General features: G+C 35.2%; 1 protein-coding gene and 1 long non-coding RNA gene across 4 annotated transcripts; one reads left to right on the plus strand and one right to left on the minus strand.

The window, feature by feature from the left end:
• The first annotated feature begins 5,499 nt into the window (after nucleotides 1-5,499).
• LOC103101252 (uncharacterized) lies at nucleotides 5,500-211,020 on the plus strand. 2 transcript variants are annotated; one of them, XR_008912898.1, is made up of 6 exons: nucleotides 5,500-5,890; nucleotides 88,708-88,901; nucleotides 145,952-146,091; nucleotides 189,719-189,769; nucleotides 192,175-192,408; nucleotides 206,279-211,020. It is a non-coding gene; the product is annotated as an uncharacterized LOC103101252 (long non-coding RNA). The 2 variants fall into 2 exon arrangements; XR_468853.2 differs by lacking the exon at nucleotides 145,952-146,091.
• A 40,815-nt stretch (nucleotides 211,021-251,835) lies between these two features.
• Nucleotides 251,836-265,813, minus strand: PCDH18 (protocadherin 18). Of its 2 annotated transcripts, none has more exons than XM_001377968.5 (5): nucleotides 265,354-265,813; nucleotides 262,607-265,127; nucleotides 260,896-260,981; nucleotides 260,619-260,782; nucleotides 251,836-253,757 (listed from the first exon to the last, which is right to left on the minus strand). In XM_001377968.5, the coding sequence occupies exons 2-5, from the start codon at nucleotides 265,091-265,093 to the stop codon at nucleotides 253,090-253,092; spliced, it is 3,405 nt and encodes a 1,134-aa protein (XP_001378005.2). In that variant the 5' UTR covers nucleotides 265,094-265,127; nucleotides 265,354-265,813; the 3' UTR covers nucleotides 251,836-253,089. The 2 variants fall into 2 exon arrangements, with proteins under 2 accessions (XP_001378005.2, XP_007496379.1); XM_007496317.3 differs by having other exon boundaries at nucleotides 260,896-260,984; nucleotides 265,354-265,780.
• Nucleotides 265,814-288,358: the final 22,545 nt, after the last annotated feature.

The following is a 288,358-nucleotide window of genomic DNA, read 5'->3' on the forward strand; positions in this document are numbered from 1 at the left end:
TTAAGTTAGATCTAAACAATTGTAAAACCATTAATTACTCATGAGTAGGCTGATCTAATATAAAAAAAATGACAATCCAACCAAAAATGGTTTACTTATTCAGTATCATACTAATCAAACTACCAAAAAAACATTTTATAGAATTAGAAAAAATCTAATAAAATTCATTTGGAAAACAAAAGATAAAAAATAGCAAGGGAATTAATGAAAAAAAATGTGAAGGATGGTGGCCTAGTGGTTCAGATCTCAAACTGTACTATAAAGTGGTAATCATCGAAGCCATCTGTTATTGGTTAAGAAATGCAATGGTGGATCAATGGAATAGATAAGAGGTAAATTACTTTAATCATCTAGTGTTTGATAAACCCAAATGTCTGACAAAAACTTCTGGGAAAACTAAAAAACAGTATAGCAGAAATTGGTCTAAGATAAATTAGGTGTATGGTTTAGAGATAAAGACTGATACTGTAAGCAAATTAAGGGAACATAGAATAGTTTAACTGTCAGATCTATGGAGAAGGGAAGAATTCATGACCAAGCAAGAGAAAGAGAACCTTATAGAATATAGAATGAATAATTTTGACTACATTAAATTAAAAAAGGTTATTTGCAAACAAAACCAATGTAACCAAGATTGAAGATTTGGTGGAATTGTGTACTCATTCAACCATATAGTTCCAAGTTGGCTTTCAGAATGGTTGACTGTGTTCACAATTCCACCAACAATGCATTAGTGTCCTAATTTTGCCACATCCTCTCCAACATTTATCACTTTCCTTTATTGTCATATAACCCCAAAGGACTATAAAACAGTGCATACTATTTGATCCGGTAATACCACTACTATGTCTTTAACTCAAGGATATTAAAAAAAAAAAAGGAGTAGGGAAGTACATACTTGCAAAAAAATATCTTTAGCAGCTTTTTTTGTGGTGGCAATGGATTGGAAATTGAGGAATTGATCATCAATTTAGGAATGTCTGAGCAAATTGTATTATGAGATAGTGAAGGGATACTATTGTGCTGTAAGAAATGATGAACAGGAATTTTTCAGGAAGTACTGGAAAGATATAAATGAACTGATACAGAGTGAAATAAGCAGAACTAGGAGAGCTTTGTACAAAATGACAGCCTTATTGTGAAATGATCAACTGCAAAAGACTTAGCTACTCTCAGCATTATAATGATCCAAGACAATTCTGAGGTAATTTTAACAAAGAATGGTATCTACCACGAGAAGAACTGTTGAAATTGGAATCTAGATCAAAGCTTGTGATTTTTTACTTTATGGGTTTTAATTTTAGAGTTTTGGTTTTATATGATTATTCTCATAAAAGTAAACAATAGGGAAATATTGTTTTCATGATAAAGCATGTATAACCAAACCAAATTTGGCAGCTCTAGGAAGTGAGAGAGAAAGAAGGAAGTGAGAGTTTGGGATCATATAACTTCAGAAAACTTATATGTAAACTTGTAATTAATTATACATAATTGGTAAAATAAAATCTTTACTGAAAAAAGAACCTGTAAAATATATAATGCCATATTATACATTCAATCTTCAGGAGTCTGAATGAAGAACTTCAAAATTTAGAGGTTGGGGGAATAACTAAAATTAATCAGTACATGCACTAGTTTCCTGAAGATTAAATGTAAAAGAATAAAAACAGGATAGTGACTTGTCCTAGGATCATCTTTATCTGAACTCCATCAAATAAAATCAGAATTAAAAGACAACTGCAACCTCAGCAAAAAATACTGGGTAATTCCTATATAGCCATTCTCCCCTGGCATTTGGCGTTTTTTTTAAATTCCATTTTGAAAAGCATTTTCAACAATATTATTGGTATTCTTCTCATTTATAGGACTTTCAACCCTGGCAGAGACAGTTATGTTCTGTAATATTTCTTTGTTTGAGAGATATACAATTCATTGGATATATACAAACAGAATTTGATCTTTACTTATTTTTCACATAAATTGCTAATCTATCATATCTGGTAGAAAATGGACTTTTCTATGCTTTTGATAATATCTAGTTTTGCTGTAAATGTTCCCCAAGAAATGATCAAAATGTCTCCCAGAGTTCATTTGCCCTAATATTTGATTATATTCCTCAGTTTATTTAAAATGCTTACTGATTTGAAGCTTTAAAATGATTTAACTCCTAGAAAAATAGCTTAAAAAAGAAAATGAAATAGGCTGCTGTGTTTATTAGAAAATACATGTGGCTGATCTAGACCTCCTTAGATCCCAGAACCTGAGAGCTACGATGGACCTTAGAGGCCACCTAGCCTAACTGATAACAGAAGCAGAATTCCTACCATAACATAACTTACAAGAGGTTTTTTAGCCTCTGCTTGATGACCTCTGTTTTTAAAGACAACCTATTAGACACTATAAATGTGAGGCAATTTTCCTGACATTAAGCCTACATTTGCAAGTTCTATATTTCTGACCTCTGACCTCAAGGGTTAAAAAACAAGCTGATTTAGTATTCCACATGTAACATTATAAATATTTGAAAGCAGCTAAAGGGTCTCCCCTGAATCTTCCGTTCTTAAGGATAAACATTTCTCTTTTCTTTAAGTGATCCTTATATGAGATGAATTCAAGACCTTTCACCATTCTGGGTGCTCCTTCTGGTCATTCTCTAGCTTATTGATGTCCTTCTTACACTGCAGTGCCTTAAGTGAGTGTGATGCTCCAGATGAGTTCTAATGTAGACAGAGAACAATAAGGCTATCATCTCCCAATTCCTGGAAGCTAGGTCTCTTTTAATATAACCCAAGATATTTTGGCCCCAAACTTTGAGTTGCTTCCTCATATAAAGCTGGTGGTTCACTAAAAGTCCCAGAGCTTTTCCTTCACAATTGCTATGTAACTGGTCTTCCAAATATTATACCTGTAATTTTTTTATAGTCAAGTATTTATATTCAGTCTTATCAAATTCTTAACGCATCTTACCAAATGTTCTAGGCTGTCCAGATCCTGAATCTACCAACTTTTTTAGTAGTTATTCTTTTCAACTTTTTACAGTCTGGAAATTTGTTGGGCAAGCCATCTATGTTTACCTAAATCAGTGAAAAAACTGATCAATAAAAACGGACAAGCACATATCCCTATAGGATACTCATGCTTCCATATTGCCTTTTAACTATTAACAACTACTCTTTAAGTCCAGCAATCCAACTGTTTTTAATTCCTCTAGTTTTAGAACCATCCGATCCATGTTTCTCCATCTTTTTCTCAATAGTACAAGATTCTTTACCAAAAGCTTTGATAAAAATTGGGACAAATAATATTTATCATTTTCTTCATCTACTAGTTTAGACTATCCTGTAAAAGTAAAGAAATGAAAAAGATATGAGAATAATTTGTTTTTGTTTATTATGTATGTGTTTGTGTGAAGCCGGGCTGGATCTTTATAATTTACGTTACCTTCTACTTTATCACTACTTCACCTTCTAGCTCTTCACAAATTATCTCTTTAATGATCTCTTTTATCTTTACTTATTTATCACATAAATTGCTAGTCCATCATATCTGGTAGAAAATGGGCTTTTCTATGCTTTCGATAATATCTAGAAGCATAGAAGTCAAGATCATTGGCCTTTAATTTGAAATCACTTTTCTCTTCCCTTTCTAAAATTAGGGCATTTATCCATCTCCATTCTCGGGTTAGTCTGAAGCACCTACTATGTAGCAGACACTTAAACAGGAGGGTTATAAAGAAAGTCAAAAGATAATATTTTCTCTCAAAGAACCCCCAGTCTAAAGGGAGAGACAACATGTAATCACCTCTTTAATATTTAAACAGGATAAATTTGAGATCAACAGAATTAAGGCACTGGCTCTAAAGGGAATTTAAAGAGACTTTTACCACTAAGAAGTTATTGAGGATTTTACCAAAACCAATATTTTTTAGAGGTCTCAGGGACTCAATTCAGCAAAGGCTTATGATTTTCCTCTCCTTTGTATTGACTTACTTAGTTGAGGCAGAAATAAAGTAGGAAAGAATTCCAGACAACGGGGACAATCAGTGAAAATGTAGGGGGTTCAGAAATGGAATGTTACATGAGGAAAATGTAAGGAGACCAGTGTCACTCTGTGAACAGACTATTTGGGGTGATATAAATTGTAAGAAGACTATAAAGGTGGCAAAGGGCCAGTTTATATAGATGGCTTTATAATCCAGAAAGAGGATGTCTTACTTCTTCTATGTGCCATGGTCTTTTACTGACAGGGTTCTGCTAATCTTATCTGACATTTCTTTCTTTTTTTCAAGAATATGTTTCACCTGGGTCTCTTGGTTTGGACTCCTTGATGGTGGCTAGGTGTTGTGACAATTGGAGGTCCTGTGATCTAGTGGAGGGAACACTAGACTTGTAGTCTGGTATCCACCCACTTACAATTTGTACAATTTCAAGAGACTGTATTTCTTGGGGCCCCAGATTTTTCATCTAGTAAGTAAAGTGATCTGGTTAAATCACCTTTAAAGTCCTCTGTAACGCTCACTTTTCTGGTTTATAAACAATAGCACAAGTTCTAAAAATATCTCTCTGCTGGAATGACCTTTCATTTCTTCTCCCTCTCCGTATTTTCCTTCTACTGCCCCATCATGATGCTACCTTGTACAAATTTCCAGTTTCTATTTCTCTCATTTCCTGCAATCTTCACCCTGGCATCATTCCTACAGGTAATCCTATAGATAGAAACGGCAACATTTTGTCTTTCCTGGTTGCATGAGGATAGAAACTAGAGGGCCCTCCTCAGATTACTGGCCATTTGGATACCTTCTCCTGATGGATATGGTTCTCTTCTTATTGGATCAGGATCTTCCCCCATGCTATTCCTCTGCTCCCTCTCCAGTAAAAAGTATAATTCCGAAGTTAAGCCATGATTCTGGTCCAAAGGAAGGTCTAAGCTCTACCATTTTGGCTAACGTTGAGGGACATAAATTACACTAAGGACAAAGTAGTTATATAGCTATTTTAAGTATCATCATATTTTAAATACATTTTATTAATGTTGGCAAAAGAAAAGGTAGCTCTACAGCATTGTTTTCAACAGTTTTATGGGAAAAAGCTAGTATTTCAGCTAATTAAGTCAGTCTTTGGGCACTGGCCTAGAAATCTGACCTTGATTTAGAACATTGTTTCTATGGTGGGGGGCGGGAAGCACTTTGATTACCAAACCTCTGAACAAACTTTGTATAACCTTTAAAAGTTGGACATAGTTTGGTGTATTTGCACTGACCAACCCCTGGGACTCCTTATTTTCTGGAATTTCTCTTATAAAGCTAATTTGAAAAGTAAGGAGAAAGTTAGAACAAAGAAGTGGAAAAATGCTGTTTTTCCTTATTTGGTAAATCTCAAGGCATTTTTACATTGAAAACTTCCATTCAGCTTGGGTTAAACAGAAAACAGGGGAGGTCTAGGAAAACTAACAAATTTAAAATTGTATCTTATTTGACAAGAACAAGGGACCAGACTCACAAAATTGGTCGGTCATCTGGACCCCTGTAGGACATGAGGGGGAGGTATGAAGTTCAATCAGTCAATGGACACTTACAAAGCAACTTCCAGTCAGGTCAGGTGCTAAGCATGAGCATACGAAGAAGGTCTGCTCTCAAGCCACTCACAGTCTACATCAGGAGACAAAATGTAAACTACATACTAATAATATTTGGGTAAAGGGCACATAATCAGTAGAGGGAAGGGACCAGCACTGGGGAGGAGTAGGAAAGGCTTTTCATAGAAGATGGATTTTTTGTGTGAGAATTGGAAGAAACTGAAGTCCAGGACACAAATTTAGAGAACAAGCCTAAGAAAGATAGAAGACTGAGTCTGACATTTTTCTCCCTCTGATGCCCCAATTCAGGAACCAGGTGAGTAAAGCATGTACAGGGGTAGAAACAAGAGGTTTATCTGAGCCAAAGGGATCAACCCAAGAAGAAAGTTCTGTTTGCCTGAGGGTTAAAATATGACTTGAAATAGTGAAGCTTAACATATGATTAATAAGAATAATTCATTGAATTAGGAAAGTACAAGTGACCTGAAATTAATAAAAATTAAGAATTGCTATATTTGAGGGTTTGAGATGACCTCAAGGGCCATTCTCATCCAAATGGCCAATCCTATGATATTTTCAAAGGAAGGAAACAAAGACCACCCAATGGAAGATTTTGAGTCACAAAGAGAAGCTGTCCTTATTCAAAAAGAGCAGGTTCCTCTAGTTCCCTGGAATTACAACCTATATAACTATTTCTGGGAAGGGTCAAGTGAACATATTGCTCTAGGGTGAAGTTCAAAGTGACATGAATTTCAGTAATGTCTGTTGGGTACTTCTGGTCAGAAGAGGAGCCCTCCTCCTCTGCATTCTACTTCTATCTAGAGAATAGAATCAAAGGGGAGGGGTGAAGTTGTCCCACACCTGTTAGTCACAGAATGTCTGAGGAGGAGTGCATGGCCTTTTCATTCCCTACCTTACCACATGCTAAGCACAATACCTCTCCCCTGGTTCTGGACAGGAGTTGGGGGAGGTAGGACAGCATCAGAAGCATTATTTCCCCTCCCTAAGATCTCAGGGTGATGATCACCAATAGAATCATTGAGTAGTGGAAGGGATGGGGCCAGAGGCCAACTTGGCTTTGGTCTGAGCTGGTATGTTCATTTGTTGTTTTTCTTTTCAAGCTGGCTAGGAATCTGACATCTATGCCTCCAGGCTCCCCTACCCCTCCCAAAAAGAAAATTAAAACCAAGCTGATGATAGGCAGAGTGAATGTACCCAGAAAATATTACAAATTAATTGCTTTACCATGACTTTACCAAGTATCCAAAAAGAAATTATTTTTAATGGTTAATTGACTAGTACATTAGGGAAGCAGGGTGCAATCACCATTGGATCATAGATTTAAAGCTAGAATAAAACTTTGAGGTCATTAAACCCAAACCCCAAACCTCATTCACCAATGAGGAAAAAGAGACTCAGAGACTTGAAGTGATTTCTCCAAGGTATCATGGGTTAATAAGAAATAGAACAGAGACTTGAACTTAGACTAACTAACACAGTCAGTATACTTTCTTGTAAACCAAGCTATAATCCAACTGAATTTTTCATGAATTGTAAGCTAACATAGTTCTATAAAGGAGAATTCTGTCCTTTAAGGGTACTAAGCTTATTGGAATCTAAGCCTGATTACTACTTGGCATTGTCTTTCACATGTTAATAATCTTATTGGCCCATCTTTCACCGATGCATTTTTAAAGATAAAGATTTCAGGAGAAAAAAAATCTTTCCCTCAAACTTTAGATAGTTTCAGAAGTCTATGGAAAATGACAGCCATTTCCAAAATAGACTTTAATTGGAAATTTAAGACTGTAGTTCTGAAAAGAAATGAGACGACTGGAAAAATACTTGCTAAAGTTCAATTCAATTAAAATTGTTTTGAATGAGTATCATGTACAAAGCACTGTGTGAGAAGACAGAAAGACAAGTCCCTTCCTTTGACAAAAGTACTGTTGAGTAGAGGAATAGGACAAATTCTCAAATAGGCATCATAAAAGGTAGAAGAATGAAGGACTATTTAGAAAATGCAAAGAAAGTGCTCTTGGTCATCAAAGTGGAGATCACAACCCTTTGGGAAACTGGGAATTTTTTCATGAATAATATAGAATATACCATTTCAGATGGACTGTGAAGGATATGTAGCATTCTAACAAGTCAAGTTTGTGGGTTGATTTAGAGTTAATAAAATAGCAAGATCATTGGTACAAAGAAGGGAAATCCAAGCTATGTTTAGGAAACAGAAAATTGTCCAATTTGACTGAAGTATAGAATATCTTTTAAGGAGTTGTTCATACAATCAGAGACTTAGAGATTGAAGGGACCTAGGAAAATATCTATTAATCCTTGCAAAAGGAATTGTTTTCTTGTCAAGGAGACTTGGAGCTCACGGTCTCTAGGCTTGGAATTAAAATCCTTTCTCACCTCTGCCTCTTTGAGCACCTACTTCTATAATGGGATTTCTCTTAGTCTCCTTGGCTACTAGAGCCTTCTCCCATATACCAAGTTATTCTTGATCATTTTTAATGTGTATTGTACATGTGAATTCCATGAGGATAGCCATTTTTTTCACTTTTGTCTTTATATGCCCAGTGCTTGATATAATGAAATGAACTGAAGGGGGTTGAGCATTCTTATTCTGGATAACTGGTATTTCCTAAATGCTTGTTCATTTAAATTATCCATTCTACTGTAATTCAATTCAACAAGCATGTATTAAAAACTAAAAATGTGTTGAGTATTGTGTTAAACCCAGAGGATTTGTCTAGGCCTTCCTTGTAATTTCATTAGCATAGGGAACTCTCTCTATACTGCCTAACAGCAAATAATCTAAAACTTATACATTTGTATATTGCCTGAGGACCTGAAAGGTTAGGTGATTTGGTCATAATTCTGTCCAGTGTATGTCAGATGAAGAACTTGAATCCAAGTCATTCTGACTCTATCTGGTACCCTAATAGTGCCAAATGCAAATATTAATAGGCTCCACTCATCCATTCAAAAGGAGCCCTTTAGCCTACATTTTGACTTAATTTGAAAATGTAATATTATCCATGATTTATTGTATTTTTATTAATTTTATTAACAATTTGCAACTTCATTTTTAACTGGTTTAGGCAGCATTTAGCTCTGGGATGAATTCAAGATCTCTAAACCATGTACTAATATGTAAACTAATACCTGTCCTTACAGAGCTTACATTGTACAATACTTGTTGTTTAGTCATTTTCATTTATTTCTGACTCTTTGCGATCCCTTTTGTGATTTTTCTGGCAAAGATACTGAAGTAGTTTGCCTTTTTCTTCTCTAACTCATTGTTTTTAGATGAGGAAACTGAGTCTAACAGAGTTAAGTGATTTGCCCAGGATCACACAGCTATAAAATATCTGAGACCAGATTTGAACTCGAGCATTACTGCCTCCAGACCTGGTATTCCACTGCACCGTAGGTGTGTCTGTGTGTGTACATATATTGAGAGACCCCATTCTTATTAAAGGAATTAAAATTTAGGAGCTCAGCTTGAACCAGAAAACTACTCGAAGACTCTCAACGTTTAAGGGGGCAGATAGATATATTTTTCTTTTGGCATTCTTTCTCTTAATACAGTAAAGAATCAAGTCTCTGACATCAATTTATTGTTTTCCCTCTTTATTGGAATCAAAATCTCCCTTGGAAAATAGTGGGTAGAGGAGACTATAGAGATATTTATTTATATATGACATAGAATGATGAGTAAATATCTGGAGTCTTCTCTGCCAACTCTTTTCTAAAAGAGACTTTGATTATACATTTTATGTTTATATTTATACATGCACAAATAAATTCATGATATATACATGCATATATACATATATATGTAGAGAAAAATTTTAAATTTTGTTCTCATTAAAAATCCTTAATGAAAGTAAATATGGAAGAAATTGCTTTTGAGGGAAAGGCAATGTTAATATTGGGTACCAGTGAATGATAGAAAATTCCCAGAAATCCACTGAAAATATGCTACTTTCATTCAGGAGAAAGTTATAGGGCAGCGGAAAGGGGGCAGAGGTGAAAACCAGTTCAGATATACAAATATGGATACAGCAGTCATCTAATTCTACTGTTACAAGATGACCTCTCTATGAAATTAAATTTAAATACTGGGATCCTTGACTTTACCTGAATGAAGAAAATATATAAATATTAAATTTAACTCTCCCCTGATTGTGAAAATGAAATTAATTAACTCTCCCATGATTGTGAAGATTAAATTAATTCCCCTGCCCATTTTTAGATTTAATCACCAAAAGTGTAAACACCCCACTTAATCATTGAGTGGGAGAGGTCTGTGACCCCCATGTGCAATAGTGGGTGACTAATCAGAATTGACTGACTGCCCTCTGGGCAGTCCTAAGCAAAGTTTTATACTATGATTTGTCCAAGTAAAAAGTGGATGAAAGCACATGAAGTGATGCAAAAGAAAGTGTCTTTAAAAGGGAATTGCAACTTCCTGGAAGAACATTGACTTCTGAGTTCTGAGTTTGAGGTGGAGGTTGGTGAAGAATCTGCTGAATAGACCTGTGATCCTGTTCCTGGTGAGACTGTTCTTAAAACTCTCCCTTTGGGTTGACACGTGGTGAGTGAAAGAACTGACTCCTTTCCTGGATTTTCTGAAGAGATTAGCCTCAGTAGAGACTTATCCTGTTGAGAGAGGCTCCCTGCATCACCAGTTCCTTAGCTCTGAGCCCAGGCCTCTCTTGCTAAGGACTAAATCCCCCTGGCTGGGTTGAGACAGGGGTTGGCGCAAAATACTTAGACCTTAGGCTAGACATCTTACCCTATGCTATCTGATTTCCTACTTTATTCTTTCTTTTTTAAAAAATTAAGTTATTTAGTCAATTTAGAACATTATTCATTGGTTACAATAATCACATTATTTTCCTTCCTCCCCTCTACCCACCCTTCCCTCAGCCAACGTGCAATTTCATTGGGTATTGCTTGTGTCCTTGATCAGAAACTATTTCCATGTTGTTGGTGTTTGCATTAGAATATTCATTTAGATTCTACATCCCCAACCATATCCCCTCGACTCATGTAATCAAGCAGTTGTTTTTTCTTCTCTGTTTCTACTCCCACAATTTTTCCTCTGAATGTAGATAGTATTTTTTCTCATAGATTCCTGCAAGTTGTTCAGGATCACTGCATTGCCACTAATGGAGAAGTCCATTACATTCAGTTGTAACACAGTATATCTGTCTCTTGTACAATATTCTCCTGGTTCTGCTCCTTTCACTCTGCATCAATTCCTGGAGGTCAATCCAGTTCACATGGAATTCCTCCAGTTCATTATTCCTTTCAGCAAAATAGTATTCTATCACCAACATATACCAGAATTTGTTCAGCCATTCCCCAATTGAAGGGCATCCCCTCATTTTCCAATTTTTTCCACAACAAAGAGCACAGCCATGAATATTATTGTACATGTCTTTTCCTTATTATCACTATGGGGTACAAACCCAACAGTACTATGCCTGGGTCAAAGACAGTCTTTTTGTGCCCTTTGGGTGTAGTTCCAGATTGCCCTCCAGAATGGTTGGATCAATTCACAACTCCACCAGCAATGAATTAATGTCCTGATTTTGCCACATCACCTCCAGCATTCATTACTTTACGCTGCCGTCATGTTAGCCAATCTGCTAGGTGTGAGGTGATACCTCAGAATTGTTTCGATTTGCTTCTTTCTGATTATAAGACATTTAGAACACTTTTTTATGTGCTTATTAATAATTTTGATTTTGTTAAATGAAAATTGCCTATTCATGTCCATTGCCCATTTATCAATTGGAGAATGACTTGATTTTTTGTAGAATTGGTTTAGCTCTATAAATTTGAGTAATTAGACCTTTCTCAGAGGTATTTGTTATGAAGATTTTTTATAAATTTGTTGCTTCCCTTCTAATTTTGGTTACATTGGTTTTGTTTGTATAAAACTTTTTAATTTAATGTAATCAAAATTATTTATTTCACATTTTGTGACTCTTTTTAAATCATGTTTGTTTTTAAAATCTTTCCTTTCCCAAAGGTCTGAGAAGTATACTATTCTGTGTTCACCTAATTTACTTATAGTTTCCTTCTTTATGTTCACTTCATTCACCCATTCTGAGTTTATCTTGATGTAGGGTATGAGGTGTTGATCTAAACCTAATCTCTCCCACACTGTCTTCCAATTTTCCCAGCAATTTTTATCAAGTAGTGGATTTTTGTCCCCAAAACTGAGATCTTTGGGCTTGTCATAGACTGTCTCACTGAGGTAATTTACCACAAGTCTATTCTATTGATCCTTCTTTCTGTCTCTTAGCCAATACCAAATTGTTTTGATGACCACTGCTTTATAGTATACTTGAGATCTGGGACTGCAAGTCCTCCTTCCTTCACATTTTTTTTTCATGATTTCTCTGGATATTCTTGATCTTTTGTTCTTCCAAAGGAACTTAGTTACGGTTTTTTCTAATTCAGTAAAGAAGTTTTTTGGTAGTTCAATGGGTATGGCACTAAATAAGTAAATTTATTTGGGTAGGATTGTCATTTTTTATGTTAGATCATCCTACCCATGAGCAATCAATGCTTTTCCAATTATTTAGATCTAGTTTTAATTGTGTGGAGAGTGTTTTGTAGTTGTGTTCATATAGTTCCTTTGTTTGTCTCGGCAGATAGATTCCTAATTATTTTATATTGTTTAGGGTGATTTTAAATGGAATTTCTCTTTCTAATTCTTGCTGCTGAGATGGGTTGGAGATATATAGAAATGCTGAGGACTTATGTGGGTTTATTTTGTATCCTGCAACTTTGTTAAAGTTGTTGATTATTTTGACTAGCTTTTTGCTTGATTCTCTAGGACTCTTTGAGTAGAACGTCATATCATCCGCAAAGAGTAATAGCTTGATCTCCTCATTGCCTATTTTAATTCCTTCGATTTCTTTTTCTTTTCTAATTGCTATAGGTAGTGTTTCTAGTACAATGTTAAACAATAGAGGTGATAATGGGTATCCTTGTTTCACTTCTGAACTTATTGGGAAGGCTTATAATTATAATTATGATTGTAATTTATCACCATGGCAGATGATGTTTGCTGATGGTTTTAGATATATACTGTTTATTATTTTTAGGAAAGGCCCTTCTATTCCTATACTTTCTTTTCAATAGGAATGGGTGTTGTATTTTGTCAAAGGCTTTTTCTGCATCTATTGAGATAATCATGTGCTGTTTGTCAGTTTGCTTGTTAATATGGTTAATTATGTGGATAGTTTTCCTAATATTGAACCATCCTTTCATTGCTTGTATGAATCCTATCTGGTCATAGTGAATAACCCTCGTGATAACTTGCTGGAGTCTTTTTGCTAGTGTCCTATTAAGATTTTTACATCTATATTCATCATGGAGATTGGTCTATATTTTTCTTTCTTTCTCTGTTTCTTTCTTTCTCTGTTTTTGACCTGCCTGGCTTTGGAATCAGTACCATATTTGTGTCATAAAATGAATTTGGTAGAATTCCTTCCTTGTTTATTCTGTCAAATAGTTTGTATAATATTGGGATTAGATGTTCTTTGAATGTTTGATTGAATTCAACTGTGAATCCATCTGAACCTGGGGATTTTTTTCTTAGGGAGTTCTTTGATGGCTTGTTCAATTTCTTTTTCTGGTATGGGGTTGTTTAGGTAATCTATTTCTTCCTCTGTTAGTCCAGGCAATTTATATTTTCATAGATATTCATTCATATCACCTAGATTACCATATTTATTTCCATATAGTTGGGCAAAGTAGTTTTTTATGATTGCCTTAATTTCCTCTTCATTACAGGTGAGGTCTCCCTTTTCATCTTGGATACTGTCAATTTGGTTTTCTTCTTTCCTTTTTTTAAATTATATTGGCTAGTACTTTATCTATTTTATTTGTTTTTTCAAAGTACTAACATCTAGTCTTAATTATTAAATCAATATTTTTTGACTTTCAATTTTATGAATTTCTCCTTTTATTTTTAGGATCTCTAATTTAGTCTTCATCTGAGGACTTAATTGGTTCCCATTCTAATATTTTTTTTATTTGCATTCCCAATTCATTGACCTCTGCCCTCTCTAGTTTGTTAATATATGAACTCAAGGATATAAATTTCCTCCTGAGTACTGCTTTGGCTGCATCCCATAGGTTTTGAAAGGATGTCTCATCATTGTAATTTTCTTTAATGAAATTATTATTTTTTTCTATGATTTATTCGTTCCTTAACTGGTTTTGGAGAATCATTTGTTTAATTTCCAATTAATTTTTGATTTACCTCTCCATGTACCCTTACTAATTATTATTTTCATTGCATTGGGATCAGTGAAGGTTGCATTGATTATTTCTGCTCTTTTGAACTTGTTTGCAATGTTTTTATGCCCTAATACATGGTCAATTTTTGTGAATGTACCATGTGCTGCTGAAAAGAAGATGTATTCCTTTTTGCCCTATTTAAAGCTCCACATGTCTACTAACTCTAATTTTTCTAAGATTTCATTCACTTCTCTTACCTCTTTCTTATTTATTTTTTGATTTGATTTATCTAGTTCTGATAGAGGAATTTTCAGGTCTCTCACTAGTATAGTTTTTCTATTTCATCATTGAGCTCCACTAGTTTCTCCCTTTAGAAATTTGGATCCTATGCCATTTGGTGCATACACGTTGAGTATAGATATTTCCTCATTGTCTATACTTTCTTTTATCAGGATGTAATTACCTTCCTTATCCCTTTTAACTAGATTTATTTTTATTTTGGCTTTGTCAGATATCATGCTTTAGACTTCTGCCTTCTTTTTATTATTTGATGCCCAATAAATTTGGCTCTATCCTCTTACTTTCACCCTATGCATATCTACCTTTCTCATGTGTGTTTCTTGTAGCCAGCATATGGTAGGGTTTTGGTTTCTAAACCACTTTGCTATGAGCTTCTTTGTGACATATAAATTTGCTCCCTTTCATTTCTTTTCCCATTTCTTTTAGGATTAACCTCTTTTTTTTAGTTCTAGTTGTATATATATATATATATATATATATATATATATATATATATATATATACACACACACACATGTGTATGTATTTATGCATACATATATCTATATACATATTTATATCTTGTCATTTTATCCTATACAGACTTTCATTGTTCCCTCTAAGTGTAATTCTTCTAGCTGCCCAGGTGATAATGACAATTTTTAAGAGTTGCCAATGACTTTTTTTCTTATAGGGATACATATCATTTTAACTTATTGGGTGTCTTTAAAAAAGTGTTTTTTGTTGTTGTTTTGTTTTGTTTTTCTTTTTCATTTTTTAATTACCTTTTGGTGATTCTCTTGAGTTCTGTGCTTGGGCATCAAATTTTTTTGTTCAGGTCTGGTCTTTTCTTTACAAATGCTTGGAATTCTTCTATTTTGTTGAATGACCATACTTTCCCTTGTAAGAATATAGTCAGTTTTGCTGGGTAGTTGATTCTTGGTTGTAGACATACTTTCCTTGCTTTCTGGAATATCATATTCGATGCCTTTCAGTCCTTCAGTGTAGATGCAGCTAGAACCTGTGTTATCCTCACTGTGTTTCCATGGTATCTGAATGACTTCTTGGTAACTTATAATATTTTTTCTTTGGTTTGATAGTTCTTGAATATAACATTCCTGGATGTTGTCAGTTGTCAGTCGTAAGTTGGGGATTAAGTACAGGAGGTGATCTGTGGATTCTTTCAATCTCCACTTTTCCCTCTTGCTCTAGAATATCAGGGCAGTTTTCTTTAATAATTTCCTGTAGTATGATGTCCAGGATTTTTCTTTTATCATGGTCTTCTGGTAGACCAATGATTCCTATGTTGTATCTCCTGGAATGATTTTCTAAATCTCCTGTTTTGTGAATGAAATGTTTCATATTTTCCTCAATTATTTCATTCTTTTGGTTTTGTTTTATAGTGTCCTACTGCCTTGTGAAGTTATTATATTCTAGTTGTTGTATTCTGGTTCTTAAAGACTGGATTTCATCCCTGGCTTTTTGGTAATTCTTCTCCTTCTGGTCTGATTTTCTATGGAGCTCATCATTCATTCTCTTTACCTTATCTCTCATCTCCTTTGCCTCATCTTTCATCCTCTTTACCTCATCATTCATCTCCTTTGCCTTGTGTTTCATCTTCTTTGCCTCATCTTTCATCTCCTTTGCCTCATTTTCAAGCTGGTTGATTTTGGCTTTCAAAACACTATTTTCTGTTTTGATATGGCTTATCTTAGTTTTTAAGTTCTTTTCCCAATTGTCTTCAGCCTCTCTTAATTGTGTTTTGAATTATATTTTGAGTTCTTCCAAAGCCTGTGTCCAATTAGCTGGGTTTTTTGTTTTATTGCTTGGTGTTCCTTGATCTTCCTCTGTTACATTTGCTGTTTGTTCATTTCCTGGATAGAAGCTGTTGATTGTAATTTCTTTTTTCTTTTTCTGTTTTTTGCTCATATTTACCCCCATTCTTTACTCCCTGCAGTTGTTTGTGCTCTTGGTCCTCTCATTTTTCTTTGGTTTTGGGATTTTCTGTCAGTCTCCCCTCTTGGAGCTTTGTCAGGAGATCTCTCAGTACAGTCTGTGTAGGAGGGGTGCTGGAGCTTGAACTTCCCTGACTTCTGAAGGCTTTTGATGGGATTACGTCCAGCTGGGTTGGGCTGGATGTGTCCTGAGGCCATAACCTCCTAGAAGGCTGGAGCAATATGGAGGGTCTCCACCCCTGTGACCAGGCTGCCTGCTCTGCGTTCCCTTTCTAGCTCCTTCCCCACAGCCTATGTTCGATGCTCTGAGCCTAGCACAAAGCTGTCTGCAAGGTATACCCTCCAGACTAGCATCTTTGCTAGTCTGCTAGTCTTTGGGGGTTCCTGGGACCTTCCTTCTTCCTTCCCTTAAACCCGAGTTTTCTCGAGTTGCAGCTTTGGGGGGGGGGTGTACCTTTTGAATTGAGTCCAGCTGGAGGGGTTCTTTGGCACTGTCTTGTTAGGTTTGATTTTCAGTCCCCTAGGAGCATTTAGTTTTTAATTGGTAAGGAAGGGTTTTTCAGATGTCTGGCCTTTTGCTTCCTCTATGCTGCCATCTTGACTCCACCTCTACTTCACTCTTTCTATATTTTTATAAATAAATTGTTAAATAAATCTCTTTGGAATTAATTACATTATTGGCGACCCTATTCTTAAATAATCCAGTCCAACCTTTTTAATAAAAAAAAAACCCCTTTCTTTCCCTTACAAATAAAAATTTGAAATTTTTCTCAAGAGCTCATAGAACTTCACAATTATAAAGAATCTTTGTCCATCTTGAACAATCTATATCTAAAAAAAAGAATAAGTATTACTCTTTATTCACCTCCTAAAACTAGAGACTGAATCAAGTAAATAAATTATATACCTATTTAAGTGTGTATATATGTATGTTTATATTAAAATTAGTATACTATACACTATATATAGTATACATATATCACAGTTTTGTATTATATTCTTTATTGCACAATTTTCTCTATCCTTATCTCTGCATCCTAATGAATTAATTAAAACAAAATTCTATGAACTTCAATAAGTAGATAGATGGATAAAAGAAAGATAATTTAAAACACAGCAGGTATAATTCATGAGTACTTCATGATAGATTTAAATAGCCTTATTTATACAATGGCATTTCAGCTTCTTTATCTCTAAATGAAAGATTTATAGGATTTGTCTTTTGTCTGGTACACTTTAATGAAACTACTGAGCAGTAGTAGCTTTAGGGAATTGCGTGTAGCACTGGTTATTCTGCTGTCCTCTTGTCATCCTCTTTGAGATCTTTCTGTATCCTGGCTAATACAAATAATACAAGGATGTGCTTTTAATGAGACAGTGATGAAGATTATAGCTAAGTAAAATTATTCTGATTTTTGTTTGTTTTTACATAACTATTTTCTCTTTCTTCAACACCACGCCACTGTTTGTAGTGTAGTTCCATAAAACATTGCAAAAGCATCGCCCTCAATCTAAATTAGAGTTGCTAAGCCTGTGGAGCCACATTTTGGCCAGGAGAAATACATTCCCTTGAAAGATTAGTGAAATTCCAGGCAGAAAAACTGGAACAAAAAGTCAGCTTCTCATTTCAGAACAAGCTAATATTCATTCAGTTGTGTTTATTTCTGTTGGTACCCTATAGTTGAGTAAGATCAGAATATTGAGTCCTCTAGTTTCCACTATAAATGTATGATCATATGACTCCATGGTTTTCTGAAGAACATCTCATGCTATATAAGTTAAAACCAAAAGAAAAAAGAAAAATAAAGGTATAATCACTACGAATGACTATGTGAAGACTGACTTTATGGATCTGTATTTTGTGGTGTTCTATGTAGCCCAGTTCCTCAAAATTTTATTCCTAACTTTTTAAATTTTTTTAAATATAGTTGCATTTTCTATCATCTTTTTTCCCTATGCCCTCTTTCCTTACACCTGCCTTTGTATTTAAGTGACATATATGCTTATTCTTTATTTATGCTATTCTTAATAACTCATATATGCTATTTTTATTTTAATGAAATTCATAAAATAATTTATTCTCAACCTTTGAATTTTTTTTGTTTCACAAACTGCCATTATCACCACCTCTTTGCTTATGTTTGTCATAATATTCTAGGCAAGAAGATGACCAAGTTCCCCATGAAAGGAAGTTTTTTTTTTTACCAACATGAAATTCTAAAAAACTTTTATATTTTCCTGTGGAAATTTTATATTTAGTATGAATATAATTGTTTTTGAAGAAACAATCAAAAATGGATCAGCAGATGAACTATTAAACTGAGGTCCTATCCTTTATCCTCACAATATGCCCCATTAGGGTTCAATTTGGATATATTCCTATTAAATGGTTCAGATCATTTGCTTTCAAAGGCTCTACCAATAGAACCTTAACTTCAGCAGGTTGTACCACATTGGAAAAACTTCATGAAGTGAAGTCCTGACAGATGGACTCTGTGGTGTCCTTCATACTCCAGAGAGTTTAGGTACGTTCAAAGAGAATTATAAATAGAAGGATATATATATATATATATATATATATGCATATATATTATAAGGATATATAGCTATTCATTTACATCCAACAGCAACCTCTAATATTATATATTAAGGAACTGGAGAGTCTGACTCATCACTGATCCCTTCCATACATTATTAGCTTTAAGCTATATATATGTGTGTGTGTGTGTGTGTGTGTGTGTGTGTGTGTGTGTGTTTATGTGTACAAAACAGTGTTTGAAATGTGCAAGTATTCTCTTAACTTTCCTTTGGCATGGACTCAAGATTCATGTAGGAAGATGATGTCCCTGAATGATAAACTTTAGAGTATTTGGCTTTTTTAGTGTAATTGAATGGAATTACTTTAATTCCCAGTATCCAACAAAGGTTTTCTCAGAAGTGTTGCCTGGAAATTAATTGTGATATGGTTCTAAGTTTTTAGATGATTATAGGTAAATAGTGGGGGGCAAAGGCAATTTCATATCAATGAATATGTATATTGACTGAGCTATTTAACAACAATCTAAAACTAGAGAATACTATCGCTTGAGGGCAGAGGCTGCATTTCATTTTGCATTTTTATTCCCAGAGTTAATCACAGAATAGGAGCCTAATGAATATTTATTAAATAAATGCCAAAATGAATGAATAGCATGGATAAGTAGATAGTCCTCATATTCTCCAAAATATTTGTTAAGTAGCATTTTTTGTGAGAACTTAGAATTAATGACTAGACAAACTGTGGTACATGAATATAATGGAATATTGCTGTGCTCTAAGAAATGATGTATATAACGAATACAGAAAAGCAAGGAAAAATCTACACGAATTGACACAGAGTGAAGTAAACCCTTTCATGGAGGTGGAAGGTCTACAAGTGTTACATAGTCTCCATGTTTTGTGACTTTTTTTAATATTGATTAGTTGTGTTGATTCTTTCTTCCTCTCCAAAAAATACTATTTGACATATGGAATGCCTCTGTGGGAGAGTGAAGGAGGATGCCTATGATAATTGTGATGATTAAGAAAGAAGATATCAATTAAAACTTAAGTCAAAATGAATGAACACATCCAATTATCTTCCTTTAGTGAAGGTTAGCAGTGGAGAGGGTGAAGAGCACTATTATAAATTTATTTTGTCCTATGCAGTATAAATTAATGAGACTGAATACTTTCCCTTCACTTTGGAAGGATGAAACATTATACAAATTATTTAGTGCTATTTAACCCTTTATTGAGGAGATATCAAAACATCTAAGACAGGAAATCATGCTAAACCAGAAATTTCTTTGTTCCACATATTTTCAGTACATCCTTCATGTACACTAACTTATGATGTAGAGGAAAGGCTATTAGATTTGGACCTAAGACCTAGGTTCAAATCCTGGCCCCGCTACTTGCTATCTGTGTGATCCCTAGACAAGTTACTTGCTTTCAATAGTCCTGTGTTTCTTCGTCTATAAAATGAAGGGAGCTCTGAGGTTCCTTTGAGCTCTAAATCTCTTAGATTTTTCATTTGTACCTTTCAAGTACTGATATATAGAAGGTCCTCAACAAATACTTACTATAAATGATCAAGGAACAGTCAGGAGCAGCTCTGAGAAGGAAGGGGTCCTGATGCAAAAAAAAATTTGCATCATTCCTAAAATACATATGATTTCTATTGCCATTAATATTATTTAGTTTTAAGAAATATTTGTTTTCGCTACCATATGTTTGTTTCTTTCCATTCTGATGAAATTATTATGCATTCTAGAATGGGCTGCCAAGTCATGCAAGAAAAACTTTTTTTCTTTTATTCATAAAAAAGAAAATCTTATTCTTTCTGAACATTCAGTTAGTTGGAAATTCTTGACTTATAAAACAGATTCAGTTCTGTTCTCTTTTTTCCCCTGCAAAAGGAGAAGCAGACCCCCCAAAAAATGGCAGGGAAGAAGAATCCAATGGAAAATTATAGATGGACTGGTAATGGAGCAGATATAAATCACCTAATTATCCTGAAAAAGCATGTGGCTTCAGCAAGGATTAGGCAAGGCCAGCAACTCAAGAAATTGCCAGTAATAGAAATTCATTGGCCAAATTTCCAGGGTCTCTGTGAAAACAGCATGGCCAATAGCCTCAGGGGGTTTATGACTTCAGTGTCCAGTCTAGAAGAAAGCAAATTTAGAATCAGAAAACATTAGAACTGGAAAGATTTTTAAAAGAGACAGAGACAAAATCCCTAATCTAACAGTTTTGGAAATTAAGGCCCAGAGCCTGTGAAATCTACCCAATGTTAGGTACCAAGCTATGGACACAGGACAGGAGCCTATGTTTCCAAACTTCTTCAGCTTTGGAAGAACTAAAAATGCAATTCAAAACAGAATTAAGAGAGGGTGAAGACAATTGGGAAAATAATTTAAAAACTAAGATAAGTCATCTGGGAACATAAAATAGTGCCTTGAAAGCCAAAATCAACCAGCTTGAGAGTGACACTTTCAGTCTCTTGTAAAGAAGAAAAATGGAAGATGAGAGCGTGTCCAGCAGATTCTTAGCTAGAAAAATCTATTCTAACAAAAATGACAAATTCCAAGAGAAGTTCTCTTAAGTACTTCTCAGTAAAAGAATCCATTGACAATGGTTGTAGGTAAGTTCTTCAGTTCCCTTTAGGGTTCTAGATTTCAGAATTCCATTCCAAATAGAGATTTTTCAAATAAAATAATTATAAAATGGAAAGAGCCAGTTACATTCACCAAGATAGCTCTTTAAAAAGTGGCTTCCGCTGTGAAGGTGGCGCACCACTAGAACTCTTTATTCTGGAGAGGCCGATGCTGGCCAATTGATTAAGCTCAGGAGTTCCGAGTTGGGAGGCTAAGTCAAGTGCCCATGCTAAGTCCAGCACTAATATAGTGAACAGGAAGAGTGGAAGGTCAACAGGCTGCCTTCGGAGGAGTCGCAAACCAGTTCCTATTAGAAACAAACCATGTCCAAGCTTCTAGTGGAATCTGGATACAAAGGACAAATTAGAGAAATCCTAAAGAAAAAGGTAAAATTTTACATAGAGCCTTTCATGTCTTTTGCCAGATTTGAAGGTAAGAAAGGGAGAGGCTTATTCGGAGTGAATTTGGAGTATTCCAGGCATACAACTTTGATGACTCTGTACATTATTTAATAAGGATTTTAAGTGCCTACCACATGTCAGGTGCTATTCTAGGTGGTGAATTTCCAAAAACAAGAACAAAATAAACCTTGCCCTCAAAAACAATGAATTTGGGTTTCTTTTTAGGAAAACAACCACCAGCACTTTGATCTTAGGAAACCAGGAAGACATTCTCTGTTTTTGCTGTGGACTAATCTTTTGTGTGCAGAACAATCCTAGAATAATAACAATAACAATGAAACAATCAATCAGCAAGCATTTTAAGTGGCTACTATTTGTCAGATGCAGTTCAAGGTGCTGCTTATACCCAGACCAAAAAAAAAAAAAAGAATCCTTGCTTTCAGAGAAAGATGCGACTTTTTCATTTTCAGATTTACAAACTAGTTAATATAGATGACCTCATTGAATCTGAGGTAGGAGTTATTATTATAATCTCCATTTTGGGTGATGAGATTGACATCAAGGTCTTTCTGACACCAAGTTCAGGATGAACTACTACATCAAATTTCTAAAAAAAAAAACCATAATAAATTAGTGCATCTGCTTAAATAAAATTATTTTAATATAATATTTTGTTTCACAAAACCTGTATATTTACATTTCCTTTAAAAATTCTTGTCTGCTATCTTTTGGGAACCAGAGGTGTTTTCTTAAAGTCTTTATTAATAGAAATCAGACACTCCAGGGTTTTGTCAAAACTGCAAAGACTGAATGGAGGCCTGGGAACAGCCAAAATATGCTAATCTCTGATACTCAGTTTCTTCATTTGTAAAATGTTATTTAAAGCACCTCTTACCTTCCAATTTATGGTTTCCATAATCCTTTCCATCATTTGGTGCTTACTAAAACCTACACTGGACAAGGCACAATGAATAGAGTGACAGGTCTGGGTTTGGGAAGAACAAAGTTTAAATCCAGTCTCAAACATTACTGTGTGCCTTGGGCAAGTCACTTAACCTTATTTGCCTCAGTTTCTTCATCTGTAAAATGAGATGGAGAAGGAAATAGCAAACCACTCCAGTGTATTTGCCAAGAAAACCTCAACTGGGATCATGAAGAACTGAACACAACTGAACAACCACCAAAAAAACCTAGATTACTTCCAAAAACATTCTGTCTCTCGGCATCCTCTTTAAGGCTGGCTGCTCCTTTTTTCACGTCTTCAGACACATGGCCAGATTGGGCCATCTCTCAGTGATGAGACTTCCTCCATCAATGCAAGTGCACACCTTCCCTTGGTGTTATCATCTTCCAACAGTGTCTATAACTTACCTACCTGGAGTCATACAATAAGTGTGTCAGGGGGTCTTCCTTGCTTCCAGATGAGTTCTCTATCCAGTATACCATACTGCCACTAAATGTGACAGATAGAAAAAGAAAGGACCATCAGTGTGAACTCTGAGAAGACAGTTAATAAATCAAATAAAAATCAATCAGAAAAAGGGAAATATTAATTGTTTGACCCTGGGCAAGTCACTTAACCCCAAATTTCCTAGCCCTTGATACTCGTCTGTCTTAGAATGTATTTAAAAAAAGAAAATGGAAAAGAGTAAGTCATAGGGAAATAAAGCAGGTTTCATTAGTGAGAGATGTCAGAGAATGAAAATGAAAAAAAAGAATGTGTCACTTGACTAAGAGAAAGTCATTAGGAGCAAGGAATTTAATCAGTAGAATAGAGGAGGATATCTCCCAGGATATGAGAAGAGGAAACCAAAGAGGTCATTTGATTCAACCTCTTCATTTTATGGAAGAGGAAACTAAGGCCCAGAGAAATTATTCAACCTCACACAAGTAATAAGCCTCAGAGGAGGGGCATCAACTCAGGTCTTCTGATTTCAGAGCCTGTGATTATACTATATTATGCTGCCTCCTTCTCAGAAGAATTTTAGAAGAATTGGTAAAATGATACCACCAAAAACTTTAGTGAGAGAACAAATGAGTCGTTGTAAATGGGAATTGGGTTTGGACTATTTTTTTTTCAGAGAAAAGGTAGTGTTGTAGAATGATTAGAGCATTGAATTTGTAGCCAGAGAATCTAGGTTCAAATTCTTTCTCTGCTATTCATTACCTGTGTGACTGGCAAGTTGCTTTACCTCTCTGGTCCACATTTTTCTCATCAATAAAACAGAGGGAGTGGTATGTAAGTGGGGTTGGACTCAGTGATCTCTAAAGCCACTTCTAAATCTAGATCTGTTTCCAGAATAAAAAGGAAAAGATTTATTTCCCTAATGGAAAGAAATTATTTGAAACCGAGAGTAATGAAACATACAAGAAGAAAAAAAGATCTTCATCTAGTATTTTAAGGCAACGTGTTTTTATAACACCAGTATGACCTATAATGAAGTTCATTTGGGAATTCAGAGTTCAGGCTGGACAGTGATGCCTTCTTCTTCATTGTCTGCCATCTGCAGGACTGTAATCTGAAAGACTCAATAAAAGGTCCCTGATGTAGCAATCAATCCCTGGAGCAAAGGGATAAATAGAGCAATGAAGCAGCAGCAGAGCCAACAGGAAAAGGAATTTGATCAAATGGGCAGATAAGCCAAGGGTTTGAAGGGCAAGAAATTTGTTTTAAGTGACTGAAGCAAACTCTTTTTTTTTTCTTATTTTCAATATACTTGTTCAAAGGAATAAACCACATCTATAAATATAATCATTGACTATTTTTTCAGTGCTTTATGAAAAAGGAAAGCTTTTTCTGTTCACAAAAACATTTAGGTTACTTCATTAATAGATCTTTTTTCTTTCAGTAGTTAGCTTAGTTTTGGCTTTGTTTTATAGGATAATGATTTAGAACTGGAAGAAAAGAACTAGAGTTGCAAGAACAAGCCTTCTCTTCTGACCATTTTTATAGATGGGGAACCTGAGATATAGAGAACATAAGTGATTTATCTAAGGTCACAAGGTAGTGAGTAAGTGAATACTTACTCCAAAGCCATTATTTTTTCTGCCATACTATATGAATTAAAACACATCAGAAGTTGAGGCTTGGGAGTGTAACATCTTATGATATAAGGTGTAGAGATATAGGTGGCAGTAACAGAAGAATAAATGAACCACAACATCAAATCCAAAGTCTCAGATTTAGGAAGTTAAGAATTATCACTGTATAGTAGCAACAGGACAAGAAACATTTGGTTGTTTTTGCCAGTCTTAGTATCAACTTTAATGTATTTGCACCAGAGGAAAAAAAGGCAGGAGATTTAAAGGTAATTTTTTCTAAAATAAAAATTTATCTCTCAATAATGCCATAGTGGTTCTTTCTTTTATTTTTAAATTTATTTAGTTTCTTCAACACTTGGGAATGGCTCAGGTTTTTCCTAGATATTTTATAGTCTTATCGATGAAAAATCTACATACACAGATCCTTCCCAAGGATGAAAAATAAGTGAAATCGCCTAGATAATGCACAGCTCTTTAAATCATTAGGCTTATGATGGTTAAACATGGATTTTGCTCTTCATTCTCTTCAGGCCTCAGATCATAACTCTTGTCTATTAAATTCTTCACAGACCATCTATCCATATCCATTTTTCAAAGATAAGCTCGTGGAGTGACAGGGGTTGGACTAGATGACCTCTGGGTTCTCTTAAAAGTCTGAGATTCTAGGATTCTAGTCAATGTACTAATGTGCCACAAACCTACTCATTAAACACGTAGCACTTTAGGCCAGTGAAATAGGAAAAGATGAGAGGTTTTCAATGAAAATTTCTGACATGATTTCCTACGATGTACACATGTATTTACTCACTTCGAGCTGATAAATTATAGCTCTGTCAGTATAATATGAGATGCCTGAACTAGAGAATTATATTTTCATGGTCTTTTCCCTGCCCCCCCTCCAATTTTATTTTTGAAATACAGAAAAACCCCAACTATTTAGAGAAATAACCACAGAGAAGAATATTACTCAAATGAACTCCTCCAATCCAGCCAGCAGATGTCTCTCTCATATGCATACAGACATCAGAACTTATCCTTTTCTTAATTTTGAGGAAAAATTAAAGAAATGCAATATTCCTAACCTCAGGCTCATTCTCAAGAAGAGTTGAACAAATTCCATTCCATTCCATTCAATTCAATAAATTATGTATAAGTTAGCACATATACCTTAGAGGTCAAAAGAAAGGGAAAAACAAAATAAAACATGATTTTTGCCCTCAAAGATCTTCCAAGAAGATCAGGAATATATAACAGAAGGCAGATAAGTGACTCAGTGGATAAAGCACTAGGCCACTGTTCAAATCTAGCCTCAGATAACTCACTAGCTATGTGAACTTGGTTAAGTCTTTTAACTTCTGTCTAATTTAATCCATTGGAGTAGGAAACGGCAAACCATTCTAGGATCTTTGTCAAGAAGACTCCATATGGAATCATGAAGACCAACAATATCATACATGAAAAAACAAGTATGATAAAAACAAGGGGGTCCTGGAAAATGGTTTAACTATCAGCTCTCGTAAATTACATTATTAATATTTTCTTATCACTTTCTTACATCTAGGCAATCAACAAAATGACAATCCCAGCTCTGATCTGTATCATTTGCTAATTTCGAAAGTTTAAGAGACACGAGCCTCTTGGGTGGAGGATCAAAAAAAAAAAAGATTTTAAGGGAAGCAATAGAACTGCCAAAAGAATGATGAATAAACTGATAGGAGCAGGTTTAGTGGGTGAAACTACTCAGAAGAGGGAAGGATAAATGGGGGGAAACTGGTAGTCCAATATGGCTAGAATACAAAGGAAGTAAAAGGAGTACAGTATGTATACCAAAAAGGGAAGTGGGGAGATAACAGCCTGGATCTTCATCTTGGAGTGTGCTTTTAAAAAAAAAATTTTTTTTTATTTCTTGTTGTTTTCCCATGGTGCACTGATATAATTCATTTTGGCACAGAAAGGGATTATTATAATCTCTCTTATAACTAGGACTTGTTTTTCCCAACAATGCTCATTTTGTGAAAAAAAAATCTATGATTCATAACAACTATTGACTAACTGAATGCTTAGTCTGTGTCCAAGACGACTGTGTGGTTTCATGATGACAATGCTCTTGACCAGATTTTATTGTTATTTAAATAGTAGAAGGAAGAAGAGAAAAGATTTCCTAAAAGCTAAGATATTTTCAGCGAGGCTTTGGTAATGTGCATGTGATATGGATTGTAGCCATAATTAAAAAAAAGCATTTCTTTTCCTTGCATGGTCATTTATGATACTATTAGAATTCTGAGTAATCTGGTTGTGAAGATTATGTTTAAAACAATGACAAACTTCTGGTTTTGAAGAGAGCCTGAGCTGGGAGAAGGACTCGTCCTTTCTGTGACTCATCATCTACACAAGGCAACTGCCACAAAAGATCTTTTGTTGGTTTGTTTTTGGACAAAGACATTGTAAAAGTGACTTTTTTAATCATAGAGCATCAGAGTGAAATTAGAGGCCCTTATGAGCAACATCACACCAATAGCTTAAAAGTAAAGAAAACTGTGCTCTGCCAGTGCAGCCTCTTTCTGAATATTTATAATATTGCCAAATTCATAATTTTAAAAGTAGCTCATTCTACAATTGTAAAACTCTCCACTCAATGAGCCTTGATTCATTCATAGTAATAACTTCAGAATTCTGTTGTGAACTTCAAATGCCTATAACATATATAAAGTCCTTTGAACATTTTAAAGAGCTACATAAATGTAGAAAATTGAATATATACATAAATGTAGGATATGTCAGATTTATTATAATTTTTTAAAGTAATTTCCCCAAATTCTTAAATAGTACTGCTTTTTCATCCATTTAGTTTCCTTCAGTATCAGTTTCTTCTGTAAGAAAGAAGTGACTTTCTTAAATTGTCACAATATTTTGAGCAAAAGTGCAACCTTCTAGCTGTCGTTTGCCATTCTTTGCTCTTAGCACATACCCATACTAGAGTCAAGATGACCTGAGTTCAAAACCATCCTCACTCATTTACTAGCTATGAGACCCTAAGCAAGTCACTTAACCTTACTTGCCTTATTTTTCTCATTTATAAAATGAACTGGAGAAGGAAATTGCAAAGCACTCCAATATTTTTGCCAAGAAAACCCCAAATGGGGTCACAAAAACCTGAACAAAATGTAAATGACTGAACACACAAAATTATCTTCCAATAACGTTAATTTGTTCTGTTTTAGCCCCCTGGAGTACAGATGTTTCCGTACTTCAACATAATCATTGTTCCTTCAAAAATTTCAGTCTACTTTGATAAATATTTATTAAACGAATTATGTAGAAACCACATTGCTAATTCCTGAGGATACAAAACAAAACAAAACAAGAAAACAAACAATAACAGAAACTCTTTCCTTAATGAGTTTATACACAAAGGGAGTGGGAAATGGAAAGATAATGCTAAATACAATACTATATAAATGCAAAGAAAATACAAATTACTGTAGTCATTGCAAGAGTAATACGTAGGATCAAGAAAGATGCCCTTCAGTACCCTGCATATGAACTTTACTTTAAGAAAGCTAGGACTTCGAGTATATTCAAGGTAGAAGTGAGATGAGAGAAAGGCATTCTAAGCATTAGGAGCCATTGATGCAAAGGCATAAATAAAAGTGTGGATTCTGACTTTCTCTGTATTAGGGAAAATATGGGAGACAAGTTTTACTGAAATGAAGCATGTTGGAGGAAATATTGAAGTTTAAAAGCAAGTTGCAGTCATATTGAGGGGAGCTTCAATGATTAGAATCAGGATTTCATGTTTCTTCATAGAGACAAAAAAGAGTATTTGAAAGTTTGTGGGTAGGGAGATGTTAGAATCAGATCTACATTTAGGAATATCAATTTGCCACTGAGAGGAGGCTAGTGAGGAAACTTAAGAATCTTGAGTTAAAGAGAGAGTCATTGCAAAGCTATTTTAATAATCCAGGAAAGAGGAAGTAAAGACCTGATTATTTTTTATTGTCTGTTAGTGAAAAAAAGTGGATAAAAATGAGAGATGAAACCATGACAGAGTGAGTATTTTTGGCAAGTGATTAGATAGAGAGAAACATATTCTTTCCTCAAATGTTGTCTTTAAGAGGGCAAAGAGAGATGAAAGGATGGTCCAGGACACTTGATGTACACACACAATTAGCAAAAATTTTATGATTATAAAACAGTGAAAAGGAATGAGAATGACTGGCAAAATAAGTCAGAAGAGAACCATGAAGAAGTTATATCACAAAAGCCCAAAAAAGGGAAAATAAGAAAGAGAGTCATCAACAGAGTCAAATACAACAGAGCCAAGAAGGACTGAAGATTTAGATAAGGACATTCCTTAAATTAGAGAATTAAGAGAACAGTGATGACTTTGGAGAAATTTTCTGTGTTTTTAGAAAAGGCCAAGTCATCTTGAGACCACCATTTTAGAAGCTATGGCTAAAGGATATCATTATCTGAGTGATAATCCAGCCAAAGATATTGAGAAGGAAGGTTTAGATAGCTAGGACAAGTGCCAGGGGAGAGAATTTCCACAAAATTTAGAGAAAAAGAGAATATCAAGGAAGAGGGAATGTTAGAGACTGCAATCAGGTCAAGGAGAATAAGGAGAGAGAAAAGGCCATTGCCTTTGAGATGAATAGTTGTATGATTTTCTTCACTATCCCCCCCCCCCCCCCAGAATGATTATAGGAGAAAAGTCAGTTAATGGAGATAGGAATGACTCAAGGCTGAAGCTTAGCAGGGTGGAATTCATGAAATGATAAAGGGTCTGGACATTTGAACTCTTAGTATTGCTTTGATTTCCTTCAGAATACTTAGAAATCTTTTTTAATACAGTGCCTAACACCGGATCATGAGGTATTCTGTTATTCATTCCAACCCCATAACTTCTTTCTCTTCATATGCATCTTCAGTTTACTCATCTGTAAAAAGGAAATGATAATCCTTGAGCTACCTAACTCATAATGTTCTTAAATAGAAGGTTTTTTTGGTAATCCTATAGTGTTTTTCTAATTCCCTTTGATGCTAGAACTTTTTAAAAATGTGAAATTAAGGGGCAGCTGGTTGGCTTAATAGATGGAGAGGCATGCCTAGAGGTGGTAGGTTTTAGGGTCAAATGTGTCTTCAGACATTTCCATGACCCTGGGCAAGTCATTTAACCCTCATCATCTAGCCCTTACAATTCTTCTGCCTTGGTACCAATATACAGTATTGATTCTAAGATGGAAGGTAAGGTTTTAAAAAATGAATAGATATAAAATATATATTCAATGAATAGATATAAATATATATATTGAATATATATTATATATAATAAAATATATATTTGTTTTGTAATATATTCATTTTGTAATGGATATATAAAATATATATGTATTTTGTAATGAAAATATGAATACATATAAAATATATATTCATTTTGTATACAAAAACATATATTTACAAACACACACACATATATGTATATATCTCCCTACATGTGTATAAGACATTTTCCCCCAATTTAATATAACTCCTTGGTGCAGAGAATATATTATTTTTATATTTGTTACCCCATAAACAAGCATGGAACAATATCTTCCATATAGTAGATGCTTATTAAAATCTTATTGGTTGATATACAAAACTGAGTGATGATATGAGTGATGGTTTTGATAATGATGAAGGACAAGTGTCTTGAAAGAGTTAATGTTAGCACCTGACTTCCAGGATGAGGTGCTTTAATTATTCTGCATTGAGGGCCAGGAGAAGTGCCAAATGGTGTTATGCTTCTACTGATTCACATTGGCCCTCTGCTAATTGTTATGTATAAAAATAATCCCTCCTTCTGTGTATTTGCTATTTAACCAGCCTCCCCCCATCCCCTTGACTCCTTCTGCCCTGGAGCTGTGTGAGAATGTCAATTATCTCTTTCTCAAAAACTGAAATATTCCACTATCATGTAAGTTAAAAATAATCCAAGAATGCTGGAAAATGATTTCCAAAAATATGATTCCTTTTAAGCAGGAACCTTCATTTGCTCTGAATGGCTAAAATAGATACTTCATCACTGCCAAAAAATAATAATAGTAAAAGGAAATAGCATTTTTTTTCCTGCTTATGGGGGAAAAAACCCCAACCCGAAGACATTTTTTTTCTGGCCAGAATTGCATTGTTCCTTTTCTATTCTGATCTGTCCATAGAATTACAGGACCATTTTCACTCCAATATAACTGATCCTGGTATTGCTGATGGTTGGTATGGCAATGACCACACATTATTTTTCTGACGGTGGAGCAGAGTTAAAAGGCTATGCCATGTAAATATATAATACACATTTCAAGGACAGCTGGTGGATTCTTGCTATAGCACATTCTGACTTTGTGGTTAATATAACTTTTGTTCTCAGTTTTTCCTTCGTTGTTTTGCCAAAAAGAAGCAAAAGGACAAGGGAGAAGAAGACTAGAGAAAGTTACAAAAAGCTGTTTCTTTTTTGCTATAAAATTAGCATCATTCCTTTCTGCCCAGTTGAAGTAGGGCAAATAGCCCAAACATTACACAAAGTCAGAAGAAACTATTTTTCAAATATAAGAGAGAAACATAATTGATAAAATATTGAGTTTTCCTACTGCCACATATAGTGAGTATATTGTAGTCTGTAAGAGACATTTAAAAGCAATTAATAGCCAGAAAGGAGATTTTATAAAATAATTAGACAGGCCACTAATGCAGAAAGGTGGTATTTTAATTTGTATGGGGAAGATTTAATGCCTAAATTAAGTCCCCCTCAGACAGAGGAGCAACAATAAAGGATACTATCTGGGAGCTCGATTAAAATTTGGCAAAATGATTTTAAGGCTACAACAGTAATCAATCAGTGACAGCCCTCAGATTCATTCAGCTCAGACAGTGCCAAAATCTTGTCCCTCTTCTTAGTAGAAATGTAAGATGCCAGATTTCCTCATTGCCTTCATAGCAGGACAATTCACCTTGGCAGACAAACAGCACATTCTACCTCAGACATTACTAATTATTTTTTGAGCTTCTGGATGACTAGGTATGGCACATACAATTTTCAAACATGGCACAAGAAAATGGAATGTTATACAAAAAAGTAACTTCTTCCTTAGTAAAGCCAGAGAGAGAGAGCAAAAGAGAGAGAGAGAGAGAGAGAGAGAGAGAGAGAGAGAGAGAGAGAGAGAGAGAGAGAGAGAGAGAGAGAAAGAGAAAGAGAGAGAGAGAGAGAGAGAGAGGGAGGTGTCTTCTTTCACTGTAACATAATAAATATGGAAATATGTATTATATGATAACACATAAACAACCTAAAGCATAATACACCCCTCCCCATAGAGAAGTGGGAGGGATAGAAGGGAGGAAAATAGCATGGATCACAAAATTTCAGGAAGTGATTGTTGAGAAATTGTATTGACAGGTAGTCTGTTAAAAAGATAAACATTTTTTAAAGAGATAGACACAGAGACAAAAACTGTCATTATATTTCAATGGGGATGAGTTTTTGGATGAAGTTGTCCCTGTTCCCATCATCTTGCCCTTGTCTTATTTAAATTTTTCTTCCTCCTCAATTCCTCTGTCATTTCCCCTTATCTATAATATAGCACATTACCTTTGTAATGCACCTTGAGGTTTACAACATTTTTCTTACCAGTTTGTGGTAAATAGTACAGGAATTATGATGATATTTTACAAATGAGGAACCTAAAAGTCAAAGAGGTTTAATTAGAAATTAATTAAATAATTTAGGTGTATAATTAATTAGAGAATTAATATTAAATTTAAAGTTAACATTTGGACCCAACTCTATGTATTCTATTGACAATGCTTTACCAATGACAAAGGATGCCTTTGTGCTACTGATTATGACTCCCACTAAAACTCATAGAGTAACATGTCATTGATGTGATGCATCTTGCTTAACACTCACAGAAAGTAGTAGGAATATTTTTTTATCATTAATCTAAACTCCATTTTTTCAGATTAGCAAAGGAGGTTCAAAGAGGAAATGACTTTGGAAAATAGAATCATATGATTATGGAAAAGACAATAAAACTAATTTAGTTTCCAAGTTAATAAATGAGGAAACTGATGTGTATAATAAAGGGCTACTGGACTTGCTTAATGTGGGAGGAGTAATAATGGCAAACAGGATAGGGACTGGTTCTTTGATTTGATTAACAAGATCCTCCTCTACAATTGCAGGCTGGCACTTTCTCTGAAACTTGTCTTAGAGAGTTGTCTTGATCACTAAGAGGTCAAGTGTTTTGACCAGAATCAATAAGCCAGTATGGGTCAACAATCAGGGATTAAACCCACTGCTTCTTTGCTCTAAGACCAACTTTCTATTGACTGTGCTATCCATGTGGCCTCTCAAGTTAGCTTCTCAATGGTTTCATATATTTCACTCAAAATCTTAAACCAGGCTGCCAGAGTCACACATTTTGTTAGTTTCCTATATGGTAGTGGAACACTACAATTCTAAAGGCTTCTTTCCATTATACCACCTAGTTTTCCAGAGCTGTAATTAGAACTTTTTGTGATGAGGGAAAAATGCATGAAATACACTGCAAATACTGCAAATTAGGTCTCCTGTGAGGAGGGAAAGCAGCACCAAATAGACAAAGCTATTTAGGGCACAGTCTATAGGAGAACATATGATAGCTTTTTTGTTTTAACTCATTCTTGATAATTAGTTGATGAATTCACTTATTTCTTATGAGGATGGACTGCAAGTATTGCTAGTGTACAAACTTTTACACCATGGGATATAGTCTTGATCCCTTCACCTTAGTCATGGCTCCAGTATTACTCATTCTTTGTCAGGGCTTTAAGCTATGCATACAAAAGTCCACAGAATTAAGTTCTTCCTTCTCCAAGAGTAGCACAATTATTTGATAACACAAAGTTGAGAGGGACAAATAACACTTTGGATAATGGAACAAGGATTCCAAAAGATCTAAACAGGTTAGAACACTGGCCAAAACTAATAAAACAAAATTTGATGGTGATAAGAAATTCTGCCTTCCCTGTTTTTTTTCTCCCATATGTATCTCTTTTATTCTTAGAGCAGTGAATCTTTAAAAGTATTTCATGAGAAATGAAACATAGTCATTTGTCTTCCTTTGTAATATACTAGAAAGTCAATAAAAAAGTTGAATTTTCATTTTTAAAAGACAACATATATCCATGATGTATGTGTTACCACAAGTTCTCATTACTGAATTGGAATTTTTAGTCATCAGAACTTTTTTTTTTCAAAATAAAGTCAAATTTCTGAAATAAAATGATTTGGAGATCATGGATTTCTGAGTATAAAAGGATGCCACTAACACCCCAATCCAGCTCATGCCACAGAAAGAATTCCATATACTATACTTAACAGATGACTCTCCAGCCTTTGATTGAAGGTCAAAGGAAGAAAGGTCAGCATCTAGCAGTACTTCTAGAATCCACTTAGAACATTATCATGTTCCCAGGAGAAGCTCAGCTCCAAGAAGCTCATTTTCCCAGATATTGAGATAGCTTTGCTACTCATACCATATCATTACCTTTGGAGCCTCTGCCCCTGACTGGAGGACTGAAAGGGAGAGCTGAAAATCTTCTCCAAATACTTTAGTGTAAAAAAAGGATTCATAGCTCAGTCAAATTTCTCACCAACTCTACAGGTTGGATTTGACTGCACCATAATCATTCTCTGACGCCAGGTACCTCCTCCACCAACTATCAGCCTTCTTTTTCAGCTTTGTTCTGTGCATTATTATCTTCTTCAACTACCTGGTTACTCTTTGAGTGGTCTCTATCTCTATTTTTTCTTATTTGCATATATATATATATATATGTGTGTGTGTGTGTGTGTGTGTGTGTGTGTGTGTGTGTGTGTGTGTGTGTCTATATTTATCTAAAGCTTCCCGAGGCGAGAGAAGCTTTAAGGTAGGAAGATAGAGGAAGGATAGAAGTTTTGGATACCACGAGGGGGATGGCGGAGCCAAATTAGAGATATGAGGTGGCAGGAATGAGTCAGAAATCCAGGCCTTATTAATTATCAATGAGCCCCAGCAATACTCCAATCAGTGGACTACTCAGAAGGCTTGTACCGTCCAGTGATCCAAACTTAATACCACACAGGTCGGAGAGATGATAGAGAAAAGAAAGTGCCTGGCCGAAGGCCAGGTCCCAGGTAAGAGAAATAGAGAAGGATTAAAGATCTGGCCAAGCTCCAGCAAGGACAGACATCAGTGGGAGCTGAGATCCAAGTGAGGAAGAGAGGGAAGAGAGGAAGAGAGAGGTGGAGCCTGCTTCGGATGTATTTAATCTCTTTGATATGCAAATATACACAATACATAGGGATGATTATCATTGGTTAAGGACAAGGTATAGGTGTGGTTTCTCTTAACCAGGTGAACACAAAGAACCCTGTTTTCCCGCCTAACCTGGGGGAAGCTGGGGTCAAGGGTCAGAGGCTTTCCCAGCCATGTGCAAGACTGAGCATGCTCAAGACTGAGCATGCTCTCTTCTAAGACAATCTGTACATACTAACTGTTTCCCTTGCCCATAGCTAGGGGTGGACTGCTACATTATCTTTCTGTATCTATATCTTCTTGTCTCCCCTATTAGGTCATAAGCTTCAAGCTTCTTGAGATCAGGGACGATCTCTCACTTTCTTTGTATCTCTAGCTAACTGTACTTATGCAATAGTAGGTTTTTAATAAATGTTGACTGACTGACTTGAAAGTGGCAGCACAAAGGGAACTCTAAGTCTACTATTTTAAGAGAAAATAGAGAGCGCCTAGCAATCTTTTTTTGGCAAATTCTTTGCAAACTAGGTACCAAATTCCTAGTGTATTAGCCTGAGAAGTAGGGAGTTAGTGAATAATAATGTCAGAATCAGGAAATTGGAAGAACTTTGACTAATTTCTAGAGCTTAGCAGAAATGGAGTTCTATTCAAAAGCATTCCATAGTGAAAATGTAAAATGGTTGAAGGGAAGAATAGCAAGAATTACCACTTTGTAAAGCACTAAATTGGCCTGATTGTCAAGTGAACGGATCCTGGTCTGGAGTCACTTATAAATTGATATAGATAAATTAACAGATAGGTAACTAGATACCTTAATGAATAGACAAGCTAATAAATAAATAAATAGGTGAATGCATAAATAAATCATTAAAAACCAACAGGTAGTTAGATAAATGAATGCATAAATGAACTAACAAACATAATAAGTGTTTGCTAACAACAAATAACAATAACAAAAATAAGTGAATGAATAAATGTTTTAGTGGGACAGTTCAAAGTCAAAAGTTTCAAAAATAGTGTGAGGGAGGGATAATGAATAGGAGATTCTATTCTTAAAATTATGAAAATAGAAAACAAATGAGAAAGAAGAGATTGTGGCTATGAAGATAGGAGACAATTCACTTATCTGTGTTCTTGTTACACAGGCAAAATGAATGTTCTTTAATGCTATGGGGGAAAAGCTGGGTTTGGAGTCCAATGATTTGGATTTCAAGGCCAGATCTTCTACTGATTGGTTATTGGGCAAGTCATTTGTCTTCTTTGTACCTCAATTTCCCTATCTATTAAATGAGAGTTGGTCAAATTATTTCAGAGGACATTGGTCAGATTTTCTGAATCTATATTGCTATGACTATTAGTATTTCTATTTATTTAGTTGGAATTTCATTTCTCTTAAACATTTCCCTAGTCTAACTTTCATAACAGGAAATAATCTCAATTAAATAGCAAACAGTCACATATTTTAAGAAACATTTCTAAGCTGTTGTACAGATTGAGTTTTTAAATTAAATTTAAATTTGTTTGTTTAACAAGTTATTCATCTAAAGTCCTGACTACCAGTGTTTGGTTTTGGGGAGGAGTTAAACATGATAATTTTAATGATTAATTCAAGTATTTTGAACTAAGGAAATATTCCAAGTTTTATTTCATTAATTAAATGTTACTCAATTGCATGCAAATTAGTTGACATTCTTTAAAAAAATTTAAATTTAATTTACATTTTTAACATTTGATTTAATTTTTAAAACTTTAATTTTAATTCTTTTTTCTCTTCCCTCTCATGCTCTTTAAGGCAAGAAATGTAATTATATATGTCATACAAAATATATTTCCATAATAGCCATGTTACAAAAGAAAACACAAAACCCAAGAAAAATAAAGTTAGAAAAAAAGTTTCAATCTGCATTCAAAGTTCATCAGTTCTGTCTCTGGAGGTGGGTAGCTTGTTTCATAATGATTCCTTTGGAATTGTCTTATGTCATGCTATAGATCAGAGTATTGTCTTTCAAAGTCAATCATTCTTAAAATTTTGCTATTAGAGTGAACAATATTCTCCTTGTTCTGTTCACATCACTTTGCATCAGTTCATAAAAGTCTTCCCAGATTTTTATAATTTCTTTTAGCATAATAGTAATCCATCTTAATTATATACAACCACTTCTTAAGCCATTCCCCAATTCATAAATATCCCCTTAATTTTTAGTTCTTTTCCTCCATAAAGAGCTATAATATATTTTGTGTGTGTGCAAATGAATCCATTTCTCTTTTTCCCACATCACTTTGGGATACATATGTAGTAATGATATTGGTGAGTCAAAAGGTATGCTTAGTTTTATAGCTTTTTGGGTCCTAATTTTTCTTTTTTATTATGTTAGCCAATCTGATAGGTGTGAGATGATATCTCAGTTGTTTAAATTTTCATTTTTTTCTAATCAATAACTATTTTAAATACTTTTTTCCCCCTGTGACTGTTGATAGCTTTCATTTCATCATGTAGTAATTCAAAGCACTAACTTTCACTGTCTTGGATTATTAGTAAGATGAATACAAACCGTCTTTTACTTTTTCCTTTCTTTCTTTCCTTTCTCTTTGTTCTATCATATCTTTTGGCTATCCTATTTATTTTGTGTATACTTGCTATTATACATACTGAATTCTACAATCAGAACATTTCTTAAGGGTAGGATTTTCTGTTTTTATTTTTTGTTTTTTATCTATATCACTATTACAATTCGTATTACAACTGTGTCAAATAAGCATGCTGAATAGCCTCTAACTGGAAATAGGTTTTGTTTACTGTATTCTGCTTGAGCAAGTATGTCTTGAAGACAAATTTTGTCTTCTTTAGATGAACCATATGCAGTCAGGATAGTAGTCTCATATCATACAAGCTATTTTTTACTTTTTATCATGACATCAAAAATTTAGAAATAGATAAGACTTCAGAGTTCTAGTCCAGTATTGTTAACTTCCATGTAAGGAAACTGAGAATTTGTGAGATTAGAATAAAGATTTCATACCTAAAGTTTTTTTTTTCTGCAACAGAAATATACTTTTTCCTTTCCCATTGAAATTAGAAAGAAAAGCCATTTATTTACCTGTGATAATGCATTTTTTTTTTGTAAAAAGGAATAAAAAAGAAACTTTTGAATTAAATCTTGACAATCTAAGCATTATTTTTATATGGAAGGAAAACATCAAAAAGAGTATTCTTTGTGTCAGCAAATGTAAAACTTGTTTGATAAAATAGCTTGAGTGATAGAATTCAGACATTTTGAATTCAAGCCCTGTCTGCCATGCATGTTAATAACTACGTTACTTTCAGTAGATTACTTAGTCTTTCTGGCTAAGGCCGACTCTGTAAGAGCATCAGGAAACTGTAAGAGAAAAAAAAATTAGAGATGACCTATGTGGATAGAAGTGTCCAAATGAATAAAGGACTTTGACATATTGATGCATTTATGAAACCAGAAAGATATTTCCCAAGTGAAGAATCTTAGGCCATAAAATAATAAAATTTTAGAGTTAGAAGGGCCCATAGGTTTCACATTTTACAGAGGCAGAAAGAGACTACTTGTGGAAAAGTATGTTATGGTCAAAATAGGGCTACAATTTATGTCTCAATACCAACGTTCTAGTAACCACTAAAAGTATAAAGTTCTTTAGACTGCAAGAGAATGGGTCATATAAACATTAATTTGTACATAGATAAGATTTGCACATGGTGCCAGTAAAATAGATTCCATTTAAAACCAATTCAATTAAGAAATTATATCTGTTCAATCAAACTAACTGGGAATAACATTAGGTGAAAGAATTTGCATTCAAATTAGATTAATCATCTCTAAAAGGACACAGTCTAATTTTTTCCCCCCAGGATAATCCAAGATAAACAAAGAACCTCTTTTAAAAATCAAATATTAGGACATCCATGCATAAGTCATCCCATGGCTTTATTATCTGTCTCCAAAAAAGCATTTAAAGTACTAGGCTGGGCCTCATTAGGTCATCATTCTTCCACCAAAATAAACAATCATTCATGTCTCCATGACCTAGTTTATGGAGTCAAGGGAAATCAAGGACATGTTGCCCCCTGACTTTTTCTGTTGTGCCATAATGAATAGATTTTTCCTCTGTGGTTAGTCCCACCCAAAGGTTGAAATAATATTTTCACTCCAATTGGATTATGTAAAAGATCAACAAATCAGTAGAGTCCCCAAGACAGCTGAACTGATAGGATTTATTCTGAACTCTTAAGGGTTTTAAGAAAAATTTAATTTGAAGCATCTGTTTATGACTCATTTAATCTTAGATCATCTTTTTTTCTTCCCTCTCCTCATGTCAATGCTCAACAAAAAGTTGCTTGATGTTTCTATCAGGCTGATTAATTTGTTATAAAAGAAATAACATGGGTAAAAAATAATCCAAAAACAAAAAGGTTAACAACTAATAGGAAGTTGTTAGGAGTCAAGTTGAGGTTTGCTTTGAGAAAAACACATCCTAATAATTATAGTTATCCAAAGGTGGGACAGGCTTAGTGGGTTCCCCTTACCTGTGTAAAAGTTAAAATTAAATCTCAATAATAATATTATATTTTAAGAGATGTATTAATGATAATTAGAAATCAAGGAATAAAGAAGATACAAAATAAAGACCATGTACCCATGGCTTGTTAGCCATTTTTTAGTCAACCCCACTCACCATTAATGCTGATTCTATATCAGAGAGAGGGAGCCTCCAAAGCCCAAGCCCTTTTTCTTCTGTCTATAGGAAGTAAATAATGACAGGAAGTCAGTGGGCTCTTGGGATATGTACTTCTTTTTTAGGGTAACAGATTTTCAATCATAGGCCTGGAAATTTTCAAGGAAAGCCTAGATTACCACTTGTACAGTAATTTGTACTGGTGATTCCTTTGTGAGCAAGGGTTAGAGAAAATGCTTCCTCAGGTATCTTCTAAAACTGACATTCTGTTAACCTATGCCTCATGTTCAATTGAAAATTTAACTTATTAATTTTAAACTATTTGCAAATGACAAAATTTGATTTTTAAAAAATTCCCAGCTTTTGTGTCTTAAATTAAATTAGGGTTTATTTTTTAATAGGATAGTTTTATGAAATTTAGATATTGAGATGACCTTATTCCATCTAGGCAACCAAAACCCAAGTTTTTGTTTTTATAAATGATGGAATAGGTTTAGAAATATTGAATTTCTATCCAAGGGTACAAAGACCCTATAAAGAAAACATGCTAATGCAAAACCCAGTGGAATTGCTCATTGACTATGGCAAGGGGAGTAGATTGGGGGAGGGAAGGGAAAGAACATGAATTATGTAACCATGGGAAAATATTCTAAATTAATTAATTAATTAAATTTTTTCAAATCACTAAAAAAGAAAAGAAAACATGCTAAATAAAAGTAAATACAATGAATTATTTGCTGAAAGGTCATGATATCTGAAATTTTTATGAGCAAATGTAATAAAGACACATAATTCTCCCTATCTGTCTATGGAAATAGTAAGATACTTCTATATTAATTAGACTATACTCATCTTCTTTTTCCATAATATCAGATTCATGACATTTGATATTTTCCTCCATTATCTTTAATAGTTTCTACCTTTTCTTTATGAAAATAATTGGAAAAAAAGAATTTAATGAAAAGAAAATGATTAGAAATATCCTCTCATAGTCTCACTGCTATAGCAGAAAGTCTTATACCTGGCACTGACAATTTCCATTCTTAATCTAAAGATTCTTTTTTTATTAACATATTTACTTCTTTTGAATTGCCATTTATTTTCCATATATAAGAATATGATGTGAAATAACAATATAATACATATGATTTTTTTCAAATACATGATAAATTATAATAAATATACTGATCCTAGAGAACCAAATTCTCACACTATGTTCAAAATTTTGTTTCATTCTTATTTCCCTCCCTTCCATGTCCCCAAGAATTCCTGATTCTTAAGCCAAGATTTTACCAAATTACAGCTTGGACATATTAAATACAGTGGTACCTTGACACACAAGTTGAATTTGTTCCGTGGCCAAGCTCATTACTCAATTTGTTTATGTGTCAAATTGAATTTACCCATTTAAATGAATAGACATGCAATTAATCCATTCTGGGTCCCAAAAACATTAATTTTTTTTGTTTTATATGCTTTTAAGTACAAAAATGTACTTCATAAATAAGCAATAAACATATTTATGGATAATAGTATAGTAGTAGTCTCTCAGTAACCGAGGATGACAATTCTCTTTGTGCGCTTTTATCTATGATAGATGAGTGTGCACAAAGACACTTGTGCGTGAAGGAGATTTAAGTGGAAAAGTCGATGCACAGAGACAGTCCCACTCTCTCGGCGTTGGAAGCCTGGGTCCAGTGGCACGAAAAGTCGTTACACCTGGAGACTTCCTCAGCTGCATTGGATGGCCATGTTGTCCTTTGTGTTCCAACACTCCCTAAGCACTCCACAGTGCTTTGCTGCATCGCCCTCTCAGCCATTGAACCTTCTTATTGGTTTCTTCTGCCTGTTCCGCCGAAGCAGTCTTCACATGCTGGGTGAGCAAAGCCCTGGTTCACCAGGGGTCCATGACCCGATGGCTACCCTCACAAGGTTTAGCCGGCCTGTCGAAGCCGTTGCCCGGGGTGTGGCCTCTGCCACATGCTAGCAGCTACTGGGAGCCACAAGTGAGAGCTGGGTGTCAGGTGGGGGTCAGAGGCTGGAGAGCTGCCCTAGGAGGGCACAACAAGCCCTCCATACCAGAGATTGTAAAGATTAAAATTTAGGGGAGACTGGGGAGACTGAGGCAGGTAGAAATTAGTTTCTCTCTGCAAGGAGTAATATATTTTTTAGAGGTTTATTAAAGGTTAAAGATTAGAGAATATACAAGTAAGAAACATGTGCCTAGGCCAGAGGTCTAGACAAAATAACCTCACATCATGAAAGAGACTGCCTGCTCCAAAACGGAAGTCCAAAAAGAGCCGAGAGAGAGAGAGAGAGAGAGAGAGAGAGAGAGAGAGAGAGAGAGAGAGAGAGAGAGAGAGAGTGAGAGAGAGAGCCTCAAAAGCCTTTGAATCAGCTTAAATACCTTCTCGATCTCGGCCCAGGTGAGATTACAAGGCATTCTGGGGAAGTGAAGCAAAGGCTCGTGGGGATTGTAGTCCTGTATTCGAGTCTATTTTTTACAAGATACTACCCCTCCCTAAGCACTCCAAACACCCCTTGATCTAATCAGTCACACCCTTAATTGCACTGTGCTGGAGCTTTACCCTTAGCTTAGCTTTAGGCTAAAAAATCATCCCCTCATCCCAGTACTATCAGCTACCCCAGACTGTGTACTATGGCCTTATCTGAAGCCCAGACTGGAACTCTTGACTTCTCCACAGGTTTGAAATTTCAAGGGGTGTGGCTTGGCTTGTATTACTATCTTCCCAGGCAGGATATCATGAGTGCTGTCTTGGACTTAGATTCTGAACCTGTGACAGTAGATGGGGGGTGCGATTGCTCTTGGCTTCCTCTTTCCACCTATAGCTATAGCCTCTTGTTGGCTCTGCTCTCCTCTTACTTCAGTGCCCCAGATGTTCTCTGCCTATCTTTTATGTTTTTGTTTTCTTGAAAGTAGTTTCACTCTGCCTCCTTGTTGGTTCTTTCATTCCTGTATTCGTTTTGTGGTGATATTTTAATCTTGGTCAGAGAGGATTGTTATAGTTACACAGTGCTGTTCTGGTTCACTTTGCCATATTGGCTTTCCACCTGGAAGTCTAAGTTTTAACTTTTTAACTTCTATGTTAACTTAATAATATTATGCTCTCTCCACCACTCCTGCCCCTCGACAGTGATCAAAGATTTAGAAAGGAAAAAAATCTAAAACCAAAAAATGCCTTATAGGTACATGTTTACAATCCCTATTAAGGGGGCAAGCTAGTGGGTCATTTGAGATCAGAAGTTCTGAGCTTCATTATGATTAAAGCTGATCAGGTGTCCTTATCAGTACACTACAAATGATCCATTGGGAATTTAAGGTTACTAGGGTGCTTAAGATGATCCATTTGAAAAAAATGGAGAATATTTAAATTCCTATGATTATTAATATTTAATATTAGGATTGTACCTTTTAGTGTTTGAAGTACTTCAAGTTTGTGGGAAATAAGGTCACCCAGACACAAGGAAAAAAAACAGAGAGAAATGAGGAGGATTATGTAACATCATCTGCTGTATATAGTGGATATTTAATAACTATTTTAAAAATTGCATCAGTTCAAATAAGTGTTATTTCTCCCTTCCTTTAAAATATGCTATATGTAATTATGAGCCTATCAGTTTCACTGAACCAGTTAAGGATCTGCCTGGATAAAATTTGCTGCTTAATTGACTAGCAATATTACTAGTAATTTACCTTACTTTCTTTGTTTTGTTTTTTAACCATGTTCTCTTTTGTAAAATGGCTAATGTGGAAATATATTTTGCACATGTATAATCTACATCAAAGAGCTTTCCTTCTCAAACTGGGGAAGAGAAAAGAAGCTGGGAGGGAATTCAGAACACAAAGATTATTAATGAAAAGAATGTTAAAATTATTTTACATGTAATTGAGAAAAATAATATAAAACAGTTTTAAAAGAATGTAAAATTTCATAAAAGGATTTGAAAAGGAAGCTTTCCTCTAATTACCATGCAATAAATTACTTTTCTTTTTCCTCAAAAAAATTCTAAGTTGCTAAGTCATTTTGCTAAGATAAAAATAATAGCTCCATAATCAAACAAACTGAAATTCACCATTGTCTTACAAGATGAGATCATCTTATTATTATTGTCCATCTTACTAAAATTATTAGAAATGAGAGAATTTAATTTCTGTGACTTTTCAAGAAGTACATTTAAGCTCATGTTAGAAGAGAGGCTTCATGTGGGCAATGACTGAAATGTTTTATACATCCTTACACAATGCATGATACATACAGACTGAACTCTATTTTAACTGTATGATATTTCATCACCTCTACCTTTTTATAATTAATCGATTTATAGAGCAAGTAAATATTATGAATAAAAGCATCATAATAGTCTAGAAAAATTATTCCTCTTCTTTCGATTTTTATTTTGGATTCTATGCTTTCTATCATTTATGCCTTTATTCTTTTTTCCTAAAAATTGCAGAATTCTTAAATATCTCAAAGGAAGTACTTTTCAAATGAATTTAATTTCTGAACACAAGATTATTTTCCCCCCATGGTAGTTCAAAGAAAGGATAGATTACTGCAGCCTTGAATATAGGTACAAGAATTTCATCTGTCCAGAGAGTTCCACTGGTCTCAACTCAATGACAAATGTCAGCAAGAGGATCTTTCTAATAACTGCATTTACAGAACTGGAGCAAGGTTCATTTTGAGATTCACGTTTTCACATATAATTTAAATTCTTCCTTGGCTATACAGACTGACTCAGGCTGCACCCTCTGTCAGGGCTCATTTGCACAGCTATATTTGTTGCAAGTTCAAAAACATGCTAGAGAGCTGATCTCTTTTCATCTTTTTTCTTCTCTTCCTCTCACACTAAGGGCAAATTGTATTTTGAGTCCTATTACAAATGGGGGGGAAAAGTCATCCTCTCTCTAATTTCCTCAATTATCCACCCAGCACTTTAACTATTAACATCATTAGTGTCAGTGATGCATGTACAGACAGAATTGGGCTCTGGCACAACACATGAGGGGAAACTACTATAGAAGAAAGCTAAAGAATATAGCCTGTTTGACCTATGCTGAAATATGTGTCCCAGTTTTGAAAGGAGCTTAGTCTTACCTAAATCCTCTTTAGGAACTTATACTTGCAGCAAAATTCAAAGGCAATGGAATTCAGGATTCTCATGTATTCAAGTTTATTAGTGTATATTCTATGACAGAGTAGTGGCATGCAAAGAAGGTTGATTCCAACTTTAGCAGACTTGGGTTTGAATCACTATTATATAGTCTTGAGGAAATTAGTTAATGTTTCTGAGATTAATTTTCTTTATTTTTAAACTGAATGAATTGGCCCTGACCAGTTCTAATTTACAAGATTCTAAGAGGATTATAATGACTTTTTGAATGATCGTAATGCTATAGAATTCGTATCCATCATATTTCCCTACAATTAATTTCTCAGTCCATTATTATATATTATACTCTTCTCTACATTCAACATTCTCTGTCCTTTCATCATGCCTTTGTAGAGACTAGCCCTCATTCTGTAGAATTCCTGTATTCCTTCAGTGTGCTGCTTAGGTGCCATTTCTCTTTTCTTAAAATGACTGTGTTACTTTGAATATACTTTGCATTTATTAATAGGTGTCCAGGATGTATCCTATCAATAGAATAAGCTCCTTATAGGAAAGGTCCTCTTCGTTTTGGTCTGTGTTTCTACATCTCTTAGCATAGTATCCCACATAAAATATATGGTTAATAAATATTCATTGAATTGAATTGAATCCAGTCAATAATAGATTCCAAGAACACCCTTCTCCTCCTTCAATTGCTAGTGGGGAAAACAAAAACAAATAGATCTTTTATTTCACCTCATACTTCTCTCTATCCCATTCCTTGCCATTTATTTCTTTGACTTACACTTTCATGTCACTAAATGGAGATAATAATAGAACCTTCTATAGAGTTTGTTATGAGGATCAAATGAGATAATTTATCGCTTTGTAATTCTTACAAGGCTATATAATTTGAGTTATCAATATAATCATTTTAGTCTTTTCAACTTTATATTCAATGGAGTTTAAATAGAAATGGTCCTGGGATAAATTGCTATATTTCGTTTGTGCATATATTATACTAAATGTTTCATCATACTGCATATGGACAAAAAATAATTGATTTCTGTAACCAGGATACAGGTTCATCTTCTGCAGATACTCTGAAAGCATCTTTGGGACAGCTGCATTAGCAGATAAAATATCATAGCTGATATATATTTCTTCCTGTTCCTACATGCCTGTGATCTCCTTTTATTAGTCTCTATAACTTAAGAACATTTTGTTCTTTGTAGCTTGGAGGTTATTTGTGTTTAATATAACTATATCTATGAAAAATATTTAATAAATTTTGTGAGGGTTATTATTTTGCCTTGGTGATTGTGAGGTGATAATTTTGCCCGAAACAGTACTAAAACAGTATCACATTGTTGAAGTTTAGAATTCATTGTATCCTAAAAGATATATTGGAATCTGCATTTACAGACTAGGAATTTGGTGTCTGTTAGCCTGCTGGTAAGAAGAAGGATGTTGATGATATATGATGCTTCCAATAGCCTGTTTTTATAATTCTGAAACATTCCTCAGTTCTATTGACCTTAATCTCCATTGCAAGTCAAGCAACTTACTTTATAGTGATCTAGAAAATGGAAGTCAAGGTATCACTTGGTTATTCATTTCAATTTCTGGCTATTATTTTTTTAAACACGCATCCATTTTGAATATTTTGATTTTCCCAAATATAGCAGTTTAGGTATTTGACAAATCCTTAGTTTATTTTTTTTTTCTGCTTCAAATCTGGAGTGTCAACAGTTGGTAGAAAAAAAAAACATGAAACTGCTGATTGAGATAATTGGATTAATATATTTTAGCCCTCAATAATACTTAGTAAAACTCATCCATCTTGTTCACTTCATATTATGTACTCACAGTAACTATTCTGTTTTTTTTTTTTAAATTTCCTAATGCCTTGTTCTCTTCAGTCTTCTCTATTATCTCAATTCCTATTATATTGAGATCAAGGTCATCTCACATAAACTGCTTCAACTACAGTCATTTACATGAAGAGTCTTCTCTATTCTTGACCTATTTTCCTCCGTTCCATTTCCAAAGCTAACCACTTTACTCATGTAATCCATTTATTCCCTTTCCTATTCCTTCAAAATTTATCTCTTTTTTAAAACCTCAGCTTCCCTTTCCAAGGGGTCTGTCCTCTCTACTAATAAACTATTCAGTTCCCCATGCTAAAAAACAAAATAAAAACCACACTAACAGATATACAGAAATGCATTTAGGACCTCCATTAATTCTATTATGCCATGAAATATATTTTTTTTCACTTTCTTGCTTCTTATCCTATCTCTCCAAGATACATATTCTTAAAACAGTTCTAACCATCTCACTCCTCTGCTGAAAACTTTCCATGGTTTCTAATTACCCATTGAATTTAGTAAAAGTTCTTAGAGTGGCAATATTATCTCATTCTATCTTTGTGCAGTAGGTTTCTCAATGATATCCGGAGGCTCTAATTATAAGGGATCAACCATCTAGATTTGGGGGTAGTATGAGCCCATTCACATTTGTCCTAAACACTAAGTTTTCTGCATACTTCCAAGAAGCTGCAAAGAGGGCTAACAGAATTTGAAAAGCTTGTAGACTTTCATTTTCAGTATTGAGTTGGGCATTACCTATTATTGGGCATTATATCCCATTATAGTTCAAAATATCCTATATGCTGCTGTCAAATTAGTTTAGGCTTCTTAACATTCAGATATAACTTACATTTTTATGCCTTCATATCTTGGTTTATTTCAACTCCCTGAAACATTCTCATCCACCAAATTCTTGTTACGTTTCCATTATTTGCTCAATAGCTACCTTTTCGATGATCCATACCTAATGTATTTCTCCATTCCTATTCCTATTCTGTAGATACTCCTTTTGTCATAGTTATCATATAACTCATATAAAAATGACTTTTGTACTTTTCCCCTTATTTATAATTACATTTTCCTCAACACCTCAGAGGAGAGCATAGAGTAGATACTCAAATTTCTTTTGAATGAATGAATGTATGTTGGAATAAATTGAGATCCTAAAATTAGCACTATAAATTTACATTTGATTTTCTAATCAGCTGGCCCTAAGTAATTATGAGATAGACTTTCATTTTTAATGAAATTTACTTATATTATTTATTAATTTATCGACAAATGTCCTAGCCCCTCCCAACATCATAGAAAAGACATCATCAAGCAAATTAAGTCTTTTATGTTTCCACCTTTCAGTTACTCTCTGGAGGTAAAAATCACAATTTATTCTTTCAATTTTAATTTTGTAATTTGGTATGATGTTCTCTTGATTCTACTAATTTTGCTGTTCATTATCCTGTGTAGTTCTTCCCAAGTTTTCTTTTTTCTTTTTTTAGTTAGCCTGTTCATTCTTATGGTGCAGTAGTAATATAATACAAACATAGAACACAATTTATTTAGCTATTTGCCAATTAATGGATGTCACCTCAATTTCCAGTTCTTTGTTTGCTACCACAAAGAAGGCTGCTATAAATATTTTAGAACATCTTCAGTGATGGCAAAACTTTTAGAGATCAAGTGCCCAAACTGTAATCCTAATACCATGTGAGTCTCCCACCTTAGCCCAGACAAGGGGGGAAAGAAAAAGCACTCCCATTGGGCTATTGGGCATAGGGATCGGTGACTTGAGAAATATCCTCAGGTGCACCTGCAGAGGGGGGGCAGGACCAGCTGTCTCTGGCATGCATGCCAAAGTTTCACCAACATGGATATAGGTTCTTTTCCTTTCCCTCAATCTCCTTTAGAAATAGACCCAGAAACATCTAAGAGTATACCCAATTTTATAACTCTCTGGGTGTAATTCCAAATTGCTCTCCAAAATGGTTGGATTGGTTTATAGCTCCACCAGCAGTATATTAGTGTCCCTATTTTTCAATATCTTCTCCAATATTTGTCATTTTCCCTTTTTTTCCCTTTTGCCAATCTGATTGGTGAGACTCAGAATTGTCTTGATTTGTATTTCTTTAATCAGTAGTGATTTAGAACATTTGTCTTATATCTATATATGGCTTTGATTTCTTTATCCAAAAATTATCTCTTCATATCTTTTGTCCATTCATCAACTGGAGATGGCTCTTATTCTTATGAATTTCACAAAGTTCTCTATTTTAGATATGAGACTTCTATACATGACTGTCTATAATTTCCCCTCCCCTCTAATTTTTGGATTTCCTTTTAAACTTGGCAACATTTGTTTTATTTGTACAAAATCTTTTTAATTTAAGGTATTCACAATTACCAGTTTACATTTCACAATGCTCTTCATCTCCTATTGAATCATAAATTCCTTTCCTATACAAAAATCTGAAAGATAATGCCCCCTTTTCTTCTAATTTACTTATGATATCTACTTTTATATCTTGATTATGTATTCATTTTGATCTTATCTTAGTGAACAGTCTGAGATATTGGTCTATAAATAGTTTCTGCCAAATTACTTACCAGTTATCCAAGCAATTTTTGCCAAATAATGATTTGAATCCCCAAATTTTGGATCTATACTTTTGTCAAATAAAAAATTACAATAATATTTTATTACTATTTGTTATTAGTCTGTTCCATTACACTGAAATACCTTTCTATTTCTTAACTAGTAACATATAGTTTTGATAACTGATGCTTTATGATACAATTTAAAATCTGGTAGAGGCAGACCTCTGATATTTTATATTTATATTTGATATTCTTGATTTTTTGTTCTTCCAAATGAATTTTGTTTTTGTTTTTTTCTAGCTCAATAAAATTATTTTTTGTTGATTTAATTGAGATGGCATTGAATAAGTAGATTAGTTTTGGAAGCATTGCCATTTTAATTATATTAGCTCTGCCCCTATATGAATAATGAATATTTCTCCAATTATTTAGATCAGACTTTATTTGTTTAAAAAGTATTTTATAATTATGTTCATGAAGTTTCTGGGTTTGTTTTAGCCAATATACTCTCAGATATTTTGTTCAATCTGTGGTTATTTTAAAAGGAGCCTCTATCTCTTCTTGTTATTCTTTTTATGACAACATAAATGCTGTTGATTTATGTGGTTTTATTTTATATCCTACTATTTTGCTAAATTTATTGATAGTTTCAACAATATTTTTAGTTGAATGCCTAGGAATTTCCACATATCCCATCATGTTGTCTGCAAAGAGATATTTTTATTCCCTTTATTTTTATTACCTCTTTGCCTATTCTGATTGCTTAATTTGTTATTCCCTCTCTTATTGGTATTATTAATATTTCTAAAACTATGTTAAATAACATTGATAATAAAAGGCATTCTTGTTTCAATTCTTTCCTTATTGAGAAAGCATTTAACTTATCTCTTATTGATTTCACCTTTAAATTTTTAGGATTTTGAGTTTGGTGTTTATTTGGGAATTTTAATTTGTTCTTTTTCTAGTTCTTTTTAAAAAAATTCATTGCCAATTCATTGTCTTTTTCTTTCTCTGTTTTATAAATACAAGCATTCATAGATATAAATTTTCCTCTAATAATTGTTTTTGGTGTAGCTCATAGATTTTGGTATATTCTTTCATTATTATTATTCTCTTTAATAAAATTATTTATTCTTTCAATGATTTGCTCTTTCACTCATTCTTTAAGATTAAACTATTTCATTTCTAATTAGTTTTTACTTTTTAGTTCTATGGTCAGTTATATGTAATTTTTATCATATTACAGTCTCAAAAGGAAGCATTTAATATTTCTGCTTTTCTACATTTAAGTATAATGTTTTTGTGCCCTGATATATGGTCGATTTCTGTAGCCAGTGTCATACACTGCTAAAAGAAGGTATACACCTTTTTGTTTACATTCAGTGGTCTCCACATATCTATAATATTTAACTTATCTAAGATTTTATTAATCTCTGTGGCTTCTTTCTTTATTTTTGGTTATATTTATGTAGTTCTCATAGGGAAAAATTGAAGGTCCTCACTATTATTTTCTTTTTATCTTTTTCCATCTATAACTTATTTAGTTTTTTCTTTTAAAATTTGGATGCTATAATATTTGGTGCATATAGATTTAATATTTTTAATGTTTCCTTATAGATGGTTAACTTAATATAGTTTTTCTGTTTATCTCTTTTTTATTATACCCGTTTTAGCTTTAACTTTGTCAGAGAGCATGCCTTCTTTGTATCACCTGAAGCATTATATTATGTTCTAGTCCTATATTTTTATTCTATGTGTTTCTCTCACTTTTAAATGTTTTTCTTATAAACAGCATATTGTCAGTTTTTGAGTTTTGATCCATTCTGCTATATATTTCTGTCTTATGGGTGAATTTATCCTATTGACATTGAAAGTCATAATTCCTAGTTGTGCATTCCCTCCATTCTATTTTTCCTCACTGTTTTTTCCTTCTCTTACTCTCTTTTGCTGTACCCCTCCTTAGAGGTTCAAATTCTCTTATCTACTACCTCTTTAATCTACACCATCTCCTAAAAATCTCCATTTATCCACTTCCCTTGCCCTGCTAGTTCCAAATTAGCCCATATCCCACTTCTCAAAATATCTCCCCCTTAGCCCTTCTCATTACCTTTTTTTTTCTATCTGACTTTCCAAAAGTTCCCTCTTTATCCTCCCCAAAATGCCCTTTTATTTCTCAGTATGAGTTCAATTCTAAAAACCCCTCAACTTGTCCCCAGATTCCTTCATTTTTTCCTGTCACCTAACCCCGCCAACCCATTTTTTATAAATACTCCTTTCTGGCTATCAATCTCTTTTCTTATCCCTTGGCTTTCTTTTCTCTTAATCTATCCTTCCTTCTCTTGGTCCTTCAGTTCCTTAAGGGGACTCTTTAATTCTTCCTTTTTCCTATCCTCTTTTCTTCTTGTTTCTCTGTATATTAAGAAGACTTTTACCCTTTTAGTTGTTTATGTTGTTTCCTCTTTAATCTAGATCTGATAAGAGTAGGGTTCTAGTACTAGCAGACTTCTATGCCCTCTTCCCCTGACAGTTCATCCATTCATTCCTCTCTGATATGGGATAATTGCTTCATTTTACCTCTTCCCAATATATGTTATCATTATTTTGGTTCATTCCATTATATTTGACTCGACCTCAAGCATTCCATCTATATATACACTTTCAAAGTACCCAAATGATAATATCATTTGTAAGGTTTATAGATGATTTTTTCCCATATAAGAAACAATTTTACCTTTGGGGTCACTTATAATTGGTCTTTCATAATTACCTCTTTACGTTTATATAAATAAAATTTTCTACTGAATTCTAGATTTCCCCCCAAGAATAGTTAAAACTTCTTTAGTTTGTTAAATGTCCCTTTTCTCCTTATATAATTACCCTCAGTTTTGCTGCATATATTATGATTGTTGTAAGCTCAGATCCATTGCTCTTCCAAATATTGTATTCCATGTCCTGTGTAATTGGAATCTGTTTTCCAGAAACTCCAGTTCCCAGCATTCCACTTTCCTCCTCATATTATGTGATGACATAGGGAGGATATAATTTTTGTGTAAGCCTGCCTCTCTCTCTCTCTCTCTCTCTCTCTCTCTCTCTCTCTCTCTCTCTCTCTCTCTCTCTCTCTCTCTCTCTCTCTCTCTCATCACTTTTGGTGGAGGTGGTGTCGGGTGAGCTGGCAAGAGAACTTACTCATATGGTCTTATTTCTGTTAGATAATTAGGTTTTTTTACTTCAATTTCTCTTTTACTCCTTTAACTTCAAGTGATTATTAATAAACTTTATAAAATATAATACTTGGAGTTTGGGACATTGATTTAAATCCTACATTCATGGTACCCTGAAGTCTGGATTTTAGAACCCTTAATTCTCTCTAAGTTGGTAGAGCAATTTTGTTTTAGTAGACAAAAAAGAAAGATTAGTTTAAAAAGCCTCCTCCTCCCACATTGCTCCTTCTGCTCAACCCACTTCTCTCACTTCTCCTGCTACTGCTGCTGCTTCTTCTGCTATCCATGCATCTTTTCTCCCACTGCTGCCTCCATTGCCCCCACCACCCCACCCCAGAGTTTTTTGGAAGCAGAAGGGTGAGATCTAAATCCCATTTTCTCCTCTTAAATTGAAAGCAGCTGGATAGCCATTGCTCCCTGTTACCTAGTAAGCCAGGTGTGTGTGTGTGTGTGTGTGTGTGTGTGTTTAGCAACAATTAGCCTCTAATCCTCCTGATTCCTTTCACCTAGGGGAAGTAGCCCTGTTCCCCCACAAGATACCATCTCACAGCCCAGAATCCTGGAGTGTCGGAGGAAGTTAATAATTTCAGCTCATTTTGTTGTTGTTGTTATTAGAAGATATTAATTATTGGGGTAAATTGAGAATATTTAGCTTTATCTTATTCCTAGAAGTTTGCTTTCTCTTTAAGGCCTTTCCTAAAGCCCCACTTATCTAAAACACCAGGGTCTAGGTGCCCCTCAGCTAGTACCCCAGTACTCCCACTTGGTAGCATAAATTCCCTGGCATTTTTGCCCCTGGGGGGAGGGGAAGGAAGAAAACTCTCCCAAACCTCTTCACTTTACTCCTAGTCAGTACACACTAGGGTAGCGCCACCTACAGACCAGAAGTTGATTTGCAACCAATTTAATAAGTAGAATTTCAAGCATGGCCCACTCTATGAAAGAATAGTACATTACCAAAGTTTTAGGAAGTCTTCTTCCTCCTGTTCCTGGGTGCACTTGTCCTTGCAATTAGCTTGAATAATACTAGATTCAGGGGGGAGATTTATCTCCCTACACTCCTTTGCCATTTTTGTCTACTCAGTCTCTGTAACACCTCTAGTTGAAGATATTTAGAGATAGAAGTTGGTTATGTATACTGATTACATGGGTAAACTAGGATGTAAATTTGGGAGATTTCTACTTGCATTGGAATCACAGGGGTAGAGGGGTGAGAATTGTTTCATTGGAATTTGTTCCCCAGAATCTCTAATTCCCAGAATCCCAATTTCCTCCACATATTACATGCTGATGTAGGGAGCAAATATGTTTTGTGTAGCTCCTCCTCTCTCTGTCTCTGTCTCTGTCTCTCTCTCTTCCTGCATTTTCATTTGGTAGAGGTGGTGTGAGATGAGCTGGCGGGAGAACTTATTGACATTGACTTATTTCTGTTAGATAATTAGGTTTTTATACCTCTATTTTCTTTTTACTCCTTCTAATTCAAATGATTATTAATATACTTTATAAAATATAATAGTTGGAATTATTGATATTAATTTAAACCTTATACTTCTTTCTATTTATGTTGAAACTAATGTCTTATGCTATTCTAACTGTAGCTCCACAGGATGTAAGTTGTTTGTTTTGCTTTTATTCCTTGTTGCTTGTAATATTTTTTTTTATTTTTTATGGAACTTAGTAATGATGCTTTTGTACATTTTCTTCTTTGGGCCTCTTTGAAGTGGTAATCAGTGAATTCTTTCAATTTCTGTTTTACTCTCTGTTTCTAGAATTTCTAGGCAGTTTTCCTTGATTATTTCTTGGAGTCTGGTGTCTAAACTCTTTTTGATTGTAAGTTTGTCTTTTCTTGATCTCTGTTCCATGTCAGTTGCTTTCTGATAAGATGTTTCATATTATCTTCAATTATTTCATGTTTTAATTTTGCTTAATTTTTCTTTTTATCATAGGAAGTCATTATCTCCTTCTTGACTAATCCTAGTTCTTAATGAATTATTTTCTTCCATGATGTTCTGAATCTCTTTTTCCATTTGGGTGATCTTTCCTTCATAATTTTCTTGTATTTCTCGTATTTTTCACTAATTTTTACTTTACTACTCTCATTTAGTTTTTGAGATTTTTTAAGCACTTACAAAAATTTTTTGAGCTTTTTCTTGACTATTTCTATGTTTCTTTGTTGCTTTAGAAGCAGGTGTTTTTCTTCATTTTCCTCTGAGTTTGAACCCAGGTCTTCTCTTTCCCTATAATAGCTAGCAATAGTTGGGTCCTTTCTCCTTTGCTTAATCTTTTTTTTTTTTTAATTTTAGCAGCCAGGCATAGACTTAATTATTAGCTTCACACTCTATTTGCCATCTTGCCTAATGCCATTTGATAGACTTTCAGCAAAGAACATAGTACCAGGTATATTAAAAGTACTTCAGTCTATTTCATTCCTGCTGAAATGGGTACAGAATGAATTACATGTGCCTTCCTTTCTATGCTCATAATATCAATTGATTGGACTCTCACCTGAATTATAGTCATTTAGTTTCTGGATATGCTAACATTCTTAGCAATTGTTATAAAATAAATGTAAAACTATCTTACATTAAAGGGAAGGCAATTTTGCCTCAAAGGTGTGAAGATTATTTCCCACTAATGCAGATCACACCTCTCCCTATCGCTTAGAGGTTTAATGAATTGTCTGAGGCCCAGAGAGATTAGATGAGCTGCAGTGATCTGGAATTATGCTCAAAGAGTTATAAAACTTCGTATATCCTCTGACTCAGCAGCATTATTAAGTCTGTTTCCCAAGGAGATCAGAACAAAAGGGGAAAAAAAACCTATTTGTACTAAAATATTCATAGCAGCTCTCTTTGTGGTAGCAAAGAACTGGAAATTAAGGGAATGTTTATCAATTAGGAAATGACTAAACAAGTCATGGCATATGATTGTGATAGAGTACTATTGTGCTGTAAGAAATAATGAGCAGTTTCAGTTTCATTAAAAAATCAAAATTTCTACATGAAAGTGTAAAGAGTAAAATGAGTAGAACCAAGAGAACATTATATAGAGTTACAGAATTAATGTTTAAGGATTAATTTGTATATGTCAACATCCAGAAAAGAAAACTGAAAAAGAGAAGAAAGAAAGTTATTTTACATATACAAATATCTTTATGTCAAATAATGCTTTTTCTATTGTAGAGAGGGGAGGGAAGAAGATACCTAGGAAGTTTAATGTAACAAATGAACAAATTAACTTTTAAATTGAACCCAGATCTTACAGACTCAATTTAATACTTTGAACACTATTTCAGATTTTTAAAAATACCTTTAAAATCTAACACAGAGTCCATGTTGATACATTTGTATTATTCTGTTGGTCACATTTCCCCCCTTTAGGATAAGCATTTAATTCTGTTATATTAGATAGATATATGTTAACTGACAGTATAATGCAATAGTATGAAATGGAGGTGATTAAACATGCATCATTCAAGCATATTTTTATATGGCTAACACTTTCTCAGAACACTTTTAAGGATAGTTGTTAATTAAAAGAGTTTGAAAATACTTCATCAGTTTGAGAAAAGAAGAGGATTTCCCCAGCTAGAGAGTGACACTGAAGGGCAAACGGAGAAAAGCTTTTGGGTGGTTCAGATATTCTCAAATCACCAAAGATATGAAAACCTGCTTTTGTGAGCTACCTAGTAAGTGACTCTACTTTTCTCACATGTTCATCTATGAGAGAAGTCCATTCTTCCTCACTGATTTTCTTGATGCTGATTATTTTGCTAGGAGGACTTGCACCAGGTCTAGGTATTATTTATAATGCCTTTATAAATCTCACATCTACTTTAATATATGTATTTTCATTTTCTTTTGTATTTTTGCCTAATCCATTTTTTAATGTTTTATAACTAAATGCTTAATAATTGTTAATGGATAGAGTTGTGTAAATGGAAATATGCCAATAAGGGCTTGGAGATAAAATAGTGAACAGGGTAAACATATTCCTCCATAAATGAATCACCCCAATGATCAAGAGAAATTTTGACCATACCTACCAAGAATTGTAGTTTTCCTTCAAGATTCTTGAACTTCCATGTTGGAGAAACCCAGAGAGTGAATCCCATGACTACAGCTGACATTGTAAGGTCCATGGCAAAAAGTTACAATGTGGGGTCACAAACTATGAGCATCATGTGATGCACAGGAATGAATATTTTGGTTAGTTGAAAATAGTGGAACAATCACAGGACTCAGAGGCAGAAGAAAAGTTAAAATCTTCTGCCCTAATACAATGTTATGGATGTACACAAGTTATTTAAATTCTCCCAGCCCCAGCTCCTCATTAACAAAATATTTTTGGGAAAGAAGGGAATTTATAGGTTATAAACATTATATAATTTTTCATTATTATATAGCTATTTAATATCATTAATTGATGATAAATTATCATTTCTAATAACAGAACCCTCTGAGAGTTTTATGTCTAAGCACTCTATATTTCTTCAGCTATTGGAAAACCTTTGGAGAAATTTCAAGTTGAGGAGGAGAGACTAGGAAAAGGGAGATAGTGGATGTTACCATGGTAAAGAGGGAGAGATTTATTTTTAACATGATGTCTGTTTTTTTAAATTATCAAATTTTGATTATCCATGCAGTATCAGAGTAGTCTAGAATTTTTTTCAGAAATTTAAGTATCGGTAAAAGCAATGGTGAGGAATATTATTTGCAGTAGAAAAAAGGATAATGAAAGGGAATTAGGGAAGGTATAAATTAATGGGTTACAAATGAATTATCCCACCAGCTGTATCAATTCTCTAGAGAGTTCTCTAGAGTTCTGAGAGAGACCCTGAAGGGAGTCAGTCCATTCTTCTACTCATCTATCCCATGCCCAATCTTTTATCAACTTTATTACAAAATCATACTGATACATTTTGGAAGAGATTTTTAAAATGTTTTAGAAAGAATCATGGGTGAAAACTTTGAAGCAAGAAGGGACTTGAGAGGTTATCTATTCCAAATTCTTCATTTGAAGGAGGTGGAAAGCAAAACCCATAGAGGCCCAATAAATCACAATTATTGAATATAATAACAGGATAAGTAAGAAAGCCAGAATTCAAACCTAGATCCTCTGGCTATAAACTGGTATTCTTTATACAACAAAAGATAATTTTAACACTTAAGGACCTCGGGGCAAAAAATAAGGAAACCAATATATTAAAAAGAAATTCAAAAAGAACATAGACTTTTAACTAACTGCCTATATTTTTGTCTCTGAATTGTATCCTGTAGTGCTACTATCTGGGAAGCTTTGACATCACGTATATCCTGCAAAGGAAGCCTGATAAGTCAGACTGCTTTGTAATTATTAGCTGACAATAGTACACTTCAATGCAGCTCACTTACATATTTTTTTAGAGTAAAAATCTGTGTTCAAAGCCTATAGAATATTAGGCTGACAAAGGTTCTGGCCAACTTTGTGTGACAAAGTGCTATTTGCCACTTCCTGTAGTTACCTGGAAATGTTTATTTTATAACAGATGTATGATTAAGAGCTAAAGAAAATAGCATGTCAAGCATGAAGAGCAATGGGAAAAGAGAACAGCTGTTTCTTGGGCATGGGAATTTTGGGGATTAAAAATATCAAATAACCTTATTTGATGAGATCATAGAATCTTAGGTCTTGTTGAAATCATAGAGTGAATGTAATCATTCAGGGAAAATATATGGAGAAATGAAGTCATGGTCAGAAGTTTGTGTGCTTCTTGCCCTTATGTGTCAGTAAGATGAAGAAAAATGGTGATATAGCTCAGGCTCTCCACTTACATCCTTACAACATCAGGAAAAAGGGATAGAAGGACCTTTTGTATTGTGGGTGGAACTCCTGTAATGAGTAGGATGGACTTGTGGGTCGTGATTTTCATAGCTAGAGGGAACAATCAGATCAATGAGCTCCCATATCTGGTTTGTTCTGAGGAACATGAGAATCAAGAGAAGCTAGCAAAGGAGGCAGTGAGGGCCTGAGAAAGAAAAACAAAATAAAATAAGAGAATTCTTTATCATGGAGGAAACGGGGAAAAGAACATCAAGAAGTTGGTGGTAGTCAAGGGTGTCAAGTTCTTCAGATAAGTCAAGGAAGTCTGAAAAAAACACTAGTAGATCTTGCAAGTGGGAGGTAATTGATGATAAATAATTAGAGGTGTCTATGTCTCTCCTATCTCTAGGCTCACTGCTATCACATAAGGCTAATACGTTTAAGGATTGACTGAATCCTGTTCTGGTTTGTAATGGCTGCCAAAATGTATACTGTAAGTTTCTGGAAACAGCACAGTTATAAATTAATTCCACCTTTTCCATCCTGAAAGTGTCTGTGCTTCGCTGTCTTATAGAAGAGATTTTGGAAGAGAATCCTTTTATCATGGATCAATTTTCTCTTACATCAATGATTTACTTGCAATGCAGCAGCTGACTATGAGGTTGGCCCTTTGTATGAAAATCCTATGTAAAACTGTAACCCCCAGGGCTCTGGTCCTTCATCTGGAGCACATATTCAACTGTTTCTCCAGGTCCCTACCCTAGTGGTCACTTCATTAGGTATAATGGGGTAAGGATGCTGCATGTGATCTAAAGCTTCAGTGTGTCATCCACCTGAACCTTTCTAAGTCACTTATTTTCAAGAGAGTTTTCTTTTCAATAGAGCAATGGGATAAAAAGTCAAAAAGTCAAAGTGTATTTATTTTAAATGCTAACTTTCTGTCTGAGTAACAATTCTAAGTCAGAAGGTCAAGGGGTAGGTAAATGGTGCTAAGTGACTTGCCTAGTGTCACAAGCTAGGAAGTACCTCTTACCTTCCCCCAAAAAAGTAGAAATTCAAACCAGAACTGTGAAAGCGAAATTAGGAAATAGATATTATAAATTCAAGAATCAAGGCTTTAAACGTGTGAAAATTAACAGTGGCATGACCCCCTATCTTTAATATACCCAAGATTAACTTTAGATTTTTTTAAAGGGTGAATTTTGATATTCTTTGAAATTAGAATCAACTTAATTCAATCAGAGTATGGAGTACTTAAAAATGTGTCCCACCCTCTGATTAAATTAAGATAGTAGATAGAGGAAAGATAGTGGGGGTAGAGGGGAGTGGGAATATGTATGCTAAAGCCATTCTAAAAGTCTCAAGACTTCGTGTGTGTAGAAGGTTTTTGTTTCTTGCCCCTTGTGACTCTTTGGCTTTGGGGAGGTTTGCCTCTCAAGACTGAGGTCAAAGTCCTGAAATAAGAGGGGCTTGGGGATGGATGTCATGAAGAACATAAATTTTGAGTACAGAGATGAAGGAAGCAATGTTACTTCTCAAGGAATATAGAGGGAGAAGAAATTCATAGGCCCAGGTCCCTTCCTCTCTGCTTTTGGGCTTAATTCTTGGAGGAGTCTTATTAAGGGACATGTGACTAGAAGCCTTTTCTTTCTCTGTCCCAATTTTCATTATTTATAAGTTTTTATATTTATAATTTTTATTTATTTTCTATTTCTATAAATATATAAATTTGACATACATTTATTTAAAATACATATTATAAATTGAGATACAGACTCCAGGGAATTTGAATTTTTAAAAAAGGGAAAAACCAATCAATGAGCACTTTTTATGTACATCCAGGTGGCAGACATGCTGTTAGGCACTGGAAGTACAAACACACACACAAAAAAACAATTTCTGCCCTTAAGAGACTGACTTTCTATCAGATGCCTCAACTGGAATGTAAATAAGCATGCACAATATAGATGAGATAAATCAAGGATAGTTCTTCCCCAAGTTTCCCTCCATACCCAATCTTAAACTACCGTGATAATTTAAGGAGGTGAGACTCCAAAAAACTGCACAGCAAGGTGGCATTTGAACACTTTTAAGGAAGTAGAGTTCAGTTCATGCACACTAAACATAAGAAATATGTAACCAATATAAAAGAAAGGACAGAAGGTGGTTTTCTAAAAGATAGAAAGAAAGCCAGAGAGGTTTTTGAGCTCTTCTATTTCTTTTTGTTTTAGTGTTTCTTTGGTTTCCTGTAACTTTTGCTTTAATTCTTCTTTGTCTTGCTCTTCTTGTGTTTCAAATAAGTAAGTGGCTGTGTCCCTAAGTTCTGCCAGAGAAAGAGATTCATATTTTGGGCAGTAGTTCCAAAAAAAATTTCTGAGGTGTTGAGTACAGTCTTTGAGAAATTGCCTCATGACATGAGCTATGGACTCTTGGGGGTCTTGGATAACCTAAGATAGCTTCAGAATTTTCAACAAGTCTGTCAATAAACAGAGAAGGGTATTCTTTCTTCTCTTCTTGTAACTTATCAAATTTCCCCCTTGCATTAGGCGTATCACAAAATGACCTAATGGCTTGTATTAGGTCCTCTCTAGCTTTCTTGAGATATGTTATGTTCAGTGGTCTTGCAAAATCAAAGTCTTTGTACATTTCTGGCCAGCTAGTCAAGTTATCATCTTGGCGGGTTTTTTTCAGTGAACTTCTTATGTTCCAGGGGTGTAAAAAGTTCTAAGAGTAGGATTTCCACATCTCTAAAGTCAGATTCATATAGTCTAAATGCTTTTTTAGATCCTTTAGACATTTGAATGGTTCACTTATAAATCTGGGAATACTGCATTTTAGTGAATCCAAATCCTGTGTAGTAAAAGACATGTACTTTAACATGTAAAATTCCTGAATCAGGTCTTTGTAAAATCTCTGAAAGGCATGATTTTATGTTCCAGGACTTTATCAGGTTCATAGCTGGTTTCTTTATCCACCAATAACTTTGTGGTTACATACTGCAATAGCTATTACTGTTGGTACATTGGATGCCTCAGTGCTCTTGTTCATGCCTGTGTTATCTGTAGCCATTTCCCCAATCACTGTGTCAGTCTCATTCTCTAGGTTTCCCTTTTTTTTCATGCTGTATTCTTGACATATCTCTGTTATTATAGGTATTTGAGAAAATAGTGTGTCTAGTCTATTATCCATTATCTTATTCATAGTCTTCTTTCCTAAGATCCCTTTGATTCCTTTTGTAACATATGGGCATGCCTTTCGTATTGCTACTAAGGCTATATATACTTGAGTTAAAATGTGCCATAGTGTAGATATATCAAATATATATATATATATATATATATATATATATATATATATATATATACACACACATATATATAATCTCCCAGTATGCTGCCCCCTTAAAAAGGCTGCCCTGCCCAGAAAGTTCCAACTGTCAAAGAATGGCAGTTGGTGCTGGATCCTTCTATATCTCTGGTGCCACTTATAATAGAGGGTAAAATGGGGAAGATTTTTAGGATAAGGGGAAAAGGGTGATAAAAGGAATGATGTCTTCCCCTCCCCCAAGGCTGCCTTCAGCTTTGACTACTGGGTTCTAAGAAGAATCTATTGAAGAGACTTATGGTGGTAAGTTCTCTTCTTCTTGGGGAGAGAAAAGTCACTCTCTCTCCCTCACTCTCAAGGTTTTCCTCCAATAATAGTTGAGTCAGTTCTTGAATATTTATTAACTAAAATTTATTGAAGGGAAACAAGAAAGGGTACAGGGCATATGGAGGGTAAGGATTTAGTGTTCAGGAAGGAAGAAGGGAGAAGGGGTCGCTAAATAGCTAATATCCTTCCCCCCAAAATCAAGCAGATCAGGTTTGGTTCACCTGACCCACTTGGGGTCAGAATAATGAGAACTCTGTATCTTGTCTACACAATAAGTGTCCCAAGCTCAGATTTAAAGGAGGTAGATGGAAAATCTTTGTTGGACAGCTTATTTTTCAACAGTCCTGTCTAATAGGCTTATCTTCTGGTGGGATTTGGGTCAGGAAATCACAGAGAGAAGATCACTGGATCAAAAAGCCAGTGGGAGCTACCTGTCTGGTCTATGGTACCAAACCAAACTCAGTTTCCCAACTTCTTGATCAGTTCAGCTTCTCTCTCTCTCCAAAGTTCTTAATTCCTTTTTATGTCCCCCCCCCCCCCCCCCCGTAGAATTCTGCAGCTTTCTACTTTTTAATTTCTCTCCAAGATGTCAAACCTTCTCTCACAGAAGGGAACAGAGGCATGCAGGGAATACCGCCACATAGCTGATGTAGCCTGCTGTGGGATGTGGAGGGAAATTTGGGGAAGAATTATTCTTGGTTATCACACACAAGAAGAAGAAACTGGAGAGTCAAGCTAGGCAGGAGAAATTATTTAGCCAATGGGGGAACAGCTTTTTCTCTGCCCACAAAGGAGAGCTCCTTGGAAGACAGGAGAGGGAAAGACTGAAGTTGAAAGGAGAGAAGAGATACAGTAATAACAAAAGCGTTATCATGATCAACTGAATGACTCATCTACTCTCAGCAGTACAAGAGTCCAGGACATCTCCAATGGACTCAAGAAGGAAAAGACTATCACACACGATTTCATATAAGGAATTGTTGGAGTCCAAATGCAGATTTAAATATGCCATTCTTCACTTTATTTCTTCCATGACTTTTTTCTCTAGTGTAAGCAAGTATATCTTCTTTCACAACATGACAAACATGGAAATATGTATCTACGATAACACATGTAGAACCTATGTTATACTTGCCATGTTGGGGAAAGAGAGACAGAGAACATGAACTACAAAATGTCAGAAAATGATTATTGAGATTGTATTGACATGTAATCTGGAAAAACATTAAAAAGAAGGATCAGTAAAACAATAACAACCATAACAATAATAATAATACCAGAGACGATGAGCCAAAGAACTGAGCTAATAGTTGTGGGGATGGGGAGAAGCTAGATAGCACAGTGAATAGAGGACCAGATCTAAAGTTAGGAGGACCTGGGGTCAAATCTGGCCTCAGTTCCTAGCTGTGTAACCCTGTTCAAGTAACAACACCATTTGCCTTGGCTTCTACCCCCCCCCCCCTTTCTGTCTTAAAATTGCTACTAAGAGACAAAAATAAAAATAGTACAGGTGTCATACTTCATCTTGGCAAAGAGGAGGTCTGCTTCATCTTCTGAAATAGGAGAGAAGAGAAAGAATATATGAAGAAATTCCAATGTAGAAAGGGGAGAAGGTAAGGACACACACACACATCCCCCAGACAGAGTTCTAATGTTCAGAGAATGTTTCTACTTTAAAAATAAATTGAGGTCTGTGTCTTTGCATCTCAGCTTGGTGGGAGTCAAGGAATTCCATGAGCAACCTTCTACTACATGTGGCTTCTATGCACCAAACTACTTTATCCTTGAACTCTTTGCTTCTTTTTTTCCTAAAACATTGCTGGTACAGATGGAAAATTAGGAGATTGATGCTTATGATCCATTTTGCCCAAGTTGGATACCATGAAAATGAACTAAATGATTCCTCATTAAGTACTCTCCAAATGAAGTTCTATCACCATGCTTAAGAATAATTACTTGTGTTTATTTCCATCACATCCTCAGGCCACTCTTAGCCTATATTTATTAGCCACTTATTTGCTAGAATCCTTTCTTTTAGCCCATATTTCCTAATAATTAGATAATAGCAATGGAGTCTTTAATCAGTGGGTGGAGTACCATGATTTGTTTTGTTGCCTTCATCAGCAAAAATGAAACCCATTTTATTAAAAGAGTGTCCTATTTTACAATGGAGAGAAAAATAGATATTAAAGAATGTCTTTTTTAATCAGTTAAATGAAATAATTATATTTTATTTGTTTTTGTTTAATCAAATCCTCTAATACACCAGTGGCAACAATTAAAGGAAGAATTATGAATGCATTTCTTCCTTTTTTTTCTCCAATGTACCAGTGTAAACAGATATTTCCTTCCTGAAGTTGACTTGTTAAAGCTATAGGGGGGAAGGTGTGGGAGGCAGAAAAGAGGGGTTTAGCTATTCTCTCTATAGAATGAAAGGAATATTTTTCAAATAGAACAAATCCGTAGAATAAGAAGGTCAAGATCTTAAGATTAAACTAAATTCTAAAAGGGAAAAAAATACAGTATTATATTTTGTTTTGTCAGGCAGAACTAGCTGTTACTTAGAAAATAAACTTTGCAATCCTACAGGCTGTTTCACGACACTTCCCCAATCCCCAACTCTAAACCAAGCTAAAAATTGTTAACTTAATGAAGATACTGTGTTTAAATGATGGAATTGCAGGTATACAAGTCATAGAATTCATTCTAGTCCACACAATGGTAGACTGTCATGGCATATTATTCTAAAATAATTCTGTGCACAAGTTATTTTCTTTTTTTGCTTACTGTTCTCGGGAGCAAAAACATGATTCAATTCAACATTCAGTTTCTGTTTGTCTATTGTTCAGCAAGTGTATAGACATATCTCTTGCTTTACTCATTTTAATAGTAGATAGAAATGAAGAATTAAGTATTTCTGTCTCAAGAAAGTGCCCAAAATGACACTACATCATGTCAGTAACAACAGGGAGGGGACCTACAGATCCTTCTTTGGCAGAGAGCTCCTAAATCAACTGAGTCATGCAGTCTCCACCCAGAATGTGGGCCCCTTGGCTGATTCAAGACCTCATGCTTATTTTTAAGATGTCATACAAGTTAAGCAAACTGGAATAGGAAACAATAATCTAATGAATGTATTCCACATGGACAGACAATCTAGATCTTCCAGACAGAGGGAAAGAATATTTAGTTTGAACCTTAAAAATTCTCAGACCCTACTTCATAAGGTTGGGTTAAGACCATTCCCCATTTTAAATAATGAAGGAACTTAGATCAGGAATGTGAGACTTCTACTTAGATCAGGAATGTAAAGACCTCTACTCCACCCCTACTTAAGCATACTTTAGGGGAAGATAAAGTTGTAAACTCTTTGCTGAACAATGAAAAGTACTTAAACCCATACTTATAATAAGACAAAAAGTTCTTAAGCTGTGCCTATTTTTAGAACTAATACAAAAGGGTGCTGAGTACCTATAAAGGTCAGGCAACTTGTGAACTTGCAAAAGGCAAAGAGGTGAGAACTTATTCAGGCGAGAATTACTCAAAAGTTTAGACTTCTTAGGTGTGAATTAAGAATGGTCTGTCCTTTGAAAAATGTCTACTGTGATTGGTAGATGTAAGAACTTAGGGGAGGTGACATAGGGGAAATTTCCCTTTAAAAGTTGCTCAGAAAGGGAGCTGATTGACATTCAGTTTCAGATTCTGATTCACTTTCAGATTCAGATTCAGATTCAGGATTGAGCTGGTGGAGTCAGCTGAGATGAAGCTGGCCTGGTGTCACTCGAATCCTTCCTTGGACAGATCTTGTGATGAGTGATTAAGGACTGACTGATCTTTCTCTTAGGGTTTAGGCCTGGGTTGGCCAGGGCTGCCCTGGGCCGGCCTATCCTTTTCTCATTATTCCCCTTTTCTCTCTTTCTCTCCTTTTCTTTAATCCCACATTTGTATGAATTAAAATCTCTATAAAACCCAGCTGACTTGGGTATATTTCATAATTGGGAATATTTCCTTGGCGACCACCTTATATTTGATTTAAAACAAGACACTGTCTTGAAACCATATTTTCTACGCTCACAATTATAAGGCAAGCACTTTATTATCTGCCTCAATTTGTCTTCCACTATTTTAATTATTACATTAGCCTCCATAGAAGTGTTTCTGCTCAAATTATCTGGGCAATGGCTTCCATTCTTTATTTCATTTAAGATAGTGGTTCAGTTGTTTTAGTCATGCCTAACTCTTCATTATCATATCTGGGATTTTCTGAGCAAAGATACTGGAGTCATTTGCATTTCCTTCTCCAGCTCATTTTGCAGAGGAGGAAACTAAGGCAAAGTTAAGTGACTTATGGTCATCTAGCTAGTATGTATTTGAGACCAAATTTGAACTCAAGAAAATAAATCTTCTGACTTCAGATCTGACACTATCCACTGTACCACCTAGCAGCCCATCATTTAAGACAGAAAAACACGTAGACACACACACACACACACACACACACACACACACACACACATCTCCAATTAATCTAATTGACAAATTTTTTTTCTTTAGAAAAATAAATGATTGATTTGTTAAATTAAAGTTCCCAGATATCTCCTTCCTCCTCCCTTCCCCACACTGGAAAAGATCATTTGAGAAAAAAGAATTATTATTATTATTAACTTCCTTACTTCTGTTTATCATTCTTTTCTCTGGAGGTAGACATCCAAAAGTTATTCTTCAATCAATATTTCTGTTTTTGTGTTCTCCTGGTTCTGATCAGTGTTTTCATTGATATACGTGTTCACTATACTAATACATATCACAACATTGAGGCCTAATTATTTTATATGACATTTTAAAAATGTAATTTAATTTTTATCATGCAAAAACACTTTCACATTGGTCATTATCATAAAAACACATGCATACAAAATCAAAACTCCCAAATAAAACAATAAATACACTGACCTGAAAGATAGTATTCTTTGATCTGCATCCATCAGACTTCAACACATTTTCCTCTGGAAATAGATAGCATTCCCCATCGTAAATCTTTCAATATTCTCCCAGTTGATTGCATTGCTGAGAGTAGTTAGGCTTTCACAGTTGATCATCATACAATATTACTGTCACTGCATATAATGTTCTCCCACTTCTACTTATTTCACTCAGCATATACATCTTTCCAGATTTCTTCTGATATCATCTTTCTTATAATTTTTCACATTCCAATAGTATTTCATCACCAACATCACAATATGTTCAACCACTCCCCAATTAATGGACATCCCTCTCTATTTCCAATTCTTTGCTACAGCAAAAGGATCTGCTATAAGTATTTTTATATAAGCAGATCGTTATGACCCGCTAACCCCCTTCCACCTTTTTTTTTTTTAATTTTGTTGGAATAAAGACCTGGGAGTGGTATTACACAGACCAAATGTGCCACTCAGACTGCCTCTCCTTGGGGTCAATCTTCACTATAGCTTGGCCTTGGTCCCTTGGCCTCCATTCTGGATTTACATAGATTAGGCATTCTGGGCAGACTAACTCATGTTGGGATTCTAGACCTTATTGAGAATTTGGGTTGAGGCTTGGAACTTTACAGGATGTGCTTTCAATTGAGCTGCTGATGGTTCCAGCATGGTCTCAGGATCTGGATGTTGGCTTGGGCATAGGTTCAGAACCTGGAACAGTGAATGTAGGGAGGAGTTTGCATTTGGCTGGTACTCCTTTGTGTAGACATCTGTAGAAAAGTAGAACTGTGAGCTTCCATCCCACTCCGATGAACTCCTGCCTATCTTTTAAGTTGTTCAATGCATGAACATTGTTTCACTCTGTCTCCTTGTTGTTGCTGTTGTTTTCACTCCAGTATTCATTTTGAGGCATTATTTTAAGTTTGGATGGAGAAGATTTTCATGATAATTCAAGATTTCCCTGCTTCTACTCTGCCATCATCTATTGGAGTCCATCTAACATTCAGGAGACATTCCTGCCCTTTCTTTTGATATTCTGATGGTATTAAGAGAAAAGAAAATGAAGAAAGAAAATAAGCATTTATTAAGTGCCAGATATTATCCAAAGCACTTTAAACTTTTATCTCACTTGACCCTCATAACCCTGGGAGGTAGGTATTATTATTATCTCCATTTAACAAGTAAGAAAAACTCAAGTTACTTGATTTACCCAGGATTACACAAGTAGTATGTAACTGAGACATGATTTTAATTTATGCATGAATTAAATATTTAGAGATCCAGAATATGGCTAGACTTACCACATTAAGTAGGATGTCATTGCGTCATGTGTTCTTATTTGCCAGCATGGCAGTCTTAATATCTGACCAGTAGAAGTCAAGGGATGTGACATGTGAGAATTGGAGTGGAATCCTGGTCAATTAGAAAACCTCAGGGGAAGGGTTTGGAATAAGCTTAAAAAGACAGTTGGGAAGTAGAGCACTCTGCCATTTTTTTCCCTCTGGGGAACCACCTCTCTCTGCTTCTCTGTCTCTCTGTCTCCTTGTCTCTGTCTCTGTCTGTCTGCCGCTCAAAAGTATTCCTACACTTATATAAATTTATAATCTTTATGAAACTGTAACTTGGAGAGGCTTGGCTACAGTGAGGGAACTCAGAGAATAAAGACACAGCTAAGATTGGAGACCTCCTTATTCTTTCTCTTTCTCTTCAGTAATAAATAATGATAAATGTGATAAAAAGTCTCTGTTTTATTTTTAATTATAATACTTAGATCTTTCTGACTCTAGGCTTAATGATCTATCCACCTTGCAACCTAAACTGCCTCTAATTGGGGAGTATAATGGTTAATGTCCCCCCACTCCTTTTATTTGCGTAAGTCTAGCTTTTCTTATTTTTATTATTTGGTAAGAAAACTCTTTATTTTTATCATATATGTCTTTTTTGTTTTTTCTATTTATTTATATTTATAATATGTAACAAAAATATGCATGATTTGTTATAAATATACAAATATGAATAAATTATAATAAATATGCTTATCTAAGTGAAATAAATTATCACATTAACTCTGTCCAGAATCCTATCTCTCATTTTGTCTTTTTTTCCTGTTCCTTCCCCTTCTCCAAGAAGTCTGATAATATGATATAGATTATACACATATTAGCATAAAATACATATTTCCTGTTTATCACCTTGTGGAACAATACATGTATTGCTTATACTAGAGCAAAATTCAATGAGGAAATAAAATGAACAATGGCATGTTTCAATCTATATTCAGAATCTATTCTACGCAGTGGGTCTCCTTTGACATATATCTCTTTAATGACACTCTTTTCTTTCATAATTCATCATTTATTTCTAATGTATTGTTTCCTGCCCAAGACCTTTAATGCATCTCTCTTAGCCTCTGTGGGATTTTTAATTTCACTTCTTTGGAGAGCATAACTTTCCATGAATCACAGACCTCTCTTTATGCATGTAAAAATATTGGCATATATACATGTATGTATATCATAACGTAGTAAATAGAAAGCTGGCATAGGAGTCAGGAAGATCTGGATTCAAATCCTACCTTTGATACATACATACAAAAAATTGGCAAGATATTAACTAACTCCTCATGTAAGTCTCAAAGATTATAAACTTCAGAATAATTTCCAGTCTGCATTAATAGAGAATGTTTCCTCATGAGGAGCTCCCTATATCAATGAACTACCAGATCAAAAGAGATGCATTTCATGACTTAATATATATCCTTTTTTTAAATCTACACCCATGATGCCTGTATATAATGAAGTTGGTTCTCTAAAAGAGTAAATAAAATGTTTCTTGTGGGTAATTGTTTTGAGATCTTAAAGCCTATTCATTACACAGATACCTGATTTATTTATGAAAACCAAGGAATATTGTTAAAAATGTAATTCACCATCACTGTTCAGAGTCAAGCTCTAGAGTTTAAAGAATTTAAAACTTCATTTATCAGTTCGAGTTGATGTTTTCTGTTATCATTTGCCCCCAAGAATGTGTTTCTCCTTTAACCTCATTCTATTCTGAGCAATATTTTCAGAGCCCTGAAATTGAATTAGATGGATGAACATTTCACATATTTGTAATAAGCCAACAATTCCTAGATGTGAAGGTGTTTTGAGAACAATACCTAACATGCTCTTAGGCAGAGAAAATGTAATCAAGACGTAGATTTGTTTGGAGAACAATAAAGCACACAGATTTTCTTTTCCCTTCTCCAAAAACCCATGGCATTTTCCTATTATAAGAGGATGAATACAAAAAGAATCCTAAGGACTCATGATATAATGGGGAAAAATAAGCATGTGGAAACCAAAATTAAATATGACTATCCTGATGTGGTTAAAGGATATATAATTTGGAGTCCAAAGATATGATTTCAAATTCTATCTCTTCCCTTAAGAAAGCCTAAGTAAATCACTTTTTCTCTGTAATTTAGTTTCCTCATTTAAGAAAGGAGGACTTAGACTTTCAGCTATAGATCTTATTGCACTTTGATATACCATTATTTCTCTGTTTAATACAATTAGAGAAGGTATAAGTATTTACAAAATAATTTGTTTTGCTTGTTGAGAACACAGACAAGTGACACTGGCCTTCTTGTTGTTCCTTTCCCTCAATACTCCATTTCTTGATTTTATATAATTTCGTTGGCTGTCTAATGTTTAGAATGTTTGCCCTTCTTCTCTATGTCTTCTGACTTCCCTTGCTTCACTCAAGACAGCTCAAATCTCACTTTCTGTATAAGAGATTTTCCTCTTCCCTTTGAATTTAGTGCTTTCCCTTTAATTTCTCCCTTATACAGTTTAAATCTTCCTAGTTTTTTTGCTTGTTAACTCTCCCATTAAATGTGAACTTCTTGAGGACAGGCATTGTTTTTGCCTATATTTACATCTACAGCAAATCTAGTACCTTGGATATGATAAATAAAAGACTTGATTGACTGATGGACTATGGAATGCCTCCCCCAATGAACTTAATTGAACTATTGAGTTAGTGGTATGAAAAGGGAGGGATTTTAAATTATATCTCAAAAAAAACCCCAACATTTTAAGGGACTTCTGAAAGAGAAAGAGAAACTTTCAAATCTGGATCCAGGAACTGCCAGGCTTGCAGCACCTTGATAGTTAAACCTGCCCTCTATGACAAAAAGTCTTTCAGATAAATTAGGAATATTGGGATATGAATTCCATGATAAGAAACACCTTAATTGAAAGTTCCAATGTCGAGTGTTGAAAAAGAAGTCTTTAGAAGAGGTTCACAGAGCAGCTGGTCTCCTGCTGTGGACAAAGTTTATTCTCTGCCAGATGGTTCTTCTGCTTTTATTGTGGGCTCTCCTGTTCTGATTCTGAAAAAAAAATTCAAACTTTGGAATTGCTTCTCAGCTGGACTTGAAAAAGTCAACAAACAGAACTTAGATTCCATCTTCAAAACACTTGAAGGAGAGTATAGTCAGAAATATCCAATTTGGGAGGCTTGATGGATCTATTGACTTCATGTAGACCAACTCTTCAGGGTAGCATCTTTCCTTTATTGATAGACTTCTTCCCTTCTGTTTGGCATTCTTCTACAGTGGGAATTTTTCACATTTTTGATATCACGAACTTTTTTGGCAATCTCATGAAGACCATTTTTCTCTTCTCAGAATAATTATCTTAAACATATAAAATAAAATGCATAAGATTATAAATGGAAGCATTTAAATTGAATTACAATAATCAAATTATTAAATCTGCATAGATTCCAAACTAAGAAAACTACTAAATTTAAATGAAGAAGGAATTCTTAATTTGAAATGATTCGTATTAGGTAGCTCATGGTAATCTGAACTTATTTATTTTATTATTATTATCATTGACAGAATTTTAATCGCATTTACAATGCATTTAACCCTTGAAATAGCATCATGTTTACCATCAAAAAAGATAGAGATAAATGTGTATCTTTCTCTCTCTCTCTCTCTCTCTCTCTCTCTCTCTCTCTCTCTCTCTCTCTCTACCTTTTCTCTTTCATGCACACACACACAGAGGACCAAAAAAACTCTCTCTATCAACAAAGATAAACATCTGTATTTTAGCTTTGAGTTCCAGAATACTACCTAGAATTTAGTTTTAAATAGTGTGTACACGGTCCCACAACCAGAATGTGTCAGAGAAAGTATCTAAATCCAAGTCATCATGTCTAATTCTTGTTCCACTATGTTGTGTTGTCCAATAAAGATAATAATATTTTAATAATATCATCTATAAAAATGCATAACATGTTTATTCAATATATCTCTAATGTCATATGATTAAAATAAAGATAATCCCAAAGTCTCCAATTATTAAAATGATTCAAACATTGAATACTTGTTATAATACTTTTTTGGTTCTATGGTTTCATTACTCTCCTAGCCATGCAGAAAACAATATATCCATGATGCCTCATCCTCTATAACTTTTGTCCATGTCCACTATAAAATTCTCTACAAAGATTCCCCCTAAAATGAATTGCATCAGTGTGTATATTTCTGCTTTAAAACAATTTCTTCTGAATGCAAATAAATGAGTTGTCAGACATTTATCATATGTTCAAAGACAACATGAAATATTTCATGGGAAATTTGATCATCTTGTATTGAAATGCTCATTATGGAATATATCAGAGAATCAGAATGGTAACAAAAATTGTTCACTTCAACATTAAAAAATCTTTCTAAGATATTTTCACAAACAAAACATGCATGTTTAAAATTATAATAAGAATGATGGAGAGGAAGAGACAATTCTTTTTCCAAAACTAAGAAAGTTCAAAACCCCTGGAGGCATCGGATGTCCAGCTGAAAATGATTTCCTTGCGGATTCAAATATGCAGGAAATTCTGACCAAAATCAAGCCTCACATGTTCTCAGAAACTGATATTTAAAGTTGCCATAGGGAATAAGGAAACAAAACAAAAGACAAAATGAAAGAAACTAATAAGATTGGTCACTGGGTATCTGATCTAAAGGTAAGGATGATATTGACACATCTGCGGCAAAAAATAGAATGCCGTCATAAGAATGAACACTATTGGCAAACTGTAACTAAATGGCCATCTGAATCAATAACCAAATAAATATGGATATATGAGTAGGAGCAAAGCACAAGGTCTTGGTCGTAAGCAACACTTTGTGAGTTCTATATGTGGCACATACATAGGAGAGCTAATAGTCTACTTGGTGAGAGTTAAGGGGATTTTGGGAGCTACATTTTCCTTTCAAACAAATAGTCACTCTTGCCCACATGTTACAAAGCTTGATGTCCTATTCCTTTGGGTTAAGTAATTTCCTTTTCATGTTATCCTTTCATTTTCAGAAATGGAGGGTAAATTTTTCTAACAATTTAGGCCATAAAAAATTGGAATAGACCACCTCACATGGAAACAGATTTTCCTTCACTGAAGATTCTTTAGAAGGTATAAGATGAACTATATGGCCACTGAACTCCCTTTCTACTCTAAAATTCTGTAGTTGTGGGATTATAGGAGAAGTCAGGAGATCTTGAGGAAAAATGCCATTAAAATATTGATTCAAGGAAAATGAGAAGGGATTGCAAACACTGCAATTTTGCTTAAGATCAGGTTTTCTCTTTATTTTTTTAAACCCTTACCTTCTGTCTCGGAGTCAATACTGTGTACTGGCTCCAAGGTAGAAGAGTGGTAAGGGCTAGGCAATGGGGGTCAAGTGACTTGCCCAGGGTCACATAGCTGGGAAATGTCTGAGGCCAGATTTGAACCTAGGAACTCCTGTCTCTAAACCTGGCTCTCAATCCACTGAGCTACCAATCTGCCCCCTAGGTTTCCTCTTAAAACTAACTTTTCCTTAATGCTATTGCACATTGAGAGCTTAGTTTCTGTACCTTCCACCCTGTTCCCCTTCCCTGTTTAGCTTGCTTTTGGCTGACACTTAGCAATGTGTTTAATAAATGCTTGTATTCTTCCTATTGAAGATAATGGATAGAATTGACTAAAAGGGAGTTAAAACTGAAGACAAATTTTTAAAATAATAAAATTCTTGGTAGCTTCTCCCAAAAAGTTCAAGTCACTTGGCCCAGATATATTATGTCCTTAGCTACTGAAAGCACTGTTTGATGTAATTGCTAAATCACTGTTAATAAAAATTGAAAAAATTATGGAAAATAAGATTAAGAAGTATCATAAAATTGGAGAAAAGAAAATATCCTAGTTTTAAAAAAGGAGGAAGAGAACAGTCTACAAAATGTAATTCATTGGTTTGACTTCAATCCTAGAAAAATTCTAAAATGAGGAAATAAAGAGATGGTTAGTAAACATCTAGAAAGATAACAGTGATTATGCAGTCAGTCTGGCTTTATCAGGACCAAGACATGCCAGTCTAAAGTTATTTTCTTTCTCGATGGGATTGCTAAAGTAATTTTCCTTAATTGCAAATACAACTATGTCCTTTGAATTTTAACTAGGTGAACGAGGAATGGTTCCCTATTGCCTTTAGAGTAAAATATAAACACCTGTTTAGCCTTTAAAGTCTTTCAGGAGATCTGGGCCCAAATGATTTCTCCAATCTCAATGAGCATAGTTATCTTTCACCTGTCCCCATCCCCTGCCAATCTGTAATATGGATGAGCTGGCCTTCTCTCCATTCTACACATATAGCAGTTTATTTCCCAGCTTGATGCATTTTCCAAGACTAGAATAAACTCCTTTCTTTCCTCTACCTCATAGAATCGTTCTTTTCCTTCAAGACATAATTCAATCATCACATTGTATATGATGCTTTCTTTCCCTGATCCCATTTTTGCCTTCCTTCCATTCCTCCCAATTATCTTGTATTCAGTTGCTCTGTATTTCTTTGAACCTATATGTTTTGCACCTTTTTTGCATACACTTATATATGTACTCATCTTTTGCAATTATGCTGATAGTTTTCCCAATGTTGAACCAGCCCTTCATACTGGGTATAAATCCTACAGGGTCATAGGGTATAATCATTGTGATAGTTTTGTATTCTTCAGACTAGTATTTCATTTGAAATTTTTGCATAAATATTCATTTGGGAAATTGTTTTATACTTTTCATTCTGTTTTAGCTTTTCTTGGTTTAGGTATCAAAACCATATTTGTGTCATAAAAGGAATTTGGTTGTATTTCTTTATATATTTTAAAATAATTTAAAAAATTAATTGTTCTTTAAATATTTAGTAGAATTTACTTGTAAATTTACCTGGTCCTAGGGGATTTTCTTGCCCACTTCCTCATTATTATTTTTTCCTCCACTGTAATAACACTTCCTTGTACTCCTCTTTTATGTGAGATGATTTTCTTCATTTTACCTCTCCCCCTTTTCCCCAGGGCATTTCTTTCACAACCATCTTTTTTTATACCATCCTAATATAATTGACTCACTCCAAGGCCATCCTTCCCTCTAGAATCCCTCTAACTGGACTAATAAATCATAACATCCTTAGAAGTTACATGCATCATCTTCCCATATAGAAAGGGAACCAATTTAACCTTATTGAATCCTTTATGATATCTTTTCATATTTACCATTTTAATGCCTCTCTTTCAGGTCCTCTACTTGGTAGACGAATTTTCTATTCTACTCAGATGTTTATCTCAGGAAGTTAAAATTTATCTTTTTCATTAAATATTCATTTTGTTTCTTTGAAAGATTATATATACCTATAAATCTCTCTCTCTCTATATATATATATATGTCTCTTTCTATATATATATGTATAAATATATAAGATTCTTTATTAGTTATTTTTGGTTGTAATCCCAACATTCTCAAGCATCATATTCCTACCCGACCACTCCTTTAATGTGGAAGCTGCTAAATATCATATCCGGACTATTGTTACACATTATGTGAGGTTTCTTTTTCACTACTTGAAATATTATCTTTGTTACCTGGGAGCTCTAAAGGTTATATTCTTGGGTGGTTCATTTAGGGATTTCTTTCAGAAAGTAATCAATGAATTCTTCCAAATTGAATTTTGCCCTCTGGTTCTAGGATACCAGAGATTTTAAAAAATAAATTATTTAAATTTGATATTTAGGCTCTTTTTTTAGAAACATGATTTTTCACAGTCTAATTATTCTTAAATTATCTCTCTTTAATTTATTTTCCAGGTCAGTTATTTTTAAAATGAGATTTTTCACTTTTTGTTTTATTTTTTTATTCTCTTGACTTAGTTTTATTGATCCTTGCTATCCAAGGGAGTTATTAGCAATCACTTGCCCAATTCTAATTTTTGAGGAGTATTTTTTTTTCTTCAATGACTTTTTGTAACAGTTTTTTATCTGATCAATTCTGTTTATACAGGTGTTAAAATGTTCCACTTTTACCAGGCTATTAATACTAGTCTTTTTTCATAATTTTATTCCTTTACTCTCTCTCATTCCTTGGTCTTATTTTTTCTCTATTAGTCTTGTTTGATGTTGAAAATTAATTTTAGCTCCTCCAGGATTTTTTTTTTTGGTGAAAAGAGGGATTATTTCTTTGTGGATTGCTTGTATCTATCTTAAGCTCATTGTCTTCTTCTGAATTTGTGTCTTGTATCAACATGGTAGCTTTTAATGGTGACATTATGTTGTGGTTGTTTGCTCATTTTTTCTACTCTGTTCCTTAATTTTGAATTTTCCATTCTTTACATGGAGTGTAGGATAACTATGCCAAGTTTAAGGTTCTTTTCCACTGTGGTTTTCAGAAATACTTCTGGGCATTTAGAATTTTTTGATGCCTCCAACATGGTATGATCTGTTGAGAAATTTACTCTCCTTGCCTGCACTCTGTTCCTTATCCACAAAGAACTGCTGATTCCTTGGGATTCAGTCTAGAAGTGATATTGTTCCTCAGCAGCCTTACTCCCCTCTGTCTGAAAACGATACTATTTTTTATGAGCTCTTATTGCCAAAAGATATTGCTTCTCAGGGCTCCTCCTCTCTCTTGACTGAAAGGATTCTTCTCTGCCCTTAAAATATGGTCCAGAATGAGTAACAGATAGGAAATGGATTTTCCAACAGCATTTGATCTTGCATCAAGTGCTAGTACCCTAGGCCTCTACTCTAATATTTTTTTGACCAGTTTCCATGTCCCATTACCATCTCTGGTTTGAGAGCTCCTAGAGCTTTTGTTGCATCTATCACCACCATCTAGTTCTACTATTTGTTTTTGATCCATGTGGGCTTTCGGTCAGTCTCTACCCTCATGTCCCAGATCTCTTTTTTTTTCTATTTGAATTAGTTTATTTAGTCAGTTTAGAACATTATTCCTTGGTTACAATAATCACATTATTTCCCTCCCTCCCCTCCACCCACTCTTCCTGCAGCCAACATGCAATTTCATTGGTTATTGCTTGTGTCCTTGAGCAGAACCTATTTCCATGTTGATGTTTGCACTAGGATGTTCATTTAGAGTCTACATCCCCAACCACATCCCTTCAATCCATGTATTCAAGCAGTTGTTTTTCTTTGGTGTTTTTACTCCCACAGCTTTTCCTCTGGATGTGGATAGTGGTTTTTCTCATAGATTCCTCCAAGTTGTTCAGGGTCATTGCATTGCCACTAATGGAGAAGTCCATTACATTCAGTTGTACCACAGTGTATCAGTCTATGTGTACAATGTTTTTCTGGTTCTCCTCCTCTCACTCTGCATCACTTCCTGGAGGTTGTTCCAGTTCACATGGAATTCCTCCAGTTTATTATTCCTTTGAACATCACCAACATATACTACAATTTGTTCAGCCATTCCCCAATTGAAGGGCATCCCCTCATTTTTCAATTTTTGGCCATCACAAAGAGTGCCGTTATGAATATTCTTGTACATGTCTTTTTCCTTATTATCTCTTTGGGGTACAAACCCAGCAGTGCTATGGCTGGATCAAAGAGCAGACAGTCTTTTATTGCCCTTTGGGCATAGTTCCAAATTGCCCTCCAGAATGGTTGGATCAATTCACAACTCCACCAGCATTGAATTAATGTCCCGATTTTGCCACATCCCCTCCAACAGATCTCTCTTTCTGAACTGCTAAATTAAGTTGCTTTGGAATGATGTCTAACTCTGGCCTTTTATTGCCTCTGCCACTCCAGAATTCAACTTGAGGCTTTATTTAAAAATTTACTAGAGAATGTTTGGAGAGCCCAGCTGTGTGCTTTCTCTACTCCACCATCTTTGCTTCATCTTCAGATTTCATTTACTTAGATTTTAGGTAGTCTTTTATTAAAGTGTTTCATACTATTCCTCTGGAGAAGATGCAGAAATATAGATTAGACACAGTTACATGGATTCTTAACTTTTTTCTGCGAAGACTCAAAGATAAGTTATTAATGGTTCAATGTATATATGGCAGGAGGTCTATAGCATAGCAAACTGGGTATCTGGGTATGGATTAATGATAAGTGATTTTGATAAAGAGTTATATTATATATATGTATATATATATATATATATAAACAAATTTTCTGAGCTTAAAAAGATGGGGCAATAGTTAAACTATTAGATTAAAGAACTGGGATCCAAAAATGTTTAGATAAAGTAGCATTGGACTGATTTAATATGATGAATTCCATAGAAAAATGGAAGGTCTAATATTTGGTTGTGAACAAAATATTTACAATAGGGACTAGGGGATGCCTGAAAAATAGATGTACTTTAAAAATTCTGTAGGATTTTATGGACAGAAAGCCCCATTAAAATAGACCCAACAATGTGATATGGCAGTCAAAATAAGTTAAAAAAAAAGAATTAAGCAATCTTAGTCTATACTATAAAATGCATGGTTTCTCGGTATAGGTAGTTCATAGTCATACTGTAATATTATGTCCTTGTCAAACTTCATTTGAAATATTATTTTTCATTCTGTCCACTGTGGTTTAAGAAAGTGTCCAAATTGTGCCGAAAGGGCTTTAAAAGAAAGCATACCCTTTTATTCAGTAAGACCATTACTGGGTTTGTACCCCAAAAAGATAATAAGGAAAATACTTGTACAAAAATATTCATAGCTGCACTCTTTATGGTGCCAAAAAATTGGAAAAGGAGCGGTTGTTCCTTGATTAGGGAATGGCTGAACAAATTGTGGTATCTAATGGTGATGGAATATTATTATGTTGTAAGGATTAATGATCTGGAGGATTTCTATATGAACTGGAAGAACCTTAATGAACTGATGCAGAGTGAAATGAGTAGAACCAGGAGAACATTGTACACAAAAAGTAAAACATTGTGAATGGACTTAGCTACTAGTAGCAATGCAACAAGCCAGGACACTCCTGAAAGATGTACATAAAAGAATGCTAATCACACTGAGAGAAAGAACTTTGGGAGAAGAAATACAATAGCAAAACATATGATATCACCTATCACATGTGTATATGATTTGGGGTTTAGGCTTAAAAATATCACTTTATGCCAGAAATGAATAATATAAAAAATAGATATCATGTGATAACATTTGTACAACCCAATGCAATTCCTTGTCAGCTCTGGGAGTGGGGTAAGGAAGAGGAGAGGGAAGGAAAAGAAATCATGTAAACATGGAAAAATATTTTAAAATAGAAAATATAAATAAACAAACAAATAAATTTTACATAAAAAAAAGAAAGAAATGGTGTCCAAAGGGCAACCAGAATGGTAAAGGGTCTTGAATCCATATTGAAGAATTATTAATCAAAGTAACTCTGGATATTTAGCTTGGGGATAGGGCATCTCCAAGGGGATCTGATAGCAGCCTTTGAGAATATGAAGGGCTATTAGTCTGAGGGATTTTGTTTGATTCTAGAAGGTAGAACTAGAGCAACAAGTGGAAGTTTCAAAGAAACCAGTAAAGGCTTATATCAGGAGAAATTTTTCTAAAAAAAATAGAGCCGTTTCCAAGTGGAATGATGGAATATTCTCTGTGCTTGGAGGACTTAAAACAGAGGATATATTCTTATGTATCTATTATTGTTTTTGTGAATGGGTTGTACTAAATAGCTGCTGAAGTCCCTTTTAATGCTCCGATTCAGTGATTCCATGATTCAGGAGCTACTTTGAAACCATTTCCTGAAACTATAATTCTGATCATATGATATCAGATGTGATAACTTCCAAATGGCTAGAAGACTCTTACCAAAATAAAACAAAACAAAAACCCAGTCCAAAAATCAAACAAGAACTTCACGAGTATCCTTATGGTCACTGGCTTATTCTCTTCAACAGCCTCTTCTCTCCTCTGACATGGCAGTCACTCTGGGGTAGATTTTCATCAGCCATCAGCTCAGAATTCTTGCAATATGCTTCTAGTTGGTTTTCCTTCCTCAGCTCTCTTCCCACTCAAATATATTCTCCACTCAGCTGCTCTTCCTGAAGTGCAGGATTAAACATATCATCTCTCTATTTGGTTAACTGCAATCATTTTTTATTACCTACAAGATCAATTTGTGTTCAAACCTCCTCCCCGACCTCAGCCTTTCCAGTCATCTTACAATTTATTCCACTTCTTATCCCTCTATCCCAATCCAAACAGCCATGTAACTAACCTAGTGAGACTGGCCTCAACTATTCCTTGAATAAAACACTCCATCTTCAAACATTCATTGCCTCTCTCCTATGCATAGATTCTGTTCTTCCGCATTTCTGTTTCTTGGCCTCCTTGCCTTCTTTTTTAGATCCAGCTAAAATCCCAAGACCTATATAAAACCTGTCCAGATCAATCTAATTGCTAATACTTACCCTCTGAGATTTATCTCCAATTTGTTCTATATAGATCTTATTTTTACATATTTTTATTTTTTGCCTGTTGTTTCTCATTATATTATAAGGTCCTTGAGAAAGGGAGTAACTTTTTTTTTCTTTGCATCCTCAGCAGTTAACACAGTGCTTGGCCCATACTGGCACTTAGTTTTTGTAAACGGAGTGATTGATTTTAAACATAACTCTTGTGATGTCATTGAAGGGTCCCAAAGTTCACTAATCAACATCATTAATGTTGCTAATAAAACTTATTCTTCATTTTAATAAAAATCAATGAGCTAAGGCCAAAGAAAGAGATATGGAATTCTGAACCAATGACAAATTGAAGCAGACTCTCAAGATTAAGGGTTTTGCAGAAATATTCAAAGAAAATGAGAAAGCATTTTGACAAGCTTAACACCAAAAACATCCTTGAGGCCAGCAGTAAAAACCCCATTTTTACGTTATATCTTTGGGGAATTAAAAAAGCAGCCTATAAAAAAATCTCTCTAGAGTCCCAGAGGACTGCCCTATTGCCTCCATGATAAAATATAAAATATACTGTTTGATTTTGATGCCCTTCACAATGTGGAACCTTCCAACCTTTTCAGGAAAATTTACCAACTTAATTTACAAATTTAGTTTACCATGCTATTTATACTCCATACTCTATCTCTTAACTCCTCTTTTTGTCACTGGCTTTTCCACATTCAAAGAATATACTTCTTCATGCTAGCTTGTTGGCTTCCCTAGATTTCTTCAAGATTTAGTAAAAAGCCTTCCTTTTGCAAAGGTCTCTCCCAGAGCATCCCTTCTTCCCTCCTCGGTGCTTTCCCTCTGTGATTACCTTCCATTTGCCTTGTATAATATTTTATATACATGGTTGTTTCTATGTTGTCTCTCCTACTGGAATACTTCTCAAGATCAGCAAAAATATTTTTGCCTTGCTTCCTTAGCCTAGCACACTGAAGGCACTTAATAAATTCTTGTTGACTGACTTTAGAAGATTCAAACTGTGTCAGAAGTGCTTTTCGAGTTGATGTTGTTCTGACTTCTATTTATAGTCATCTTCTTACCAAAAGGCACTGAAGGAATATTTGATTGGAGAATATATAATGAAAAGAAGTGTGAAAAGCAGTGGAATCTTACTTTGTCAGAGCTGGGATGGGAGGAGAACAATAATTAGGGAGATAGAAAGCCAGCCATGAGCTGTGTAGTGCTCTCTCTGAACTCTGCAACCAGGCAACATCAGGCATGCACACGGCTACAAAAGGGAGACATGTGTTTTTCAGATTCTGCTGTAGGAAAAAAAAAATGAACTTTTGTCATTCAGGGGAAGGCTGAACATTTCCAGGTGGAAAGGCAGAATGTTAATGACCTACTGAGCCCACACAGAGGAAACTCACAAAGCATTGCCAATACCATTTATATGAGTCAGGAATGGAAGACAGCAAGAGCCTGCTTACTCTTTAGTTCTGATCACTTGCATTTTTGAAATTTATTTTAATCTCGTCTATTTTCAAAGTAGAATTAAATGGATCTGTTGCAGGAGCCATGATAATGGAATTCAGTTGATTTGAAGGCAAACAAAAGCATAGACATTCTCTCTTCATCTCCCCTTTAAATATGGTTTCCTCTTAAATCCAACAGAATTGAATTATTGTCTACATATTAAGCACTATTGATGTCCCCTTGTTGTTTAGTCCAGGGCAGTGTCTATGGGATCAGTTTTCCAACTAATTGGTTATTTGGTTCAGTGGTTAAATGACTTCCAGGTCATGATTGATGACATCAAACAAAGTGACATAATGGAGAGAGAAATTCCCTTCCAAAAATGTCTTTCAGTCATCTCAGACTCTTTCTGACCTCATTTGGGATTTTCTTGGCAGAGTTATTGGTGTGGTTTGCCATTTCCTTTTTCAACTTATTTTACAGATGAGGAAACTGAGGCAAGCATGGTTAAGTGATTTAGCCAGGATCACATAGTTAGTAAATATCTGAGGCTGAATTTGTAGTCAGATCCTCTTGACTACAGGCTCTGAGTTCTATCCACTGTGCAATCTTGCTGCCCTAAAGTCTTAGGGATTGTATAATTAAAACAATCCCATTCTTCTAGAATGCCTAATCTCTGAAGCCCTTGAAGTCTTACAGAAGGTAGAAGCAATTGAAATGTGCCTGGTTATCCTGAGGTAAACAAGACTTTATCAATAATTTTTTGGAATTCTCAGTATACTTCAGAGCTATTGATAGATCCAAATAAGATCATGCCTGTAAAGCACTTTGAAAACTTTAAAGCATTTTATGCATCTCATTTAATATCTATCTCATCTTTTCCTTTACTATATTAGTAAGTAATTTCTGTCCCTTTTTGATCACAATGTAGCATTTAAAAATTTATTTATTCATTTTATGTATCTACTATGAGCTTTGTATTTTGCCATGCTTTTAGGATACAGAGAAAGATAATCCTTTCCCTCAAGGATCTAAAATTCTGTAGAGGGGTTGGGAGGAGGGATACATCATTTACATAGATAAAGACCACTGAGAGAAAGGGGGAGTTGGGGGATTGATGAACAATTTCCTTCTTAAATTGAGGGTTGGAGAAAGTTAAAGATGCTAAGAAGTCAGTGGAAGTGGGTCCATGAAAGACAGAATATAAAAAGACAATGCAGCAGGGGATAGAATACTTACTTCAGGGAACAGAAAGTAGGTCTGCTTGGCTGGAAGGCAGATAGCAGCTTTAAGTCTCCTAGGCTGAACTTTATCCTGTTTTCAAATAAAAGACCAAGTTTTCCCAAGAGTATATTAAAATTTTTTTTGAATACTTTTAGAGAAGGATTGTGTTTATTTACCTAAAATTTATGAAGCATTTAGAAGTTGACAAGTCTCTGGATCTCAGTTTCCCTAAATATCAAATCAGTTACTTAGATTCTTTTCCTTACAGCTCTATATCATATGATCTTTTACACCCCAGTGGTTCATGTTTAGACACAACTAAATAGCCTCAGAATACAATAGCATACAATAGAGAAATGACATGAAATTGCATTTCTCACAGGTAGTTCTGTATAGATGGCAATTCTAATTCCTTAACAACATGTGTTCTTCCATTTAAATGAAAAATTTAAAAAATTTCTGAACTAAAAATTTAATCTAAGAAAGTAGAGGTAGGTGAACTATACAATAGACATTGAGAATGTATTGTAAAGGCAGCAATCAGTTTTTTTTTATTAACAATTAATCTTTATTTTCCTCATTTGGAGATATAAAATTGATTTTTGTACAATTTGAGGCTCTCTGAGTTTAGTCTGTATTTAACAGTGTTCATCTTTTATCTGTGCATCATAAAAGTGCCATGACTAAAGATTCATTTACTCAATGAACCTGACAAAGTCTTTAGGATAATTTAGGAGCATCTGTAAGCATCACATTTTGGAAACATTTTTTATTAGTAGTATTTTTTTTAAGTGAGCTTAAAGGAAGCGAATTACCAATCTGCGTAAATGTCAGGATGTTCAAATAAAATCATGTTCTGTCCCACTTGCTGGTTCACACCAAGAATACAAGTTCAGCAGCATTTGTTTTTGCCCCTAACCTATAGCTAAGAGAAACTGGCAAATTCAGCAGCCAACTCACTTAAGCAGAAGCATTCCTTCTGTTTCATCTAAATTTGATACAGTATTTGAGCAAAACAATGGGGCTTCTATTTTCTGCCACATGTTATTTTTTAAAAACCTATATGGAGGATGTCATATGAGCAGCCCATTTGCCTGCCTGCTCTGGGAGAGGTTTTAGGTTCCAAAAGGCTCCAGCCTCCATCCTTGAATGCTGGAAAAAAATAATAAATAAATAAATTTCATGTGCTGGTAATTTGATTTCTGTAGTGAGTTTTCCCCTCGCCCTTTCCTGGCGGGCCCCTTTCCACAATGCCATATGGCAGCTGAGAGCAAGCAAGGGTGATGGTCTGTATTTTCAGACCCAAACAAAAGAGGCCTTCCTGTCAGAGCCCCAAGAATGGATGAGACACATTCATGGATTTAGAAGTGCTTCTTGCTGTCCGTGAAGTCTAAGGAGGAGACTCATTGACCTCATGTGCTGCTTCAGACAGAGAAGGGGAAGCATTCTCTCTATGGTTCATCTCACTCCCTTCTGTCTTCCCCAGCCCTGGACTCCCCACAGCTATTCCTTCTTCTTCCCTTGTTTTTGGGACAAAATCCCTTTAGCCCTAGTCATGATGTGGATAGAAGAGGGTCTTCAACCATCTCCCTGATTCCTTTGTGGAGCCCTGCACATCTCACCATGGAAGGAGGTCAGCCATCAGAGATGTGTCCATCCTACTTTAGGATCCTGGAGCAAGCAAATGCCTCTGGCTTGAGGCAATGAAACACACAAAGGTCCATTTCTCCAGTCCTTTAGTGTCTCTCCTCCATCCTGTGAAGGAATAAAACCTCAAGATATTTAAAGGACTATTTAACCACCTACTTGGTGTTCATATATTTCAATTTTAAGTTTTGCAGCTGAGACCTTTGATGATTTCTGGAAGTGGTAAAACATTAAAATCAATAACAACATTAATGAGGATTAAATTAACAGAAGGGATTAAAATGGAAACACTCCATATTAAGGGACTATGTAAGAGTCATATTACTATTTGTAGAATGATGATTGAAGAATCATTATCATTTAATAACAAAGAATTTTTAAAATATTAAAATTGTATTCAATGGTAAAGGATAATATTTAGATAGAATTTTAACTTTGGCAGAACACTTTACTTATATAATCTTCCTTGAACCTCATAATAACCCTGTTAAGTACAGACAAAGAAATGGAAGGTCAAGAATATTAGGTGATTTTGCCAGGATTACGTAACTAATGTGGAAGGATTTGAACTCAAGTCTTTCCTGACTTCAAATTCAGTATTTTACTCACTGACACATAACACAGATATTTTTCTTTATCTGATTTAACAGTTCTGGAAAACAAAAGAAACTATAGTGAAAAACAACTAAATTTTTCAGTCCCCCAAAATTGGTGCTTCCTCTACTGGTCATATATTCTAAGGACATTAGTGGTATACTGACAGGAACATATGTACAGGCATGTATGTATATATATGTATGTGTGTATAAACACATATGCATGTTTGCATATATAGATACTATATGTACAGAATTTATATATGCATGTGTACAGAAACCTATATGTCCATATGTTTAAATATTTTCATAATAGAAATTTGTTGTAGGAATAAATTGAGACAAACTGGGTAAATATCGATTAGTGAATGAATAAAGGTTGTTGAATATGAATGTGGTAGAATGTTATTATGCTATAATGTTAGAAATGTCAACATAGAAAACCTTATATGAACTGATACAGAATGAAGTAATTATAATTAGGAAAACTATGTATTATGTGCATGTTTATAACTACTTTAATACCATAAAAGGAAAGTAAATAAAACAAGAACTAAAAACTAATTGTTATAACAAATTTTTACTCCGTAGAAGAGATGAAGAAATAAACATAATTACTTTTCTTGAAAATGTGGAGGATTGTAGGTCTAAAATATTGCACACCTTGTCTGATATACTTAATATTTGATTTGTTTTGTTTAACTATATTTCTTTGTTTCTAAGAAAAATTTACTCCTTTTGTCCCTTGTGGGGGCTGGGGTAAGGATTGGAGGGAAATCGTATTGAAAAAATTGTTATAATATAAAAATAAGAGGCTTCCATTTACAAAACCATTAATGCAAAACCTTTTTAATTCTTAAAAGAGAAAATATATAAAAATAAGCAGCTAAATTTAAAAAAATGACCCTCATGCTCAGTTATCCATTTGACCAAACACTGCTAAATGACGTGGCTAGTCTTTGTTCTTTGCATCCAGCACCTTAAAGTCTCATCTTTTATGTCATTTAAGTCTTCCAACAGAACTTTGTGATAGGAAATGTTATTGTTATATTCATTTTACAGATTAAGAAATTGAGTCTCAGAGAAGATGATTAATAGATGGTCATACAGATAATAAATGTCCAAAAAGGGCTTCAGACTTGAGTCCAAGTCTAGCTGTTGAAACAAATGAAATTGCAGGTCCTGTCTCCATTTCCAATCTCTAAGTAGTAAACAATATCTTCAAAAGTACATCAAATTGAAAAAATAAAGTGAGAAGGGGAAGGTTTTCTTCTACCTCTTTCACTCGACATGAAGTCACCTCTTACAGAGGGAAATCAAACTAAAAGGAATTCATTCTGTAAAAATTCAGTTTTATAGAAAATAGCTCATTCATGGCAAAGTTATGGCCACCAGAAAAAAGAATTGAGAACCTCTATGTCCACATAATGTATCTTGATGTTTATCATTAGTTTCTGAAGAATGCAGTTGTAGATTTAACCCTGATTACCTTTACTGTCCCTCATAAAGAGATATTTCTATTTTTAGAAGCGATGTGATCCGTTGAATAATTTGAAATTAGTTTAAAAGTTGTGGGGAGAGTAAATATATTCATTATTTTTTCCATTGAAGTGCAATTATAAAGAATCTCCATCCATTTTTCTGTTATTCCAAACATTTTTCTCTCCACATCTTCCCATGTATTTCTGCCTAACTTTCATAACAGTCTGCAAATAGCTATTGAGTTCAAGAGATTTCTAGGGTAAAAAAGAGACACCTAAAGCTGGATGTTTCTGTTGGATTCAGTTGAGCTGAGAGAATGACTAGATCTCTTGGATGCAGCCTCTCTTAAACACTCAAGTCTCAATTTGAACATTGGTACAAGGGAATAATTTAAATATTCTCCTTTCTCCTATCTGGGCAGTCACATCTATTTACATGGCTTTTATCTACTTGATGGGGACAGAGATATTTTATCATTTGTCAAGAAAATGTCTTTTGTATTTGGAGATCTTCATTTTATATCTTAAAGGAATTTTAAGCTCTTTTAAAGTTGCTCAACAGCATCTATTTCTCTGGGTGCCTTGAACTTTAATTTGAAAAATAAAGTATAATTTAAAAAAAGAAAATTTCATATATCAAAGCAGCTGATAATCATAATACCCTAAGTATGTAGTCCTGTCCAGAGGTCTGCAGAATTTCTTATGATGTAACGTGTTTCCAAGTTGTGAAACAATGTTGAAAAGAAAGACATCACCATTATTGTCAGATATATCATATATGGAATTCTATCCTATTTGCATCTCTTTCAAGTCTTTTTTCATGTTCAACTTTCCTCCCACTCAAAACTCCACTTCTATTTTAGGTGACACTTTCCCTAACTCCTAATATCTAGAAAATATCCGACCAGTTTTGTATCTTTGTTACATGCATTATATTTCAGGTGTTGATCTTTGATTCAAAATTGTATTTGACTGCCTAATGATATGCTATTTCAATGGAAGTCTTTATCCTCCTTAAAGTCTGATGTATCCATAGGCTAGCTGGGTAGTGCAATGTATATAGTATTGAGCTCTTAGTCAGGATGACTTGAGTTCAAATTTGATCTCAGACACTTGCTATATATATATATATATATATATATGAATCTCGGCAAGTTACTTAACTGTGTTTCTCTTAGTTTTCTCATCTGAAAAATGAGTTCCACAAGGAAACGATAAGTCACTCTATTATCTTTGCCAAGAAAACCCCAAATAGATCACAAGAGTTGGATACAACTGAATTGATGAAACAGCAATACATAAGACATCAATGTGTAAAAAAAATGATTTCTATAGTACACCAGTGGGTCTCATAATGATAATCAGTTTATTTGCTAGCTCTTGTTCCTTAATCTTTTTCCAATGACCCCATTACTAAATCTTTCACCCATCCACAGATTCCAAATTACTTTGTATTTATTTTGGATATTCTTCTCTTTGTGCATGGCATATAGCCCAATAGAATTGCAAAGAAGAATTGTTTCATTGTTGATTTTGTATCCTCAGTATTAATCATAGCAACTTGGATATAACAGGTACTTAATAAATGGTAACCAAATTGAATTGAATTTATTCTTTTTTAACTTTCATTTCTAGTTTAGTCTAAAATAAAGAAAACACATTACCCAACTTCTGGTCAAGATGGCAGCTTAGAGAAAGCTAAAGTTCAGATCTCCTGAAACCCTTCCCTACCGAACTCAAACTATATGCTCCTAAGGCACCGAAATTCAAAACAAACAACAGCATAGACCCTGGGAATCGTCCTCCTGGACCTGGACCTGGATCAAAAGGTAAGGCCCCCCCAAAAGCCAGAACACGAGATCACTCAGACCTAAGGGGTAGGCAGAAGGAAGGTCCCAGGACCCATTCCCCCAACCTAGAGCACTGAGTCCAAGGCAGCAGAGGGAACCTCAGTCCAGCTATCCTGAAGGCCACTTCCTGAAAACAACCTGACCCAGTCGAGGAGGCACCCAGACAGCAGGGAAACAGAGAGAGACGGGGGAGCCTATAACCCCCTGACCAGATCCTTCCATCTGAGTCTCACCAAAGGTCCCTGCCTCAGGGCATACTCAGTCTGAGGTTAATCCTATCACCAGCCCTCAGAGCTCCAGGGGGATAGGAAAAGAAAATGATCTTTGTCTTTAATGAATAATGCTTGGAAATGATCAAATAAAATATTATTTAAAAAAATAAAAAGAAAACACATTATTCCTTTATGCCAGGGAACTAATATTTCTTTTCATCTGATTTTGTTAATGATCTGGATTTAATGAATTGATAGAAATATCCAAAACTATTATGATTTAGCCTATACACTGCCCTTTTCACTGTTTCATAATGTTATGTTCATTAGTAGTTCTAAAAACCCTTATGCATATAATGAATTCTTTTTTTAACAGATAGAGGATGATGGACATATAATGTTACATGTCTTTTCAGACTTGTTTAATGTGAATGTGTCAATTGTTTTCCTTTTATTGTTGTTTTTTCTTCTTAAATCTTTGTTACAAGAAATGGCTAATTGAGGAGAAGAGTAAGATAATCATAAATTAATGAGATATAAATCAAATGTCTTCACTAAACCAAAGCCCGAGTGGTTGGATTGAGGAAAAGTGACATTTAAATTAAAGGAAGTGTGTCAATAAACATAGGATATTTTCTTCACTAATAGTCACATTTCTCTGGAATATAAACATTGCCTTATAACCTCGATATTATGTCTGAACTAGTGATATTTAAAATTTCTCTGACACAGGGTTGACATAATTTTGGTTCACCTCACAAATTCATTAAATGGAGCAAAGACTTCAGCCATATGCCATATGCAGTGCTCTATGTAAAGGCATTGAGAAAAATACAGTTAACACAAAATGTTCCATGTCTTAAGGAAGCTTACATTCTAATAGGAAAAATCAGATAGAACCACAGAGTAATATAAATACAATATTACAGGATATGTGAATTAGGAGAGGTAGTGGAGTATAGTGGAAAGAAAGTAGCCTTTGTAATTTAAGTCTGATCCATCCAGGATTACATCATTCATCCTTTCCCTATTTTGAGCAACATTCTAAGAATAAGGTGCAAAAGAAGCTGTGGATGTGTATTGGTAGAAGAATTTTGATCACTTGGAGTACCTCTGCCATTGAAGTCACAAAGTTGATCTCAGAAAAGAAAAAGTACATGAGAGAAGACAAAGGTCTGTGTCTAGTTCCATTGGATAGGTAGAACATCATCAAATGGTGAGAAGTCTTCATGGGAGAGATGGAATGATTCTAAAATAATATAAAACTAAATTGAGATTCACTATACTATTTACTTTATCTCAAAGAATCTGAGTGTACCAATAGGCTCTCATCATTATAAGGTGATCAGACAAACTAATGGATTTCCACATAAAATAACACTGATAAATAGATACTGTGACCATGTAATTCTGAGATTGTATATTGTACCACTGGGGAAATGATAAATATGCGAACCATCCATTCATTCAAAAAGACCTTTACTAAGCACCTATGTTGGGAAGGACCTTGTGAAATGCATTTGGAGAGATGTAAAGTATAAATAAAATTTCTTCTGCCCCTGTGGAATTCACAAGAAATAAAGGGTTACAGAACAGAGAACAGACAGTAAAACATCTACAATCTGTGTTTCATATTGCCATAAGTAGCTTCAGCAAACTTTCCATAATTAAATCATCCTTCTAATCCTGGACAAAGATTTAGAATAAGAGATTTAGATTGGTAAATAATGTTAGATGTCTAGAACAACATTCTTATCTACAAATGAGCAAACTGAGACTCAGAGAAGATGAATGATTTACTCATGTTTGTAAGATGTTAGAGCCAAGTTATGAACTTGGGTTCTCTGTCTCCAAATCCAGCCAGCTTGTTACTGTCCTGAATACACACACACACACACACACACACACACACACACACACACACACACATATATGTGTATATATATATGGGATAAACAACCTGTATGTACCATCATAGAGAAAGGCAAAAATAGGTTGGACCCACATGAAATACTTTTAGGAAAATATGGAATGAGCAGAAATGGATGGGTTGTGATCTGTTCTGTTGGAAGGAATATATACATTGATTAGAAGCTCATTCACCCATCAAAGAATTAGGAAGAAAACTATGATTTTATATATATATATATATATATATATATATATATATGGGAAGCAGCATGAAGTAAAGGATAACTAGCTGGCATAGTTGTCAAAAAGATTCAGGCTCAACTTCTAACTGTCACATAGAAGTTTTATGCCAATGAATAAGTCACTTGACTTTCTCAATGTTTCAGAAAACACTCTAAAGATTACAAGTTACAGATAGTAGCTTTCTGGGAGTTTCCATAAAGGACTTCAGCACACTGATGATGTCAGATCCAGACCACCCCAAAAGGTATGAGTATAAATGTATACATGTATACATATAGATGAATAGGTACATATATAAACATGTAAATATGTATGTAAATGCCAACAAATGTTTATTAAGTGCCTACTATGTGTCAGGCACTGGGCTAAGTGATAGATATATAAAAAGAGAAAAAGAATATATGCTCTCATGGAGCTCAATAATCTATTGTGTGTTTATGTGTGAATGCATATAAATATGCTTACACAGTTTTATAGGTGTCTATCTGTTACCTTTGTTATTACAAGTATAATCATCAACACATACACATGTATTTGTTTACTAAATTTACCTTTATTTCTTACTGGTATATATACCATATACAAATATATAAATGCTCATTTGCATATATATTCTTGGATGTATGTGTATTTGCATATGCAAATATACACATACATGCAACTACAGATATACATATGGATATGAATATGTATGTATAAGTGTATATATGGAAGAAACAACTGTCAAATTTATTCATTTATATCATACTACATTTGAATTCAGGATATCCATATATATAGGTGAAACTCTAGTGATCTTATTTTCCAAATTTAAGTAGTATTGTACATTTGGCATCCTCCCTGCCCCCCATTAATTTAGAAATGATTTTAAACCTCTTTCCTCAGGTCCTAATTGATAAGTCCTTACAAAAATACATACTTCCACACCTAAATCAAGGCATTTGTTCACTTTATCTCCAAATGACCTTCTTTCCTAGGGTATTTTCCTCATGAATAAAAGCTTTTCCAGGAAGTACTTTTCCTTAAAGGCTAGATTTAAACATTCAACTAAAACAACTCCTGTGAGTCTTTAGTGGATGATCTTGAATAATTACACTAGATCAATTATCAATCCAGTTAGTATTTTCCACCAATCTACAATTGCTAAATGTAATCCCTTAGTATAGAGCTTTCCCTGTGAGTAGGTTTCAGTATTAGTGTCTCTTCTCATCAAATGGATTAGCCAGGAGAGCTTGAGATATTAGTGTGAAAGGACATGCAAGTGAATTTTATTCCCCATGTTAGTTTCAACTGGGCTCTGGGAGCTTTCTGAAGGAAAATGAGATGGGGCAAATCACTGGGGTTTTAAGTTTCAGTTTAAAGTAACTTTCTTCCAATGGATTTCCCCTCTTCTAAGTCCTAATTTCATACACCATGGTCAAAATTGCCAATTTGGCCCCCAAGGTCTTAGTGTCTCTGGGATTTTTCCCAGCTAGTAACAGATTCATTTCTGCTCAAATTCTATTACTTGAAGCTATTTCTCTCTAGGATTGTAACAATTCTCCTGAAAACAGATCAGCAGCTTTCTGTATAATCTTACTCCATCTCACTGGAACAAGGTCCACTTCTGGTAAATCCTGCAAGTGGATGTGACAGGAATAGAAAAGCCTATTTCGGTGCCTCACAGGTTGTAATGAAAGACATTTCAGATTTTTTTTTTCTTTTACAAGCATAGACTGAATGTTAGTTGTTGTTTTATTTTGTCTTCAACAAAGCATTATTTTCAACTATGACAGCTTGTAGAATTAAAAAAAAAAAAGGAAAGCCCTCCTCCTCAGAAGTTTACTAAACATAAAAACAGAGAGACTAAAGACAAGTTTTTTCAGAGAGATTAATTAAGAATCATTTGGCTTGATGCAATGAAAACATTTTCATCTATTTAGAAATGGGAGGAAAAATTACAGAATGCTAGACCTGGCTAGAGGAAGAGGCAGATCTCAGGGACATATGCTTATACCTGACAGGAGACAGAAAGTGAATGGAAACACAGACAAAGACAGAGGGATAGATACAGACAAACAGAGACAGAGAAACAGGAAGAGAAACAGAGACTTACATAAAGAGAGAAAGAAAGAAGGAAGAAAAGAACAAGGGAAAGAAAAAAAGGAAGGAAAGAAAATTGAGGAGGGAGGGATGAAGAGCAAGAAGAACTAGAAATTTCTTCCAAGTCTTAAATAGAATTTCCTTTTACAAACTGTAATAGTTTGAAGGGAAAGTTAAGTCTAAAACACAAATTGAGGGAGAAAAAGCTAACTGAAATTCAACAATCCCCTGCAGAGCCCAATTCCCTGCAGATTAGCTAGGTTGGGTGTGGATATTATTAGCTCCATTTTCCTGGGAAGAATCTTATTCAAAGAAGGTTTAGTGACTTGCCTGAGGCTACATCACCAGTTAGTAGTAGAAACAGGACTAGAGTGATTCCAACCTCAGTGTGCTAACTCCCAAGGGAAGTAGTTGACTGGGAAATGGAAAATTGCTGAATCTCTTTGATAGAAGAGTAACATCAATTTTCATGTATTCTTTACAAGACCAAGTGCTCAAAAGACCATGTACTACCTCCAAAGGGATTGGGGAAAAATAATGAAGTCATTTGGATGCCTTATTTCTATGCAAAACAACTTTTGAAACAAAAGGTTTCTGGTTACATATAATAATACAATGTGCAATGAAAATATAAGTGGAGAATTTATTCTATGTATGAATGGCATGTAGACAGTAAATGGCAAAAAAAAGGGGTGAGGAGATCACATGATCATGGAAATCTTTCCAAAACTTCATCACCTACAAAGCTTGATGATGTACAAACCTTTACATTTTCCCCTTTGATCCCCTAAGGTTAATTTGGATTGGGTTGAGTTCAATGTGAATGCCAGTGTTAGTGAATTTCATATTGCCAAATATTCATAGCAACATTCCTGGCCTTTATATTTCTGTAGTTACAAACTTAAAAATTGTTCAGTTCACATCTTCATATACACATTGCTTAAGCATACTGTGTTTTCCATTTGTTCCAGTGTAATACAGTTCAAATACATATTCAAAACAGCAACAGCTTCCTCAAAACCAGGTAGAGCTCTATCATAGACAAGTAAACTATTAAATACAAACTTAACTCAGCAAGTGTTTTTAAGAAGCAAATTTAAATGCCAAACCAGCTGTTATAAAATTAATAAGTCAAAACCCAGAAAAATAGGTAGTCAGAACCCTAAGATTTAGAGAATTATATAATGGTAGAATTCTAGATTTGAGAGGCTACTAACAACTTAACTAGTACAATCCGCTACTCAAAAAATGGATATCACTTACATAATCCCAAACTAAAGGACAATCTGCTTCTGCTAGAAAGCATCCAATCATGGAAAAGTCACAATCTCTCAAGTCAATACATTCTGTTATGGACAATTCTTGGAGTAAAAGGTCAAGGAAGGGAACTAGGTCATAAACCAAGGTGGGAGAGAAAATAGAGATACTTGAAATAACAACAAGGTTAACAACTAGAAATAACAAGAAAATCAGAAACTAGCTTTCCATAGCCAGAGCCAAGATGTTGGAGTATAGGCAGCATCCCAGATGAATTCTCCTAACATTTTCCTCCAAAAACTTTAAAATAAAATGTCTCAAATCAAATTTTGGAGCTATAGAGATGTGAAAGATTGGGGTGAATCATAGTTCTAGCTGTAACAGTTAAATTAGTTTCTCTACTAAAAGTATTATATTTTATGAGGTTTATTAAAGATTATTAGAATTAAGAAATAAAGAAATACAAAATAAGAAAAGCACCTACTCACTACATCTTGCCTGCTAGGTAGAGAGATGTGTGTGATTAGAAGCAGAAGCAGAGAGACCAAGTAGGCAGTACAGTCAGTTTAAATACAAATTTTGTTCTCCACCCAGGTGGGGATCTCAGGTGAGATTATAGGGCATTCTGGGAAGTGCCAAGGACTTCTGGGGATTGAAGTCTGGGGTTCCAATCTCCATTTTTACATAGCCTAAGACAACTGAGGAGGTTCTTAGGAGAGGTCTGGGATACCAGGTCTATCTGGAGCCCACACATGCAGAGGCGGTATTAACACAGGCCTTGGAAGTAGCACCAGCAGTTTGGGATGCCCTGAGCCCAGAAATGGCAGGGAGATTGGACAATTGGTCAGAAAGATATTATGGAGCAATACCAATACTACGTTTGCATCCCAAAGTGATAAAAGATAGGAGAAAATAACCTACTTGTAAAAAATTTTTGATAGAAACTCTTTTATTGTGGTGGCAAAGAACTAAAAAGTGAAGGGATGTCCATTAATTGGGGAATGACTGAACAAGTTGTGATACATGCTTGTAATGGAATATATTGTGCCTTAAGAAATGATGAACAGGGCAATCACAAAAAAAATAAAATCCTGGAAATAAGTGCTGCAAAGTGAAGTATTCAGAACCAGGAGAATATTATACATAGTAATAACAATAATGGAAGATGACTGAGACAGTTGAGTGGCTCAATGGATTGAGGGCCAGGCCTAGAGATAGGAGGTTCAGAATTCAAATCTGTACTCAGACATGTGTGACCCTGGGCAAGTCACTTAACCATTGTGTACATTGCCTACTCTTTTCTGTTCTTCTGCCTTGGAACCAACAGTACCATAGAGAATGTAAGGATTTAAAAAAATGTATGATGATCAACTGTGGATGACCTAATTATCCTCATCGAAACCAAGATCCCCAACAACTCCTAAGGACTCACAATGAAAGTAGTTGTTTACTGCCATATTAGGAACAGATGGAGTCTGAATGCATATGGAAACATACCTCAATGAATTTATTTCCTCCATGAATTAGATCTAGTATAAGCAAAATGTGTCTTGTTTCACAACATGATTTACACAGAAATATTTATTTATTTCTATGATTATATATGTAAAATTGATATATTACCTTCTTTCCTGTAGGGGGTATATAGATTGGTGGGAGGGAGAGAACATGGATTGCAAAATTCAGAAAATGAATATTAAAATGATATATATGTATAATTTGAAAATACATTTTAATTATTTTTAAAAAGAAGATTATGAAAGACTCTTTCATGGAACTGAGTACAGCTGGCATTGAATGGCAACTTTATTGCCAATAAGCAGTTCTGGGTTGTAGTTCCAAGGTAGAGAAAAGTGCTAGTAATGGGTCAAAGAGGAAAAGGCATCCTGGTCACAATTCCAAGTCAGAGAGGAGCAGTGGCATATGTGGTTACAGGTAAGCAAGGAATCTAGTTATACTTTCAGGGTAAATAAGAGTCCTAGTGCTTGTGGCTATATGGGAGCAGAAGTACTTCTTGTATAAAGATCAGGGTGCAGACCAGGAAAGCAGTGACTACATCTCTCCCCACATCACATCACTCTTGAAGCACCAAAAAACTGTGCAAACACTGAACCAGCAATGCCATTATAGGTCTTTACCTCAAAAAGATCAAGGAAAAAGGACCTGTATTTACAATATATATATATAGAGAGAGAGAGAGAGAGAGAGCAGCTCTTTTTTGTGATGGCAAACAATTGGAAATTGATGGATGTTCATCAATTGGGGAATGACTGTACAAGAAATGGCATATAATGTTCATGAAGTATTATTGTGTTATAAGAAATGTCAAGAGAGGTGGTTTCAGGAAAACATACACACACACACACACACACACACCTCCCAAAATCTAAATGAACAAATGCAAGGTAAAGTAAGAAGAACCAGGAAATTATGGGGTATAGTGACAGCAATGTTGTGATGATGTAAAACTGTGAAAGACCTGTCAACTCTGATTATTACAATGATCCAAAACAATTCCAAAGGACTTACGATGAATAATTATATTTATCTTATGAGCAAAAATTGATGAAATCTGAGTGTAAATTGAAATATAACTTTCTTGTTTTCTTTTTTGTTTGTTTTTTGCAACATGACTAATATGGAAATATGCTTTGAACAGTTTCACATGTATGATTGATACTGTTTTGCTTGCCTTCTTAGTGAGTGGGGCAGGCATTGGGTGGGAGGGAGGTTTTTTTCCCTCAAAATTTAAAAGGAAAGAATGTTAAAAATATTTTTTAAAAAAAGAAACAACTTCTGGTCAAAAGCAAAAGAACACCTTTAAGACAGCAACAACAAAAAAGTTGGAAACTGATGTAAAATATCAGTCAAGATAAGATCTTTAATATTTTTGGTGGGACATAAGCAAAAGAATTATTATTTCATAATTTGTAGGTGAGTCACATTATAGATATAATAAGTAAAAAGTAGAAAATTTTTGAAGCCAAGATGATGGAGTAGAAGTAGGGAAGCTTGAAACTACCATGAGAACCCAACCAATCTTAAAGTAAACAAACAAGGAGACAGTAAGGCAACTTTTATGTTGAGACAAACTTGAAAGGTAATCAGAGACTCAACTCCCTGGGACTCTAGGGTGAGAGGAGAAGCAAACCAAAAACAAGCCATGACCTCACCCCCAACTCCACATCTACAGTTCTAGGTTCTGAACTTGGGTTCAAGCCAACATCCAGACCCTGAGATCCTGCCTGGGCCAATAGCTGTTCAACTTAAGACCTTAAAGTTCCAAGCAAACCTGCTATAAGGTCCAAAATTCCAGCCTAGGCAGTCTATGATCTGTGGGGGCCCGGAGTGAGGCCAGGAGTACCAGCCTAGGCTTGTAGTGAGGACCTAAATCATAGTTTGGGACAGTCATTAAACCCTAACCTTGGTCCCCAGGTACAATCCCTAGGGTATTGCCTTTTGGGAATATTGGAAACAATATGGCAGAAGCTAGATATAGACTAATATCTCATACCCTATACCAATATAATGTCAAAATGGAGATAAGTTTTGGAAATAAAGAGTGATACAATAGTCAAATTAGGGGAACACAGAAAAGTTTAGCTGACAGATCTTTGGAGAAGGGAAGAATTCATGACCAAAAGAGAGATAGTGTTATAAAATTTAAAATGAATAATTTTGATTATATTAAATTAAAAAGCTTTTGTACAAGCAAAACTAACCTAAACAAGATTAGAAAAGAAACAACAAACTGGAAAAAAAATATAACAAATATCTCTGAAAAAGGTCCAATTGTTCAAATTTATATAGAATGAAGTCAAATTTATAAGAATACAACTCATTCCCCATTTGACAAATGGTTAAATGATATGAATAAGCAATTTACAGATGAAGAAATCAAAGCTCTCAATAAAATCATATAAAAATGTTCTAAATCACTCTTAATTAGAGAAATGCAAATAAAAACAATGCTGAGATACTACTCCACAACTATCAGATTGGCGAATATAGCAGTAAAGGAAAGTGGTAAATGTGGAGGGCAAGTGGGAAAATTGAAACACTAATGCATTGTTGGTGGAGTTGTGAACTGATCCAACCATTCTGAAGGGCAATATGGAACTACACCCAAAGGGCTATAAAACTGTGCATGCCCTTTGATCTGATAATACCACTGCTGGATCTTTATCCCAAAGAGATAACAAAAAAGGGGAAACCTACTTGTACAAAAATATTAATAGCTATTCTTTTTATGGTGGCAAAGAATTGGAAATTGAGGGGATATCCATCAATTGGGGAATGGCTGAGCAAATGCTGGTAATAGAATAGTATTATGCTATAAGAAATGATAAGCAAGATGATTTCAGAAAGGGCTGGAAAGATCTACAGGAATTAATACAGAGTGAAATAAGTAGAATTGAATGAATATTGTACATAATAGCAGCAATACTGGATGATGATTATCTGTGAAAACTTTACTACTCTGAGAAATGCAAGATCTGGAACAATCCTGAAAAACTTATGATGAGGAATGCTATCCATCTCCAGAGAAAGAACTGTTGAAGTTGTCTTTCACATCAGTGAATTTTGGGTTTTATTTTGGGGTTTTGGTTATGTATGACTGATCTTTTACAACAGTGACCAATATGGAAGTGTGTTTTGCATGACAGTAAAATAACAACAACAAAAAAGATGCATTAGGTAATACAGTCAACTTAATGAAGTGGGTAGAAGACCTAAATTCAAGACCTACCTCTTTGACATAGTAGAGTGGTGAGAATTGGAAAGTCATAGAACACTTAGTTTCTAGGCAATTCTCTAAGACTGCTAAGGGAAAGTTGCTGTATTTGTCAATGGAGGGATCTTCCACACTGTGGCTAAATCATAGTTTTGGATCACCCCTAATGGGAGCAGAGGCATGAAGGTACTTTTTTTGTTTCTTTTGTTTAATCTATGTGTAATCAAAAGTGTAGTGTTAGAAATGTGCCAGATCCTAAAATATGTCAGATAAATGTTCCTTGACTCTTTGCTGAGGGAGAAAAGATTTACAAGGTTGGCAAAGATAAATTGCAGAGGTCTTTTAATACCAGGATAAAGAATTTGGGCATTATCCAATTGGCTATGTAGAAATCCCAAAAGTATTTTAAGAAAAGAAGTTATATAATGAGAGTAATGTTCAAGGAGGATTAGTATGGCTAACATAGGCAGGGAATTAATGGTTAATAGTTTATTATTGAACATTTTGATAAATCTATCCATCTAAACTTTCTACTTTATGCTAGGATCGCTTTCCTAGTGCAAGACCACCCTATATCTATTCCACCAGATCCAACATCCCCTGAAAAGTTGATGGTTCTCTTTTTCTAATGCTATTGGCATTAGGATAAATTCTAATTCTGTCATCATTCCAATATATTCCCCCTACTGTTAATCATAAATTAGCACTCTGATTCCATTTATTCTAAATGATATTAATTAGTTTTTTAAAAGTGATATTTCCTTCAAAACTATAGCAAGACTAGAAGTAGAAATATTTTCTTGTGACATCTGGGTGTGTACTTATCCTCTATACCACTTATATTCCTGGAAAGAGTATGCTCAGACTTAGCACAGTTTATACATAACATTCACTCTAACATTTCCAAATAATGGTGGATGGTTAATGGGTGGATACATTTGTATGTCTATCATTTACTTCAATGGAGTTCTGTATCTCATGATCTAGCATATGGAGAAGGCTGGCATATACTCCATCTCCAGTGTGTCTAATGAATTATTTGATATTTGGAAGCTGACAGGATTGTAGTCATCTCTAATCACTTTTTTCTTAAAAGCAAGACTAGACACAACAGCAACAGAAGGAACAGCGAAGAAATGAAATATTGTTTTATATGTGTATATTGTTATACACATACACATATATATATATATAACATGTGCCAGTATACATATACAATACATGTGTGCATATATGTGTACTATGTATATATGCAGGAATATTGTTATTTCCTATCTCTAACCTCTGCTGTCATCACCAGAGGCACACAGGGTGGTTATGTTTCTGACAAAATTCTTTATCAGGAAAAAAATCACAAATCCAATAGAGTGGTAGTCTGAAAAACCTTGCTGGTTTTGGTGGTCTGGCATTGCACAAAAGACTATCTCTGAGTTGTATATTAGGCTTTGTACTTTTCTGAGATCTTCAATATACGTAAACTTTTATTTATAGATTTTTTTTTATTTTATTGTCCCTTATCTAATCCCTGACATAGCTCTGTGATGTCAGAGAAAGACATCCATCAAATGTGTCAAAGTGGGACTTTGTCCTTTTAGTATAAGATTCAGAGCCCCTGCTTCTATTACCATGCGTCCTCCCTGATGTGGAGGCATGGCTGATGTTGGCCACTGCACGAATGCTTTGCAAATTTTGCAGGTGGCTTAAAAGAAATTATTCTTTAGGATCTTGATGCTTCCCTGGCTGTATTCATTATTTCCACTTTGGGGTGTCAAGGAGTCTGTATGCAAATATTTGAGTAAGTGCTTACTATGTCTCAGGCATTGTGGTTAAGTGCTGGGAATTTTAAAAATAAAATTTTAAAGACAAAAAACACAGTCACTGACTTTCACTATGCATAAAGTTGGATGGCACAGAAAATAAATTCAGACTGCTGGTAACAAAGTGATCTGGAATCTCTTCAACAGTCTAAAGTAAGCAGATTCCAAATACCAGTAGTAACACTGTTCCTTGGTAAGACACTATTTTGGTAAAATACAATTCAGAAACAGCTGGGTTGTGCAGTGGATACAGTTTGGGACCTGAATCAGGAAGACTTGAGTTAAAAAAAAGATACTTCCTAGCTTTGGGACCCCTGGGCAAGTCACTTAGCCTCTGTCAGCCTTGGTATCTTTAACTGTATGATAGGAACAACAATAGTACCTACCTTGCAGTGCTGTGAGTCTCCAATAAAATAGTTTCTATACAGTGCTTTAGAAACATTATATATATTCCAGCTGTTATTATTGATATATACAATGTAAATGGGATGTAACTACAGAAGGAAAGCATTATCAGTGGAGTCAGGTTAGGATAAGAAAACCCTACTTGATGTTTCATGTTAAGTCTCATCTCTTTCTTTTGTGACATATAAAATGCACTGCACCAAAACCCTAGTCTTTAAGAATTCACTGTATTCTGGCACAAGCCCCCAGAAATGCCAAAGCTCCTCTAGCAGACCAGACCATATTATGAAACTGAGGTCTGTTATTTGGGCATAGTTATACAAATGTTTATCCTTTAAAGGATGACTTAGACTTTTCACAGCTCTGGCTAAGGCAAAGTTCTTATAAAAAAAGGCAAAATTGATCATAACACTTAATATCAATATTTTCAATTACATGGGTTTATGCAAACATAATTTATATGAGCATAAGAAGGGAAATCATAAATTAGAAAAAAACAACTTGCATCAAATTTCTGCTAGGTTTGAGGAAGAGACAATATTAATTATGAAATGATTGGAGAACATATTCAAAACTTTTAACTCCACTTGGATGGATGTTGAAAATTTATTAGGAAAATTTCTGACAAAGAGAGAGAAAAATAATGTCATCTCTCTGGCTAATCAGAAGCGAGGTAGAGGAACAAATTATTGGCCAACTGAAAATCCACACTGGAACCCCAATGTTGAACTAGGTCACATAGAACTAAACCAGGCCAGAGAAGCATTATTGACAGCCATGAGTGCTTGCTCTGATAGACCTGAAAAATGGTCAAAATTTGAATGAATCCAACAAGAAATTGATGAGACCTACTCCCAGTTTATGGACAGATTTATTGACATAGGAAATACACATATGGACCTTGATTTGTCCAGAGAAAGGGACATTAGGCAAATAGGTAGGCAATTTGGTGAGAACTGTTGTTCAGTGGTAAAAGACTACTTTAAAACTAGCTGTCCTAATTGGGACTCTATGGACCTTGAAGAATTGAGGAGAGTAGCAGCCTATGTTTATAGAGGTCATGCAGAAAGATGTGAGGAACATAATACATCAGTGGATGACTTAAAGAAAGAAATTGAAATTTTAAAAGGAAAACAGAAAAATCAGGGAGAGACCATAACCCCTTTGCAGGAATCCACAGATAAATCATTAACGTGACTTAATGTGGGAAGAGAGGCCAGGTAATGATGATCTGTAGGAGCTGGCTATGGGAAAAAAGAAATAATAACAACTTTAGAAATAATAACTATAGGAATCATAATGCCAATCAAAATAGTGACAGTGCTCCAAATGAGGAAAATAATAATACTCAACACAATGCCCAACAATAATATATAAAAAATGGAGCTTGTCCATGCTATACTCTGGGTGAAAATCCCCATCAGTGTGGGGGATCCCAGAAAACTGTCCAAGCATCTTTATGATGGTGTGAAGGGGGCGGGGGGAATGAGGGCATTGGAATCAAAGAGTGAAACCTTTGATTTTCCAGATCTTGATATTTTAATGCCAATAATCCCTATACATACCCCTCCACACATAATAAGGAACCTCAAATCACTTTAAAGGTGGGAAATTCATACTATGATTGTCTTTTGGACACTGGGGCATTTACGTAAGTTTTGCTAAGCAAACCAGATGCAAAATGTGACTCAATTGGCTCTCTAAATGTAGTAGGTGTATCAGGAATACCTTTAAAGGTCCCAAAACTTTCTCTTTGCATGGTATGCATTGGACCCCTAACTGTTGAACGTACTTTTCTTTTAATGCCTGGATCCTCCACAAACTTGCTGTGGAGGGATTTACTATGCGAACTACAAGCCACAATAATTTGCGCCCTAGATATCTCTATGTCCTTGGAAGTACTTGAAGAATCTTAAAAATTACTCCCTATATTTCTCTCAGAGAGTCAGGAGGGGAAAGAGCATCCCACCTTTGTAATACCTGCAAATATGCCAGAGTCTCTTTGGGCCACATCTTCTTCCGATGTAGGCTTATTTAAGTCAGCTGTTCCTGTGCAGATAAAAACTAAATCTAGCCCACCTCCTTCCATTCCTAAGTATCCCCTCTCAAAAGAGGCAATTGAGAGTATTACCCCAGTAATGAAATCATTAATTGACCAGGTAATAATAATCCCTTGTAAATATGAATACAATTTATCCATCCTGCCCGTTAAAAAAACAAAAATAGGGCCTGATGGGAAGCACCTCTATATATTTGTACAGGATTTGAGGGCTGTGAACAATCACATTATAAAGAGACACTCCATAGTTTCCAACATAAATACTATTATTTCTTTTATTCCTAACACAGCTGTACCCAGGGCATCGTGGACTCTGTTAAGAGAGTATGAATAGCCTCTGGTATAACTACTATAGCCTCTAAAGTGTGTAAATCCTGCTCTATCTGCCAAGAATATAACCAACATGCATTTCGTGGCAAAGACTTTGGTGGACATCCTCTGGCTTACACACCTTTTGAGTACCTACAGATAGATTTCATAACAATTCCAAAGGCTGGACATTATAAATTTTGTCTACTCATAGTAGATCAACTGACTGGATGGCTGGAAGCATTTCCTACAGCCCGAACCACAGCTGCTTTTGTTGCTAAGGTGCTTTTAAAAGAGATTATTCTCACTTTGGCCTGCCAGCATTGATTCAGATAGAGTAAGTTATTTTGCTGATTCTGTCCTAAATTAAATATGTTCTTGCTTGGGGATAACTCCCAGATTTCATATACCATATCATCCCCAGAGCTCAGTCCAAGTTGAAAGAATGAACAGAGAATTTAAAACTATGATTGGAAAATTATGCACTAAGACCCATTTAAAATGGCCTGAAATTCTCCCTCTGGCCCTATTTTATCTTAGAATCAGGCCTAGAGGAGACCTACACATCTCACCATTTGAGATGCTTTTTGGAAATCCACCTATACAGGCTAAGCCTTTCTCCCCTGCATATACATCACTATTAGGGGGAGATACTACTATTGCTTCCTATATACAGGAATTACAGAACAAACTGTATGAACTCCATGAATCCAGAGCTGCAGTACAAGCCAGACCACTAGACTTTTCATTTCATGACCTGAACCCAGGAGACAAGGTGTATATTAAGAATTTCCAGTGTACTGGAGCAAGTCAGCCTTCCTGGGAAGGGCCATTCCAAATATTGTTAACTACTCCAACATCTATAAAGATTGGAGAGAAGGACTCTTGGAATCATTGCTCACATGTAAAGAGAGCATCTTCTGTTGAGCCTGATTGACTGTATCCCATCAAATGCATTGGAGATAATAATCCATTGACAAGTGGATGCTGGTTTTCGAGAACACATTGAATTCTTGATCCCCCCGCCCTTGTTTTTACTTTTGCTTTTCTTTTATTTTGATTAGAACATTTGGTTTTTTTCCTTTTTTCTCATTTCTTGTACTAAAGGTACATACAATTAATATCATTTTTTCTATAGTAATATGAGTTTAATATATGTATATTATATATGTATATATATGTATATATACTTGCTATAATATTAATGCATACCCAAAAAGCTTTAAACCGTGGGAACCTACCATTTATTGATAAAATATTATGGGACTGTGATTAATGTTTGTGTCTGATTCTAGGAAATGGGATAAAAAAAAGGAGCACAGACTTAACCTGAATAGTGCCAAAAAGAGCACACAGGTCAAAAAGAAGGAAACCAATCTAGGCAGGATTGATGCACTTCTAAGCCAATACAAAATGACTTGAACTTAGTGTGAGACTCGAGGTTGCAACACTTGACATATGTTAAGTCATAGGACTTCCTTGTATCTACACTCTTTACGAAGTACTCAGACAAGTACCAAAGTTTGATTATCATCCTGGCACCCCATATCCCTGAGAATAACAAAAATCAGACCAGGGAATGACACTTCCCTATAAAAATAAAATTCTAGTTCTTTTTTCTTTTTTATAGTATCGCAACTTTCTGTAGTCTTGGCTACAAATGTGTAAGTGAAATATTACTGCATCGTGTCCTACAGACTTATAGGATTAGAAATTACTTTAATTAGACCCTAACACAAAGGCCTGTTAGAAATTTATTAAACCCAAATAAGTGTTTGTTTAAATTTTTTTCCTTTCTCCCAAAAGTTTAACTTTCTTCCAATTTTTTTCTCTCTTCTTTATGTTTCTGTTTTTTGTTTTTCTCTTCTTTTGATAATTGACTCATACATCCCATAACTCAACCATGTATCCTGAGCTGAACTGGAGTTTTCTTAACACCCATTTCGGGGGGTGGGGGGGAATTATATTTTAATAAAAATCCAAGATTTTTAATTTTTGTTTGAGGAAAGATCTTCAAGGAAAGAAGCTTGCTAACTCCTAAATCCAGAGAATGAACTGTTGCAAAAAGATGACAGAAAACCTATACTACATCAAGAAGATCCAGAATGAACTTTGGGTGTTGTTGATTGAACTGAATTTTGATTGAACATTTATTTGAATGTATACTCTTATGCCAAAAGGGGACTTCCCCCTAATTGTTTTTTTGTCAATATGCCCAGAAAACATTGGTTTTGCTGTCTGTTTTTCTTCTATTTCCTTCTTCTAGCTAACTATTGTAGTTTCCTTTTAGAAGGTGAAATTCTGTATGCACCTTCAGTTAGAAAATTTGGAGGTGCAAGATGATTATGTTTAGTGTTCAGTTGGAGAGACTAGTTTCCCAATCATCATCAGGGAGGATTGTGAACTTTAGTTTACTGCACTCTACTTAGTCTAACAAAAACAGGAATGTCTACACCCATACTTTAGGATTAAGTATTTAGGAGGATGGACTATGACAGACATGATCTAGCAAAGGACAAATCAGAAACAACTGACAGACCCCTGCGCTGTCCTAAGTCAAGCTTAAGCTAGCATTGGTACATGTAAGATGCAGGAAAGTGATGTAAAAACTGTCTATATATTTTGCATCACTTCCTCTCTCTGGGCTCTTTCCACAGAAAGCTGGCTATGGCTGGCAGCCTGCTAAGTGCTCTGGCATCTTGGCATGGCGGCAGCTATTGTCTACTGTGGCGGTGAGTTTTCCTTGATACTATACTGGGAGTAGCTGAGTAGCCTAGTTCAGGTGAGACATCTTAACTGAGCTCTCTTGGAGTTTAGGCTAATTCTTTTCTCCTTTACCTCCTAAATATTATTTTCTTAGAAAGCTTCTAATCTTCTTCAGAGACCTTGTGGTGGAGGTCTTTGAACTTCCCCTGGCACAGACCAGGTGGGAGAAATCCTATACATTCCTTCTCTCTCTTCTCCTTAATTCCTTCCCTCTATATTAATTAAAATCACCATAAATTTCCAGCTGACTTGGGTATTTTATTTGGGATTTCCTCTGGTGACCAAAATTAATTTAGATTAGGTCAAAACCCTAAAATTATCCTAACAGGTGATACAACTCACACATGCATATATATGTATATATATACTAGGTATACATATGCTGATATTTCTTTATATTAATAATTTGATCTATTTATCTGTCTGCCTATCTATATTGAAGCTATTCTTCAATGGATAGATGATCATAAGTTATAAATCAAGAGTTTCCAAAAGAATAATTAGAAAATATTTATAATCTTATAAAAATACCCAAATTTACTACTAATAAATGTGAAAATGAGAGAAATTCTGAAATTTTAAAATATAGCTAGCAAATTGCTATAGAAGATATAAGACGAGAATGGTCAGTATTAGAAGGACTTGAGAAAGACCAGTATAATAAGACCCTGCTGATGAAGTTATGAATTGATACAACCATTCTGGAAAGCAATTGAAAATTATGCCAATAAGGTTACTAAAATGTCTATATCCTGTTGTAAGAAATGACGGTTGATTACACGCACACATAAATACAAAAAAATGAAAAAAATCTTAACTGAAGTGATACAAAATGAAGTGAGCAGAACCAGAAAAAACATTATGCCAAATAAAAAAATAATATAGTATGATCAACTGAGAATTACAACTATTGCCAAGGCAAGGATCCAGGACAATGTCAAGTGACTGATGATGAAAAAGGATATCTACCATCACTGAAGGAGCAAAAGGAGTCCAAAAGCATGCTAAACATAGCATTCTTCACATAATTTTCTCCATGAATTTTTCTCTAGTGTGAGAAGTATGTATCTTGTTTCACAAGATGTTGAAAAAGGAAATATGCATTATACACACACATATATGTATATGTATATGTATATGTATATGTATATGTATATGTATATATATCTCCTATATCATATTACTTGTTTTCTTGGAGAGTGATAGTGAGAGGTGGGAAGGATAGAGAAAAATGGATTGCAAAATGTCAGAAAATGAATATTAAAAATAATATTGATATGTAATCTTAAAAAATTAAAACATTAATACCCACACAGTAGGCAGAGATCCCACTAGTAGGCATATACAGTAAGTTCAAAGATATGGAAACATGATCCTGTATCTACCAAAATATTCACATGCTAATTTTTGAAAATAATTTAAAATCAGAAAGAAGCAGAAACAAATGCCAATTAATTTTAAAATCCCTCAGCAAACTGTTGTATATGAATATAATGTGGTATTATAATACTATATGAAATTCTATTAAGAATTCAGAAAGAAATAGAAAAAAACTCATATTAATGAAGCAAAAGTAGTAAGAAAAAGAAAGGAACGAAGGAAGGAAAGAAGGACAGCAAGGGAAAAGGAAATAAAGATATAGGGAAGGAAATGGGAAGGGTAAAGTAAAGGAGCCCAGTTTATAAGATAAACAGCAGCCTTGAGCAAGTTTGCCAGAAGATGAGGCCATTTCAACAGTCCAGTCTTTTTTTTAAAGCTTCATGCCTACCTTGTTATAAAGGTTACATGTACATATATATGTACTTATATACATATATGACATTTTAAGACTTGCTGGTTTAGTCTCCATCTGTATGGGGTGTTCAGGGAGGGGTAGTATCTCTGGTGTGGAGGGCTTGTCATGCCCTTCTAGGGCAGCTCTCCAGCCTCTGACCCTCACCTGACCCCCAGCTCTCACTTGTGGTTCCCAGTAGCTGCTAGCATGTGGCAGCGGCCACACCCCGGGCAACGGCTTCGACAGGCCGGCTAAACCTTGTGAGGGTAGCCATCAGGTTGTCGTGGACCCCTGGTGAACCAGGGCTTTGCTCACCCAGCATGTGAAGACTGCTTTAGCCGAACAGACTGAAGAAACCAATAAGAAGATTCAACGGCTGAGATGGCGACACAGCAAAGCACTGTGGAGTGCTCAGGGCATGATGGAGCCCAAAGGACAACACGGCCATCCAATGGAGCTGAGGAAGTCTCCAGGTGTAACGACTTTTTGTGCCACTGGACCCAGGCTTCCAAAGCCGAGAGAGTGGGACTGTCTCTGTGCATCGACTTTTCCACTTAAATCTCCTTCACACACAAGTGTTTTTGTGCAAAATGCATAAAGATTATCGTCATTCTCGGTTACCGAGAGACTACTACTACTGAGTATAGGAGTCTTCTTTTAATAGGTACTTAATGAATGTGAGCTAAACAATGAAATATAAAATTTTGATATAATTTATGCATGGGAAGCAGTGAGTTCATCCTGGTGATGGAAGGTTATGGATTCTTTGCCAGATGAAGCTAATATTAAGCAAGGTCCTGATTTTTATTTGAAAACCAAATTATACAACCAGTTTATTCTTAAAGAAATCACAGAAGACATTTGAATTATAAAAGATTTATATATAAAGTATTTGACACCAGACATTTCTTAACTCTCTTCTCTGCTCTTTTCATATACAAATAACCAGAATTTAAAATTTTGTTTCAGAACAAAGACCATGTCACAAACTGACTCTACCATATTGTAGTTGTAAACTGTAAAAAAAAATAACCTCAGGACAAGGAAAACGAAATCTCATCTCTATACTCCTGGAAACAATCATAGAGAATGAGTCAGACTGGGGTAAAGCTGCCTTGTCAGAAGATCATAGTATAATTCAACTATGAGCCAAATCATGATAAAAATGGGAATGAATTGGCAAACATATCCAGGCCATTCAGACTGCCTTGCTGGGAGAAGTTTTTAAAGGGCACTAAATATGTTCTGGTTAGATGCCTGCAGGACTTTCCTCTGAAATAATGAGACTCCTGAGTGGGGGTACTGTTAAAGTGATTGTATAATATCTATGGAGGAAAGCTGTGATCATATAAATACCATCAAGTCTTTATTGGAAGTGGGCCATGGGAGTAGCTGGGTGGTTCAGTGGATAAAGAGTCAGCTTGGGGATGGAAAAGACCTAGGTTCAAATATGTCCTCACATACTTCCTAGTCCTGTGATCCTGGGAAAGTCATTGAACAACAATTGCTTAGCCCCTGGTGCTTTTCTTATTTGGAATTGATAATTAATATCAATTCTAAGACAAAATGTAATGCTTGTTTTTTTTTTTTAAAGGAATGGGATATACTAGACTAAGATATTCGTTCCCCTTTCTGACAGAAGCATTGAGACAGGTAAGGGATGGGAATGCTATAGAAATAGCTTTCTGTAGTTTAAGAAAAAAAGAAGTGTTAGTGAGTGATATTAGGACATTCTCTGCTGGATATCACAGCCCTATTCTCCCCTGAGTAAGTAATTTCTTTTGTGGGTATCAAATTTCTGTTTGTTATCTTAATGAGGTTTCTCTAATTGTGAGGTTTTTGCCTAATAACATGTACAGAACTTCATTCTTCAGGGTAATTTATTAATTTTCTTCTATTCCTAAGGAGTGGTGGTCCAAAAGCCTTTCCCTGACAAGGGCTGGCTCAACTCCCTTATCCATAACTGGTGCTGAAAGCTACCTAGCCTAGTAAAGGCCAGCCAACAAAAACCAGCTGGAGTGAATAGGGCTGAGATTAAACCGATTGTCTTTGCTTCCTATGCCTGATCTGAAGCCCAGCATTTTAGATGATATCTAACTTATGAGTAGAAAATTCTGTGAGAGATCCATTTAATCTCTGATGGGGATCATGCCCACCTTTCCTCTAAACCCCATTCATTATTTCTGGTTCCCAAAATTCATAGACCCTTTGTGTGGGAGATGAGGCTACTACTACACATTCATTCCTAAGATAGTATATGATGAGCACTCAGATGAAGCAAGGCAGGAATAAAAGCTATTCGAAAGGGCAAAGTATTTTTATGCTCAGTTGTGACCTTTGAAAATCCTTACTTTCTATAAGAAAAAAGAAGCTATTAGTCAAAGGTGAAAATAATGTATAAGTGAACATGTGCACATATACATACTACTTACACAGAGCCAAAACATACAGAATCAGCCTTGTAAGTGAATGTTTCAGATCAAATTCCAAGCTCTGTCTTTACCACCTGGGTGACTCTCAATCTTTTAAGTATAGTATGAAGAGATGCAATTAAATGACCTTTTCAGGTTCTTAGGTTCTCTTCTTTGTTTGTACATATATGTACATAAACAACTTCCATTCCAACATTCCTAACCAAGAAAGTTTCATTCAAAGAAAATAAACTATTTTGGAAATTAGTGACAAGGGTTAGTACGGAATGCTTGCAACTAGTCTTTTGGAGCTCATATTTTGGTCATTTTGTAAGTGACATTCTTTACATATGTGTGACTGATTCATATGCAGAGAATGAAGGAGGGATGACAACATCATGTTGTACAAATAGCCACCATGTATCTTTAACCCTACATAATTGCTTCATTTCAGAAATACGAGGTCTAAGAAGATATCTGATGAATATCAGAGGGGAATTTCGAAGGAGCATATAAATTTGATATAAAGAAAAGTATAATTGAACACCAATATAACTTCAGTTGTTCTCCTATGTCAACAGAGATTGTTAATACTATAATACCATTTTACCAAAATTAATTATGACTTTTATATTTTAGCAGAGAAACCTCTCCGGTCTTTAAAAATCAAAACATGATAATAACAATAACTTGCTTGACCCAGACTGATGTAATAATTAAAAGAACAGCCATGGAGTCAAATAAACTTTATTTAAGATCTTGTTTGAAAGCATGATCAGGTCACGTAAACTCTCAGGTTGCCTGACAGCACTCTAAGAATATAAATAACAGAGAAATTTCCAATCTGTATTAGTGGAAAGAGGTTTATACTCCCTCACACCAGAATTAAATGATGAGTTCACATGTATTTATGTAGTAAATATACATATATGTATGTATATATGTGTGTGTATGTGTATAATCCTCAAAACATTTTTAGTAAGCTAATGGGTCCCATTGTTATTAATTGTACAAGTCAAACTAAAATTAGAACCATCATTCTTATTTTTTCTATGGACCAGTATTTAAATGTAGTAAACATCACTGACAAATTCTATAAACACTGTGTAGTTCCACTCTTTCAGTGTTATTACTGAACTACAGTTCATTAAAATTTCATTCTTGAGCATTAAAGTTGTCAGGCAACCATTGGTTCAAAAACTTTTGAAAATGAACCACCCATTTACTTGGAATAAAGAATGTATATTCATTTTCCATAGAGATAAAATGATATCTTATTCTCAGTGTTATATATTTGAAAATTTAACAATGAAATAACAAATATGGTTTCAGAACAACCATTACCATGGTCTTCCTCAACAGTCTAGTCAGAGTAATAGAAAAAAAATCATTATTTCTCCAAATCTCAGAACCAGATTAATGGAAGGTGATTTTGGAAGGGAACTCTTCCACAATCTAGTCCATTGAATCTAGAAGAATAATCATCCCTCCCCCTGAAGAAGAATACACCTGATAAGCAGTAACCTTAACATTCCTTCAAGATATCCAGTGAAGAGAACCTACTCCATCCCAAAGCAGTTTATTCTATTTTGGCTATCCCTAATTGTTTGGGAGATTTTTTTCCCCTAAAGTCAAACCTACAATTGTATAAAATGTCTACCTGTTGCTTTCCTCTGCATCTAAGATCAAGATGGATTCCTATATAATATGATACGCTTCCTTTATTTGAACAGAAAATCTGTTTTGGCCTTCATTACAAGTGTTCTCTTCCAAGGCATCTACACAATTCAGTGGATGGAGAACTTAACTAGAGTTGGGAAGACCTGAGTTCATATCTATATAGCTTTAGATACTTACTAGCAGTGTGACCCTGGGTAAATCATTTATCCTCTTTTTGCCTCAGTTTTCTCAGTTGTAAAATGGAGATACTGACAGCAACTACCACCTTCTCCACCCTCAGGTTATAATGACCAAATGAGAAAATAATGTACACTGTTTAATACTGTGCCTGACACTTAGTAGATGATATCTATCTATCTATCTATTTATCTATCTATCTATCTATCTATCTATCTATCTATCTATCTATCTATCTATCAATTAATCAATCTATCTATCTCTCTTTCTGTAACTGTTTATTCCCTCCCTCTTCTCCCCTCAACATGCCTGATTCCTTAACAAAGATCATTATGGCCAGGGCTCAAGATGTTTCACCATTATCACTAGAAATCCTCATCATCCCACAAGATTAAATCAGCTTTAGTAAGCATACCTCCTCTCTTTTATCTATCCCTCTGATTAGAAGAAATGATGAAGTCTAAAACATCTATTAAAGGAAGGGGAAGTCAGTTTAGCCATATCTTTGCTTCCCATCAAGATGCATACATTTGATTATCATTCCCCCACAAGCAGTACGTTTTCTTTCCTGCCATTCTTTTTTCTTCTTTCTTTTTATTGTCTTCCCTCATTTAGCTGTAAGTTCTTTGAAGGAAGAAAAAGTCTTTGTTTTTCTTATCTATATTCCCAGCATTCATCAAAGTGACTGGCACATAGTAAACTCTTTAAAAAGTTTATTGACGGTCTGATTGCTTTTGGTTCCCCTTCTCTGGATACTTATCAGTTTTCAATATCTTTCATAAACATAATATTTAGAACTGAACTACAAAATCCAGATGTTAATTGATCAGGGCAGAATAGAGCAGCACTGTTTATTACTTGCTTATCGTTAAACATCTTGCTTCTTGTAATATAAATTTAGATAGAGCATATTTTTTTTCATGGTGACTAATATAATTACAGCTATCTCATATAGACCTTGTAAACCCTACAAATCTACTCTGCTTTGCTTAGGGAAATATATTTTCAGTAATCCAAACACTAAGAAACTAATATTGGGATTTGGGTCAGATTATCACTATTAAAAATTTTACTTTTTCCTATAATAAATGAAGGAGCTTTTCTTCTATATTATTTTTTAAATCCTTTACTTCAATCTTGTTATATAGTATTCACTTGAAATTGTCTTCTGATTTATTCTAAATAATTTTACAATGTTTTCTTATTCATCTGTAGCTACATCTACCTTCAACTAATTTTCAGATATACTATTTTATTTGTTATTTTGATCAGTACTTTTTCACATACTCATTAAGTTTCAATGAATTCTTTTGCCTTTTGCCTTGATTTACATGTAAAGAGAGCTAGGTTTCCATAGATAGCTGCTTTATATTGTTAAAAATAGTTAAAAGTTTGAAATTGACAGTTTTCTAACACACTATGCAAATCTTACATACATATCTTATAAAATTTTGATTTCAAGAATGTAGAAAACTGAACATTTAAAAAAATAACATGGAAGTGATCATTTAAGGAATAAATATTTAACAAAGCTAAGAAATTTTCAGATGATTAAACAAGAGATGTTTTGAAGGTTCAAATAATGAGTGCTTATTTTTTCTCTTGAGCAACACAGGAAGTTGAGACTTTTTCCATTAACTCCATCTGGCTTACAGATGTCATTTATTGTGAAAGCAGGGGAATATATGAAAACCTTCTGGCTAAATCAGTTTTTGGCCACGATCATTTTTAAAGATGGATAAGCCACTCATACATGTACAGGTACATTTAAGGCAGGGTATTTACATTTTTTATGAAGCCTTTATAATTGGGTCCATGTACTAAAAATACATTTTCCACATCTGACAGTGTTTGACATTTACCACAGTAAGTGATGGTAGCCTCATTTCCCATCACACCCTGTAGCTCTGCTCTCTGTTTTAATACAAACATTGAAATAAGTTGGTATTTTGCATGACAAAGAACATGTGGTGATGGAGAGGGTTCAGGATGGGGTTAGAGAACCTTCTCAGTAAGTGTTCTGTCTGCTGAATTTGGTCTTTTCCTTTAGTATGTATCATCTCTCTTGGAAGCCTCTGCTACTTTCTTCTCATCTGTCTCAATCAGGTCAGAAAGGAGAACAAAAATGAACTAGTAGCTGTGCCCCCAGCACTTTTTAAAGAAAAAAAAAATCATGAAATAATGTGTATAGTTGAACTTCCATTCATATACTCTTATAGAATTACTTATTCTTACAGGGTTTCCATATTAATGAATTGATGACCAGATTCTATTTTACTAAAGCCTTACTCCATTGTCCTTACTTTCCCCAGGTTCCATTCACTGGCATTCCCAGCATCCACAGGATATACAATGTAAATATCTTCCTTCTGTCCCTGTTACCATTAAGCCAAAAGGAAAAAGTTACAAGTTTAGGACTCTGTAACCCTCTACCCAGTTACTTTAGAATTCATTTATAACTCTGGAGACATACTAATGAACTACATTGGTTATGTTTGGAAAGAGACAGACTCAAGTAGTTTCATGGGTCACATGGCTGTCTGCTTGGAGGTGATAATAAAAAGGTCCAGTGAGCACAGTCTCACTGTGATCTGGAGCTCTTCCTGAGTCTACCAAAGCCGAGATTACCCTTAATTATGCCCTTATTGAAATTAAATAGGGAACCAGATAGGGAAAAATAGATGTGGGAGGGAAAGAGAAGCAGAAGGTTGAAACATGGACTGTGCTGGTTTCAGTCTCTGTTTCACATTAAAATGGAACTTATGAAAACAATTTGAAATGCATACATTGTAAAAATTCTTTTCAGGTTTTTTAAAGAGATCAAATCCTTATTTTAGAAAATCTCTGACAGTGCTTCTAGAACTATTAAGAAATATGTCATACTTTCATTTGATTGAGATTGGAGAATTTTGATTAGAGCTGGAATGATACCTTCATAGGAACTTGATGAGATGAGCATATTTAATACATGCTTTTAGGAAACGTACCATCACTTTGCACAAAGATGATGGTGGAAGGTAAGTGGGTGGGGAGGAGGAAAGCACTATAATAGCATCTTCCATCCCAAATGTCAATCAAGCTCACTCAGCTAAAATATAGTTGGTGTAGGAGGCTTGCATGCAAAATATAGTACTAACTGCTTTATACTTAGAATATTCTTAGCTATGTGGAATCCTGGAACTTGTAAATAATAGACCAGACTACAGAATCATCAGAAGCTTTGTCAGTTATACAGTCAATTCATTTGTGTGGCAAAGTTGCAACCAGGATGGGGTGTAATTATTAGGTAAAATACTATTACCTCCCTCTAGTTGTAACACCAAGAGTGCTGAATATCAAGGTTGCTGATAATATTCACAGTCTTTTGATCTATTAAAGTGATTCTTCTCCCTCTCCTCCAGATTTCCTCAATAGCAATCTATTGATGCTTATTAGGTGCCTACCACTTACCCAGAGACTATATTAACTTTTTAGATACAAAATAAGGCAAAAGACAATCCCTGTTCTCCAGTAATTCATAGATGTCTTTGTCCCCTTCTTAATTTCTCAATCCTCATTATGGTATAGAATCTCATCATTTGTCCAGTTGAGGTTCTTCTCATATCTCTCATACTGGTGCAAAAATCCCTGGTCCTAATTCTGCATATAGGAGAATTTATTAGAATATAGATAAAAAAAATTCTGTGAATGCCCATGCAAGTAACTCCTTTTTACAGTGAGGAGAGATAATAAGTGCCCTCCTAAATCTAAAAAAAAAAAAAAACAAGAGCCCAGCTTTCTATTGTAGGATAATGTCCACTATCTCAGAATTAGTCTAGTTATGGTCAGAGAAACATATCAAATTGGACAGAGAATAATAACTATTTTGTACACAAGAATACACACAAAACGAAATCTATTCAGGCAAAAAAGAATTTGATGTGAACCTAGAATCATAGAATCTAAGCTTAAAAATTATACGAGTCCTTAGAAACTCAGTAGGTTCTCCTTTACTGATGAGAAAAATGAGCAGAGCCAAGATTCAAACCCAGGCATTCCCTACACTGCCATGATGTTTCCTTGTGCAGGTAGGGATAGCACCCACACATATGAAATCATGGATCCTTCAGTCTTAAAATCTAAGATATTAATTAATTCATAAGTAAGTAAATTCATTTGGACTAATAATACAACATTCTTATGTATATTTAAATTAATTAAGAAATGACCTTCTTCAACTTAACAAAAGAATTATAGCAGGAAAGGGCCTTAGAGATCAGTTTTCTCAGAAAGTCTGGTACTGAAACCCAAGATCTTCTTGACTCCAATTGTAGCATTTCTTTCATCGTGCCAATAAATAAAAGGAGTAATCACCTATAGAAATGTTAATAGATAATAAAATACTATTTTTCTAGTTAACCAAATGAAAATGTTATTTGTCTTTGTGGCCAAGTTACTTCTTTTCTCTAGAAGCTGCTTACACTACTGGAAATCTTTTTGTGCCAAGAACCACACTTTACACTGTTGTATTATTGCCAGTTTCTGAACAATTTCTACCCAACACCCAGTTTTTGTCAATAATAGCTTGTAAAAAGTCATCAAAGTGCTTCTTGACAACGACTGGCATCACTGAAATAGCAATCTTTTCCTAGCTTCATCCAGTCTACAAATACATATTGCTTTGTCCATGGAAGTCAAGAATTCCATTTGCTACAGGAGTAAATCCCACCTCTGTTATCCAGTGTCCACTGACATTGCTTCAGCCTTCTCCTGGCTCTTTGGGGGTAGAATTACATAGAGGAATTTTAGCACTAAAATATAGCTTTGTTATTTCAAAACTGAGTTTGGCCTCAAGGTATTAAACTGTTATTTAAAGTCTACAGCTGGAAGATGAAGTGGAATGTCAATGGAGTTTGCCTTAATAATCTTACTAATGTTTATTTTTGTCACTCCTTGCCAACCCACCCTCTCACACACACACACACACCCTGAAACTGGAATCTAGCTTCTGTCTTGCCTGGTAGAATCAGCTGATTTTTCAAACCTTGTACTTAATCTGTCCTTAGTTTCTTAATTACAAAAGTCTGCATGTGATTTGTAATCTGCTGGTTCTGATGAAGTAGCAATATGTGTATATGTGTTTCCTAAAGTAATTTTGAAGTGGGCAGTTATTTTAGCAGAAGGGAACATGAAACTGAGTTCTCTGGGTCCAGATTTAGAGCCCATATTTGCTTTGTATTAAAGCTTAGAAATGCAATCATTTTTGTCCAAGTTCAGGTCAGTGTTGCCAACATGGACTTCCAGATTCCAAGAAATTTCTTTTCAGGATTCAAAACTCGTTCAAAAGAAGCTTTAAAAAATAGCAAAAAGACATAAAAAATAAAATAAATATGAAAAAAAATTAATCATGGTTTTTCCTGAGAGAGAGAGAGAGAAAGAGAGAGAGCTCAGGCATTGCTCAAGTTTCTTTTCTTTTCTCTACAAACTCATAAGAAATCTCTTCCTTTAATTAATAAGGCTTATGTAACTCCTATCCTAAAACCCATTTGGTATGGAAATCTCTCCTCACTGGTGGAGATGAATGCTCTGTCCAAGTGACTGCTTGATTTCAGACATTTACAGTTTCTAATTTCTTTTTTTTTCTTTCTTTGTTTTTATTTAGTTTTTAAAACATTATTTTATTTGGTCATTTTTATACATTGTTCATTGGAAACAGATCATTTTCTTTTCTTCCCCTCCAACCCCCACCACCCCTTCCCTAGCTGACACGTGATTCCTCTGGGTATCACATGTGTCCATGCTCTAAACCCGTTTCCTTGTTGTTGGTATTTGCATTAGGGCTCTCATTTAGCATCTCCCCTCGATCATGTCCCCTCAACCTCTGTAGAAAAGCAGTTGCTTTTCCTCGGTACTTTTACTCCCTCAGTTTGTCCTCTGCTTGAGAATAGTTTTTTTTTTTTCTCGTAGATCGCTGCAGGTTGTTCAGGGACATTGTAAAGCCATTAATGGAGAAGTTCATTATGTTCTCTTGTACCACAGTGTGTCAGTCTCTGTGTACAATGTTCTCCTGGTTCTGCTCCTCTCACTCTATATCACTTCCTGGAGGTTGTTCCAGTCTCCATGGAATTCCTCTGCTGCTGAACTGGGTTGGAGATATATAGAAATGCTGATGACTTATGGGGGTTTATTTTGTATCCAGCAACTTTGCTAAAGTTGTTGATTATTTTGATTAGCTTTTTGGTTGATTCCCTGGGATTCTTTAAGAAAATCATCATATCCGCAAAGAGTGACAGCTTGGTCTCCTCCTTGCCTATTTTGATGCCTTCAATTTCTTTTTCTTCTCTAATTGCTACTAGTAGTGTTTCTAGTACAATATTAAATAATAAAGGTGATAATGGGCATCCTTGTTTGACTCCTGATCTTATTGGGAAGGCTTTGAGTTTTTCCCCATTGCAGATGATGTTTGCTGATGGTTTTAGGAATATACTGTTTATTATTTTTAGGAAAGGCCCATCTATTCCTTTACTTTTTAGTGTTTTCAATAGGAATGGGTGTTGTATTTTGTCAAAGGCTTTTTCTGCATCTTTTGAGATAATCATGTGATTTTTGTCAGTTTGCTTGTTTATATGGTCAATTATGTGGATGGTTTTCCTAATATTGAACCATCCTTGCATTCCTGGTATGAATCCTACCTGATCGTAGTGGATAACCCTTGTGATGACTTGCTGGAGTCTTTTTGATAGTTTCCTATTTAAGATTTTTGCATCTATATTCATTAGGGAGATTGGCCTATAGTTTTCTTTCTCTATTTTTAACCTGCCTGGCTTTGGGATCAGTACCATGTTTGTGTCATAAAAAGAATTTGGTAGAACCCCTTCTTGGCTTATTCTGTCAAATAGTCTGTATAGTACTGGGGTTAGCTGTTCTTTGAATGTTTGATAGAATTCATTTGTGAATCCGTCTGGACTTGGGGATTTTTTCTTAGGGAGTTCTTTGATGGCTTGTTCAATTTCTTTTTCTGAAATGAGGTTATTTAGGTAATTTATTTCTTCTTCTTTTAGTCTAGGCAATTTATATTGTTGTAAGTATTCATCCATATCATTTAGATTGCCATATTTTTGCCATATAATTGGGCATAGTAGTGTTTAATGATTGTCTTGATTTCCTCTTCATTAGAGGTGAGGTCTCCCTTTTCATCTTGGATCCTACTGTCAATTTGTTTTTTTTTTCTTTCCTTTTTTTAATTAAACTGACTAGTACTTTGTCAATTTTATTTGTTTTTTCAAAGTACCAGCTTCTAGTCTTTAGTCATTCTCAATCACCAAGAGACTACCACTACTACTAGTTCTTTGACTTTCAATTTTATTAATTTCTCCTTTGATTTTTAGGATCTCTAATTTAGTCTTCATCTGAGGATGTTTAATTTGTTCACTTTCTAGTTTTTTAATTTGCATGCCCAATTCATTGACCTCTGCTCTTCTTGATTTATTTATATATGAACTCAAGGATATAAATTTCCCCCTGAGTACTGCTTTGGCTGCATCCCATAGGTTTTGAAAGGATGTCTCACCATTGTCATTTTCTTCAATGAAGTTATTGATTTTTTCTACGATTTGTTCTTTAACTAGCTGGTTTTGGAGAATCATATTGTTTAATTTCCAATTAAATTTTGATTTATCTATCAATGTACCCTTACTAATTATTATTTTTATTGCATTATGGTCTGAGAAGGTTGCATTTATTATTTCTGCCCTTTTGCACTTGTTTGCAATGATTTTGTGCCCTAGTACATGGTCAGTTTTTGTGAATGTACCATGTACTGCTGAAAAGAAGGTATATTCCTTTTTGTCTTTATTTATTTTTCTCCATATGTCTACTAACTCTAATTTTTCTAGGATTTCATTTGCTTCTCTCACCTCTTTCTTATTTATTTTTTTATTTGATTTATCTAGTTCTGATAGGGGAAGTTTCAGTTCTCCCACTAGTATAGTTTTTCTATCTATTTCATCCTTGAGCTCCTCTAGTTTCTCCTTTAAAAATTTGGATGCTCTGCCATTTGGTGCATATATATTGAGTACAGATATTTCCTCGTTGTCTATACTGTCTTTTATCAGGATGTAATTAACTTCCCTATCTATTTTAACTAGATTTATTTTTACTTTGGCTTTTTCTGATATCGTGATTGCTACTCCTGCCTTCTTTTTTTATAATTTGATGCCCAATAGGTTTGGCTCCATCCTCTTACTTTCACCCTATGCGTTTCTACCTTCCTCATGTGTGTTTCTTGCAGACAGCATATGGTAGGGTTTTGGATTCGAATCCACTCTGCTATTCACTTGTGTTTTAAGGGTGAGTTCATTCCATTCACATTCAGAATTATGATTACTAGCTGTGTATTTCCCAGCATTTTGATTTATACTCCTGATCCTGCCTTTTCTTCTTTCACTATTTCCTTCTATACCAATGTGTGTTTATAGTCATCCCCCCCATTCCCCCCTTATTTTACTTCCCTTTCTACCCCCTCCCTTCTTATTCTCTCCCTTATTTTCCCCTGTAGTCTTTTTAAAATTCCCCCCCTCCGTCCCTTGTACTGCTTCCCTCCCCACCAGTCCATTTTTTACCCTTCCACTCCCCTATAGGGTGCAAATCTATTCTCTTCCCCAATGGATTGGATTGTTCTTCCCTCTTTGGGTCAGTTTCAAAGTAGGTAAAAGTTGAGCGTTTCCTATCTCCAACCTCTTTACCCTTCCAGTGTATCAATGTTCTCCCCCCTCCCTCCATTAGCTTCTTTGGGACATATAAATTTACCCCCATTTGTTTCTTTTCCCATTTCTTTTGGTCATAACCTCTTTTCTTTTTTAGCTTTAGTCATGTATATATATATATATACATATATATATATATACACATACACATGTATATGTATTTATGCATGCATATATCTATATACCTATTTATGTCTTGTCCTTTCATCCTATACAGTTTGTCACTGTTCCCTCTGAGTGTAATTCTTCTAGCTACTCAGGTTATAACAGCAGTCTTTAAGAGTTACCAGTGACCTCTTTTCTTATACGGATACATATTTTAACTTATTGAGTCTCTTAAAATTTTTTTGGTGTTTTTTTGTTTGTTTTTTACCCTCTTTTTTAATTACCTTTTGATGATTCTCTTGAGTTCTGTGGTTGGACATCAAATTTTCTGTTCAGGTCTAGTCTTTTATTTTATTTATGAATGCTTGGAACTCTTCTGTTATGTTGAATGACCATACTTTCCACTGTAAGAATATAGTCAGTTTTGATGGGTATTTTATTCTTTGTTGTAGACCTAGTTCCCTTGCTTTCTGGAATATCGTATTCCATACCTTTTGTTCCTTCATTGTGGATGCAGCCAAATCCTGTGTTAACCTCACCATCTTTTCATGGTATCTGAATGGCTTCTTCTTGGCAGCTTGCAATATATTTTCTTTCATCTGATTGTTTTTGAATTTGGCTATAACATTTCTTGGTGTTGTCAGTTGGGGATTAAATACAGGGGGTGATCTGTGGATTCTTTCAATCTCCACTTTCACCTCTTGTTCTAGGATCTTGGGACAGTTTTCCTGCATAATTTCCTCTAGTATTATTTCCAGGCTTTTTCTTTTGTCATGGTCTTCTGGTAGTCCAATTATTCTTAAATTGTCTCTTCTTGAATAATTTTCTAAATCGTCTGTTTTGTGAATAAGATGGTTCTCATTTTCCTCAATTTTTTCATTCTTTTTGTTTTGTTTTATAGTGTCCTGATGCCTTGTGAGGTCACTTGATTCTAGTTGTTTTATTCTGACTCTTAAAGATTGAATTTCATCTCTGGCTTTTTGGTCATCTTTTTCCTTCTGGTCTGATTTTCTTTGAAGATCATCTTTCATCCTCTTTACCTCGTCTTTCATCTCCTTTGCCTCATTTTCCATCTGGTTGATTTTAGCTTTCAAGACACTATTTTCTCGTTTTAGTTCAAGTGCCTCTTTTTCCAGATGACTTATCTTAATTTTTAAGTTCTTTTCCCAATTGTCTTCAGTCTCTCTTAGTTGTGTTTTGAGTTCTTCCACAGCCTGTATCCAATTCGCTGGGATTTCTGGTTTATTGTTTGCTGATCTCTCCCCCTCTGTTCCATTTGCTGAGTAGTAGCTGTCTATTGTAGTTTCTTTCTTCTTTTTCTGTTGTTTGCTCAAATTCACCCCTTCCTTACTCCCCGTATTTGTCTGTGCTCTTGTTCCTCTCTTTTTTTTTGTTTTTTTGGGACTTCTATCAGTCTCCCCTCTTGGAGTTTAACAAAAGATCTCTTGGTGTAGTCTCTGGGGGATGGTTGTTGGGGGTTTGAGCTTCCCTGTCCTCTGGAGGCTTTTGATTGGCTTAAAGTCCAGCAGTCAATGAGGATGGGTGGGGAACCTGGGCTTCCCTGAGTTCTGGAGACTTTTGATGGGATTGAGTTCAGCTTAGTTGGGCTGGATTTACTCTGAGTTTTACCTGGATGGAGGGAGCAAATATGGAGGATCTCCAAAGCTCTGGCCAGGTTGCCAGTTGTATGCTCCTTCTAGGCTTCCATCTTGACTCTGCCTCTAGGTTTCTGTTTTTTTCAGAAGACCCTGCTTTCTAAGGGGGGAGGGGTCATGGCCTCCCTGGGCTCTGAAGGCTCCTGATGGGATTATGTCCAGCTGGTTTGGGCCAAATGAGCCCCGAAGCAAAAAACCTCCTCCTCCACAATCTGTTTTGAATGCCTTGAGACTGGCCCAGGTTGCTTTCAAGGAATGCCCTTTGGAGTAACCCCTTTGCTCACCCTGCTCTTTCCAAAGACCCTGCTCTCTAAGTGGGGAGGGGTCCTGGCCTCCCTGGGTTCTGAGAGCTCCTGATGGGATTAAGTTCAGCTGGTGTGGGGGGAATGATCCCCAAACCAAAAACAAACAAACAAACAAACAAAAAATAACCCTCCTCCTCTACCTTCTGTGTTGAATGCCCGGAGACTGGCCCAGGTTACTTTCAAGGTAAGCTCTTCGAGCAACCCCTTTGCTGGCCATGAGGTTTCTGTCCTTTCAGTAGCTCTGAGTGCTCCTGATGGGATTGGGTTCAGCTGGTACCTTAAAGCTGGATCCTCCCTTGAGACTCAGATGGAAGGACCCAGCCAGGGGGCTACAGGCTTCCCCCTTCTCTCTATGTTTCCCTCCCATCTCTGTTGGGTGTCCCAAAGACTGGCTCAGGTTGCTTTCAAGGTGAGTCCTTCAGAATAGCCAGCCCTGAGGCCCTTTTGCCGGCCCTGAGGTTCCCACTGCTGCCTTGGGCTCAGCACTCTGGGTTGGGGGGGATGGGTCCTGGGACTTTCCTTCTGCCTGCCCCTTAGATCCGAGTGATCTAGGGTTCTGGCTTTTGGGGGGCCATACCTTTTGATCCAGGTCCTGGAGGAGGGTTCCCCGGGTCTGTCCTGTTGTTCAGCTTGAATTTTGGTGTCCTAGGAGCACTCAGTTTGCGATCAGTAAGGAAGGGTTTCTGAGTTCTGAACTTTCCCTGCTTCTAAGCCGCCATCTTGACCGGAAGTCAGTTTCTAATTTCAAGGGAGAATATGGAAAAAGTTAACCTTACTTTAGAATGCTGAAATAAAAATCTCTAGGAAACCATGAGAGGACCTGAAATATCATTCCAAAATAGCTATAGTAAATATTTTAGACTCTCCTCTTGAGTAAGATACAGAAACTTTCTCTCTCTCTCTCTCTCTCTCTCTCTCTCTCTCTCTCTCTCTCTCTCTCTCTCTCTCTCTCTCTCTCTCTCTCTCTCTCTCTCTCTTTCTCTCACTCTCCATGAAATGAGTTATCTCACTCCCAAAGGAAGAGCTCCTTCACTCTCTATTATCTAGTATATATTTTCATATATATATATATATATATATATATATATATATATATATACACACACACACACACACACATATATACACCTCTGATTTCTGTTTTGCTACAAGTTTGAATAAATGGGTTTACTTTGGTATTCACCAAATGTGTTCCTTCTCGAACTAGAATTTGGTAGGAACAGGGTTAAGTCTTGAATATTTGAAGAGTTAAAAATTAAGGTTGGACTAAATATATGAGTGTGGTCTCCGAAATTAATATCTCTCAAGTCAAAATGACGTTTATAGCAGTTTATTTATAAAATAGTGGACAAGAGTAAAAGTAGAGACATGAAAAAGAGGGCAGAGTAAGAAATCTAGCTTAACTTTAAGTCTTTTAAATAAGAATTAATGTTATATTTTTTTCAAAAGCATTTTCTGTACCTGTTGATATAAATATATAATTTTGATTAGTTTTTGTTGATGGAATAAATCATGTTAATACTTTTTCTTGTATTAAAACATCCCTGTACACATAATATAAGTGCTATTTGTTCATAATGTATGATCTTTGTGATATATTGTCATAGTCACCTTGGTAATATTTTATTAAGGATTTTTCCTAATTAATGGATTTGAATTATAATTATATTTCTCTATTTTTGCTCTTCTTGATTTATGTATCAGCACCATATTTGTTTCCTAAAAGGAGTTTGGCAGAACTCCTTTTTTACCAATTGTTCTAATTAACTTATTTAGTATTAGAATTAATTGATTTTTAAGCATTTGGTTAAATTAAATTTTAAATCTATCTGATTAATCCTGGTGCTCTTTTTCTTATGAAGTACATTTATGGCCTGTTCAATTCTTTTTTAAAAATAGTTTTATTTAGATATTCTATTTCTTCCTCTCTTGTCTAGGCAATTATTTTGGGCTAAATAATAATACATTTCACTTAAGTTGTTAAATTTGTTGGCATATAGTTGGGCAAAATATTCCTAATTAATGCTTTGATTTCATCTACATTAGTATAAAATTCATTCATTTCAATTTTGATGATAGTGATTTGGTTTTGTTTTATCTTTTTAAAAATTATATTTAACCAATAGTTTATGTATTTTATTGTTGTTTTTTCTTCACAAAACCAACTCTGCTTTATTTATTAATTCAATGGTTTTCTTGCAGTGAATTTTGTTAACCTCATGTTTATTTTTTAGGATTTCCAATTTGGTATTTAATTGGGGATTTAAAATTATTTTCTTTTTAATATTTTTAATCTCATACTCAATTTATTAGCTTTTATTTATCTATTTTATTTGATAAAGCATTTAGTAATTTTTAAAAAAAAATTCCTCTACTTACTGCTTTTGCTATATTCCATACATTTGGTTATATTGTCTCATATAATTTTTTTAACATAAATTAAATCTAAAATAAATTATTTGTTGTTTCTAAAATTTGTTTCTTAACCCACTCATTCTTTAAATTATTTAACTTCCAGTTAATTCTTATTCTGTTTCCATGTCTCCTTTTTATATAATTCTATTGCATTATAATCTGAAAAGATTCATTTAATAGTTCTGTTTTTCTATATTTAACTACAAAGTTTTTCTCTCCTAATACATGATCAATTTTTGTAAAGGTACAATGGTCTGTTTTAAAAACAAAACAAAACAAAACACATCTTTCCATTACCATTCAGTTCTCATATTCAATTGGATAACATTTTTATATGTCATCTTGACTTTACATATTTTTCATTAGATTTATCTAGTACTGAGAAGGGAATGTTAAAATCCCCCACTATTATAGTTTTGTGATTTATTTCCATCTGAAACTTCTATAGCTTTTCCTTTAAAAATTTGCTTACTGTAACATTATTTTCCATATGAATTTATCTATTGTACCATTTAAGATAATGTAGTTTTCCTGTTTTTCTCTTTTAATTAGACCTATTTTTGTTTTAATGTTGTCTGAGATAATTCTTCCAAGTTCTATTTCACCTGGTTTATTTTTTTTTCATTTGAAGAATAAAATATATTTACTCAATTCTTTTTTTTTTATCTTTATGTGTGTCTCTCATTTTTAAAGGTGCATCTTGCAAGTGATATTGTTCAGTTTGAGGTGTTAATCAACTCTGTTCAGATTCCATTTTATGGGTGAACTCTTCTCATTCACATTTAGTTATAATAATTAATTATTTATTTCTCACTATTCTATTTTCCACATTGCTTTTCCTTCTTTCTCTCTTTTTATCTTATTCTTCCTCATAAATCTAATTTTCTTCTAACCACTACTCCTCTAATCTCCACCTCTTCTTGAGTTCCTCCTTTATTTTCCTTCCTCACCTTTCTAAAGTTTCCTTTATTGTCTGCTACTCTTATCTCCTTGTTAGTCTATTTATCTTCCTATGGGTCTCTCCCTTATCCTTTTATTTGCTAATATAAAAACCTCTATAATTCCCTCAATTGTTTTATCCCTTGCCTTCTTTTTTTATTAATCCATTTACCTGTTTAAGACTCCCTCTCTCAATCTTTATCCCTCTCTTTCCTATCTACTTATAAATTATGAAAATTTTGCCTTCCTCTATGTATATATCATTTCCTCTTTTACTCAGATACAATGACAGTAATGTACTAGCATTACAAGGCCCCTATCACCTCCTTTCCTTCATTGTGATATTTCATTCATTCATGCTTCTTATATATAAGATGATTTTTCCATTATATCAATCCCCATCAAATTTTTATTATTTTATAATTCATCCTGTTATTCCATTGGACTTCAAGGTTTCTTTCAATGAATGCTCTTTCCAATTAATATCATTCTTAAAGTTTAAATAAATCATTTTACCATATGAGAAGTAAATAGTTTGGCCTTATTAAATCCTTTATAATTGGTCCTTTATGTGACATTCTTGTGTTTCTTCTCATTCCTGTAGATCAAACTATGCACTTGGTTCTGATTTTTTTTTAAATAAAAATAAAAAATCTTTTATTTTGTTAAATAATATTTTTATTTTTTCTTATATGATAAAACAAAGCTTTTCTTGGTAGATTATTTGTGATTATAAACCCAACATCTATGTTCTTTGAAATATTATATTCCAGGTACTCTGTTGTTTTAATGTTGAAGCTACTAAATATTATGTTATCCTAATTATTGTTCCAAAATATTTAAACTATTTCTTTCAGGTTGCTTGTAGAATTTTCTCCTTAACCTAGAAATTATAAAAAATAGTTATAATGTTCTTGTGAATTTTCTTATTGGATTCCATTAAAGGTAGTGATCAATTAATTTATCAAAATTGTACCTTATCTTCTAATTCCAAAAATTCAGAGCTATTTTCTTTAATAATTTCTTGAAGTACAGTGTTTAAACTCTTTTTTGTCATAATTTTCAGGTATTCTATTATTCTTGTATTGTCTCATTTCAATTTATTTTCTAGGTCAGTTACTTTTGTAAAAAATATATTTCCTATACTCTTTAATTTATTAAAATTTAGTTTTATTGTTTCATGTTGTATTAAGAAATTATCAGCTTTTACAGCAATATAACACAAAGATGTGATGACTCAATGTGTATTATATAAGTGATGTAGGGATGGTTCATTATTAGCATAATTGACCATATCAATAAGAAAAGCAACAGAAAACATAAGATTATTTTGATAGGTGTGGAAAAGTCTTTTGATTAATACAAAACGCATTTCTATTAAAAACACTAGTGGGGGGCAGCTGGGTAGCTCAGTGGATTGAGAGTCAGGCCTAGAGATGGGAGGTCCTAGGTTCAAATCTGGCCTCAGACACTTCCCAGCTGTGTGACCCTGGGCAAGTCACTTGACCCCCATTGCCTAGCCCTTACCACTCTTCTGCCTTGGAGCCAATACATAGTACTGACTCCAAGACAGAAGATAAGGGTTTAAATAAAAAAACACTAGTGAACAGTGGAATGAATCAAAATTATAAATAGCATCTATCTAAAACCACCAGAAAACGTCTGTAATGCAGATAAACTAGAAGCCTTCCTAATAAAATCAGAAGTGAAATAAGGATGCCCAATATTACCACTGCTATTCAATATTGTACTAGAAATGCTAGTTATAGCAATAATAGAAGAATTGTAGGAATTAAAATAAGCAATGAGAAAATAAAGCTATCACTCTTTGAAGATAATATATTGATGTACCTAGAAAATCCTAGAGATTCAATCAAAAAAAGTTGTAGAGACAATTAACAATTTTAGCAAAGTTGTAGCATGTAAAATAAACCCAGAGAAATCATCAGCATTCCTGTATAGTAGCAATGAAGCTCAATGGTAAGAGAAAGAGAAATCCCATTTAAGATTACAGTAGACAATAAGAAAGACCTGGGAATCTACATCCCAAGATAAACCCATAAAGTATAAGATCACAGTTACAGAACACTTTTCACACAAATGAAGTCAGATTTAAACAACAGGAAAACATTAATTATTCATTGGCAGTTTAAGCCTATATAAAACAGGTGACTATTCTTCCTGATTTAATTTACTTATTTGGTACCATACCAACCAAACTACCCAAAATATCTCATGGAACTCGAGAAAATTATAACAAAACTGATCTGGAAGAACAGAAGATCTAGAATATAAAGAGAATTAAAACTATTTTATAAAACAGCAATCATCAGAATAAACTGGAACTGGCTAAGAAATAATATGATGGACCAATGGAATAGAATAGATATTCTATATACAATGGTAAATGATCCAAGTCTTTAGAAGAACAACTCACGATTTTACAAAAACCACTGGAACAACTTGAAAACATAACAGCAGATATAAGGCATAGATTAATACTTTATGCCATAAACCAAGGTAAAGTGAAAATGGATACATTATTTATATATAAAAGATGACACAATGAGCAAATTAAGGAGACACCAAATAATTTCCCTTTCAGTCCATGGAAAAGGGGAGAATTGAGGTAAAAAAAAAAGACATATAGAACATTATGAAAAGTATAGTAGATAACACTGACTATATTGAATTTAAAAGTTTATGGACAAATAAAAGCAATGCAACAAAGATTAAAAGGCAAACAGCAAAATGGGAAAAAATCTTTATAGTAAGTCTTTCTGAATAGGATTTATTTCTCTGATACATAGAGAACTGATTCAAATTGATAAGAATTCACAACATTCTCCAGTTGGCAAATTGTCAACAGATATAAATAGGCAGTTCTTAGATGAAGAAATTAAAAGTATCTTTATGCATATAAAAATGCTCCAAATCACTATTGTATAGAAAAATGCAAATTAAAACAACTCTGAGTTACCACCTCATAATTATCAGAGTATATATATATATATATATATATATATATATATATATATATATATATATATATATATATATAAATATAACAAAAATGGAAAATGATGTGTTGAAAGAGATGTGGAAAAATTGAGATATTTGCATACTGTTGGTGGAGCTAGAAACTGATCCAACTATTTTGGAGAGCAATCTTAGGTCATGTCCAAAGGACCATAAAACTGTGCATACTCTTTGGCCCAGCAAGATGACTACTAGATTTGTATTTTAAAAAATCAAAGATAGGGAGATTGAACCTACCCATACAAAAGATATTTATAGCATCTCTTTTTGTGGTAGCAAAGATGTGGAAACTGGATGGATGTCTATCAATTGTGGAATGGATAAACATGCTGTGGTATATGTTTATAACTGAATATTATTGTGCCATAAAAAATGACAAACAAGATGATCACAAAAAATATTGAAAGACTTCTGTGAAGTGTTGCAAAGTGAAATGAGTGGTACCTGGAGAATGTTGTACACAGTAACAATACTAATGTATAATGATCAGCTATGAATCTTAATTATTATCAACAAGGTTAGAATGTAGGGCACTTTCAAGGGAGGCATGGCAAAAATGAATATCCAATGGCAAAGAAGGAATAGATAGAGACTCAATGCAGGCTAAAATGTACCATAAAAAAATCCTTCATGATTTTTCTCAAATGTAATATGTATCTTGTTTCACAACATGAAGAACATGGAAATAAGTATTATACAATATATGTATAATCTATAACATATTGCCTGCCTTCTTGGGGAGGGTAGTGGGGAAGAGGGAAGAGAAAGTACATGAACTGCAAAATGTCAGAAAAATGAATATTAAAAAGTTGTATTGACATGTGATCTGGAACAAGGCATAAATTTATTATAAATAATAAGTTATTAGCTTCCTCTTTTCCAGTTCTAATTTTTATTCATTCTTTCTCTTAGTGGGTTTTTGGATTCTTTTTCCAGGTGGTTTATCTTTGAAAATTTTCTCTATTTTCTTGTATTGTTTTAGTTTTTTTCTAAATTTTCATCATCTTCTCTCTCTTATTTGGCTTTTAAAATCTTTGTAAACTCTTTCAAGAACTCTTTTTGGACTTCTGTCAATTTTGCATTTTTCTTTAAAGTTTTAGAAGTCGATGCTTTAATTTCACTATCTTCTGAATTTGTACCCTTGTCTTTATCTTCAAAGAAGCTATCTGTTGTTGGATTCTTTCTCTTTTGCTCATTTATTTTTATTTCTCATTTTTAGCAATCTATTTTAATTGTTAATTCAATGCGTGTCAGGTTTTTGTCCTTGTATATGGGAGATAATGTCTTATGGTTTGGTTGTTTGTTTAGTTGTTGTTGGTATTTTCCAAGCTCTCTAGGAGTCTTAGTTCTTGGTTCTTAGTCTTGGTTCTTGTCTTGGTTCTAGTCTTAGTCTTGGTTCTTCTAATTTCTGTATTGCAGGATCGCTAGAGATTTTTTTCATTTTCAACACTCTTAGTCCTTATGATTCATCCAGCATCTGTGTCCTTGTAGCTCTCTATACTGGACCTGTTATCAGAAACTCCATTCTCATAGGGTTCTCACCTCTGTCAAACCACACTTATTTGCTTCAATTTTTCTCTAGCCACAGTTTTATTCAGTATTTAGTGAACACAAAAAAGCCTAGTAATCTTCTCCCAGTCAGCTGCCCAATCCCCACACAATCAGTTGGTTGAAGAACCTGTGGTTGCCTCTACATAGCTGCCCTCAAAGTCTGAAGCCTGTTTATTTTATAAAATAGTAACCTAAAGACCCCCTAGCTTCTTCTCAAATTCTCTTACACTGAAGAATTATTTTTCCCCAAAACTTTTTTTTTTTTTTGCTATATTAAAATTTGCTGTTTTTGGCTATTTGGGGGGAATTTCAGAGAGTGAAGTAATTTCTTTTATTCTGCCATCTTCCCACAATGCATTTATTAAGGTATTAAATGGTGTGGTATTACAAGATCTCATGAATAGTCTGAAAACATTCAAGTTTTCAGTGCTCTTAAAGCAGTCTGATCCAGAGAAATGTTTGATTGCTGCCTCGTTCCTAATTTGAATTCTACAGGTTCATAACTTGTCTTTGAATCTATCTAAGACTGTATAAGAATATTGCTGGACTCTTATCTGTATGAGCCAACTGGACTGGAAAGTTCTTTTGGCTTAGAGAAGCAGCACTGTAGTCTCACTTCTGGTGTAGAATTTCCATCCCATTTATTTATCTGCAGGCTGAGCTAGATATTGGAAGTAAGACTGTTTTATCCATGAGATCTGAGCCACACCATTACCTTTACTGGTTCCTGAATTTTCCTCTTTATTCATATATGACCTAAAACCCCTGTCTACCTGGAAGGCCACTTCCTTGCACTAGTCATCCTTTAATTCTTTCCTTATTTGGCAACTCAAGACGGGAATGGATAGCAAAGCTGTCAGCTGGCACCTATCCCCATAGCAGTGCTTCAGTATGGTTATGACACCTCTTCTTGCCCTGGTATTTACTATCTCCCTGGATACTGGGGTGCTCTTCCAGGCATTCTCCTGTCCAACATCTGTATGTACCCCCAACATCCATGGACTTCCCTATCTGTTTTCCTATGTGAACCTGAACTGGACAAAAAACTTGTGATTTATATCGATTTTCTATTAGGAATTATTCTGATGCGTTTTCTAGATGGCTTCAGAGAAGTTTACTCTGCCATCTTGACTCAACTTCTAAAATACTCTTTCAACAATACTAATTCCGATGAGTAATTGAGAGAAACATTGCAAGATGTAAAATCAGGAAAATAGACCTTAGAGATTTATATATTTATATATATATATCTATATATATATATATATGTATACATATATATGTAGTGACTACAATAATGCAAATGAAAAGAAGACTGAAAACTAGATTAAATCTCATCATTATTAAACTTGAAGTTTGGCAATGGAATTCACTCCTCTAAATGCACATGTGTAAAAGTATGGGTACAGAGTGTGGTGCTTTTTCATAGCATTGGTTTCTATGTTTATTGATATTGTTTAACTCGCAGTTGTAAGGGAGTGATCAGTATAGACATGGGACATATTTATCAGCACATTACTATGGCATAGAAGCAAAAGACATCAATAGAATATTTAACATTAAAAATACTGATTCTCTGTGTTCTTAAAATAGAATTTTATTAATCCATTGATGGACTTCTTCAGTGTTAAATTTTCTTAGTCCTTTCAGAAAACAAGAAAACCAATTGTATTAAGTGCCAAATGTGAGATTAAAAAAAAAAAAAAGATTAACCTAAATATATGCCTGATTCCTCAAGAGCTAATTCTAAACACATAGGAGCAAATGAAACAACCAATGGCTAGGCCCAGCCTGAGGACTATTGTCGCATCATTAGCTAATTCATTAAGCCATGGAGCCAGCCAAAAACCTGGCCATTTGTGCTCATAGCCACATTGTAGTTAACATAATTGGGACCAGCTGCTATTCCATTTCATTTCTGGACAAGATCTAACTTGACTTGAAGGCACACAGCTACAAAAGACAGACTGCTAAAAGCATGTCATTGTGTCTCTAATTCACAATCCATCTTTCCTTAAGCAGTTCATCTCAGAGAGGATGATTCAAATACAAAGGTACTCTGATAAAACATAAATATAGTGATTCTTCAGCTGCTAAAAAGTAGTGAATTCAAATTGGGATTGATATAGTTCCTTTATTATACGTCTTCATTTATAAATTTTAAATTATTATACTTTTCCTAATTACATAGATAACATATTTTATAATAAATTTTCTGATAATTTGTTAAATTTTGTGTTCTATATTCTCTTTTTCCCTTTCTCTCTACTTCCCTCCCTAATCCCTTCTCTGAGAAAAACCTTTCATTATAAGCCTATTCCCCTGTTCAGCATGTTGTGAAATAAGACACATATTTCTTATGATGGAGAAAAATTCATGGAGGAAATAAAATATAGTATGGCATGTTTCAGTCTGCATTCAGATTCCATCAATGGATAGCCTTTTTCATCATAAGCCCCTTGGAGTTGTCCTAGATACTTGTATTGCTGATAATAGTTGTAATCCATAGTTGATCATCATTTATTATTGCTGTTACTGTATCTAACATTCTCCTGGTTCTGCTCACTTTACTTTTTATCATTTCATATAAGTCTTTCTAGATTTGTATGATCATCATTTTTTTATGACATAACATTCCATTGCAATCACATACCATGACTTGTTCAGCCATTTCTAATTGACAAGCATTCCTTCAATTCCCAATTCTTTGCCACTAAAAAAAGAGGACACACACATATGTATATATAAGTAGGCATATATATATATGTAAATATATATATATATACATATAAATGAAAATGTGGGAAATAGTAACAGAGGGTGAAAAAGTGTATATGTATGCTCCACACATAAAGATAGCACCAACACTGATGAAGTCATAAATATATCTGAGTGAGTAATTTATAATTATTAAGTACAAGTAGATTCTTTTCCTCTAACTTTCATATCTTTGGGATACAAACATAGCGGTGGTATTTATGCTTTACTTTTTAACTAAAAAATCTGTTTGCCTAAATAAAGCTACTGTAGGAATAGAGGAATAAGGGATAAGAGAAAATGTAAAAGTTGTCTGTTGAACTCTAGGAAAAGATTCTAGAAGGAGAAGGCACTGCAGAGGAGGGTCTGGGGGAGTTAACTAAGTTAACTGTCACTACAAAACTGTCGTGTCTCTGAGCTGGAAGGGAGAACAACTGCTCCATCAGCTCCTTTAAACTGACTAGTTTTATGGAGAAACTTGGATAGTTTGGGCATGGAAGATACCTAGGAGGAGATCTGGGTTTCCCTTCAGTGCTGTGGGGAGTTTGACTGTGGCAATTTGGCTAAGGTAAACCAAAGGGTTTAACATCTGGGACTTTGGGTTTTTTACCTAAGAAGTCAACCCCAGGCTTGGGGAAGGACTCAGTCCACTTGTGAGTCCATTCTCTAACCCTTTTAGGGACAATTAAGATTAGATGATTAAAAATCTCAAATTCTTAGTCTAGAAAGTTAGTCAGATGATTTTTGTGTTTAGAAAGATCAGGGAACAGATACAAAGGGTTTAAGAAGATCAGAAGAACTTTCTCCTGAGAGGAATGTAGAAAGTGGGTGGAGATAGAACTCTGTAGAGTCCAGGACATATTGGATTTTAACTATCAGTTCCCTAACCTTAATAAGAAAAATAAATTTGTGTTTTCATATAGTCTCAAGGGTTTTGTGCTTCACTGGCCCTGGGAAGGTTCCTAGATGGGTTGTTTATCACCAATCCATCTGGGTCCTTCTCTATCTACATATCTCTTTGTGGAGGTATATTTCTTTTTCACTACATAGAATTAATTTTAGGACCTTCTTATTCATCTTACTTTAATTTTCTTGAAATCATTCCCCAGGACACAGCCCCAGCACCATTTTCTCCAAAAAGCCTGCCCTGAATCACCCAGTAGTTAGAGTTTTCAATTTCAGCTGAACTATTACATTGCCTTTTTACTTGGATCATCAGTCATCATATTTGGATATTCAAGCAGGAATATTATTTGACTAGAAAATTAAATGTGTAGGTCACTGAAATGGCAATGAGAGACTCATTATAGGGCATAGGTAAGCTATAGCATATGAATGAGATATATTAATAAGAAAGAAATAACTTAAAAAAAGAATTGATAGCTTTGTAGTGAGAGAGGTAGATAAGTGAGAGAAAACCCTTGCATTCTACTGGTAACCAAATAATGTCAAACATTATGCATAAGGGACCCTCAGACTATGGAGTGGATACTCTAGAGGAATATATACATACATAAACATGTTTTTGAAAATAGAGACAATAGTAACAGAAGGTAAGAGAGCAGATGTGGATGATCTAAAAGTAAAGGAAAATATCACCAATGTTGATGAAGTCATGAATATAACTGAGTGAGTAAGTTATAAGCATGTCATATTTTCTCTGATAGTTTATAGTTTCTTGGAGGAAAGAAATATTTCTAACTTATCTTTATATTCCCTCTGGTACCACGGTATTGTTTAGTCCTCATCTTTCATCTGAAACTTACTTTTATACTTTCTCCATCTCCTGACCCTCACTGCAACTTGGCTCCCTCCTGATGACACTATATCCTGATTATCTTTTCCAGTACTGATGCCCCTCTCAGTTTTGCCCAAGTTGCTGATTATGGAGAAAGTGTCGGGAATACACTGATTCCTGTTTTTATTTTCAGAATCTCTCTCTGCCACTGTCAGAAACCTCTCCTCTTAGGTATACTTTATTCAGATTGATCACCAAATCTTTATTATTATCTATGCACTTTTAGATTGCTCTCCTTCATTCTTAAATGATGTCAATGCCTATCTCACAGTCTCTTTCCTCCACAAATTCATGCTAGATGACTTCACAACATGAATATTGAAATTCCGCTTGAATACTAAATTTCTATTTCCTTAGACAACATAATTCTCATGAGTTACTCCTCTACTACATTTAAGTTACATATAGAAATGACCATAAATTTGATCTTACTATTGCCTACAAATGTTCTACCTCAATATTAATAGCTCTGAAGATCTTTTATATCATTATAATCTATATCATCCTATTTTTCTGCCTCATGACACTTTCCATGTTCTTCATCTTCACTATGGCCTCTAATCATTCCATCCCTCAATTCCCCCCCTTCCCCAGGCTATCACACCTACACTGGCTGTGCTCTTCTTCTCTTTTTATCTTAATCCCTTGACTAATCAGTTCAGTTCTATACTGTTCTCTAGATTTGAATCCTTTGTACCCTTATCATTGATTATTTCAAACCTCAACCTTGTCACCTTTAGTTATTATTCACATGCTGTTAGAAAGGGCTGAAGAAAATCAACAGACTTTTTTGATTTGGTCCACTACAAATTTTCTGTTACATACTATTGACTGGTCCCTCAGGTAATCCCTTTAAACTTTCCTAATTGACTCACAATTCCATTATCTATAATAGCTATTTCCTATCTTTTCATTCTTCCTCAGGCCTAGCCATGCTCCATCTGTGGGTATGCTCCCCCTCCTTTTCTTCATGTCACTGGTGCTTAGTGCAATGCCTACCACATAGTAAGTTTATAATAAATACTTATTGATTGATAATTTATAAATATAGGTCAAAGAAATGAATGAGTTTCAAGGAATCATTTCAGAGCTAAAGCAAGAAATGCTTTTTTTGTCTAAAATATTGTTCAACCCTAATTGGTCTTAAAATTACATTATATACAAGCTCATAGGGAAGAATAATATACATGCCTTATTCCCCAAATCCCATCTACGTAATATTTTTAAAGTTCTCAAAATTAGCCTGGCATACTAGCTCTTTCTTATATATTCTATCTCCTGCCTCTCTACTTTTGTCCAAGTTATCTCATATATTTGGAATATAATACCTCTTTACCTGTTCAAATCAATACTTACCTTCAAACCACAATTTAGTTGGCATCATATAAGTCCTTTTTATGATTTTATAGACTGTTAGTAATCATACTCTTGAAATTATTTTCTATTGCTTGATTTATACTTTTTATTTATTTGTACCTATTATATCTATCCCTCTGGCAGAATGTAATCTCCTTGAGGATAGGGGATATTTTATTTTTCCCTTTTTGTTCCCATTACAAGCTTAATAAAATTTTGATGAATTGAATTAAATCAGACCAAATCACCATCCCTATCCAACATATCAGCCAATATAAACAGAAGTAGGACTACAACTCCAGTATTCCTGACTTTCTGTCACTTCTCTAATTTACTCCTCCACATTCCTTGTGTGAAAATAAAGAAAAATTACCACAAAAATTATTGAATGAACTTTTAAGGCTTACACAAATATTATTAATCTTATACCCTATAAATATACCTAAAATTCCTAATAACTACTTAAAATTTCCTAAAACTATCTCTGTCTTCTGAGGACAGTTTCTTCTGCCTGGCATGCCAGGCCTATCTAATCTACTCTCTCTATAAATGATTCACTAACTCCCTAACTCCCTAAAATAATAAACAGCCATCACTCACTCACTCCTTCAATCAGTTTTCTACAGCAGCCAAACTGTCAGTAGGCAACTGCCAGCAGATCCTTGCCTCAGAGATAGACTTTCTACTCTCTGGAGATCTCAGAGGCAAAAGACCCTCAACTGTCAGCAGTTGCTTCCTTTATCTCCTCATTGACCAATTGTCCCTCCTAACTTCCTGTCTGAGGGCAGGTTACTTCCTTTTCCTCAGGTCCTGGTGTCTCAGGTAATGGAATCTTTAGCTTTGGCTCACTGACTCACTAAACCTGTCAGTTCTGATCCACTTAGAAATCCTGCTCTCTAGCCTTCTAAGGAAACAGAGGGGGAGATTAAGAAAATCCCTTTGACACAGGTTATGAATGTTTTAGTAACTTCTTTGCAAGGGGCCTGGTATACAATTAAAAAAAGGCAATAAATACTAAGTTACTTGGCTGTCACTATAATTCCAACTTGGTTTCTAGAATGGTTTTGCCAATTCACAGTTAAAATAGCATTTCTTTAGTGTGGTCATCATTCCATGAACCCTCCAACCATAATTACCCTTATATTTTGTAATTTTTGACAATTTGCTGGATTTTAGGTGAAAACAGTTCTTTTGATTGACTTTTTTCTTGTAATTGGCAATTTAGAATATTCATTTGTAATATTTGAATTTTTTTGGAGAATTATCTTTTGAATAAATTTTTTTGGGGAAATGGATTGTAGTCATAAATATTTCTATAATTTCATGGATATTAGACACTTCCAATATATGTAGTTCCAACTCTACCTTTATTATTCTGGTGTAAATCATTTGTTAATACAAAGATTTTTCAACACTTCTACCCCACCAACATCACTTTGAATTCTGATATCCATTATGATACCCTTATTAAAGTACCTTCTTAGCCCATATGCAAATATATACACACACACAAATATGCATAGTCTTTAGCTTGGTGTTCTCTCTCAGCATCTAGGACTTTTCCTATATGGAAAGTCTTCTCAGTACTCTTTATTCAATCATTGTCATAGAATTTTCCACAATAGATGCACTTTTTAAAGTACCATTTTCCAATTCTTTGGCAACAAGGGAGATAAATTTAATATCACTCAATAAAAAGGCAAGTTAATGGAAAGAGGCTCATATTTCATTTTCACTTCAAATATCACTCTCAACCAGCATTTCACAAGAGGATGAGTTCCCACCAAATCTTTATATTTTTAGAGATTTAATCAGGAAGAGAACAAATTAAGCCATGTACTTAGGATAATTGGTCCCATAAACAGAGGAGAAAACATTTGCCTGTTCTTTCCCTGGAGCACTGAATAAAGAGATAAATCTTTTATTTCTGAATATACTTTTCAGGACCTTATAGTTTATCAAAGTCTGAATATGTTTTTTTGCATGTGTGTACCATAACATTTCTGAAAATCATTTTCCTTGACAATAATTGGGTTTTACTTTTCTAAAATAAAAATTCAGATTTTCCAAGCTACTGACAGGTTTGAATAATTTTGTTTCACTTTGGGTTGAAGCATTTCATTTCTTTTCTTTGATTTCTTTGACTCAGTTGGTCAGCATCATGTGAGAATATGCCCACATTGTGAGCCTCATTTTATTGATTGATGTTTTTGAAAGAACACATTTGGAGGGAACCAGATATTTATATGCCTCTAGAAATAGGATCAACATACCAATGATCACAGTTTTGATGCTTAAAGGGAAATTATAAATTTTTTTGATGTAGAGTATGATTTCAGTTGACTTTAACATCTACCTTTCAGTAATATGGATCTGAGATTTTGTTTTGTTTTTTAATGTCATTGGATTATATATTGGCTCATTGTCACAACTACAAAGTCCTTGAGAAATGTAAATCCTTTCATTATCCATGAAATCTAATGAGATTCATTATGTTTAGAGGACACTCAATGAATATTTATGAAAATATTCATTCATTCTTTTATTAAAAACAAAACAAAATATTTTTAAGTGCTTAGCAGTATTGTGGCAGATATAGATTTAAAGCCACATTCTGCTGTTTGCTATTTGGGGGATTGTGAGCAAATCAATTAAGATCTATAGGCCTTGATTTCTTCATCTGTACCCTGAGGGGTTGGATTAGATGAACCATAAATTATTCTAGCTGCATGTCTATTATTAAAATAGCATAGTACTATGTAGAATAACAATCTTGAAAATATGGTGCTTGAAACATGGAGTGTATTTATAAATACTATTCCATAGTTCCATGGGACTCTGTATTATGGAAGTAATGGTAACATAGAATCCAGTCAACATTTTGCATTTTATATATGGGGAAATTGAGGCTCAGAGTACTTAAATTACTTCCTCAAATCAATACAGGTAGTAAGTGACAAGCTAGATATGTGAATTTCAGTTTGTTGAGTTCAGATACAGTTCTGTTTTGTTAAATTTAATTGTGGTTGGACTTAATATTTAATTTTGTGGTTGTCAAGGATTTAATTTCTAAATCCCAAAACGAATTACTAAAGTAGAATGGAATTTATGGCAGTTTTATTTACAATAGAGGGAAGATATTAAGGAATGAGGGAGAAAGAAAACTCTGGCTTCCTCTGAGACAGGTAGAAATTCTAAGGTCCTAATCAGGGAAAAGGAGTCTCAAGATGATGGGCCTTTCTGGAGGCATATAAGGAACTAAGTCAGCCTTTACACTCACCATGGTGACTCTAAAAAGAAAGCAGTCTGAGGTCTCCTGCATGAGCTTCTCTAGGGGTCCAGTTCCACAGTCAAATGTCTTCACTCCAAGTCTAAGTGTCTGTTTTCCAGTCTCCCAGTTTCTCCTCCTAGTGACTCTTCTTCCCTCCAAGCTCAAGTAACTGAATCTCTTCAAGTCCAACTCCAAGTGACTGAATATCTCTCAATTCCTTGATTGATTGCTTGTGTTCCTGTTTCCCCTATTTAAAGATCTTTTCCTCTTGTATCACTTCCCTTAAATTTTACATCTAACAATCACATAAGAGACTCCTCTCGAGGACTGCCCACTCTTTAACACATAGGTCACAGACCTCCCACTCAGTGTATGAAATGGGCATTCACACCTTTTGTAGTTGGCTATATGTTTTGTGGTTAGTTGACACCTTTTTTGGTTAGTTCACCTTTTGTAGTTAGTTAACACCTTTTTGTACTTAAAATGGGTAGATCTACTTTAAATACTGAGTTAAAACACTTTTGGGGATTAAAATCTAAAAATAGACTGGGAATTATGTCCCCATAAAGGAAGAGCTAAGTACCTTCATTGTTACAACCAGGGGATTACAATTTAATCTTCACAGTTTCCACTATGCTTTTTTTGTCTACATACAGGGGCATACTGATAAATGTTTTCAAATACTATTTCTGTTTCTGCATATAATAACAAGCTATAGGAAATTAATATACTTTAAAGTTTAATTTACATTATTAAATTTTCATCTATCGCTTTCTTAAATCCAGATAGTCAACAGAACAGTAAAAAAACTCTGATTTGCCTATTTCCAAAGGCTATATGCTCATGCTGAAAATTTAAAAATTAGCTTTTTTGAGCTACCATTTGTTTTCATATGTAAATATAAAACATATAGGTAACAACATATATATGATTATTGTAAATATGAAAAAATTATAATAAATGTGTTCATCCAAAAGAAAGATTATCATATTAGCTATGTTTCATTCTTTTTTTTTTACTCTTACCCCCATGCTTCCACCCTCCCCAAGAAGGCAGGTAATATTATATAGGTTGTACATATATTATCATGTAATATATATTCTCTGTTCATCAATTTGTAAAACAAGGAACATATTGATACAGAAAACTTTGTGGAGTAAATAAAGTGAAGAATGGTTTGTTTCAATCTGCATTTGGACTCTGTTCCTTCTATGCATGGATATCTTTTTTGTCATATATTTCTTGGAGTTGCCCTGGATCTTTGCCTTGTTAAAAATGGTTGTCATTCACAGTTGGTCATCATACATTATTGTTGTTACTATATACAACATTCTCCTGGTTCTGCTCACTTCATTCTGTATCACTTCATATAAATCTTTATAGGTTTTTTGTAAACATCTTGTTTGCTATTTCTTGTGCTCCAATCGCATTCCTTTACAGTCATATACAACAACTTGTTCTGCCCTTCCCCAATTGATGGATATCCCTTTAGTTTCTATAACTTTGCCACCAAAAAAAGAGCTGATATAAATATTTTAAAACATATTTCCTTTTTACTTTTTCCTTGATCACCTTTGGAGAAAAACCTAATAGTGATATTACTGGCTCAAAAGGTATACACATTTTTATACCTCTACCATAATTCCAGGTTGCTTTCTGTAATATGTATTGGGAAAGGAAATGGGGGGATTGGAAAAATGGGGGATAATGGGAGGTTTGTATGGGGTATGGAGGAGTTGAGGGGAGAGAGGGAATATTGCTCGGTGAAGCAAAGGAGAGAGGTGCCCCCTGCTGAGAGGAAGCAGCAGGGGTCCGATAAGGACTGTTTGTTCTGGAATGACTGAACTGAAGTTCAGCTCCCTCTATGACCAGAAAAGATAGTCCACTTATCTGACTGTGAATTCAAATAAGATAAAGTTTAATAACCAGTTGGGATTGGAATTTTTTCCTCAGCTTCAGAGTTGAGGCCAGGCCCCAGAGGCTGGCGGAGGGTTTGTCCCACTCCCGTCTACTCTATATCAGCCCTTGCTTTGTCTAATTCAGAATCTTAGCAGTACACAGAAAGCAACAAGGTCTGACTTTCAGAGATGAATGGGGCTGTATCTTTGGGCTGAACCAAGAAGAGGCACACCATACCAAATTGGGCTGAATAAGCTCCTCTCTCCTCCAACACCAGGAAGGAAGTTGCAACCCAGCTGGAAGGAAGTGCTAGTCACAAGACCCAACTGCCACTCCCAGTTGGCCCTTCCCCCACAAACTGTCAGTCTTGTTTCCTTTCCATATTTCCAAGATGATAGTATCAGTTCGCAGTTCTGACAAAGTATTAGTGTCCCTATTTTCTACATTCTTACCAACATTTTGTTCTTTTATCATTTTAGTCAATTTAATATGTATGAGAGCTGTTTTGAGCTTGTTCTAAAAAATATGTGCATAACAGTAGTAGTAGTAGTAGTAGTAGTAGTAGTAGCAATAGTAGTAGTAGTATAGTATTAATAGTAGTAGTAGTAGTGGTAGTAGTAGTGGTGTTGGTGGTGGTGGTTGTAATAAAAGAAGCATCAAAGTAACAGCATCAGTAATAATGAAGTACAATCCACTTTCCCAAACAGACATAAGTAAGACTTCTAAGAAAAAAAGAAGTCAAACTAAAATAAGTTATCAATTACTTGAGATACATAGTTGATGCCAAGTTATGGTTCCAGTGTAAAATACATCAAACAAGTCCTTCATCTCAAAGTATCATTCCTTAGTGATAGTACCATATCCTTTGTTCTAAAAAATATAGCATCTTTTTCTTTTTTTTTAACCATTACCTTCCAGCTGAGAATAAAAACTAAATATCAATTCCAAGGTAGAAGAGTAGTGAGTGCTAGGGAATTGGAGTTAAGTGACTTGCTCAGAGTCACAAAGCTAGGAAGTTTCTGAGGACAGGTCTGAGCCCAGGACCTCTTGAGTACAACATTCTCAATTTATACTAAAGAAATATAGGAAATGAAAACTGCTAATTTAAACCAAACTTTCAAACTGAAGTAGTGGTCAAAGAATATGCTTAATGAAGTTTTTTGTCTCCTCCAGGCAAAAACATTTAAAATATAAAGCTCTCAAGAAGAAAGCTAGAGTTGAATACATTGAGCAACTTAACTGGCATTCTGAAATCCAAACTGAATGGCAGGACAGCTAGGTGGCTCAATGGATTGAGTGATACTCCTACCTGTGTGACCCTGGGCAAGTCACTTAAAACTGCCAGTTCCTAACCCTTACCACTCTTTTGGCTTGCAACCCACACACAGTATTGATTCTAAGACAGAAGGTCAGGGTTAAAAAGAAAACAAAACGAATGCCAAGAAAATGTTTATTTCAATTAACCTCAATGTAATGTCAGTATTAATACACACTTATAATCTTTAAGTGAACCATAACAGATTTACAAAATATTTTGATGAAACTCCATGCAATATTAATGAACTGGAGGGTAGCTATAGAAAGGAATATAGTTAGGGATGGTCTGGTTTTCTAGGGTTGGTAAAAGAAGCGGATTTTAAGGTAAACCCTGGGAAAGGATTCTGGGTAGGAAGGAAATGTGGGAGTCTAAAACTGAAAATAACTGAACTTCACTTTCTTCTTGGATTTTATCTGAGCTGGGAATGGGTTTTGTCTCTGCCTACATTCAATCTGCCTACAAATCAATACAAATCTGAACATCTTACATCCCTCTAGAACACTGTCAGATGGTGTCTGGACTCCAGAAAATTGAGTTTCTCCAAGTAAACCCTCTACCTGGAGGCCAAAGATTTTCTCCACAAAAATTCTGACTGTCCAGGGAGAAACTCTTAGAACAAAATGCCTCCTTGAGTTTGGAATTGTAGGCAGAGACAAAACCCACTCCCAGCTCAGATAAAATCCAAGAAGGAGGTGAAGTTCGGTTATTTTCAGTTTTAGACTCCCACAATTCCTTACTATCCAGAATCCTTTCCCAGAGTTTATCTTAAAATTCCTTTCTTTCCACTAACCCTAGAAAACCAGAACATCCCTAACTATATTCCTATAATACCCTCTTCCATAACTGCCCCACCACCCAAAAAAAAAAAGAGGAAGAGAATTAATAGAATTTTTAGAGCACTTAATAAATAAGTAAAAATCCTTCAGAAATGTTTTTTGGATCAGGTGCACATCATTTAATTAATGTATGTAAAGGACTAAAGGAATATACATTATTTGGTTTATCTAACTTAAGTAAAAGTAGATTAAATCAAAGAGGAATCTATGGAACAAGTAGCCTCCAATAATGAAAAAAGATTCTCCATTGGTAATATCTACATGATCTCAAACAAAAACTTTAGACAAAGAAGTGTTGGGGGAAATGATGGAATCATGCAGTATGCCTATGCAAATTGTAAAGTTAATGATGGAAATTTAGGACCAAGTCATTGCCACCAGAAATTATAAAGTTCAGGAAACTCAGATAGCAAGAGTTCCCAGCCAGTAAAATATTAATTAAAAAAATCACAAATTAGTATAATATATGTTGTATTCTATTTTATCTATTTATCATCATTTCCAATTATATTTCAAACTCATTCCTCTAAGAATTAATGGAATTTCAATATATTATTGCAAGTTGCAGAAACTTAGCATACCATGTACATAGGAAGATACAACCTAATTAGAATTCTGTACTATATTTCATGAACTTACAGATGACATATACCAATACTACAAACACAGACTTCAAAATATCCCACTAATTAACTAATAAATTTTTACTATAGTTCAAGTATTTTCATAGAATAAACTACTATACCTAATCACCCAGATCTAACAGTGTTCCAAAAAAAGAAACAAAACCTTAAAAATCAATTCTTAATAAATGCCTTCATGCTAAATATTAAGCTACATAGGGGAAAAAAAGTTCCAATAATTGCAACTTCACCCAGAGGATCAAAATCATTACAGAACAGAATGAAATACCTATCACCCAACTTTCTCTATTTTCTATTAGAAAGATTGCAAAACTGCTACAAATATAAGCATATATCTTACTACATTTATTCAACTACATAATTGTTCATTAGACAAAAGTTACAAAAGAACAATTACATTAGGAGAGTTATTTGTCTTTGGAGTATTTCCATGTGAATTCTAGGAAAAGAAGAAAACTTTAGTAATAACTATCATTTATAAAATTTGGAAAGTGCTTTCTTTTTTTAAAAAAAATCCTTTCCCTCCATCTTAAATTCAATTCTGTATACTGGTTCTAAGGCAGAAGAGTGGTAACGACTAGGCAATGGAGATCAAGTGACTTGTACAAGGTCAATGAAGAGTCTGAGATCAGATTTGAACCCAGGACCTCCAGTCTCTGGACCTGGTTCTTAATCCACTGAGTCACCCAGCTGTCCTCGGTAAGTGCTTTCCATGCATTATTTCATTTGAGCCGCAAAATAGTCTTCTGAGATATAGTTACTATATCTACTAATGAAAAAACTGAGATTCAGAAGACAAATGACTTACTCATGGACTATATATCTGGGTGTATGTATGTAAGTTTATAAAGGTAATATCTGATACCAGAGTATCCTCATTCCAAATATAGTATCCTATCTAACACTCTTTATGATCTTGAATCAATCCACCTTTAGGTTAACATCTCTAGAGAAAATGCTATACAAAGTTAAGTTCTGGCCTAAATTATTCTTTATGCTTTTAGGTGTGATTTTCAATATGCTGTAGGTAAAAAATAGCCCAGATAAGGAGTCAAGGTAGGAGTGAACTTGGGAGAAATAAAACTTGTTTTTCATCTTTTAGTGACTTTTCTGGAAATCTCATGCTTTCAAATTTATGGAAGGAATGGAAAGATATGAAATTATTTTGTACTGCTATACCTTAGATTATATACACAGGACACACACATATCACAAAATGCATTTTAGAACTCTTTACCATTGCTATAATTTTTCATAATGTAAGTAAGCCCTTGTCCAGTCCACTAGAGGTGCCAACTCTTCTGAGTTCAAATTTTGCTTTTGCCCCTTTTTATCTCTGTCATTATTAGCAAAATGTTCCTGGCTTTCACTGTAAAATGAAGTGATCAGATGGGTTGATCTATAAGATTCTTTGCAATTGTCATGCTCTATAACTTTACCATGACATTGTAAGGATAAGGAATAAGGGATAGGAAAAAATGTAAAGATTGTCACTAAGAGAAAGGTAAGAGAATTTAGCCACAAACCCTGGGGAAAAGATTCTGGAAGGAAAGGCACTGCAGAGGAGGATCTTGGGAGTTAACTGAGATTAACTGCCATTTTCATGTTTTGCTTCTCTCTGAGCTGGAAGGGAGTACATTGGCTCTCTCATTTCCTGGGAACTGGCTAGTCTTGTGGAAAGATTAGTAGGTTCCTGGGTTCAGGGTAATACCTTGAAGGATATTTTTGTTTCCGCTAAGTGCTGAAACCAATCTGGCTGTGACAACTTGGTTAAGGCAAACCCAAGGGTTTTATAAATGGGACTTTGGGTTTTATGGAGGAAACCAACCCCCAGGCTGGAGAAGGACTCAGTCCATCTGTGAATCCTGTATCCTCAGCCTTTTAGAGATAATCTGTCATATTTAGGTTAGTAAGGTAGTCAGATAGTTTTGGGGTCTAGATAGATCAGGAAGCTAAGAAGGAGGGATTGAGAAGACCAGAAGACCTTTACCCATGAGGGGAGTATAGAAGAGCTGGTGGAGATTCAGTTTTAGAGACAGGGACCCTGTTAAGTTTATCTACAATTTCCCTAACCTCCACAAACATGGTTTTCCATAATCTTAAGGAGTTTTGCTTTACTGGCCCTGGGGAGGTCCCAAGTTGGTTTTTTTCTATCATCAGTCCATCTAGGTTCTTCCCAATCAATCTATCCCCTTTTAGAGTTTTTCAACATGTTTCTGTATAAAAATTATTTTAATAAACATACAATTTGGAGTACTTTTATATTATGTAGGGCAATATTTTCTTTAATCAATGTCTTTTACTGATCACCCAGGACAATATGAATTTTCACTTACACAAAGTCTAGAAACTTAGCTACTCATGCCAATTATGGAACCTGAAATAACTTGGTAAATCCCATTTTTAGGCTTGTTTTAGAGACTGTATCACATATTTTGGCTATATAAAAATTTTATCCACTAAAATGACATTTTATTTTTGGAAATATCTCAATGTTACTCAGCACAAAATCTGGGGAAATAATAACACATTCATAATCAAGCTATAATTTAACGATTTAAATCAAAATGAAAGTATCACAGAATGTCAGATCTGGGTGGAACTTCTATAGCCATGTAATTCAATTCATATCTGAAAATAAATATCCCATACCATCTAACTGTCAATTGCTCATTAAGCCTTTGCATAAAGAGAATTTTAAAAAAGGAAACTTGCTACTTCTCAAGGCAGCCTATTCCACTTTTGGATAACTCTAATTGATAAGATATAATAACATTTTCCATGTATTAGAACAAAATTTGCTCTTTCTTAACTTCTACCTATTGCTCTCAATTCTGTCTTTAGGATAAAAATAAGTCAAAAGGCTCTGCTTTGTTTCAGCTATACAAATAATTAAACAAAACCATCATATTTCTCTATAAATCTTCTCTTAAATGACTAGTGAAAAAAACATTTCCTAATTTTGCCCGATTCCAAAAAAAAAGTTCATTCAATGGCAGCATTATGATTGTGGTCTTTCAACATGATTATTTTAAAGGAATGAGCTGATTCCTTCATTTGGAGAAAGAATTTTGAAGTCTGCCCCAATCCAATTACTTTTAAGTTCTGTCTTGTGTAGAGATTATAGAATGGTAAAGATAAGACAGTTATGTAGGGCTCCTGTTTAAATAAAATTTCAGGATAATTAGCATTCTCCCCAAGGTCACTAGCTAAGTGAATGTGAAAGAGAATCTTACATTTTTCAACTTCAAGTTTATTCTCTCTGTCCTTAGCAGAATGCTACTTGTTTTTGTTTTTGAAACTTAGATAATGGATTTCTACCTATTTCTAAGTGATTTTTTTACAGTGGGACTTGAGTTTGATTTTTTTCCCCCTACCTGGACATGACTTGATGTTCTTCCACTGTCTTCTTCCCTTTCTTTTTCTTTTTTGAATTTGCATCTACCAGTCAACTGATTAAAGAAAATGCAGGTTGCAGAACCAAAACCTGAAGAAAATCAATCCTATTGTTCATTAGATGTCTTACCCCATTATTCATCAGATACTTCATTTTATTTGGAGAGGAGTATGCAATTATAATTTTGTCACATGTTCTGTTTTTGATTTTTAAGAATTTGGCAAAATAAGAAACTTCCAGACTCTATAATGTTAACTTTAAGTGGGCAGTTATAATTGGATGGTATTTATTTCCATGGAAAAATTATAGCTTCCCTATAGCCACTCTCTCCTAATTATAGGTTTCCAAAAAGGACTTTGTATCCAGAAGTTGAATTCATATTAGCATTCCCTTTGCCTTCAAGTTTTGAATAATATATTATTTTCCTTTTTAAATATAGCACTATAAAGGAAAATTTTTTACTTTCACAGACTTTTCCTATAATTTATAAAAGGGCTTGGTGAGAATTTTTAAGAAGGTGAGAGTTGATATTATTATTCTCATTTAACAGAGAGATAAACAAAATATGAGCTACCTTCTTTTTTAAGATCATCACTTGTCAATCAGATACATTACATAGCACCTAGACTAATATAAAAGTTTTGCAAAGATTCTTAGCTATATTCCACCCAATTTGCCCTTCTAACTCCCCATGGTTAGCATTATTAGTCCAAAGAAAATATGTAGCATTTCCTTTATTTATATTGCATATACTTTACATTTTCTTATATGTTCACATATTTACTTCTCTTGACTAGAAGTAAATTCCATCAAGGACAGGATTTTTTGTTTGGTTACCTGTTTTACATTTTTGTCTTTATTGCATTTGTTATAAGTAAATAACCCATGAAATCACAGATTCATTTGAAAAGAAGAATCCCTAATATTTAGCAAAAGATGTTAGACAAAAGAATCACAAAATGAATATTTTGAGCAAATATTTATAATTTCATTTTATGCCATAATAAAGCTGTGAGCCTTTAAGATCTTAGAGCTCCATTTTGTACCTATACATTTGAAAAGGGAATAAATGTAAAATCAAATAAATATACATTTTTGAAGCTCAAAAATGGATTAATTCTATTCTACGTTAAGCAAACATTCTTACTTCAGTGACCACTTTAAAATTCAAACTTGATCCAAGCATTAAGGCTCTTCCAGTGCACACAACTGGCTATCTATGAGACAGAAGTGGCTGGACACATGGTTATTACCAAATTAGAAACTATTGCTCCAGCTTTTACTGTCACTATTTTTATGAATGTTTTTCCCATTCAACATAATGACTCACTTAGTAAAGCTTTCTATTTATAAAATCGTTTCTTCTGTAAAATAGGAAGTTTTACTGATAGATTCTTGAAACCCAACAGCATCCTTGGGAAGCAGATAGATAGATTCCAGCTATTACTGTGTCAATTTTATAGCAAGGAAAACTGAGGCAAGGAGAAGGTTAATGGATATAATATAAATCCTTTGACTTGATATAGTAAAGACAGGATTAGCATAATTTTTTCAGACCCCAATAGTGGATGACTCCAATAATAAACTCCTTGAGCCTTTTAAGAAAATTGAAGGATCTAAGGACAGTTAACTTGGAGAAAATAAGATTCAGATGTGGCAAGATATCTGCCTCAAATATTTGGCTTGGCACATGAAAGACAAATCACCTTTGCTCTGCTTGGTGTAGGGTACTGAACTAGGTACAATTAATATATGATACAAAAAGGGTATATTTAGGCATAATACAAAGGAAAATTTCCTAAGAATTAAACTTATCCTACAAAGGAGGGACTTCCTTGGGAGATTCTGAGTTTCCCTTCACGGAAGGTCATGAAGCAAAGGCTGAGTGATCATATGTCATATATACTATAGAAAGTGTGCTTTTAATATTTTCAAGTTGGATTATATGGCCACTGAGGTCACATTCTTTTCTGAGATTCTGTGAATAGACAAACTATCTCCTGAGAATGAAAATGCCATTTCCTTAACTTTGGTGGATGAAAGAAAGAGGATAAAATAAGCTGGCAAACTCAAAACATCCAGGTACTGTTAGTTTGTTTACGAGTTGATAAGGCAAACATAAATTTTTTGGGAAAACAATCAACATGCTATTTTGAGAAGTAAAAGAGAACACTTGTTTTGACAACATGGAAAAAAATAGAGAAAAAATGTATTAAGCCTAGAATTTGATATATGGAAATGAAGGAAAAGCTGATAGAAAATGCTGAATTGGCATTCATTTTAAATTCTGTGCAAATGCTGAAAAAACCATTAAGCAAATGTTAAATCTTTTTCTACTTATAAATATATTATGCATTTTTATTTTTGTATTATGTGTTCTATCTCTCTGTATTATAAATATAATATATGGTTGTTACATATGTATGGGACAATGATATGTGTGGAATTTACAAATCCTTTCATTGTGCTTTCATTTTAATAGTCATCAGAAAACACTGTTTTTTAACAAGTAGTCTATCTGTCCTCTAAAGGCAGATACACAAATGATCTATGATTTGGGCAATTTGTGTAATCACCAACACAGCAACTCCCTGTACAGATACAAATTATATTCTGCTGGTAATTTAATATATAATCCCAGCATTGCTTGAGTCAGTGTAGCCCTAGGAGGACCAGGGTTGGAAACATAGGAGCACCATGAAAATCAGAAAGGCAATGTGGTCACCAGAGGAATTTGAAGGATGAAAGAAAGAGAGGCACTCATAGCTCCATTAGTAGGAAAGAAGCCTTAGAAAAATCCTTGTAAAGTGGGTGTCCTTTGTGGAATCATTCTGGCACCTTGATATGGGTGGAAGCTTCACCAAGCTAATCAATGTAGTCTTTTTTATTTAGATTTTCATTAAGCAAAATAGAGTCACTCAAGTCATGAAGGCAACCACTCAGTAATGAAAATTGGGCAACTACAGTTTTCCAGTGTCTCGATATCTTGGGTCTTAGGTGTAATAAATCTGGGAATTCTGCTGACTAAGGTCAAGTAGTGGTCACACTCACCTGCTAGCATATAGTTCTATTGCTTAAGTTTAGAGAATAGTTACTGTCAAAAATCAAACTAAGAGGAAGACTTCGTTAGTACACTTTTCTCATTAAAAATTTCCACAAATTCCTAGTCTCCTATAGGCACACAGAGGGTAAGGGATTTCCCTGGTTACACAGCTTATACCTGCCAGATGTAGGATTTGATCTCAGGTCTCCTTGACTTGAATCCCAGAACTTCTTGAGTTGGCAACTTCTTAACTAATATATACATTCAATCTTTAGTATTATAACAAATGTGGAGTAAATTGCTCCAGAATTAACTGAAAACAATACTGTGGCCTCAGAAAGAAAAAAAAAAACTCGTGTGTGTGTGTGTGTGTGTGTGTGTGTGTGTGTGTGTGTGTGTGTATTCTTCCTGCCAGAATAGAGGTAATAATATAGTTCTAGAATTCAAAAGTAGGAACATATTCACAGGTATTTCTACTCTAAAGGGTTCATTAATAGCATAGAAACACCCAATGGAATATTGATTCACAAAGGATAACAAAAGACAGAAGATTCTGGCATGATAGTAACCTGGAGTGTATGTTTTGTCCTGATTAAACCTTGCAGAACTATAGATCATTAACTGAAAACTGTTAACGGCTGCACAATTTCACACTGAGGAAGAAAAAATTATCTGAAACATTTTACAAATTTGGTGTTGATATCCAGTCATGTCCAACTTTTCATGACCCCATTTGGGACTTTCTTGGCAAAGAGCCTAGAGCATTTTGCCATTTCCTTCTCTAGCTCATTTTACAGAAGAGGCAAATAGGGTTAAGTGACTTACCCAGGGTATCACAGCCAATAAGTATTTGAATTTGAACTCAGGTCTTCCTGACCTTAGGTCTGGTACTTTTTCCACTGCATCACTTAGCTTCTAAAGTAAGCAGACTCAAAGAATGTACCATTCTTTGATGGATAACAGAAAAATAAACATAAATGTTGGTAAAATCACTGTGAAATATGAAAGTAATTGGGTGGTGGAATGGACAGAAGACTGCATTATACATATGTAATTATGCAACACATTTCCATATTTATCATGTGAAAGAAAATACTTTTATAAGAAAAAAATCATGAAGGAGAAATAAAAAATGGTATGCCTCTGTCTGCATTCAGACTCCATCATTTCCTTCTATGGCAGTGGAAAACTTTTTTTCATCATGTGTTCCTTGCAGTTGTGTTTTATACTTGCATTGCTGTTAAAAGTCACATTATTTATGTTTGATTCATTTTTTAAAAATCACATTTTCTATGTCTCCTTTCCTCCTTCATGAAAAAGAGGCCGGGCCAAACCAGTGTGATTGCTAGTCGGGTATAGCAGGAATGCTTCCTTCTCCTGAATTACTTCTTTTCATGGTAACATCCAATCAACACAATAGATGTAGTGATACTGTCAGCAGTTTTTCACCCAATTCATCTGAGCTTTGTTCTTGCTTATGCTTAACTTAACTCAAGAGACACAATATTTTTCAGTATTTATGAAGGAACAAATTCTATTCCCCATCAAATGTTGGAACTTTCATAATATCTAGAGTTCAAGATTATATTCAATACACCTAAATATTGTGGTTTGGGAGAAAAATCAGCTAATAGCAAATCTTTGCTTAAAGTCTTGGAGTTGGAAGAAACATTAGAAATGGCATAATCTAATATTAGTACTTTATCCACATAAATTCCACCACTGATCGCAATTCTACCACTTTGCCAGAAAGTCCTTTCTAGTGTTAGATAACTCTCAAAAGAATGCATCATGAAATGAATGCTGGATTTAGGAAAAGTTCTGAGTTTAGAATATGGCTCTGTTACTTGCTATCTCCCTGATCTTGACCAAATGGCTTGACTTTTCAGGTGTTCAGTTTCTTCACCTCTAAAATAGAAGGTTTAGATTATGTGACTTCTTAGTTTTTATTCAGTTCTAAAACTACAATCCTTTGACTCCAAGGTCTTCCTTTTTCATTTTTCAAAGGTCTTCCTTACATGGAGGTGAAATCTGTAGATTGTCATTTTCACTCATTGTTAGACTTTTGAGCAACACCAAATAAGGCTATTTCCTCTCCTAATTGGCAACTTTTAAAATATCTGAATTGTTAAATATCTGAAAATATACATTGTTTGTATATAGTGGGTGAGCCACACCCACTACATACAAGATGAGATGGTTCTTATGTGTTGCTTATATTCAATTGAGTGGTCAAAAAAGCATTTTATTAGTTTTTTCATTTCTTTTTGTTTTTGCGCATCATCCACATGAGTCAAACGCACTATATACAAACAATATAACTATGCACATACACAAAAGGGAAAAGGGAATTTGGGGACAAGGAAAGAATACTGGGAGATGAAGTCCAAAGGAGAGGAAATTTCCACTTATACAAGATATTTGTTATTTCCCCACTCAAAAATATACACATATACTACACATTCAATTTCTTTCTGTCTCTGTCTCTCTTTGTTTCACTTTCTCTTTTCCTCCTCTTTCTGTCAGTCTTTTTCTCTGTCTCTGTCTCTGTCTCTCTCTTTCTCTCTCTGTCTCTCTGTCTCTCTCTGTGTCTGTCTCTCTCTCTCTCTCTCTCTCTCTCTCTCTCTCTCTCTCTCTCTCTCTCTCTCTCTCTCTCACACACACACACACACACAAATTTGCTTTCTACATACTTAACAGACTAAACCTATCCAATCATCTTTTTTCTGTACCTTCCTTATCCTTTGAACCCTCCTCTGGATAAACTCTTAAGTCCTTTCTAAAATATAATTAGAGAATATATCTATAGAAAATAAATGCTAGAGCAAACAAGATGAGATTTTTCTTCTGTGTTGCTTTTATTCAACTCAGTGGTCAAAAAAGCATTTCATTAGTTTTTTTTTCATTTCTTTTTGTTTTTGCACATCATCTTTTTTCAATTTCAGCTACAACCACCCCACAATTATCTAATTAATTTTCTGAACACAAAGAAAGAAATCTATATTCATGGCTGTTATATTTTATCTTCTTTATTGAAGTTGATTTTTCCAGACTGTTGAGATAATGTTCATTCTTGATTTTGCTACCACATACATGACCTATGCTTCACAACTTTAGTGATTGTTTCCTTCTTTTTCTTTGGATCCCTTAGGCGTAGCATATAGCAGGCACTTAGTAAATGATTGTTCATTGACTAGTTGAGTATAATTATGACTTTTTTCTCTTTTATCTCTTTGATCATATCAGTGATAAAAATTGCTGAGCCTGCCCAGACCAAAGTCAGAGATTAAAATTTCTTTCTTTCCAAAGATATTATAAAATCATGTTACATCTTCTCATATTTCTTGGAAAATTTATGTAAGAAATATTCATAAATCCATTATGAAATTTGCCTTCGGTTGCACAATTACTCAGCATTAGAGATAGGGACAAGGTAGGTTCTTATGAGCCTCCATAGTATAGAGTACTCATTAGATTTTTTATAATTAAAATAAACATTACCCTGATTATTTTCCTCATTTTAGAATCCTCCCATGTACACAGAAATAGAAATTTCCTTTAAAATGAATTTAAGAATACATTTAATAAGGTTCCTTAGAGTCACTAATGCAATTTTACTGTAGCTTTGTTCCCCACTATGCAGTGTGTGTCAGTGTGCATGTAATAAATGAATAGCTTTTGAGATTCAACTATTTCAACTCTGAAATTAAAAATGCTTTCTCATAGGACCTATTTTCTAAGCTATAACAAAATTTCCAGTTATTTTAACATTATATTCCTTCATGCTTGGCTGAGTCAAACTACCAACAACATTTAGGAATGTCTTGTATATTGCTGCCATGTATCAAGAAATAGTTTTCAACTATCGGTTACTCATATTCAAATAGGGGCCAACGGATGCCTTTGGCACACCACATAAGTAATTTTAGAATTGAGAAGGCTAGAGAGTGCATTGAAGATGAGTCATCCGTGAGAATAACTTGGTCCAGTACTATCCTCTGAGACGCTGCCAGATGTTACTGTTGGTTTAAGTTTGAGAAACATGAAGAAATAAAGCAGAGACAGATTCCACCGTTTTGTTATGGCCTTGGGGCTCATAGTTAGTTCAATGTATTCAGTGATAGATGTGTATAAGCTGGAGAGAGCTCCAGATTCCAGTAGAGGGAACAATGGATTGAGAATGATGAGAGCTATCTTGCCCAGTATTGTGTGAACCATAGAAGTAAAGACTTTCTCATGCTCTTAAGAAAATGCAAACTTTGGCAACAATTTCCTTTTTGGAGAATATTGGAAAAAAAGGAAAATAGTGTTCCATGAGACTGGCATCTACATAATATATAGAAGTTGCCATTTAAGAAATTTTAAAAGGTTAACTAGGATTCATATTCAGTAGTTTTTGAGAAACTGGGAAACCAGTAAATAAAAGAGTTACCTTGGAATCCAGGGTAACTAAAATTCATGTCCTAATGTGTCATTATATTCAAGAAAATAACTCTTGGTGCCCCAAAACAATGGTTTCAAAGTTCAATATGTGGAAGAGAAAAATTAGGAATGGTTTACAGTGGAGCCGGAGTAGCTGGGACTGCTGGCCTGTCATTCAAAAGAGAACATTCTTCTTGGAATGTGACCAGGAGAGACTGTTGGAAAAAAAGATCTGGCCAAGTGAAGTCTGGAGTCTCTTTGCTTTGGAGACAGAAAGGAGAAGAGTCTCTTTGGGCTTTTGAGACAGAAAGGAGTCTGAGGTCTCTTGGCTTTTGAGACAGAAGAAGGAAGGACAAAAGCCCAGCTCTCTCTTATTTCTCTGCTGTGATATAGTTATGAACTTCCAGACCTATCAGCCCATTTTCCCAAACTGAACTATATTCCACCATCTTTCAACCTAAGACTTATTCTAGTATTAGGGAAACCACAAACCCTCTTTCCTTCCATTCCCTATCTTTCCCTTCTTCCCCAATAACCCCCTTAATTAATCTTAGAGAAGAGGAAGAGTATTTTATTTGAGACATCATAAAACTCACCCTGAGTTGATTTAGAAAGACCAACAGAAGAAGCCATTAAAAAGGGAGGGAGGAAGGGAGGAGGAAGGGAGGAAAGGGTAAAGGGAGGAAGGGAGGAAAGATTAACAGCCCTTATCTTTAGTTATCATTTATCATTCATATAATCCCTTATTAATAATAGAAATTTGGTTCACTAAGTCATACACAGAGATCCCTAATGACCAAGAATAACACATATCAACATTATCTATATTCAATTGTATTGTATAATGCCCATGGATTGCATGTTTGATACCTGTGCTCCAAGAGATAATGTACAGATGAATTGCAGATCTACATCAGTGAAGGAAAGTTCTATAATGAAGTCTTCATACTAAGGAAACCACAGATCTAGACCACTACTACAAAAAAAAATAATAGTAGCTTGTATAGACATTTATTAAAACATTGAAATTTCTGAATCCCCTCATTATCCCCTAGAAATGGCCTACATTAAATAGTGAGAAATACAGATATCTCCTCCTATTCATAGTAAATTATTTGTTTCTTCCACAGCTGTAGTTTCATATCCGTCTTCAAAATTATATAATCCATGATCATCTGAAATGATTTTCATTTAGCATATTTATTTATTTATTTGGAAATTTCTTTGATGCAAATTATCCCAACTTTGATTAAAGGATAAAACACTTGTGTGTTCAAAAATGTTTATATCATGCTTCACTGCATCAGAAAATGGCTCAGGATGTGGCAGTCTTTAGTGGGATAGACAACCACAAAAAGTCTACACTATTTCAGTCATGTCAGTTCAAACATATTTAGGGAGAAGCTTCCCTTACCTAAAAGTAAAGTTGCTTCTTTGTTTTACTTGAATAACTCATACTAATGCAGACATACCAAATAGTGATGATTTAATATTCATATCACTATTATGATTCTAAGGAACTATTCAATAATGAGAAGGATTTGAAATTTACTGCAGATTTTAATGTTATCGGCTCATGGGCTTTGGATGTGAATTAGTCTACCTCCTCTCATTTTGAAAAAATTGAGGCTTAGGGAAATGAAGTGACTTGGCCAGTGTAATACAGCCAGTATAAGAAGGGGCTGAAATTCAAATTTTGAGTAGTATCCTATCTCTTTCACCTCTCTGCCTTTTTGCTAAGTCTCATAGATTTGCTAGAGGTGTATAGAATTTAAACAATTACAAATATTGCATAACTGTTAAATAAAAGTGATTTGAACTCAGATCCCCCAGTCTCTAGCCCTGACACTCTGATTCTCTATGCCAGATTGTCTCCTTATTACTTCCATTAATTCCATCAGTACCAGTAGAGTCATCATCATCCACATTATTTTCTTTCTCATCATCATTGAACATATCATCATCTCTATCACCATTGTTGACAGCTCACAGTTATAGTTTTTAAGGTGTTGTCCTCCTTTTACCCATATTACAGAGTAGGTAAGAGTTTTTATTAGTCTCCATTTTTTTTATTTGATAAATCTGTGGCTTAGAGAGTTTAGGTAACTGGTTCCATCACCCATCTAGTAAATACAACAACTCAGACCCATTCTTACCTAAAGACCAGTGCACTTTTCAACAAAAAACTTTGATTCCAGTTTCCTTTAGACTAGTCTAACAAATTACCTAATTTATCATGATGTAGACAGAAGTGACAAGATTATATCCAAGGAAATAGAGGTTGATAAATGGTATAATAACTAGAGCATTAAGACCCAAGTCAAGAAAACTTGAGTTTGAATCCATCCTCAGACTAGCAGTGTGACCCTGGGCTAGAGATTTAATCTATGTCTGCCTCAGTTTCCTCAAGTATAAAATGGGAATAATAATAGCACCTACCTTCCAGGGTTGTTTTGAGGAAGAAATGAGATGATAATTATAATGTGCTTAGCATAGTGACTACTACATAGTAGCCACTTAACAAATGTTTCCTTTCTTCTCAGCTACTTTCCCCATTTTTATTTTCTGCCACATTCAAGCTCCAGAGCTGACCCACCTATTTCCTCATTATCATTACTCCAAATATTTATTACACCAGGATTTTCCTACCAAGACCTCTGGGTAGAAATCACTATTTTTTCTCTTCGAATTCTGATATAAATATAAAATAAGCCATTCTGCTAAGGAAAGATAGTAGTAGCAACTACAGAGAAAGATAATTTACAAGTTATGAGAAGTCTTATCAGCTAACTTTGGTTTTATTTTACTTTTTGAGGGAGAAGAATGAGGGAGAATATCTCTGATTTCATTCACGTTAGGAACGCTCAGTGAAAAGACCATCTGGAATATTGCAAATGAACACCTGATCAGCAATTTAAATATTTAGAAAGCCTTTGGAGGTATTAATAGGCTAGGGTCACAACACCAATATGTATCAAAAACAGAAATAAAACTTCCTAAATATGGGGCTATTTTTCTGTCCACTACACCATGAAAATCTCTCATTATTTTTCAATAAAATATGGACAGATGTCTAATCTTGTCAATATTTTGCTTTTCTAATTACTTTTTCTTTAGATTTTATTTCAGCACTAAGGCTTACACAAAACTTCTATACTTCATTATGTCCTTAAAAGTGGGGATATTATATTTTATGCAATCCATATTCCTACTATTTTTTAGATTTGTTGTATAAAAAAAAATACCCAACAACTAAGTCGCAACTATGGGGACTAATGATATTTCACCAGGCCAGACAAAGGTATCAAAGGATTATAAAATCATAGAATATTTGGATCATTGATTTAGAACCAAAAAAAGATCTTGGAGACCACTTAGCTTATACCTCTTATTTTACTTTTACAGATGAGGAAGATCAGAGATCAAGAATGATAAAGATTAAGAGGACATTAGATTAGGCAATTAAGAGATCATTGATAACTTCCAGAAAATAAGTGTATTGGAATGATGGGTTCAGAAGCCACAATGAATAAAGTTAGAAGAGGGAGGAGATGGTTTCTATATTCAAGGGGTTGTTAAGTTGTAATAGAGGAGTAAGACTTTCAGTATTGAGAGGGAGAAAGAGAGGAGAAATCCCCTTCTCAAAGCGGGGTTCAGGGGAGACAGCTAATGTTTAAGGTTGGCTCAAAGAGAGGAGATGGGGTTTGAAGATTTTTCCCCTTCTGACTTCCCTCCTTAGCTAAGGCTGCTCTTCCAGATTTGCTCTTGTCCCTCTTGTCCTCCATCCACTACTCAAGACCAAAGGGTCTCCCCTTGATCTGTTCACTCACACACAGCTTGGGGAAAAGATAACTAATGTCAACTTAACTCAATTAGGATAATACAAAGGAAAACCTGGCAGGGAAAGAATGGGAAAGGAAGGTCAGAAAAGGGGGTCCCTATCCATCCACTACTCGAGACCAAAGGGTCTCCCCTTGATCTGTTCACTCACACACAGCTTGGGGAAAAGATAACTAATGTCAACTTAACTCAATTAGGATAATACAAAGGAAAACCTGGCAGGGAAAGAATGGGAAAGGAAGGTCGGAAAAGGGGGTCCCTATCTCTATCTAAACCCTTTCCCCTCCCTCCTCAAGTTTTGGGGGAACTCAGGCTTTAGCAGCCTGAGCCCCCTGAGAGAAAGTTGTGTTGACTCACCCTGGGTTTGGCCCCTTGGCAACAGTTCAGACTCAGGGCAACAGGAGCTGAAGTAAAGTCAGACAGAGATTTAAAATGTCTTTCTCAGGTCTCCTCTTCAATAGTCTTTTCAATTGGGAAATGCTAGGGGGAAAGATTTCCAGTCAACAGCAGGAAAGGTGGGTAACCCTCAAGAGAAAGTCTTTTTCCACCTTCTCTCTTTGGTTTCTCAAGACTGAGAGCCCAACTCCTCTACCAGCCACAGTCTTCTCCTCAAGATTTCAATCCTTTGTGGCCCCTCCCCCATTGAGGTAATCAGTTTCACACATTCTTCAGCCTGGCCTAAAGTCAAGGGTAGTAAAAAAAGAAAAACTGAAGTTTTAGAAAGTGAATTCTCTAATCTGAAAATGAGCCATCAACCTTAAAGATAAAACTGAAAAAATAAAGGCTGGAAAAATGAGCAAATGGCAAAAGAAACACTTAACCATAGAAAACTTTTATACAGGCAAAGAAAAGCAAGGCACAGACTCAGAAGGGGACAGTAGGGTCAAGGAAGCCACATGTAAAACTTCAAAGAAAAATTGTAATTGGTTTCAAGCACTGGAAGAACCCCCCAAAAATTCAAAAATCAAATAATAGATGTAGAAGAAAATTGTGAAAAAATAAATGAAAAAAAATGCAGAAAGAAAACAACAGCTTAAAAGCATAATAAGTCAAATGGAAAAAAGAGGCACACAAATCCAATAAGAAAAGAAAAATTCTACTTTTAAAAAGTAGAATGGACAAACCAGAAAATTCATGAAGAAAAAAGCTCCAAGAAACACATAATCAATGAAATAGAAAAGAAGGTTCAAAAGATCATGGAAGAAAATCTTTCTTAAAAAGCAGAATTGGTCAAATAGAAATTAGTGATTTCATAAGACATCAAGAAACAATTAAACAAACTCAAAATAACAAAAAAATACAGAAGAATACTATTACAATGGAGTGGGGGATGAAGTTGGTGACAGAATAAACTTTACTATCATTTGAATTGGACGAGATAGGGAATAATAGCCACACTCATTTGGGTATAGAATCCTATCTTACCCTATAAAGAGAAAGGGGGATAAGAAAAGTGGTGGTGGGGAATTTAGGGGCACCGTTAAAAACCCTATAGCGAAGTAGAAGGGAAATATGAAGGGTTAACAGGATGATTTCAGAAAGAACTAGAAAGACCTAATTGAACTGAGGCAGAGTAAAATAAGCAGAACTAAGAAAATATTATGCACTGTAACAGCAATATTGTGGAATGATCAACTGTGATAGACTTTGTCCCTTGGCAAATATTGTAACATCCATGTCCTTGGCAGCTCTCTAAGATTATGAGTTGTAAAGAAGATGCCAACCTGTACTGCTGAAAGGACATTTCTCACCCCAGGAGTCTTCTATATTAATAAAATCACAGGTCTAATACCTATCCTCACTTGTCACATCCAGATAAAAGGTCTGTGACCAAAATTTGCATATCTCTAGAACCAGTAAATTCCCTGGAATTCATTGATTTCTTGGTATATAGCTACTGATCTCTGTTCCCTTCTCTTCATCAGGTCAAAGAAGTTGCCTAGAGACGAGTTAGATTGAGAGCCTATGTGCCTTGAAACCTCTTTGTATAAGTATATGCAGTAAATTGTTTTGTATACTATCATTAAACCTGGAGGTTAAATCAATTTAATGTAAATCTAGGAGAAAAGTGCATTGTGGACATAAACAGACTACAATTTAGTACCAATAACTTAGGTAGACAGAGTGGCATTAAAGATACCACTGAGGATGTACCTGTCTAAAAAAGAAGGCAAGTCAGTCATGTAGAATGATTGAAATGCAATAGATATAAAACTTGAATAGTACAAAGGAGATACAAAAAGGACAAGAGTCAGTTCTCCAATATGCTGAATGATAATCTATGAAAAATTATTGGTAGTATAATCTAAGGATCATAAAAGATAAGGAAAGACAAAAATGCTATAGGACTTAGAACTGGAAATGAACTTAGCAAATCTAGAATATGATAGTTCTTGAAATGCTTTAAACTATCACAACCTTTTGTAATTTCTAATCTATGTTTTGCCATTTATATGCATGTGCATGTTTTAGTGAGTGAATTTAGGGCATCTGTAAATAAATTCAGCATCATCTTTCCTAACCTCCTTATTTTGCCATTGAAGAAATTGAGTCAAAGAAAGGTTAAATGAATTTTTTGAGATCATGAAATAACAAATGCCAGAGTTCAAATGGATTTGGATCTAAGTCCTCTTTTTTTCCCTTTTCCAGCTTACTTTCTTTTCATGATACCTTACTAAAATCTATATTCTTAAATGATGTAACAATTTGAGTAAAATTAAGGGTCACTTGAAAGATATTAATATTAATATCAATCTATTAATAAGAGGATGCTTATTTACCTACACTAGTGTAAAAAGGTGGAAAATTCTGTTAACCAAGGCATTACAAGAAAATGAAGGAACTGGGTACTAAGGAGGTACCTAGTTAGCAGGCAGCTAGATAGTACAGTGGATATAGCACTGGGCCTGAAGTTAGGAAAACTCATATCCCTGTTTGCAAACCTAGCCTCAGGTATTTATTAGCTATGTGATGCTGAGCAAGTCACTTAACCATGTTTTCTCTCAGTTTTCTCATCCAAAAAAATTAGCTGGAGAAGGAAATGACAAACTACTCTGGTATCTTTGTCAAGAAAACCCCAAATGGGTTCTGAAGAATCAGACTTGACTAAAAGAACTGAGCAACTAAAACAACAAAAAGTTAGCAGACAGTTGTAGAAAGTACCCCTAACAAGACTAGATCAAGTTCTTTTATATAATTTTCCCATTCATGTGGGGAAGTAGGCAGAAAGATAAGTAGATGGAAAGAGAAATAGGTCAGAGGACATTTATTAAGCTATTTTTTTTTACTATGTGTCAAGCACTATGCTAAGTTCTGGAGAAAGAAATATAAACAAACAATACAGTTCTAGTCCTTAAGGAGCTTAACTTTTAGTGTAGGAGGACAATACATAAATAGGATCCAGAAAGGGAAAGGAGTTGTGGACTGCTAATTTGGATGTGAGATGGAGTTGGGCTTCTTCTGAAAATAAGGTGAAAACCTACTTCTCAGAGCCCAATATGGTTCCTGGGGACTGGCCAAGATTTTCATGATAATGAAAACCAGAATGAAAGGAAGCAGTATAAGTTAAGGCTGATGTCCAGGAAATGAAAACAGATTCCAGCATCACTGATGAATTTAATCTATAAATGGAAGTTAAATATCTAGGCTGAAAATGGCATAGGAATGTAGAGCCAAAGGACTAGAAGATCATTTCATAGGCAGAAGTTCAAACAAGAAACCATGCTGAACCTCCCAGCTACCAGGACCCAAGGAAATTGGGTGAAGATTAGGCAGTGATAGATTGGAGCTCCAATGTAGGAGTCTGGCCTCTGAGGCACTGATACAGAATTTTTTTTTCCAGTAGGAAGAATGACAATGTTGAGTAGATTCTCCCTGGGTTATAAATGGCAAAACACAGACTAGGAATTACAAAAGAATGCAATAGTTACTTTATTTTTTCTTTCCATTTGAATTAGTTTATTTAATTAGTTTATTTGAATTAGTTTATTTACCCAGCAGTAAAAACCAGTGGCTGGATCAAAGGGCAGACAGTCTTTTATCGCCCTTTGGGCATAGTTCCAAATTGCCTTCCAGAATGGTTGGATCAATTCAAAACTCTACCAGCAATGAATTAATGTCCCAACTTTGCCACATCCCCTCCAGCATTCATTACTTTCCTTTGCTGCCATGTTAGCCAATCTGCTAGTTGTGAGGTGATACCTCAGAGTTGTTTTGATTTGCATTTCTCTGATTATAAGATATTTAGAACACTTTTTCATGTGCTTTTAATAGTTTTGATTTCTTTAACTGAAAATTGCCTATTCATGTCCCTTGCCCATTTTTCAATTGGAGAATGGCTTGATTTTTTTGTACAATTGGTTTATCTCTTTATAAATTTGAGTAATTAGACCTTTGTCAGAGGTTTTTGTAATGAAGATTGTTTCCCAATTTGTTGCTTCCCTTCTAATTTTGGATGCATTAGTTTTCTTTGTACAAAACCTTTTTAATTTGATGTAATCAAAATTATTGATGTTACATTTTATTTTGTGATTTTTTTCTAGCTCTTGCTTGGTTTTAAAATCTTTCCTTTCCCATAGATCTGACAAGTATACTATTCTGTGTTCGCCTAATTTGCTTATAGTTTCCTTCTTTATATTCAGGTCATTCACCCATTCTGAGTTTATCTTGGTGCAGGGTGTGAGATATTGATCCAAACCTAATCTCTCCCATACTGTCTTCCAATTTTCCCAGCAGTTTTTATCGAATAGTGGATTTTTTGTCCCAAAAGCTGGGATCTTTGGGCTTATCATAGCATGTCTTGCTGAGGTCATTTACCCCAAGTCTATTCCACTGATCCTCCTTTCTATCTCTTAGTCAGTATCAAATTGTTTTGAGGACCACTGCTTTATAGTATAGTTTGAGATCTGGAACTGCAAGTCCTCCTTCCTTTGTATTTTTTTTTCTTGATTTCCCTGGATATCCTTGATCTTTTGTTCTTCCAAATGAACTTTGTTATGTTTTTTTTTTTCCTAATTCAGTAAAAAGTTTTTGGTAGTTCATTGAGTATGGCACTAAATAAGTAAATCATCCCATCCATGAGCAATCAATGTTTTTCCAATTGTTTAGATCTAGTTTTAATTGTGTGGAGAGTGTTTTGTAGTTGTGTTCATATAGTTCCTGCGTTTGTCTCCGCAGATAGATTCCTAAGTATTTCAATAGTTACTTTAAAGTATTTGAAGAACTATCATATCTTAGAGGTTTTAGACTATCAAGTGGTAAAACTAGAGACAAAAGTTAGACATTCCAAAGAGACAAATTTAGGCTTAGAGAAATGTCCTTGTAATTGATTATTCAAGATTTGAAACAGGTTACATTAGAATATAATAGATTCTTTCCTTTAAAGAAGTCTTTAAGCAGAGGTTGGATGGCCATTTTGGGGGATGTTAGAGTGGATTTTATTAAGATTAAGGACAAACTGGTTTTGGAGATCCTTTGTAAGTGTGATTCTGTGATCTTGGGAGCAAATCAGAGATCACCATAAAAGTTCGCAAACAGAAGAATAGTAAGAAAGCAAGATGGAGGCAAATTATATATTATAAACTACTGGGAATCCACAAGAGTAAACACCTCAAGCCTACTGTCCCTACAAACTCCTTGAGTTCCCTAAATGATGACAAAACCTGATTTTGTCTTCCTTGTTGATTTGTTGTAAAGCCAAATAAGGTAGCTCATATTTTTTTTTTACAAGTTGCATGTGCATGCTACAACTTGTACTGCTAAGATTAAATGTAAAAAGGTATAAGATAAAGTACGGGGCCAACGTAAACTAATCCTCCACCTTGACCAACTAATACCACACTAGAATAATTAGTGGCTTACTTTATGACCACCTGAGTTTTTTCCCCAGTTTGATATCAGTTTGTTCTCCCCATTGTCTTCTAGTGAAACAACACATAAAGACTGTGCAGACTACCTTTTTCTGGTGTTACAGGGAAAAAATTAATAACATATGACATGACCTTGAAAAAGAAATTTAATGCAAGATGCTAATTAGACCAGAAAAAGCAGTCCTTTGTGTCTCTAATAAAGCAACTTTAATCTTCTCAAGGCTATATTGCAGGAATAAAACAGAAAGTAGTTACCTAAGATGAAATATCTGACCTGTATAAAGTAAGAGTCTGCAAAGCCCAGATCTGGGCTTCTCTTTCTCCTCTCTCTCTTTCCTTTTCCCTTGATATAAAAGAATGACCCAGATTTTTTGCTACCAAATATGACTTTCTAACATTTGCTGATAATGCTGTTCAATCTCAGCACAATTCTTTCCAAGTTTATATAATTCACATCAAGATCGATTCTATACATGACTACATTGTGTCTAGGAAGTACAAACATATTGGAAAGTTTTGGAGGTCAAGTTTCTTTTACATTTTCAATACAGAATTATCTTTACCAAGAACAATAAAGGACATGAAAAGGTAGATGGACAATTCATGCAATTAGAATGAAGCATAGGACAGAGAAAGCCCACTAGCTATATTGATCCCCACATAATATCAAGCCACCAAGAGGAAAGTCTTCTCAGGCTATGGAGTAGAATGCTCCTGGAAATTATATGAATATGTAAGGAAAAGTCATTAAGAATGAGAAGTAGTTTAGTTGTAATCTCTTTTATTGAAAAAGGTCTTTTTTATTGAAAAACTTCTCAAAGAAGTAAACTCAAGATGTTGAAGTATACATAGCAGCCCAGCTCAACATTGCCTTCCAAACAACTTTACCATAAAACCTCAAATCAAATTTTGGAGTAGCAGAGTCAATAAAAGGTCAAAATGAGACACTTTTGCTGCCTAAGACAACTTAAGAGATTGATAGGAAAGGTCTGTGTCATAAGGATTGGGGATAGGGTCAGATAGGAAAACCAGTAGTAGTACTTGGGGATGACTAAGATGGCACTAGCACCAACTAATAAGCTCTCAGCCCAGAGCAGGTGAGGGGATCATACAATCAGTTAGAAAGAGATTATAGGGGACCATTTTCCAGCACTGGGTACAGCTGGCAATAAATGGCAATTGTATTGCCCATAAACAATTCTGGTACATAGAACTAGGTCAGAGAGAAATACCATTGCCTATGGTTATGGTAGGGTTCATTCCTCAGTAAGGATCAGAAAACAGATCAGGAAAGCAGTAAATACATCTCTCCACAGATCACATCTCCTTAGAAGCTCCAAAAATCTACAGTATCCTAGTACTAATTCAGAGAACAGGAGCACAGAAAGATCTCATACTTGGGACATGATCTCTCCACTTCTAAGTGAACAGAGCTCAACTTGAACATAAACTTCAAAGTCAAGGAATAGTCTGGAAAAATTGAGGAAGCTACACCCACCCAAATAATCAGAATTTGATGATAAAAAGCACCTATAGTGGTAGGGAAGACCAAGGAGTAAACTAAAAAGAAGATAACAATGTAAAGTAGCTATGAGTAAAACCTCAAAGAAAAAAATACTAATTTGACCTATGCTCAACTTTTCCATTTCCTGTAAGAGTTAAAGAATGAAATTAGTAGCAGAGGAACAATTGGGGGGAAATGAGTGATGCAAGGAAATTATGTAAAGAAAATGAGTAGTTTGGTAAAAGAGGCACAAAAAATACTTAATACAATAACTTCTTTAAAAAATTGCCCTAATGATAAAAAGAGGTAAAAAAATTCACTGAAAAAACAAAACAAAACAAAAAACCTTTATATCAGAATTGGCTAAATGAGAAAAGAAGTGCAAAAGCTTGCCAAAGAAAGTAATTCCTGAAAAATTATGATTGAACAAGCAAAAACTAATTAATTAATAAGATATCAAGAAAAAATGGAACAAAGTAAAAATAAAGAAAAAATTAATAGAAAAAGGGAAATAACTCATTACCAAAACAACTGACCTAGAAAATACATCAATCAAAAGCAATAATTGAAGAATTATTGGACTACTTGGAAACCATGATCAAAAAAGAGTGTAGACATAATATTTCAAGGAATTGTGAAGGGAAATTGTCCCAATATCTAAGATCCAGAGGGTAAATTAACAATTGAGGGAATTTGCCAAATACCTCTTATAACAGAAATCTTCAAATATTATGAAATCACAGTCAGGATCACACAAGATTTAGCAGCTTCCTCCTTAAAGAAGTGAAGATCTTGGAATATATTCCAGAAGTCAAAGGAGCTAGGATTATAACCAAGAATACTCTACCTGGCAAAAATGAACTTAATTCATTTAAGGACCGGGGTGGTGGTGGGGGAGGGATAATGACATTAATTGAAACAGAGGCTTTTTGAGCATTCTAAATGAAAAATACAGAGTGAAATAGGAAATATAATATTCAAACATGACTCAAGAAAATCATAAAATGTAAACAATTAAGAGTAATCATAATTAAATTATATACTTTCTATATGCAAAGATGATAAATATAACTCCTAAAAATTTTATCATTATTAGGTCAGTTACAGGAGTCTATAAAATTATATTTATTTTTAAAATATTGAATTATTTCTATTTCTGGGTTTTGAATTGAGGTTCAGATTTGACCTTTGGACTTCCTTACTCCTTCCTTTGTACATAGGAAATGCAAAGAATGCCCTACCCTAAAAGTATCTCCCATTGTAGGGTGATGGGAAAGTAAGAACATGGGTTCCATCTTGTCCAGTAAAAAAAAAAACAAAAAAACCACAACTAAGACCTGGTGTGTCTGTCAGTAGCAAGACCAAGTAAGTCCCTGTATCTTACATGGAAAAGTATTGAACAAAGTCACGGCTAGCTGAGCAGAACTTTGTTTCTCCTGGTATAGATATTGGAATCATAAGAACAAGCATGTGATTCTCCATCATCAACCCAGGAATTGAGGAGGGACTGAGAAAATAATGAACTATCTCCCCATTGGAATTTAACCAACTGGAAATATCTTAGAAAGTCTATGGGAAAGCTGAACAATGAGCTTCCAAAGTGGTAAAGATCTGCACAGTGGAATTTCTTTGTCTATGATCTCTCTCAGTGATCAAATTTCTTACCCTGAAGCCAGCCTCTCAGAATTTTCAATTATCAATAGCCAGAGGACATGAATGTGAAGTGATTATATTGGGATGGTCTCAAAAGAAAGGAAGTACTGAAAAAGAAGAGATGAACTGGGAGAAGGGGAAAGGTAAAGGTAAAATGGGAATATTTTTCTAACAAAGAAGAGACTTGCAATAATTTTCATATTAGAAGGGGAAACAGGAGAGGTGTTGTGATAAGGAAATCACTTTTAAAAGACTGATATATATTAATTTAAGGTCGCCAAGGAATTCAGCTATGTAATTCCTTAATGAAAACTCAAGTCAGCCATCAACCTTTTATGGAGTTTTAATTACAAACAGGAGGAAGAAAGGAATTAGAGATAGAGAGATAGAGGGAGAGAGAAAGGGGAGAAAGGGGAATAGGGCTTAAATACCCCTTCTGTTTAGGCTGGGCCAAAAGGCCCAAGCCCTTAGATAGCTGGGGCAATGAAAGGAGATTAGTCCCTATTACTCACGTGACCAAAAATGGAGAAACAGTCTCCAGGGCCCCCACCTTCAGCTTCCTTCAGCGCAAGCTTCTCAGAGCACACCGCAACCACTCCGACAAACTCCTCCACCACCCTCGAGTCTTCAGACCCCCCTCTCCTTAAGGAAACCATCCAAGTTCCCTCCCCTCAGTCCTCACATCCACCAATCCCTGTCCATCAATTTCCCTGTGCCAATGGAGGCTCTAGCTTAACCCAGGACCGCCCAGAGGTCTCTGGCTTTGCACATGTCTGTTGAAGGTCATATTTTCAAATAATTAAATCTTTGATCCTTTGCTACAGCCCTTTCTAAATCCTGTTAACCTGAGTAGGGTAGAGATTGGAATAATTAAATTTTGATCTAGGCTGCAGCCCTTACTCAATCCTGTTAGGACTGAATAGGGTGGAGATTGATTCCAAGTATCTCCATTGTATCAAGTCTAAAATCAATCATGACTCAAAGAAATTCCTGTTCTATGCTTAAGCATAGGTCAAAGTCCTTTCCATTGTTCAGCAAAAGGTTTCTGTCCTAAAGTAATCTTAAGAAGGGAGGAGAAGGAACCTCCCATGCCAATGGGGTTCACATTCCAATAGTCAAGACCCACTATCAATAGGAAATTTTTCAAGTATGAAATTTCCCAATGGTGAAATTTCCAACATTTATAAGTCTAAGAAATTTTGAGGTTTACAGTGTCATGAGCAATGCTTGAATCTCATTGGTTCAAGAAGAGAAGAGAATATATAGACACTCAGTTGAATATAAAAATCTATATTACACAAAAGGTAAATAAGAGGGGGAAGGAGATAAGAGATATTTGAGGGGGAATGCTATAAGGGAGAGCAGATTAAGGGAGACAGTGGTCAGAATTAAAACAGATTTTTGAGGCTACAGGATAAAAAGAAAAAAAGAAGGATAAACAGAGGAAGAAGGGAAATAGAATTAGTAATTATAAATGTGAATGGGATGAGTTCACCCCTAAAACAGAAATAGATAGCAGAAAGGATTAGAAACAAGAATTCAACAACATTTAGCTTACAAGAGACACATATGAAATAGAAAGACACACAGAATTAAAATGAAACACCAGAAAAGAATATGTTATGTTTCAGCTGAAGGTAAAAAAAGATAGGGTTTGCAATCATAATCTTAGACAAAGCAAAAATAAAGAGATATAATTAAAAGATTATCAGAGAAACAATATTTTGTAAAAAAATGCCACAAATGATGAAATAATATAACAAATATTGTAAGTTTCTCATTTGTCAAACATACAAATTCAGCCAAATTTATTTATTTAAAAAGATTATTCACTAATTAATAAAAGGGCCTAAGGATATGAACAGTCAGAAAGAAGAAATCAAAACTGTTTATAATTCTATAAAATGATGCGCTAAATTATTGTTAGTTGGGGAAATGCAAATTAAAACAACTATGAGGTATTTACCTTACAACTATCAGAAATGAAAGGCTATTTTTCAATAAAGAAATACATTTTGCATGGAAGAAAATAAGAGCAAGTGTATACCCATCCATCATATCAGAAATCTATTGAAGCATAAATGTTTTGAAGCAGTGATGTTCATGGAGACTATATTTTCATTAAGCAGCAAGCAAAAATTATCATTTTTACTGAGGCAGTAAGGTGGCACAGGGGATGGAGGGGACATTGAACTTGGAATCAGAAAGACCTGCATTTTAATTCAGCCTCAATGCTTACCCAGCTGTGTGACCTTGGGAAAGTTACTAAACCTCTGTCTGACTCAGTTTTCCCATCCATTAAATAGGGACAATAGTGGCACCTACCTGCCAGTATTGTAGTTAGGATGAAATGAGACAAACTATGTAAAGTATTTTGTAAACCATAAAGAAATAAATGCAATCTATCATTCTCATCATTATTAACATCAGGTACCTTTTTTAAAGGGAGAATTTTGGTTCAATTCCATAGCTAAGCTGCAGTTTTACTGATGAAAAGTAGTTATGATTATCTCAAGTGATGCCCTTTTTAGCCCATAGGATCACAAAGACATTTTCAGAGAGGTATCACCGAAAACTCAAAATCTTAAAAAGAATTAATATAGACTTTCAGAAAGAGGAACATAAGTAAAAAAAAGTAAATACTTTTAGAGGTATCATTTTATGTTTCTAGAAAAAGCTGGTTCCTGAGATTTAAACAGGGTGTGTGTGTGTGTGTGTGTGACTGAGACAGAGACAGACAGAGACAGAGACTGAGACTGAGAGAGTTTTATTCTTTTTCTGCATCACCTACAAATGTATCTTATATCAACTAGATTCTCACTACTGTACAATCCTTTAGTTCCTCCTTGATTGACTATCATGCTCTCTACTAATGTTTACTTCTCTTCTCATCCTATCCTTCCTACATTTCTTTCAGCAGATGATCTCAATTCCTATCTTGAGTTTCCATTTTCCCCCTTTTCAATCCATCAGCATCATCTCTCATTCTTTCTTCCTTTACTCTACTTGCTTATGAAAAGTTTGCCTTTTCTTTTCTTGGACCAACCCTTCCCTGTAGGGGAACAGATTTTCAGTGTGCTCTGTTCCCCTCTGGAAGCTTGCACTATTGTTAATCACTCTCCCTTCAACAACTTCAATAACTCTTTATTCTTTCCTGCTGCCTAAAATATGAGTAGCTCTTCCCCACTATTTTCAGTTCTTGATATTGCCATCCCCTCAAGCTAACATCCTAAATCCAATCTCTGTTTCACTACCCAGCTCTTAGAGGGGAAAAGCCATCTATTATTATTATTTCTATTTGTTCTCCGTTTCCTCCTCAATTCATTACAATTTACTGCTCTCCACTTAAATGAAACTGATCACTTAAAAAGAGTAAGTTTTCTTAATTGGTTAATCTGGTATATTTCTCCATCTCTGTCTTTTTATCTCACCGTAGCTTCTGAGGATATATACCACATTGTTTTATCTGTTCTCTCCTGCCTTGATTTTTCGTGGCATTGCTCTGTCCAGGTTCTTCTGAGTCTATTATCATTCTTTATTAGATTCCTTTTTGGAAATACTATCTATACCAAACCCAATAAGCTTGGATAAATCCCCCAAGTTCTATCAATACACACAAACACACACACACACAGACTCTCTCTCTCTCTCTCTCTCTCTCTCTCTCTCTCTCTCTCTCTCTCTCTCTCTCTCTCTCTCTCTCTTTCTCTCTCTCTCTCTCTCCTCCCTTTCTATGGAGCCAATTATTTCTATGCAAATGTTTCCCAAAATTTACATATAGAACCAGAGAAAAGTTTCTTGGAGAAAGTAGAATTTTAATTGAGACTTGAAAGGAACTAGGAGGGGAAGACTAGAAGAAAAAGAATTCTAGGCATTCCAGGGTATTCTCTGATAACCAATGAAAAGATATAGAGCTATGTGTTGGAAAGTCACTGTTATAAAGGTCTGGGTTCAAATCATACTTCTGATGTTTAATATATGTCAAATGAGAATAATAAAATGTATTTTACTTGCTTCTCAGAGTTGTTAAAGAATTTGATGAGACTATGTATATTTAAGGAAGTTCAACCTGCTCCATCAAGGTCCCATGGTAACTACTTTGGAGGAGGTTAAAGCCAAATTACATTCATAAGATACTTGTATAAATACCCATCATAATTAATCAGTTTTCCTATTTCTTACTTGATCATCCTGGAATATATTTTTGAATGCTTGAAAGTAAAGTCCATGTTATATTTTCTTGGGTCTCCCATGGTCCTTTGCAGGTCTTATGTTTAATTATTAATTTAATTATTAATTTTAATGAGTAATTTAATTGTTTAACATTTATTGAATCAAATTGAATTTCAGCTGAGGAAACATTGACTCCTCTATCAGCTCTAATATGGAATGGTCAGATATGCCAGAGAAATAAACTTGTTAATTTGAAGATATGCAAATATTTCAAAATTAGGCTGAATGGGATAAAAGCTATCCAAATATGTAATGGACCAGCTGATCATGGATTCTCCCTCATTTGAGAAATTTAAGCATAGCATAGATCATCATTTGCAAATCATTTAAGGTTTTATCCAATGGAAGTAATTGGTGACTTTCAGAGTGACTTCTAGTGTTGCCTTAATGTATAAAGGAAATGTTTCAAATCTACACATCTCTAAGTAGTATTGATGATAATCCATGTTCTGGATTCAAGGAGAGGGGAACAAGGGAAAAAGAGAGATGGATAATGTGTATGTGTCTATGTGCATGTATTTATCTATGTATCTATCTATTTGGTAATAGCCACTTGAACCCTTTTGGCAAAGTAAGGCTCTTTTTAAATGGGAAAAAAAGTCTCAAAAGTTTTTTTGAATGTGAAATAATATTATAGATATGACAGATCAATGTTTTGGATGACTGGAATTTTTAAAAAGAATGAGAGAGAAGCATGTGGCCTAAATTTGACTTAAAGGAAAGATAGTTTAGTAATTAAAAGGGGGGAAAAAGAATTTTTTGTCACACATTCTTAATACTACCCAAAACAAAATGTTTGGGAAATGTGGCTGTGGTACAAGCTTGTGTAAAGCCAATGTATATAAACTAAGTTTATGAAGTTCTTTTGCCAACAGGAGAGCTACAAGGCTATCTACATATTGTAAGAACTGACTCCCCAGTTGTAAAGGTGGTCTTTCACTTCTCTAAAATATACAGCTTTGCAGATGCATAGTCCTCTAGTGTTTGTTTCACTCTTGCTGTATGTGAGAATCAATGGGATTTTTTTTATAATTATGGATGAATTTTTGACCTAGACTTGCATGTTTTCAACATCTGGCATTTGTGTCATCCAAGCACCATGCTGAGCATTTTAGACATAAAGCTAAAAATACCCAGTAGCTGAAAACAGGCTGAGGAATAGTTACTCCACCCTGTCATTCTTATTTTGTGTTTCATTTCATTCTTGGTTATGCAGTTAACCCAGGTCAGAAGATTTAGAATCCACTATGCATGCTATGTAAATTTAAAATTAAAGCTTCCAAATGAGAAAATTTCAGCATTTTTACAGACATAACTTTCCAGGAAAGTTACTATTTTTGAGAATTTCAAGATCTCCTAAGGGGCAAAATGTAATCCTTAAATGAGATATTTCCAACAGGTTATAATAAAGTATTTTCACAAGAGAATTGAAAAATTACAGTTTTATTTGGAATCAGAAGAGCAAGGTCAAATCCTTGCTATGCCACTTGCTACCTGTTGTAATATTTATAGGGAGAGACAAGGTGATTGAAAAAAACAGGGGATAAAGAAGGTTTGTAGTAGGGAAAGGAGGAGTTGAAGGGAGAGAGATGCCCCCTGCCAAGAGGCGATTTTTTTTAACCAAAATGGGGTGTCTGAGAAGTGAACCACTTATGATAGCCTGCAGGGATGCCTTCGTGCTGGATTTCTGCCAAAGTTGCCACAGAGAAGGCTAAACATGGACCCTCCGGACTTCCGGGAAATCATGTCAGCTGTCTAGAGGAGAGGCTTCCTCTCCCCAGAACCCAATGATATAGACTACCTCAAAATAGCAAAAAAAAAAAAAAAAAACAAAAAACAAAAAACAAAAAACAAAATCATTCTCATGAGAATGGAGGGACTCTACAGTAGAGCTCAACATTGAAGGTATGTGGGATTTGGGCATTTCCACACTATAAGGGGGTGAAAAAGCTCCCACCCAAAAATGAGCTGATCTACCCTCCCCCACCCCACCTATGGAGCCAAAGTCAGAGCCAGCACATGACAGAATCAGCTAGTGAGCGAGGGGCACCTCTAGAGCAAGCAAGGGGCACCTCTAGGTCCTTGGGAGCTAACTAAGACCACCAAAGACCTACCCCTGAGAGCAGCTACACCTGAAATCTCTGCATGTGGGGGATCACAGACCATGGGCACTCCCACACAGAGAAGAGCTATGAACAGCAGAAGCTGTGGAGATTTGAGAGCTTGCCTCAGGCAAAATCCTTGCTCCTTCATTCCATACACAGAGAAACAGCCCAGCTCACTCAGATTTCTAACTAAAAAGGGAAGGTAAAACCTCCACAGTGGTGGCAAATTCTGCCCAGGGGCAAACATCATCCAAGAAACATACAAAAAAGGCAGTGACCCTCAAAAATTTTTAGAGAGGAAAAACCCAGGCTACAGAGAAAATACAGGAGGAAATTCAAATATACCCAAAACCTTCCCCCCCCAAAATGGAAATTGTCCACAAGCTTTGGAAGAATTTAAATTGGAACTTATCAAAAAGATGGAAACCTTCTGGCAAGAGAAGTGAGAAATGGTTCAAAGAGAAAACCAAAACATTATAGCAGAAAACCAAAAAATTAAAGCAGAAAACCAAAAGAATGTAACAGAAAACCAGGCCTTAAAGACCAGAATTAAGCAACTGGAAACCAATGATTTTGCAGAACAGCAAGAATTAATAAAGCAAAGTCAAAAGACTGACAAAATAGAAGAAAACAAAATATATCACTGACATGGTGACAGATCAGGAAAACAGTTCAAGATGAGACGATTTGAAAATCAATGATCTACCTGAAAAGCCAGAAATAAACAGAAATCTTGACATCATACTACAGGAAATCATCTAAGAAAACATCCCTGATGTTCTTGGATAAGGAGGCAAAACAGACATTGAAATAGTTCATAGAACACCCTCTACACTAAACCCCCAAAAGACAACTCCCAGGAATATTGCCAAATTACAGAGCTTTCAAGCTAAGGAGAAAATCCTACAAGAAGCCAAAAAGAGACAATTCAGATACCAAAGAGCACCAATCAGGATCACACAAGACCTGGCAGCCTCCACACTAAAGGACCTCAAGGCCTGGAACACGATGTTCAGAAAGGCAAGAGAACTGGGTCTTCAACCAAGAATCATCTACCCATCAAAATTGACTATATACTTCCAGGGGAAATTATGGGCATTCAACAAAATAGAAGATTTTCAAGTATTTATACAGAAAAGACCAGAATTAAATGGAAAGTTTGATATCGAAAAAGAAAGAGCAAGAGAAACATGAAAAGGTAAATAAGAAAGAGAGGGAAAAGGGGGAAAATTTTTTTTCTTCTTCAAACTCTCTTCTTTAAGGACTACAATTAGATCAAATTATATATATTAATACATGGGGAAATGTTATTTGTAATTCTCAAAAAATGTATTCATCATTATAGTAATTAGAAGAATCACTCAAAGGAAAAGATTGAGGCATTAAGGGCTATAAGATGATATGCAAAAAAAAAAAAACAAAAGAAAAAGGGTGGGGGGATCAAAGATGGTACCAAGAGATACTTGAAAAAATAAAACAAAAAGGATAATCTGTTTCACACAAATATACACATGGGAAGGGGAGGGAAAGAATACTCTCATAAGAAGGGGAGGAAGAGAGTGCTAATAGATAATATTTAAACCTTACTCTTAGTGAAATAAATTCTGAGAGGAAAGAGCATCTAGAACTATTGGGATCTTGAATTCTATCTTATCCTACAGGGTAAGTGAGAAGGGAAAACTAAGGGAGGTAAAGAGGAAGGAATACTAAAAGGGAGGGAAGGAGAGGTGGGAGGGAACTTAACAGACCCTAAATAAAAAAGAAACAAGAAGGGAACAAAAAGGGAGGAACTAGACTTCTGGGTAAACATGGCTGCAATCTAGACTTGAATATCTTCCTCTCCCCTGGCACCGAATGAAATAGACTACCTCAAAAGAGCATAAAAATCATCCTTAGAAGAATGGAGAGACTCTCCAGTATGCCACAGCAAGGAAGGTAACTGGGTTTTGAACATTTCCACACTATAAGAAGGAGGAAAAGCTTTCACACAAATGTGAGCTGAGCTTCCCTCCCCCACTCCACCTATAGAACCAGAGTAGGGGCCAGCTCACTTCCGGAGACAGCAAGTGAGTGAGAAATGTCTATGTCTGGGGGGGCATACCAGGGCCCTTGGGATCTAATGAGGACTGCTAGGGAACTATCCCTCAGAGTGGTTTCACTAGACACCCCTGCGCACTGGAGATTGCGCAGATCACTGGGGCTCTTGCAAACTGCGAACACTGTGGAGACTCTAGAAATTGTAGAAACTACCTGAGGCAAAAGCTCCACTCCTTGCTGTAGTGAGGGGGAGGGAACACCAGGGTCCTTGGGAACTGAGAAAGGATACCAGGGAACTACCCCTCAGAGTGGTATTACAGGAAATTCCTACGCATGGGAGAGAAGAGACCACAGACCATGGGGGATGGTGCACTAACAAACTGAGGAGGCTGGGAAGAACCAGTCTGAGGCAAAAAGCACCACCACTTAAATCCACAGAAAACCTGCCCATCTCACCCAGACTTCCGACTAAAAAGGAAAGGGAATACCACCAAAGGGATGGTTCAAACTGCCCAAGATCAACCCTCCAAGAAAAAAGGGAAAAAAGTGACTATTGAAAACATTTAAGGAGGGAAAACCCAGGCTTCAGAGGAAAAAGAGGATGATATTTAAACAAAATCAAAACATGCCCCCCAAAATGGAAATTATCCAAAGCTCTGGATGAACTCAAAATGGACCTCATCCAAAAAAAATTCAGAAAGAACTTAGCAGCGTGACAGACAAGAACTCCCAATTGGAGAAATAGCTGGAAGCCTCAAACAAAAGGGCAGACCAAACTGAAAAGCAAAATCAATCCTTAAAGATCAGAATTAAGGAACTGGAAGACAATGATCTTGCAAAACAGCAAGAATTAATAAAGAAAAGTCAAAAAATTAATGAATTAGAAGAAACATAAAATATCTCACTGATAAGGTACAAGACCAGGAAAACAGAGGAAGGAGAGACAACTTGGGAATCATTGGTCTACCTGAAAAACCAGAGATAAACAAAAATCTCGATGCCATACTACAAGAAATCATCTAAGAAAATTGCCCTGATGTTCTTAAGCAAGGTGGCAAAATAGAAATAGAAAGGGTTCATAGAACACCCTCTATACTAAATCCCTAAAAGACAACCCCCAAGAATATAATTGCCAAATTCAAGAGCTTCCAAGCCAAGGAGGAAATCTAACAAGAAGCTAAGAAAGGAAACTTCAGATACAGAGGAGTCCCAATAAGGGTTACACAAGACCTAGCAGTGGACACACAAAGAGACCTCAAAGCCTAGAACACAATATTCAGAAAGGCAAGAGAACTGGGTCTTCAACCAAGAACCAGCTACCCATCAAAACTGACTATATACTTCAAGTGGAAAGTATGGGTATTCAACAAAATAGAAGATTTCCAAGTATTTACAAAGAAAAGATGAGAACTCAGTGGAAAGTTTGACATCCAAACACAAAGAGTAAGAGAAACATGAAAAGATAAATATGAAGGAAAAGGAAAAGGAGAAAAGTGTTTTTTTTCCTTTTATTCAACCTCTCTTCTATAAGGGCTACAATTAGATCAAATAATATATACTAACATATGGGGGAAATGTTATCTGTAACTTTCAAAAATCGTATGCATTAATACAGCAATCAAAAGAATCACTTATAGGAAAAGATTGGGGTATTAACATGATTTGGAGGGAAAAAAAACAAAAAGAAAGAAAAAGGGAGGGGGATCAATGATGGTACTAAGATATACTTGAAGAAATAGAAATAAATTAAATAGAATAATCTTTTTTCACACAAAGATACACATGGGAAGGGGAGGGGAAGAATTCTCTTATAAGAAGGAGAGGAAAAGAGTGCTAATTGGTATTATTTAAACCTTACTCTCAGTGAAATCTACTCTAAGAAGGAAGAGCATCTAGATCAGTGGTTCTCAACTTTTCTAATGCTGTGATCATTTTGCAGTGACCCCAAACCAAAAAATTATTTTGGTGGCTAGTTCAAAACTGTAATTTTTCTACAGTTATGATTCAGAATGTAAATACTTGATATGCATTATGTATTCTCATTGCCACAAATTGAGAGGTTGAGAACCACTGATCTAGATCCATTGCATCTTGAATTTTATCTTATCCAACAGGGTAAGGGAGAAGGGAAAACTAAGGGAGGTAAAGAGGAAGGAATACTAAAAGGGAGGGAAGGAGAGGAGGGAGGGGAAGAGAACAAAAAAGGGAGGGGTCAGAAAGTGATGCCTAACAAGGGAGGGAACTAGGGGAAATGATTTAAAGTAAACCACTGGTTTAAAAGGTTACAGCAAAGAAGAAAGGTCAGAATTAGGGAAGAATACCAAAATCCTGGGGAATTCACAAATAACAATCATAACATTGAAAGTGAATGGATGAACTCACCCATAAAACATAGATGATTAGCAGAATGGATTAGAATCCAAAACTCTACCATATCTTGTCTTCAAGAAACACACATGAGGAGGGTAGATACTCACACGGTCAGAATTAAAGGATGGAGTAAGACCTTTTGGGCCTCAACTAATAGAAAGAAGGCAGAAGTCGCAATCATGATATCTGACAAAGCCAAAGCAAAAATAGACCTGATTAAAAGGGATAGGGAAGGTAAATACATCCTGATAAAAGGGAATATAGACAATGAGGAAATATCACTAATCAGCATGTATGAACCAAATGGTATTGTACCCGAATTTCTAATGGAGAAACTAGATGAATTGAAGGAGGAATTAGATAATAAAACTATACTAGTGGGAAATCTGAAGAAACCACTATCAAATTTAGATAAAGCAAATCAAAAAATAAATAAGAAAGAGATAAAAGATGTGAATGAAATCTTAGAAAAATTAGAGTTAATAGTTATATGGAGAAAAATAAATAGGGACAAAAAGGAATACATTTTCTTTTCAATGATACGTGGTAAATTCACAAAGATTGACCATATACTAGATCATAAAAACATGGCATACAAATGCAGAAAAGCAGAAAAAATTAATGCAACCATTTCAGATCATAAGGCAATAAAAATAATAATCAGTAAAGGTACATGGAGAGCAAAATAAAAAATCAATTGGAAATTAAATATGATTCTCCAAAATCGGTTAAAGAACAAATCATATAAACAATTGATAATTTCATTGAAGAAAATGACAATGGCGAGACATCCCTTCCAACCTAATGGGATGTAGCCAAAGCAGTACTCAGAGGAAAATTCATATGCCAGAGTGCATATATTAAAAAAATTAGGGTGGGCAGAGATCAACGAATTGGACATGCAAGTCAAAAAACTTGAAAGCGAACAAATTAAAAACCCCCAGATGAATACCAAATTACAGACCCTAAAAATTAAGGGAGAAATTAATAAAATTGAAAGTGATAGAACTATTGAACTAATAAATGAGACAAGAAGCTGGTACTTTAAAAAAACAAACAAAATAGACAAAATACTGGTTAATCTAATTTAAAAAAGAAAGAAGAAAACCAAATTAAGAGTATCATAGATGGAAAGGGAGACCTTACCTCCAAAGAAGAGGAAATTAAGGCAATCATTAAAAACTATTTTGCCCAATTATATGGCAATAAATATGCCAATCTAGGTGATATGAATGAATATTTACAAACAAATATAAACTGCCTAGATTAATAGAAGAAGAAATAGAATTCTTAAATAATCCCATATCAGAAAAAGAAATCCAACAGGCCATCAAAGAACTCCCTAAGAAAAAAATCTCCAGGGCCTGATGGATTCACAAGTGAATTCTATCAAACATTCAAAGAACAGCTAATCCCAATACTATACAAACTATTTGACATAATAAGCAAAGAGGCAGTTCTACCATATTCCTTTCATGACACAAACATGATACTGATTCCAAAGCAAGGCAGGTCAAAAACAGAGAAAGAAAACTATAGACCAATCTCCCTAATGAACATAGATACAAAAATCTTAAACAGGATACTAGCAAAAAGACTCCAACAAGTGACCAGGAGGGTCATTCACTATGTTCAAGTAGGATTTATACCAGGAATGCAGGGCTGGTTCAATATCAGGAAAACCATCCACATAATTGACCATATCCACAAGAAAACCAACAAAAATCACATGATTATCTCAATAGACACAGAAAAAGCCTTTGACAAAATACAACACTCTTTCCTATTGAAAGCACTAGAAAGCATAGGAATAGAAGGGTCGTTCCTAAAAATAATAAACAGTATCTATCTAAAACCATCAGCAAACATCATCTGCAATGGGGATAAACTAGAAGCTTTCCCAATAAGATCAGGAGTGAAACAAGGATGCCCATTATCACCTCTACTATTTGACATTGTACTAGAAACACTAGCAGTAGCAATTAGAGAAGAAAAAGAAATTAAAGGTATTAAAATTGGCAATGAAGAGTCCAAGGTATCACTCTTTGCAGATGATATGTTGGTCTACTTAAAGAATCCTAGAGAATCCACTAAAAAGCTAGTGGAAATAATCAACAACTTTAGCAAAGGTGCAGGATACAAAATAAACCCACATAAGTCATCAGCATTTCTATATATCTCCAACACATCTCAGCAGCAAGAATTAGAAAGAGAAGTTCCATTCAAAATCACCTTAGGCAATATAAAATACTTAGGAATCTATTTGCCGAGACAAATACAGCAACTATATGAAAACAACTACAAAACACTTTCCACGCAACTAAAGCTAGATATGAACAATTGGAAACAACATTAATTGCTCATGGATAGGATGAGCTAACATAATAAAAATGACCATTCTACCCAAACTTATCTATTCATTTTGTGCCATACCCATTGAACTTCTAAATTTTTTTTACTGAATTATAAAAAAATAGCAAAGTTCATTTGGAAGAAGAAAATATTAAAGATATCGAGGGAAATAATGAAAAAAATGCAAAATAAGGTGGCCTTGCAGTCCCAGATCTCAAGCTATACTATAAAACAGTGGTCATCAAAACAATTTGGTACTTGCTAAGAGACAGAAAGGAGGATCAGTGGAATAGACTTGGGGCAAGTGACCTCAGCAAGACAGTCTATGTCAAGCCCAAAGACCCCAGCTTTTGGGACAAAAATCCACTATTTGATAAAAGCTGCTGGGAAAATTGAAGATCATGTGGGAGAAATTAGGTTTGGATCAACACTTCACACCCTACACCAAGATAAACTCAGAATGGGTGAATGACCTGAAAATAAAGAAGGAAACTATAAGTAATTTATGTAAACACAGAATAGTATATATGTCAGACATTTGAGAAGCGAAAGATTTCAAAACCAAGTAAGACTCAGAAAGAGTCACAAAATATAAAATAAATAATTTTGAGTACATCAAATTAGAATATTTTTGTACAAACAAACAAAAATTAACTAAAATTAGAAGGGAAATAACAAACTGGGAAACAATCTTCATAACAAAAACCTCTGACAAAGGTCTAATTACTCAAATTTATAAACAGCTAAACCAATTGTACAAAAAATCAAGCCATTCTCCAAATGAAAATTGGGCGAGGGACATGAATAGGCAATTTTCAGTCAAAGAAATCAAACTATTAATAAGTACATGAAAAAATGTTCTAAATCTCTTATAATCAGAAATTTATAAATCAAAATAACTCTTTGGTATCACCTCACAACTAGCAGATTGACTTACATTCAGCAAAGGAATTAATGAATGTGGAGGGAATGTGGCAAAGTCAGGACATTAATTCACTGCTGGTGGAGTTGTGAATTGATCCAACCATTCTGGAGGGCAATTTGGAACTGTGCCCAAAAGGTGATAAAAGCCTTTTCACTCTGACATAGCATTGCTGGGTTTGTACCCCAAAGAGGAAATTAGGAAAAATACATGTAAAAGAATATTCATAGCTGCTTTCTTTGTGGTGGCAAAAAAATGGAAAATGAGAGGATGCCCTTCAATTGAGAAATGGCTCAACAAATTGTGGTATATGTTGTTAATGAAATACTATTGTGCTCAAAGGAAAAATTAAGTGGAGGAATTCCATGGGAACTGGAATGACCTCCAGGAAGTGATGCAGAGCAAATGGGGCAGAACCAGGAGAACAATGTACACAGAAACTGATATACTGTGGTACAATCAAATATAATGGACTTCTTCATTAGTGGTAACACAATGATCCTGAACAACTTGGAGGGATCTATGAAAAAGAACACTATCCACATTCAGAAGAAAAACTGTTGGAGAAAAACACCAAAGAAAAACAAGTGCTTGATTACATGGGTCAAGGGGGATATAATTGGGGATGTAGACTCTAAATGAACATTCTTGTGCAAACACCAAGAACATGGAAATGGGTTCTGATCAAGGATATATGTAATACCTAGTGGAATTGCATATCAGTTATGGGAGGCATGGGAGGAATAGAAAATGATTTTTGTAACCAAGGAATAATGTTTGAAATTGACCAAATAAAAAAATAATGTCAAAAACAAACCACACAGACCCTCCTGAGGGACAAGCCTTTCCCTGACTTTGGTCACCCAGCAGGGGTCCAATAAATACTGTTCATAATTTGATGACTGAACTGAGGTTCAGCTCCCTCTATGCCTCATAAAAGATAGTCCACTTATCTGACTGTGATATTCTAGTAAAGGAAATTTTAATAACCACTTTGGATTGGAGAGGTATCAGGGAAAAAGGGAAGAGAGAGGTCCCTAAATAAGGTTGAAGTCTTTCTCAGCTTTGGAGCTGTGGCCAGACCTCACAGACTGGTGGAGGGTTTCTCCCACTCCAGTCTAAGCTATATATGTGCTAGCTTTTTAATTCCAAAATCTTATCAGTAGACAGCAAACAACAAGAACCATTCTGATTTTCAGAGCTGATTGGGCCCATCTCTTCAGTTGAAGCAAGTAGAGGCATCTCAATCCAGAGACTTGGAACCAAATGCCAAGTTCTTCCCACACTTCCCACGCCCAGAAGTAAGTGCCCTAGTCACAAGACCCACTGCCACTCCCAGTTGCCCCTTCCCACACCAACTGTCAGTCTTGTCAATTTATTCTCTATGGATATTCTCACTGTTGCTTGTTCCAACACAGTGGCAGAAAGTCCAAAACTTGTTCTTGTTTTCTTTCCACACTGTGTGACCATAGATAAGGCTGTTAAATTATTAAATCTCAGTTTATTCCTTTGCAAAATGAGAGGGTCAAATGGCAGATGAACTCTAAAATCCCTTCCAGCTCAAAAATCTATTATTCTAGGAAAATGACATTTCAAAATTTATAGATCAATTTTCTAACAAAAATTCTTTTGTGTAGGTAATATAACAGTTATCTGCTTTCTACAAAGGAAGAAACAGATGCTTATAGAGGTCAAAATTCTTTTAAAAATTAATCAATCAATTAATTAATTAATTTAGAATATTTTTCCATGGCTATATGATTCATATTCTTTCTGTCCCCTTCTCCCTTCCCCTCCCAGAGCTAATGAGCAATTCCTCTAGATTATACATGTATCATTGTTAAAAACCTATTTTCATATTATTATTAATATTTGTAATAGAGTCATCATTTAAAGTCAAAATCCTTAATCATATCCCCATCGAAACATGTGATCAATTATATTTTTTCTTCTGCATTTCTATAGAGGCTAAATATCTTGTACATGATTCCATAGCTAGAAAATATTAGATTTGGGATTTGAACCCAAGACCTTCTGACAACAAGTCTAGTAGTCTATTTATTACATCATAATACAGTCCATTTCTATTCAAAGAGTAGTCTGAAACTGGCACTGAGACGATTGTTTACCTAGGGATGAAGTAGGGAATTTTTTGTTTACTAATCATATTCTTGAGGGAGTTTAGAAACTACTTGCTAGTGGACTAGACTACTTAATGATTGAGAAATGATGCTCATATTCAAGCAAGAAACAAGCAGAAAAACATGAAGAGAGAGAGAGAACCAATATAGATTTTATTACTTTATAAATTTTATACTTCATACTTCTCATTGTTCATGTGCCTTTCAGATTTGGTGAGAATATAGTGAAGAAAGAACTCCTAGGTACAAACTTCAAATTGTCATCTCCAAAATAACCAATGACTTCAGAGAGGAAGGAAATGAATCATTTTTAAGTTCCACCTGTGATCATTGGTAACCTTGGAAATAAACGTTTCAGTTTAATAAAGTCAGAAACTTGTTTGTAAGAAGTTAAGAATGGAATATGTGATAAGAAAGTAAAAATAGGTCAAAGATTCTTTCTAGTGAAATGGAGGAGGGGAAAGGGAATGAGAGTAAGAAGGGCAGTTTTGGTCATGCTTGCAGGCTTTGAGGAAGTAGCTAGGGGACAGAGAGACAAACACAAAGAAAGTCAGAAACAGAGACAAAGACAGAAAGAGACAAGCCAAACAGGGACAGAAGCATAGAGAGACAGATGGAGGCTACTAAAGAGACAAAGAGTGATAGAGGAGAGGGTAAGACGAGGAGAGGAAGAGAGAGATTGGACCAGAAACATTTGACTGGAAATCTCACCTTTCAGCATCCTGTGATCCTGTGATGTCCGACCATCTTCATCTTTTAAAAGAAAGAGTGTGGGGAAAAAAAGAAAAAGGGAAATAAGGGGCAGATATCATTGCTTGGCATGATTGCAGATACATAGGGTTTGAAACCTTCTGATTCAGACTTGGAACAACCTTGGCATCTGTAGATACACACACTTCTTCCTGTGTCTAGAATATCTTCTTTCCCCAATGCTCAGTAAATTTTTCAATAACTTTTCTAATTAAATTCAAACATTACCTGTTTCAAGAAACTTTACCTGATGGTCCTCAGTGGATGAGGATTGTTCTATTCAGAGCTCAAGTATCACTTTGCTTTGAAGCTCTCTAATGCATGCATCCTTTTATATTGTACATCATAATTCTCTGTGCTGTGCTTATCTCCCTCTTAAACTAGTCTCCATTGAAACAGGGACCATGGCTGAGCCAAGATTTTCATGACCCCCAGCATGTAGTAATAATACTCTGCATACTCATATACTAATGGATGTGTGACTCCATTGATGTGCATATTCCTTCCTGTGTTTAATGTTTGTTAAATTAAGAAAGATTTATCATTATATTTCTAAAGTCATTGGTTGACAGCTGAGGTGCAGGAGAGAATAAGCAAGACTGTAAATGGATGTTATAATGGTGGTTAGTGTAGAAATAGCAATATAGGATTGTGAGTTGATTTTTTTAGCGTAGTCATACGAGGCGAGAGTGTGTAGCTATGCAATATTGGAATCTAAAGACTTGCATTCAAATCCTGGTTCTGAAACACTATTTGGGTGCCTCTTGGAAAGTCACTTATCCTCTTTAACTATAGCAACCTTTTCTGTAAACCTAGCTTCAGAGCAGCTACAGAATGAGAGCATTTCTTCCTTGGCAGTATGCAGAGGTGTACTGGAGCCAGCTCATCACTGCTTTTGAGAGTCCATCGCTAAATATTTTAAGTGCAAACATTTACATAACAGAAATTGACAAATGCTAAAGATAAAGACTCAGTTTCTTCTTTTTTTTCATTGTTTATAATATAGATTAAACTTAAAAGTGTGCCAAGTATAATATTTTGAGAGAGCTGACTGTTAAGCATTTAACAGGATACCCTTACTTATCAATAAAACCCAAGTTTTATACACAAAATCAAATGGGGAGTGAGTAGGGAGAGTGACATTAATTACATTATCTACTCAGACATAGCCATTCTTGGTTGAAGTTATCAGCAAATTTATGTGTATGCTTATCAATGTCTATCAGTTGACAACATTTGTGAGTGTTAGCATGGTTTAATGGATAGAAGGTTGGCCTTGGAAGCAGAAAAATTTGGGTTTAAGGCATGCAACTTGCCTATACTGGCAAGTGACAAAGCTCAAGAGAAGTTCTCCACATCCTTGGCAAATCTCAATACCCTTGGTATGACTATATGGTACAGAGGAGCTGCTGATTGGCATCAGTGAATATGAAGTGAATTTCTAAATTAAGAATCCTACACTGAAGAAATCTTAGGTCAGAATGAAAAAAAATTAACAAAGCAAAAGAAATAGCAGTTTTAGAATAAGATCAAGGTTCAAATAATAGCTCTGCTGCCTATTGGTTTTGTAATCTTGGGCTTGTCTTCAAAGTTCTGACTCTCATTTATCAATTGATTGAAGTGGATTAAATGATTTCTAAAATCCCTTCCAGATCTAAGCCCATGAGTTTATGATTCATGATGGGTTTCTTTTGCTCATGTGGACAATTTTAGTTCTGTCAGGAGTCTTAAAAAAATAGTGTTGCAATAAACATCTATACATCATTTGTTATATCTTCCATTATGTGAAGCCTATTCTTTCTGCTTGAATATATTAGCAAGGGTTCACAATTGCAGAAAGCAAGTGTGTACAAAGAAATGTCTCAATTAATAAATAATTGTGAGATTGTCAAAATCATCTGTCACAAAGTCCTTATAGAATCGCAGATAAAGGTTGCATATTGAAAGACAAAAGATAGCGTATAAAGTTACAATGAGATTACATGCCCTAAAAGAATATAAGCCCCCAAAGTGTATAGATTTTCTTCTGTTCTGACTTTACTTACCCCCTTCTACCTAGCACATATAAAATGTTTAAAGCATTTTTATGTTGATTTTTAGATTGGATTGACCTGGACTCCCATCTATTCAGATTTATTCAATCTGAATTTATAAGCAAGTCTTTGGCAAATATCCAGTAAACACACATACACTTAAATTATGATAAGAATTCAACTTCCAAAGTCTGTATAACCACTTTTTTATGTCAGTCAAGTTTAAAGAGAATACTTTTTTCTAGAGGCTTTTTTATTTTAATTTTAAAAAATTTCCATTTAAATGATTCATATTCTTTCCTTTCCCTCTTCTCTTCCATCCCAGAGCTGACAAGTAATTCCACTGTGTTGTAAAAATGTTATCAGTTGATACCTATTTCCATATTATTCATTTTCTATAGAGTGATCTTTTAAAGCCCAAGCCCGAAATCACATACCCATATATGCTTGTGATAAGTAATATAATAAGTTGTTCTTTTGCATTTCTACTCCCATAATTATTTCTCTCAGTGTGATTAGCATTCTGTCCCATAAGTCCTTTAGGAGTGTCCTGGCTTGTTGCATTGCTACTAGTAGCAATGTCTATTACATTGAATTGTCACACTATGTATTAGTCTCTGTGTACAATGTTTTCCTGGTTCTGCTCCTCTCACTCTGCATCACTTCCTGGAGGTTGTTCCAGTCTCCATGGAATTCCTCCACTTTATTATTCCTTTTAGCACAATAGTATTCCATCACCAACATATACCACAATTTGCTCAGCCATTCCCCAATTGAAGGGCACTCCCTCAGCAGCTATGAATATTCTTGTACAAGTCTTTTTCCTTATTATCTATTTGGGGTACAAACCCAGCAGTGCTATGACTGGATCAAAGGGTAGACATTCTTTTAAAGCTCTTTGCAAAGAATTCCTAATTGCCATCCACAAATGCTGTATTAATGCACAACTCCAGCAGCAATGAATTGGTATCTCAATTTTGCCATGTCCTCTCCAACATTGAACTTTTTAATAGGTGAGGTTTTTCATGATAATAAAAGATGTTTTATTTCTGATCATATATGTCTACCAAATGAAGTGAATAAAAATGTAGCCCTATCCTGTCTTAGCTTCTATACCTCCTTATCTTGTCTTTCCAACCTTTCATAGAGGATCTCCAAATAGAAGATACAAGTGAATCACTTTAATATAGACCTAATGAAGGTACTTTATAAACTTACCTTGGTTCTATTGCATTGAAAACATAAGATCAAACTGAAAAGAAATAATATCTTGCAGGTCTGGCAATAAATTGGCAGTTTTTCATAGATGGAGAAAGGGCATGACTAAATCCTAATCAAACTGTATTAAAAAGTTCACTGGAATATTATAAATATTATGCTTGGAAAGTAGTTATTGGAAATAGTGAGAAATAATATAGTAATTCAAAACAACCCTCCTAATATCATAGAAGGGAGTATAAATCATTGACTGAGGTTTCTAGGCCTATTTAAATCCAAAATGTTTTTCCCCAAAATTCTGCCCAAATATACATTAAAATTCAATGCAATTCACATTAAGGGATATTTATTAAACACTACTCAAAGCACATAAAGAAATGAGTATTCATTTCTTTATTTTTTTCTTTTTTTATAAATAGAATTTTCCTTTATGTCTTAGGTCCTTTCTCCCCTCTCCACACCTTAGAAGGATCATCCATCAAATAGATATGTAAGTATAGATTATGTCTTTCATTTTCCACTTACCAGTTGATTCTTTGGAGGTGATGATTCACAAATTATTTAATAGCTATATGTAATGTTTTCTTGTTTCTACTCAATTCAGGCTTCATATCTCAGGTAGTTCTTCCTAATTTTTGAAAAAAATTCATCTATTTATGTTTCTTATGTAACAGTGATATTCTATCACAATCACATACCACAATTTATTTAGCCATTTCACAGTTGATGGATATCCTCTTGATTTTCAGTTCTTCATCACCCAATGAGAGGTGCTATAAATATATTAGAACATACATGTCCTTTCCCTTTTTCCCTAATCTCCTTGGGAAATAGAGCCAGCAGTCTAAGAACATATACAGTTTTATAACTCTCAAATACCAAATTGCTCAAGAAATGGTTGGATCAGTTCACATTTTCACCATGGTTGTATGTGTTTCCACTTATCCATTTTCCCTCAAAAATTTGTCATTTTGCCCTTTTGTCATTTTAGTCAATCAGTTGTGAGATGATACGGCAGAATTGTTTTGTTTTATATTTTCCTCATCAGTAGTAATTTAGAGCATTTTTATGTACCTATAATATGGGTTTGATTTCTTCACCCCAAAATTGTCTGTTCCACTCATTTCTTTCTTACAAAATATTAAAATAGCTACTTTTAGAGAGGTAGCTTATCACAATGGATAAGGTAGAAAGTGAATGAAGAAAACCTGTATTCAAGTCCTACCTGTCTCTGACTTATGACAGTGCTGCTTCAATGTTTGATGCCTCAGGCAATTCACTAAAATAGAGGCTCTTAACTTTTTTGGGTGTTTCATGGATTCCTTGGTATTTCTGCTAAAACCTACTGGAATAGTTTCAGAATAATTACATTTACATAAAATTATACAGGTCCATGAACCCCAAGATGAGAACCTTTCTAATCTCAAAGTTATAGAGAAGGGGTGATGTTCATTTGGTGGAAAAAAATGTATACATAGAGAATTAAATCCCTAAACTCATATAATCATGTCAGGACCAAGATAAAAAAGTGCATATTGTGCTTTGGGAGGTGGAAGGAGGAAGAAAAGAAAACTTTAAGAACTAAAAAAAAAATCTTTGAAAATTGATTAAAAATTCAAAAGTATCTGCATAATAATCATCTTTCATCCCTATGGCACTGGAAAACTTACAAAGAAACTTTCCTTACAACTACTGTGTGATTAATGGATTACCCTCATTTTACAGCTGAGGAAACTGAGGTGATGAGAGAGGAAATGGTTACTCAGAATCATACATCAAGGGAAAGATGAAGTAGGGACCCAAACCCAGGTTTCTTCTGATGTCAAGCTCCCTGTTCATTCCATTATACTGTCACGTTACTTCCTACAAAACTTCTCTACTGCTGGAGGCATGAACAGCATAATAGAGAAGTTATTTTAGGAAATAGCTTATCACTGGAGAAAAACCTTCATTTTTCATAGAATCTAATGAGAAAAGATTCTTATTTTACTATTGTAAAAATATAAAATATTCCACGATAAAATCTTTAAAAAATATAAAACATTTCATGATAAAATCTTTAAAAAGGTATAATGGAAAGGAATGGTGACTCAAATCAAAAGAGCTAGATTTAAACACCACCTTTTAATTTACTGTCTATATGAATTTGGCCAAGTTAGGTAATATCCTGACCCTCGGTTTAAAAATGATCAGATGGCTTCTGACATCCCTTCAGGGTCTAGATCTATGTGAGATAAGAAGATTGCATCAATGAAAATGTAATAGAGTAGTTCTTGACAAGAAATTGGATCTTTATAATCATACAGCTAAGGGAAGATTGTATAATATCTCATTGTTTTTTTTCCTTTGTGGATTATGAAAAATACTTCTTATTAGGTACACAATAATAAAGATATCTATGCTCACAAAAGTTGTTTGCCACTTTTATGGAGGTATATTTCATAAAGTTCAAATGGAAAATTGAGTTCTTATTTAATAGTAAGAACACTAGGCACTCTATTTGCTGGTGATGTTGTGCCCACCATATTGAGTCTAGAACATTAAAGGGCTTATCCAATGACTCATCATTATACAAGAAATTGACCTAACAATCCATAAAGGGAAAAATGGATGACCAATGCCTATTCATCCCAAGGTTCTATTAGCATACATATTGGAGATATGAGCTATTAAAATTAATAGTTATTACCATTATTTAAGATTTACAAAGCACTTGACCCATATTATTTCACTTTTTTCTCAAAGCAATGCCACTGGTGCTATTAGCTCTAGTTTGTAGATGAGAATGCAAAGGATGAAAGATGTCAAGTGACTGGTCCAAGTCAACTCTGCTATTAAATGTCGAGCTAAGATTTAAGTCTGATCTTTCTGACCCCACTCTATTCTACCATCTAGCTACTTAAGATGAACAAGGAGAAAAACCAGAATTGGATACCAAGAAGGGAATATGCTGAATTGCCTTCAAGATATTGTCCAGTACTTTCTCCAGACCATGCCTGCTCCTTATCACAAAGGAAAAATTTTTCACTGAATGAGTTTTCCTGGTAATGATGAATATCTGCCAATCTTGGAGTATCATCCTGACAATGGAAAGAGAGTTCCTGATGACCAAAAGGCACTCAAGACATGGTTGGTGGCTACAGTCATTCTGCTTCTTATTTTCTGTGATAACTTACACTCATAAAAGAGCATTAACTTCTTTAATTATGGAGGAAAGATATCTTCAGAAAAAATGGGCCAGTGGTAGTGAAAATAAAGATAAACAGATGATCTTGCCAAATGACATATTTATTATATTATATTATATACATATTATACCCAAACTGTACAAGACATGGACATAGCCATAGAAAGAACAAACCATTCTTTATTTCCTCCATGAACTTTTCTAAAGTATTAGCAATATGTATCCTCTTTTATAACATGAAGAACATGGAAATGCATATTATGTGGTAATATATGTACAACCTATATTATATTACCTGATGTCCTGGGGAGGGAACAAAGGTGGGAGGTATAGAGTTTGCAAAATATTAGAAATGAATATTTTAAAAAATTGTATTAACATGTAATATGGAAAAAATAAAAATTTATAGTAATAAATATGTTGACATAGAAGAAGACTTCTATCACATTGGGGTAAAATCTCCGTAGAGGTTCATTGAAGAAACTGAAATGAATTACAAAGGATAAAAAGATGCAAATGAGTTGTAATCTCAAATGATGAAAGGAAAGTATGCATTGATGGGGTCACATATATGTTGAAATGCTAAAACTCTATGCCCACTTGCATGTCTGTGTATGTTTATATACATCCATCAATATTTACATGTAAATGCAGCTATTATTATGTATACATATATACAATGAATACTGAAGAGACAATGTTTCCTTTTCCTAATCTATATATAGTTCCAATTGGAGATTTGACAGCTTTTTCAGAAATTTTATGTCGATTGAATATTCAAGCTGAAAATATTACTTTTTTTTTTAACCATAGCATAACATTTAATAAATATCAAGTCAAAGCATGAATAATCATAACATAATAGGCTACTCATAAATCTACACTATGCTCTCCCACTCATGCACACAGTGTCTTAGAGATGGAGGTGGGGGGAGTGATGGTTAGGTGCAAACTTAGAATAAAGCATACAAATTGGGAAATCCATGTGTCCCAGGCAGGTCTGTAAGACTGTGGTCTCTCGAGGGAATATTCTATGCCACCTAGCATCTGCTTCTCTTTTGAGCCTCTTAGTTCTTCTGTCAATGAAATGGCTTTTCTGCTTCTTTGGGGCTACTGAAGAATGTTAAGTTATTTTAGCCTATAGCAATATTCATCCTGGAGTTTGTAGAGTTTCTCACACTTTCTTTCTTGGCCAGGTGCTGAAGCAGTCCACCATTTTTTCTTTTTTTCTTTTTCTTTTTAATTTTATAGTATTTTATTTGATCATTTCCATGCATTTTTCATTAAAGACAAAGATCATTTTCTTTTCCTCCCTCCCACCCCCCGTGGCCGACGTGTGATTCCACTGGTATCATACGTGTTCTTGACTTGAACCCATTGCCATGTTGTTAGTATTTGCATCAGAGTGTTCGCTCCGAGTCTTTCCTCTGTCATGTCCCCTCAGCCATTGTAGTCAGGCAGTTGCTTTTCCTTGGTGTTTCTATTCCCTCAGTTTGTCCTCTGCTTTTGGATAGTGTTTTTTTCTCCTTGATCCCTGCAGATTGTGCAGGGACATTACACCACCACTAATGGAGAAGTCCATTACGTTCGATGATACCACAGTGTGTTTGTCTCTGTGTACAATGTTCTCCTGGTTCTGCTCCTCTCGCTCTGCATCACTTCCTGGAGGTTGTTCCAGTCTCCATGGAATTTCTCCACTTTATTATTCCTTTGAGCACAATAGTATTCCATCACCAACATATACCACAATTTGTTCAGCCATTCCCCAATTGATGGGCATCCCCTCATTTTCCAATTTTTGGCCACCACAAAGAGCGCAGCTATGAATATTTTTGTACAAGTCTTTTTGTCCATTATCTCTTTGGGGTACAAACCCAGCAGTGCTATGGCTGGATCAAAGGGTAGACATTCTTTTATCGCCCTTTGTGCATAGTTCCAAATTGCCCTCCAGAATGGCTGGATCAGTTCACAACTCCACCAGCAATGAATTAATGTCCCTACTTTGCCACATCCCCTCCAGCATTCATTACTTTCCATAACTGTCATGTTAGCCAATCTGCTAGGTGTGAGGTGATACCTCAGAGTTGTTTTGATTTGCATCTCTCTGATTATAAGAGATGTGGAGCACTTCTTCATGTGCTTATTAATAGTTTTGATTTCTTTATCTGAAAACTGTCTATCCATGTCCCTTGCCCATTTATCTATTGGGGAATGGCTTGATTTTTTGTACAACTGATTTAGCTCTTTATAAATTTGAGTAATTAAACCTTTGTCAGAGGTTTTTATGAAGATTTTTTTCCCAACTTGTTGTTTTCCTTCTGATTTTAGTTACATTGCTTTTGTTTGTACAAAAGCCTTTTAATTTGATGTAGTCGAAATTATTTATTTTACATTTTGTGATTCTCTCTATGTCTTGCTTGGTTTTAAAGTCTTTCCCTTCCCAAAGGTCTGACATGTATACTATTCTGTGTTTACCCAATTTACTTATGGTTTCCTTCTTTATGTTTAAGTCTTTCACCCATTTTGAATTTATCTTGGTGTAGGGTGTGAGGTGTTGATCAATTCCTAATCTCTCCCACACTGTCTTCCAATTTTCCCAGCAGTTCTTATCAAATAGTGAATTTTTGAAAATATTACTTTTATACACATACACAAAAGTCTAAAAGGGACTGCGACAGGCTTGATTTTCTATTTATGTGCACCAATTCGATTTAATCCAAAACCATGATACAAATGAGATCAACTCTTGATCCTTCTCCAGTGTGTGCTCACTTTATAAATATAGATTAATTAATTTGGAAATGATATGATGTAAAAAAGTTTAAGTATTGAAAGGATGAAAGAAGAAGACTTTATATTTCAAAATGAATGTTTAGTGCTACTATTACACTACTACCCAGAGAATTCGCTTTTTAAAAACCATTATCATGCATATTAATATCCAGGACACTAATATTCCTTTTAACACTGGCTTCCCCTGCCCAAGAAAAGCATAAGAGATGCCAAGAACTGGGAAAATAAAGCAGCAGTATAGAGTACACATCTCTCCTTAAAACTCTATTGAGATCAGGACAAATAATAATAAAAGAGAAATAAAAATAAAGCTCAAGGTATGAGAAGTTCTTAAATGAGCATGAGCACAGGGAAAGGATGCAATTTGATACCAAATGCTGTGAACTGCCCCAGGGGCAGCAGCAATGTTGACTTTCCCTTACATTGTGAGGAATGTGAAGCTTTGATTTTGCATGCCAGAGAATGTGGAGCAAAGCAGAGCTCCCTAATGAAAAATGTGGTGGCAAACAGATTTTTAATTTAAATCGTTTTTTTTTCACTTGTAGCTTTTGGGGGGGGGGGGTTGTATCTAGACATTAATGGAATTCAATAATATATATTTTTAATCTTATGGTAAAACCAATGCCTTTAGTCACTCCTAGTCCAACTTCATCCAGAGCAAATGAAGAAAACTGAGACTATTCACCAGAAAATGCAAGCAAAATTCCTTTTATTGAGAAAAAATGAACTTTGAATAAAAAATGGAGTAAAATACTAAGCCTATAAAGTATCACTCTCTCTATAGCTGAAGGTGAAGGTCGCAGACTGGTAAAAGGAATAAAAAAACCATTATCAGAGTTGGAAGGGAACTTATGGGGGCAGCTTGGTGACTCAGTGGATGAAGATCCAGGCTAAGTGATGGGAAGTCCTAGGTCCAAATATGGTCTTAGACACTTCCTAGCTGAGTAACCCTGATTGTTCAGCTCTTACCACTCTTCTACCTTCGGACTAATAGACAGTATTAATTCTTATATGGAAGATAAGGGTTTAATAAAAAAGGATGGGAGCTCACAAACCATCTAATCTAAAAGAATCTGTCTATAACATGTATGAAGAGCATATCCATCCCATAACTGAAGCTGTCCAATGAGTGAGAATGCACTTGATAAATTCCTATGCAGCTCATTCCATTATGGAATTCCCCTAATAATTAAAGAGCTATTCTTTACATCAAACTTAAATTTACCTCTTTGGAACTCTCACTCTTGTTCCTAGGTCTGCCACACAGAACAAGTCACCTCTTTTCCCCCATGCAATAGTCTTTCAGGATCTTGAAGACAATCATCATGTTTCCTCTAAGCCTTACCTCCTTACCTTCTTCCTGTTAACCATCCCTATTTACTTCAACTATATCTATAGCATGATCTCAAGATCATTCCCCATCTTGGTCACCACTTTCTAAATACACTACAGTTCATCAATGTCCTTCCTAAACCAAGTTGCCCATAACTACACCAAATTATCTAGGTTTGATCAAATAAACAAAAGAAATTTAAAGAAACCATTTTAGGTTGAAACCTTCCCTCAGTTTTACTAAGCAGACAAGTTCACCTTTTTCAATAGGAGTGTCTGATTTACCCATTAAGAAATCAAAGCCCAGGCTGAAAGGATTTGAAGTGCTGACCTCATGGAAACATGGTCTTTGTGAGTACCGTCTCACAGCAGAATTGAATATGGGAAAATATGCTAAAATTAATATTATAATCTTTTGAGTATTTAAAAAATTCAACAAGCATCACATCATATGCAATAACAATTTAGATAAATCTATGTGCCACATGATCTATAAGCAATTTTTTATAATACTAACTCCACTATGTAGGGAAAAGAAAATTGTTTTTCTCCTGTTGCCACTTCTACTTCATCTCCATTTTCTCATGTGTGTAGCATGGCTAGCTATTTAGGTAGATAAATGAGGTGTTTTAAACAAATTTTGTACTATATAACTTTTTAATTAATATTTTTCCAATAATCAAACTTTGAAAATGTTCCACTGTAAATATACTTTACTAAAATAGGAAAAATATAGATACTAAGACAATATTAAGCATGAAATGTATCAGTTACTTGCTTTTTTATTTTCTATTTTATTTCATTGCTTATTATAGGATAAATTATTAGCATTGTAGTATTAATAACCTGAATTAGTATTCACTTGCAGGATATTCTGTTTTCAGACAAATTGATTTTACTATATGTATGAGCAAAATCTTTGTGTGAATAATTTTATTTTAAATTTATTATACCTTTTTTTCCTTGCCCAAGCAAAGGATAATTGATGTATTAGATGATTTTGACCAGAGATTTTTTTAAATTCTCTTAAATCTGACATTAGAAAAATAAGGTTGTGTAACTTAAGGTTATATAACTTTGGACCCTTCTTTTTTGCACATCTCTCCATTCCATTCCCTTTTGTCTTTCACTCAGACTCTCATCACAACTTGCCTAGACAATAAATAGCCTCCCATTTGATCTGCCTGTCTCTACCTCTTTCCTATCCATTTTGTCTTCCAAATTAATTTCCTCGAAATACAGTTGTCAAATTGTTCATCCAAATTGTAGACTGACAACCTCTCTATCTCCTGTAAATCAGCTTCCTGTGCCTTGACTATAAAATACAAAAATCTTCACTCTAACATTGAAAATTCTTCACGATATCATTTATAGAACTAATTTACTCATTTTTGTGGTTATTAGTACCATCTCCCTATTAGAACTGTGTTTATATTTAATTATTGGGGTACTTTTTGAAGACATTTTTACTCTTAGTAATTCATATTTATATATGAACAGATTGTATCTCCCACTAGAATGCTGTTTCTTTGGAAGTAGGGATTATTTCATTTATTATACTTAACACCCCTCCACCCCCTCCAATGCATGGGGGTTAGCCTGAGCTCCAAAGAGATAGAAAAGAGTTCAGGGGTTTCACAGAGGTCACATTCCCCAGGAAAAAAGGGATATTTGGAATATAGTTCAATAAATATGGAAAGGTTTTAAAAATTCACTTAAATTGAATTTCTACATAATAACCTTAACAACAACAGCAAAACTTTGGGGAACTAGTTAGACTTGTATGGCCTCAATTCATGAGCCCCATTTTATTTGTTTTCTTCATGCCTGCATTTCTCATCTGTCAGTAATGGATATAAGACCTTGGATGTGTTTCAGAATTTTATGTAGGACAGTAACAAAATGCCAGATCTGCTAGAATCCACTACTTCCCTTCATCTTACTTGTTTGATTTCATTTAGCATAGCAAAGCACAAGGATAGCCATGCATCACTAAAATGGTACTTTGAAATGTCATTGCACATGCCCAGTAGTTGCTTTTCCAATCTACATTAAACAGCTGGTTCCTATTTTCTTTGCAAAAAATGCCAAAGAAGACAAGTCCTCCCTAAGCTCTTAAAAGCATAATCGGTCCTCTGAAAGAAACTTACAAAAATTTTTTTTAGGTTATGAGAGAAGAGAAAAATTCCTAACTGATGAACCCTTTGGTTCTTGCCTTTCTATAATGTATCTAAAAAGCTAAAGCCGATGTCAAGGAGGATGAAGAAGGAGACCATGGTGGAGGAGAGAAGAAGGGATTTATAAAAACTAGGAGCTACTTTCCAGAGCCCCAGGTACTCTAGGTTATAGCCGGGAGCACATTTTTATGACTGTGGTACAACTTTCCATGAAAATAGAGGATAATGAGAGCAATGCTGGCAGGAGCCTTATAATAAACTTAGAGAAAAAAAATATATAAATGTTTTTCCTGTCTCTTGGTTTAATGAGGGCATTTCATAAAAGACCAAGAAACACTGCTCAACAAAATCTGCAGAATTAGGTCCAGGTGTTTTAAACCTGGTATCAGTATGTCTGACTGTTTGGAACTTGGACTGTGAATAATTCATTTCAAGACAACTTGTTTTATCAAGAAGCAGCCTTTGTAAAGAAGCCTGCCTCTGTCTCACTACAGGCTAACATGATTCTTGGTGCCTTCTCACAGACAAGTATGTTTTTAATTGAAATGCATACTAATGTTTTTATATCCAGAGAAAGAAAAGGAGAAACAATATTTTTACAGTTGAAATCTTATTTCACTTGGGCTTCCTAAAGAATCTAATTTAACCCACTTCTAATCTGTATGGGGAGTGGGGATGAAGAATAAGAGCACATTTTGTTAAACAACATCAACTATAGTCTTATTTATGGCAAGAGACAGATGACAACTTCCTGAAATACTTGAATCTTTTCATTTTTTTTTCCTTAGCACTGTTTGTTTTCTATCTAAGATAGAGGAAAAGAACAATACTCTTTTTACAGAATCCTAAAAAAACATATGTATGTGCTCCACAAAGGACTGACTCGTATAATGTTTCATTTTAAGAATGGATAAGGTGGAAAGTTGGACTGTCTGTGAGTTGTGATCATCACCAAAAGGGCTTGAGTATGCCACAGTGTGATACCTTCATGGAAATCTAAATGAATCTTTTTGTTTTCAGATAAGGCACTTTGAAAGACCCTTTCTTTGACTCCTTCAGAATCCATAAACCAGCTTAAATTTATTATTTTATTTTACACTACTCTTAATCACTCTAAAGAATATTGCAGGCATACTTGCTTTTTCCAGGACTTAGCATTTTATCTACAATCTCTAAATATTTGCACAGACTGTCCTCTATAAGTTAAATTCTTTTCTTTCTCACTTCAGTTTTTTAGAATCCTTTGTTTTCTTCTAAGCTTAGCAAAGTTGCCCTCCCTATAGAAAGCTTATTTTTTCTAATTCCCTTGGTTATTAATGTGATCTTTTTCTTAATGTTACTACATATTTATTTACCTATTTTACATGTTATATATTCTAATAGGATTTAAACTCCTTGAAGGCAAGAATATTTCATTTTTTTTTATCTTTAAGACCTGGAATCTTAGACAAAATTGGTACTTGGCAATGCTTATTTAGTTGATTTAAATGAAATTAGTACTTGCAGCTTGATTCAGTCAACTAAAGATCATAGTGTGAGAAAAGCCCCAAGATATTTCAAACTAGCATTTCTACTCGCCACACAGAAAATGTTCAATAAACCTATGCCAGCACTGTGAAGATAAAACTCTTTGGACTAATTCTACCCTTCAGGCATGACAAGGAGCAAGGTCTTGCTCTGTTGAGTTTTACTGCTCTGACAAAATAACAAATCATGTGATTGATGGCTCCATTCTGATGAATCACTGTCTAGACCCATATCAACTTCGCTTCGAAGCTATAACCTAGTGGGGAGTGGACATAGAGGAACCAAGCCTCTATCCTAGGACAATGAAATTTAAAAACCAATGGAAGGTCCGGCAAATTGAGTCTAAGATCTGAAGTCTAGAAGACCTAGTTCAAATCCAGTTCCATACTATCTTACTCTGGGCAAGGCATTTTTTATCAGTCTCCCTCATTTTATTCATGTGTAAAATGAAGACAAGAGCATCTACCTTCTAGATTGTTATGAAAATAAAATGAGATACTGCTTGTAAAGCATTTTATAAATTTTATAGCCCTAACTATCCTATTATTAATATTATTATTATAATCATTGTCATCATTTTCCAATGTTGACAGGATTTCCAGTCATTGATGGTGTTTGAAACAACTGAGCTGAGCTTTTACTTAGGGAGAATAATTGTTAAAAATAGCAAGTCATTATTAATATGTTATTAATTACACCTTCTCTTTTGTCAGATTGGACCATACCAGAAATAGTTCAAAGTGTGTGTCCCCCAATCAAAATAAAGTTAATTTTTCTTTAAAAAATTAATTTCAGAATACTTTGGAGGCTCTTTTTCTTGGAGCAAAATGCAAGAATTATGTCTCTGAACTTGTACCTGTTCTACAAAACTTTTAACTATGTACATTTATCCACTCTAAGTGCCCACTTGAGTTGGGGTTCACACTTTCTCTAAAACCTCTGGAAAACAGGGAACCTTGTAGTAGTTTGCATTTTCATTTTGTTGTTGTTTTTGGCATTAGATAGAAGGACAGAGTGCTATTATACTTGGAAGGGTTAACAGCTTTTAGCTAACTATGTGCTCAATATGGCATGATAAAGTCATACCTCATTTGTCTCTCTGTAGACACTCTACCAAGAATGGGTCAAAAAACATTCTCACGGCCTTGGCAAAATCTATGCGAAAAGGTCAACAGCATTCAGAAAATCCATTTCACAAACTCTTGCCTGGACAAGAGCAGAAAACAATTACTGTGAACAGAGCCCAAGTTCAGGTTTAATTTCAAATATGCAGTTCCCTACAGACTTCAAAAATAACAGGAATGATTATTCCAGCCTGGTCATACTTAAATTGCCCTTAGAATAGTTTTTTTTTTATTTGTTTGCTATAATCATCAAACATAAGAATTCATGGGTGTTTGTTTTTTTTTAAATCCTTACCTTCTGTCTTAGAATCAATACTATGTATTGGTTCCAAGGCAGAAGAGTGATAAGGACTAGGCAGTGGGGCTTCAGGGACTTGCCCAGGGACACACAGCTAGGAAGTGTCGGAAACCATATTTGAACCCAGGATCTCCCATCTCTAGTCTGGCTCTCAATCCACTGAGCCATTTAGATGCCCCCTTTCAGTTCTATATGACACAGGACTTGGTGTTCAACTGAGAAACAATTTCAAGGAAATGTTGAAAGATATTTGTGCTTTGTAGAAGGGCTATTTCAGTGGCAACTTTTATGGATGACTCTGCGTGTGTGTGTGTGTGTCTGTCTGTCTATTTCAGCAAACATGCATTGCAATTCTAAGGGTTTGACCCATAGGACCCATTCTGAGGTTTATTGGAAGACAAAAGGTCTGTATGTTGTAAAATATGCTGTTACTTCATCCTGGAATCTCCTCTGTTCCTCTCCAGAGCACAATATTAGGATTCCTTCAACACGCCATACATTTATTGTTTAATAGATGAATAAACCCCTCAATGTGATCACAACATTCCATTACTGAAACTTACAGCCTCTCCATGCTTTCTCATCACCGGGGACCCTTCTTCACGTCCTTCAACAAATTCTCCTTAGGGAAGACACATCATTTAACAACAAGAGCAAAAACAATAGCAACAACAAAAACAATTCTAATTTCAGTTATAGGGAATTCCTGGATGAGTATTCCTATCTACCAATTCCTATGGCCATCTTTTATTTTATTCAAAGATATTTTATTTTCCCAATTATATGTAATAATAATTTTCCACATGTTTTCCAAAATTATAAGATCCAACCATCTCCCTCCATTCCTTTCTTCTCCCCATCTCAGAAATAATAAGCAATTTGATCTGGACCATACAGGAATCATACTGTAAAATACTTTTCCATATTTGACCACCTTCCTAGAGACTCACCTTAGAGGACTGAAGGTTAAGTAACCACAGTCACACAGCCAGTACATGTCAGAGGAAGAGCTTGAATCCTGGTGTTCCTGGATCCACTGCCAGCCTCATAATCATTAAGCTTTGTTGCTTCTTGAAGGAAATTAAGCAAGTTAGCATAGGGAAATGAGGAAAGAGTGGATTCTACACATGGAAGGTAGTTTTTGCAAATGCACAAATATGTAACTTAGAATAAAGTAGTCAAAGAAATAACTATTAATCCAGTCCCACTAGGGCAACAATCAATCATCTATCAAATAGTCAAATAGTAACATGAAATGACAGAGAATGAACTAGATTATGAAAAGTCTTAAATTTAAGACTGAGAAATTTTTATTTTATTTGAGAGGTGATAGAATGTCATTAAAAGATTCTGAGCAGAGAATTTATATACCCAAACCTCTTTTTTCAGAAAAATTATTTTGGCTGCTGCTTGGAAGGTAGACTAGAGAGGAGAGAGATTAGAAGGAGAAAAACTAATTAACAGATTACTATAATAGTACAGGTGAGAGGTGAAGTGTGTCTGAAATATTTATTTGTTGTGTGAAAGAAGAGAATGGATTCAAGAGATGTTATATGGAAAAAATAATGAGATTTGACAAAATTACTAGAAATTCACAATTAAAAAGTTAAGAGGAGAGAACCACTAATCAAAATAAGCAATTTCTAGGCAAGCACCAGGATTCAAATCCCAGATTCTCCCAAATAGGCATTTATGTGTGTGTAAAAGTATATGTATATGTATGCATGTATATATGGTGATTAATTTCAATATTTGATCAAAGCAACCAGAAGATATTTCTATAGATGGCAATAATAGCTATAGGTTTTATTTTTTGATATCTACATTTTGGGGGTTGTAGTGATTAGGAGAAAAAATTATCAATGATGATTTTAAATTTATGAACTTTGGTGACTAGAATCATAGCCATACCTTCTACAGAGATAGGGATAATTTGAGAGGAAGAACTTTTCATAAGGAAAGATGATGAGTTGTTTCAGACATGTTAAGCCTTAGTGAGGAAAGTATCTATATGAAATAGCAAAATATAATGCCAAGACCTTGAAGAAAGGAAAGTGTGGCCAGAGCAATTGTAATAGATTGGGAGAACACAGGAGATTAGAAGGACAGAAGGTTGCATAGAGAATAAAAAATAGAAAGAATGAGTCAGAAGGGGAGAAGGAAAGAAATTTCTATGAGTAAAAGGAATTTCAGCATTGAAGGTCATGAAGGTGATGCCATTTTGTATGTAAGTACTTGGGAAATGTCTCTTTTGATCAGAAAGGGTTTTTTGTTTTGTTTTGTTTTGTTTTTGAAAAACTGAAATGCTTCAAGGAGGAATTGAAGAAAAAAACAGAAGGAGTGGAAGTAATACTAACTGGTTTCTGGATGTAGTAGGTAGAAGAATATAACAAAGAAAAGCTAAAGAACAAGAATATTTGTAGTTAACCTAATAATACTCATAGTGCAGCACAGTAGGTAGCAGAACCATCCCTTCTGCATTCTTCTGTAGAGAGATAACTATGGCCAAAGGATTTGTTTGATTTCTTTCTGGTTCTCTCATTGAATATTATATCCCATGAATTAATGATTCTCTTACTATTCTCCTATATTGGCATTCATGTCATTCTTGGAGTTTTGCAAAATCCTTGGTATATACTATATCTCACTGAAATCTCACAATGACTCTGTGAGTTGGTTACAGTAGTTAATAAGTTTTCCATCTTACAGATGAAGAAACTGAGGCTCAGAGAGGTTAAATAAGTTGCCCACAGTCATACTAAGTGTTGGGGGCAGGCTTAGATGCAGCTCTTCACCTCTTCAAGTCCCAAACCCTATTACTATCCCATAGTGCCTCTCTGAAGACTGAAGGAACAGTTAGCTGCAATTGCCCAAATTCTGCCTGTGGTCTTCAAATGAACTTGTGGTGGGATTGCAGCAAAGCATGTGCCTCTCTCTGAAAAAGGAGAGTGATGTGTTTGTCAACTATAGATCAGTAAATTTCTATTCCATTCATGGTCCAAATCGCAAAATATACTATTGAAGACATGGTTTATAGCCTATAAAAAGGGAAACAGTGATTAATAAATATGAGCACAACTTATTCAAAACAGCATTTAGGGGTAGTGAGGTGGCTCAGTGGAAGACAGAAGGTTCTGGGTTCAAATCTGATCTCAAATACTTCCTAGGTTGGGCAATTCACTTAACCCCCATTGCCTAGCCCTTATTTCTGTTATGTTTTGGAACCAAAACACAGTATTGATTTTAAGAAAGAGGATTTATATAAATATAATTTTCATTTCTGCCAGGGTCACTAAATAATCAGATCATGGTAAGGACATAGTTTACCAAGATTTCAAACAAGGATCTGACACAGCTGCTCCTGCCAACCTTGCACACAAAATGGACATATATATTTTGGTGGCTAGTGAGGATGAGTGGATTCAAAATGGTTTAATGATTAGTGACTTTAATGGGACAATTTCAACTTGAAGGAACCATCTTAAAAATTTGTCCTTGCAGTCAATATTTTAATCTTTGATTTAGGTGAAAGCCATAAAATGGATGCTTATCCAATTTTCATCTCCTCTGAACTAACAAGGAATGACCAAGAACCAAGAACTGTATTATTTTACCGTTCTTGCTCTACTTTGCCCGCCCATTATTTTACCTGACAGATTACAAGCAAGCAGGATTTTGCCTTTCCTTTTGAACTTCATATTCCCAGTTCCCTAGCACCATTGTAGGTACTTAATAACTTCTTGTTGATAAATCAGTTAGTTAATTAACTTCCTTCAGGGCTGAGCTCTGGAGCCATCTCACCTGCAAGACCTATCCAGATCTTCATCAACTGATGGCACAATCTATTTCATCTACCCCAGACAATTACAGTATTTATTTTGCTTATATTTACTTTAAAATTATGTATATGTTATTCTTCCCCAATAAAATATGATTAATACCTACAGGGGAAAAGCTATTTTTTCTCTGCAGGAGTTACTTAACAAATGCTCATTAAATTAATGAATAAATTAATATAATAAATGTTAAAAAGGAACTGAGAATCTTAAGTGTGTTTATAGGTAACAAACTAGATATCTTCTTATATTTAGAGGAGTAAAGATAGAAATTATGATTATTTTTAGTTACAAAATTCTTCATTAAGTATTCAACCATGAACATAGTGCAACCAGCCATAATAGCTTAGAAATAATTCATCTATTAGGGGACAGCTAGGTGATTCAGTGGATAGAAAGTCACACCCAGAGATGGGAGATCCCAGATTGAAATTTAACCTCAGACTAGTTGAGTGACCCTGGGCAAGTCACTTAACCCCCATTGCCTAACTCTTACCACTCTTTTGCCTTGGAACCAATACACAGTATTGATTCCAAAAGAGAAGGTAAGGGTTTCAAAAGGACCAAAAAAAAAAAAAAGATTTATTTATCTATTGTTGTTCTTATTTGCCCTTCATTTTCAAATAGGACCACTGACATCACAGGATGATGTCTTAATTTAAACATGAATTGGATTTAAGTAAGGCAGAGTTACACAAAGCTATCAATCTCATTCTTTCTTCCAGAATCCTCCAAGTCCAGTGGCAAGATAAAAAAGTCAGAATGATTGGCAATAGCTCAGGACACAGCGTGTGACTGGCATCTCCGATTCCTGACCAAGCTTGAGATGCTGCACAGAACCAGCTTCAGCTGCCTTCATGGTCTTTGGAACACAATGTTCTCATCTGTTCATTCTAAGGAAGGAGATCTTCTCGTGCATGCAGCAGACATCCCTCCAACTCACCAATGAGTCCAAGGCTTGTAGATTACCTTCAACCTATTTATCTTGTTCACTGTATTGGTTTTACCAGAGTATGACTATGGTACATGCTACAGCTTCTTGGAGCCACAGGTGAGAGTTGAGTCAATGGTGGACATCAAAGATAAATGAGCAGTTTTGAAAAATGCTTTGGCAAATCCAAATGGCAGAGGTTCTAGTCCTCCCTGAACCCCACACATACCCTAATTGTCTTACTGTGTGGCAGAATGAAAAAAAAAATGCTAACATCTAAATAGCTTCCAGCCTAATGGAGAAGATAAGAATATCCATAATTAAATACATTATTATATAAATAAATATGAATGGAAAAGTTAAAAACAAAGTTCATAACAATTTATCAATTGCTTTCTGTAAGTCCCCATTTAAGATTCTTTGTCATTACTCTCAATTCATGTTTCCTCCTTATCCTGTAGAAGTTATGTTATGTTATGTTATGTTATGTTATGTTATGTTATGTTATGTTATGTTATGTTATGTTATGTTAACATTACTAAATATTCCATTTTTTTCTGATTTAGAGGTTTTTGTTTTGTTTTGATTTCATCAAGAATTGCACAGAATAACAACGAATCTTGGAATTGGAAAGGATCTCAGGGACCATCTATTACAACCCAAATTTGAACAAGGATAATTTCCTAACAGACTTTAGTTTCTAGATTTCATTGCATTTTTCATATGTGCTATTAAAATTAAATTCTTCTGGGTGGTACCACTATTCCGTGTAATCAGAGCCCAAATGGAATGGACTAGTTTATGAACTAGTAAATGACTTACCATTAGAAGGATTTGCATATATTTTAGATAATGTCATAGCAGAGAATCCTTATATGTGGTGATATATTTTACTAGATAATCCCTTATATTCTAAAATGTTAGGAGTGATATCCCACTTTTCTTTCTTCTAGACAGATCTGTCCATAGATGGGATAATGAATCACAATCCAATTATAATTTCAAGTTACTTTTGGCCTGTTGCTCACTAATTTGATTGAAGCCACAATCTCAAAATGCACTCTAGTTTGTTTCTTTTTCGGTTCTTCAAAGAGAGATAATGTGAGATAAAGGGAAGCATGCCAGGTTTAGATTCAGGTAAGGTTCAGGTTCAAATCTCATATTTATAACTTCTGTGCTTCATGAATGTGAAAAAAATTGTTTGATTTCTCTGAACATCAGCTCACTTATATCAGCAAAACTGGGGTATTTGGTAGAGGTTTAGCACAACAAAAACAAAGAAGTAGAGAAATGAAGCAAGAATAAGAAATAATAGACCTCAGTAACATACTGTGCATTAAAATCAAAGAATATTAGGTATTTGGGTATACAATGAGAACTACTAGAAAGATGGGAAAACAGTTTAACCAAAAAAAAGGTTTAAACTAGCAACCTATACCATATGTCACATTAAATTTTTACTAAATGTTTATTCTACATACGAAAGACAGTATCGTTTTTTAATGGAGGAAAATTGAAAGAGATAATGTTCCTGACTTTGGCAAGCACAAGAACTTTGAACAAGAGAAGGGACAAGCATAAAAAAGACAATATTTTATTATATGAACCTGAAAAGCTTTTACTCACCTACATTTTCCCCCTCCCCCACAAAAAAGCAAGGCAACTGCCAAGAAGGGAAGCTTTCTATTGGGAGAAAAATCTTTACTTTGAACACTTCTGATTCAAATCTGATATTTAAATAAATAAAGAACTAATTACATATTTCTCAAGACACTATGAATTACCCACCATCTTATAAAGGAAAGCACAAGTGAAAGGAACACCTATGTCAGTGGTGGCTATAGTCCTCTACTTTGTGGCCATTTTCTTGACAGCATTGCTTGGCTTCCCTGATGACCAGGGAATATAATCTTTCATCTCTGGAGTTTCTGTCCTGGAGTCTTGCTGTCCTGATCAGTGAATTACCTCAAAAAGGCCACTATTTCAGTCAGACCTTAGCCACAATTTATTTTACTCTCTACTTTTTGTATACACTTTTCTTGTTCTGGAAGCATGATCAAATCAATTTTGTTATTGTTCATAGAATCCTAGAATGGCTGAGCCAGACTCCTCCAGTGCTCCCCTCTATGTGTTTTTTTTAATGCCTGTTGGAATGTAGATAGAGACTGCTTAGCCTAGTGATTGGAATATAATAAATGTTTAGGAAATTACTTTTATCCTTTTATCCATTCAGTCATTCATGAATGATATCAAGGAGCCAAGAAAGCATGAAAAAGCCAAGTTGCTGAAAGGAAGAATTAAATTTAATTCATAAAACTTTTTACTAAGTCTTGGATGCTAGATACTATGATTTCTTTGCTATATGAATAAAAAAGTCCTAATGATTATTAGAGAGAAACAGCACATATGTAGATAAGTAAATACAAAAAAACAAATATAGAAAATTTTATTTGAAACAGGGAGAGTATTAAGAGTTGAATGGAGGCATCATGAAACCCTTCACTTCAGATTAAATATGATGTGAGTTTTGAGAGGAGATAGGAATTTGAAGATATGAGAGTGGAAAATTCCATTCTCAGTATGAGTCAGTCTACATTAGGCATGGAGGCAAAAGATGGAATGCCATGTATAAGGAAGACACTGTTTTCCAACTCCTATTTGTAACATGATTTTCATTCAGAGAAATTAGTCACCAGTTGGTTTTGTTTTTGAATCTCAGCATCTGGGACAATGCCTTTTAGTGTTTTGTTTTCCTTTTTGGATTGCATTGGATTGAGTATATAAATATAAAACTGTAATACCTCACCCGTCCCTGGAAGGCAGACTCTTCACGTATGCAAATGGTAACTGATTAATAATACAGAGGGACAAAACCTGGCACAATAATTCTTTAATGTGTACACTATATACAATGACTAAAGACTCATTAGTAAGAAATTAGATACTTGTGTCATTTCTAACCAAAACCTAAAGTCAACAATTAGGGGACTTTCAAAGTGTTGGATAGAATCCACATGCAGACTCTAAAATATTCTGGAAGTCCCAAGATGATGCACTCTGGGATGCTAGGGAGACTAATATTGCCTTTTGACAAATTATTGTTGTTGTGGAAAACATTAAGGACACATTCTCTTCAAAATCAAATCTCCATTTCGGCACAATCAGCAGGGCTTAATTAGAGAACATGAATAATTGAACTTGGGCTGCTGCTGCTCTCTCTCTGAGATAGAGACCCAAGAGTCATGTGGAAGTAAATCTGAGTTAGACAAAAGGGTATGTTTCATTGAATCATCCTCTTATGTTTTTCTCTCTTTGACAGCAACCTTTTCAATGATAATTCAAATGAACACCCTCCAAGCAAATACTATAAATATGGGTCTTCAGTTAACAGAGAAGGGGGAAAAAAGATCCGTTAGTATTTCAAACTTAAAAGCAAGTTCCCATGAATAAAATAATTCAAAAGGAACACAGGGAAATATGAAAGCCACATAACTAAAAAGAAAGATGTTGGGAACAATATGGAGATTTAATTGATGCTCCAGTATCCTTATTGATGTCTAACATTATTGAAATAGGTATTCTCTTCAATGACTCATATCCTAAATGTTGTCATTAGATCTGTCCATGCTGTGGGATTCTCATCCAAGTCCTTCCATACATTCAGCATTCTGAGGACTGGAGACCTACTTCTAGTTTTACTGACAATTGTGGATACCAATGTATTGCGGAAGTAGAGTCAGGAATTCCTAAGCTCAAATCTTTATTAGATATGTGATGCTACAGAATAGTTTTTTTATTCTCGAGCAACTCTCTAAAATTAAAAGTATAGGTGTATATTGCACAAGTAGAGATTCTTTGATTGAAAAAATTACAAATACCCTATCTGCCCATCTGTACCCTGGATCCTTGATTTCATTAATCTAGGGACATTTGTTTTAAAGTCCAGTCCACTATCTAGTGTGCTGGATTAGAGGTAAAAATTGAAGTGTAAAAATATGGTATGAAGAAGGCTACAAAGCCATGTGGTGGTTCATTTGAGCCTCATATCTAACTTCTAAAGGAAATACTATAAGTATTGGTTATCTCCATTTTACAGATCAGAAAAATGAGGCTCAGATAAATTGACTTGTCCATGGTTACACAGCCAGTTAATGGTAGGATTTTAACCTGTCTTCCCAATGCCACATCCAGAATCCCAATCCTTTCATTGCCAATGCTGCAAATCACAATAAAAGGGCACATAATGTGGGTACAGACTAGAAAATTGGGAGCCAGGGAGATAAAGTACCTTGCTAAAATAAATAAAATAACTCACATTTTTGGGAATATATTAAAGCTTATATTTTTATTTGAGCTTCACAGTCCTTTGGGGCAATTCATTTAGTTAGTCCCACTATATTGAAGAGGACACTGGGGGTCAGAAAGACTAAAGCACTTGCCCAGGTTCATAGGAAGTGTCTGAGAATGGATTTAAAACCAGTTTGTACTGATATCAAGTTCACCATGCTATCCACTATGTACTACTTACTCTCAATAAAGCACTAACAAATATGATTTTCCCATTCATTTCTTGCAGAAATTGAGCTATGGATTGTTTCAGACATGGAAGAAAAAGAAGGTTTCCTCATTTGTATTATGCAAAAGTAGAGAGTCCCACTCTTCTTTTTAGTGGCACTTTCAATTGGGAGGTAGAATGGGATAATGGAAAAATACTGAACTGGCTGTCAGAGGACTTGAGTTAAAATATTTGGAGTTGCCTGAATGAGAGTTCAAATCCTAATTCTGCCATTTTCCCTAGTTAGGTTTCAGTTTTCGTTTCTACAATCTAATAGGAATTGGACAAAATGGTGTCAAAAGATGCCTCAACATAAATATTTAGGAATCTATGACTTCTATGATTCTTAGATCTCTGATCTAGAGAAGGACCAATTGCACCAGAAGACCTGAGAAGGCTTTACTGAGAGTAAGAGTCTCCTCCAGCTGGATTTAAAATATTTTACATAGTCAAGCTGTTTTACAGGAAAAAAAATAATTTTGCAGAAAAATGTTTAAAATATGTTCTCCATAACTTCCCTGTGTAGGGAGAGAAAGGGGGAAAAGTAAATGCATATGTCTGAATAGACCTATCATTGGTGAACCAGAAAATATGGGGGAAGAAATATGCACTCTATTAATTTTGCATTTTGAACAACATGTTTTATGCATTTATGAAAATACCCCTTAGATTAAGTAATATTTTAAAGACTGAAAGGAGAAGCAAACATTTTATTCAAACCAGTTGTGTTTCATTTCCCAACTTTATTATGTGCCACAGAAAAGTGATTTAAAATTCATAAAGAAGCACTGACTTGCATCCTCAAACAATCTTCTATTATATTTTGGAAGCTTCCCTTTAAAGGGAAAAAAAAGCTTTTTGCCAAAAAAAATGACACAAAAACTTTCCCTAATAAGAAGGTGACAGAATGTTGTATTATGTAGCAATTAACACCAAGATTCTGAGCTCAAGCCTCAGCATAGAATTTTACCTACCTAAAACGATAGAGTAACAGCTCTGCTTTGAGTTAAACAAAGTTGGGCTAGAGGCATAGCTAAAGTAAGCCAAAGAAAGAATTGTACCAGTTCTTAGGATATCTTTGGACTTGTTTTATAGTCCTACTTTCAAGGATATTAATTCCAAAGTGTTAAGGACTCTACTTTCAATATACTGTCAGACATTTGCTGTGGGGCTATAGAGCACTATATGACTCCCACTTTACATGGGGAGGGAACTTACTTGTTAATAATTCCCAAATTTTTATTTTAAAAATGACACATCTCAAGAATGGCCACCCTCCCAGCTTTAGGAAATATGAACACCGCAAAAAGAATATTTACCTGCCATGCACATAAAACTCATGAATGTATGTTTGTGTGTTGTAGGTATCCATATATTCATGTGATTTAGCTTGGATCCAGAGAGAACATTAAATGCTAAAATCAGAACTAGTCTTTGATTTAATAGATATTGAGAAGAAATTGAAAGGAATCTCAAAATTAAGATGTATAGATGTGCCTCTCTCTGACCAGTGGATTGAATCTCTCTGCTTGACATGATTACTGAATCCAAAGAAGTTTCAATAGGAGTCATTGTTTTTGGGGGAAATGTAATCTTTGCCATATAAGCTGGGCTTTTTAGAATCATAGATTTAAAATGGGAAGGATCTCAAAAATCACTTACTCCTATCCCCTTATTTTTTCAGATGAAGTTGAGGACCAGAAAGGTTAAGTAATTTGTTCTAGGCCATACAGCTAAGAATTTTCAGAATGAGGTTTCAAAACTAGATCCTTTGACTCCCCAAACCAGTACTTTTTCTATCATGTCACAATGGTTTCATTTCATCCAGCTAAATCATGTGGTCTTTTCCTCTTGCCGAGATCACTGCAATATAGCCTCTCCATTGGCCTCACTATCTCCAATTTAATCATCTTCCATTATACCTTTATTGCCACTAATGTATTAATGTTTCATATGTACAGATACCATAATGTCTCTCTTCTGCTCAAAACCTTTCAGGAGATGACTGTTTCAATTCAATAAAATTCAAATTACTTAATAAGTCCCCTCCCTGGGATGCCTATCATCTTACCTTTCCAGGCTTTTATCTGGCAACTAAGGGAAGGAGAGTCTGACAACTGATGGAACTGTTGAATGGGACTAGTAAACATTAATTAATGAAGCTGAAGGGTTTCATTTTACCACAAAGAGTAGAGAATAATAATAGCTAAACAAACTTCTTGGACTATCATTTCCCTTGCTTTTTGCCAGGAAAGACCTTGTAATGAAATAGATGGTACAGAGTTCATAAAGTCCTCTCAGCATATACCATGCAACTAGCTTCAATTTCCCTGGTGAATATCCAAAACTAGTCACTTGTTCTGGAGATCCAAATGAGCCATTGGTAAGAGGGCATTTCATGGAAGATTATAAAATGCAGTGATAGTGCATGCTAGTTTTTTCTCCTCAACAGAATATAGGATAGCAGCTCATAAATTCATTTCCTTCTCCCATTTCTCCAGTACTTATACTCAGTTTTTCTCATTTAAAATTATTCTTAACAATTCTATACTTTTGACCTGGACTTCTCCCATATCTATTTATCAAATTCTAAGGACTTTCAAGCATCATTTAAATGGTTGCCTCATCTAGATCTAGTATGATTTTCATTATTATTCAGGTAGGAATGATCATTCCTTCCCTGTACCTCTCATAATATTTTCTATTATAGTATATCATTTGATATTTGTATATGTTCTTTCTCCCTAACCAAATTGCAAACCATTTTAGGGCAAGGAATCTCTCTTAAAACTCATTGTCTAGCATAGTTTACAAGGATTTCAGTATTTCAAGGATCAGTGTTTGTATTGCTGTAGAAGTCCACTAATAAAAATTGTAGATCTTCAGTGTCTGAGGAAGAGAAGGGGAAGAGACTAAGCATTTATAGAACATAATATCTACTGTGTTCCAGGTACTATGTTCATCACTTTACAGAATATCTCATTTCATTCTCTCAACAACCCTGATAAGTAGGTTCTCCCTATTTTATAGTCAAGAAAGCCAGGGCAAATAGAGATTAAATACCTTTCTAGAATCATACAAGTATATAATTTTCTAAGACCAGATTTGATCTCACCTCTTTTTGACATCAGTTTGAGATCAACATTCCCTTTTGGTCACTGATTCTTAAACTGCTTTTTTTTTCTCCTTTTTTTTGTCATCAAACTTTTCATCAGTCTGAAGAAGTTTAGGGATTCCTTCTATGAATAAAGTTTTTAAAAGTGTAAGATAAAAATATATAATTACAAAGAAAAACAATATTAAAATAATTATCAGTATCATCATCTAAAACATTTCACCTGCCCCAGTTTAAGGTCCATACCCCCAATCTGAACTGCTTGAATGATGTGTGTCAAATGTTGTGTCAAAAAAATCTATCATATTTTATTAAACTTGGAAACAATTTCTCTCAATTTAGCTCAGGGATAGATGAGTAGGTAGAGGATTAGAAAGAGAATTTATTAAGCATTTCATAAGTTCTTGAAATATAAATATATTCAGGCAAGACAGTCTCTGCCCTCAAGGAGCTTATATTCAAATGGTGGAACCCAATAAATAAAGGAGATCTGGAAGGAAAGCTTCCCCAGAATTGGCCTGGTTTGAAGCTGATGGCCATGAAGTAGGGAAGCTTAGGTTTCATATAGCACAGAATAAAAACTCATCTATCAGCGCCTAAAAGGAGTTTCACCAGTGGAGTTCAGGTTACTTCTGTGGAAGAAATGATGTGATAGATGGAAAATGTGGTTAACTACTGACCAGGATAGGAATTGGGCTTGGTTCAACACAAGATAGGGCAAAGGCACACCTATCAAAGTCCAGAGTAGTTTCTAGGGAGGAGTAAAAGTTTCCTATATAGAGAAACAAAAATTTTCAAATTCTTGCTTGAAATTATATATGTATATATATATATATATATATATATGTATGTATATATAAAGTTCAATGAAAATCTTAAGAAATTGGGTAAATGTTAGTTATTGTTTTTGCTAAGAGGAGGAGGAGGACATGACAAACCTCTTTTTCTTCTAGGAAGGGCCATCAAAAGCCTGGAGTCGGCTGCAAGTCATGATGAAGAATGAATTTAAAATTGAGAATCAAAGATAAAAAGCTAGAAAGAAATTCTGATGTCATAAGATCCACCCCTGTCCATTCTAGAGGATAGCTATTAACAACTGCAGAGATGAAATTACTTTCTCAAAGGTCATAGAAACACCAAATAGCAGTGCTGAGATTTGAGCTGGCTGCCTGTGACTTCAAATTTAAGACTTCTTCCCCCCCTCACCATGCTGCCTCTCTCTAGTATTTATCTCAAATAGTGATTTTGTATTAAAAAAAGAAAGAAATGAATCCATAATTATAATGTCAATTCCATAGTAATATTTAGCATGGTAAGTTGCATTTTAGTTACTAAAGGGAATAAATGTACTTCTACAAACAGACAGAAAAGCCTTGACAAAATGGGGTTCAATGATGCTCTGACACTAATGTTGAAGTTGAGACTTCTTGTCCTTGTGGAGCTAAGACCTGGCCTAGATAATGAGATATCTACCTTCATACCTGAAGCCACAGACTTTCATAGGATGTGGCCTCAGCAGGTCTCATTGAAACATAATATTTTTGTAGCATCAGTTAAGAAGACAAGGATACTGGGAATCTCTAAAGGGAAAAGAATCAACACAACAGATAAAACATAGCTTTTCAGAAATAAACAAGAAAAGATAATTGAGGAAGTTCAATAAATATGTATTGACCTCTGGTACCATCCTTATTTGCAAAACCTTTAGTGTTTAATCTTTACATAAAACATATTGGATACATTTATAATCAAATGAATAAACACATCTTGGGTACACAGGAGGAAATATATGTACAGAAAATGAAGATCCTCTGGGGTTAATTAGTCATCCTCATTTTTTTAAACTTTGATTCTGGCATCATTCTGAATTTTTTTTATGTTTTCTCCCTCACTTGTCCTTAGCTTCCATGGAAACTGAGTACAGACAACATATTGGAGATATTCTCAACTCGAGGATATGTAGTATTTTTTTGTAAGACCATTGAAAGTAAGGAGTATAATTACACACACACACACACACACACACACACACACACACACACACACATGAATTGCTCTTTGCCAATGCCAAGGAAAATGGGTTAAAATTCATAATAAACTGAGAAGTGATGAATAATCTCCTTTGTCATCTAAACTATTCCCTGTATTTCTTCAAACTTAGAACTGTGAGAAGCAGTGTTGTGTCAGACTGGATAATTCTGTATTCACATAGGGATGTCTAATTTCCATGGTTTGTTTTCCAGCTTAACCAATTCATGAAAGTTTGAGCAATGCTTTCGTTTGCTTTCTCATTTGGGTGCAAGTGAAGTCATTCTCCAAGGAGATCTTGAATTCCCTGAATATAGTTAAAAGAGATTTAGATGCTTTCTCTATATCCTTGTTGTTCAGTTATTCAGTTGTGTCCAACTCTTTGTGATCTTGTGAACCACAGCATGGCAATACTGCCCAGGAAGCTTTCTTGGAAAATATATTGTAGTGGTTTCTATTTCCTTATCTAGTAGATTAAAGCAAACAAAGGTTAAGTGCCTTATCCACGATCTGGTCATATAAGTACTAAATGCCTGAGGCTGAATTTGAACTTAGGTCTTCCTGATTCCAGGTCTAAGTGATTTATCCTCTGAACCACCTAGCTACCTCTCTCTACCATCAAGCTGTAGTCAATCAATTTCTTTTTCTTTTCATGAAATTACCTCTGACTATTTTCCACACAAATATAACTTTTTTCTTTTGATATAGGACATTCAGAGGATCATTAAATTTAGAATTAGAATCCTTAGGGATCAGCTAATAACATCCTCCACCTTTCATTTTCCAGAACAGGAAGTGAGAACAAAGTAGGTGAAATTCCCTTTTCCAAAGAAAGTCAAACACTAAATATCAGATCTGAGATTTGAGCTCAGGTCTTTGGACTCCATACCTAGCTCTCATTCCCTGATACTCACATCACCCTTTACCTGTTTTCAGGGTACTTGTTCCTTCTAGATAGAGTAATATTGAAAACTTGGAAGTATCTTTCTATCTCAGGTGTTTTCTTATCGACTCCCCCATGAAACTGTGAGTTCCTTTTGGACAGGTACTTTTTCTTCCTTTTACACTCTTAGAACTTTGCATAGTGCTTAGCATATAGTAGGTGTTTGATCAATGACTGTTAACTGAGTGATAGGTTTTTATTTGCCTTGTTCCTTAAAGCAAAGCACTAATCTACTTTTCTTCTATGATATTGTGTTCCAAAGGCTTGGATGACTTCAAATGTGCTTTAGAAACACATCTCTACTTGCCAAGGCTTATCGGCACTGAACCTCTCACCTTCCAGAGTTTTCACACAAACTGTAATCTCCCTAAGAGCAAGTGGTAGTTATTAACATTGGAGAACAAATACAGACCTGGCTACTTTCAGGTGGCTGCTTCCTGAACCCTTGCTATCTGTCTGTGCCACTGGGTGATTGCAAGAAGATAAGTTTCCAGTAATGGAGCATACCTAGTGGTAAAAGTCATTCACCTGATACTCCCTTGCCCTTTACAGATTCCTGAAAGCAGGGCATGATAAGGAGTATAAAAATAGAAAGAAAAATCGCAAGGAAATAGGAAGTGAACTTAATGGGGCAGACAGTAGAGTGCCAGGAGCCTAAGCTGTCTTATTCCATTGGAAACGCACAGTATTTATAAAAATGCTGTTCTTAATTTCTCTTGGGATGGGGATATTCCTCCTCATAGACTTTCTTTTTTTAATTAAATTAATCTTTTAAAAAATTTTGTGTGTTGATACAATTTTTAAACATACTCTCCATTACACTATCCTAGAGAATGGCTGTTGTATCCCAGTGGGGTTGGCCCTGTTTTGTTATGTTTTATTCTATCTTTAAAATAAATTGTTGCCCCTGAGCTTGATTAAATCGAGAAATCATAATGTATTTGGATCTAGGAGATCTGTTAAAAATGAACCAAAGGCACTCAACCTTCTAAAACAAATGTCAGCTCTGAAACAAGGAGAGGTCAATGTGAACTCCATTGACATTCTCCTTAGAGTGACTACAGCAAAACAGGTAGCCAGATAGCCACCAGATATTGATGGTACATTAAGCTTATTACTCACTGTTAGAGAATGACATTTATTAGGGAGGAACTCCAAACTTGTAGCCACAGGACCTGAGTTCTAATCTCAGTTTCATTTACTATGTTTCCAACCATGTTTAATGTATTTAAACACCTTCGTCTTATGCTAAATCCTGGGGAGGCAAAAAGAAGAAAAAAGTTCCTGCCTTGGCTCATGTTTAAAATGAGGAGGTAGGACTACAGTATCTCACAGGACCTTTCCACAATCCTTTGATCATGTCATCTCTCTTTTTCCTTGAGTAATTTTAACATCCTGAAGATATCAGTGTACCTTGAGGACTATTCATTTTATACATAAAAGGAGTAAAAAATCCAAGCTTCTTTGGGAAAGACAAAAAGGTTATTTCCTTTTGCTTTTGTTTTAGTGATAATAAAACAAGAAAGTGTCTTAGCTAGTGTCAACGTGGAATCTAGAAGTCCTCAAACTTGTAGTTTAGAAAGATTTGATTCCACGTTGACACTAGTTTGCATCATCTATGTTTTGGTACATTTTTCTTTACATACTTAAATTTACAAGAATAAGTTCTTTGAGTTTCTTATATGTAGACAAGCCTGCGTTCTGTTTCAGCCCTGCATTAAACTTTACCACCATTGTTACTTTGTAATTAAGCTTTTATAGAGAGCTGAAAAAACCTTTAGGCCAGTCAGATCTATTGCCAATCATGACCCTCCACAACACAAATCAAGAATGGTCAATTTTGGCTTTTAAAAGCAGACAAGAACAAACTTGGAGAAAAAAATTGTCAAATGGTCTGTTGATTTGTTTTGCCCCATGTCCCTGGGGCCCAGTAGAATCCGGAGAAATGCAAGCATGAATATTCCAGAGGCCTCTCAAATTAGTCCAGTGAATTTACTGTCACTTAATAACGTAAGAAGCCTGAACCAATATTGATTTAAAAAAAAAAAACAACACAAAAAAACAACAATTCTGGCTTCCAGCTGGGCTGAGTATTCTTAGGGTTAATGGAACTTTCAAGCAGGTACAAAAGACACCCACAGCTGAAACTCTGGGACATAGAAAAGAAGACCTTCACAGTCTGATGAATTATATGCCAACTCAAGGCCCCTGCCACAGCAGACTAGATCCCACTTAGAGGGATAAATCAAAGCATTAATCAGCCTTGTCAGGAAAGCAGGTGTTTTGACTGCCTTTCTGGTGCATTTTCATGCAAAAGGGCTGTGGTACATAGAAATCAGGAGGGATTGCCAGCCCACGCATGGCACCAACAGCATTGAGCCAGCCCGGCAAGAGGACTGAAGTCAGCCTGTCTTTTCATATCATGAAATTTAGCAAACAGCAACACCTCTTTAAGCCCTGGCTGCACAATGCCCCGCTTGTGAACACAGAATTCTCCTCCTTCTTCTTCTTCCTTTTGGACACCACCAGAGGCTCTCTCTATTCTTCCGTGATAAACTGCCCCAGCAGCCATAGCAGGTTTAGAATGTTAAAGACCCATCGCTCACATGACTTGAAAAAGGATTTTGTATGCAAGGATTTAAGGGACCCCATGCGCATGATCCAGCATCCCACTTCAGGATGGCGGAGGTTCTCCGACCTCCCCCTCTCAGGTTCAAAATTCGACCTTAATAAAGACCTCGTTAACCATTTTGTAGAACCAGTTTCAAAAAGGAGCTCAAAACAGATTTCAAAGTTGATTGTGTTGGTAGCTATGGGGAAAGCGAACCTAAGATACATTGGTGTCTCTATCGGGCATTTTGTACTATGGCGTGATTTTTTATTATGATATCATTCAGCTAAATCAATCACCAAACATTTATTAGATGTCTACTATATGCTACGCATTGCGTGGTGTCCTAATTTTGTAATGAAATACTATTAACATCACTTAAAGTAATCGTATTAACGTGAAAGGGGATTAGAACCATCTTAATTGTTTTCCTAGGCTATCTTTTTATGTAATGCTCTTGATTCCTAGTGTTGATAAATATCCATGCTTACCATGATGTGCTCATCTTATAAAGAATAGCATTCTGCAATTTCACAGAATTTCAGGGTTACACGCTAATTCAAAGACTCTCCTGGAACAAAAATCCCTCACTATCCAGAAGAACTCTGGCCAACAGTCACAAGTTAATTGAGGTTTTATATTTAAATCAATGTTTCTCAATAACTTTCATTCTAAAACGGAAAGCGTTTTTCTTTCGAAAGTATTTGTTCTCGAGCTGTTATGGAACCATGCCGAAGGTTTTGGGAGACCTTTGCTATTCAAGGTACTTAAAATGCATCCTCACACGTTAGGGAAACCTCAGGTTTTTGTTTTGTTTTGTTTTTGCACCAAAAATAGGCGTCTTGGATAAAAGAAGTGTCCTGGGCTGATAGAGAGAGATCTGTTGTTAGTTTAGAGAAAACTAGGACCCTTAGCTGTGCGCAGAGAAATCTGACGCGACAGGCTTCTTCCAGTTTTGGACTGGTGCCTCACCAAGCTCTCCCTGCTGTTTGGATATATATATCCCCTATCAGGCTGGCATTCGAGGAGCTATTTTCCTTTAGCTTAATCGAGATCAGCCAAGGCTCAGAAAAGATGTATTTTTCAAATCATAAGTCAAGTTAATCTATACAAAATCTGTACCCTGCTTTATCAGACACATATGTATATGTAAGGCTTACATTTTAAAAATCTACATGTTTGTGGGCGCAAATATGCATGTGTGTGTGTTTTATAAGCTTATGATTTCCCTCAGGCTCCTGGGACACTGCACATACATAGATACATACATGTATGCATGCATTCATGCATACACACATACATACATCTGGATACATATATATATTTACACACACTCCAGATACATATATACATACACACTGTGGATATATAATACATGTATGAATATACTATAGATACCTACATACACACTATGAATATATATATATATATATATAATACATGTATGTACACACTAGATACATACACACCGTGGGTATACATAATACATGTATGCATACACTATAGATATATGCACACTGTGGATGTATATAATACATGTATGCATACACTACAGATACATATACACTGTGGATAATATGATACATGCATGTACACACTAGATTACATACACACACTGTGGATATACATAATACATGTACGCATATAATAGATGCATAAACACATTATGGATATATATAATTCATGTATGCATACACTATACATGCATACACAATGAATTATAATACATATATGCATATACACTAGATAAATATAGATTCATATATAAATACGATATATAAGTATATTCATATACATTAGATAGATAGATATACATATATCCACATATACACTCTAGATAAATACATATATACTTCCACACTATCGATTCATTCATATATAATATATATATGATATATATATATACTAGGGACTAAACACCTATATACATATACAGACTATAGCTACATGCACACACGTACACACACACCATGGGTTGATACATATACACTAGAGATACATACACACACTGCTCTGCATAATATAGGACTATTATTGATATCACTAATTAATATATTGATACTATTATAAGGACATAGTATACATATGCTTTAATAAATTATATGAATATGCATTTTGTTGAATGGCATAGCACAGAGAACCTTAGACGCTGGAAGATGAACAGATTTCAAATTCAATCCCCACAACAGATTAGAAGTAGGAAGAGAAGAAAATCTTGGAGCCTCAGGGGTCTTCATTTGCCAAAAGGTGAATAATATCTGTAGCCTTTATCCCATTGGCTTCCTATGAGGCTCAAGTGAGTAAGTATATATAAATTTATTGATAAATAAGCAATGCATAAATGTCAGGTATAAACATATAATATATATGTGCACATGATGTTTATGCTATGTGTCTATATACATACATATATATTTGCATGTATACACACATCTATATCTGTATATACACACTTATCTGTATGTATGTTTTAACAGATTTGGTTTCATGAATGTGTTTTTATATATTTTCCATTAGCCTCAAGAAGTTGTGATTTTTAGCTTTGGCAGCAATTCCTCTTGGCAGAGTGTACCCAGCAACTCATATTACATAAGTCTTTCTTTGTTACAGGAGGTATACATTTATTACATTTAAACTCGAATCATAGGTGGGGGAATTTCAGCTTAAAGACAAATCATCCCATTATTATTCATCAGTATGGAAATTAGCTCAATGAGATGACTGATTTGCATCAGGAACCTAAACTTCACAAACTTATAATAGTAAAATCCTACAAATCATAACCAGCAGAGGATATATATATATATATATATATACATATATATATAATGTTTATTATATATAAATAAAAAATAACAGGGTTATGGTTCAAGATAGGGCAGCTAGGTAGTTCAGTGGATAGAGCACTGGGCCTAGAGATAAGAAGACCTAAGTTTAAATATGACTCCACATAATTTTTAACTGTGTGGCTCTGGGGAAGTCACTTAACTCTGCCTCAGTTCCTCATCTGTAAAAATGAGCTGTAGAAGGAAATTACAAACCACTCTATTATCTTTGCCAAGAAAACCCCAAATTAAGTCACAGAGAGTCAGACTTCTGAAAAATGACTGAACAACAATAATAAAAAGTTTAAGATAAGTCGAGAAAACACATATATAGTGTATACTGATGGGGAAAAAGTGGAAACTGCAGCTTGAAATGAACATATTCCATTAAGGTGCCTTTCCCAGTTATGTTAGCTCTTCATAATTGAGGTATGCTCTTTAGAATTCATTATTAAATGAAAACAAAGCAAAACAACAACTAGAGTTTCTAAGCCTTTCAGCCTTAAGAAAAGAAAAATTACACAGGAATGTATTCTAAATTGCTCTTCAAAAAAAGAGAGAGAGAGAGAAAAGAAACATCAACAAAAGAAAACAAGAAAGAAGGAATAACAAACTGTTTATCTCTCTATCTTCTGTTGGTCTTTCTTTTTCTCTTTCTCATGAATATATATATATATATATGTGTGTGTGTGTGTGTGTCTGTATATAAATCATATATATGTATATGTATACCCATACACCACACACATATATAAATATATTTTGTGTGGCTACATAGCTTTGCTAGAAGCAGTATGCTGTAGAAAGGGGCATGCTGGCAAATGTTTAAGAACTGGCTCTCTGGGGAAAATCATTTTATAAATGACACACTTCCAAGTTTAATCTTCAGTATTATCATTTTTCCATTACTTTCTTAAGACTAGACAATCAAAAAAACACTAAAACAACCCCTGACTTTTATCATTTGGTGATTTCAAACATGTAAATGCTTACCTGAAAATTTTACAATAAATTCTCTTCAAGTATTTCCAGATACTCTACTAGATGTAAGGGAAAAAGTGATTAAGGAGTTAAAGAACTTTGGTTCAAATCCCAGTTCTCTCAATGCCACTTGAGATCCTGGGCAATTCTTTATCAGTCTTCATGATACTATTTCTCCATCTAGGCAAAAAGGAAAATAAAGTATTTGGACTAGGTGATTGCTAAGTTGTTTTCCAACTTTAAATCAATGATTCTATTATTGGCACTCCCTAATTTCCTACAATTGGGGAATATTAAAAAATATCCTTTGTTCCAGCATGTCCTTCTATTTCAGACTTTCCTACTCTTCTTTATATGGATGAGTTTCATGTTTATTCAAATCTATGTATCTGTGTGTCAATGTATCTATCCATCTATGTAACTATTTCATAATCTATTAATCTATCTCTCTCTCCCTCTCTCTCTATATATATATCCATCTATGTAGCTATCTTTGTATATAAATGTCTCTCTATCTAAGAATCCTCAAATAGGGTCCCAAAGAGTCAGCTATAATCAGAGGGGCCAGGCACAGGGGAATCTTTGAAGGATAGTAGAGTAAGAGATAATCTAGGAGTCAGGTCTCTGCCACATAAAGCAGAAAAAAGAAAAATCCCCAAATGTAGCAAATACAGTGGTAACAAGAAAGGAAAAACTGAAAATACTGACTATAGTGAATTCAGAAAACAAACAAGCAAAACTGAAGACCAACTGACTATTGTTTCTAATGTCCCATCATAAGATTCCTCTAGCTCCATTTCTCAAACCAGGTCCTTCTAGGAAGCAGCAATATTAGTTATCAACTCTGGAAACTATTTCCTTGATATCTCATTTGAGATACACTCAGAGTTAGTTTAGCCCTGTGAACCAGTCCAACCCCAAACCTTGCAGACAAAGAAAATAGATTGCCATCAAGGAAGTATGGATGATTCAGTGGAAGATAGTGAAGAAGAAAAGGGACCAGAACTGTGGGGCTAGTTATAACTAGTTAATAATTTACAGGAATAACCAAGCAGCAGGGGTGAGAAAAAGGAAAATAAGATATTCAGTTAGTTCTCCAAGAGTTTCTTCTTAGCATTACCCAAGGAAACTCTTCAAACCTGTTTACCAAACCTACCTGCCACTTCTCCTCTACCCTCATCCCACAGTAGCAGAGAAAAGGGAAAAAAACTCAGTCTCAGGAGCTCCCTGAGGAAATGTCTAAGTAGATATTCTTGAATCTCAATTAGCTTCTAACTTCCATCCATCCCATTGGTTCAAGGAAAGAAGAATAACAATACTGAACTCATAGAATAATAAGTATTGAGATAAGAAATATGTTCATATTTAGGACAGAATTTAAAAACTAACATAGTGCCTGATAAAGATAAATGACTTGCTGGCTAAGGAAGGAAAAGAATGATCAAAGAAAAGAGACACTTAGATGAACATACAAAAGATGTGTTTCCAGTTGGTCTGTCAGTTAAATAAACGGTTATTAAATTCCTACTATGTGTTGATCAACAAGCACCAGGTCTAACAATAGGAAGGCCTGAATTAAAATATAACCTCAGATACTAGCTACATGACCCTGATCAATTCACTTTTCTGTTGGCCTCAGTTTCTCCATCTGTAAAATGATCTGGGGAAGGAAAGGGCAAACTACTCCAGTATCTTCACCCAGAAAACTTTAAATGGGGTCACAAAGAGTCAAATATAACCATAAATGAAATGTGTTTTAATTAGAATTTTAAACTCTTGGAATTCATCCCCCAGAAGTTGTTCAGTATTTCCCAGAATTCCTCTCCTCTCTCCACCATGTTGCGTGGTCATATTTGTATATAGTTCAGTGTCTTCGCCATCTCTCTCTTTTTTTATTGAGACTGTGGATTGTTAGTTAGCTCTCTTTTAACTCTAGTTGTTTTTATTTTAATAAATCTTATAAATATAATACTTGAGTCATGGTATATTAATTTTAATCCTCACAACTGACTGAACAACAAGAAGGGCATGTGTCAGTCAGGCTACACTCTGGGGAATGAAAAAAAAGTGAACTACCGTCCTTGTTCTCACAAAGCTTATAGTCTAAAAGAGAAGATTAAATTAATTTCACTAAAACTAATAATTAAATTAAAATCTTCAATAAAGATGAAAGTATTAATAGCAAAGTCTTCAGAGTTTCCATGAAATTATAATGGAATAATTCCAAGATTTTTTACCTTTCTTTGTATAGCAGAATGCCCTACAGAGTAGTTGCTTAATAAATGCTTGTTGACTATCTTTGTTTCCTACCTCCAAACCCTGAAACTTCACTTTTTTCCTCACACTTATAAGCTCTTTGGATCACTGCTTACTGTGCCACAAACAAATGCTGCAAAATAGTGAACACAAAGGTCAGAAGCCTTGACTCATTCAGTCTTTCCTGTAATATTGGCAAATGCTGATAATGGTCACCATCCATGATGCCATCTTCAAACTATTCAGAAAGATGATATAAAAAGCTTAGGAATTACAGTACGCTACTACTCATAGTGCAGCTCAGCTTGGCTTCTGAATACATATTATAGTCACTCTTAAAGGATGAAAGTTCATGCCACAAATTGCTTCTGGCATCAGTGAGGTGTTTTATTTTGTGGCAGAAAACAAAGCTTGTAAAAGTTTAGGAACATGTTTACAAATGTAGGCTTTTCCAAGGGCAGGGGGCTTTCTACAAAGGCAACATTTTATTCTGGAGCACTCTGAGGGCCTTAGGATATCACATTCAGACATCCAGCATCACTTCACAGACATATGCTTTCCTGCACATTATTGCTGGCTTACTGAACTAGGAAACTCTGTGGCTGTTTTGTGGGCCAAACAAATATCCCCCAGACCCTGTGTTAAAATTGGGCTCACTGACAGCCATCTATGCCAGTTTAATCTAAAGCATTTAGTAGATTCGGTTACTAGTCTGTGAAATTGAATGCTCTCTGCTCCCTGCCATCTACTTTACCTAGGGCAAGAGAGGGGAAAAAACAAACAGCTATGTGCTTGTATATTCAAGAGCTGACTTCCCTAGACCTACCATTGTCCCAAGTGCCACCACTCACTCTTAGGGCATTACAGAAGCACAGAATGTTATTATTGAAGGAGATCTCTGAGGCCATGTAATAGAAACCATACCTAAACAGAAATGTACTCTACAACATAAACAACAACATCTATATGCCCTTTGCTTGAATACTTCTAGAGAGGGAGAAGCCACTACAGCACCAACCAAGACAGGATGTTCTATCTACCTTTAGATAATGCTCCTGGCCCTCTATTTTTCCCCTGGGGCTAAGCAGAATAAGTCAGTCCCTTCTTTTATCTTAGAACATTTCAAATATTTAAAAGCATCTATCAAGTCCTTCAAAAGTAATAATAATAGCCAGCACTTATTGTTGTTTTCAGTTGTGTCCAACTCTTTGTGACCCCATTTGAGGTTTTCTTGGAAAATATACTGGAGTGGTTTGGCCATTTCCTTCTCCAATTTAATATACAGATGAAGGAAGTAAGGCAAACAGGGTTAAAAGACTTTACCAGTTAGTGTCTGAGGCCAGATTTGAACTCAGGTGCTGCTGATTCCAAGTCTAGCTCTCTATACACTGAGCCACCTAATTGCCCAGCTAGCACTTATACAGTACTTTAAAGTTATTAAACCATTATCTATACATTCTCATTGAATTCTGTTTCTCATCCCCCCTTATCTCATCTCTTCTCAACTTGTCCCTTTTTTCTTTTCTCTTCTCCGGGCTAAACATACTTACTTCCTAAAATGGATGTTCAACCAACACAAATTCAAGGCTTTCTATTACAGATGTTGTTTAGTCATTTCAGTCATGCGTGACTCTTTATGACCCCAGATGGAGTTTTCTTGGCAAAGCTCCTGGAATGATTTGTTATTTCCTTCTTCAGCTCATTTTACAGATGAGGGGACTGAGGCAAATAAGTTTAGGTGATATGCCCAAAGTCTGGAAGCTAGCAAGTGTCTGGAGCTGGATTTGAACTCAGGAAGGTGAATTTTCTTGATTCCTAGTTCAATGATCTATCCACTGAGAAACCTTGCCCTGTGAATTCCAGATAATCCTGGCTTACCTTTCTGTAATCCTTTCCTTCTTGACCCTAGACCAGTTTCCCAAAAATGTAATAGTAATTAATTTGGGAGGTTTATTTTAGATAGCAGATCATTGAATGATAGAGTGAGAAGAGATTTAGATGACACCCTCCACAATTTTGAATTTTACCTACCTTTCCAGTATGATTTGATATCACTCTCCACCATCATATGCAAAATATCAAAATAAGAATTGACCTGGTCAGATATCTCTTTCACATGAGCAACTTAGTTAAAGCCCACACACTTTGTATAAGCAGAGAAGATAAACAGAAAGGAGATAAACAGTTAAAGTTTATGAGAGGTAGGAAAAATTCCTAAATATATGCCTTTCCAGGCCCACACACATCCACACCATCCACATACAGTATTAGTGACAGAGGTAGAGCCTGAAAAGTGTAATGAAAGCACCCCTGGGAAGAGAAGGCAAAGCAATAATACCTTTTCCAGGATCCTAGGGGACAGTTTTTATTAGGGTTCTATGAAGCAGTTGTTTAGGAAGGGAAAAAAAGTTTATTACTCTCAACCCTAAAGAGGGAAAAACAGTGATAAAGACACTAAAGGAGACACAGAGAGACACTGAGAGAGAGAGATAGACACACAGAGAGAGAATGGGAGGGAAGAATTGAGGGAAGGAGGGATGGAGGAAAGGATGGAGGGGGGAGAGAGACAGAACTAGAAACAGAAAAGACAGAGAGACAGAAAGAGACAGAGACAGAAATAAAGAGACAGAGACAGAAATAAAGAGACAGAGAGGGAATAGGAAGGAGGGAAAGAGGGAGAGAAAGAAGAGAGAGACAGAAAGAAAGAAATAGAAACAGAGGAGACAGGAAGAGACAGAATGAGGGGAGAGAGAGAGAGAGAGAGAGAGAGAGAGAGAGAGAGAGAGAGAGAGAGAGAGAGAGAGAGAGAGAGAGAGAGAGAGAGAAGTGCCATCTCTAATTTTGGTACATATACATTGTTTTTTAATTGCAGAATATGTAGCTATCAGGACTCCCTAGCTGCACCCTCCATATTAAAACGTTCTTTGTTCTTGTGTACTTCTTTATCTATCTGACTTTGCAAAGTTTTGTGTCATATCTATACACACTGTTAAAATGATTATAAAAAATAAGATAATTATGGAACAGTTGGATACTTTCTGTAAGGGCCTGAAGAATTAACCATGAAAGAAAAAGTTACATACTTTTTGTTTTGCTTTGTTTTTGCTGACATTGATTGTATCTTGGCAAATTTTGTTCTGGGAATTACAGATTGATCATGCGTGATTATGTTAACATGTCAATATTAGTTTGTTGCAAGGTAAAGTTTGGTCCTCTAATTGCTTCTTCATTTTATATATCTCCATTCTTTCCAAAAAAAAAAGGAACTTGGGGTTAGCTAGGTGAAAGCTGACCCTTTCAAAGGAAAAAAAAATGGGATTCTAGGAAGCTTCCTTTTTGTGTGACAGATTCTTCAGGTCTCTCTACTTTTACATTTTCACCTGTGGCTGATTCGCCTGTCAGATTTGTTATCCACAAGTGTATTATCAAGTCTTCAGTGCATATTCCCTGAATCTCTAGTAAGCAACACACTGTCAGATAAGATACAAGTACAAATTTTTGTGATAGTTGCTGTTCCATGATAGGTTGTTGCTGTTGTTTGTCCTTCATTTTCAAACCACACCAGTGACATCATAGGCTGGTGTCCTGGCCTTTGAGTAAATTGGATTTAAGTGGAACAGAGTTAACAGAGTTATCTGCCTCACCCTCTCTTGCAGAATCTTTAAAGTCTAGTGGCACAATAGAAGTCAGGATGACTGGGGATGGCCTGGGATGAGGCTGATGACCTTGGCATCTGATTTCTAACCAAGCTCTAAATGCTCCACAACTCTTGTTCAGCTGCATTATTGGAACAAATTGTTCTCATCTACCTCTTCCACTGTGGAATCTTCACATGTTTGCGATAAAAACCCCACTAACTCACCAATGAGCTGGAGGCCTGTCTGTTACCCTCTACCTGGTTTAGTCCTTCTGACAAGACAGTTTGCTTAGGTGGGGCCACAGCACGTCGAACAACTTTTTGGATGAAGCCACAAGTGAGAATTGGATGAAAGCCCTGAAAAAGGTTGAGCAAACCCTCCACAAAGACCTCCCCAAACATTCCATGCAACTTCCACATGATATGTATAATACTGTCATTTATATATTTTGTGGGGCAGATAGGTGACACAATGAAAAGAGTGTCAAACCTAGAGTCAGGAAGACTCATCCCCTGTGTTCTCATCTGACCTCAGATACTTACTAGTTTTGTGGTCCTGAGCAAGTCACTTATCATTGTTTGCCTCAATTTCTTCATCTAGAAAATAAGCTGGAAAAGAAAATGACAAACCAATCCAGTTTCTTTGCCAGGAAAACCTCAAAATGGGTTCATGAAGAGTCAGAGTTGGCTGAAAATGACAGAACAAAATATAGCTTGTATGTAGTGATTTCTTTGCTTCATGTCTCTCCATTAGATTTTGATCTTGAAGGAAGAGACTATTTCTTTTTCTTATTCATATCCCCAGCTTTTTGCTGTATACATTATATACATAAATTCAATATCACTTTGTATATGCACTAGTTAAAGGAATTAGAAACCCCCCCTCCCTGTACATTGTGAGTGTGTGTGTGTGTGTGTGTTGACCACTTTGGTAGTCTGTTGAGGCTTAGGAACTCCTGCTCAAAAATGAGGTTTTAAAAATATGTGTAACAAAGCTATCTCAATGTGTTGCTGAAAATAGAGTAGAATAGACATGTCTGTTTTGTCTTCTCCCACCCATTTCCAAGAGAGACTATAATTAATTCCTAGCAGTAGGGTAGATATAGTTGTAGGTGGAAGCTTGGCCATTCTACTCTGCTTAGAGAGAGGGGGTATTGGGTTAGAATTAGATCTTTGTGCTCCCTTAAATATTATGAGTCTAGAAGATGTAATGTTTAGGTTCAGGATAAACTTCCGATTGCTCTTTCTAAAAAGATAAAGGAAGATCCTACATTTTATATTCAAGGCTTCACTCTCTTCCCAATAAATATCAGTTCTACAGTGAACACACATAACAAATAGAGAAGAACATATTTAATCCATGTCCCAAGCAAAACAGAAATCAGATAGGAGGATCTATACTAGACAACACAGAGTGAAGGAACTCTCTCATCCAGAGTGACTTAACTGGGTTCAGGCAAAAGAGAGATTCTTACATCTCACCCAATGGGAATTGCTCAAACAGAAGTTCCCTAGAAGTGTTCCCAGAAGTCATTGCCTGCATCTTTTCTCTTGAAGCATTTAAAGAGGCTGAAGAGCTAGACAAAACTAAAGAGCATCATCAGATCTTCACCTGTTCCTACAAACTCCACCCCAGCTTTCACTATGTAGGGCATGGAAGTCTATCAAGAAAAAGAGAGTCCCAGATTAAACTTCCCTGCAGCTCCTGTTCTACATGAAATAAAATAAATGGAATTACCACATTTTCTGACTGGGCTTGCATCAGGAGAGTCCTTTGGTATTTTGAGTTCAGTAATTCAATAAAGTAATATACTTGTATGTCATTCAACAATTAACAGAAGGAGATCTGCTCAAACACATAGGAAAGGTATTCAATAGCCAAAGACTTTGATAACTCCTTGAGCTTGTTCATCTGAGCCATGCTCTCATTTAAGATCTTTTGTTTTTCAGTTGTGTCCAGGCTCTTCCTGACCTCATTTGGAATTTTCTTGGCAAAGATACTTACTTGGCTTGTTATTTCCTTCATCAGCTTATTTTACAGATGAGGAATTGAGGTAAACAGAGATAAGTGACTTGCCCAAGGGTCACCTAACTAGTAAGTATCTGAAGCCAGATTTGAACTCAGAAAGATTAGTCTTCCTAACTCCAGGTCTCATTTGCTACCTACTGCTTCAACTGCTTGTCCTATTTTCTAGAGTATTCTACCTTTTTCTGGTTACAAGGTCTGAGGCAATGAAATAAACACTATGAGTCCTCAATTCATTGAGTAATTCATTTTGGAGTAATGGCTGAATACCTTTTAAGGAAAACAAAAGAGAAATTAATCTGCTTGAGGGGAGAGGTTAGGATATTGTTTCTACCACAAACAAGAAAAGAAAACAAATATACTGAAAGGCATTCATCAACATATTTCAAAAGGAAAATTCATAAAATTCAGGTTGAGAACCCCTGTGCCTCTCCTTTAAGTCAGGGGCTGTTTTTTCAAGACCTTTCTTAGGATCTCCTAGCACAATTGCCCAGCACATTCTGGGTACTGCATAAATTTTTGGTCAATTGAATGTGACCAACTTAGTTTCCATCAATTAAAGGACATTTATAAAGTACCTACTATGTACAAGGTGCTCTTGTGCACCAAACTGAATTATCTTAATATGGAATTTGAATCTAATTGATCACAAAATGAATTCATAAAAGCATTAGCGTTTCCCTTTTAAGTAGTGATGATCATAGGACCCAGAGGTCTACAGTCTAGCAATATCCCTTTGTGCTTAACTCTGGGGCTCCAGATGCCTTAGACTATTCATTAAAAAATAAGATATTGGCAAGCAGTGTAAGGTAAGGGAAAAGAGAGTCTTGGAACTAAAAAGAATTTTCTCTATTAAAAGAAAAGAAATGTATTTTCAGAACATGTTGCCAAAGGGTAAGACAAAAACAAACTTGAATTTATCTCACTCTATCCATGTCATTTGCTCAACTGGAAGATGGGGGTGGGGGCAGTAAGTAGTATATAAAAACCTCAAACATTACTCAGCCTTGAATCGCTCTGCCACATGGCCTGGCGTCAGTTCCAGTGGTTTAATGGAATTTGATTTCAAAAATAGTAAGACTTCAGAGCAGGGGAAAAACACACATTTCACTCAATCTTTGTTGCTATTTGCAGATAAAAATATAGAAGAGATATTTTGTCCTTTTTCAAAACTCTGGTGCAGTGTTCTGAATTTTTTTTTATTCATGGTGTTTTCTGAAAAGTGACTGAATAATCAAATCACAACCTTTAAAAAATCTGAAAGTTTTCCTCTTGTCTGTCTTGGCACCTCATATCCCATGCCTCGCAAGTGAGTTCAGGCTTTGCAACCCAATGCCTGTTTTCCTTTTTTCTTTTCTCTGCTCTTTGTGTGTGCACTCACAGAACTATAAAAAGTACAGGTTGTTTTTGTTCATTTTTAAGAGGATTGAGATGATCTGGACAAAACAACAGCAAAAGCAACAAGAAAACTAGATTTTTTTTAACCTCAGTATTGTATCTTTTTTGGACCTGCCAATCCCTTGAAAAAGAACCTTAAGAGACTCCCTGTTTCTTATGGGACAGAATACAAACTACCCAGTTGAACATTTGAAGTCCTTTCCAGTCTGACTCCTTCCTATCTTTCCAGGCTTATGGCAATTTATTGTTCTTTGCAGTCTGTGCAAGTCAAATATCCTACTTGCTGCCCCTTGAAGCTGACATTCCAAATCTTACTTCTAGTTTTTTGCAATGCCTCACTTCCTCCAAGCCTGGAATGCCTTCTCTCATCACCTCTGTTTCTTAGAATAATTTAATTCTTCATTTGTCAAATGAGAAGGTTCCATTAGTTGACCTCAGTGTCTTCTATGAGCTCTAAATCAATAATTCCAAATTAATGATCTAGAAGAAACTTAACCTAAGGAAAATTGAATTGGAATTAGAAAAACTGGTAACATTTTTTTTTATAAAATTATTCCCTTAAAACACTATTAAAAATAAAATTCCCTTAAAACAATAGCTGGGTTTGAATCCTGCTCTACTGTTTATCATCTATGTGACCTTGAATGTTTCCCATTGCTATTGAATAAGTCATTTGACCTCTATAAAATTCTTATGTGTAAAATAGAGGTAATAATCTTTTTTTCGTTATTATAACTGGCACATGAAGAAATTTTTAAGAGTTTCCAAGCCCTTTATATAAATTATCTCTTTTTACATTTATTTTATTATATATATATATATAATTATATATATTATCTGAACTTCATACATCTCTGCAGTAGGATCTGCACATGTTATCCTCATTTTGCAGATAAGGAAACTGAAGTTTATTGTGGTTAAAATGACTTACTCTGGAGGGCAGTTATGTGGCTCAGTGAATTGAGAGCCAGACCTAGAGCAGGAGGTCCTAGGTTCAAATCTGGCATCAGATACTCTCTAGCTGTGTGACCCTGGGCAAGTCACTTAACCCCCATTGCCTAGCCCTTTTCATTCTTCTGCCTTAGAACCAATACACAGTGTTGATTCCAAGATTGAAGGTAAGTTTTTTTAAGAAAATGACTTACCCTGGGGCTATTCAACCAGGAAGTATCTTAGGTGAGATTTGAACTGGTCTTCTTGACCCTGAGTTCAATATGAGATCTGAACCCAGGTCTTCCTTGGGGCAGCTGGTTAAAGATTTATAGAGTACCAGGGACCCAGAGTCAGGAATACTTCAGGCATATACTAGCTGTGAGTGTTACCCACCTCAGTTTCCTCATCTGTAAAATGAGCTGGAGAAGGAAATATCAAACCATTCCAGTATCTTTGCCAAGAAAACCCCAAACAGGGCCAGGAACAGTAATTACTGAAAAACAACCAAACTCCCTGACCCTAAGTCTCATGTTCCATCTGTCACCTACCTTACAGGATTCTTGAGACAATAAAATGAGATTAATGGATCTTAAGGTACATTACCATACTAGTAAATCATGCAAATATAAAGTATTACTATTTTTTTCTCATGTAATTTTCTACAAAAGCCTTCAGTGATTTGTCTCCTTATCTAGGTAGGAGTACAAAAGATCAGGCAATAGACCTTAAAGGAAAACTTTTTGTTCCAATTATTTGGCCTCTCCCTTAGCATTTCTGTTAAAGTAATATTAAAGATATCTGTCTATTAGCATGAAGCTAATCTCAAGACTTTTTGACTGGGTATTTCTGCAGTTGGAAAATTGCCTACTGATAAAACAAAAGCCATGAACTGTTGGGTATCATGGAAAGAAGGATTTTTGAGTAGGAAATATGGTAACACAGAAAAACATAGCTGAGAGAATTGCTCATCTGTGAAGTAGTTCTATATTTAGGCTCAAGCCTCAGAGGTATGGTAAAAATTTACCAAAGATGGAATGAGAAATAATGATTTTTGAGAGAAAGGGGGGAAACTTTGACATCATTGGCCCAGAAAAGCAAGATAAAATGCTATTATATGGGAAGGTTGTCCTCTATCCCACTCCACTCTACCCTTACCCACCCCACCCCCTGCAAAAATGGAGCTAATGAGAATTTTAAAACAAGATTCAATATTTGATGTTTTTTTGTCTCCGTTGTATGTACAACTATTGGACAGAAAGATAAACGAGACTTTTTTCATACTTTCCTCTAAACATTCAGCTGCTTCTTGTGCACTTGAAGGCTCTCATTTCCCTTTACGATAAGGTATGAACATGTCTGTCATGGATGAAAGATTTATAGCATTATAGGACCATATATACTGGACAAAGCCTCAGAAATCATCTACTCTAACTCCTTTATTTTACAGATAAAGACATTAAGGCTCACATAGATGAAATTAATTTCCCAAAGTCACACAGGTAGTAAGTTGCAAAATCAGAATTGAATCCAGACCCTCTGACTCAAAATTCAATCCTCTTTCCAATCAAGTGTATAATTTAGTTGGCTTGATTCTCAGTAGCCAAACTAACGTTTTGGGTATTTTGGAAAAAAGATATTAACTTTGTCAGATTAGTAGAATATCAATGAGTAATAGCTGTTTGGGGATTCAGAGTGAATATCACTTGTGGAAGTCATGTAATGTAATGAAAAGAAATAACTTGGGATAGGGAATGCGGTATGGCCATAGAACAGAGTGGAACTCCTGAGCTGATATGGGAAAAGAATTCAGGTGGGAGGGAGCTCCTTGTAGTAAAAAGAGCCCACCTTCTATGGGAATCCTTAGTCTTTTAATCTCTACCTATGTGACCTTTGTTGTTTTGATCTTTTTCAGATAGACTGACAGATAGACAGGCAGATAGATAGATAGATAGATAGATAGATAGATAGATAGATAGATAGATGGATATGTGCATATGTATTTACATGCTTGTATATATAATGAGTGTGTGTCTCCTGTGATCAGCTATATTCTTAAACCCACAGTTTCAGCCATCCTTTGTAGGTCTTAGAATGTATGCCCAGGGGATAGGGGACCTACTATATCTGGGAAGTGAAAAGCATGGTTAATTACTTGGTTGTTTTATCTACTTGATACAAAGAAAACAAATTAGTTTTTTTTTGTTTTGTTTTGTGTTGAATTGACAATTGTCATGTTTAATTGGCCTCAGCTTATATTTTAGTCTCATACACAGACTCTACAAGAGCACCTACGAACCAACTGATACCTCTGCAAGAGAGGTGTCTAATTCATAATTGATAAAGGTAAGAAATCTGAGACATAATGGTGCAGAAAAGATTAAAAAACAGCATTAGCATTAGAAAGACCTAAGTTCAAGATCAAGCTTTAAAAGTATATGGGTTATATTTGCCTTTTTTCCCCTTTGCAAGAACAACTGGAATTAAATCATGGAATATATGAAGGAATTTGCATTTTTTATGGGAATTAAGTATGGGGAAAAGGGCATTACAGTGAATCAGAATTTAAACTTATTTGACATATTCTATTTATAAAAAGAGAGGACAAGACATAAGACCCATTCCCAAGCACTTTCACATCATCTCAGTTAAATAAAATCTATTAAGTGTCCAAACAAATGCAAAGTCTATATTAAAATCAGGGGATGGATGGGAATGAGATTGGGTGGGTATATATTGTTGTTGTTTTCATCCTCACACATTCAATGAAAGGAATTCTGAATATGTAATTCTACCCAACAATGAAAACTATGAAACTTTCTACAACTCATAGAGTGATTGGTAGTTTTGCCCAGGATCACAGAGGTGATGTATGTCAAAGGCAGGACTTGAATTTAACATTTCAGACTTTATCACCATCCCTTAATCCAATCCCTTAATCCATAATGCTAAACTGCGTTTCGTATATCCTATTCTCAAGGGTTATGAAGGGAAGTATAAAAAATAAATAATTATAATACAAATATGACTCAACTTCATTAAAATTAATTCTACATACACAATATGTTGTCACACACTGCACTAGGCACAAGAAACAAAAGACAAAACTCTGATATTTCCTAATTAGAATTTATGTTCAAATAGCGTACATGTGCATATAGATATGTGTAAGACTACCCTTTAGAGATGTGAACTGTTTGGACTTTTAAAGGGACAGAGAAGAACTCTTGTTTAAAAGGGGGAAAGTGATTAAATCAACTTGTGAAGGATGTAACATGCTTTTGCTTTTATAAATAAACTGTTCAGTTGCTTAAAGGGCAGAAAAGAGCTTTGGTCCGGGAAATAAAGGATTAAATCAACTTTGTGAAGGATGTAACATACTTTAGCTTTTAGTAGGTGAACAATTCAGATGGCAAAAGATGAAGAAAAAGGAACTTTTCTGTTACATAAAATGATAAAATCCATTTGTGAAGAAATAGCTTCTCAGCAAAGTGTGAGGAGATAGATTGTTTAGAGGAATAGATGGAAAACTATCTTTGAAAGATATACCAAGAGCACCTGCGAAAAGGCAGAGAAATGAATCTACTTATTGTGGTTCCTGACTTCATTTAAATGTGAATATTTTTAGAGCATGAGAGCCTTGAACATATATATATATAAAACTTGCAAAGTGGTCAATCAAATAACTGCTTGAAGACAATGGAAAGAATAAATAAGGACTTTTGGTTTCATAACTGAAAAGTGTATTTCATAAGCTTTACCTCATAAAGGATTGAGTCACTAACCACCAGGAGGTTCTGATTTGAAGCATTAGAGACTTCAGAAGTCAGCAGGAAAGAAGTTAAGAAGCCAGCAAGAGCTGTTAAGAAGCCAGCAGGAACTGATTATGAAGATACTAGCTGGAGAGTTAGTTGCCTGACGAGTTGAGTTGCTGGACTGGGAGCCTGGAATATAGGTATTACTTTGAGCATTGGCTAAAGAAAAGACTACTGATTGGAAGAAAGATAAATTCTGCTTTGTTTGAACTGTTGCCCCCCAGCACCGTCTACAACTTGCAATAAAACCACTCTGGGATACTTTATTGATTTTCTACAATCCACTATAATGTTAGCGAAACAGAGATGGAAGATATGGACTTTGCAACTGCTTTGCTGGGAGAATAGACTTGATTGGCTGAGGACTAATTAGACAATGCAGATTTCTGTTGAGTGGAGAACTGGCTAGGCTTGTCTGCATCATCCAGAGAACTTAATAGATTTAGTTTAAACTCTGCTTTGTTGTAAGCATAGGTTGAAAGGTGACTGAATAAAACAAAATCCTGGTGATTGAGAGGGCTAGTTAGGATGTTCTGAATTGTCAGAGAAACAACCTGAGGACTTTTGTAGTTCTTTGGATTAGGAACTATTGCCTCTTGCTACTACCAAATTGTAATGTCACTGCTTCATCAGCTCAAGAGTGGAAACGAAACATATCTTCCCATTAGGAAAGCACTGGATAAAAGAAGGGAACAATTTGTTAGAGGACTGGATTTGTGTGGTGAAAATTATTGATAGGATCAAAGTCATCAAGGCTTGAAGACCAGAATTGTGGGTTTCCCAGTATGGGTTTTCACACTAATGTGTCTGCTGACATTGCCCCAAAATTGTATGCATTAGGGATAGAGTATGACCTGGGTTTATAGTTGGATTGTGATATATTTGTTATTATTGTATTTGCCTTATATTGATTAACTATGATATTGTAATTATTCATTCTTTTCCCTTACTATTAATTGTTTTATGTATGCTTTGGAGTTAATGGTGTTACAGTGTCTAGTTTTGTATAAATGTAAACCACACCCATGATTCTTAGAAGCCAACTTGATGATCAATGGTACAATAACTCCTACTCCAACAACAGAGTTACCTTCTAGACTCTTGCCAGTGAGTCAGCCACAGAATAGTGATGTTTATCTTGGAATCTCAGATCTTCCAGTGTAAGGGCAAGGTGAAAAGAAACTGAGAGCAAAGTGAGAACAGTCATATCACCCATGGACTTCTATATAAGTAAATATAAATTATATGCAAGTTTATGAAGTAAGTGAAAGGAATAATAGATTTGAAATCACAACACCTGGGTTCAAATCCTATTCTGCTATACTATCTATGGGATTTTGTATAAATAACATCACATCTCCAGGCCTCAGTTTCCTTGTTTATAAAATAAAGATGCTGGAAAAGATGGCCTCTAAATTCTCTTTTGGCAACAGTTCTATGATCTCATGATCATCTGAAAATATCTTTCTGGCATTAAGCACAACAGGAACAAAGGACCTCTTGGGGATAATAATCAGTCTATTTTGACAGATTTTAATTTGTCTTCAAGGCTCAGCTAAGGTGTTACCTCTTCTGAGAAATCTTCCCTGACACTTTTCCCTTAGTTGCAACTGTTTTCTGTCTCCCCCAGTTGCCTTGGGTTTATATAAGCGTACTTGTTGTATCCTCTGTAGAATGTAGTTTCTTTGAGGGGAGGAACTACTTTGTTTTTTTTCATTATATACCTTAATAGGTGCCTTGAGCAAATGTGGAAGGCAGATGACTTGAGCATGTGGTTAAAGTATTCTTGAATTGCACAGGTGTATGACAAAAAGTCAGAAAGGTAGACTGATCCTTAAAATATAAACAGATTTTGTATCAGAGGGAGATTTTGTTTCCCAGAAGTAATATTGCAGATACTCGACCCTATCTCAATAAAGTGCAGACAGTAATGACATTAGGAAATAGAAGATACTGCTACCTTTGGACTTTTGTGTAAAAGCAGGAATACTATGAATTAAACATTTTTTCAAAATGAATTTGATTTCAGTAACTTCAATTCAGAATGACATTTTAAAGTTATTAAACAGTTGTTTCAATCTTCTATCATGCCATCTCTGCCATTAGATTAGAGTGATCTCAGAGACATAAAAGAGTCAGGGAATTGCTTCTGCATCAACCTGTGAAGAGAACCATCAGTGAAACCTAATTTAATGCCTCTAAACAATAGTTAAAAAGATGAAAAAAAGTGAGCTGGGAGAATAAATATTAGCTCTTAACCTGACAGCTTGAAAATATTTATGCATGTTGTATGTTGGGTACCTGACCATCCAATCAGTCAACAAATATTGATAAAATGCAAGGCATTGTGCTAGGCACTGGGAATATAAAGACAAAAAAGCAAACAAACAAACAAGATGTCCCTGCCTGAGAAGAGTTTGCATTTTACTCAGTGAGGCAGGTAAGTCAATATAGAGTACAGACATTTCCTTCCACATTGAGTGGGGTTAAGGTCTTTGTGGCAATCTGTGCAATTGACATACATTTCTTTGGCCCCCTCTCTTCTTACCAGAGAAGTCTGAATTTTTTTCTTTCATGGAGTGTTTACAGCAACTTATTGTAAAATTTCAGTTAGGTATTTGGTCATAGGCTACATGTAGCTCAATGTTAACATTTCTAGTTTCTGCTGACTAAAATTCTTTTTTGGAAAACTTTAACTTCTTACTTATTTTAACTAAAAAAAGAAATTGTGTATTTTATGGTATTAAAAGATAAAATGTGTTCATATTCTACAATATAAAATATATATATGTATATGTATATATATTCTATGTATTTCTGAGTTTCTGAATTTTACTGTGCCATTTGCAGACCTTTGTGTCATCTGTGGCTATTGCAAAACTCCTCCCCAAATCCCCATTTAATTTCTTATCCTGACCCACAACCTTGATGGGGAAGCAGCTTTTCAGAAGAGATACCTGTATATATGAAGTAATGCAAAGATTATGGAGAGAGGGGGCACTGACATTGGTGGGGGAAAGAGGTGGATCCTGAAATGCCTTATTAAAGAAGTGGCACCTTGCTAGACTTTGAAGGAAACTAGGCATTTGTTAGGGAGAGAATTGCCAACCTAAACCTACTTATTAACATTGATGTTGAGCTCAAAGGAGACACTTACAGGTCACTGAACAATGAACAAAATGAGGTTTCCTTGGACCTACATTAACAATGTAAAGATAGGAGACAAGAACACAGTGGAATTTAGCTTCTGTAGATGAGATCCCCTCATAGAGAAATAAGTTGAGTCATCTGGGCAGGGTCTAGAGACTTGCTTCGGCTTCAGAAAACCACCCAGAGGGAGAGATCTGGACCTTATTGGTGGGAAAATGTTGTTGTTAGGTGACCGGGATACTATTTAATGATGGAAGTCACTAGTCAGAAGCTATGAGGAAACTTTATCAAGAGATTCAGAGGCAAATCAGGTCTCAGGACTATTTTTCTCAACTTTTATTTAAAACTATTGAAAAAAAAGAAAAAAAGAAAATTAATGAAGCAGGGTCAGAGTTGAGCCTAGTCTATGTTAAGGTCCTTTCATAAGATTCTACAAAGGATATAGGTGATGGTAAATTGTATGCCAAAAAAATTAGGTAAACAGTGCTTGGAATGATGCACAGATACACAGACATGCTGTTCTCTACTGTTTGCAGACATCCCCCAACAGCCCCCTGTTTTTGGAGGCCAAGTCAGTATGACAATCTGGGACACATGATGTCGAACATCAGGCCTTTTTAGAAAAACTGAAGCATTCCTCCCCCTGTTCCTTTATTCTTATCACATTCTTGCCAAGGAAAATCTCTTTGGCTTGATGAAAGAACACATTCCCAATTTAACAGCCTGTGTGTACCTTATGCAAGGGCATGAAACCCAGTTTGAGATAAAGAAGCAAACACAGAGAATGACTTCCTGATAGGTGAATTATACAGATTATCAGACACACAAAAGAATGAATCTGCTCCTGTTCTGACTTCTTTTGATGCCCAGAGTTGTCCTTCAACTACATTAATTTGACAAGGAAAAAAATATTATCTTTGCCAGGCTCCATCACTTCTGCCACATACCACTTAAAAGGCTGCTTTGTACAATCACCTGTTTGATGTTCTACATAGCAACAATGCTTCTTTGTTATTTTTTTCTTCTGAATTTCAATGAAAAAAATTGTTGAAATTCAAAGCTTTCTGCTACTTCCTTCTTGTTTTTTAGTGATGGTATAGAATAGGTCTTGGCATAATCCATTTTCTTCTCCTGTGGAATAGCCTTCCTCCAAGCGTTAGTTACGGTTTTCATTCAGAGCATTGTCCTTTAATTCTTTTGCTTTTTTCCCCACTTTCTATCACCCAAGCACAAATCTGAGTATTATTTTCTTTGTAAGGCTCTCAAATTCCATACCTTCCTTCCCATGGAGAAGGGTTGATATTTTAATTATCTCTCTCTGATTATTAATTCTATCTTCACTCTATTCAAAATGTTACTGTCTATATATCACCATCTATTTCTCCCCCTCCTCTTTCTACTCTGATACTTTCCCCATTAGAACTGTTTTTAAAGTCACTTCATTTGATAATTGGTTCTTTGTAACTTTTTGTTTTTCAACTGAAGTCTATTTCATGGAATGAATTTATGAACAAGCATTTCTCAAGTGCATGCTAAATGCAATTTAAATGCTATTTAAAAGTTGTTCAGTTATTTAAAAAAAAAGTATTGTATGCTCCCTACTATAAACTAATCTCACAAAAGTAGGAAATATATATTTTTTAATTTTGTCTCACTCCAGTGTACACAGGTAGAAGCTTAACAAATACCTTTAGAGTTTGTTCATTGGCACTGAATTTTGCTAAATATCTAATGGCTTAACTCAAGAAGAAGTAAAAAATTCCAAGTGACTTGACATTTAATAAGAAAAAATTATATTGGACCTCGATTGAGTGAATTCTAGAAAAAGAGATTTGGCATGCCCAATAATTTAGTCAACTAAATGAGCTACATGAATGTCAGAACTCAAGCAGGACTGTTAGAAATAGCTGGGGAAAATAAGACTCGATTTATCAAAAAGATACATGCAGAAATAGATGAATTGAGAAAATAACACCAGAAAAAGAAGTTAAAAAATTAGCTGTTTTTTACTTTAGACCTAAAAGGGAAACAGAATGGCAGAAAGGGGTATAATATAAGACAGCATACAATGTTGAAGTCAAGAAGTTAATTTAAGTACTTGTTCCTAGTAATCTTTTCTATGTCACTTCACATGAATTTTTTTAACCTACATAGTTGCATAAACAACGCAGGCTTTAAGTAAAGGCTTCTGAGATATTTTACAATGGACAATATTACTCTAATATTCTCTTATTTAGTAATAATCTCTTTTTTTAAGAGTTAATGCTTTCTATTAAAGGAATGTTCCCTTTATCCTTAGTATCTATAGTGGTTTCATAAACAGTAAATTTAATCTAACTGTCTGTATATGTCACTATGTTATTTCTGAGAGATGCCACTTACCAATTAGGCTACAACCATAAGTAGGCCAGTTGGGTCAAACAAGGTTTTGGCATCATAAGTAGCCCCATTTTCCTGAGCTTGGAGTCCTATTTGATCCAAGAGTAGTCTTTCTCTTATTCACAGCTGAATACAGATAATGTGCTGAAATGCTGCAGTGCTTTACAATTAGTAGAATAGTCAATGCAGAGTCCCTTGTCATTAAACATCATGGACCCACTTAGCCCCAAAGGTAGCGTGGGGGTGTAGGATACAAGCATTATTTTTTAAAAAACAAGAACCAAACAGAGCTCCTAGAATGACGACAAAACTTGATTTTATTTCTGAGACTCAGAAGAATGTTTTAAACTTTCTTTTGCTTGTTTGTAAAGATCTTAAACCTCTTCTTGACCTCTGCAGAGTATATCACTAATCTTTGGCAAGACATGCTGAAACTAGGCATCTAGTTTGATGACTAAATTATCAAGACATCCCTGCATTGCACCAGAAATGTGAAACCGCATGCATTGTAGTTATACAAATTGCCTGAACTCTAATCTTCTTGGGCAGGTTGTGCAAATTATTTCTTCAGATAAGGGAAGCATGAAAAATAAATACTTGTCACATTTAGCCATTTTGCACTTTTTGCAACAATGTCATTAGTACATGAGGCATGCTTTTTTAAAATTTCTCTATCCCAATTAGAAATATGTTTTTAATTGAAGCATAGCTTCTCATATGCTAATAGACTAATAAATCAAATTCAGACTGGTATAGTTTCCAAGAAAGTGTTGATTGAATTAAAGGTTGGAAGCAGAGATAGTGACACAGATTTTTAAACAAATGATCTCCTAAATGACTGGATCCAAAAGACTCCTGACATTGGACTTATACTCATTCTTGCTTAAAGGCAGTTTCTGAGCCCAAAATGTACTGCAGCCTAGGGTAAGGATCTAAATTTTCTATCCTGAAGTACTTTCTTTTCTGCAAATTCTATCAGCCCTTCTTAGTGATCCTTAAGCCTGAATGCTGGAACACATCTGTAGAAGGTGGAGCTAAATGGAGTGAAAAAGAGGAAGAAAAAAGAAGAAAAAAGTGAGTTTTCTTTTAAATGAAAATATGTTAGTAAGTAATTTGATAGTTAAAATTTGTTAGTGGCAAAAATCTAAATCAGTTCACAGATAAAGAAAATTCGGTTTTAAAGGTCACTGCCCAATGGATATTTCTTCTATGTACTCACCATGGGTCTAGAATTGGGACAGCACTATCATTTCAATGGTATAGGGGAAGGTAGTGTAGGTCAATACTTTTACCATGACTTAGAGTTTTACAAAGTTATCTTGAACACTCTCAGGTTAGAGAATTTTGACCAAATTCATCCAATGCATTGGAGATGGTACTGGCTTTTAAACTCAGAAGGTTTTCCTGACCTTAAGGTTGGTACCACTTTCTACTGTGCCATGCAGCCCTCATTATAAGCTTGATGGATTCAAAATAGATGACAGCGTTATGGTGTTTTAAGTTTTGCAAATCAATTTAGGCGTGCTATCTCACTTGATATGCACTACAACCCTAGCATAGAGTTAATCCTGTCCCCATTTATAGATGAGGACACTGAGATTCAGAGAACATGGGGCCAACCTGTGGTCACACATCTAATCAGAATCTAGATTTAAATCCAGTTCCCTGCTGACTCATGAGATTAAACCCTACAGAAGTAGCCTAGGAGGGGATGGACTTGGATGGCTAAATCTGCTTTTCAAAGGAGTAAAACAGTTTGCAACATTTTGGAAAGTGAAGATTAATGGAGAAAGTAAAGAATAAGAAGATACTGCTAGAAAATCTCTATACTCATGAATTTTTTATCCAACAATAGAATAGGACAAAAAGCTATTTTCAAGCACCTGAGAGCATCCAACTCAATTGGAAGTCAGCAGTAACCAAAGAAAAAAAGTTGGATTCTGTTCTTTAAGGAGAATTTACCTCAAAAACATGTATATTTCATTTGGTCTACACTACTAGCCAACCAAAATAGACAAGATAACCTTGCTGACTCTGACATCTAAAAACTTTTATCTGAAATAAACAGAAAATCATTGTAAAATCTGCTAAATTGTTCTATACAAAAGTTAATTCCTTTCTCTTCCGCTTCCCATTATGGTTCAGTCCTAACCTAAGTATTTAATTCCTTGGGAATTGTGTTCTTGCCCATATAATCATGGTGTCTTCAATCCACCCAACACCTCTGGGTCAAACATGAAAGTTACATTTTTTAAGTAGATTATTATCTCTTCTATCTCATATTACTACTGGCATAGTCCCAATAGAAAAAAAAATCCATAAGATAGAAGCTTTGAAGGCTTTCAAAGTTTTAAAAACATCCAAGTTTCCTTACCAGTTGTGAGGTAGAAAGGAAATGGGACATTCAGAGATTTCCTGTTGAATTTAAACATTTTTATGTAAAGCTGAGTAGGAGGAAAAAGACTTAAAAAAGGTTAGCAATTTGGATATTTGTTTTTTCTTTTAAAATATCTAGCATTTTGCACATAGATAAAGAATTGGGTGAAGGTAAAGTCATTTTTCAAAGTCGAATTTTTCCAATTTTGTTTATGCTCATTGTTATGCTTAGTGTGAATTTTGGCATTTAATAATCACTACAATTTGAGGAAAGACTAAAGAGTCTTTTCTTTAAAGGAGCTATATAATCTTTTGTTTACATTAAAATTATTTTAATTATGTGGCATGTTAATATGGTTCCTAAAGAATTTGGCTCAAAATATTTCACTTACTATAATAACACATGAAGTAGTAACCCTCAAATAATGGCCACATGACAATTTTATATAGGCATGACTGACATACTTAAAGGTGTGATTATCACATAGACTATAAATGTATTATCTAGTTCTAAGGCTATTGTGACATATATTTAGATCAATTTCACCCCAGGTCCTTTCTCTCAACTCCAGTAGGATGGGGATGGTTCTTTGAGACCCTTTGAGTACCATTTATTAGGATTTTTTCTATGTACAAACATTCATGATAATTTAAAGAAATTGTATGGTTTTATATTTACTCAGTCACTGAATCTCAAAATCCCAATGCAAACAAAAGCTGAATAACAGTTTTATATGACTCTTGTCCAGCCATCTTTTCCATGAATACCTTGAATGAAAGGGTGCCCACTTCCTCTGGAAGTTGCCTCTTTCATCTTAGGGGCAACCAGCATTGTTAGGTAGTTTTTTCCTCTTTAAATGATCTTATATCTGCCTCTATGCCTAACTTTCAGAAAATACACTTGTATAGTACTGGTCCTATATTGAGGAAGAGCAGAGTTTAAATCTGTCCTCAGACATTTGGATGTAGTATATTCCTGGGCAAATCTGTCTCAGTTTACTCAACTCTAAAATAAAGCTAATAATAGTGCCTAACTCCCATGGTTTTGTGAATATAAAATGAGATAATATTTATAAAGTTCTTAGCACAGTCCCTGGCTCATGATTGTTCCTTCATTCTATCCATCCTTCCCTCCTCTCTGCCTGATTTCTATATTTTTAGCTTTCCTTCTTATATGTGTGTGTGTTTGTGTGTATGATTCCTCTTTCAAATAGGAACAATTATCATTATTTAATTCAAAATCTATTGAATACCTATTATATACTCATCTCAGTACTAAGTACCATGGTGTGTGGGGCAGGGAATAAGGGGGAACATCAAAAAAGTTTTCATGACCCAAGAAAACATAAAATATGCAATGTCACTGAAGAGAAGACCACAAAACCACCATAGATTTATTGTATGCTAGAATTGAAAATATTTTTTAGAATATTTGGCATAATACTGTTAATCTTACAGATGAGGAAACAATGGCAAGATAGGGGAAAGTGCTTGGCCAGGGTTACATAGTTTGTTATAGGCAGAATGAAAACTTGAAATGAGATTTTATGATTTCTAATCAAGGTCTTCCAATTAGAGGTTCACAAGATTCTGAAATCTTTACTCCTCTTTTACAATATACTAGTCCTTCTTTACAATATTCATCTGTCATATGTTAACTTGTCCTATAGGTTTTGGGCCAATGATTTTTCTCTTGATCAAGTCCTTTAGTGAACATGGCCAACCTTACTTCAAAGCATTACAATTAAAATTATTTTAAAAGAATGAATTTTGTATAAGAATATTTATCCATTGATTACATCAGGTTTATTGGTTAGGCCAGCATCATAACCAATAAGGTGACATAGGTTTCCATGGCCCTCTTGAACCACCAGGGACCCAAAAGAAGCAGGCTTAGACAGCCTAGTAAATAGTTTTAAGATCTCATTATTCAAATATTCCCTTGAACATCCCAAGAAATTTCTTTTCTAATTGGTAGATCACTAATTAAGATGTGGTCTATCTAGCCATCCATTCCTCCCCATACCAATGGGTGGACAGATGAGGTTTTATCATTCCTGAAGCAACAGTTCTTTTCCCCTTCATTTATTAATCACATTCTATTAAAAAGGAAGACATTCTCTGGGAATTCTAAGGGAAAAGAAAATGTAAAAAACAAAAACAAAAAACAGTAGACTGGATGGAATCGCTGACCCACACCTTAGACCCAGAAATACACAGTCATTCTCCCTTATATATAGAAATTGTTTTAGAGCTTTTCAACTCTAGAGCTCTAATATAAGATATAAAATTGAATTCTGTATATGAAAAATTCAGTACAATCTGAGCTAATCCAAAAAGTACTTAATAGCCACCTATTATATGTAAAACTCCAGCTTTAAACAAACTGAATATACAAAACCAAATCAAAGTATAGCATATTTGGCATATATTCATGACTTATTAGACAGAGATTGGATCACTAATAGGAAGATCAAGAAAGAATTTCTATAGGAGAGAGACCACAAGTTGAAACTAGAAGGAAGATAAGAATTAAAGTTAAAAAATGGCTTCAACTTGTTCAGAAGGCTGGAGGCAAATTAAATAAAATTTTAAAATAAATAAAAATAAATGTATTTGTAAAAAAAAAAAGTCTGGAGGCAGTCAGTCAATCAGTACGCATTTATTAAGTACCTACTATGTGCCAGGCACTGAACTAAGTACTGTAATATAAAGAAAGTCAGAAGCACTCCTGGCCCTCTAAGACCTCACACTCAAATGGGGGAGAAAGTATGTAAACAGTTTTGAACAAACAAATAATATACAGGAAAAGCAGGAAGTAATCAATGGAGGGAAGACACTAGAATTAAAAGGATAAGGAAAGGATGCTTGGTGAAGATGAGTCTTAAGCTGGGACTTAAGGGAGCCTGGGAAGTCAGAAGGTGAACATGAAAGAGCACAACATTCTTGGTATAGGGAAAAGCGAGAGAAAATGGGTTAAGCTGAGAGATGGAGCATCTTGTTCCAGAAACATCAAAGAGACCAGTGTCCCTGGATCTAAGAGTCCATTGGGGTGTGAGGTGTAGGAATAGGAAAGTAGATAAAAATTAGGGTATAAAGGACTTTGAACAACAAAGGATTTTGTATTGATTCCAGAGGTGATTGGGAGCCAGTGGAGTTTATTGAATAGGGAAGTGACATAGTCCCCCACCTTTAGGAAATCTCTTTGACAGGTACATAGAAAATGACCTGAACCAAGGAGAAATTTGTGGCAGGCAGCTATTGCAGTAGTCTAGGTGGGAGGTGGTGATGCTCTGCACCAAAAGAAAGAAAGAAGAGGTGTATTGCGAGATGTCGCACAGGTGAAATAGAAGTCCCTGGCAATAGACTGGCTGTGAGGGGATGAATGATAGTGAGTCAGGTGAGAGAATATTGAATTTAAGGGGAAAGGAAGCAAGATAAAATTAGAATGTTGACTATGTAAAGGAGAATAATGAGAAATTGCCTGGAAAATTATAATAATTGGAAAATAAACAGCTGTCTTCTACTTCATGGGAAAATTAGGATGCACTTTTCTGCCTAAAAAGAAATTTAATGAAGTGGGGATAGGGGACAGGATACTTGAACTCAAAGTCCTATTTTTGACAAATACTCTCTTTTTGACCAAGGGTTATTTAATCCCTTTGAAACTCATTTCCTTCACTGTTAAGAATGGGGATTAAGCTATTTCCCCCATCTAATCCAAAGTGCAGTGGAGGAGAAAAGTGCATTGTCAGCCTTAAAGCTCTGTAGAAATATGAGAAACTGGCTGTTGTTTTTAGATTTGAAGATAACTAGTATTGTGCAGGTCTGTCTTCTTAGTATGACATTAGAAAGAGGAAATATTGCACAGCCTTTTCCTGGTACCACAGCCTCTACTCGGCTGGGCAACCAGTTTAGATGGAACACAGATCGTACTTTGTTGATACTAGGGAAGTTTTAGGGTCTGGGATGATGCTAGAGAAATTCTAGGGCAGAAGAACAAGGCAGAGAGGCTGCTGAGAGCAAATTAGGAGGTGGGCATAATAACAGCTGACATGTATCTATCACATTGAGGTCAATGAAGCTTTGTGCATACCTGGCCTCTTTTCATCCTCAAAACAACCCTCTGAAGATGTAATGCTACAGGCATTAACACTCGTTTTAGAAATAAGGAAACTGAGCTTCAATGCTGGGGCAGCCAGGTGGTTTAGTGGATAGTATCAGGCAGACTTGAGTTTAAATCTGGCCTCGGATACTTATAACTGTGTGATTCCAAGCAACTCACTCAATTAACATCTGCCTCAATTTTCTCAAGTATAAAATGGGGATAATAATAGCACCTACCTCCAAGGGTTGTTGTGAAAATCAAATGAGATAAACTTGTAGAACTCTTAGTGTGGTAACTGGTGCATAGTAAGCCCTCAACAAATGTTTCTTTCCTTCCTACATGTTTTCAAAGAGGCTACAAGACTTGTCTCTGGTCACACAGCTGGTGATCAACAGAGGTCAAATTTGAACTCAAATCTCTCTCATTTCTCCCCTTCTATGCCCAGCATTCTTCCCCTCTGCCACACTGCCTCTTCTGCTCCACTTGTTAATAAAGGAAGTGATAAATGAAAATGCTAAGAGAGGGAAATGGGGGGAAAGGTTGTTTAAGCAAATATGGGCATAGATGACACTTCTGCTACTTAAACAGAGGCTGAAGATGTGGGTACAAACATGGTGGCTGTGTGACTCTGGGCCAGCCATTGAACCTCAGAGCAGGTCCTCATTTGCAATGGTTAAGTGAATTTCCTCATGTTAGGGGTTTCATGCATTGATCATCTTGATGAAATCACAAATAATATGTCTGAATGTGTGTATACACATGTAGGAGAAAGAAACAAGGATATGTGTTTGTAGACAGTATTAAATCATTTAAAATTTCCTAAATCAATGAAATTCCTCTTTTACTATATATATATATATATATATATATATATGTATATTGCACATATACTTAAATGTAATGTGTATGCATTTATGTTTATATATATTGCAAACACATGAGTGTGTTATTATGATATTTTACTTAGCTTCCTCATTTACTCTGGTCCTTTCTTCGTTTTTGTTTTTTAATATTTTCTAAACTCTTGATTTAATGATGACCTCTTACACAGGCTGTGTGATCACCCTATATGCCTTAGAATTTTCATGATCATATTCCTGAGGACACACACACATCCTTTTGATTACCAGCCAAATCTCCATCACTTGTCCCAGAACAGAAAATTCAGTGAAGAGCTCGCCTCTTGCTTATGTACCCAGCATAAGCTATATTCTGCACACCAGGAGTCTGGAAGTTCAGAAATGGGGCATTGGAAAATTGGTTGGCTTTACAGCAAGATGGTCTAAGCTCTAATTTCAGTTCTGTCTGTTACTCTCTGTCTGTGTGGCCTCAGGCAAGACAGCCCCTAAGGGCTTTCTTCCTAGGTAAAGGGAGAGGGTGTTGGTGTGGGAAGTGGAGGTGGGGATGGGGTGAAGATCAACTATAAAACCTTCAAGGTTTAGTCAGGTATTAATTATCTCTAGGCTCCATTCCCTGGGAAATCAATTAGTTTTCTAGTATATAATGTCCCTATCTATGTGGACCAAAAAGTAATACTGTATCATTTCTATCTCATGAGAATATGTGTGTAAACATATATATATACATATATATATATAACTCTATATAGTGTGTACATATATATGTATATAAAATAGAAATAGATTCTGAAAAAAGCAAATCTAATAAAGAAAATCTGAAATAGAAGTAGATATTTAAAAATCCTTTGGCTTTTAGGTTTTAGAGCTTAACTAATGTGATCTATAATTTTATTTTTCTCTCAGCTCTATTTTATTCGGTCTTGAAGAGTAAGAGAAGGACTCTAGATCCGTGATATTAGTCCTTCCACTGAAACAAGGGGACTTTTAATTAGATTGTGACTTGACCATAGTTATCTAGGCAGGTCAGGTCTTCCTTTTACTAAGACCATCTATACCACTCTTCTGTGCCATGTTTTCTCTCTTGAGAACATTGCCTGATCTTTATTTAAAGGCTCAAATCATTTTTTTCAAACTGGGTAGACAATCACCTGCTATTTTCTGGCCTCCCCCAATTCATGGTATTGCTGAAATTGATGACTAGTGGACAGTGGGATTGTTCCTGATTTGCCACATTGGTGCTCCTGCTCTTTCTGAAACCACACTACCCCACCAGCCCTCTGACTTAAACCCTCCAAAGAGTTAGTGCCTCCAGGACAAACATAGAGACAAGGGTCTAAATTAGGGACAGTTTGCTTAGCTTGTTTTCATTTTCCATTTATTTCCATTGACAGTCAGAGTTACTGGGTAGTACAAGAATGACATTTTTATTCATAGAAATGACATTAATAGTAGTTCAGTAATAAATGAGAGCAGTGCAGGGCTAACCATAATAGTGTACCCATTTACCAAGGCATTCAGAATTGCAAATAAAACTTCACAATAAATAAAGGAGGAGGAATAGCTTAAAACACAACAAAGCAAAAATAGACTGACAAGAACAACACCACAAAAAGAAAATGTGATTTAAAAAACTTTCTTATGCTAAGAATAAAAGTTATAAATGAAATCATGCACAGGATTGGGGGTTGCAGGAATTAACAGTGAACATCATAATAAACAATTTGTCAAATGAGAAAAACATTCAAGTATGCCAGAAGAGATTGTGGGGTGTGGGAGGAGATTAGGATATATATTCAGGAAGAATTGGTTCTAGTTACTACTACATTAGGAGAGACACCCAAGTGACTCTCTGTGTCAGTCCACAGTTTAGCCTAGGAAGGCAATAAGGAAAAGATTGATTCCATTGTCTTTAGCACCTTTTACTAGTTGCAAGGATAGACTGAAACTCATTACTGGCATTGATTTTTAAATGAATATGAATGCTTTGAGATGCATGAATTTTTCTAATATCTGAGGTTTCACTTATACCAACATGAATCCAAGTCTCTAACCAAACAGGAGAAGTATGGTTGGAGAATACATGAAAAGACAAAGTTAGACAGTGGAGGAAAATAAAAATTCACCAAAGTTGGCAATTTATTATTCTAAGAATTCAGCATTAAAACACAAGTAAAGCTGAGGGTGGGATAATACTTCAGTGGAGCTGATTCTGCAACGAGACGCTTATTTCTCTTTTTAAAAAAAGCCCATAAAGAAAAAAAATAAACAATAGGAAGCAGTACCCTCATCTCTTGTGTCTGGACGATGTGCCAGAATCAAATAGTGGCTGGTTTTTATATACTTAGGGAAGACATGCTTGCCATGGGAGTAGAAAAATAAAATTTATTTGTTAAATTACACATAAATATAAGGTACAAATGTATTTTTAAAATACAGATTAAGATAATCACACTTGCATTGTGTACATATGAAAATACAGTATTTAATATTCCATATACACAGACACATTTATGATAAATGCAACTAATTGGCAATGCCAGTTCTGTCTTTTTTTCCCTCTTTCCTTGTTTCCATAAAAATGGAAAAAAAGATGCTTTTGTTTTTAAACTTCTCTAGCTCTGTCGAACATCTTGTAGCAGCTTGTTAATCTCTGCCACCAGCTCACTGGCATCCATGAGTTCATGCTTCCCATCATTGAGATGGTTGAGTACATTATCAAAATCATCTTCCTCATAGTTTTCAGGAATTTCTTCCATGGCTGGAAGCCACTTGGAAGAAGGCTGCACACTTGAATGAGTCCCCAGGCTGGGCCCAGTAGTGTTGGCAGGATTTTGGAAATGGGTACTGGCTGCCCATGCTGCCACTCCTTGTGGATAACCCATAGTCTTGGCTGGGACTGTTCCCTTTCGACGCTCTAATGAGTTGGCCCGATCCACCTCACTGCACTCAGTGTAGGTGTCCAGAGATGGAGGTAACAGACGCTGAAACACACTGCTCATTTCAGAGAGCAAAGAAGATGTACATGTGTCCCCAGCATCTTCTTCATTCTGCACATCTTTCCCAAAGGTGGAAAAACTCTTCTTTTTTTCACTAGAATCAATGGGCTGGGAGTCCTCTTCCAAACTCTGGTGGGGGTGCTGGGGTTGTGGCTGGGTTGGAAATTCTTCCCCTGGAATGAACATGTTGCTTCTGTAATCAGAAGACGGAGAGGGAAGAGGTGGCATCCAACACTGGTCTGAGTGTCCCAGGACTCTGCATTCATCGGTGCAAAGCCGCATTGCTGCAATCAGAATACACACTGGGGGTTAACAGCCAATCTTAGTCAAACATCTGAGTCATTAAGGCACTTTACCCAGAAAGGTGAAAATATGATTAAAATACTTTAACTATCCTAATGATGACTGACATCTGGAATATTTAAAGGTTTACAGGAATCTATCTATCTGTCTGTCTGTCTATCTATCTATCCATCTATCTATTTATCTGTCTATCTATCCCTCAATACAGAGTGCTAGATGAACAATTACTAGACAATAGTGTTAATTTGTATGTTCCATTTCTACTTATGGGAATAATTTGGACATATTCAACACTGAGGAACTAAAATGAGTAAGGAATCGGGAAACATAACTGTGAAGCGAGGTTAGGGGATAAGAAGACTTTATAGGAATAATAGGAAGAATATAAAGGAACTTCTGAGCCAAAAATTATAGTTAATACCTATCCTTTCAGAAACTGATCAAGGAATATAAGCTCCCCAAGAGCAGGGCTTACTTCCTTTTTCATTTTGTACCTCTAGTTCCCAGCACAGTGGGTACCCCATGGAATTAGAGATTTAGATCTGGATAGTATCTTATAGCTCATCTTGCCTAACCCCCTCATTTTATACATGAAGAAACAGTATTAACTTAATGTTTATTCATTGAATTGAACTGACAGAAAGGTAGGATAGAGATCCACTGGATTGTCTTCAATGAAATTCTAAAGAATAGAAATTAATTAAGGTGAAGATAGAACTAAGTGATACTGATCCCCATCTTTTGTTGATGAATAGTTACCAACTGTTGGTCTCCATCTCTTATAACTTAAGAGAGTGGAATTCCACATGAAAGGAATTGAATTTTTTCTGGGACTTTCTCAATAGCTTCTTAGTCTTTCCAGAGTCTATCCTCCACAATCTTCCTGAATAATTTTCCAAAAGCATATCTCTACCATGTTACTCCTTTGCTCAAGAAGCTTAAGTGGCCTCCTGCCTGTAAGGAAAATATAACCTGGCCCTTAAAGTCCTCCAGAGCCAGTCTCTAATATATTTTTTCTGGATCCAGAATATTATCCTCTTTTATATATTCTGTAATATAAACTGGCCTGCTCATTATTCCCTAAAGTAAGTGTGTTGCTGCCACACCATTGCCTACACTGCCCTGCATGTCTCAGTTGTACTCTTCCTTCACTTATAAAATTCCTGTATTCCTTCAAGTCCTAGCTCTGGTACCACATCTCACAGGAAGACTGCCAATTCTCCTCACATTAAGTGCTTTATCCTTCTTCAAGTTATTGTTGATTTACTTATCTATGTGCTTCCTGAGAGACAGAATTTCATTAGGGTTATAGATGAAGCTGGCCTCAGAGGCAGAAAGTTTTGGGTTTAAGTTCCTCTCTGACTATGTGACTTGGGAGAAGACACCTCAGATCTAGCCAAAATTTTGTGTATACATCTATCCTTCCATGCATGCCTGAATGTATCCATGTATACACAGGTATGTGTGTTTGTGTATTTGTATTACAGTTTTGTGAAAATATTTTATATTTTTAATGAAATATCATCCCATAATTAATAACAGAAAACAAAACAAAAACATATATTCTTCAGGAAAACTTGAGTTGCACAAAAATTTCTAAAGATCCAAAGATTATGTCTGTATCTTCTACATATATGTCTATAAATATATATGCACACATATTTCTGCATATACATGTATATGCAGAAGTGGAGATCATACATGCATACATGGAATTCCCTAATGTACAATTTGCATCTCAGTAATACAATGTGAGCTTCTTGAGAGCAGGGACCTTCTTTCTTTTTAGTATCTACTGTGCACACTACAGTATCTTGCATTTAAAAGGTGCTTGTGAAATGCATGTTGAGTTGAAGGAATAATTGGACTTTGTTAAACAATGGATTCTTTATCTTATAGCTTTAAAGTAAAAAAAGCTAGAATGATAATCTTATTATGGCTTTTCTGTCATCTTCTTAGCCAGCAGAAATCCTAACATCATCAGTACAATGGTAAAAAAAGAATGTGGAGGTCATCTAGCCCAACTCCTTCACTTTGGAGATAAACTTAAACCTGGAAAAGGGGATATAACTGAGATTACCTGGGTAATAAGCACCATAGCCTGAATTTGAACCCAGGTCCTTTGATTTTAAATATAGAATCCTGGGAATGGACAAAATGTCTCTGAACTTGCCTTTGTGACCTAGAGTTTTATGTGATTTCTTTAGTTTTATAACTGGAAAGTTCTTTGGATGTTTTACATTTTTAAATGAAGCATTTCCCCCATTATTTATAATAGGAAAAACACACATTATTCTGGGAATCTTGAGTTGGATCAAAATTTCCAAAGAATTGAATACAGAGATAATTTGACCTCCAATGTTGCCAAAGAAATAATTAACTGTGTGACTAACCATCAAGAGAGTAACCTCTGTCCCTTGAATTGCAGAAGAATTAAAAGATATAGCCAGTTGGCATAACAGTTTGAACTGGGAGTTAAGAAGGTCTGTGTTCCACTCCCACTTCTGACAGTCACTACCTGTGTGACCCTAGATAGGTTATTTGACTTTACTGTGCTTCAGGCAACATACTGGGAATGACTAACTAAATCATTAGGGAATGTGCAGTCTGTATTCCCCCCACTGAAAAGAATTCTACACCTTGAAGAAATCATAAATCCTTTATATATTAGAAAAATAAAAGATGTACTTTCAGTCTTTACTGCATAAAGGAGAGTGTGGTGCATGTTCTATTGAACTAACAGAAGTAAAGGAGGTCAGTCTGCAAAACAGGAATGATGGAGAACAGAAGAAATCAAAGCATTGAAAAAGAGTATTTCTATTATTTTAGTTAATATTTCTCACTTCTTCCCTAGGAGCTTAGCTGTTGTGAAAAGTATTGAGATAAATGAATATGTGTGTTCTTTTAGGATTTTCATGGTTCAGTGATCCAGATATGCCATAGCCATTAATGGGTCATTCATAAGATTTAAAAGGCAGGTTCTGTAAATAAAGCCAATGAGCAAAACAGGACATTTTGTTATCTTCATTTTATTGGTGAAGAAATCAAGGTCAAACAGATTAAGAGACCTGTAGAGAATCACCTATTTGGTAGGTTGTAGAGCTAGGAACTGGACCCAGTTCTCTGACTGGGTCCAAACCCAGCATTCTTTCTATTAATTTATCTGGCACTCTATAACCCCACCTTAGACAACTGCTTACCATTCAATTCTTAGGATTTGAATAGTAGTGGAGAGGAAGGTGGAGAGGTAGACACATTCCATATTACAACAGCCTGGTAAAAATTTGGTTGCCTGGATGAGCATAGTGTGATTGAATGACAGTAAGGGGACTTTTTTTTGGGGGGGGGGGGATGCACATTCATTCGGCAAGCATTTTATAAACAACCACCTTGTGTCAGGGGATACAGGTACAAAGACAAACTTGAAACAGTCCCAGGTGGCAAGGAACTTGTACTCCTTTGAATGTGTTGGATGGACAGACAAGTAAGTGGGGACAGATTTTAGAAGATTTTGAATATCAAGATAATAGCAATAGCTGGATCATTATGGGATGTAGAGGAGGAAGGATTGTTAGAAGCCATCTAATTCAGTTCTTTCACTTTATAGGTGAGAAAACTGAAAGCTAGAGAGGCAAAGTCAAAGTTTGCATGAAGGTTCAGAACCAGGGACAGAATATTATTAATGCAATTGTGACTTCAAATCAGATTGAAGAAGGAAGAGACTAACAGTGGGGATACCAGATAGAAAGCTGATGCACTAAACCATAGGCACCTATTTATATGAGAAGTGGCAGGTGCCATCAGAATGATCAACACATCAAAGGAGAACTTTTTGGATGTAATGAATGTTAATTTCACTCTGTACTCAACCAGTTGAGTTATTTATTGAATTATAGAGTACATGTTTGCATATATGCATTTATAGATATTTTTCATACAGCTCCATATCTGTATAAATATTTATATATATGAGGTATAGAACAACAAAGTGCAGAGCCAGAAAAACAGCTTCAAGTCCTACCCCTGACAGAATACCAAAGGTTATAGTCAGTGCTGATCTATGTTGAAAAAGGAGTTTCCATGCTGGAAGCTCTCTATACCATTGAAAATAAGCTCCAATATATATACACACACAATGAAGACTACAGAGAAACTGCCACCCACACTGAAGACACTATAAGCTGCTTGATAGAAAGAGACTGTCTTTTACCTTTTTATTGAAACCCCAAGACTTAGTATAGTGGCTGATATGGAGCAGACACGTAAGCAATATTTGTTGACTCATGAACTGATGAAAGAAATAGAGCTATATATACAGTGAAAAGTGAATTAGGCTGGGAAACAAGAAACCAAAGGCTTGGATATCAACTCCACTCTTTGGCTAAGTCAATCACTTCTCTTTTCTCCCTGAATCAATCAAATAATGTCAAAATAGATCTCCAAAGCCCCTTCCACCTATAAATTCTATATTTCTTGAACTAGATGGTTCTTCCTGGGATTCCGTGAAGGGAGATTGAACTTCTAAGATCTGAGAATCCACAGAGTTTAAAATGAAGCTATCCAGATAACTACCTAATGTGGAAAGGAAATCTAACTCATATGAAGCATGACGAGGTTAGCAAATACTATTGCACTGCATATGGAACTTCCCTGTGAAATTACAGGACTCATACTTTAAGATTGTCTGGCTGAATTCAAGAAGATCGCACAGATGAAAGCTCTTGAATTCAGAAAAGAAGAAAAGGACACTTTTGTTGCAAGAATAGGAGGACATTTATCACTGTCTACAACACAAGGTATACAATAGAATACATTAAAAATATTTAAATCAGGAAATTTGATTTTGAACTAAATGCACAGTTGACTTGAAATCATTTATAAATTTTGTATTATGAATGGGCACGAAATTATAGGAAACCTTCTGTAGAATAAGGTCAGTTTCCCCCCTCCCAAATGAAGATTTGTTGGTTGTATACTAGTCATTTTATTAAAATAAATGATGTATAATGAAGAAAGCATGTTCTACAAATTGAATGATTCAATCTGTAATACCCTGCTTTATTCCTATAAGTTGCCTTGGAAAATCTAATCAAGATGATGATGATGATAAGCCATGCTAAACCCACCCCCAAGCAATCTGCTCTCATAGTACAGGAACTCTTGACCATCAGAGGACCATGAAATGGACATTGTTTTACCAATAATAGATTATATAGGTCATTTCCCAATATTATTGAAGTCATTGTCCTAGTCAGATGTTAAAGCAATGCATATATTTGAAATATAGTAAACTGAGGAAAACAGGATAAAAATTATTTATTCAATGACTAACCAAACTATAGATCTGAATTACTCTTAATATGTTAGTATAAATATATAGCTGATAATAGAAATAATTCTTATATGTAAGGCTACAGAGCTATTTTGTGCACTATTCATAAGAACTTTTGACCTTGAGTCTTTCCTAAAGACTTCAGAAAATACAGAATCCTATGCCACAGAAGACTTCTTGTCCAGGCTTATTCAAACTTTTTGTTTTTAGGCATTGGTATCTTCCCCTATAATATGAAGGGGGAAGTGAACTAAATTGCCTGTAAAGTTCTTTCTAGCTTTAAGTTCTGTGACCTCTTGCTCTCTTGCCCCCTTTTTCACACTGTCCTTTGTTATATAATGCCTTTTGCTATAGTACTAGATACAAGCCAATAATTTGTATCTTTATTTCATGGTATTTTCCATGTCTTAAGGTGATTTATTATAAACCATTGTACCTTTTTAAAAAATTTTTTTCAACTGAAAACCAAACTTATAAACTAAGTGAAAGTTATATTTTTAATAATTATCTAAAACTAAAATTTAAGGAAGTAGTCAGTAATTTTCTGGAGCATTTAGAAAGTCATTTGTGCTGTAGTTCTAGAGTAGGGGTTCTTAACCTGGGATCCATGAACTGAGGGTTGAAGGAGAGAAAGAGAGAGAGAGAGAGAGAGAGAGAGAGAGAGAGAGAGAGAGAGAGAGAGAGAGAGAGAGAGAGAATTGAATTTTAATATAATTGATTCCCTTTGTATATCATACAGTGGGATACATACAGCTCACCACATTCGCAAAAAAGATCCATGGCAAAAAAAAAAAAAGGTTAAGCATACCTATTTTAGAGGAACTCTGCTGTATTCTATAAGCAATGCTTTACACTTGTGGGACCAAAAAACTATTAAAATTTTCTAGGTGCCTCTTTGGATTGTTGGGCCCCAAGGAAAACTAAGCATAATGATGCTGTTCCTTTTCTAGTTGCATAATTTACAAGTAAATATTGCTCTCTTAGAGCCCTCTTTCTTCTTTCCAGTGGGTTGAACCAATCATCTAGGAGGTCTAGCAATGGTCAGGGTGTAGTCAACCTCATGCAAAAATTCTTCCCTCCCTCTGCTATGTTTAGAGATGGAAATACAGCATCTCTTGCTATATACTTTAGCTTCTGGTTCTGACAAACAGTTCCTAAGTTAGGAAAAACTTTTTCCTGAATTATAGTTCCAGGCATGAACACACACTAGGACAGTAAAGCTACCCAGAAATATCCACCCAATAATTTTAGAAACATGCTCCATGGGGTGTTTAGGGATGGAGTAAAGTGCCCTGCTTAAGGCCACTAACTCCTGAAAGTAATTTTAAATTGTTTCATCCTAAGTGTCACCTTCCTTCTTGCTTTTGGAGATGACATATATTTATCTGGAGTGGAGAGAGAAAAAGAGGAAAGAGGGAATTAAAGAATGGGGAAAATAAAAGCATCACACTCTTCTGACATGTCATTTTAAGTCTTAGAAAAAACTACTCCCTTTTTAATATATTCTTACCTGCAGGAATTCTTCCATCAGTGAGGAAAAGATCACTGAAGCCTTCCCCAAGTAGCCGGTCTATTGGAGAATCACGACCCAAATCATAATCACTGTCCCCTGCCTCACTGTCACCTCGGCCACTGTCCTTCAAGCTGAATTTATCCATGTCTTGAAGGGCATATCTGTAGACAGAAATCAGTTCATAATGAATGCATGGATATTACTATTCAAAGTTGCCTACTTCTATTTTGGGATACAACACAAGAAATGAGCAGAATGATTCTAGATCTCTTACCTATAGCTCCTAGAGTATTTGTTTCCCCGAAAACTTGGTCGTGGCTGATATTGGCCCTGATGAAGCATTGAGAGAAGCTGAGAGACCTGCTGGAAAAAAAATAGTTAGTACCAAGTCCTAGAAATAAAACTAGTGCCTGCTTGGACTATTTTGGGAGATGGGGGAGAGATGATTTCATCAGTCTGAAAAACACCAGACATAGAAATACTATTCTAAAAGCAATTCATCTATAACTCTGCTCTGGGGCATTAAAAGACCATATGATTTGTCTAGGGTCACACAGCTATTGTGTGCTAGAAGCAAGATTTGAACCCAGGTTTTTCTGATCTCAAGGCCATCTTTCTATACACTATGCCATACTGCCTCTCACAAGTTCAATGTTATGGAGAGAAAAAGAAGAATTGCTCCTTAGTGAGCATGCTAGTTCAGCTTTAAAGTTTCACAGGCATAAAAATATTTTAGAGCCAGCATCTGCATGGTTCACTGCCTGTCACCAAAAGATAAACATTCTCAAGTCATTTCCCAGTTCCTAAATCATAACCTTAATGATCTTGCTAATTGTGTGTCCAAATCAATGGCAAATGAATTTAATGATTTGTTAGTAATTGGATTTAGTTGATTATTTCATTGAAAAGCTGATTTTCTTTAACTAATTGATCTATTTCTATTTCAAATTCAGATCAAACAGGTCTGCTTCTATTTCAGATTCAAGTGATTAATTATTAATATTAAGATACAGGCGCATTGTATATAACACTCTGGTCTATAAAATCTCTACTTAAAATGCTCATAGTGTTTGTATATCTTCCAAGTAGCTGAACACAGATTGGAGGCAATAAATATTAGAAAGAGTATGCAAGTAATAGGAGAATTGGTTTACAGCTCTCACTGTCACTGTAGGCAATTCACTAAGCCTCTCTGGGCCTCAGTTGTCTCATCTTTAAAATGATGGATTTGGAATAGATGACCTCTTCAGCTCTAAAATTCTATGACTTCCTGTAAAAGTTATTAGGACAATAGGATCACAGATTTAGCATTACAAAGGTTTTCAAAGGTCATCTAGTGCAAACCCATCATTTTAAAGATGAGAGCAGCTGCAGCCCAAAAAGATGAACTGACTTACCTATAATCAAACAGGTTGTTAGTGGATTTTGAATACAAGTGCTATACTTATTGCAAATTCATTTTTATTTATTATTTGCAGGTACTTTTATATAGAAGGAAAATAAAAAGAGTATTCTTCACTCTCAATCTCTATGTATATATTTATGCCTATGTGTGTACATATATTATACATACATGCATACACATATATACATACACACACATGTGTATATACATACACAGTTATTTAAACTCTCTTTGCCTTGATTTCTTCATTTCTAATTTGAGGTTATCTATGTATATCTATGTATACATATATATATATATAAACATATCTACATTATATGATTTACTAGACATGCCTAGACTTAGCTACATGCACAAATATCAACATAAGTATATATTGAAATGCATATGTGTATATAATACATGGGCTTATTCCAATTGAATCATATTGCTTTATTCTTAATTTATATTTTGCTTCATTGTCTATAGGTTAAAGAGGAACCTTTTATAAATATTTATATGAGCACTTTTAAGGCAGAGATGTATTATTTCTGAGTGTGTCCTGATGAATAGACTTAGGTGTTATAATTTATGATCTTACCTCAACAGCTGGAGTAGCATGGGTGAGTTCCAATGAGAAATTTTCAGGCACATGGTTGGATGAGATTGTCACCAGGCTGTTGAGTGACTGGTGGCTGTGGTGACTTTGTCGACTGCTCATCTGCCCTCTTTCCAGGGTGGGAGATGAAGAAGGAGATGACCTGTGATGGGATCTAATGGGCAAGGTGCCATTAATTGTAGGCACTAGAGTAATATCTCCTTTGTGAATCTGCCTGGAGGGTCTTTTTGGATGGTGCTGATAAGTAGATTCAGCCACTCTACAATTGTAGGATCGGTTGTCCTTCTTCTCTCTGTTGCACCGGGTTGCAAAGAGGACCATGATGACCAATAAGACAGCACAGATGGCTCCCAAGGAGATAATTATTATCATAGAGACATCCATAGAGGCCTGACTAACTGAGGTCATTGCTGTACTTGTCACTGATTCAACAAACTCAAAAACTGAACACTTCAAAAATGCTTTGGTATGGAGCTGGGGACTGCCTTTATCCTGGACAAGGACAGCAAGCTCCCATTCAGTGTATGGAGTTGACTCCATGCTCACATTGGTGTAGATGTCACATGATTTGGGATCTATGACAAAGATATTGTCTTCATTTCCTGCTACTATGGAGCAGCTAAGTTCTGCATTCATGCCAGAGTCCCGGTCTACAGACCTTATTCTGGTAACATGGAAACCACTTTCAGCCCCTTTAGGGATTGGGATTTCTGCTGTGTTATTGCGAAGTGCAGGGCCTACAATCACAGGAACATTGTCATTTTCATCGATGATGGTGAGCACAACTGTGGTATTGCTGACAAGTTGTTTTGGACTTCCTCCATCCCTTGCTTCAACCACAAAAGCAATCTGACTTACTTCTTCATGATCAAAAATTCTGAGGGCATAGATGGCGCCATTAGATGGGTCAATGGTTACATAGGTAGTTATAGAACTTCCCAAGATAAAACTCTCCAAAATAGTATAGGTGACCTGTCCATTTTCTCCCAAGTCAGGATCAGTGGCTGTGACGGAAGTGATATATGCTCCTGGAGAATTATTCTCAGAGATGACAAATTCATATCGGCTTCTCTGAAAATGGGGTGGATTGTCATTTACATCATTGATTTGGACAGTGAAATGTTTCACTGTGGAGAGACTGGGGGTTCCCCTGTCCTCAGCAATTACAGTCAAACTATATTCAGATCTCTTTTCTCTGTCCAGTGTGGCATTAGTCAAGATCAAATAATTGTTTTCATAGGTCTTCTGAAGTTTAAAGTGACCATGTCCATGAAGTTTGCAAACTATTTCTCCATTCAGTCCAGAATCTTTGTCTTGTACTCTGACCAGAGCCACAAATGTGTCAATGGGATCCCCTTCAAAAACATAAGATATTTCCTCTTTGCCCGGAGACATCAGGTTTATGTTAATTTCAGGCTTATTGTCATTCACATCCACCACCTTAATGATGATTTTGCAATGAGCTGGAATTGAATTGGGACCCATATCCTGAGCCTGAGCATCAATTTCATATGACTTGGTGGTCTCATAGTCCACTTGCTTGAAAAGGGTCAAATGGCCTCTCTCAGAATCAATCTTAAAAGTCTCTATAATTTTGGGAGACACATGACTGCTGAAGGAATACACAATTTTCCCATTAGCGCCCTCATCTGGATCAGTGGCATTCAGGTCCAGGAGCAAAGTCCCCACTGGGGAGTTCTCCAAGAGCTGTATTACATAAGATTGCTTCTCAAAAACAGGACTGTTGTCATTAGAGTCCGAAATGCTTATTTTGAGGATGGAGGATCCAGACCTCTGAGGCACTCCCATGTCAGAGGCGGTGAGCTGGAGTTCATAGCTGGACTTCAGCTCCCTATCCAGTTCTCTCACCACTATGAGCTCCGCATATTTCGCCCCATCAGTCCTCGTCCTCACCTCGATATTAAAAAAGTCATTAGCAGAGAGGGAGTACGTGTGGAGAGAGTTCTCCCCAACATCTGGATCGAACGCGCTGTCCAAGGGGATCCGAGTCCCTACAGCTGCGCTCTCCGATATCTCAATGGGGATGAGAGGTCGGGAAAACTGGGGGGAATTGTCATTGATATCCAGCACTTCCACTTCGATGTGGAAAAGCTGCAGATGTTCTGTGGGGAGAGTGATCACATCAAACTCAATGGAGCAGTTCAAGTTCTTCTGGCAGAGTTGTTCCCGGTCAATTTTTGCCCCAATGCTGATCTCCCCGTTATCCTCTCGAACTGTGAGTAAAGGAGAATTCCCCCTTTGCATGGCTCGGAACCTCACCATAGAAGGGTTGGGGAGCTTAAATAAAACATCAGCCACATCCTCAGAGAGTCTCGCAATGACCGAGCCAACCCTCTGTTCCTCATAAATCCTGTATTTCAAATTCTTGCCCAGCACGTCTCCGTGGAAAGAGAATAGCAACAGTGCAAAAAAAGCTATAAAGTGCATCGTCCAACTCATTTGGTGCATTGAATAAGTTTCTGCAATTCACCTCTCCCAACAACTTGAAAAAAAAAAAGAAACAATATAAAAAGGGGGATAAGGGGTGGGGGGGAGCGCAGTCCTATCAACTTCCTCTGGCCACTTAAACCCAGACTACATTTGGTCTCTTAAACTTGAAAACGGCTTTTTCTAACCCAATACAGCAGTTAACTGTTCACAAACTTCTTATTAAAAAGAAAAAAAAAAGAAAAAGAAAAAGAAAAAGAAATCGTCTGGTTCATACACACCGTGTCATGACTTGCAGCTAGGCTCTGCACACAAGCTGATCTCAAGCATATCTTTTCCGCTGTTCCCTTTTCCAGGCAGAAATATGTCACACCATTTCTTTCTCCCTTGAGCAGTCCGTATCCATTAATGCAGGATGCCCGCCGAGCGAGTCTGCAGTGTATCTTTTCCTGAGCGATTCTTTTCCCCCCCTTTCACTGCTCTGCTGCAGACTAAACACCCTTGATTGCTGACTCCAGTCTAAAATCTGTACAACTTCAGTTCAACTCAGACAAAGCTTTTTTGCCCGGCATGTGTTGAAACGTTTCCAGCCAATCAGCGCACTCCCAAATCAAAGGCTGGTGGAGTCACAAAAGAGGGAGAGAGGGAGAGCGAGGGAGAGCTGGAAGATCCTGGGGGCTGGGGGAAGGGCTGGGGAGGCTGGAGAAGGATGATAGCTATTCCTTCCCTCTTGCCTCCTTTCCTCTGGGCTCCTCCTTCCCCTCTACCACACACTCCACCCACCCCCCACAACCCCCTTCATTTTACTGCATTCACTTTCTTAGAGTGTGCCACAACAAAGAAGAGACAAATTACTAAAGAAAAACTTTAAATCAACTTCGAGTCGTCTTTATTTATATGACACTTGAAATTGTTCTCGTAATCTTAATTAGGCTGCTTTCTACAGCAAACATGCAATCATCATCCTTCTGGTTTACATAGTTTTTAAGTCCTTTTTCTCACTTTTTTTCCCTTTCTGGGTGCATTTTTGTTTGGATAGGAGGTTAATAAAATGGAGGTGGGGGTTGGCTAGTTCTCCAGGTCTTTTCAAATCTCCCTCATTTTAAATAATTGGATCTTCCTGCTTATATTGGGGGGGGTTGGGGGGAGAAACTAAGCCCCCTCATGACTTTTTCCCCCTTAAAGTGCTCAAGCAATCTTTATTGAACGAATCAGTGTTTTAAAGAACAGACTTAGGTAGAAAACTGTTCTGTCTCATTTTCTGTTTCTTTTCATTTTAATGTCATTCCTTCAAGACAGAAGAAAAGTTACTTCATGGCATCATAATCTATTTGCCCCCATCTTCCTTCTTTCCCTCCATAGATTTCAGTGCATGCTCTACATGTGTTTATTTTGCTTTTCCTGTCCTTCAGAAAATCTATTTCATCTTGGGTTAAAGAAAAAAAATACAAAACAAACAAACAACAACAACAACAAACCAATTCCATTCATCCTCCAGCATGACAATTTCTAGTACAACATACCCTACCCATACCAAATGCTTCAGAAACATCCCAAGGGATAGCCATACTACATCTACTATAAGTGGAAAAATTTCAATATCTCTATTGCTCAGAAGAACTATTAGATAGATAGATGGCTACATACATAGATGTAATATGTACATATATTTAAACAAACATATAAGTAATAAGTATCTACATATTATAAACACATATACCTATAACAACAACCCTAAAAGATGCAAAAATAGAAAACTTTTAAAAGCCCAAACTAGAATTTAATTTTTTATACATTAAAAGTCAATGGAACTTGATGTGAAACTCTCATTCTAACCAGGTCACAGAAACTGATCTGTTATTCTCATTTCAAATATAATTATTTATGATGTGCTTTCTGTTCTGAAATTCCTTTTAAATTTATCATCAGAGAAACAGGATTTCTGTTCTTTCATTACTCCTTGCATTATATGCCTCAGCTGACTTCATCCACTCACTTATTTGCTTTTTGACATCATTTCTCAGTCCCCCTTTTCCTCATTTCTCTACCTCTACCTCCCCTGAAATGTTTTTTAAGCAAATCTGTGATTTATTTTCCCCCCACTTTTGATTACTTTTAGCAGAGCTCAGCCAAAGTCACTAAGAGGCTGTTTGGGGGAAAAAAGAGAAAGAAAGAAAGAAAGAAAGCAGAAGAGTAAGAAAGCCAGCAGAGGAGTCTCAGTGTGAACTCTCCTGCTTTTTAAGCATTCAAAAGCATTTTATAAGCCATTGTCTCCTTTTTTCAGAAACCAGTGCCGTGTGGCAAATTGTGCAGAATAGAAATGCCGATAATGAATGTATTTAGTCCTGGGTCACGCCGATGAACATTCTGCCCCCATGAATAATACTGTTTTACAAGTTTGCAGCCTTTTCAAAGTGCTGATCCCCAAACCCTATAGGCAAACTTCGAAAGCTAACACAAGCAACTGGGACTTTAGAAACCCATAGCCATCTGGCCTAGATCTTGAACAATCCAAGCCAATAATTATATCAATTCAGGCTTTAGGGAACCTCTTTGCAAACAGCAAAAGAGCAAAGAAAGGCATTAGTGACTACTTGGAATTGGGGTGGAGAGAATTCTAAGATAATCTAATTCCATTAGTTCACGGGGCAGCTTTGTGGAACAGCTTTGTCCCAAAACTTTTTTCCCTCTTTCTGGTCCCCAATCCTCCCAAGTACAATTGCTTTGCTCATCATTGGAGCAAAGGCACCAGCAGAAATACCTCCTAGCAGAGTGTCAGAACATTTTTTTCTTTGACAAAACACAAAAGTTATTATATCTTCTCCCCCAACCCTGCCTCCAAAGTAGGATTGAACTGAATTATTCATTGTGAAAAATAGTTTCACTATTACATGCTGAAATATTTAAAACAGGTTGTAAATGAATATGCCTCTATGAGGAATTTGTTCTGGTGAGTTATTGTTTTATAGGGATGGAAATACTGCCTTGAGGGAAGAGTTTTTATACTTGTCCCATCCCTTATTCCATACCTCCTCACCACAGCCAACTGACATTTGGCAAATCCATGTTTCAAAGAGAAATGAAAACACCTCTAACTACTAGATAGCAGCCTATCTCTGGTCACCTGTTTTGCTGTATTTGGCCTTTTAATTTTCTTTCTAAATCTATTGACCCAAATATTATTACACATATATAACATATACATATATTTCAACACAAACACGTAAATCATATGTATAGACATATATACATATTTAATCACATATGTCAACACCGACAACACTGAAACATCTATATTTTAGTCTTAATGCTCACAACTCCAGAATTAAGTGTTCAACATCCTTCCCAAGAAATCCTAGGAAAAAAGAGGCCAAGAAAATCTCTACGTTGACCCATTTTTTTTGGAGGCAGTGAGCAAAAATGGAAAGAAAATATTAGACTTTCACTAAAGTCAGCCAATGATAATTTATTTTTACAATATTTTTTCTTTGATTTTTATAATATAAAGTTATGGAAACCAAGTCTCCCCTGTAATTGCTATTAAATATGCAGTGAGGGAGTTTGGTTTGACTATTCCTTAAATTTCAATTTACTAATTTTCCCTTAAATGAAAAAAGAGAGCTCTACACTAGGCCAACAGATACTTCCTATGGATTGCATTATTGTGAGTGTTGCTTGATATAGATGCTCACATCATAATGCTGCTGGTGGACTGGAGAAGGTAAACTTGGTTCTTCTTACCCTGTTACACATCTATTGACTCATTGTAAAGTTCTTGATGCTTGATGCTTGGGGCCAAAAGTTCTAAATAACCATGACATTTCATTGCCAATAGTATTTCTATGAGTTTTTCCTATATTTAATTTCTTTAATACCCACCTTGAACCTCAGATCAAAATTATAAGATAAGTTAAATTAAAACCAACAGATAAAAGAAAATATATAGCATTCATAGTATCCCGCTTCTATATCAAGAAGAGTAGAAAGAAGGAAATGTGTTTAATCTTTCTTTTTCCATGACTGAAATTGGTCATTGAAATTAATAAATGTTCTCTTTTTAACATTGTTTCAATTTACTTATTACGGTTACTTTATATGCTAAATTAGTAAATGTTTACTAAGTATATACTACTAGGCTGAAAAGGTGAGACACTCTGCTTAGCCCTGTAAATATAAAGAACATGTAAAAAGCCTTACCTCATAGAGTTCACATTCTAATGGAGAACTGATATTCTAAGGTTCTTCTGATTCTGTTTGTTTCATCATTTGTGTCCATTAACTTTATTTTTAAATAAACACAACCTCATATTTCTAGAACACCAAATGGAACTTAAATAAAAAAGATCCAAATTCAAATCTAGACTTGGACACTTATTAGCTATGTGGTGCTGGGCAAGTCACCTGACCTTTACCTTTCTCATAGTCTTCATCTTTAAATTGGGGACAATAAGAGTATCTACTGCCAAGTATTATTTGGAGGAAAAATGAGATAATGCATGTAAAGAACTTTTCAAACCTTAAAGAACCATATGAAGTTAACTATTATTTCTAAATTAAAAAAAAAACTAAGAAGTATGATTCCCTGCCAATTCTCAATAATTCAGTGTATATGGAGGACATTTTTCTTTCCTTTGGAAGCTGAAATTTATCTATTGAGGACTTTTGGAGAAAGTTTAAAAAAGTCATAATAATATTTCTAAAAGAACCTATGTCTTTTTTTTTCTTTTTTAACCCTTTCCTTTCTGTCTTAAAATCAATAGTGTATATCAGTTCCAAGGCAGAAAAGTGGTAAGGGCTAGATAATAGGGGTTATATGACTTGCCCAGGATCACATAGCTAGGAAGTGTCAGGTTAGATTCCAATGCAAATTTGTATTCACACTGAACCACCTACCTGCCCCTAAAGGAACCTATTTCTAATTTATATGAACCCCTTTCCAGATCCACAGACCTACAATAAATTAGAATTAAATTTTGGCTATTTATATTAATTTTTTAGCAAGTCAGTCTTACTCGTCCTTTGCATGGGGAAGATTGTAATGCTGCAGAAACTACTGTCTCATATTCTCAAAGGATGTAGAGCTAATTGGCTTGTGGTCAGGAATCTCTGAACCTAATAGATCACCCTATGGCCAAAGCAAGAAAGTTAAGTGATACTCTTAGGAGTCTTTAACGTACACTCTTGCAATTTGAATGTTGTTGTTCATCCTTCATTTTTGAAGAGGACCAATGACATCATAAAGATGATATCTTGATGTGCAGATGAACTGGATTTAAGTGAAGCAGAGTTATATGAATTTGTCAGCCTCATTCTCCCAGAGTCATTGACATCCAGTGGCAAAACAAAAGCCAGGACAGCTAGCAACGACCCAGGATGTCCCCTCTTCATGGCCGTTGGAGCAAATTGCTTTTATTTGCCCTGGAAGAAGTATTTATATGCTTGGGGTACACATCTCCCTAACTCACAGACTTGAACTAAAATGTATTACCTTGATTTACATTTTAATGTGACAGAAGAACCCAAAACACTGAGGATCCCGTACCAGGGATAGTCTATCTTAGCAGCCAGGATATGACAGAGAGTGTGCCTCATTTAATGGAAGCCATGATGAAAAAATGGTGAGCCATTTACAGAGCTCTCATGGATGACTAAGTTGTGGGCTCCTTTAAAGGTCTATAAAATTTGGCTCCTACCTTCCTATCTAGTTCACAATGTTTCTCCTCATACGCTTTTCATTCCAAAATAACTGATTAACTTGCTCTTCCCTGTACACATTGTATCTCAGTTCTGGACTTCTGAATAGGCTTTCTCCTTTCCTGGGAAGCACTAGATATAGCGATAGATAATACACACATATGTATTTATACACGTATACAGGCAAATAATATATACTTGTTTTAAAACACACACAACCACAATCCTGAAACATATAAGTAGCTTCCTTACCCAAACCACTTAAAATTCTTAACCTCCTTAAATTCTCAAAGCATGTGCCATAGAACACTTTTGCTAGTGTTCTATGTGTTCTCAATGGAGCCTGAGGATACAAAAACAACAAAAACAAAAGGAGAAAAAAACAGTCTTTGCCTTCAAGGCACTTACATTCTCTTGGGAATCAAAAATGAGGACACATAAGGAAATATAGCATAAATGCAACATAATTGGAATGGGAAGAATAGGAAAGAACTTGAGTGGGTAAAGCCTGATTTGAATCTTGAAGGATATTGTGGGATCTCAAGAGATAGAGTTAAGAAAGGAAAGAATTCTAACCACTGGGCACTGTTCGTGAAAGCCGGGATGGAAGAGATGGAATGTCATGTCTGGTGAAAAATCAAGTATGATAATTTTGCTGGAAACTAAAAAGTGGGTGTGAAGAGAATTGGGATTGAGGTGGGGAAGAGGAAGATATTACAACTGGGAAATTGATTAGGAAAGACAGGTTGGAACCTGACTGTGAAGTATTTTAAATTCCAAACAGAGAAGGTTCTATTTTGTCCTTCAGGTTATAGGGAGCCATTATGTGAGCAAGGGCATGACATCGACTGACTTGTGCTACAGAAATATCAATGCTATAGCTAGGAAGTAGATAGATTATAGAGAGTTTGGAAGCCAAATCTAACCCTTACCACAGCATCCTAAAACAAGCATTTTTTTTTCACTTTCAAGTACTTGAAGAAAGGGACTGTACTGTTTTCATTCCTAGTAACTAATTACAGATCCAAGAACAGAGTAGGCATTTAATACATTTTTCTGGAATTTAATAGAATTGACTAGTGGCAATCTCACCAAATATCTAGAGTTGTTTCTCTTAGTTAAGACAAATAACTGAATAAGAGGGATTTGAAGTGGGGAGTGAGTTCTAGTATGCTGTGAAGGGCAGTTTCTTCCCCCTACACATCCAGAGAAATGCTATCTTATTCCTTAAGAGACTAGAATTGAATATATTGCTTTGTGTATTATTGGGTCACCATGCATTATAAAGTCAAGGAGATATATTTTGACATGATATTTTAGCAATGGCAAGGAAAGATAGACACATCAATTCTAATTCTCATTTTTTAAATGCCTTCAAGTTTCTAAGTCTTTTTGTCATTCATGCTTCTTCTGGGTTTTATGATCTGTTCTGAAACCAAAGCTTTAAGGCCAATGAGTCTTTTTACACAGTCCACAGATTAATATTTGTGTTCTTTACCTAAATAGAATGATATGAAGTTTCTTGGAGTAGGTATAGACTGGCTTTTCTTCCCATAGTCCCCAGGGATTAACACAGCATATGGCATATGTAAGAACTGACTAATATTATTTTATTCCAATTTAACAAACATTTAATTCAAATACATACTTTGTGTCAACCTTTGGGCTAGACAAGGTATACAAAGGCAAAAGGAATGACTCCTCTACCCTCAAGGAACTTATAATTTACAGGATGTAAACCACATGTGAACAGAAAAATAAACATAAATTAATTTTGGAAAAGGAAGAACTTAATTGTGGTGTAGGGGGATATATAAATCCTACAGTGAGCAAGAAAGAGGTTAGTGGAGTATTGCCTTTTCCTGAGAATTTTTGCAATACTAATGTCAAGATGTTGGGATCTTTCTCATTTCTTAATCTGATATATTTCTTTGAAGAAAAGAACTTTGTGGAAATTAATGAGGTCTCTTTATTTTGTTTTATTTTTTAAAGTATTTATTTATTTTAAAAATATTTTCCATGCTTACATGATTCGTGCTCTCTCCTTCCTGTTCCCTCCCCCACTCCTGTATCTGACAAAAAATTCCACTAGGTTATACATATGTTATCATCTGATACCTATTTCCATATTATTCATTTTTGTAATAAAGTAATCTTTTAAAACCCAAACCCCACAAACAAGTGGTGAATTACATGTTTTTCTTTTGATTTTCTACTCCCACAATTCTTTCTCTCAGATAGCATTCTTTCTCTTAAATCCCTCAGGATTGTACTAGATCACTGCATTGCTATTAGTAGCAAAGTCTGTTAACATTTGATCTTTCCACAATTACATTTGATTGTTCCACAATCTTTCAGTTCCTGTGTACAACATTCTCCTGGTTTTGCTCATTTCACTCTGCATCAGTTCATGAAGATCTTCCTAGGATATATATACCCCCTACACCACAATGAAGAACTGGAACAAGATGTAAACTTGGGTTGATTAAAAAAATTAAAGATCTTAATTTCTTTATGCAGTTATGGAACAGCTCATTTGAATCTTCTGTTTCTGTATTATCATCCCTCTCACATGTACACTTATTTTGTGATACTATTGATTAATGTTTAGTTTGTCTAACAATATGCCCCTCTGACACAATTGAAGTTTTATGCTTTTTGCACAGAAATGTGTGGGGTATGTGTGTATTTTTTTTAAATCCTTATCTTCCATCTTAGAATCAATACTGTGCTTTGGTTCCAAAGCAGGAGAATGTTAAGGGCTAGCCAGTGGGGGTTAATTGACTTGCCCAGGTTCAAAACAGGTAGGAAGTGTCTGAGGCCAGTTTTGAACCCATGTCCTCCCAGCTTCTCAATCTACTGAGTCACCCCACATTTGAATATTTACTAACTATACTGATGCATAAGACAGCATGTATGTCTATTTCATTAAAGATATAGAGATTAAGTCCTGTGGATTTTACATATGCCTATCCACACAAATGATGGAGTTTAATGGTCTTTTATATAATTTACATAAATGGAGAGCACTAAGAATGGGAGCAGATTAATACAATCTATTTAGTTTTGTATAAAACAATTCTTTCCTGGAAATTTCAGCACTAGTTTGGATCATACCCTGATCATCATCATCATCATCATCATCATCATCATCAATATCATTATCATTATCAGTTTATTTTTAAGAGAATGACAAAAATATTCCTAGAAAGGCAGAAGTAGCCAGAGGGTCACAATATTTTACAATGTAAATATATGACAAATCTTTCAAATATAAGCCCCATATATCCTTAAGAATTCAACAAATTTGTACTGTAAGTGGAACATGATCTCAGGCAAAATCATTGAGAATAATCTGAACATAACACAAAGCCATGAAAATTTAAGGGTAATATTTTGGATAGATGCCAGCATATGAAACATTCATAACCTCCAAGGTATAGGGGCTAAACAGGTCTCAAACCATAAAGACCTACCTAGCAAAATAAATAAATAATTAATTAATTAATCAAATAAATAAATAAATAAATAAATAAATGAATGAATGAATGAATGAATAAATGAATAAATAAATGAATAAATAAATAAATAAAACCAAGTGAAAGCAGGAAGAAGAACGTATCATCTCTATCATTCTTTCTGCTATTGGACACAGCATGAAGATGACAGAATTCTATTTGGGGAAGCTTCTATTTCAATCCTCTAATTATTAGCATAATTATTTTATATGAATACTCAATGGTTAACCAAAAATTAAGTACAAAAGCAGAGGAGGATAGCAGATTTCTTCAAACCACTTATATCTGAAGTCAAATAAAAAAATGAGGGGTGAAATAATAATAAAGATAATGATATGGTTAATAAACACAATATAAAACACAGAAATTCACATGCATCATACCAGTAGAACCATATAACTGACAGTCTCTCAAAGCATCATCTAAGAATAGATATACCTTTGCACTTTAGGATGTGCTTTGAAACTGAAGTATTTCTCCTAATTCTCATTGTTTTTAAACCTTTATCTTTCATCTTAGAATTAGTATTGTGTATTGGTTCCAAGGCAGAAGAACAATAAGGGCTAAGCAAAGTGAGTTAAGTGACTTGCTCAGGATCACAAAGCTAGGAAGTGTTTCTGGTCAGATTTGAACCCAGAATCTAGCTCTCTGGCTCTTAATCATGGAGCCACCTGGCTACCCCCATGGGATGGGGGAAGGAATTATAAATGTATTTCCTCTCTACATCTGTGTGAGATAAATAGTTTGTGTTATTATATCCATTATACAGATTAAGAAACAGAGGACCAGAAAAGCTAAATGATTGGTGCAAAGTAACATCATAATAACATCAGAGTGGAATTTGAACCCAGATCCTCTGCTTCCAAATCCAAGGTTCCTTCCATTGCAGCCAATACCTAAACCAAAACTTGAAGCCTGCCTTTCTGATGATAATTCCTATGTTCTTTTTAGCATATATCCTGCTGTTTGAGCAATTGCACATGTGTGCAGATGGAATTCAGGATATTCAATCCAGTTATTACTTTCATGAGAAGCAAATATGTTTCTCCTAAATGGCAGGAAGCAAAATGCTGATGGATTTAGCACATGTGCCAAATACCGAGATATGTACTTCATGTCTGGCAATTTCCTTGTTTATCTATTTTACCAAATGGCAATAGAAACTAAAATACTAAAAAGTCTCAAGTTTTAATAAAAACCAAATGTTTGGGAAGAATACCTGAATTGTCTGGAAGACATTTCTGCTGCCACAGAGCTAAGGAATGTTACTCTTTCCGGATTTGAAGTCTTGAGATCTTTTCTTTTCAATATGGGAAGTTAAGTAACCTTTGTATCAACAATGTGTCACTTTTGATTATAGGTTAAAATCTGTTGAGTAAATGTATTTGGGGTAGATTCATCACAGGAAATTCAATTTCCAAATCAAGATCTCATTAAACAATGAAGTTCTTTTAGCCAATACCTTAGTTGTAAAATGGGTAATTAGGAGCAAATTTAGGTGTCAATATGTAAATGACACATTCTGGAAAGCAAATACTGTAGCTAAAAGGAGTTTACTTTCCTTACCATATATATATCTAAGGATTTGGGGCTTTGAAAAATGCAATGGATTTAATTCTCTCTTCAGCACACATTGGTGTTCTAACTGAACTGAAAAATATTTCCTTCTGGCCTGCCCCAGAGTTTTCCACATCATCTTGTCTCTCTGGTGATTGAGAAAGACGGCTATGGGTGAAAATAATAATTTTGAGAGGCAAAGCTCTGTAGTAGAAAGGGCACTGGGTCTTGCATCACATGATTTGGGTTTAAAGCCCAGCTCTGCTACTGAAACACTTATGCAGTTCTAGCAAATTAGAAGAATCACTCTAAAGTCCCAATTTCTTCATTTATAAAATGGTAATAATAAAAACGGACTTTACCAGGTTGTTAAGGAGATCAAATGAAATGTGGAATGCTTTGCAAATCTTAAAATGATGATGCTATTGATGGTGGTGGTAGTTGTGGTCTTCTCTTTCTAGTTCTATTTTCCTTTCTGCCTAGCTATAGCGAGAGACCATTACTATGTTCATTCCTTTGTGCAAATATGGCAATTTATAGAAGCAATGTGGCATAGTGGAATGAGTGATGAACTTGGAGTCACAGGTACTGGGTTCTGATTCTGCCTTTGTTACATGTTATCACTGTGAGCTTGGACAAATCACTGAACCTTTCTGGGTTCTAGTAGTCTCTCAAAAAATCTGGGTTACACCAGACTAGGGATTCTTAAGCTTTTTTTCTTCCATGGCATAGATCCCTTTGGCAGTCTAGTGAAGCCTATGGTGGTGGTGGTGGTAGTAGTCTCTCTGTAACCAAGGATGACAATTGTCTTTGTGCGTTTTCATCTATGGTGTATAGGTGAGTGCACAAAGACACTTGTGGGTGGAGATTTAAGTGGAAAAGTCATTGCACAGAGACAGTCCCACTCTCTTGGCGTTGGAAGCCTGGGTCCAGTGGCACGAAAAGTCGTTACACCTGGAGACTTCCTCAGCTGCATTGGATGACCGTGTTGTCTTTTGTGCTCCATCATGCCCTATGCACTCCACAGTGCTTTGCTGCGTCGCCCTCTCAGCCGTTGAACCTTCTTATTGGTTTCTGTTCAGCCAAAGCAGTCTTCACATGCTGGGTGAGCAAAGCCCTAGTTCACCAGGAGTCCACAATGACCCGATGGATACCCTCACAAGGTTTAGCAAGCCATTGCCCGGGGTGTGGCCGCTGCAGCATGCTAGCAGCTACTGGGAGCCACAAGTGAGAGCTGGGTGTCAGGTGAGGGTCAGAGGTTGGAGAGCTGTCCTAGTGAAGCCTATAAACACTTTTAAATATATAATTTTCAAAAACATACAACAATATATGTAGGATTTCAAAGAAAATCAATTCTATTAACAGAGTTTTCAAAATAATTAAGGAAAAACAAATGCACACACTTCCTTTGAAAGTCCCCTAAACTGAATGATCTTAAAGGCCTCTTCCCCCCTTGAAAGTGCTATGATGTTATAGCCAAATAATTCCCTTTAGACATTTTTGATGATTCATGGTCCTTGAAATGCATGGAAAAACCAAAGAAAGAAACTCAGGAGAGAAATACTATGGAGAGGAGAAGAGTCTTGTCCTAATGTTCTTCACAAATATTCCATTGCCTAAAGGAATAATCTAGCTTAATCCATCCAAGTATAACAACATAACAATATCTCTCTGAGACTCATGTAGTCATTTACAAGAAAAAGAAACTCACTCCTAAAGACTCTCAACAATAAAACTCTGGCAAAGTTAAATGTAGGAAGCAATGATACAATCTTGTCCTTTATGTCACCATTAGAAATATCCTAAAGAGAGGAGAAAAACTACTCTGAGCATTGCCTATAGAAGTAGCAAAACCCAGAATAAGGGACACCATACTGGAAGTCAGACAGGGGTTTTCTTCTTTTGAAACTCTGAAGTCTATGTTTCTGCATGTATCACCTGTCCAGACCTCATACCACATGCTCTACTTCCAGATCTCTTTTTTTTTCATATCAGACTAAGTCAGAACTCATGGAGATGGATAACTGGAAAGAACAACCAGGAATTCTAATTATTCTGAGCCCTAAGCAGTGTGATGTCAAACCTGACTATTTTTAAAAAGATATTCTCTCCTTTCTTGTAAAGCAAAACTAAGAGATAAATATTCCTGAAAGGTAAAGTGGAAAAGGAGTTAAGAGTTTTGAAAAGTATTTTTTTCTCTTTTCTTTCAATTCAATTATTTCAAATTAGTCTACCAAGTAATAAAAATATAGTCTCTAAAATCATTCAGTACACCTGCAAATGTAGTTTTAGAAAGTGTATCTTCTTTAATTTCTCCTGCAAATTTTCATTTTAGAAAATAGAAATCCTACAACATAAAGAAGGCAAAGAGAGAGGGGAACATACCATATATGGCACAATATTTATAGCAGCAATCGTTGTGATAGTACAGAAATAAAAGCCAAATAGATGCCCATCAATTGGAGAGGAACAGAACAAATTGTGTCTTATGAATGTAATAGAATGTAATTGGCCCATAAGAAATGACTACTGAAGAATTACATAACAGAAGTCTCTTATGAACTAATACAGAGGGAAAAAAAAGCAGAATTAAGGAATACTACCGAGACATTCTGCATAAGACTATAATAATGTAAGGGAAAACAAGACTAAAAGATATTAGAATTCAGATGAATCATTACTATAGAGAAAATTTGAGTAAATATACCTGTCTTCTGATGCAGTGAAAAAAAAAACACTGTATTAAGAGTTAGAACTCGGTTCAATTTGTAATTCTATTTCTTATAATCTGAATGACCTTGGAAAAGTCATTTATCCTCTTTGGACCTTAATTTCCTCATTTGTAAAATGAGGTAGTTGGACTTTATGATATCTGAATCTCTTTCCAGCTCTAAATCTATGATTCTATTAGCTTATTGTTAGAAGATGAACTATAATACAGTGTATATATATATTTATAATAAAGGTTTCTATGATGGAGTTGTATTTTGTGAAGTGACAGTAATACAAATAAAATAGAATTTTAAATGCTTTAAAATAGAAGAAAGGAAATGGAAACCTTTCCATCCTTCCTTAACAACCACTACCATTTATAGGTTTATGAATAAAATCATGAACTCTCCTGATTTGTACCTGGTGACATACCTAAGTATGAAAGAATACATCTTAAAAAAAAAGTTTTTATGTGTCTAGGTGGAATCAACAACATATTGTAAAGCTGTCTAGTGAAACTTTGCCTGGACAGTATTGTTTTGTTTTGTTTTTAAATCAAGCCCCCCATTTGTCTGTGGTCTCTTAAGAATATCAGAGCATGTATGAACATCACCCTCCCTCAACAAATAATCACAAACTACAATTTGTTATGCTTCTCTCTACCTCTTTGCCATACTACAGGGCTTTAAATTCAAAAGGATTCTGCTAGGATTGGATTATGATTATAATTCAGGAGCATATCCCAGTGTAAACAGCTTGCTCGGCATTTACATATTGCTCCCACATGCTTCCATCCCTGACTTCTGTGTAAAGCAGACCACATAGTTTATTAATATAAAAAGAGACAGTTTTTATTTACTATATAACCTTGGATCTTCCTCTACACTATGATCCTTCTTGAGAGGAAACAACATACAGAAGTAACCATTTTTTGGAAAAGGTTGTCTTTTGGGAAAGTAATAAAATTTTTCAATCTAAGAATTTCATTCCTGATGTATAGTAACCAAATTCAGCCCAGATCTCAACTAGGAATCCCAGTCCCCATGGTTAATATGTAACCATGACAAGAAACAACTTCTTTGTGATAATATCCAACCTCGTATAAGAATTCAGACAGCTTTGGTCCACATAGGATAAGGACATGGAGCATCCCCACTAAGGAGTTGTAAACATAACCATCTGCCAGGATGTGATGTGCTATCAACTCCCTGCATTCGTCCCTTGAGCTAAACCCTCTTTCCTTGGCATGTGAAATCAATCTCAAATTACTAGCACAGATCTGTAAAAGATGCAGTGTTACCTCGAGAGTCCTGAAGAGCTGGGACACACAATTTCTCCCAATAAAAAAGTCATGGTATCTAACAGCCATGCCCCTGGCATCTCCACTGTTAATTCACAAGATCTTTAGCTCTCCTATATACAGAAGAGATATATGAGTCTTTAGAAAAACCCAGCACATCCCATCCTAAGGAATGATCCAGTGATAACCTAGACTGAGAGCTAGAGGTAATCCTGATATTGCCTCTCACATTTTGACAGTGGTTTTGCCAAAGGGCCCATTCAGCATCCTGTGGTTGTAGCAGTCTGAATCACAGAAAGGATCAGCAGCAACCAATATTTTCTTAAACTCTAAACACGCATGAACCTCCCCTGTAGGGAAGGTAACTGATTTCTACTAGAGAAGTAAATGAAGGAAGGAAGAAGGAAAAAAATGTAATGGAAAGAGAGGAAGGGAGGAAGGAGGAGGAGCAGGAGGAAGATGGGGGGACATGAATAAAAATAATCTATTAATTTAAGCATCTCAAGGTTTTCATATCCCTTTACATGTATTGTCTCATTTTAGTCTCATAATAACCCTGTGGGACAGGTGCTGATTATTATGCCCATTTCATAACTGAGAAAACTGAGAGTAAAAAAAAAAACTGAAACTTGTTTGAGATTACAAAGCCACTGCTTTTAAAAAGACTTCTGAAACCAGTTCTTCTTGCTTTCTAGATTCAATGAAAAAGGAAAGAAGGGAGAAGCGAAGGAGGGGAGGATGGAAGGAAAGGGATAGCATTGAGGGAATGGTAAAAGAAATTAACCATAGCCACCATTTTTATTTGGAAATAAATATTAATAGCAACTTTACCTGAATTTCTGCTCTTTTTTTCATTTTCCTGTAGGGGAACAAGTATGTTTCCCTCTCTTAGTGCCATGGGAAAACATGTGACAATGTAAACCAACAGTTGAAACAGGCTCAGTGGGAATTATAAAGGAAAAGGTCAGGCCTGGTTTATCAGAAGAATATACAACATATATTGAACGTTAGTCTTTCCAAGTAAGTTGTTAACAGTACTTGGTACAAATGTTTCTCTTTAAAGAATCAGATGTTCTTCCTTTTTATTTTTCAATGCCTCCAGGATGGTAAAGCTGGTGCCATAAAGTCATTGCAAGGGACAGCAAACAACTTTGTTATTGTAATGGGCTTTCTTTAAACAATAGGTCTAGCAGGTGGCATGTGGATACAACTGGGTCTATCACCATCTCCAGGGTGCCAAGATGTCCCTCAAAGTTTCTGTGGGAGGAATTTGTTGGTGGGATTTGGATTGTAAAGGCACGCGAGCATCTGCTGCCTACCCGGTCTCATTACCATTCACACAATTAGCTCCTGCAGCTCTCAGCCCAGCGGCCAGGACCACGGACTTGGTTTTACTGCTTCTTCCACAATGCTCATTATCATTCATCTGGACTTCAGAGTTCTCCCTCTTTCAATTCCGGAGAAAGTTTGCTTGGAAAATTGATCACATGCAGAAAAAGGCTTGTCATGAAGAGAGAAGAAAGGGAAGAAATGCTTCTAAGAACCTGAATGGCTGCCGTCTGGCCCGTGCCTCTGGCAAAGGTGGTGGCTCTGGAATTTTGATTTTTACTACTTTCTGAGAAAAATCATGCTTCTTTGCATTAAGACTGGCTCTCTGCCCCGAAGCCTCCAAAATTAATTTCAGTTAAAGCATTTTATTTATTCTAAACTTCAATTCGATGTTTGTATCTATCCCATGGAGCTTTGGTCATGAGGCTAAACTCTGACCCTGACATACTCTTTAAGACTTAGCCCTACATGATTAAGCCGATTGTGCAAAAGAACACGTGCTAGATTTTTTTTAAAGTCTTATACAAATACCTCACTGCATCCCTCTGGCACCTCCCACCTTTAACAATTTCTACTGGTTCCATGAATCAACATGAAGCTACAAAAATGCCTCTGTAATACTATCAGAAAACCCAAAGCAGGGCTTGTCCTTTAATGGCTGGGGCTCATGATAAATATTCATAAAACTGCAGTTATTAACATTTTATGTTTAACTGGAACAAGGTGGAAATATATGATTCTTTCTAGCCTGAAGAAATAAGTCCATGTGTTTTATGGAGATGTAGAACCAACTAGGAGGTAGTTTTCCCAAAGTAGAAAATATAGACTAAGAATGTTGCAACTTATCTAGAGATGTAGCCATATATATTTCCATATATATTTCTTTTTTTTTATTTTAAGAAAAGTCCACGTCAATCTGACTGCACCATGAATGAGGCTGCTTTGTCTGAAACAACAAAGGAATTATTGGATGATCTCAAACCTGAGGGAAGAGAGACACATTTTTAAAGCTACAAAGTTATTCACTCGTACTCTACAAAAGCATTAGATTCAGAAAGAATATATGCAACTGTCTTTCTATATAAGGAAAAACTTCATGCTGTTAAATACTATTAGAAATATAATCATAATAATTAACATATTTTAGAAGCCTTAAAAATATAGGTTACTTGATGGTTTGGTAGACTGAGGTATCAAACCATCAATGTTGAAATGGAGTGGGAAAGTATAAAATAAAATGATTTGGGAGTCATAATATTGGGGAAGAATCCTTGCCTTTCATACTTACTGTCTATGAGAATTTGGGAAAATCATTTAACCTTCCCAGGTCTCCATTTTTTTACATGTAAAATGAAGTGATTGGGTGAGATGGTCTTCAGGGTTCCTTTGAGCTCTAGATTTATAAATCTATGATTTAGCTGCCCTTGTCACTTGACTCATTTGTTTGAAAAAATGCATGTTTTTTTATCAATATTCCTTTAAAGCATTGAGAATTAAAGTGGCAAAATGAACAGTAACAGCCTCTAAGGGGTTAAGAGGAAATATATATTCAGTTGAATTTAAGAAAAAACACATGCCTCTTCTCCATTGGAGGTACTTTAGGAGAAGCTGGGGACATGAAGACAAAAAACAAAGTCCTCCTCAAGAAGCTTTCATCTGAATAAGATTTTAGAATTTGAATCACTTCCTGGTTTTTCATTTAATGTTCTTATCATTTACCATTTCTGTTTAAAACAAAGATAAACAAAAATGGAAGTTTTTCTCAAGTCAAACCAAAAGATATACCTATTTAAATGAAACGCCATTTGTGATGGCCTTAGCATAAAACCTAGCATATAGTAGACCCTTAATGAATGCTTCTCTCATCCTCCCCCCCTTGCCTTGTTTTGTCAACTGTTTTCATGTAAGCATGGTATACCATCTCTCTTCTAGGTGCTTGGTGAGAGCTGACCACTTGATGCAATGTTTTCTCTTCTCACCTCTGACACTTAGAAGCAAGCACTGTCTTTTTTTTTTTTTAATTGAAAAATTTCATTCAGTTAATTAATTTAGAATATTTTTTCATGGTTGCATGATTCATGTTCTTTCCCTCTCCTACTCACCCTCCCCCTATAGCCAACATGCAATTCCACTGGGTTTTACATGTATCATTGATCAAGACCTATTTCTTTATTATTGATAATTGCACCAGGATGATGTCTACAGTCTTACATTCTCAATCGTATCCCCATTGACCCATGTGATCAATTTCTTCTGTGTTTCTACTCAGTTTTTCCTCTGAATGTGGATAGTGTTGTTTTTCATAAGTCCCTCAGAATTGTCCTGGGTCATTGCATTGCCACTAATGGAGAAGTCCATTACATTCTGTTATACCACAGTGCATCAATCTCTGTGTACAATGTTCTCCTTGTTCTGCTCCTCTCACTCTGCATCACTTCCTGGAGGTCTTTCCAATTCACATAGAAATCCTCCAATTCCTTATTTTTTTTGAACACAAAAGTATTCCATCACCAGCAGACACCACAATTTGTTCAGCCATTCCCCAATTGAAGGGCATCCCCTCATTTTCCAATTTTTTGCCACCACAAAGAGCATAGCTATGAATATTCTTGTACAAGTCTTTTCCCTTATTATCTCTTTGGGGTATAAACCCAGCAGTGCTATGGCTGGATCAAAGGGCAGACAGTCTTTTATCGCCCTTTGGGCATAGTTCCAAATTGCCCTCCAAAATGGCTGGATCAATTCACAACTCCACCAGCAATGCATTAATGTCCCTACTGTGCCACATCCCCTCCAGCATTCATTACTTTCCTTTGCTGTCATGTTGGCCAGTCTGCTAGGTGTGAGGTGATACCTCAGGGTTGTTTTGATTTGCATCTCTCTGATTATAAGAGATTTAGAACACTTCTTCATGTGTTTATTAATAGTTTTGATTTCTTTATCTGAGAACTGCCTATCCATGTCCCTTGCCCATTTATCAATTGGAGAATGGCTTGATTTTTTGTACAATTGATGTAGCTCTATGTAAATTTGAGTAATTAAACCTTTGTCAGAGATTTTTATGAAGATTGTTTCCCAATTTTTTGCTTCCCTTCTGATTTTAGTTACATTGGTTTTGTTTGTACAAAAGCTTTTTAACTTGATGTAATCAAAATTGTTTATTTTACATTTGGTGACTCTTTCTATGTCTTGCTTGGTTTTAAAGTCTTTCCCTTCCCACAGGTCTGACATGTATACTATTCTGTGTTCGCCTAATTTACTTAAAGTTTCCTTCTTTATATTCAAGTCATTCACCCATTCTGAATTGATCTTGGTGTAGGATGTGAGATGTTGATCCAAACCCAATTTCTCCCATACTGTTTTCCAATTTTCCCAGCACCAAGCACTGTCTTCTAACTTAACTCAAATAAGCTCTCCTATAAGAGGTCTTCCATTATTCTCTCATATCTTAAAAATATTCCTATAAACTCTTCACATTTATTTTTTTTCTATTTACCTATCTCTGTACAAATGTTTTCCCTTGCATTTTTTGCAGTTCAGACATACAATAAGTACCTATTCAATGAAATAACCTGTCTTCAGATGTGCCCATATGTTGTTTGAGAATGATCTTCATTTTAGGTCTCAGTTCTTTGCAAGTCAATGAGTCACTTTGGAATTTATTTAATAAGCTAAGGGATTGGAGTAGATGACCTTTAAAGCCGCTCAACTTTAAATCTTGAGATAGAGTGAGGCAAAGTACATAGAGAGCTGGTCTCTGAGGTTGGGAGTCTTGAATTTCAGTTTTACCTCTGAAACATATTGACTGTGTGACCTGGGGCAAACAACTCCAAAATGCTTCTTGAACTTTATTAATTATTTTGTGTCATGGAAATCTTTGGCTTGACTTGTGGAACCTATGGATCTTTTCTCAGAATAATATTTATGAATGAGTAAAATACATCAGATTACAAGTGGAAAAAATTCATTGAAATGCAGCTGTGAGACTTTAAAATTAAAATAGTTATAGAGTATTTAAAATTTTCATTAAGTTCTAGATTAAAAACTTCATGAATCCAGAAAAATCTCTAAAACTTTAAATTCAAAAAAACTCACTGCAATGTGTTGAGGTGAGGAAGCTCCCTCATACCTATAAAATTACAGATTATGTCACTATCTCCTATCTTAATAGGATCAGATAGATAGAACTTGCTGTTTGACATGAGAAGCCTCACTAGAAAGTATTAGTGCCACTGATATAGTGGACATTTTTCAGACCCAACCTTAGCTATAGATAAAGTTGTTTGAGGTTAGGAATGTGTTGCTTAACCTGAAGGAGGTATTAGTAAGCCATTTAGGATCTATACAAAGGCAAGGGAGTAAAAAGACATTTTTTGTGGCTTAATGACCTAAAAGAATAGACTTTTGGTCAGACTGTTTTAATCCTTTAACCCCTACATGATCCCCAATTATCTCTCCTCTCTTTTCTTTCTTATATTTTAGACATTTACTTTTCATCTTAGAATTGATGCCAAAAATCATTTCTAAGACAGAAGAGTGATAAGGGCTAGGCAATTGGAGTTAAGTGACTTGACCAGGGTCTCATAGCTAGGAAGTGTCCAAGGTCAAATTTCAATAAGGGAGTCTCTAAGCTTGTCTCCCTCTAACCACTTAGCCACCTAGCTCCCCATAATCATCTCTTATTAGCCAACATTTCTTTATTGAACACTAAAAGAATGGAGTGGCCACTGGTTTGGGGATCAGACAATTTCTATTTGAATTCCCCAAGTGCTATTACCACCCATGTGACAGCCAATTCACTAAACTGTGCTTCCATTTCTTCATCTGATCACCCTGACATTTCTAATGCCCCTCTACTTTCAAATCTTATGATCCCAAAGAAGACTCCCAAAGAAGAAGTCTCCACTGACATAAATCTTTTTAACAAATATTTATTTATTTAGAATATTTTACCATGGTTACATGATTCATATTCTTTCCCTCCTCTCACTCCCCTCTTCTTTGTCCCCTCCCAGAGCTGAAAAGCAGTTCCATTGGGTTATGTATGTATCATTGCTCAAAATATATTTCCATGTTATATATATTTGCAGTAGAGTGATTCTTTAACATCAAAACCCTAATCTCATCCCCATCGCACTACATGATCAATCATATGATTTTCTTCTGCATTTCTGGTTTCACAATTCTTTCTCTAGATGTGAATAGTGTTCTTTCTCCCAAGTTCCTCTGGATTGTACTGGGTCATTGCATTGCTACTAGTAGAAAAATCTATTATGTTCGATTGTGCCTCAGTGTATCAGTCTCTTTGTACAACGTTCTCCTGGTTCTGCTCCTTTCATTCTCCATCAATTCCCAGAGGTCTTTCCAGTTCACATGGAATTCCTTCAGTTCATTATTCCTTTCAGCACAATAGTATTCCATCACCAACATATACCACAACTTGTTCAGCCATTCCCCAATTGCAGGGCATCCCCTCATTTTCAATTTTTTTTCCACCAAAGAGCGCAGGTATGAATATTCTTGTACAAGTTTTTTTCCTTACTATCTCTTTGGGGTACAAATATAGCAGTGGTATGGCTGGATCAAAGTACAGGTAATATTTTAAAGCCCTTTTCACAAAGTTCCAAATTTTCCTCCAGAATGGTTGGATCAATTAACAACTCCACCAGTAGTGTATCAGTGTCCCAATTTTGCCACATCCCCTCCAACATTTTTCACTTTCTTTTGCTTCCACATTAACCAGATGGCTAGGAGTATGGTGGTACCTCAGAGTTTTTTTAATTTGCATTTCTTATCAGGAAGGGCTTAGAACACTTTTTCATGTGATTATTGATAGTTTTGATTTCTTCATGTGATAACTGCTTATTCATATCCCTTGAACATTTATCAATTGGAGAATGGCTAGCCTTTTTGTAAATTTGACACTTCCTTATATATTTGGGAAATTAAATCTTTGTTAGAGAGTTTTGTTATAAAGATTTTTTCCATGTTTGTTACTTTCCTTCTAATTTTGGTCATATTGTTTTGTTTGTACAAAATCTTTTAATTTGATATAATCAAAATCATTCATTTTACATTTTGTAATGTTCTTTATATCTTGCTTGGTCTTAAATTCCTTCCTTTCCCACAGATATGACAGTTATACTATTCTATGTTCATCTAATTCATTTATGATTTCATTTCCTGTATTTAAGTCACTTTCCCATTTTGAATTTATCTTGGTACAGGGTATGAGATGTTGATCTAGACCTGATTTTTCCCTTATTGTTTTTCAATTTTACCAGTAGTTTTTGGCAAATAGTGAGTTCTTGTCCCAAAAGCTGGGATCTTTGGTTTTATTGTATACTATCTTGCTGAGGACTTCCTTTTTGTTTCTTGGCCAGTTTTGATGATTACTGCTTTGTAGTACAGTTTAAGATATGGTATTGCTAGGCCCCCATCCTTCACATTTTTTTTCATTATTTCCCTTGATATTACTGATCTTTTGTTTTTCCAGATAAAGATTGTTATAATTTTTTTTCTAATTCTATAAAAAAGGGGCTTTGGTAATTTGATTGATATGGCACTGGTGAAGTAAATTAATTTGGGTAGGATTGTCATTTTTATTATATTAGCTTGTCCTACCCTTGAGCAATTAATGTTTTCCCAGTTATTTAGATACAGTTTTAATTGTGAGACAATTTTTTTGTAGTTGTGGTCATATAATTCCTGTATTTGTCTTGGCAAAGTAGATTCCTAAATATTTTATTTTGTTTATAATGATTTTAAATGGAGTTTTTTTCTTTCTAACTCCTGCTACTGAATTGTGGTGGAAACATAGAAATACTGATGATTTATGTGGGCTTATTTTGTACCCTGCAACTTTCCTAAAGTTGTTAATTATTTCCACTAGCCTTTTATTTGATTTTCTGGGGTTCTTTAAGTAGACCATCATATCATCTGCAAAGAGTGAGAGTTTAGTCTCCTCATTGATGACTTTGATTCCTTCAATTTCTTTTTCTTCTCTAATTACTACTGCTAGTGTTTCTAGTACAATGTTAAATAATAGGGGTGATAATGGGCATCCTTGCTTCATTCCTGATCTTATTGGGAAGGCTTCTAACTTGTTCCCATTGCAGATGATATTTGCTGATGGTTATAGATATATATTGTTTATTATTTTGAGGAATAACCCTG

This window comes from Monodelphis domestica, chromosome 6 (genome assembly GCF_027887165.1).
Source record: "Monodelphis domestica isolate mMonDom1 chromosome 6, mMonDom1.pri, whole genome shotgun sequence".
Lineage (NCBI taxonomy): Eukaryota > Metazoa > Chordata > Mammalia > Didelphimorphia > Didelphidae > Monodelphis > Monodelphis domestica.

Coding starts and splice junctions, on each gene's coding strand:
- PCDH18 (XM_007496317.3), bottom strand. CDS start 265,093: ATGCACCAAATGAGTTGGACGATGCACTTTATAGCTTTTTTTGCACTG. Junction 260,985..262,606: donor ATGCTACTCCAGCTGTTGAG/GTAAGATCATAA, acceptor TTTTTTTTCCAG/CAGGTCTCTCAGCTTCTCTC. Junction 260,783..260,895: donor AAATACTCTAGGAGCTATAG/GTAAGAGATCTA, acceptor TTCTGTCTACAG/ATATGCCCTTCAAGACATGG.